We start from the raw sequence: 270,135 nt of genomic DNA on the forward strand, positions 1-270,135 counted from the left end.
CATGCTGGTTGCCCACTTGTTGTTCACTCATGTGTCTTTAGCACTGTCAGCACCAAGGCTAGCGTGGACTGTCCAACTGAGCCTGATCCATTCAGACAACCCCCTATAGTGACTGATCTGTTCTCAGGTGAACTAACTGTCCCCTCGGCTCAGGGCCGCTCCGCTGACTCACACGCCGTGAGACTCGGCCGGCAGATGAGCTGAGAGAGGGAAAGCTGCTGAGCCAGCATGTTGTCTCATTACTGAAGGATCCATCATCCAGCGTGTCATCCTGAGCTTGTCATGTCTCTGATCTCCGTTTAGCAAAACCCCTTCTAGCCACAACCATAGCGAGCTACACACTGAAAATGTCATGTTTTGAGGAAAGTTTGGTTCGTGTAACAAGGCCGGTCTGCTTGGTTCTTTCCATAAACAGTATATAATGGACCAACAGACCCTGTTGCTCTGGACGAGACCAGTGAAGGATATTTGAAGCAGTTTTCCGGTGATGGCCAGCTTTACTGTGCAGCCTCCAACTGAGAGAGACAACGTTAATGCGACGTGAGCAACGTGTCTGAAAGTTGTAAGTCTTCTGGTAGCTGTGCCAAGAGAAATCTCAATCATTCCCAATCTTACAGAGAAGGAGAGTGTAGGTATATGTAAGGAGATAAAATGGGCACAGGCTAATTATTTCTAACTAAAATGCTAGTTAACATTAGTAATTAATCCTAAACAGCTCATGTAAGTCGAAACTGCCTGCAAGCTTATCCTGTACTATACGGTAATTCCTCTACTGTGTGACACAATTGTTAGCCTATTTTTACAAAAACGTCTGCTACGGAGCCATAATGTGAGGTACAAGGTAATGGAGCCTTTTATACATTGTCGTGTTATTCTCTGTCAAGTGGCGCCAAAATGAATGCTAGTCAGTGGAATACTAATGGGAGGTGATGGCCAGGTAGCAACAAAATGGCGCCATAGGAGGCGAATCTTACCTCCCTTGGTTCTTTCGGGGAACGATTGTAAGATTTACAAAGAATATGTTCACGGCATTTAATCTCTAACTGGGACGTTTTGGGACCAATTGCGGACAAAAGTACACATGTACACTTAACCATGTAACAGCTAATTTAAATAGCTCACGTTACTGTACTGTGTCAACAGTTAACTTCATTTAATATTGGATGTGGCCTTTTCTTTTGCAGGGTGCAAATGTTCCACCAGAACAAGTTCCTTCCTGAGGCTATTTAGCAGAGCCACCGTCGCTGTGTCCGGAGCTCAGCGCTGCCCAAGACGATTGTGATTGGTTTAAAGAAATGCAAACAACCAGAGCCAGAATATATCTGTGGTGTAGCCAGACCTTCCTCCACATCGCTAGTCAGTGATTGAGAAGCTGAGTCGACTCTGAACATAAATTCAAAGACCTTTGAAGTTGCGATGGATATAACAACACACAGTAAAAGGTATGTCGTTGCTACAGAGAGATACATGCACAAAGAAGAAGTGAAGTGATGGCACCTGTGGTTTGGGAGATAATTACAGGAGAGTGAATCAAGGTACAGTTTGAAAAGTGTTTGAAAAGGGAGTTGTCGTGGAGGATTAGAGCCTTGTTGAAGCGATAACTCCCATGACCTTTCAGCTCCTGTTGTTGGGTCAGCCTGAATTCCTGCCTGCTGTGCTGCTCTCTCTAAAACACAGAGAGCCGATGATCTCACTCCCACTCCCAGCTCACAGTAACGCCACACGTGGGATAACTTGTCTGTAATCATCCTGGATTTTACTGTCCTCACCGATTACAGTTTAAGGTGCTAAAAACACGAAACAACTGGTGAAGTTCAAAAGTTCAATGTAAGAGTCAAAGATTTATTTCAGTTTGCCATTCAAATAACTTTAGAAACCTTTCATATTTATATGCATACAACAGAAAAGACAATCCAACAGGTGTGTAAAGATGAGCATTTGTGCTCGTCACATGCACACGCCCGCCGCAAGAGTTGAATTATGTTGAACTTTTCCTTAAGCGAGCGATGCACAGCTCAAATCAATGAACAAGAGACTGATACTAGCTGTTTGTAAGTTCCCTAAAATATAAAACTGTTATCTTAACAGTTATCAGGACAATAGTCCCTTTCTGACCGGAGGGGTTTTTGCAGTTCCTAGAACATAACGTTCCTAAAACCCTTTTTTTCTCGTGTTCTGACTGGACCAATTTGGGGATTATTAAGTTCCTCTGACCACAGTTCCTGTAACTCTTTCAGCTCCTACTGCAGGGCAGGGTCTTTTCCCTTTTCCACATAGGAACCCTTCGTGACCTAACAACGTCTGAAACATAAACAGTAAATATTGGTGGTGATGGCGCAGTGGATATGACACATGCCTTTGGTGTGGGAGACCTGGGTTCAATTCCCACTGATACATCAACCAATGTTTCCCTGAGAAAGACACTTATGCCCTAGTTGCTCCAGAGGTGTGTTACCTCTGACATATGTAGCAATTGTAAGTCGCTTTGGATAAAAGCATCAGCTAAATGACATGTAATATAATACATATTCTTCAATGTTGGTTGCTATTTTACGTATGCTAACTCATAAGACAAACATTATGCATTCAACCAGCTAATTGTTAATGCTAGTTCAACTTACCTTTTCGTTTTGTTTGCCTGTTGCGCTCTGCTCTTCTATCTTCTTCTATCATATTAATTAGGATCATATTTCGCTGGAGCCCCAGTCTTCTCCAGACTAGTCTTTAAACGCCGCCGTTCGAACTCCGTTATGAGGATCATGGCATGCTGGTTTGTTGTTGTATGTGGCGCTAAAGTCAAGTCACTTCCTTACCCCTCCTACCAGTCCCTATGGCCACTGGGCCAGTGCGAATGCAAATGGAAAAACCTGTTTTGGGGGAGAGTAGTTAGTAGAACTGTTTAGAAGTGGACTGTTCCTAGAACTACATTCCTGTAACTACTTGGTCAGGAAGAGGCTATAAACAGCGGGGCTTCTGCTTGTCAGAGAATCGGCACAAGTCTGGATTTATCCGGTAACGTCCGTAATTATGACTATGCTAACTTAGCTAACTTTAGCTATCAACAATAACAGTCTGTGGTTAGGAAAAACTAGTATTGCCACTATTTGTTATAAATTTAATTTAATTGAATTGAAAAACTTTATTAATCCCTATAGGGAAACTGGTTTGCCACCAACCATACAGCAATCGAACACAATACACAACTAACAGACAAATAAATAAATACATAATTCTGCATTAGGAGACTAATAGACCCTGATAAAGAGACACAATTTTAAGAAAAATTCAATTTCACAATACATGAATGTAAAAAAAAAAAACACTATAGAAGACAAGAATAATATCCAACAGTTAACAGTGTTGGTTAAAATATCTAACCGCTGCAGGAACAAAAGACCTTCTCATGAGCTCACTAGAGCACCGAGGCATTACCAATCGCTCACTGAAAGAGCTTCTGAGTTGAACAAATTGAAAAATCGACCTGTGATTAGGGATATATGATACCACAGTCAACTAATGTTATTCAGTTGTACCGGCAGCCAGCAGGGATACAGGAGTGCACAGAATCCCCATGGTTACCGCACATTGATCGCCTGGCGTTTCCTCGCTGTCCGCCTCTTGGTACGAGTCCATATATGCGTAGTTTTCACAGATGGGATCGACCCGCTTCCCACGCTAGTGGGCTTGCCACCGGTTTCTCTTCACTGACCACTGACGAGCAAAGAAAACAGGCTCCGCCCTCCTTCAACCGCGATGGCTGCAGCTGATTGGACGAACCCGTCATGTGGGGCTGGCTGCTCCCGGATTTCAAAACCGACCATAATGGCGGCTCGTTCTGAATGAGATCTCGTATTTTATGAAAATAGTTCACCGAAACGTGTTTCTGAAAACATTTTAAGCGAGAAATTGGTCATGCAGTTGCTGAATGTGTCTTCATTTCAGATTGACAAAGGTCAGTTTAGAAGAATTTAATTTGAATTTGAATTAGTTTTTCAAAATTATGACTGTGTCTTGTTACTTTCTGATTATAAATGTTTTTTGTTTTTTTTTATGGAGCCCCAAACTGTTCAATATTAAAATAATTCAACATTTCAAGCAACTATTAAAACTCTAAATATCATCATTATTTTTATCATTCTTTATCATGATAACAAAATTTTAGGCATTTTTATGTAATTATAGACATATTAGTTCTACAATGCTATATAAAAAGTTGGTTTTAATTTTACTTTTCATATTTTCTTTTAATATTGTTGTATTTTGTTTGCATTCGTAAACAGTCACTCCGATCACAAGAGCACACTCTGGCACAAATGGCTCGTTCCTTAAAAAGTGACATGAAATAAATAAAAATGTCATAATGAGATAAAAACAAGAGTTACCACACATGCACTTAAAGACAGGATCCGCCCTGACTGGAAGACAGGAGTGGTGTATGACATCATGATGACATCACATGAAACAGCTGTGGGAAAAAACACATCAGTTAAACAGCAGACAACATCGGCTGTGCTGCGTGAGCAGCAGACCAAAAACGCTCACAGCATCAGCTGTGACAAGGGTCAAAGGTCACTGGGAGTCAGTGGATGACCAGAGGAAGAAGAGAAGAAGGCCCCCCCGACTTTTATATAGACCTTAGTGGTCCCCTAATACTGTATCTGAAGTCTCTTTTATATAGACCTTAGTGGTCCCCTAATACTGTATCTGAAGTCTCTTTTATGTAGACCTTAGTGGTCCCCTAATACTGTATCTGAAGTCTCTTTTATGTAGACCTTAGTGGTCCCCTAATACTGTATCTGAAGTCTCTTTTATATAGACCTTAGTGGTCCCCTAATACTGTATCTGAAGTCTCTTTTATATAGACCTTAGTGGTCCCCTAATACTGTATCTGAAGTTTCTTTTATATATACCTTAGTGGTCCCCTAATACTGTATCTGAAGTCTCTTTTATATAGACCTTAGTGGTCCCCTAATACTGTATCTGAAGTCTCTTTTATATAGACCTTAGTGGTCCCCTAATACTGTATCTGAAGTCTCTTTTATATAGACCTTAGTGGTCCCCTAATACTGTATCTGAAGTCTCTTTTATATAGGCCTTAGTGGTCCCCTAATACTGTATCTGAAGTCTCTTTTATATAGACCTTAGTGGTCCCCTAATACTGTATCTGGTCTCTTTTATATAGACCTTAGTGGTCCCCTAATACTGTATCTGGTCTCTTTTATATAGGCCTTAGTGGTCCCCTAATACTGTATCTGAAGTCTCTTTTATATAGACCTTAGTGGTCCCCTAATACTGTATCTGAAGTCTCTTTTATATAGACCTTAGTGGTCCCCTAATACTGTATCTGGTCTCTTTTATATAGGCCTTAGTGGTCCCCTAATACTGTATCTGAAGTCTCTTTTATATAGACCTTAGTGGTCCCCTAATACTGTATCTGAAGTCTCTTTTATATAGACCTTAGTGGTCCCCTAATACTGTATCTGAAGTCTCTTTTATATAGATCTTAGTGGTCCCCTAATACTGTATCTGAAGTCTCTTTTATATATACCTTAGTGGTCCCCTAATACTGTATCTGAAGTCTCTTTTATATAGGCCTTAGTGGTCCCCTAACACTGTATCTGAAGTCTCTTTTATATAGACCTTAGTGGTCCCTTAATACTGTATCTGGTCTCTTTTATATAGACCTTAGTGGTCCCCTAATACTGTATCTGGTCTCTTTTATATAGGCCTTAGTGGTCCCCTAATACTGTATCTGAAGTCTCTTTTATATAGGCCTTAGTGGTCCCCTAATACTGTATCTGAAGTCTCTTTTATATAGGCCTTAGTGGTCCCCTAATACTGTATCTGAAGTCTCTTTTATATAGGCCTTAGTGGTCCCCTAATACTGTATCTGAAGTCTCTTTTATATAGGCCTTAGTGGTCCTCTAATACTGTATCTGAAGTCTCTTTTATATAGACCTTACAGTATTAGGGGACCACTAAGGCCTATATAAAGCATCCAAAAAGCAGCATGTCATAACACCTTTAAAAAATTTAATCTTTGTTTTGCTTGATTTGCTAAACTCTATGATGGCTAAGGAACTTTTTTGCTGACTTTTTAGGGGCTTTCTGTCGACCAAACTGTAAGTGAGAAGACTATATGAAACATGCAGTCAAAGATATTTGACTTTTTCAATGAAATAAGAGCATGTCAATAGACTATTAATGTCTGGCCCTTGATGATTTTCATTTTTCAGTGTGGCCCTTAGTGAAATTGAGTTTGACACCCCTTGGACTAGTATAGTGTGATCGCTCCGTGCCGTGCTAGTGCCAAAGTATGGCTCAAAGCAACTGTGCCAAAGTTTGAGTGCGCCCTGAAACTCATTCGCAGACCGCGAGATGTGGTTCAAGCTGTGAAAAAGCTCGTGAACGTTACAAGCTGCACACCGACGTTCTTTTATTGTCATGTCAGGTTATCTTTATTTATATATAGCACATTTAAACAACAGAAGTTGACCCAAAGTGCTGTCCATTCGAGGCAGATAGTTTCACATCTGCCTCGATACAGATAAACATTAAGGAAACGTGCATAAAAGGTGCATAACAAGCAGTAATATAAAACTGACATGATGAAATCAAAGTCAAGTAAGGAATAAGTAGTTAGGATAGAAGAAATAAAATAAACAATAGATTAAAAAGCAGTAAAAGATGATTAGATAGAAGTCACGAGGGGACTTGACAAAAGCCTCAGATTAAACTTAAAGCAAGTGAAAAAAGGTACCGGTAGGTCTTAAATTAAAATGTTGTTTACCACTCTTGCACACAACATACTGTACACACTGGTTCCATGTAGTTTCAATGCCATAAAATCACCTTTTAACTACTTTGTAATGGCTTGTTTGTGCCCCAAATAAAACCGTTTAGGAAGTTCTTCAAGTGGTCTATTAAATTCTCTTTGGGAAACATAAAACTAAGCAGCTCATATGAATTGATCCTCTTATCCCTTCTTCAGATTAACCGTGAATTCATCTGACCGTTGGTAAATCCCCACCTCACCGGCAGTGAAAAAAAAGGCCTGGTTATGATGCAGAACAAAGGCTTATCTGTTTCACACGCAGACATCTATTCATAGTCAACAAAACGTTCAAATGTCCGCCTGACATAATTAACCCGTTGGCAGGATTTGGCCCCCCTACGGAGACAAACATTAACCCAGGCTCTGACCCTGCAGCTTGTCAAGAAGATGAACGTCTGCAACTGGAGAGAAAAAAAAAAAAACAGCATTCCACTTCCCGTAAACCAGGACAGGGGGAGGGAGGGAGATTTTGGGAAGTTTGGTGAGTCATCACTTTCTTTTCTACCGGCGCTCCCCCATTTTTGGCACTGCAACTCCAAGCTTGAATACCTTCGTGGCAGATTGCCCCGTCATGCTTTCAAAGGGGCCACCTCTTGAGGCTTGACAAGTGGCTCACATTGAACGTTAGCTGCCGGAGTCGCAGCTGCCTGCACGGCTGTCACCATCATGAGCTCTCTTTGTTGGCCGCACACACACACACACACACACACACACACACACACACACCGCTCCTTCACTTTGAAACCCGAGGAGATAACGAGTCAAGACTTACAACATTAACAAAAAAAAGAAGAAACGTGCAATGGCTTGAACCGCTGCTGGCTCCGGTTTACGGGATGTCACTCAGGTTTGTTCTTGTGAGTGCACAAGTGTTAAAAGAGCTTCTCAGGTCAGATGAGTCAGTGGATATCTGCCACCATGCTGAGAATTTATTACTTGCTAACTTCATCTTGTGTGACAATAACATGCTGACGAATGCTTGTAAAACGATGACAGCGCTGAAATAGAGGAGCTTTATACAGCACTTTTTTTTTTTCCTCCGAAGTACCCCATAATGGAAAGTGATTAAAATCTCGTCAAGAAAACCACAGGTTTTATTGCTCCACTTTCTTCTCCTATTTTTATGTCATCTCTTTTGTGTGACCACTCATTCATCCTAAAGCTCTCTGTTCCACTAACTGATCCTTAACATCATTTTGTGGTTAGGGACTCTCCCCAGAGCCCCCACCCCACACACGCTGCACAATAACACCCTCAAACCTTCTATTAGGGACCATTAGGTTTCAGTGGCCAAGCCCCCACCCGCACACCCATACACCCACACACACCCACACACAAAGGTCTTTAATGACAGACTCCACAAAGCATGATGTCACCAGCCGCAACACAACAACGTGCAACAAAAGGCCGGCCGCCCCACTCTCCCCTCCGTTTGCCCCGCTGTGACCTCACTTGATTGACAGGCCTCAGTCTTACTGGGCTCTTTGTGCCGTCCTGGTATGCGGCACATGAGGCCTCGGTGCTGCTGCTGCTGCTGCTGGCGATGACTAAGAGTGAGTAATCCAAACAGTCGCAAAAAAACCTGGCCCGCTTCACAAAGACGGTTGTTACCATTAAAATGTCATCGAGCACTTGATGTAAAGCAGTGTTTGCTCTTGCGGACAGGCGTCTCTCGGCCTGGTTAGCTGCGGTGGAAGGTCGGCCTGTTTGTGTTTGTGTGACAGTTAGTCAAAAGCTACAGTAGTCTCGCACCGCCAGAAGAAGGTCTGGCTACACCACAGGTTGTTTTGCATTTTCTTTAAATCACAATCGGCTAAGCTCCAGACGCAGCGACGGTGGCTCTGCTAATAGTATAGATAGTCTAGATAGTATAGATAGTCTCAGGAAGGAACTTGTTCTGGTGGAACATTTGCACCTTGCAAAAGAAAACTCCACATACAATATTAAATGAAGTAAACTGTTGACACAATCCAGTTACGTGAGCTATTTAAATTAGGGCTGTACTCGATTGAAGAAATTCTTAGTTGACTAACACTCATTCAATTGTATCGACTAATCGATTAGTTGATTTAATCGACAGATCTGTAAATCTGAGTTTCTCCGCAAAGAGTCATACAAAAGCACGACTTTAATTCTTGTGTTTACCAGAGATGTGCTCGTACGTTTCTTGGAAATAAGTCATTCAGCATGAAAACAGCATCAAACATGACTAATGGACTAAAGAGATCTAAGTTGACTAAGAACAAAACGACCGATTAGTCAACTAAATTAGCAGTCCTAATTTAAATGAGCTGATACATGGTTAAACCTCATTGGCTCTTACCAGTGTATCTCCGTGGGTACTTCGTCCACAGCAATCCCACCAATCAGTCCCAAAACCTCCCAGTTAGAGAGGAAATGACCTCAACATATTCTTTATAAATCTTTACAATCATTCCCTTAAAAGAACCAAGCAGACCTGCCTTGTAGCACCATCCAAATGTTCTTCAAAACCTGACATTTTCATGTCCTGGTTCTCCTTCTCCATAACAACATGAGATCAAGGAGAGGGTTAACTTCTCCTGCTCCAGATCTCCCACCGTGCTCAGAAAGAAAAGAGGAGACTCTTTGGTTCTCTCACTAGGACTCTTTCACTTCTCCCTCGCTCTAACACCCACTCCCCCCACACACACACACACACACACACACACACACACGGCAGCTTGACGCACACACCAGCACACAAGTATAAACATCAGGCCACTTACGTAGGCTACGGCGAAAGCTCTGCGTGGAGCCTCCACAGAACCATAAAACAACTTTATCCCGGAAATGTACTTCTGTTATGTGGCTTGGAATATATTCTGTATGGGTGCTCCATGGAGTCTTGTTAACTTTACATTAAACAGCAGAGCTGCAAAGATTAATCAAACAATCGCTTAGTTGTCAATTGTTACATTATTTTAAAAATCAATAAATTGGTTTGAGTAATTTTTTATGAAAAAAAAGTAAAAATTCTTTCATTGCAGCGTGTTAAATGTGAATATTGTTCTAGTTTCTTCTCTCCTCTGTGACAGGAAATTGAATATGTTTGAGTTGTGGACAAAACAAGACATTTGAGGACATCAACTTGTGCTTTTTGGGAAACACTGATCCACATTTTTCACCATTTTCTGACATTTTAGAGACCGAACAACTTATCGATTAATCGAGAAAATAATCGACCCTGAAAACAACTAATGCAACTCTAATACACTGACACAAAATCCTGAAAGTGAAAAATGAAATTACAGTGAAAAATGCCTAAAATAACTTTCTCTTTCTCTTGCTCTCTCTCTCTTTCACTCAAGATAGTCTCAAAGATAGTCCCCACACACGCGGACACACACACACACACACACACACACACACACACACACACACACACACACACACACACACACACACACACACACACACACACACACTCACACACACACTAATAAGCTAAGTTAAAAGCATGAATCCTGTCCTTTGGCAATTACACATAAGCTTCTTTCAGTTTCCAGGAAAAGGTATAACTTTAACAGCGTTTCTCTGAACGTGCTCCCTTGTGCATAAACACACATATTTAACTAATGCACTCATCAAAGACCTTCCGTTTGAAATAAAAAAAAAAAAAACCACCCCTCAACAAACTACCATGATTTATGAAAAACAAAATCTGTTACTTTTCCAAACCCCTGGTTGTGGTTTTCCTTCAAACGGGTGCTTTGCTAGCTGACTCACTGGCTGAAGTACAGCGGCTTTCCACTTCCACTTTGGCCCGTTCATCTGAAAGGCTAGAGAAAAACAGAAAGACGGAGGAAGGGGAATGAAGGGAGGGAGAGATGTGGCTCTCTGGAAGCCATTAGAAGCTGGCAGCTGCGGCCTGGAGTGGCTGATTCAGAGGAGGCGAGAGACAGGGAGGGCACGGCCCAGCATCGCCATAATGAGTTTAATATCTCTGCATGTGTAGGTCATCAGTGCAGAGCCTTGTGATTTCGCAGCGGGGAAGGTGAAGAACGTGACAAGTAATTTCTAAAAGCAGTTGTTGCTTTTCTTTTTACAACTCCTACTGCTCTGCCCCCCTCGAGAGTCATAAAGTCTTATCTGGCTGTTTATCCATCTTTTCTAATCTCTCATACTTCCTTCCTCTCTCGGTAAGTGTGCACCCCCCCCCCCCCCCCTCCGAAACACACACACACACACACACACACACACACACACACACACACACACACACACACACACACACACACACACACACACACACACAGTCCTTAAGAGAGAGGGCAAAGCAGGACATTCAACATCCAAATATAGGTACAATTGAGTGTTAGCTGAAACCAGCGATTGTCCAATCATAATTAATCAGCTGGAATCAATAAAATGTCAGCCGGTGACAAAGTTTGCAACCAACTCATGGAGTTTTAGCAATATCTTGTGGGAAGAAGCTACTGCTGATCAAATCGTTCCAACAACGCTCGCCACAGTGACATCTTTTGATTAAAATCGGCTATATTCTACACAGACATTGGTCTACGGGGTACAGTAATCTTTCGATGCATCCATCTCTCTCTCTTGCTCTCTCTCTCTCTCTCTCTCTCTCTCTCTCTTTTAGTCTTTCTCTCTCTCTCTCTCTCTCTCTCTCTCTCTCTCTCTCTCTCTCTCTTGCTCTCCCCCAAACCGGATGCGGCTGCCCTCTTCTGTTCAAGGTTTCTGCCTGTTTAAAGGAAGTGTTTTTCTCTGTAGGGTCTGTGTTGTGGTCTAGACCTACTCTATCTGTCCTGAGATAACTTCACACTATAAACAAAGTTGAATTAAATTGAATGTGAGTCAAGTTATAAGTCCAGGCAGAGGAAGCGAAACATGTTTGCCACAAACAGAAAGCAGTCAGATTCCACAGGAGCGACTCCAACTCTCCCATATCCGGTTAAAAAAAAAAAAAAGTCCACGGTAAAGGCCCCTCGTACGAGACGGGGACAGCAGTGCCCGGCTCTGGGTTTTCTCCCCTTGACTCATCCACGCGACTCACAAGGATGCTCATCGCACTACTCATCCAAGACTCAAACACACACTTATGCAAATGTGTGAGCGGTGTTGATGCATGTCATATTACAGGTATGCAAACAGAGGCGATATATAAACACACACACAAATATAGATGAAGTGTAAATATTTCATTTTGAGCGACGACAGCAGCAGTTGGAACTCAGGGAAGTGATTGACAACCACGTGAGGGAGAAAAATATAACTTCCCCTGGCGCTCCATGGGGGATTTCTCCATCTGTACAGACCTGCCTTTAAAAATACACCCACGCCTGACACACAAACACACAAGTTTATTTCAGAAAGCTGTTTTCATCCCTAGCTCGACTCAAGCTACCGTATTATGTCAGCTTGGTTAATCACTTCAACTTTACGATGAACTTAAGGCACTGTATGTGTAGTGACTAATTTGTCATGCTTGTGGTTTTCAGTTCTGTTATTTCCTGTTTAATTTAGTTAATTAATTCCCTGTGTGTTGTTTGCTTGCTGTTTCCCCGTTATTTGTTCACCGTTTCCTGTTTTGCTGTTTTGTTCTTGTTTCTGGTTCATAGCTACATTTTGCCCCGTGTTCTTTTCATTCTGTGTTCTCGTTTTGCTTTTCTTCGAGCCATCCTTGTGTGTGATTGCGTGCTTGACTTCCTGTATTATTTTGCAGAGAACAGTTTCATGTGTCTTGTCTAGCTTTGTTTACTGTTGAGTCAAATTACCCCCTGTTTCCTTGACTTTCTTCCCTTCCTCACGTCTTAGTCCGTCCCACCAAGGAAGCTTGGAAGAGACGCAAGGAAATCATGCGAGAAATGATCAGAAGACCCCACCGGGTACCACTCATCTCCACGAAAAATAGGAAAATGAGGCTACAATTTGCACGAGCAAAATTGGACAGTTGAAGACTGGAAAAATGTTGCCTGGTCTGATGAGTCTCGATTTCTGTTGAGACATTCAGACGGTAGAGTCATGGAGAGCATGGATCGGTTATGCCTTGTTACCACTGTGCAGGCTGGTGGTGGTGGTGTAATGGTGTGGGCAATGTTTTCTTGGCACACTTTAGGCCCCTTAGTACCAATTGGGCATCATTTAAATGCCACAGCCTACCTGAGCATTGTTTCTGACCATGTCCATCCCTTTATGACCACCATGGACCCATCCTCTGATGGCTACATCCAGCAGGATGATGCACCATGTCACAAAGCTCCAATCATTTCAAATTAGTTTCTTGAACATGTCAATGAGTTCACTGTACTAAAATGGCCCCCACAATCACCAGATCTCAACCCAATAGAACATCTTTGGGATGTGGTGGAACGGGAGCTTCGTGCCCTGGAGGTGCATCCCACAAATCTCCATCAACTGCAAGATGCTATCCTCTCAATATGGGCCAACATTTCTAAAGAATGCTTCCAGCACCTTGTTGAATCAATGCCACGAAGAATTAAGGCAGTTCTGCAGGAGAAAGGGGGTCAAACACCGTATTAGTAGGGTGTTCCTAATAATCCTTTAGGTGAGTGTATACGTTTATTTGGTTCATTAAATCATTCTACTATACATCATCTCCTCGTCTCCTTCTCTGCATTTTGGGTCCAAACGTGCACCACACTGACATAATTATTACTCTTTATAGCTCATTATCTGCTGGCAGATGGGGGGATAAAGGAACTGAAATAATCTTGTGGTAACAGGGGACGAGTGTGCAGCATTGTTCAATGATGTACAACATAAAAAAGTTGGGTCTGTCCCTGAGCCTGTATCTAGATTACATTTGCTTTCTGCATGGTTGATTTACAGTTACACTCACCAATCAATCAGCACCACAGAGCTGCTCCTGCCGCACCTCTTTTCTTTCATGTTGTTCTCCTCTCCTTCTCTTCAACATCTCTGGTGGTCTGACATCATCCCTGAGGTGGCCTGACATCCGTGTGGTCCGCCGGGTCAACAGGGAGAACACAGACATTAACCGGGTCAGAGAAGAAACACACACACACACACACACACACACACACACACACAAAGAGAAAGAAAAAGAGAGAGGGGTTTTCACCTGGTAATGAGTTACTTTGATGTCTAAGAGTCCTGCTTGTAAGACCCCTCACAGATCATTTACGGGTACTGGAAGAAGTGATAGTATAGAAACAAATACCACACACACACACACACACACACACACACACACACACACACACACACACACACACACAGTTTCTAGAAACTTGTGGTTTGTTGATTTTAGCTCATGCCAGTACACTTGAAACTTGCTTTAGATGCAAATTCTTGAAATGGAAGCAAGTTCTCTGAAAAGTAGGAAATCCAGATGGGCCATGAAAAATGAAAAATCATTCAAGTTTGAGGCTTGAACAGATGTCAATTTGTCCCCAGATGGAAATGTGTTATCTCTCAATATCCAAAGCACTTCCATATGTGGAAAAGATCCAAAACTGACCAAAATCAACAATGATGCAAACGGAAACAACAAAGTCCAAGCCACTGCTGCTGGTGGCTGCAGTATCTTACTGAAGAAGAACTGGGGAAAAAGTATAATCAAGAATTGGGTGTGAAATATAAACATCTATTCAACTGCAATCCTACCACAGTCCTCCTAACTTCCTAACTGGACGCGATGTGAACGTGTTTCTCAATGAAGATGTTCTAACCTTCTCCCAGCGTTAGCGAACAGGCTAGGCGACACGTCGCTTGTTTGAAAAAACATTCCCCCTTGCTCTATTTTTACGAAGATTCACCCACTTATCCCATCCTGATCGACACTGAAACTGCCACAGATGTTTTCCTAACTGGACGCGATGGGAACAAGCGAATGATCGAATATCAGATTTTTTTGTGTTTCTCGATTAGAGATGTCCTAACCTGCTCCATGTGTCAGCGAACAAGCTAAGGGCTTATTTGAAAAACTGCCCAAACTGGCTCTTTTTTTGCCTTACATTTTGTGCACTTTCTCCACGTCATTGGTCAAAGCCAACACTGAAACTGGCCTCCAACTATATAGAAACAAGACTGACAAAAGGTAACTTACCTTAGCAAATGTTAGCTGCTTGTTAGTAGAACAGTAAAGGGGCCAAGCTAGCGGAGTTTCAGAGGAACACACAGCAGTTATGGCGATGTTGACAGGCTTTCTCGGGGATTGTAGTTGAGTGAAAAAGAGCTTTGTTGGCTAAAAGGCTCTGGATTGTAACAAAAAGAGGAAACATTACGTTATATCTACCTTCACTTAAAAAATAGGAGAATATTGTAGCGCTTGTGGCTCCCCCGCATGGCTTGCAAGCTAGCTGAATGATGAGGACATACTGGCTGAAGTTTAACTGGAGGACTGAGTTTTATTACCCTACAACAGTGTTTCTTAAATGGGGGTAAAAATGCTAATTTAAAAATATGTCACTCATAATTTCTAAAATAAATATACTATAATAATGAATGAATTAAGTGATGGATTCTAAACACGTTTGTTTAAAAAGGTTGTTGTTTAGTGAATCTATCACTGCCAGCGCTGTATTGTATCTCTTTATATAGACTTTTTTTTCTACCAAAAATGTTTTGCGCTGGTCAGGGGGTACTTGGCTTAAAAAAAGCAATTCAAAAGGGGAACAATATTGAAAAAAGTTTGAGAAACACTGCCCTAGAATACAGGGAGCGTGCCTATGTTCCCACAGGCCTATGTTCCAACATTTCTAAGAATTTGTTTTTCACTGAAAATTAGGGTTAGGGTTAGGGGGTGGGAACATAGGGCCTAATTTTCAGTAAAAAAAAATTCTTAGAAATGTGAGAACATAGGGCTGTGGGGCCATTGGGCTGACCCCAGAATATAGGCTAATTACAGGGTTGAAAGCGTGCCCAAAACAACAAAAAGGTTGGTAGCCGTAACTAGCAAGTTAGCTTAACTGTTAGCGATAACGCTGGGGGTGTCTCTCCTCAGGCTAATAGTGCGTTCCATTTACCTCGGAACTTGGAGCTGGAAATGACGTTGCATTAAAAGTCAGATTTTTATATTGTGGGGTTTAGCTTTGGCAAGGTTAGCTATTGTTGGCAATACCAGTGATAAGACACGCTGTTTTTTGTGCATACAAACAGTACAACAACATGTCCACAGATAGAAGCTGGACAGGACTGTGTGTACGACTGATTTAGTGAGACACAAATAAGACAGAAGTGCTAATAACTGTATGGTAGTACAGTTTTCACTACTGTTGATACACGGAGCAGCCACGTTGGATTTTTAGCTCGGTGTACTCGGTGATTGTCCAAGTTCCGAGCTCGGAAATTCAAGAACAGGGGACGTGTTTCTGACTTTGACCTTGGAAAATCCAACTTACAAATGTACAATCTAGTACCCAGGGCCTTCATGTGAGTAGGGTCCAAAAAGATGCTAGAATGAATAGCTGTGGATGCGGGGAGGGGCCCATAGAGAATGTCTTTCTACAGGGCCCAGAATGTGTCTGTGCGACAGGAACATGAAGAAGATTGAATGGCCGTTCACTAAGTCACAATTTCATCATTCAGGCCGAAGGTAAAAGGTTTCTCCACTGTGTGGGTGCCATCTATCTCAAGTCACACAGCTGACCTTATGATATTGACGCTGGGGCTGAAAACAGAAGTATATCACTTCCTTTTGGCATTATTTTTAGCAGATGTGTTCATGGAATTAATCCAAAAATAACACTGTGATGGTCAGATCCACCCATGCTCTTTGTGTGTTGAGGAGGTTTGAGATGCAGTGTTCAAAAGAGGTGTTTTCACTGAGATGATAGATCGGTTTATCATCATTTTATGTCATCACAAGATTGTTTTGAGATAAGCCAAAAGGAATTACTCACACATCCATGTACTGTATCTGCTAGTAAACAAACTGGAGGCATTTATTCATAAAAACGTTGAATGGATACATTCATTCAAGAGGGTTTTTAGACACATTTTCATCAATGTTTTTATCAAGAAAACCTACATTTTTAACACCACCTTCTTCTATGGAAAAACCACTGGTGGCAGCTTCATGACTCATATTGGGAGATTATTGTTATTAGTCTATTTCTTTACGGAAAATGTTGTTACTTTGTCCTAAACGGTGCTATATTGCACAAACTTCACAGCTTGTGAGTTCACGGTTTGCTTCCTCGATTTGTGGTTTGTGTAAAGATTGAGCAACACAGTTCATTGACGTAAACAAACTTAAACTTGATGAGTCGACTTCTGAAAACTCCTGGCGTATGTGTCAAGTCTGCCAGCGTATTGAAGAGGAAAATTATTCCATGTAATGATAGCACTGCTGCAGGCCGTTACATCAGCTGAACACCACAAACCGCAAAGTAAATGAACAAAAGACAATATGAACCCCTTTGCAGAATCAGTATCTGCAGTAACACTGCGTCTGTGAAGGTCGTTGAGACATCTCCAGAAAAGTGTTGTAAGAAAGGAAAGCTTTTATTATACTAGATTATGCAAGACACCGCGGCACAGGCCTCCGTAGTTGGCATGCGAGCTATACGAGCATGCACGGGGAGACGTCTATGCTCAACACATTGTGCATTGTCAGGCGGCGTACAAACAAAATAATCTGTGAATAAGCAAGCGAGCTGACTGCCTGGCAACAGTAGTAAACACATTCATGATGAACACTGACGTACTGGCAAACATTGCATTTTTGTAACTACTTATAAACGTTACGGTCGCCTATCAGTCAAAATTACTGTCTGCCCATCGATTCTTCCCATGAGAAAGCTTTTATTTTTAGTATTGACAAAGCAATCTCATGTTTTCGCGCACCCTGCAGCACAATGCATCTTCTTTCTACACACGATCCGCGGTAAACCCGCTCTGCCCTGGCTGTGCCATAGTCTTCCTATGGGGAGAGCGGTGGAGACTACTCGGAGGAAGCGCAGCTCAATTTATTTCAATTTGATCTCGCTGACCTTTCAAAAAACGCTTTGCTGGAGTCCCTGAAGTCAGCTCTGCGCCCTACCTCGCAGTTTTACCTCTGCCCAAGTGTAGGCTGATTTAGGGTAGGGTTATGCTGAGAAAGAAGTTGTTCACATCCTGAAGGCAGACATGGTGTTGTATATGTTAGTTCACATGAAAAGTGATGCATGAAATGATAAAAGAGAGTTAGAGAAGCTCAAACACAGCTTACTTTCTCACCTCTGAACAGGTGACCAACAACGCGGTGAAGTCGGTGTGAAGACATGGTGAAGGTGTGGAAGGAGGGGGTTTCCAAAGCTGTTTAACTGTCCGTCATATTTTGACACATCATTTAAATCTATTCACACAAAACTGCTCGTGCCCTGTGCAGCTACCTTCGCGGTAGGCACGATGAGAGTGTATTAAACTCGGCATCCTGCCACAAGAGCTGCTGCTTTTCAGGGCCTTTCTCGTAAATGCACTGTGAAAGCATTGGGGGCGCTGACCAGGACAAGCGGAGCGAAAATGAAAGTATGGTCGGCTGCCTTTGGAGGAAAAGATGGAAAGACGCAAAGACAGCAAATAGATATTTGCCAAAACAAGGGAAGAATCCAGGAGCTGTTTGCCCATTTAGTTGAATAAACTGCACTGTGTTCACCTCCCGAGGGCAAGAAAACAAATGCCCCTATCTTTTATGTAATTATAATGTATGCAGTTAAATGGCTGAAGGTAACACATGGCATGGTGAGATAAAGATCAAATGAAAGATTACGTATTGTGTTTGACATTCCATTCTGTGCTATCTGATTGCACACTTCTATCGTTTGTTCTCCTTGAACATGTGTGTGAACATGAAAAAGCTTTAAAGTGGTTAGCTCTTGACAGATTCCTGTTTGTTTTCTGGGCACAAGATCAAAGTCAGGTGGCCTTAAAATAAGTTCGCAGGGTTTTTTTTTTTGCATTGTGTGACACCACTGAGTAAAGAGGCCCAGAGGTTCTTTAATGTTGATCCAAAAACCAGACTATCCACTTCGTAACACCATTTCACAGGCGAGAGGCGTGTGAGCCTCCGTGAAAACGAATCCCGCACGGTGAGCCTTTAGCAATGGCTAATGATTCAGGGCCCCACCTGTTCATTTATATTTTGCTACGTGATCCAAAGAGGAAAAAGCTATTCTCAGAATCGGATTATGTGACAATCCATATGCAATCACTTTATGCCAGGGGAGAAGACAGACGTGCAGCGGAGATGGCAGAGAGGAGAGAGAGGGATTAGAGAAGAGAAGGAGGTGTGGGGGCGATGAGGAGGAAGATGGCGAGGGAGAGAGAAATAGCAATAGCAGCGTTGCCAGGACTCCAAAGCTTGTCTGTCATTCCGTGCGTCAGTCGGACTATTCGCAGGCTCAGACGCAGGTACAGTATCTGCGCAGATGAGAGTATATTAACACATGCACGCAAAAACAAAACACACACATCTTCTTGCTCTGTCAACGCAAGCTGGAAATATCCCCCTTTTATCCCCTCTCGCAGCCTAATTAGATTCCATCACCACAGCAATCCTTTCCCTTGTTTTTTTTTTACCTCGCACACTCCCTGCTGCACTGTAGCACTGCAGACCTTCTGGCTGTTTCCCTGGCAACAGCTGCTTCCTGTTTGTCTGTCTGTGGTGCCACAGAGGAAGGGTAGGTAGTGGCAGCGGTGGTGGCTCACTAATGAAAATAAAGTAGCCTTGAAGTGGACATCATCGCTGCTTCTCATGTCTCTTTTTTTATATATCTCCTCGCTCCTCGGGTTGGCCCTCCTTTGTGGAAGCCGCCTAAAAGTCAGGACACACCGTCAACGGAAAAGCCAGTCGGACTGATCAGTCTCCCCGAGTTGGTCCAAAAAGTTCCTCAGAACACACCGAAGAGACGAGACGTAATACGCCTCCATAGCAGCATGCAGCGCTAATCTGTATTGTTGCCCAAAAAATGAAAACCGGCAGCCGATTAGACGAACGCATCACATGGGTTTGTTTTCTCCAGAAATTCAAAGCCAGACTGTCATGGCGGCTTGTTCAGAATTCAATCTCATATTGTACTAAAATAGTTCACCGATACATGTTTCTGAAAACATTTTAAGAGAGAAATAGGCCATGCAGTTGCTGAATCTGTCTTCATTTCAGCTCAACAAAGATTTTCGTCAGATTTTGAGAGACTCTAGTCTCCTCATCCCGCTCGCCATTTCCGGTGAGTCCCGACTGCCCCCCCTCCGACTGAACATGTCAGGTCGGCCAAAATGAATGCCGACAGCCCCCCAGACTGACGACGGCACGGGACACACCGAACTGACTCGAGTCACCGACCTCGCCAGACTGTCAGACGGACGATTTTCTGCCCAGTGTGTCCCGGGCCTAAAAGCTCTTATTCCTGCCCTGAGGAGCTATGAGCGAGGATGGTGGAGGGATCCCTGAAGAGCTATGAGCGAGGATGGTGGAGGGATCCCTGAGGAGCTATGAGCGAGGATGGTGGAGGGATCCCCGAGGAGCTAGGATCGAGGATACAAGAGAGCAGCCTAACTCCGCCCAAACGGCTGACAAATTTATGCGACAAGAGGAAAGGACGTTTCCTCGATTCCTCATTTCCTCTCTCCTCGTGTGATTTCCTCCTGGAAAAGTTAGTGAAGGCAACGTGGATGCAATTTAAGAAGCTGGGATGTACCCCAAGTGTCTGTGTGTCGCCAGTAGATTGTCCCAGCTGTAGCTAAGCTAATGCTAACGGTAAAACTGCTGGTTGGAAACTTTGTCTTAAGGCCTTGACACACTGGGGGGGAGTAACGAAAAAAACGACATAAAAATGGTGAATATTTCGCATCAAAACTTTTCATACCGGCAGCGATGCGAATTTGTGACAAATATTTGCGTCAGCTGATCTACCACGGCTGGGGAACTTTAAACTACAGCCCCATGCGCACCTTAAACACAGGGAGAAATCCAGAGCTTGACAGGCCTACTGTGTTTAGTTACGGTTGCTAACTGAAGGGGTTTAGGGAACGGTCAATGGCCACATGAATTTAAGTATGACGTACTTCCATATACTCTTTGCACAACCCTGGAGCTCTATTTTTCTAAAGGATGCTGGTTTTTTTATCCCTTGTTATGTTTTTTAATCATAAATTTATCCACAAGATTGGAAATCACAGGACTCCAACTGACCCCGAGATTAAAAAAACACTGTTTTGTAACTGGAGAGTAATTACAGGACGGTGGTTTTTGGATTTCTCCTCTCATTAACAAAAAAAAACGAATCTCAGCAGTGCAGCCAGTTTTCCAGCCGGCCACATGTGCTGTAAATAATATTCCAGGAGTAATGAGTTGTACAGAGTCCTGTTTCATGAAGCCTACGCAGATCACAAGCATTATTAATAATTTGCGGCATGGGCTCTCTAAACATTGATGTGGGCATGCCGACCTGTGAGATGAAGGTCAGCGCATGTCTACCGGAACAAATTAGACCCCAGAGTCGCTGTAAGGGCACAGGCCTTTTCTGTAATTACTAGGCTACTGTGTTTCAGGCCAGAGTGCATGATTAAACGATACAGACTTGCATAATGAAGCATGATGTTTGAAAACAGCACATTGCCTAATCTCCATGAGAATTTGCGTCCACTAAAACGTTATGCTTCGTCGAGAACGAACGAATAAACGCAGATTTCTCAACCTGAGAGTCGGCTCGAGCATTTGACTCAGTCGTAGCAGCATCACATGATGTTTTTAAATTTCTCATTAACCTATCAGAAGCAAAGCATGTGTTGCAATTTTCATCTCTGGAAAAAAAAAGACACGTCAGCATTGGGTGGATTGTTTGTTCTTGCACGTTTGAAGAGGGACTTTTCTTTTCACTCTGCGTTGTCTTCCCCACTTGTGAATGATTTTTTTTTTATGCTGCAGATGAATGCTTTGAAGTAATGTTGTCTTTGTAGAGCAAGACGCCGTCGTGACACCCGGCATATTTGTCTAAGCATACCAGACGTGGCTCACAAATGGTGTTTGATAAATGCCAGGAATGACATCAAAACTTTGCTCCCGAGGCATTTGTTTAAAGAGGAGCTCTTTGTCGAGAGTGACCGCAGTGTAAGAGGTGGTGGTGGGGGGGGGGTGGGGGTATACCCATATCTTACAGGAAACAATAGCCTCTACTAGAGAAACCTCTCATGTTCACAGGTACAACACATGGTAAATAGTGTATGTGGGGCGAGTATCTTGTTCCATGCCGGCCTGTTTGCCTCCCGACTCGCAAACTGTCAGGAGAGAAGAGAAGAAACATAGCAGAAAGAAAGAGAGTGGGAAACACGGAGCGACTTCAAAGCTGGAGAAGAATTTCTTTAAACACGGTTCTCCAAAGACCACATCAAACACAAAGGGGAGGCGAATGGGGGAGGGAGGGAGGGAGCTGGGTTGGGTTGATGTGTACGCCATGTATTTGCGTGTGAGCGCGTGCATCATAACATGGCACACAAGTTGCAGGCTCCAACCCGGAGCGTAGGGAAGAAAAAAAAAAAAAGAGGCTGTCAGCTCGGATAACGAGTCTGGAGTGTGTGTGCGTTTCTTCTCGTTCGGGGAGGCCTCTTCAGCACCCAGAGTGCACTTCAGCACAGCGGCTGCCAAGGAGACGATCAGAGGGTGGCCCCGCAGCCCACACACACGCTCACGCAAACTCACCCTGCCGCATCAGGGCTCCCGTCACGCAAGTGCACAGCCACACACACACAAACACACACACACACACACACACATCAAACCACACACTTTTGCTCTGTTGCTGCGTATAAACCAGAGTGGATATTGATTGTTTTAAACAGAGCGTTTACGACGCAAATCCTATTCCTAGGGCTTTGAGTACGCCCACACACGTTTTTCCCCATGACACACACACACACACACACACACACACACACACACACACACACACACACACACAAGAAACACAAACACACAGATAGAAATGCACAAACAAACGGTCATACATTAAAACATTAAAAAGACATTCTTGACATGTGAAACCCCGTGAAACCCTCTTGTATCGTCTGCAGGCAACACAACACAATCACCTCTGACTCAACGGGCCTTTGTCAGGAAGAAACCTGGCCTTGGCTCCTGTTCTGACCGAGGCCTCTTTCAGTCGCAGTGGCACTGGTGGAAAAAGAAAGGCTGCTTAAATGGAAACCGCGTAAAGTATTCCAGTCTTAGGTTTGTGTACTGTCTGACCCCGTGTCTCCTGTTCTTCCTTTTCTTTTCATGGCGTTCTTCCTAGTTCTCCATTATTCTGGCACTCTGGCAGACGAGACATTGTGGCCCGGCATCCTTCCTGTCGGCATCCTCTCGTTGGGTCTCTGGCCGTCTGCCGCTGTCTGGTTTTCGGTTTCTTCCTGCTCTCTGTCAGTAATTATGGTGGTGTCTCTCTACCTATTTTATCCTATCTGCATTATTACACAGCTCTGGGCTCATTTGCCATTTGTGAATAGGTTAAAAGGTGTATTTAGGTTTTTACCAGGACTAAGGCTACATCTACACTGCTACGTTTTGGTTAAAAAAAATGTCATTTAGTTGACGCTTTTATTATCCAAAGCGACTTACAATTGCTGTATATGTCAGAGGTCACACACCTCTGGAGCAACTAGGGGTTAAGTGTCTTGCTCAGGGACACATTGGTTGATCTATGGCAGTGGGAATCGAACCCAGGTCTCCCACACCAAAGGTATGTGTCATATCCACTGCGTCATCACCACCCAAAAACAAATATCTTTTGCTACGTTTACACCTCACATTCACAATACCTCTGCGTTTCCAAGCCACTAAAACAGAGACATTTGGAAACACTGCTGCCTCCGTTTTGCAAAATTGTCATCACTTTATCATTTTATCCAACAACCTGGAAACATGACGCCTGCGCTCACAGCTATCGCCGGCACAGAGGCATACAAAAAATGCATTCTGGTGGAACTTGGTGGAAACAATCAATATGTGTAATTTGTCCCATTTCTGTAGGTTGCAGCTCGTCTTCATGTTTGCTCCCAATCTTTAGGAAATCTGTGCACACACCAGCGAAGACTGCAGCTGATAAAAAGTCATACAGCTGCCTTCTGAAGCTAATCTGCTTATTTTCTGAGAAAATGAAATGAAGTGTTATGTTAAAACATCCTAATCGTTGGATCAAAAAATGTCAGATATAACATACACCCACAACAACACAACACCTCAGCCGTGTTAAACCGATAGCAGTCGAAAATGCCGACCTGTGGAAAATTAGAAGTTATTAATCTGTCCAGCAGTGCGTCCTTCGATGACAGCGGTGAACGACTATCACAGGCACAATCACTTCTCACATTACAGTTTACGTATGTCCTTTATCATTTGCCTCTTCCACTGAATTAATAAAAACAGACACGGATGCACACAACCACAGGATGCGATCAGAATTCGAACATCCTCTCTGCCCCCTCAACATCCTGTGTGAAAACCCGACAACCGCAGCAGCACAGGAAGTCACGTCTGTATGGAAGGACACAGTTTTAGTTGGGACATGATGGCGACAACCACAGCTGTCTGAGCTGGATTTAACAAATGACGCAAATATCGCAATCAATACTAATAGAGTTTAGGTTCAATGTGACTTCATTCTTACTGCCATACGCGAGCTGGGAGTTGAAAAGTGCATTGACATGTGTTAGAAAACATACATTCATTCCAATAAGAGTTAACATTGGGCTGGGAAAAAGGAGATTTTCTGGGGTATTGGTTGGAATGGCCTACTTGTCCCTAAATAAAACTATATTTTAGCATTATAGCAATTCAAAAATCCCATGATAGATTTGGGCCCCCTAAATGTCTCTATGCATTCTGTGGTAACTAATCTTGGGGTAAAAATAGAAAGTGATTTTAAATTTAATAAACAAATAAATGCAATAGTGAAATCTAGTTTCTATCATCTTCGCCTTTTAGCCAAAGTTAAACCGTTTTTGTCTTTTAGCAGTTTTGAACAAGCTATACATGCTTTTATTTCTTTTTGTTTGGACTATTGTAATGCACTTTATATCGGTATAAATCAAAACGCACTCTCACGCTTACAGTTAGTCCAAAACTCTGCAGCCCGACTTTTAACAGGAACCAAAAAGCGTGCGCATATAACTCCAATTCTTGCCTCATTGCATTGGCTCCCTGTTAGTTTTAGGATTGATTTCGAGATTTTATTGTTTGTTTTTAAAGCTGTGAATGGACTGGCCCCAACATATATTTCGGACCTCATCCAAATTTATACGCCAGCGCGGACACTGAGGTCAGAGGGCCAGCTCCAGCTTGTGGTCCCCAAGTCAAGACTTAAGACTCGGGGGGGACAGGGCCTTTTCTGTGGTTGGACCTAAACTCTGGAATGCCCTGCCCCTCCATGTCCAAACTGCCCCTACAGTTGAGTGTTTTAAGGCACGTCTAAAGACACACTTTTATTCTTTGGCTTTTAATTCTGTGTGAGTTATGTGGTCCACTATGGTGTTTATTCTTTCTTTTATTCTTTTCTATATTTTATATATTTTTTTATGAATTGTTTGTATGTTCTGAGTCTTCTGTGCAGCACTTTGGAAACTTTGTGTTTGTAAAATGTGCTATAGAAATAAAGTGGATTGGATTGGATTGGAAAAATGTACAAAATGTACAAAAATGTGAAATGTACTGTGTGTTTTACGTCTGCCTTTGTGACTTTATCAGTCTCCAACACACCTCTCCATAGACGTAGATTTGGATGCAGATGATATGTCCCTCGAATATTTAGGAGGTAGATTTGTCCTCCTAAAATAAATAAATATATAATATATATAAATATTTATATATATATATATATATATATATATATATATATATATATATATATATATATATATATATATATACAGTACAGGCCAAAAGTTTGGACACACCTTCTCATTCAATGTGTTTCTTTATTTTCATGACTATTTACATTGTTGATTCTCACTGAAGGCATCACAACTATGAATGAACACATATGGAATTATGTACTTAACAAAAAAGGTCTGCTTTGTCAGGGTTAATTAGTGGAATTTTTTTCCCTTATTAATAAAAAAAGTAAAGGGTGGCTACTTTGAAGAATCTAAAATATAAGACATGTTTTCAGTTATTTCACACTTTTTTGTTAAGTACATAATTCCATATGTGTTCATTCATAGTTTTGATGCCTTCAGTGAGAATCTACAATGTAAATAGTCATGAAAATAAAAACGAAACGCATTGAATGAGAAGGTGTGTCCAAACTTTTGGCCCGTACTGTATATATGAAAGACAACCCACTCCCAAAAAGAGGTAAAGATTTCTGTTCAGAGGGTCTCAAAACATGTATACATCTTTCTTAGGGTTGCATATCTCCTAAAGTTTATTCCATCTCAACTTCATTACAGCATTGAAGAAAAAAACTAAATAAAAAACTAATTTGAATCCCATAATTGAAAATCGAACACCTACCCAACTAACGAATATCTCAATAGTTGGATATTCAGATCTAGCCCTACTTCTTACCAGTCAATGTATGTTTTCCAACAATTAGACACAGGAAAATAAGTGTTGGATGCTCAAAAGGGTTTGGGGGAGGACCCCCTGATCCCTCGGTTACATGGTGTGTGTCCTGCTCCCACCCCCCAATGTTGAAACTGAACCTATGCCCTTGCACCTCTCACAAGGAACGAGGCAATGTTAGCAGTTCCCCTCTGTGCCTGTTCACGTTTGCTAGTGCTTTCCATTTGTATTCGGAAGTCAGAATTTACACGCCCCCTGAACTCGGATTGCCGAGTTGGGAAGTCAGACAACCTCGCACTACCCTGAGCTCAAAAGCCAACATGGCTGCCCATTGCATCAACCATAGACTGTATATTATTAGTATGTGTGCTAGCTTCCAGCAGAAGTTGCATCCAGATTGCCAGTGAACGTGTGTAACGTAACGAAGAGTGTAAGCAGCGTTGCCAGCGCTCAGCTAACGTCACAGTCAGATACCGCCCAACAGTCCATGGCTCCTCCCTCTCCTCCCTCTCTCCTCCCTCTCTCCTCCCTCTCTCCTCCCTCTCTCCTCCCTCACTCCTCCCTCTCCTCCCTCTCTCCTCCCTCTCTCCTCCTTCACTCCTCCCTCTCCTCCCTCTCTCCTCACTCCTCCTCCCTCTCTCCTCCCTCTCTCCTCCCTCTCTCCTCCCTCACTCCTCCCTCTCTCCTCCCTCTCTCCTCCCTCACTCCTCCCTCTCTCATCCAACGCAAACTCGACAACGGATAGCTGATCTCCACAAACCAATGGGTGACGTCACACATGCTCTGTCGATTAATATTAACAGTCTATGGCATCAACAGTAGTGAAAGCGGTAAGTAACATACAGCTTATCAGCACTTCTGTCTTATTTGTGTCTCACTAAGTCCTGTCCAACTTCTGTCTGTGGACATGTTGTTATACTGTCTGTATGCACCCAAAAACAGCGTGTCGTTATCAACTGGTATTGCTAACAATGGCTAACCTAGCTAGAGCTAACCCCACAATAAAAAATCAGACTTAAATGGAACGCATTCAACTCGGGTGTGACGGCATTGTGATGTCATTCCCAGCTCCGACCTCCGAGGTACATGGAACACGCTATTAGCATGTTTGCTAAACTGTGTTTTATGCTAACGTCTGCCAAACTTGCGACAAACTTATACTGAACAAGCATAGTGTTTTCCCGACGTGGCTAGAAAATGGGAAGGTCTTGGACCAAGAGGAGAGACATTTGACCCATTTTTCTTCATTTTTGCAGCAGTTTCACAAACGTTTTCAGTTTAGCTAACTCAAAAGTGAGCTTGAAGGTGATGAGTGACGCATGTCAGGCGTTTTTGTTTGGGTTGCCAGGTAGTACCATGACATATCCTACAGTCTGGACATATCACCGGTGGTGTTGGCAGGTAGCGTCACTGTGTCCATGTTCGGACACCCCTCGCTGCCATTTAGCAGAATTGATCTAACAATCTACGTATGAATTTTCATATACAGTATGTACATGGACATTTTCATGTCTAATTAGTATGTGAAAGTGACTTTGATGACGGAAAGAAGTAAGAACGCTCTGGCGAAGATCTTTCCTTCTAAAAAGTTTCTATTTTTACTGTACTGAAAATTTAGGAGCTTTTATTGCATAAATTAAAGTTTTTGAAGCATGTCATTTCATTGTGAAGGACGGAAGTACGATACAGTAGTTTTGACAGCACTGATGGGACTTAATACCCCCGAAAAACCAGCAGCGCCCAGTGTTTACAGCGAGGAGATGTCCGGTTATAGACAAGGGTAGCGCACGGCTAATTCACCGGTGATAGCGTACTTTAGCCGGCTCTTGTAAAGTAAAAGCTAAAGTAAACAGTTAAAAAGATATACTGTTAGAAAGGTAAGAAGTTAAACTTTAGTTTTACACCATTAAATTAACTACATTTATTAATAGATCATTTTTATTTGTATTTGAACAGATATTTTGATAGAGTTAGCCAAAAAGTCCCATTTAAGATTAAGCTTCTCCGCTTTCAGCAGCTTAATGGCAGAAGCCAATGAACAACGCATTAGAGACGCTCAGCCAGCTGATCGAGCGAACCAACCTGTGTGAAAGAGTCCGTACTAATGTGATTAAGTTTGATGCTGCAGATGATTTGCCCCAGGACATTGTTCTCCTCTCTGATCCTTCTTAATTGATTCACGGATGTGGGTGGGTGGATGGCTAAGGCTAGCTAGCATGGGGAAAGGGAGGAAGATGAAGAAGTGGATTCAAAAAGTTAATGCAAAAAAGCAGAGAAGCCACCTGCTGGGTCCACATGGCTTTGAATGGCCCAGTTTAAGTGGCTGCACTCACGCATGCATCAGTCTGAAGCGCTGCCCCTGCTGTGAGCAAATGTGGTTGTGAGCACACGGTGCCTCTGATCAAGGTGGTTTGTGTTATCGGGGGGGGGCAGAACAGAGATGGTGAAGTTTTTATTTTATTTTGAGGGAGTTGAAGCACAGGTGCATGTTGTAAAGAAGAATAGTTAAAGGGTGAAATGAAGGAAGAGAAGAGAGAAACAAACAAGTGCAGTAAATAACAGATAGATGAGATAAATAGATGTCAACATTTTTAAGAATTTTCATTTCATAAAATATCTGCACATGGCAATACGGTATAGTTAGTGAAAGATAGTAGGACATTATGGTATGTTTAAGGTAACTGCTTTTTTGGTCCTTTGTGGCCAGCAAAAGCGAGCTGTAAACACAACACTGGTGCATTATCATTATCATCAACTTGTTTGAAAGAAAAATGTGTACAGTAGTGAACGGGGAGAGTCAAAATAATTGTTTGATCCCGTTTAAATTGAGCCATGAATTACGCATATGATGTTCGTAAATTTAAATGACAATTTTGCAAGTCAAAAAAGCTTCAGTTTGTCGTTAGTGTTTTGTGAAACCGCTCAGGGAACTACATCTCTCGTCTCACACTATATACGTCGCCTCGCTCGCTAGCGAGCTACCGTTATCTTATCTGATGTGTTTTATCCAGCGCCTTTTTATCAGCCGAGAAGCGAAAGAACGAGCAAGATCCATTGCTTGTGTTAGTAACGTTACATCCCGGTACCAAACACACCGACATCGTAGCTCCAGAGAGACGTCACTTAGCCACTTTGGGGTATGTTGTCTTTCTAATTGTGTATTTTTTTTGCGCCTTGTACTTCAACAGTTTCACCACAAACTGAGACTTTGCTGACTTGCAATATGATCTTTTAAATTGATGAACATCATATGTGTATTTCATGGCTCAATTCAAACAGTATAAAAAAATAAAATGTCTCTCCCCATTCACTACCGTACATATTTTTTTCCGAAATTAGGTCCCATGTTGGTCCACCGGAAGGGAAGGGACATTGCCTCTCTATACCTAAAGATTTTTTGAGATTACAGCCGAGAGATTAGTTACATTAGTTAACATTTCTACAGTATATATGTGTATATGTGATGGGGAGAGAGATGTGTGTTTCTGAATGGATCCACCTGCATGCAATCAGCTACACACAACATCCGCGCTGCTCTGTCAGTAATTACAAAGAAACTACTCATCCATTACCACAATTCAACTCCAAAATGACTTCCCCATTTCATTTCTGAACCGCCCTACCCATGTCTATATATTCAGGATCAGATGTCAAGAGCGTTTGTGAGTCACAGATTGTGAATGCTCTGAATGGTCTTGGCAGAGGTTACAGCCAGATAACATCAAATGAGAGTTGGACACATCTTCAGCATGCGAGTAACTGCAGAGGAGGACTTGAGAAGTCAGTTATGGAGTGCCTGTGGTAGAATAAAGACGAAGCCAAACGACAAGATGTGCAAGATGCCGGCCAAGTTTGCACTTAAAGTTTCTTTTACATCTGACACTGAAACTCTTTTTCGTCTTTAAGGTCACGGGGCGTTGCAGTGCATCAAAAAAGATGAACGGAGATACTCTCAAACAGTCACTAGCACCGCATCGTAGTTTCATAACGTCAATGGGATGAGCATGCAACTCGCGTTATTACTCAGCAACAGAGAAAGTTGACGGCTTCCTACAGCTGCTACTGCACAACTGTAAAATGTTAAATACAATGAGAGGAACTTGGATACAAGTGCAATTGGAGTTTTTGATCAGCATCATTTTCTCAAGAAGGAGGTGTTCAGGAGCAGCACAACTCATTTTAAATACGTAAAGGAGATTTAGGAGACTTCGATGAATCACACAGAAGCATTTTAATGAACACTCAATTGAGGAGACAATTAAGCAGGCAGTACAGTTTACACACCATGTGTTAGTGTGCAGTGCCGTCCCAAATCTCTTAAGTTCCGGCCTTCCTGAAGGTGTAATAAAACTCACGCTGGAGGCGTTACATTTAGCTGAACCTTCAAGGTAAACAAAGATATTGCAGGCCCCAAAAACACAGATGCTAAAGCCTAGTTCAGCCTCTCTCTCTCTCTGGGAAGTACCAGATGCTAAAGCCTAGTTCGGCCTATCTCTCTCTGGGAAGTATCCAAAAGTGTGGCAGGCCCACTGACTTCCAAAAGGAGACAGTCCTGAGACAAAACATTCCCTTATCATACAGCTGCCTAGATTCCCTGAATCTGTAGAGACGAACATGATTATACATGAACTGGTTATTAGAGACCAAATATATATATATATAATATGTGTATATGTGATGGGGAGAGAAATATGTGTTTCTGAATGGATCCACCTGCATGCAATCAGCTACACACAACATCCGCGCTGCTCTGTCAGTAATCACAAAGAAACTACTCATCCAATATCACAATTAAACTCCAAAATGACTTCCCCATTTCATTTCTGAACCGCCCTACCCATGTCTATATATTCAGGATCAAGTATTTTTTCATAACTTTGGCTCCTACAAAGGGATCATAGAAGTGAAGTATAAAAGCCGTAGATAAAGCCAGGAATAGAAAAAAAGTTAGACTCTGATTTTTGTGCGTAGGGTATAGCTACAACTTGAGGGACTCGTGAGGGTATGAGTGAGTGTTTTAGCGTGAGGGAGTGAAGTGAAAAACATCTATCAGCAGCACATCCAGCAGCTGTGTGTGCATATGCAGTGTGAGCAGAGTGCTGGGGGGAGACCACCTACACTTCCACCTGCTCTGCCTTTTAGAGGGGGCCTCTTCAATCACAAGGCTGGGGTCATTATGGATGCGAGCCTCTAGCCGCCAGGCACTGTTTAGCTATTTCTGTCCTCGCGCTTTACAGTGAAACATCGAGCAAAAAGCCCCATTAAAACACCGAGCAGCCACGACAGGAAACATCAGGTTCTGTGCATCAGACGCTCTTTTTTCTCATGTGGAGAATACAATCCTGAATAGTGTTTTCTGAGGCAACATCTGAACTTCTTTAAGATTGTTTCTACCAACAAATGTGTTGCATTATTACCTCTGGAATATTTGGTGGACGCCATTAGACAGGTCTATGATGGACGAGTCTGTGGATGCGTTTAAGATGCACCTTAAGGCTACATTTACATCGCTATGTTCTGGTTTATAAGCAGAGTTTTGAGCCAAAAGCGATCTCTGTTCACACAAGTGTTTTTATGCTCCAGAAGAAGAACTAATCTCCATTAAACTACTAGCCCAAACCAAAATATCTCATCAGCATCCTGGTATACTGGGCATAAACAGGAGGCAGCGGGGAGACTCCGCCCTATGCTGGTACTTGTCATGGTAATGTTAGTAGCTTTAAGTCTCAGAGAACGAGATGTTATGACCCAATCAGGCAGCGAAATGTTGGCGTCAGTGTCGGTTTTGCCAAAGGTCTCTGTTGGCGGCCGTTGAGACTGCAACACAACCCCGCAGACCACCAACCAAAACGGGTCAGAAGGGTTTCCAAATGTGTCTGGTTTAGGGGCTCTGAAACGCCAGAGCAGGGGGAATGAGAGGGGGAAATACCAGAGCAGGGGGAATGAGAGGGGGAAACACCAGAGCAGGGGGAATGAGAGGGAGAAACGCCAAAGCAGGGGGAATTAGAGGGGGAAACACCAGAGCAGGGGGAATGAGAGGTGTAAACGATGCAAAAGATATTCATTTTTAAGATTATATTTTTTATTTTTAGGCCTTTATTTGTACAGGACAGCTGAAGACATAAAAGGGGGGAGAGAGAGAGAGAGGGGGGAATGACATGCAGCAAAGGGCCGCAGGTCGGAGCCGAACCACCAGCCGCTGCGTCGAGGAGCACACCTTCGTAGATGGGCGCGCTCCACAAGGTGAGCTACCCAGGCGCCCGTTTTTAAACCAAAATGTAGCAATGTAAATGTAGTTTAAGACCCTCTTTTATTCTCTAGCTTTTCATTGTATTCAACCTGTTGTTCTTTGTTTTCTTATCTGTTTTTCTGATTTCATGTCTTTTTAATTTGTGTTTCAACTCGTTTCTATTTAAATCTTTCTATATTTCCATGTGTTTTATGCTTGTATACATATGTTTTTGTCTTTGCAAAGCACTTTGGTGCAAAGCTTGTTTGCTTGGTGCTATATAAATTAAATAAACTTTTTTTTTAATTTGTGGTCAAAAAACAGAGGGGAACATACATTACGTGCAGCCCTGCGAAAATGCAGCATGACCAACTTTTCTTTAGATGCGATAATAAAGGAGGACATGTCGGACTTTGCCCAGACTGACACGTGATGAGGAATGACAAAGCAGTGAAGTGTTTAACAGGCAATGTGAAGATGACTAAGTCTAAACTTTCAGAGTGAGATTATAAGAAAGGGGGGGTAGCATGTTGTTTGTTCTTGACTTCAGGGAAAACCACTGAAGGCTTCTGATGCCACAGAAAGTTGTTTTGGTTGCTTTGTGAAACTTGAAGTCAACCACGTGATACAGTGGCACTCATAAGTTTATGAAGCCATGCTAAAGTGGACTAACAAGAGGAATAAAAAAAATCATCTTTTGGAAATTGCCTTAATTAAAAAAAATCCAATCTCCCACCGTGGTCAGAAAGAACAGGGGAGACACTTTGGTTCTCTCACTAGGACTCTAGAGTCACTACTTGCTCACCATCAATGGCTGCCAATGGCAGTAACGAAAATGGATTTTAGACATAAAGTTAGGGCCTACTTATGGAATAAAATAGATAATTAGGGGGAAATAAAATCTAGATTGGGGACAGGGAAATTTATTGTTTGGTAGGTCATGGTGTTTTAGCTGGTTTTTTGATGTGTAGTTTTATTTTTTATTGTTTTAATCGTAGGACTGTATGTGTTTGCATGTGTTGTATGTCCTGTTCTCTTACATCAGGGACCATGTTGGAAAAAAGTGTTTCTCGCTTTTACATGTTATCCCTTGGATCCCCTTGTTGTCTTTCTATATCCATAAATAAACCAAACCAATTCACTCTCTCACTTCTCCCTTGCTCTACCACACACGCACGCATGCAGAGATCCAAAAGTCATAACTGCACTTAACGCTACTTGAGTATTAGGGATGAATCGTGCAGTGAATGTCTTGTATGTGGGGTGTGTTTGTGTTTTTGTGTCCTTACTTTCTTTATCTCTTTTCTTTTTTTTTTTTACAATCTTCTCTCTTTACAACACTCTTTCTATAGTGGCTTTTAGGATGTTTTGCACTGATAAGACTGCATCCAATTTCCATTGACAATAAAAGACTATTCTACTCTATGTCTGTACAGTAAATATTGAAGCTACAGCCAGCAGTCGGTTAGCCTAGCTTAGCATTACGATTGCATCACAAAATGCAAGTACCAGCACCAAAAAAAGCTCACAAATTCTATCTTTATTTGTTAATCAGCACAAAAAACAAAGTGTACAGGAAATGATTTGCCAGGTTAGCTCTTTCCAGCTAATCCAAGCTAACCGGCTGCTAGCTGTAGCGTCATATTTACCATACAGACATGAAAGTGGAACCAATCTTTTCTTCTAACTCTTGGCGCGAAAGCAAATAAGGTTATTTGTCCAAAAAGTCAAACTATTCTTTTAAAATCATGCAAATTCTAATTGTTTTCTAAAAGTTGTGACGGCCTCCAGAACTTCTCTAATCTAGAGAGATACCTTGCTGTTTGAAACAGTAGTAAACAACTCTGCCAAGCAAACAATTAAAGAGCGATTCATGACCAAACGAGACTCTTAAATTGCCCAAGGAGAGTCTATATTTGGAGTCGAGCTTCCTAAATGCACTACTTAAGGTAAACTACATTAAATGTGAGGTAATTAGCGTGCCACATACTAGACCACAAGCTGCTAATTGTGCTGGCTGTGGTTGTCTCTGCCTGCCTCCGCCCAAAACACGCTAACATGCTAACCTCGGCATCTATTCTGCACGGGATCATCGCCCGAGCGCACAACACGCAAACAATAATTGTCAGCTGAGGTGAGATACAAAAACATGTCTGATAGAGGGCTGAGCTGAGGCACGGGGCACCACGACGCATGTGTGTGTGTCTGTGTATGTTTGTTCACTTCAAGCTGTGTGTACAAGGTGGTGCACCAGCGAAAGGGCATTTACATATGTGAGTAAGAGTGTGACTGTGAGCGAGAGTGGAGTGTCTGAGTTTTGTGTTTTGTGTGAGGAGGGATAGTTTGTCAGAGTGGATAAAATACGTGGGTGTTTGTGGGGGAGTCAGACGATTTCATTTTTTTTTTCAGGCACTGATTCACCCGAGGGTGTCCGTGTCCAGGCTTGTTTAAGACGTGCCAAGTCCCGGGTGTCGGGAATGGCGCTCAGTTACAAGCTGCCCGAGGCTTAGCAGGAGTTGCCGACGCAGACAAAGTCCGTTTTATGTTGACAGAAAAACTTGCATGTGAATGTTTGCCCCCAGAAACTGCTGGCACTGCACCTTTCCTCATCTCTTCCAACTATGCCTAACCCTGAAAAAAAACTCCCATCGGATTTCTGTCACAAAGCACACACATGTTGTATGACTGATTGTTTTTCCAATAAGGTTTAAGGGTGTGTGTGTGTCTGTGACTTAAAGCTTACTCACGCCGCTGTCATCGACTTGAACTCTGCACCTCTTCATCTTTATCGACCAGTGACGTCATTCCTATCAAGTTCATGGCCTTTCCAGACATTAGTATATCTCGCCTGAAGGGATTCCCTGGTCTGGCACTAAGATGTCCTTGGTGTCAAGCAATGCAAAGTTTTTCGCTTTGTTTTTGGACTCTGACTAGGGGGGAAACCAGGAAGTGGACCAGACGCTGAGGATGAGACTCAACACAGACAAGAAACAGCTGCTGACACGCAAAGAGAGAAGGGGAGTTTTGAACAGAATATAAACACAGATTCCTGATAAAGAAGATAGTATTGGTTATCTAAGAGATGTGGGCTGCAATAAGACAACGCATTCTCTATAAAGGGTTCCAATGAGATTATACGAAAATTTATGCACAACAATTCATATGATATCCTAAGAAATGACATGACAGCTAAGTTTAGCGGTCTTTACAGTCAAATTTAGGGCGAGAAATGGTGACTGTGAGCCGGGTACAGAGCACCGTTGTGGCGACAACAGTTAAGTTAGATTAGAAAAAAAGATTTTTTTCTAGGTTTTTTAAAATAGTCTTTTAAAAAGATTTTTTTTAAAAGATTTTTTTAAAAAGATTTTTTTCTAGGTTTTTCCCTGCATAGAGGAGTTTTTTGCGCCCCCAAAAGAGGTTTTAGCCAGCACCAAAGGAAATTCACCAGCTCCAAAATTGATAAGAACTGAAAGAAAAAAATAGCAATTCAAATCCTCAACAAATATGTACCATTGAACAAGCAGAACATCAACTTAAATAGGAGTGCTAAATTCAGTTTTATCTCCAGAATCAGGCTGTGTCAGACTCTCTGGTGATTTTTTACACTAGTATTTAAATATTATTTTTTTACAGCAGTGTTTTTGATTGGGGTTTCATTTACACAAGCATAATAGACATTTTTGTGTATCAAATTGTCAGAAATAACAGACAAGTGCATAGATTTTTGTCAAATAAGGTAACACAGACTCATTGCCTTTACGGTACGCAAACTGATCATGCTTAGCATACTGTTGTGCGTAGTCACCCCCTTCTAAGGCCCATTCTGAGTCAGGAAAAACCCTGGGTTAGGGTTAAAACACCTGCCCCCTTAAGTAGCACTTCCTGGACACGCTGGGTGAAAGTCTGGTGTTTTCCCCTCAACTTCTTCTGGGGCGAAAGACTCCGCTCCCCGGCTTGAAAGCCCGGGGTCTTTGCGCTCTTAAGGCTGTTTTATGGTTCTGCGGAGGCTCCAGAGTTTCACTGTAGCCTACGGAAGTGGCCTGATGTTTATACTTGTGCGCTGGTGTGTGTGTCGAGTCAACATGTGTGTGAGTGTGTGTGTGTGTGTGTGTGTGTGTGTGTGTGTGTGTGTGTTAGAGCGAGGGATAAGTGAGAGAGTGATGGCGATAGACCTTTTTCACGGCAGACATGTTGACATGTCATAGTAGGAAAAGCACAGGTGTATTCAAACCCATTAGTCATGGCTGCATTCCACTTAGGAGAGACCCTGGTATTAAACCATTACTGATGGCTGCATTCCACTTAGGAGAGACCCTGGTATTAAACCATTACTGATGGCTGTATTCCACTTAGGAGAGGTCCTGGTATTAAACCATTAATGATGGCTGTATTCCACTTAGGAGAGGTCCTGGTATTAAACCATTACTGATGGCTGTATTCCACTTAGGAGAGGTCCTGGTATTGTTCATGCTGACTCACTGAAATATCTTACTGGGACACTTGATGGAACTGAGCCATTGTTAAGGTTATCAATGTCAGCTGTGCTTTTCCTACTACGACAAGTCAAAATGTCTGCTGTGAAAAAGGTCCATTACCTACCAAGCCACGGCCGAGCGACATGCGTTGCCGCAACGTGTAGTTACATTTTTCGAGAGGTGCACGTCAAGCTACAGCGTAGGGTCCAGGTTTCGGTTTGTGTCATCACGTACCTACGTACGTAGCACCGGCGTAGATCGTACGCAGAAGTTTAAATCAGCCTTTATACACTGGCAGTCAATGTGATGCGTACAGTAATAAATACGTGAAATACACATGAATTACAGTGCTTTACTTTTCGTAGCGATGTGTACGAATGGTTCATGAGAACAGCCTGAATGAGAGCAGCAGCTGCTTTTAAATCTGCCTGTGTTGGCAAAGAGGGGAAATAACAGCTCAAGTTGATGATTTATATTATTCCCAAAAACCCTGATCACGAGCCCTGCGGAGGCTGACATGGCAATTCTCTAGAGGCATTTTGTTTTAATAAAAGCCAAAGCCATGTTTTGACCATGTGGCAGATAAAGAAGCAAAAGGAAACACACACATGGCTGTGTGTGACTGAGCCAAACCATAACCGGGAAGACCCACCGAAAGGAAATTTCAAAGCTTGGCAGCCGGCAAACACACTGGGATCAAATGTGTGCAGACTTTGTTGGAGAAGAGGAATTCATGCAGTATTTTATGTGCCACTTCAAGAGTGTGCAGATAAAAATGTCTGCTATCTCAAACCTCTCATTGCATCTCCTCACCTGACACACACACACATACATAGATATATACACACACACACACACACACACACACACACACACACACACACACACACACACACACACACACACACACACACACACACACACACACAGAGGAAAGATCTGGAGCCAATTGTTCTCTCATGCCACAACACCCTCACCCCCGCATTCCCCTCTGTTACGCTAAATATCTTCTTGTGCTACAGGCTCACTCGCTTTTAACTTGTAAGTATGAAATGTGCAAGATCATTAAGAGCACATTCTGCATTCATTACCATGATTGCATGTTTGTGCACTTCAGACAGATGAACAGAGAAAGGAGGAGGACGAGAGACAACGGCGCAAAACAGGGTTGAATGGAGTCACAGAACACAACCAAACATGGCAACCTCTGGCGCTAATGTCTGACCCACACTTTTGACTCACTAACACTCACACTTTCTATCGCTTCTCCACGCTCTCTCTCTCTCTCTCTCTCTCTGTCTCTCTCTCTGCAGAATATGGCCCACTGCCTGGCTGCCAGCTGAAGCTACCTGACTCACAGCTACCAAAGGGCAGTTTCAGGTTCACTGAGCAGGACGGACACGGGAGCTCTCAGAGTCCCTTCAGTTAGCACGGACATGGACAGCGCTGTGCGTGAGACTGTGTTTGGGCTGCCCAAAAGGCTTTTTACCCCTCCTCCTTTTCTCACAAAGAAGTGAGCAAGAGGTTGTGACTCTGATGCACACAGAGGTTGCAAGTCTTCCAGGGAAGTAAGAGACAAGTCGTCTTTTTTAAATCTTAAATGATCAAAAGATAGGACTTTGCTGGCACTGTGAGAACTGTGAGGTTACGGTTGTTTCAGAGGCCGTTTCCGTTAAGTTTAGCCAACAAAAAGTGACTGTAAGGTTGGTAAAGTGGAATTAATGCATAACATTTCGTATGATATCTTACCGTTCTCATGACAAAGTTTAGCCGACCGTCTTCTTCGACCGAAGTCTTCTTCTTTTCTAAGAGACCAGGCTAATGGACCAGAGTTTGGTAGGACCAGGCTAGTGGACCAGAGTCTGGTAGGACCAGGCTAATGGACCAGAGTTTGGTAGGACCAGGCTAGTGGACCAGAGTCTGGTAGGACCAGGCTAATGGACCAGAGTCTGGTAGGACCAGGCTAGTGGACCAGACTCTGGTAGGACCAGGCTAATGGACCAGAGTTTGGTAGGACCAGGCTAGTGGACCAGAGTCTGGTAGGACCAGGCTAATGGACCAGAGTCTGGTAGGACCAGGCTAATGGACCAGAGTTTGGTAGGACCAGGCTAGTGGACCAGAGTCTGGTAGGACCAGGCTAATGGACCAGAGTTTGGTAGGACCAGGCTAGTGGACCAGAGTCTGGTAGGACCAGGCTAATGGACCAGAGTCTGGTAGGACCAGGCTAGTGGACCAGAGTCTGGTAGGACCAGGCTAATGGACCAGAGTCTGGTAGGACCAGGCTGTTGGTGAAAGAAGTAAGCAAGAGGTTGTGACAAGACTGATGCACACAGAGGTTACAAGTCTTCTTCTCTTCTAAGAGGATCTAAAATGATCAAAGGATTTGACTTCGCTGGGAAAACGCTAAAAGTTTGATGTCAGCATGAATTCCATGGCACGTAAAAGATGAGAGCAAAGATTAATGATTTAAAAATATCAGGGACACATATTAGTGTCGACGAATGATAGATGTGCAGATTTTCCACCACAGCTCATTTGGATTTTTCCTCGGTACATTGCCATGGGCGTGGGCGCAGTCTTTTTCCCTTCAACTATCTCTCTTCACAAAATATCTGCAAGATCTTTTTTTAACTTGATTATTGGCAGCGTTTTGAGTTGTTGAGGCTACATGTCCATCACTGTGTCTAGTACACGTCTGCTGTTAAGCCTGACATTGTTTATAATGTCAGTCCAGTGAAATTATCTTAATAAGTCCTATTTAAAAAGTAAAAAACAAAACAAGATTTAAACCTTGCAGACTGAGTCCAATGCATTGTATTATTCTTTAACCATGCAGTTCCTCGTATTCTACGAGATGGGAGTGAGAACCTGTTGGTCTCGCTAGTCCGATACCATTTTTTCCTTCCCAGAACTGATACCTGAACATACATAAGTGTAATATATATTTTATTATGCTTTAACAGCTCTATACTATTATCCCTGTATGGATGTGATATGATTTATATCTTTGTTGTACAGCCTGGCTCAGGTTAAACTCTTTGTAAAACATGAACAAACAATTAATGCCACAGAACTTTCTTTTCCAGTTTGTCATAACGGAAAAACAACATAAATAAACTCGTAAATTTTTAGGCAGTATCGGAGGCTTTTCCGATACTGGTATCGTTACGGGAACATCTCTACTTATTACTGGACCAATTTCAAAGATTGCTTTTCCCATCAGTACGTTCAGACTGCAGGCAAAAGTGGTCCAAATCTCATTTTTTTTGGGGGTCAAGTCACCAGCGCAGACTTCTTCAGTAGTAGTGTGAACACTCAAATCTAGCCCAGATCAGATTTTTTTTAAATCTGATTTAGACCACTTCCATATGTGGTCCTGAATCAGACCCAGGTCTGAATTTTTTCAATGTGGCCACAGTGTCAAAAACCAAGGTGGATTTGATGCGACTTTTACCTCAATAAGACTAGAAGAAGAAGAAAAAGGTAAACAACGGCAGAACTGGCAGCGGCGTTGACGTCAATGCTTCGATCTGATTGGATGATCTACTTGGTGGGATCGAGCCTTTTATTCACCATAAAAGAACTCATCTTAACCCAGTGAGTTTACCAGAGAGACTTGCAGTCACTCTGAGAGTCCTGGCCTCACGTTGTCAGCGAACTCGTTCAGGCCTTCTGTTGCCGCTTTGTTGCGCGCTGCTGAAAAATAAAGAGCCGTGCGCGACCTCTGCTCACGCGCTATAAATCGGGCGCGCAGGCAGGATGTTACATCATTTTGACGTCACGCTCGCCCGCACCGTTGGGAAGGTGGAGCGTGAGCGCGTGCGATAGGACCTGAAAGACGGTGAAATATGTCTGGGCAGGGTGAAGCCAGAGGAAACTCTGTTGGAGGCCCGTAGTGGTCCTGACGAGTGAATTTACAGCCATAACCCCACTAAAGGCCAAAATATCCAATTTGTCTCTCTTTCTCTTCATTCTTCTCCTCCTCAGCACCTGCACATTAATGTTACGGCTGCCATTACACAAACAATTTGAAATAAAAGTGAAAATGACTGACTTCCTCCATACCCTCCCTAACTTGTGCAACAGCGTACTGCGTCTGATGTCATTGTTCTTTTGCACCTGCAGGTCAGTTTGAAACCACAAAGAGTTCACACTGGAATCTGGTTTAGGCCACGTTTTAAAAGGTCATTTGAACCCCCAAACTAAAAATCAGATCTGAGCAAAAAAAAAAAAAAAATCTGAATTAAGCATTAAGACTTGGGGTGTGAACGTAGCCAAAAACATCCAAAAATAGGGTCCAGGTTGAAAACCAAAGTTACCCTTTTAATGAGTGGAGTGGAGAAAAACATCTTGGGCCATCATGTGAGGTTGACGAGGGTGCTGCTGCTGCTGATGATGATGATGATGTAAACGATGATGGATCCCTCTAATAATAGACCTGGCAATACAGTGACCACTGTCACCAAGAAGAACAGCAACGCTATGAATGAGAGGCCCCATTATGTCCAAACGAAGGAGTCAGCCTCTCTGTCAAGAGGCCTGTCTTTCTCTTTCTCCTGCCCTTGCCCACACGCTGACTCTTTTCTGCTGAGTGGGTGTTTGGAGGAGTTGTAAAGGTCAGGGGAAAGACTCTGAAGTGAGGAGCAAGCTCGGGGCTTTGGCCTCTGATTGGCCCCGGCCAGCGGTGGAAGAAGCCTTCACATCCTTTACTCAAGTACTAATAAATAAACAATAAAAGTTCTAATACCACGCTGTTAAAATACTCTGTTACAAGTAAAAGTCATGCATTAAAAATGTTACTTAAGTAAAAGTATGTAAGTATCATCAGGAAAATGTAGTTAAAGTATTAAAAGTAAAAGTACTCAATGCAGAAAAATCACATTTCGAAACTGGAAACGATCCAAACAGTCGATCAACTAAGTGTTTCAGCTGGACTTGTAGGCCGTTATATTGTTGGGTAGTTTCATTAATAATGAAACATTGCATTTCATAAACTATATAAATATATATACACTACCGGTCAAAGTTTGAGGTCACTTAGAAATGTCCATTCCACTTCATTACAGACAGAACACCAGCTGAGATCAGTTGCATTGTTTTTTTTAACCAGGGCAGCAGTTTTCAGATTACATTATGTGCTTACATAATTACAAAAGGGTTCTCCAGTGTTTTCTCAGTTAGCCTTTTTAAATGATATCAGATTAGTAAACAGAACGTGCCTTTGGAACATTGGATGAATGGTTGCTGATAATGGGCAATGTAGATATTGCATTAAAGATCAGCCACTTCTCTCGAGAACCCTTTTACAATTATATAAGCACATAATGTAATTATGAAAACGAGTTGTTTTGGTAGTCACCTATTGGTGGCTAAACATCTGCCGCTGCTAGCCAGTTTGATTCGTGTACACGAACACGTTTATCTAGTTTTTTTATAATACCAACAATTGCATAGCTGTATACAGCGGGACGGGTTGGGTTTAGGAACCGGGAGGTTAGGTTTAGGAAACGTGACAAGCGGGACCTGATCCCCGGTGTCCTGGGTGAAAGTCCTGTGTTGTTTGACCCCCCCAACCAACCTCACTATGCGGATATTCAGGCTTTCATACTACTCGCTACCGTAGTCGCTCTTATTGCTACGTCATCTTCTCATTGACAATCGTGCTGTGATCACGAAAGATGCTTCCCACTGAAATACATTAGATTAATAAAAAATGTGATCCCATCACGAAAAAAAACGAGATAAACGTAGCGGAGTACCTAAAGTAACTAGTAACTAAAGCTGTAACAGATGGATGTAGTGGAGTAACTAAAGTAACTAGTAACTAAAGCTGTAACAGATGAATGTAGCGGAGTAACTAGTAACTAAAGTAACTAGTAACTAAAGCTGTAACAGATGAATGTAGCGGAGTAACTAAAGTAACTAGTAACTAAAGCTGTAACAGATGAATGTAGCGGAGTAACTAAAGTAACTAGTAACTAAAGCTGTAACAGATGAATGTAGCGGAGTACCTAAAGTAACTAGTAACTAAAGCTGTAACAGATGAATGTAGCGGAGTAACTAAAATAACTAGTAACTAAAGCTGTAACAGATGAATGTAGCGGAGTAACTAAAGTAACTAGTAACTAAAGCTGTAACAGATGAATGTAGCGGAGTAACTAAAGTAACTAGTAACTAAAGCTGTAACAGATGAATGTAGCGGAGTAACTAAAGTAACTAGTAACTAAAGCTGGAACAGATGAATGTAGCGGAGTAACTAAAATAACTAGTAACTAAAGCTGGAACAGATGAATGTAGCAGAGTAACTAAAATAACTAGTAACTAAAGCTGTAACAGATGAATGTAGCGGAGTAACTAAAATAACTAGTAACTAAAGCTGTAACAGATGAATGTAGTGGAGTAACTAAAGTAAGTAAAGCTGTAACAGATGAATGTAGTGGAGTAACTAAAGTAACTAGTAACTAAAGCTGGAACAGATGAAGGTAGCGGAGTAACTAAAGTAACTAGTAACTAAAGCTGTAACAGATGAATGTAGTGGAGTAACTAAAGTAACTAGTAACTAAAGCTGGAACAGATGAATGTAGCGGAGTAACTAAAATAACTAGTAACTAAAGCTGGAACAGATGAATGTAGCGGAGTAACTAAAATAACTAGTAACTAAAGCTGTAACAGATGAATGTAGTGGAGTAACTAAAGTAACTAGTAACTAAAGCTGGAACAGATGAATGTAGCGGAGTAACTAAAATAACTAGTAACTAAAGCTGTAACAGATGAATGTAGTGGAGTAACTAAAATAACTAGTAACTAAAGCTGTAACAGATGAATGTAGCGGAGTAACTAAAGCTGTGACAGATGAATGTAGTTGAGTAACTAAACTAACTAGTAACTAAAGCTGTAACAGATGGATGTAGTGGAGTAACTAAAGTAACTAGTAACTAAAGCTGTAACAGATGGATGTAGTGGAGTAACTAAAGTAACTAGTAACTAAAGCTGTGACAGATGAATGTAGTGGAGTAACTAAAATAACTAGTAACTAAAGCTGTAACAGATGGATGTAGTGGAGTAACTAAAGTAACTAGTAACTAAAGCTGTAACAGATGGATGTAGTGGAGTAACTAAAGTAACTAGTAACTAAAGCTGTGACAGATGGATGTAGTGGAGTAACTAAAATAACTAGTAACTAAAGCTGTGACAGATGAATGTAGTGGAGTAACTAAAATAACTAGTAACTAAAGCTGTAACAGATGGATGTAGTGGAGTAACTAAAGTAACTAGTAACTAAAGCTGTAACAGATGGATGTAGTGGAGTAACTAAAGTAACTAGTAACTAAAGCTGTAACAGATGGATGTACTAAAGTAACTAGTAACTAAAGCTGTGACAGATGAATGTAGTGGAGTAACTAAAATAACTAGTAACTAAAGCTGTAACAGATGGATGTAGTGGAGTAACTAAAGTAACTAGTAACTAAAGCTGTAACAGATGGATGTAGTGGAGTAACTAAAGTAACTAGTAACTAAAGCTGTAACAGATGGATGTAGTGGAGTAAAAAGTACAATATTTCTCTCTGAAATGTAGCGGAGTAGAAGTAGAAAGTGGCATGAAAAGACAAGACCCAAGTAAAGTACAAGTACCAGACATTTGCACTTAAGTACAGAGCTTGAGTAAATGTACTTAGTTACATTCCACCGCTGGCCCCGGCCCAGACGACAAAGGCTCGGACAAAAGCCGAGTTGTGCAGAGGTGGCGAGGAGGCACAATGGGACGGTCTGAGAGGAGGAGGTGAGGGGAGTTTAATCCCCAACATAAGCATCTTATTGTGAAAGCCTGCTCTGTTAAAAGACACAATCTATAGGGGCAAGAATTTAAGGGGATTTTCATGTGTTTAGGAATTGGTGATTTTGTAAAACTAAAAAAAGACTGCTTCTTAATCTCTTTCACACTCACAAACTAGTTCATAGTTGTGTCCAGGGCTGCAACTAACAATTATTATCACTGTCTTTAATCTGTTGATTATGTTCTGGATTAATGGATTAGTTATTTGGTCTCTAAAATATCAGAAAATGGTGCAAAATGTGTTTTCAGTGTTTCCCAAAAAGCCCAAGGTGACGTCCTCAAATGTCTTGTTTGTCCACAACTCAAAGATCTTCAGTTGACTGTCCCAGAGGAGAGAAGACACTAGAACAATATTCACATTTAACAAGCTGATATCAGAGAATTTTGACTTTTGTTTTCATAAAAGATGACTCAAAAAGATACATCGACTATCAAAATAGTTGCAGATTAATGTAATAGCTGACAACTAATCGATTAATCTTAGCAGCTCTGTTCTTATTTTGAATCTTGCTGCCAAGTTCATCGGAGTGACATGTTTACCGGTCGTCTAATAGTTGAGTATCTTTGCAGCTCTACTTGTTTTGGAAATAAAAGCCACAAAATGCCAAAAGTTCATTCTACATTATTTATGATGGGTGTCTCTTTAATGACAACAACATATATTGTCCAGCAGACAAAAGGAGGGTGAAGATAAGATAAAAACTAATTCCACAGAATCTTTCTTATCTCCTCCCTTCATGCAAATATTCACACTCATAAATACTCCACCCAAAGACATAGTACGTGCTTGTACACACACACACACACACACACACACACACACACACACACACACACACACACACACAGAGCTTCCTTCCACCCTCAGGCCTTGCCTTACCCAAACTCACCCAGGAACGAGAGCAGGTAACGCTCAGTTGGTTTTGGCACCGGTCCATGTGATCCCGACTGTTAAAACCAGAGTCGGTTGCCAAATAGCTCGTCCTTCCCTGGAACTCTTTGAGAGTTTTGCCCAGAAAATATGCATAAAAAACATCAACACAAAAGCCTGGTGCAGTTTTTGGCTTCTGTAGAAAACAAAAACTAAAAAAGCAGAACTCAGAGGAAGGAATGTATATACTTGAGTACCCAGAAGAACTCTGAATCTAAACAGACTAAACAGAGATGTGACTAATCAAGATGTGACTAAGACACCAGAGAAATATTTTTTTTGGGGGGCAAAAGCAGAAACCTGATAACCAAAGTGTTTAACTAATCACCACGTTGTTTTGTTTTTTTAGAGCTGAATCCGGCCCCCAAAAACACACAGCAAGGCTGTTTAAAATTGATGGTGTGATTAACAGAGATTGTTCAGGACAAAAAACAATATTGCATATTAATCTTTGACACACCGTACATCGGTCTCAACGTTCACACAGCTGCCTCTCCCACTGGTTGGGTAACACGGGTGTTTTTGACTAACATTTGGCAGCGTGGCACGGTGCCACCTCATGAGTGTTCCCGTAAACACGCACCACTCTGGACCATACACTGTTGTTGCTTTGCCAGAAATGTCACTGGCACCGTGGTCAACCTCTCACCGCAACGCTGAATACAAACGTAAAGCGGAGCAGCAGCAGAAACAGGCAGCTGCACAGAGCACAGAATTTATAAGGGAGGTGGCAAAGTGGAGGCATAACACTGCCAGGAACTGTTGTTTGCCTCTGTTTATTCATATTCCCATGGATACTGACAAAAAGGCATAGAATTAAAATAGTCGCTCTGAATACCAGAGAATTACCTGACATGAGGGCATTATATATATTAAAAAAGTGGGGGGTTTTAAAAAGGTTTTTCAGGCCAACTTTTGAGTCATCGCATGACGATCAACAGATGGATTCTCCTTTCTGGGATGCTGTCTGTCAGGGACCAAGTAGTGAGGTAATGAGGAGAACGGGAGTTTTTACTTTTATGTTTCATACTGTAGGCATATTTTGCTCATAATACTGCTCATAACACTCATACTTTTACTTAATGGCGCTGACACACCAACCCGATTATCGGTGACTCAAGCCTGTTCGGTGTGTCCCGTGCCGTCGTCAGTCGGAGGAGCTTCAAAATCTGATGAAAATCTTTCAAACTGACCTTTGTTGATCTGAAATGAAGACAGATTCAGCAGCTGCACGGCCGATTTCTCTCTTCAAATGTTTTCAGAAACACGTTTCAGTGAACTATTTTAGTCCAATATGAGATCGTATTCTGAATGAGCCGCCATGATGGTCGGCTTTGAAATTGGGGAGAATCCAGAATAATGTTCCACGGTATTGCTACTTTTACATGTATTGCTTGCTGACGTAGAAAATGGACTTTATATGATGTGTCATGAAGATGAAAGCATTTTAGAACAGTATTGCCCTACACAGAAATACAGTGTGTATACCAGAATATTACCTTCCAAAATTGACTGTAGACCTATGTCCGCTAATATGTAACAAGAAATTGCAGTAGACTAAGTGCCACAGATATGTTTGAGGTAATGACAGCGTTACTGTCCACCAGAGTTTCAATAGGGTCCTCTCACAGTCGGTGCTCGGGGCCCTAACGAACCAAGAAGTTAATATCTAGGCCTATGAAAATAAGGGTCAACAAAATAAAACTCTACTCAAAATAGCAACAACAAAACAGGATGTGAACTAAACAAACTGACCCAACTGAATGAGACACAAGGGGACATACAGCACACAGGCTTGGTATGGCTCGATTCAACAGTCATCCACCCTTGTCTTCCCCTTTTCTCCAGCAGGAAGGACCTCCCCACCAGCATGGTAACAAAGTACACAACTTGTGTACAGACAATGATTATTTAACCCTAAGTAAAAAATGTGTGGACTCCATTTAAACAAGGTAAGGCTAAAAGCAAATATATACGTAGATTACAAATCAAATAAACAGTGTAATGTGTACTTTTGTGCGTATGAATTGTTTGGGGTGTGGCCGACCGCAACAGAAATGACATTGTGTGCTTAACAGAACGGGGTGAAATTGTGTGCACCGTTCCCACTGCTGGCTGTTGTTACCACGCGTAGCTTTGGCCATCACAGACATCTTAACCATGATGTTGAGAGACTTCTGTCCCAACAGGAGGTTTTCCCCTTTAGGCCTGAACAGAGTGTGCCTGAGCAAATATCTCTGCATGTGCTTTTTACAACAAGTGCATGTTGTTACAGGGTGGTTGTTCACTGCCGAAGGGAAACGCCGTTGAAAGATAGATCCAGCTGTTCTCTGCAGCACAGGTTGGATGGATATGAATGGGGAAGGTTAAATAATCAAAAGGAGGGGCTGCACTTCTGTCATTCCAATATGATGATATTCTTGTTTAATTTGGCAGTGAGCTGGGTTCAATTTGGTTGTTTAGACCAGAGATCTTCAACAGGGGGTCTGGGACCCCTACTGCAGCGGAGTCTTATGACATGAATCCAACATATTATTAGCAATTATAAAGGTTTTTGTGAAAAACAGTTCATCCTAAGGATTCACTGTGCCATATGTAAATTTAACATTAAAACATTATTTATAAAATCATGCCAGCAATTATTATTTCAATAGCTTAGTATTCTCTGCACTAAAAAGGTGTGTATAAAGGCCTTTGTGTCTACGTGACTGATGGGAACGACAATCATTGAAACTGGTCCAGTATTGAGCAAGAAACAAGCTGCAGCTTAACGTTAAAGGGCAATTGCACACTTTCTATTTCCGTGCACTATAAGTTCTCTTTTTGCCGCTGACAGGCTCAGATGATTATTCTACGTGTCTGACAACATTATGGGATGGATCCCTACAGAGATAGACCTTTTTGTTTAACATGAAACAGCCCCAAAATCACCATCACCACACCCACCAGACTTAAGGTTGGGAACAAGTAACTGATCCAGATTCTGCCTATGTTTCTCATATGTAATCTATTCTGGCTTTGCCTCCAGCTCCCATCTGTAAATTCAAATATGTGTTATGCAATTTTTTTTCCCCTGGTTTAAACGACTGTTGAACAGGACCGTTCTTCAGGTGCAGCCGGAGGATTAGAGCGCCTGCCTAAGCAAAGCATCCTACCGGACTCGTTTTGTCTGTGCAGGGAGATGGGATGGAGGCACTGTTGTTTGTGTGGGCGTTGGAAGAGTTACAAACAGGAGACAAAGGTTCCCTTCTCCACAACTGAAACGGGTGCACGGGTTTTGAGGGATCGCATATTTTACTTTTCTGTGAAAAGGGAGGGGATCGCAGTTATTCTCCCTGTAGACCAAAAGACTTATTTTAATGAAGCCGGTTTTTTAGATCAAAAGGCTAAATGAGTGAACATGAATCGTCCTGCTTGAGGTAACTGACTTGGTTCCTTTTCACGATCAAAGCGGGGTTACTTCACGTGCCGCGCCCGTACTGCACCAACCTGCCAGAGTACTGTGGGAGGATGTGTTGGTTCCGTCGCTGATCACTGACACAGTTTTCTGCTTCAGCGAGTGTGTGTCACTAAAGTGTGTTTTTATTTGGAGCATCACAAAACACAGAGGCATCTAGGCATGAATCTGATTTTAATTTTAAAAGGGGCTCTTTGAGTTCCTGCATGGTTTCAGCTCAATTTCATCTTCGTGTCAAATGGTAGTCATCTCTCCTTGATCCGCTAGCTGCCTGGCCCCTGAACACACCGTGAAAAAGCCCGGTCTCGGGAGACAACACAGGGGTCGCAAACGTCAAACGAGCACTAGGGGCACAGGCTGTGCACCAAAATACAACAAACCACGTTCCAGCCAATCACCAACTCACGCTACTCAATCAACTCTGCTCACTGTCTCCCCATGCTGATGAAATCGCACTGAAACCCTGCAGGAACTCATAGTGCACCTTTAATGTCAATGACCCAAATGAATGACAAACTACCAAATGAATTAAGAAGCTGCACCACCTACCACACCCTCACACAAAGTCTTAAGGCCGGCTCGGCTTTTGAAAAGTCGGACTTGTGAAAAAAATGTTATGTAATTACTGACTAACATGCTGCTAATTACATTCATTACATTCCCGTGTCTTAATCGCCCGTTGTTAGATATAGTCAGACCTGCATGGCCTACCTAACTTATACTGCGACTTTTTACATTTTTTGGTCTCATTGCTTATTGCTGCTCTGCATGTTTTGTGTTTTTTTTTGTCTTCTGTCTGTAAATTTTAACCTGTCAAGTCAACTTTATTGTCAATTCTGCCTAACCCTCTGTTCAATATGTGCCAGACATGAAAAGGAATCGATAATACTAATAATTTCTCTCCAACCCACGGTGCAATAAGTACAAATTCTGTCCTAGTGGTCTCAAAACATCTCTCCAAAAGGACTAAAGTTGAAAAAAAATAGCCAGCTGGCTACAACTGGCACATTAACACAGATGTGGATTAATGTGGGCTGTCCTTATAAATAAAATAAATGAAATAAAGTTTTAAAAAAAAAAGGTGACCGCACAGGCTGTTTCCCAACATGGCTTGTTTTCGGTCCTGATGATGAGCATGCACAGATGGCTGTGTTGGAGATGTCTAAGCTCACTTGTCCACCCTGCTGACACAGAAAGTCCCTAAAACTCTCACACATGGATGGGGTTAATAAAGGAGCTGGACTGCTGCTGGAATGAGGCCCGGGTGGGCGTGGCCTCCCGGTTCTCCCGGAGAGGAACAGGTACGTCATCGTGCCCATATAAGGCCGGAGGACTTCCTCCACAGGATGGATCATTATAAACATGCACAGAAGTCTGGCGTTTTTAGCCTATAACGGCTTTAATTCACATCTAATGGGGCCCATATCCGGTTGCAGATGATCTGATCCGTATTTGATGTAAATCTCCATTAGAAAAACATAAGAAATAGCCTAGAAAATAAGGGCATTTCTGGCGATGTAACAACATGACTGACTGAATTAAAAGCTCTAACAGGGTTATCTCACCTCTTCGCTCATCCAACAGACACTTATTTAACTTATAAAAAGGAGCAGAAAGCTGCAAAAATAAAGCGCGCTCGTGTGTTTCTGACGCTGTTCTCCGCTGCGATGCCTCGTCGCTCTCGTGCCTACAGGCTTGTTTACAGTCGCCTCTTCCCGGCATCAGCGTCACATGACGTCGCAGCGTTGGGCGTGGCGGAGCGAGCTGCCTGGCCAATCGCAGCGCTGCAATGCCCTGGCAGCGAGCGCGTGTGCATTGCCGTTATAAAAAGGCACGGTGTTGACCCGTCTGAACACACCTCAACGAGAGCGAGCACCGAGACCGGCGACTTCCAGGGAGTCCAAGAGTTAGAACTTTTCCCCCTTCACACAGGACTGGGAAGACAGCAAGCACACTGGGAGACGACGTGTAGCGGCTGACACTGAGCTGCAGAAGGTTGTTGTTGTTGGACCTTTTGGACTTGCACTCTCTTTTGGGGAGAGATTTGTAATTCGTTTTTTTGATTTTGGGTACGCTTTGATGCATGCTCTCTGCTGACACTGACATTTGTTGATTCTCTGAGAGAGAGACAGAGAAAGAGAGAGAGAGACTGTTTCTGTCAGCAGCTGGGTTTTCCCTACACGACTTTAATGTCTACAAAGATGGAACAGCCTTTTTATCATGACGACTCCTTCCTGTCGGCGTACGGCCACTCCGATGCAGCGATGCACGACTACAAACTGCTGAAGCAGAACATGAATTTGAACTTGACGGAGCCCTATCGCAGCCTGAAATCCCAGCTGAGAGCCGAGATAGAGCCGTACCAGGGGGCCGGGGGCGGGCACCCCCACCACCACCACCATCAGGACGCGCAGGGCTCCCTGAAGCTCGCGTCCCCTGAGCTGGAGAGGCTCATCATCCAGAACAGTAACGGCGTGATCACCACTCCCACCCCGGGCCAGTACTTCTACAACCGGGGCATCACGGACGAGCAGGAAGGCTTCGCGGAGGGGTTCGTGAAAGCCCTGGACGAGCTGCACAAGATGAACCAGATGGCGCCTCCGAACGTGTCCATCGGAGCCGGGGGAGTTACGTGTTCGGCGGCGGCGGCGGCGGCCTCTAGCGTTTTCGGCTCGTCCCTGCAGCCGGAGCCCCCCATCTACACAACACTGAACGCCTACTGCCCGAACACGAGCCTCTCTTCCGCATCCAGCTACCCCACGGCCACCATCAGCTACCTGCCGCCGCACCAGCACCAACAGCAACCCCAGCACCAGCAGAGCTCCTCGCACCCCTTCCAGCACTCTCTCGGCGGCTCCGGGCTCCACCCGCAGCGGCTCGTCGCCCTGAAAGAGGAGCCCCAGATCGTGCCGGACCTGCTGAGCAGTGACGGCTCGCCGCCGATGTCCCCCATCGACCTGGAGACCCAGGAGCGCATCAAGGCGGAGCGCAAGCGGCTGCGCAACCGGCTCGCGGCCACCAAGTGCCGGCGGCGCAAGCTGGAGCGCATCGCCCGGCTGGAGGACAAAGTGAAGGGGCTGAAGAACGACAACGCGGGCCTCTCCAGCACGGCGTCGGTGCTCCGGGACCAGGTCGCGCAGCTCAAACAGAAAGTCCTGACGCACGTAAGCAGCGGCTGTCAGCTCATGCTCACAAGCAAGTTGGAGGCATTTTAAACACAACACAGAGAGACTATACAGACTATACACTAGTAATAACACTGGAGTCATGTTCTGCATGTCTGGGACACCGTCTACACAGGCCCGAGGGCGGTGTGGGGACAACTCTTTAGGCTACATTTTAGGGTGAAAAAAGACTAGATTGAAATGGTACTTTCCGGATGCTGGACGCTCAAAAGGACCTTTCAACTCCCCTTGACACCAGGGCAGCATCCGAACCGAGAGACACTGAGCAAGAACACACTCGCACACACACACACACACACACACACACACACAGTCGGGTTTACTAAATGGTAGAACATGGGAATGATTATTGTATTTCTTTGTACGTTTTTTTTTTTTTTTTTGCATGACACTGTCATGCAAAGCTGCATTTACTATTCGTTATGTAAATTATTTGTTGTTTTGTCCGGTTGATCCGGATAAACTCATGATGTCCAATGTTTACACTTCTGTCTTTTTTATTTTTTATTTGTGATGTGTATTTAAGTAAAGTGTCTTAAAATGAAACGGAAATGGACTCGAGTGTTTGTTTTGTCAATTTAAGATAGAAAAGTCAAATCAACTTTAGTGTCAATTCTCTCAGAATATGTGCCAGACATCCAGGGGAATCGAACATGCGTCTCTCTCCGACCCACGGTGAAATAAGTGTAGACATATACAAAATATAGGCTGTGCAATACAATAATGCATTCTGAATAATGCAAATAATAGGCAATATAAAACTAAACACATTGAATGTATATATATATATATATATATATATATATATATATATATATATATATATATATATATATTATATTTTTTTCTATTTATATACATATATATATATATATATATATATATATATATATATATATATATATATATATATAAAAAACATAAAATGAACGTGACAAGAAGTGTGAAAAGAAAACATATATACCTAAAAAAAACAACATATAGCCTAAAAACATAAAACAGGAGATAGAGAGAAAGAGAGGGGGAGATCAAGGCGGACAAACGCGCTTTCTTTCCTCTCATGTTACCACAAGCGTTGCTATAGCTCCCAGTAAGGAAGCCTTACACAAGCACTTTCTGGTTTCAGAGTTTTTACGCACAGAACGTAGCCCGCCCTTTCCTTTACGCACGGGCCTGTCCATATTCGGGCATGTTGGTGCATGTTTCGTCACATGGGAGGCTTTCTGGGAACCTCCGCCCAGGTAATGCGAACTAGTTTCACCTCAAGCCCTCCTTCTGTTGTATCGATAAAGTCTGTGGAATTTCCTTTTCCTTATTATTGTGCAACTCTTTAGACTTTAGAAGCTGTCGCGCGCACAAATGGAGCAAAGTGCAACGTTGTTATCTGGTAGATGGATGAGAAGTGGCCTGGGTTGCTAGAGGACAACAGGAAGTGGATAGAAAACCCCCTCAGTGATGTAGCGTCTGGGATCATTGAAAATACTTGTTTTCATCGTGAAACACTTCCTGTGATCAGCGTGAGGGGGGGTTGAGCCCTGCAGTCAAAATGTTACTTAAGTGAAAGTACAGAGGTATAAGCTTCAAAATATACTTAAAAAGTCATAGTACTCTTTATGAAAAATGACTCATTTCAGAAAAAAACAAAAACATGATGGAGTTCAAACAGGCTATTAATGCATTAATGAGTAAACATCTCTAATGTTGTAGCTGGTAAAGGTCGAGCTAATTGTAGCTTAATCTATAATAATATGTCATCATTTAGTTGTTGATTTCTAGATCTGTTTTATAAATAATCTGAATTTGCTAAGTAAAGTAATCAGATAACTTTGGAGGAGTAAAAGAACAATATTTACACTATAAAATTAAAATACTCAAGTAAAGTAATCAGATAATTTTAGTCCATAATGTTGTCAGACTCTTAGAATATTAATCGGAGTCTGTCAGCGGCAAAACCAGCTCTTTAGTGAAGGTAAACACAAGATGGACAGTTGTCCTACTAACTTACACTGCAGCGATCTCTCTTAATACTTAATACTATAGACTCTCTATTCATGTTCACTGTGTTATTACTGACCTACTGTATATCACTAACCAGATCACAACCTGCACTAACTGTATATTGACTTATCACTACATTTCAGCATTTACATAGACTGTCTATTCATATATATTGCGTTATAACTGACTCAACACCACTAACTAGATCATAATTTACTCTAACTGTTCTTGTTTAGTTTTGTTTGACTCTTCACTACATCTCAGCAGTGTTATAGACTGTCTGTTCATGTATATTGCATTGTTATTACCATATCACTTTCGCATATCCATCGTCTTACTTACACCTCACTTTGCACCAGCTTTGTAATGCTCACTTAATCTGCACCTTATGTAGCCTTTTGTATTCTGTATTCTTGTATTGTATTGCAAATGAGAACCTGATCTCCACGGCCTTAAATAAAGGTTAAATAAAATAAATTAAAATAAATACTGGACCAATGTCAAAGATTGTTGTTCCCATCAGTCACTTAGACATAAAAACATGAGATAAATAGGGTCCAGGTTGAAAAAAATGGTAGGTACCCTTTAGGCCTACCAAGAAATAAATCCATAAAATAACAGAAAAAGTTCTGGCAGCTCATCACCCGGACTTTGTTATGCAATTAAAAACAGAAATTCTGTGTGTAAAGTAAATATACAGAACATTTTCTGTTATTTGAAATTCTCTCATACAAAGCTGCTCAGTTAGTAAAGCTCTGAAATGAAATCTGGTCTTTAATTAATTTAATGCTTTTTTGATGATTTTGGCACTCGTTTTCAACGCTTTGAACACTTTTCTTTGGCGCTTTTGACTCTCGCTTAAGTTAAAATTTAAGATAATGGTGTTGTGAACAGTTACATTAGCACAGATCAAGCTCCCATAATGCAATTCGAAAAGCAGATCAACAGAAATACAACTGTGGATCACGTTCGATGGACAATTTCTGTTAAAATATACAACCGTTACTACACAGACATTTATAGTGTTTACAGTATTTGAGAAATGTACTTGGTTACATTTCACCACTGCCTGGGAAATAAGTTATAACGTTTCATATAGTCTATATGCACTCTGAATCCCTTCGGATGTCATTGCATCCAATAGTTGTTGAGACATTTAATAACAAAAACCAGAATCAACCAGAAGAAGAGTCAAGGGATTGCCATTTGGCAACCATGAGTGTCTGTAAAAGGCATTCATGGAAATCTATCCAGTAGGCTAGGCTACTGTTGAGATATTTTAGTCTGGATCTAGTCTCTCTCTACGTTCCACTTCCGGGATTGCTCCGTTGCCGCCGGAAATTCCGGCAGATGTCCGTCATTTCGGCTAGATGTCCGTCCCCTTCCTCTGTCTCTGTGTCGGCGTTCTAACCTCTGGTGGATTTGTGAGGACTATGGTTAACTGCTCCTCAGATCTCTGCAGGGTAAATCCAGACAGCTAGCTAGACTATCTGTCCGATCAGAGTTTTCTGTTGCACGACTAAAACTACTTTTGAACGTACACGTTCCACCAAAACAAGTTCCTTCCTGAGACTATTTAGCAGAGGCACCGTGGCTCCGTCCGGAGCTTAGCCCCGCCCACGGCGATTGTGATGCCAATAAACCAGAGCACGTTTTTCACCCATCCAGGAATGCTGTGCGGACTAGCCAGACCCTCTTCTGCAGTGCCGTGGAGGAAAGTCTGGCAATGCAGACTGTTTAATATTATATAAGGTTTTTTTTTAATAGCTAAATGAATGTATGATGCTCAAAGACATTCATTCACACGTGAAACATAAATTAGCCAGTTATCTTGAGAAGCCTGGGAGAAGAGATTAAAAGCTCTTTAACAAGATGACGTGTAGATATTTGTTTGTTTGTCCCGTTTGCTTTTCTCTGTTATTCATTTATTTCTCCACGTGTCTGCGAGACTGGAAGATATGTATTACATAGTGGGGTCTTGTGATCCCATATGGGATGGGCCTAATGTTTGGCACGACGCAGAAATAAGCAGCGGTGGAAGAAGTATTCAGATCTTTTACTGTAGTAAAAAATACTGATACCGCATTGTTAAAAATACTGTTACAAGTAAAAGTCCTGCATTGAAAATGTTACTTAAGTAAAAGTCTGTAAGGATCATCAGGAACATGTACTTAAAGGTCCAGTGTGTAACGTGTTTAGTCGTTCATTATCAAAATCTGTGTTGCCCGTTAACCAACTCGTCCTTTTTCATGAATATTTACCTCCACCATCAATTCCAAGTATTCCTTTTGACTTGAAATTTAATATTTGCGTTTGCATGAACTGGGGTAGACGCTCCATATTCATGCTCCATCTTGAAATACGTTAGCCAGTAAGAGACATACAGGACATACTGCTCCGCCTTTCACGTTTTCACTGTCACATGATAAACTCACAGCTGCTGCTAATGCTGCTAATGGGTATCGTAGCTTCCCGGCCCGGCAAGTTTGAAGAAGGAAACATGGAGGACCACTCAAAATCACAATTTCAGGAACAGGAGTTTTCTTCTTCTTCTCCCAGAATAAGAAAAAGGAGATTGATTGGCGCGAGAGAGTTGATTGTGATATATGATCTCAACGCTAGATGGGAGAAATTCCTACACATTGGACCTTTAAAGTATATAAAGTAAAAAAAATCCAACAATGCAGAAAAATCCTCACATTTTAAAAAAAGCTTCAAAAGCATCAAAAAGAGCATTAATTGTAAAAAATTACCAAAAGAGCCAAAAAAGCGCCAAAAGCATTAAAGAAAAGCGCCAAAAGAAGTAACTACAGCAGTCGGATTAATGTAACAGAGTATAGTAGAAAGTGGAATGAAAGAAAAGACTTGAGTAAAGTATAAGTAGGCTACCTCAACATGTGTAGGCTACTTAAGTACAGTAGTCTAGTTGAGTAAATATCGGAAATCAAACTAAAATCAACCAGCTACGGGACATGATCTTGAACCCGTCGGGAGCCACCAGTCGGTGCCACTCACGCGTCAAAAGCCGTGAAGTAGAAATATTTGAGGTGTCAGTTTAATTGAAAGATTGCACACGAGAGGAAGTGACAGCGGAGTCAGGAATGCCGGGGGCGTCTCGAGATGCCACGGCGCTTGGCAGAGCAGTAGGCCAGAGAGTGGGCGCGCGGAGGAGCGCGGAGGAGCGCGCAGGAGCATCTGTGTAAATCTGGACGGAGACGGAGACCGGCGCGCTGCCAAGGACAACGTTCCGCCGGGACAAATATGTGGCTGCACCAGGGGCTCAGGAGATGGATATACGAGGGGGAAAGTCCGGCGTTAAGTAGCTGTGATGAGTCATTAGGCACTCATGCTATTATCCAGGGGTCTTTAAACCTTTTCACGGGCCCCGGGTGCTCAGAGAAAATGATAATATGAGGCTGGGAGGTGATGGAAGAGAGACTTAATTGCGCACTACTGACTTAGGGGACCATTTGGAGCTTAAACAGGAACATCTGTGACGCTCACAAAAAAAAAGTGTTAAAACCCATCAAAGCTTTTTTTTTTATATTAACAAGAAAAACAAATGTCATCAGGGGTGTAGCGTAATTTCAGAAGTGAGGGGGACAGACTGTTCAAGAGGATGATTCAAATCACGGATTCCAAGTAGCCTACATTTCGTTAACGATTGATGGAAACATGATATTTCCATGAACTGTTCCATAATTGTTTTTACTGCCGCATCTCGCCCAATGGGAGACATATTAACTGGCCACACGGAGATGGAGCCAATGAACCGAATATGTGGGACTAAGGTCATCAATATGCAAAAACGCAAGACATTTTTTTTTTTTTTACATTTGAATCCATTACTCACAGGGACGTTGGAACTATTTTGTGGGACGGCTTGCTGCAAAAAAAACATTTGTGTGGGGTGGTGTGTGTGTGTGTGTGTCTGTGTGTGTGTATCAATGCATGAGAACAATCCTATTAACCAAATCAGATACAGAACCATCAAAGCTTGTGTGACCCTTGGCTGAGAGAGAAGTTGTGCTCAAGCCCATCTGGTCTCAGGGAAACTGGAGGGGGTTTCTATCCTGTTACACCTCTCTGTGACGTACAAGTAAACAAGACAGCAGGCATGGACTGAGAAAAGATATCTCGCTCTCTCTGTCTCTCTCTCTCTCTCTCTCTCTCTCTCTCTCTCTCTCTCTCTCTCTCTCTCTCTCTCTCTCTCAACCACTTCAAAAGGTTGAAGCAGTGAGGGCTGTGGTTGTGAGCTCAACTCCTCACCTCAAGCTGTTTTGGAGAGGAAGGTTTTAACCTCTTCTCATCTGACGTGCATTTAAATAGCCTAATTTCCATCAATAACAACTCCACCTATTTTATTTTTGTATTTTATTTTAGTGCCATGCATGTGGAAACAGAACCGGGCACACCCACACAAGTTCTCCTTTTCTGTGACCTTCTTTTTTTCTTTTTTAAATCAAGAAACCTAGATTTTAGGGGATGTACATTTTTTTGTCTTCTTCTTTTTTTGCCGTATTCAACAGTTTCAAATATTTATGATATGAATCAACAGTATCCAGGGCCCTGAAGTGGCAGAATGTTTCATTTTCTGTAAAATATTCATGAATATGTAACCTAAGAAGTGTCTTAAAAAGCAGGAGCGCAACACCTCTCTCCTCCTGCACTCACAAGCATCACATTTCATTTGCAGCTCCTACTCAAAGGAATACTTTAAAATACCACTCTCAAGTCTCTCCATTTACGCACACAGCAAGCCTACATATTATAATGTGCACACACACACACACATACACACAAAAAACGAACCTATTGAAGCCATACTGGCTCTCCACACGCATCGGCCCACAACCCACACTGAGTGTCTGTGGGAACATCTGTGATGCGATCGGTGACGTATGAAGAGCTCTGGGTGGGTTTGATTTTCCTCTCCACAAGCCCCTTACACACACACACACACACACACACACACACACACACACACACACACAGTTAGGGAACATTTACACACTTCTCTCTAATAAGACACGGATTAAAAGAGATGTTGCATGACTGAAGAGGAGAAAACTAAATTCAACATTTAAGTTGTTTAACTGGAACCGGCGTAAGACTACACGCTTAGAGAATAGTTGGGGAAGCCACACACACACACACACACACACACACACACACACACACACACATTCCTTCGCCTTCTTTCACGTAGCTTGTCTCTCTTCTTGAATCTCTTTCTCCCTCTCTTCATCCATCTTTCCCTCCGTCTCTCTTCCTCCCTTAGTACAGACTGCTAAGATAAACAGCTAAATATTTTAGCTTTGTCAACCACTCTGCAACTGCAGTTTTGCAGAGAGTATCTTTTGTGCTCCTGTGGTGCATGCGTGAGGCCCAGTGTAGTTGGACGAGTACAGGACGGTGTGTTCTACTGAAGCATCCGTTTTAGGGGAGGGACAAAATATCTATACGGCAATATATTGTTGTCCCTCTTAGTGCGATACGAGAATCGATATGATGGCGGCAAATGTCGATATTTTACTGAATGAAATAAGGCGCTCTGAACAGAGTTCCCTGCTCCCAGCGCCGCTGCTACGGCTCCTCGAGGCGGCAATTTTTATTTAAAGTTTTTGTTGCTTTTTTCAAAGTTTGTCGCTTTTTTCCCCCAAAAAAATCTACGTTTTTGTTGCTTTTCCCGACGTTTTTCTTCCTTTTTTTCCCCTGAATTTATTGCCCCTTTCTCAAAGAAACTTGAACATGAGTAAACTATCCGAAGAGGAAGAGGTTTCTCAACAGGATGGCAGACAGCAGTTTGAGGAAAACGACAGATGCCCCAGCCACGTTTACGTCTAAAGTCTGGACCCATATGCTCTATAGTTGTCATTTTAATTTACAGACTGAAAAACTTGTTTTGGAACAGTTTTGGACTTGCAGTGAATAAAGAGAAAAACCCTGCACTTAGCCATTATTCACGGCCATTTTGCCATCGTAGTCAGACTGATATTGTGATGTATTGTGTATATTATCGGATTATTTGAATGTCTTGGCATGCAAAATGTGTCCAGAATCCGCCTGATTTAAAATATATATATATATTTTTTGTCTTCTTGTTTACAATGCATTGCTAGACCCTCTGTCACAGCGCTGTGGAGGAGGGTCTAGCTAGTCCACACAAATCCACCGGGGTTTAGAACGCCAACCCAAAGGAAGCAGAAGGTAACGGACATCCGGGAGAATTTGTGGCGGAAGCCTGTGGATATAGACCAACACAGCCTGGTCTCACAGAACTCCGTGAAATGATCACGAACTGTTAACAGTGAACGGTAAAAACTCCATGTGGCCGCCACGGAAAACAATGCCAATGTAAATTCAATGAGAAGATGACGTAGCATTAGGAGCGACTACGGTAACGAGTAGTATGTAAGGAGGTTGGTTGAAACTGCCACAGATTTTGAGTTAAGGGGCCGTGTTCATTTCACAGAACTCTGTGAGACCAGTTTGACCAACAGCACCCTAACCTGACCATTGGCTCAGGCCCTGTTGATACGTCCACGGTTATTTTGAAAAACGGAGACATTTCCCTTTGTTTATTCCCTTCGTTTACACGCAAACGGAGAATTCTTCTCTGAAACCGAGTCTTTGCAAAAACTCTGGCCAGAGTGGAGATTTTTGAGATCGTCGTTTGCACGTAAACTGAGACAAACAGAGGTTTAGGCAGCTGAGAGAGAGAGAAAGAGGACGTGATTGGTTGCTGTTGTTGCTATTTTGGGGATTCTGATTGGCTAACGTGGGCTTGAGCTTCTCATTACACTGCCACCTACAGGTCTGGCGTGCTCTTGACAGCATTTTACATTACATTACATGTCATTTAGCTGACGCTTTTATCCAAAGCGACTTACAATTGCGATATATGTCAGAGATTGCAAGCCTCTGGAGCAACTAGGGGTTAAGTGCCTTGCGATACATTGGTTGATGTATCGCAGTGGGAATCAAACCCGGATCTCCCACACCAAAGGCATGTGTCATATCCACTGCGCCATCACCACCCCCACAGCATTAACGGCATATATATACACGGGTACGTGTAAATGAACACTTCTGAAAACTGACAGCTGTGCACGATGTTATTTTTTTTAAACGGAGAGGTTGAAATGTGAGTTTATGAAAATAGCCGGCCTTGTGTAAACGTAGCATCAGTGTAGCCAAAATGATCCCCCTGAGCCAAAAAAAGAAAAGACAGTTTGCTCCAGGAGTGCCAGTTTGAGGAACAGATCAGGGAGTCTCTCTCTCTCTCTCTCTCTCTCCGAGGTTCTTACAGAAGTTGGATCACAAGTTGCATCAGACGGCTACAGTAATACAGCGGAGGACTGATTCGGGAGAGGGGGGGCTTTTTTCATGAGACCTAGTTTGAGGAAAGTTTGCTGCAGTCATAAAAAAAAAAACACATTTGAACCATAAAGACGATTCACACTCTCTTGTGTGTCTTAAGGATGTATAATATGCACGTTTGTTCACTTTGATCATGTACAAAATAGTGTGTGGATAGCCTATACCAGTGATTCCAAACCGGGGGGTACGTGTACCCCAGGGGGTACTTCTGCTCTTGCCAGGGGGTACACAAAAAAAGACTGTACAGTAGCTCAACTAATGACTAAATATAAATTATGATTTGATTAAAAGAATAGTTCCACATAACATTAAGTCACCTGGAACATCTGAACAGCGGTGGAAGAAGTATTACGATCCTTTATTTCAGTAAAAAGTACAAATACCACACTATAGAAAATACTGTTACGAGTACAAGTCCTGCATTGAAAATGTTACTTAGGTAAAAGCATGTAGTGTACTAAAGTATTCAAAGTAAAGAACTCTCCTCCCATTGTGTCAAGTGTAAAGGATCCAACCAGTTGTGTGTTTAAAGGTCTCATCATCTCAGCTGGACTTGTAGCCGTTATATTGTCGGCTAGTTTAATTTAGAATCAAACATCAGATTTTATGTACGTTTTATTTACATGTGTGTGTGTGTGTTTTGTGTGCAGTAATCTTAATGTGTAAAGTAACTAGTAACTAAAGCTGTAGCAGATGAATGTAGTGGAGTAACTAAAGTAACTAGTAACTAAAGCTGTAACAGATGAATGTAGTGGAGTAAAAAATACAATATTTCTCTCTGAAATGTAGCGGAGTAGAAGTAGAAAGTGGCATGAAAAGAGAAGACTCAAGTAAAGTACAAGTACCTCAACATTTGGACTGAGTACAGTACTGAACAGTATCTAAACACTACATGTTGCAGTTATGCAAGTGTGTAAACTAGTTAGCAAGCGAGATGCTTAAAGTAATGAATAAATGCTAGATATAAGTGGTTTCAACCTGAATTCAACCCTATGTTCCTATGTTTTTTGTGTCTAAGTGACTGATGGGAACAACAATCTTTGACATTGGTCCAGTATTAAGAGAGATCACTGCAGTCTGCAGCAGTGAAACAAGCTACAATGTAAGTTAATAGGACAATTGTCCAGCTTATATTTACGTTCACAAAAGTGCTTGTTTTGCCGCTGACAGGCTCAGATTAATATTCAAAGTGTCTGACAACATTATGGAAAGGATTTCTAAGGAGGTCGACCGTTTTTTAACATAAAAACATCTTCGAAAGTGTGTTCTCTAAACCCACCAGACTCCATGTAAATAAACGGTAATTTTAGCATCGTAAAATACACTTCATTCAAATTCGACAGAAACAAAAAACTATGTAAAACCATTTTGGGTCGTCTTTCCACTTCTCCAACAATCACAACTCTAGTTTTGGTTTAAATAAACACATATTTTACTGATTTACATGTTAAAATATATTGGCTCTATTCAAGCTAAAAGTATTGTTTTTTTAAATGGAGTCTGGTGGGTTTAGTGCTAGCGACTTCAGAGCTGTTTCTGGTTAAACAGAATGTTTTTAAAGAGGTTTTAAAGGTCTATCTCTGTAGGGATCCTTTCCATAATGTTGTCAGACACTTAGAATAATAATCTGAGCCTATCAGCGGCAAAAATAGAACTTTAAGTGGACTGAAATTGACGGTACACATTTGCCCCATAGGGTTACATTGCAGCCCGGTCTGCGGCTGCTGGTTACAGCGTTCATGCTTAATACTGGACCAGTTTCAAAGATTGTTGTTCCCATCAGTCACTTAGACAAAAAAACATAGGAAACTAGGGTCCTGGTTGAAAAAAACAAAATTACCCTTTAAATGACTAAAGAGTTCAAATGATTAGCTAAAAGTAATGAAGAAACGGTAAAGAAAAGCTACAAGTGGAAATAGTTAGCTTAAAGTAATGGCTTTAATTAACGTTAATGGATAAATGGTTGAGACATTCAGCTTCACTCCGAGCAGTAGTAGCCTAGTAGGCTAGCATTGGTTCGACTGCTAATCAAATTGACCTTTAGATTGATGAAAATTATATAAAAAATTAGCAATATATACTTTTATATTATGTGTATAAGAGGTTTTACAGTTGGAACATACATTGGGAATTGATGAAGAGGTACGTGAGTTCATCTGACAGGGCTGTGGGGGTACCACTGGTCTACAATGGACTTGACAAAGAAGTATGAATCATTAATCATCTGCCCCATGAATTCAACACATTGTCAGAGAGTCATGCACCAACTGTTCTCTTCACAATGCTGCCAGTAACAGAAGTGTATCGTGGTCATCTGCGGTGGAATGTAACTAAGTACATCTACTCCAGAACTGTACTTAACTACAATGTTGATGTACTTGTACTTTACTTGTCTTTTCATGCCACTTTCTACTTTTACTCTGCTACATTTCAGTAGTAACATTTTCAATGCAGGACTTTTATTTGTAAGAGAATATTTTTTTACTGTGTGGTATTAGTTCTTTTACTGAAGAAAAGGATCTAAATATGTCAGATAAAAGCTGTCACATACTGAACACACACTGACAGTAAACTTGCATTTAGACTGCATGTTGTAGTATACAGTATGATGGTGTAATAACACTGCAGCAGAGCAGTGGCTGTGGAGGGGAAAGCAGGTTTAGATTCACACATATTGGAGGAAACACTGGAGATTTGATTCAATTGGTGTCAGTGGTGTCATCGGTTTGGGGAACCTTTAACACGTACAGGACAACATAAAGCAGTCAGAGGAATAGTTGGAAGGGTTAAGGAAGGAACACATCGCCATCTAGTGGAAGAACATCAGAACAGCAGCTAAAAAAACTGGATTTAGCACCAATGATAGCTGACCTACTTTCAAAGAATCTATTTGCTGTGATTATGAAAAGAAATATATATAATAAAATGTCAGAAAATTAGGAAACTTAAGTGTTCCCCAAAGCCCAAGATAAAAGATAAAAGTTAATTCTACATTTTTAGACTAAATATATATTCCAGCACACAAGAAGAGGGAGACGATAGATACAAAAAAATCCTGTGAATATCCTACCTTCATGCAGATGTTCAGACCTATTTTTTACAGTCACTAGTTCACACGCGCAAACACACACGCGCGCGCTGTGCCTCCCTTTTTAAAGTTAAATGTCAAGTGATGTGCGGCACAGCGTGTGTTCACTGCAAAGCAAGATGATTTATGGGTAAAATCCAAGTCTTAGTCACCTTTTTTGTGGCATTTTAGGTAGGCCTTTATTTGATTGGACAGCTTAGACATGAAAGGGAAGAGAGGGGGGGGCCGTAGGTTGGAATTGAACCTGCAGCCGCTGTGGCAAGGACTGAGCCTCTGTACATGGGACACACACTCTTCCTGCTGAGCTAGCCAGGCACCCTGTGTAAATCACTTTTAATGAGATTATTTTAAAGAGTATATATATATTGTTGGTTAATCTAAACAGTATTCGTGGATCCTGAGTTATGGGGAGGGTCTATTTGCTGGATTCAGATGATGTATAGTCTTGCTGTCAGTTCAATTGCTGCAAAGCTGAATCTCTGGAAAGACGTAAATCCTTCCAAACCCAAAAGACATTCATATGAAATGTGGCCCGTTTAATAAAACCAGACTTTGACAGTGTTGAAATAAATTCTCCTGATATTTATTTAAATACAAGGCCATTTGATTTCTCTCCCTTAAAGCAATGGTCAGAAAGGGCGAAACTGAGAGACAGCTGTCTGGATGGGAGGGCTAACCAGCCGTCATGCTGAGAGAGGCGGAGGCCATGTGCAGAGACGCCAACACTGTGGTCAAATGTTTCTCAGCATGACAACATGGAGCGGTAGCTGGGCTTGATTTCATTAGTTTTCACATAAAGGTCATTGTTGTTCCGCTGAAACAAGACTAGTCTTAGTTCATGCCTTATTGGACATTTGGAGTTATAATTGGCAATATTCAAGAGAGGTAGATTTCAGTGCAACCAGCAGTGGTGTATCGAGAGAGAACACAGAAGAAGTAAGGATCTCTATCTCCAGAGCTCCGAGGTTTCTGATGCATGGTGTAGAGAAGTCACAGTTTCGGTATTTGAATTAAGTATTACAGTACAGTGTCGAAACTTGAAATGCAGTAAATTCTTCCTGCCTGCAACGCATTCTCATGAACGGGTTCGTGCAATTTAGTACGAAAATGTACGGTACAGGCACCAATTTGTATGATATCCTACAAAATGAGGCGGCTGACGGCTGGTTATGTGACACCGGCTACAGAGCCATAGGCGCCGATACCGTGTGCCAGACTGCCAGTAGGCTACATTCATTTAAAATTAAACATTGCAGTTGGTGCTGAGTGGAGCGTATGTCATAATGCGATTGGTTATGTCAGTGGCATTGATTCTTAATTTCCCACGAAGCTGATCGCGGTTACGTGTCAGCTAAACTTCTCCAATCCCATCTGTATCTGTGAGAAGTGGCGCTGTCCTGAGTTGAAAGATAGCCTACTTTACAGCTTTATTATCCAGTTAATAGGCGCGTGTGTTCGTGTCGGCCGTTGTCCATTTCCTAGTTGAGTTTAGCCGACAAAAGGTGACTGTGAGCTGGGTACAAGCACCGCCAGATGACGGTCCTTTCAGAAGCCGTGACAGTTTAGTTTATTAAATCACGAGAACAAACACATGTTTCCTGTGTTCCATGACCGAAACATCCTCCCCGACCTCCCTACGCAGTCCAGAGCATTCTCTACAGCAGCGGTCAATATGGCGCATACAGTAATAAATACGTGGAAAACATATGAATTACAGTGCAAGACTTTTTGGGCCCTATTTTAACGATCTAAGCGCACAGCGTGAAGCGCCTGTCTTCATTAATCAGAGGTGTGTTTTGGGTGTAACATACAATCAACCAATCAGAGATCATCTCCCATTCCCTTTAAAAGCCTTTAAAATACTGGACCTTTGATGCATTGCTGTTACGATGGAGGATTTGCACCGTAATATATTTATTTGTAATCTCCTGCATGTGCGTGCTGCTGTGTGTCCCTGTATGCGTAACAAGCATAGTCTACACGCGCTGTGCACGAGCCTAGGAGCATTTTACTAATGCTCTGTTAAAATAACAATGAAATGCTGCGTTATTGACTTTAGACCAGGTTTCTGTTGGTCAATGGCACGATCACTTCCCGCTGCCTCAAGATAGCAATACTCCCAGAATGCACCTGAACACACCTCCCTGTAAGACCAGCACGCCCATGAGCACAAAGATGGGTGCAGGTGCATTTGCTATTTAAACAACGTGGGCGCTGGACGGGAAACTGACAACTGTGTCGGTCTTAAACTAGCAACGACAGTTTGGTCAGGCTTTGGGCTGCGCCGGGTAAAAAATAGGACCCTGGCAGCACGGTGGCCCAGTGGTCAGCACTGCAGCCTCACAGCAAGAAGGTTCTGTGTTCGAATCTAGGTCGTTCCAGGGCCTTTCTGGGTGGAGTTTGCATGTTCACCCCATGTTTGCGTAGGTTTCCTCTGGGTGCTCCGGTTTCCCCCACCATCAAAAACATGTACTAGGTTCTCCAGGCAGTGCCCTTGATCTGGGTGCTGTGATTGGCTGCCCCCTGCTCCCTTGAAGGATGGGTTAAATGCAGACAATGAATTTCACTACATGAATGGTTCATGAGAACACTTAAGCAGTACAAAGACTATATTTTGTTGTCTTATTCTTTTTTTAAGGGACCATGTGCAGTATCAAAAATGTATGTTGTCATTTGTTGAGTTACACCACTCACATGTCTGTAGTCGCCAAAGTTTATACTTTAACATTTTATAGAGTAACAATGAATTGTTAATAATACAGAAAAAGGCTCCTTTGCAAAATCCATATTCTCGTAAAACTTTGTTCAAAACTTTCCTTAATAAAAGCATTTTAATGTTTCTTGCATGGTTTATAGAAACTCTGAAAGAAAGTATTACAGTACCATTTCTGAACAAGGCTACTCTTTTGCAAAATTCACCATCCCTGATAAAGAATACATGCAGAAATCTTCATCTAAATTTTGTGTGAATTTCAAGACTTTCATTGATACTGAAAAACCATAATACCATAATGCAGGGGGGTCAAACTCAGTCTCCCAGAGGGCCTGACTGGAAAATGAGAATCATATCAAGGTTCAGACATGTAGAGATTATTGACATGTGTTTATTTAAGAGAAAAAGTCAAGTTTTTTGACTGTATTATTGCATGTCTCATATACTTCTCACTTACATTTTGGGCCTCATAAAGCCCCAAAAAAGTTTGGCAAAAACGTTCCTCAGCCAGCGATGAATATGTTGAAAAAAACGCCAAAAACTTGGAAAAAGGCCGAAAAAAAGCGTCAACATTGTCTGAAAAAGTGACATAAACATCCAAAATTGACAAAAACATTGCAAAAAGCACCAAAAACTTCCGAAAAAGTGGCAAAACATTGAGTAAAGCGTCCAAAACGTTAAAATAAAGTGCCTAAAGCATTGAAAAAAATGCATAAACCGCCGTAAAAGGCGTGCGTGAAAAACTTTTAAAAAAAAACACCAAAAATGTAAACAAATAAAATAAAAGCACCAAAAACTTTGGAAAAAAACGACAAAAACTAGGTGCGCCTAAATTTATTGTGAACCTAAATTGAAATGCGGAATATTATTATATTATTATTATTAATATACTATATTTCCTCATTTTCAGTTAGACACTTGTGTTTTGGGTTTCTACTAAAACATATTTACGTGCTTAAATGTTTAGAAAACTCATTATTTTTTCTCATACCGTCTGTCTGAATATAGCTGTATTAAATGCTATGTTTTAGCGCCTGTATCTTTAAGACCCACTCCAGGAAAAGTCCAGTCTGCTGTGATTGGTCAACGTGTTTTGGATCTTCCTTATCTGTGCTCTCTGCGTCTCTGCATCATCATTACAGTCGGGGAATGACTGTAACGGCACTGTAGCGGCACTTTCTACCTATATATCACATAGTTGTGACATCAACTATGTTGTTGTGACGGCTCGTTTAAAGGTGCTGTAGGTAGGATTGTGAAGATCCAGGTCTTAGCCAAAAAATTTGAATATCGACAACTTCTCAGTCCCTCCCCCCCTTTCCGCTAAAGGCCAAAACACTCTCCTAAGCCCCTCCCCCCACAAGGGAGAATGAATGCGTGTACATGAGCAGTCATTGACACGCAGTTAGACACTCCCCCTGGCCCTGATTGGTGCATCTGAACAGGGAGCTGTGGATTTTTGCAAATCCCACTAAAGGCTGTAGGTGGTGCCAGAGGAGCTGGATTTATTTATTTATTTTATTTTATGACCTGCTTCATGTAGTTCTACTGGAACATAGGTTGGTCAGTTTCAGCAAATATGACAGAAAGGTAGTTTTATAAGTCTAACCTACTGTACCTTTAAGGCACAGTTTCTGAATACGGGCTGTGTGCATTTCTCTGTGGATTGATCATTTTGATACTTTCACAGTATTTATACAGCACCTCCACCTGCTTTATGATAAAAAAAGACATGGAAATCTGACTTTTTATGAACACTTTTGGAACATGACTGATGGTGTTGATAAATTAATCTGTCAGCGCTGTGAGGGTACATCAGAACCACTGTACTAGACCTGACTAGGCTTTACACATCGTTTTGGGGACTTACAGATAAAAAAAGTTGTTGCAAAGTGCAGCCAGAAGAATTATGACTCATGGCTCAGGTTGGCTTTTAGAAACATTGTCTTTATTGAGAACATAAAGCAAAGAAACACGCCATCTCAGCAAGCTTACCATAAATCAGTTTTTTACAAAACATTTACATCTAACAATGCCTCGCTCTAGAAATACACAACTTAAAATCCACAGTACACTGGAGATATACGTGATCTAACTACAAGAACAACCTTTGCTGCTTTGAATGCTGCATCTGCAGGATTTACTCTGGAGGCAGATTTGTTTCTGAATATTAAACCTTCCCTCGGGTATTAGGCATGCCTCTTTCCATTGTCATTATCATACCAGATCCCTCACACTGCAGGCCAGTAATCCCTGTTTGAAAGCTACATTCATTATCATCATTACTCTGCGTGACCTTTTGTCCTCTCCCCAAAAACGCTCCCATAGGTTGTTTGTTCAAGCAGAAATTACAACTCATGTCTACGTTTCTATTGGCGACTGTAGTAGTTATGACAGGGAAAGCAGGGAGTAGGACGACAGTATCAGTATAAGAGCGCCAACTTTCCACGTAAGCAGGTAGGTTGGTGGGGTGGTGGATGGCTCTAACCAACACAGGACTTAAGATCAGGGTTTATATGGACTGTTCACTGAAAATCCCAGAAAATACCGTAAATTGCTTTTTAACTTTAAGAACATCGTAGCAGTGTCGTAGTACTCGGGTAAAGAGGACTCAGGATTTATTTCAAGACCGGTCAAGACCACAACCGCATGGATTTTGCTAAATTGCCTGTGCATTGTCTGATTTAGGCCTATAGTGCTAAAACTTGCAAATGCAACCAATAACTTGACTCATATCTAATCTATATCTATCTCCGCCACCTTTACACACACTCCCAAGAAAGTGAATGCGGGACACAGGAGAAGAAGCTCTGGCTGTCTAACACAAATCTGGTCTTGGTTTTGACTCGGTCTCGTACCGTCTTGTCTCAGTCTCAACCCCTCAAAGTCTCGGTCTTGTCTCGGTCCAGATACACTGTGGTCTTGGTGATGACTTGGTCTCGGTTTGAGTGGTCTCGATTACAACACTGCGTCATATTGATTTTTAAACTTCAGGAATGTCACTTTGAGCGTCACGTGTGTAACCATGAGGGAAGGAACGTCTGATTTTAACCCAACCTACGGTGTTTTTCTAAACTTAACTCAATAGTTTTTGGTGCCTAAAGCTAACCAAACTATAGGACCGTTTCACAACGTTAACGTTGTGTTTGAAACTGCGACCTTTATGTAAAAAAAAATGGGACTGTTGCGTTCTCTGGTTTAGATATGATGACGGACAACGCTCCTGTGGGTCATATTAGCGCGGAGGAATAAACAACCTATGTTGTCGTATGGTTTGGAGGACCTTCTGCACTTTAAAGACATGTAGGCCACACGACACGGCATCGCAAGAGTAACATCTGTATTCAACAATTGACTAATGCACAGAAGAATTGATTGAAGAAAAAAGCAGGTTAGTTAAGTACATCATGTACACAATACTGGCATGAAAAGTCCACTAGTTCATGATAACATGTTTGATTCATGCACAAGCATTAATACTGAAGGACTTCACATTTCCTAGTGCCAGACTTCACACACGTCATATCATAATGTCAGTGATGTGGCTTACTGAGCCATACAGAGCAAATACAACTATTTTAAAAAGAAAAATCCTCATATTGTTAGCTGGCAAATAAAGCATTTGTGCAGCCATTATGGGATATTATCAATAGATGTATAACTGATGTCAGAGCCCTTGCAGAACTGAGGATTTTGCCTTGATTTAATAGTAATTGCTTCTTTTTATTTATTTATTTTTTTAAATCCTGGCTGTTTACATGTAAGTTCAAATAACTGACCCAGGTGTTTATTCAAAGTGCTTCTCGGTCTATCTAGTATCATTTAAAACCACAGAGATTATATGTAGAGCGTGACGATAATGACAGTTTAGGTCTGTGTGGTAAGGTTAGTAAGAGGAGCGAGGTTACCACTCCGTTTCAAGAGACTACAATAACCTCTAAATATGTATTATCTGTCACTCGTCTCTACAAGCCGCTGCCGCTGCCCTCCATGTCGTCCACGATGACGGAGCGCTTACGCAGCACCGAGTTCCCCTTCCGGCCGCCCCTGGCCTGCAGGGGCAGCTTCGTCTTGCACGGGGCTCGGTACTGAGGCAGGCCCGTCTTGGTGGTGTCCAGCTCCTCCGGGTCATCCTGCTGCGCCCTGAGGGCGGCCATCACGTCTTTGTCCGAGGGACTGAGGGTCAGGCAGCCGCAGGGGCGACCGCCGCTGACGCCTCCTCCTCCCCCCCCAGCTCCAACCTCTCCAGCCTCTCCCACATCCTCCGGCTCATCCTCCACGGTCATGAAGGCGTCGCCCCACAGGCTTTCGCAGAGATCCCTGCCGTTCTGGTACATCTACACACACACACACACACACACACACACACACACACACACACACACACACACACACACACACACATATTTACAGGAAGTGAAGAGATTAGGGGGCAGAACGGGGGCATGCTTCATTTACTTCCATATGAATAATTGATTTTGGCCTTCCGGGGGGCAAAATTACGAATCCCACTTTGGCCACGCCATGACCCGCCCTAGAAAGCAGCTTGATTGGTTGGGGTTAGGCATTTGACCTCGAGTGGTTATGTTTAGGATAGGCGATTGGTCAGGAGATAGGACCTGAACAAATGGGGTTACGTTACCTTGCGTTCTCATGGAAGCCTGGCCAATAAATGCTATTGAAGGGCGGATCTTGGCGTAGCCATAGTCAGATTAATAATATCGCTTCCAGGGCAGCGCCAGCATTGAAAACAAACACCCTCTCTCTGCCAGGTGTGAGAGCGAGCTGCAGGCACCTGGCAGCTGCTTTCGTCTGCCTCTCTCTCTCTCTCTCTCTCTCTCTCTCTCTCTCTCTCTCTCTCTTTCTTTCGCTGACCTCACCTCACCTCTCTCCACCTGAGAGAAAATTATAAGACATGATGACCTTGCAAAGCTCACACTGGTATCTGAAAGACTTCATCTCTGCGCCTTCTTTACGGCAGATTCTGTCAAGCCGTGCAGAGTAGACAGACAGATCTAAACTAATCGGAAAGGTCACTTTCTGTACCTTTTGTGTTGCTATCTGATAGGAAATTCATTACAGCGCTACCCGTTGTTATAAAGTTGTACTTTGAGGAAAAACTCCAATTATTGCTGACATTAGCTTTATGCTTTCTGGAGCATGAACATTTACACTTCTCTCTAATAAGACACGGATTAAAAGAGATGTTGCATGACTGAAGAGGAGAAAACAAAATTCAACATTTAAGCTGTTTAACTGGAAACGGCATAAGACTACACGCTTAGAGAATACTTGGTGAAGCTAGTGAAGTTTCAGTGACACACACACACACACACACACAATTTTGTGGCACTGTCTTTGTGGGGACCTGTCATTGACATAATGTGTTCCCTAGCCCCTTACCCTAACCTTAACCATCACAACTAAATGCCTAACCTTAACCCTTACCCTAACCTTAACCATCACAACTAAATGCCTAACCTTAACCCTTACCCTAACCTTAACCATAATCTAATTCTAACCCTAATCCTAAAACCAAGTCTTAACCCTCAAACAGCCCTTTAAACTTGAGGGGTCCAGCATTTTGGCCCCACAAAGCTGTCGGGACCCCACAAGCAGTGTTCAAACTATACCGTGGCCTTCGGGGGAACCCACTTTTTTTTCCATGGGGGGGAATATGAGAGACCCCCTCAGATTTTTGACTTTGGTGCTTTCATGGGAGCCAGTCCTCACTCTATGGGAGCTCAGCTCCCTCTGGCTCCCACGTAATTCAAACACTGGCCACAAGTATACTGTATTCCCGGTTTTTAGACCCCACAAATATAGTTAAACAAGAACACACACACACACTTTTTTCACTCTTGCCGACTAAAAAGAGGCGAAAATTGTCTGATATTATTATTTTATTATTTTTAAGTTATATACCATAGGTCATGCTGTTCGTACATATCGCTATGAAAAGTAAAGCACGGTAATTTGTATGTATATTACTGTCAGCACTACAATGACTGCTGCTGTATAAGATTGTAAAGCGCTGTGTAGGGAGGAGGTCGGGGTGCATGACTGCAAAAAAATGCACTTTCATGTCTATGGGAAAACACAAGACATTCACCCATGAAGTACGTGTTCGTTTCTCGGGAGTGTTAGCCTGACAAGCCAGACCCACATAGAGATGTTGGATAAACGGTTGTCTTTCAAATTCCCTCTGCACGCAATAGGACAGCGCTACAACCAACCAGAGCAACGCTAGTTGATAGATTCAACTTTTGCCGTATTCGGTCGGCAAAACTCCGAACACATCTTCCTTTTTTAAGAATGACTTCAGTGCCGTTCTTTGTTCTGAACTCCAAGTCTTCCAGAGTCGCGGCCAGAGCCGATTCCAAATACGCCATCTTCTTTGGTTTCAAGTAGCAGGGAAGGAATTAACACAGAACCGTCGCAACTCTGCCGTCATTATGATAAGCCCCGCCCACCGACTCTATACACGATGTGATTGGCCTGAGTAGAGTTTGGTTTTTCCAGCTCGCAAGCCAACGGAGAGTTGCTAGACTGAGCCCGATATATGACACCAGGGTGGTCTAGATTTCTAAGTCGTTTTGGTGTCTAAACTTGTCGTCACTGCAGAACGCTTACTTTTTCCTGGTTAAACTCAACTGCCACGGCTCCTAAAGGAATGTCATCTGGCGGTGCCTGTAGCTGCCTCACAGTCAACTTTTGCCGGCTAAACTCAACTAGCAACGGCCGCTGATTCGACCGACAGCTCCCAGAGCTCTGGAGCTAGCTAGCAGTCACCTTTTGGCGGAGTGGACCGTCATCTGGCACTTCCTGTACCCGTCTCACAGTCACCTATTGGCGGCTAAACACAACTACCAACTGACGCTAATACGACGGAGCTCTGTCGCCTAGTTTTCGTAGGATATCATACGAATTGGTGTGCATGTATTTTACGTACATACTACATCATACAAACCCGTTTATGAGAATGTGTTGCATAAGAAGAGTAGGAATTTGGCTTAAACAGCATTACTGATCTTAAAACTAAGGTGATATTTCCCCAGTAACAGAACTTTTACTCCACCGATTTGCCGGTCCAGTCAGAGAGATACAAAGTTGAAGAAATTTACAACCCTATAAGATCCAGGGCCCTGCCAAGTCACCGTCTCTGTCTCATGCTATAGCTCACTTTGTCCCCTACTTAACTTCCACTGAATCTTATTTTCTTTACCTGCTTATCGCTGCACTCGCTGTTTGTAAATCTCCCTTCTTTTCCCTGTTTCTCTGTAGCACCCCCCCCGTCCACCCCCCACCCCCACCCTGTCGTCTGCTTCCTTTCATCGTCCTGTCTGTTGGGGGATTAAAGACGGAGTCGCACAGGGGGCTCAGAGGAGGAAAAGCTGTAATATATTTACCGTGTTCGGAGGACAAAGAGGTTGTTTCTCGGCTGTTTCTCTCCACTACATTTATACTGTCTGTCTGATGCTCAGGTCTTATTGCAGCGACCTCATAACACACACACACACACACACACACACACACACACACACACACACACACACTTCTGTCCTTCCCCCAGGCGGACATGGTTTGCTGCCAAAGCTAATTCAGTACGAGCACAAGTGGCTTTAGACGGCATGGTGTGATCGAACAAGTGAGATACTGAAATTTCCCGGGGCTCTGTCGTGTCCTTCCTATCTTTATCTTATTCAATTCTGCCCTTCTCTGTCTTAAAACCTACAACATCACACATGGTGTGAAAAGAAAAAGAGGGCAGGACTTTAATCAGTGACCCTGATGAAAAGATTATTTTTTTCTTATAGCAGTCGTCTTTTGAAATGATTATTTCGGCTGGGGTCAAGATCAGAATTTGAATTTCATTTCATTATGTAACTGAATAGAAATTATCCATATTGGAGCTCAAATGACCACAGTTATGCTTATTGAACAGTTATACTTCTTAAAGGCATACATGCAGTTTAGTGTCCCAAATTCCACTACGGCCACGCCAAGCAGCTCGATTGGTTGGGGTTAGGCATTTGACCCCAAGTGGTTAAGGTTAATTTATGGGGAATTTTCTCTTATCTATTAAAGCCAAGACAATATTCAACAGATTTCCTAAAAAAAAGATTGAGTTAAGCTGGGACACTGCAGGCATAATCATTTTTCAATTTTGAGGTTTTGGGCTATTTTGCTCCCAAAACATGTCTTCTTTTAGACTAGTGGGGCAAAAAAAACATCGTAAATACAAATGAAGGTGTTTATTTTACTTACTTTGTGTATTTGTATCTGTAGATTTCTCCTAAATTCACCAAATGAGGCATTAGATAATGCCTCAATTGCATATTCAAACAAGACAATTTCTGAAAACTTGTAATACAAAAAATGATTGTTTTAATGTTAGTAATCAACTTTTTCTTTCATTTACTCCTTTCACCTGTAAGTCTTTAAAGTTAATGGCATTTTATAATCCGTATCATTTTTGCCCTGCTGGGCGTTGCTATTCCGATTCCATAGACCTTTTTCACGGCCGACATGTTGACATGTCATAGTAGGAAAAACACAGGTGTATTCAAAACCATTAATGATGGCTGCATTCCACTTAGGAGAGGTCCTGGTATTGTGCATGCTGACTCACTGAAATATCTTACTGGGACACTTGACGGAACTGAGCCATCGTTAAGGTTATCAATCTCTGCTGTTGCTCCACAGCGGATCAAGTCCAGACCGAACTTCCCGACCTCAAATGTTGTGGGCGGGGCTAAGTTCGGCTGGCATCCAGGCTGAACCTTCGGCTCCTATCCTGCTAAACTTTTTGCTTGCTGTTTTGGCATCCTACTTACCTGTCCTTTTTTGGATCTGTTTTTGCTCTTAGCCCTGCCACGCTTAGACCTGTCGACCACGATCTGCATCCTGACCACCACTCTCCACCCAGGCTGCCTGTCTCTTCACCCACCTTCCATTTTTGGGTCTCCGTTTTGTTTTACAACGAACCGTTTAACCCTCCTGACCCATTTTCAGTCACCCATTTAGTCTGAAAGAAGACATGCTATGGAAGGGAAATAGCCCAAAACCTTAACATTGAAAAATGATGTGTTTGCCTGTAGTATCTCTCCGTAACTTAAAAAGGCTTTACATTACATGTCATTTAGTGGACGCTTTTATCCAAAGCGACTTACAATTGCTACATATATCAGAGGTAACACGCCTCTGGAGCAACTAGGGGATAAGTGTCTTGCTCAGGTCTTGGTTGATGTATCACAGTGGGAATTGAACCCAGATCTCCCACACCACAGGCGTGTGTCATACCCACTGCGTCATCACCACCCACAACGCTTTACAAAATAATTTATTATAGATCCCCCCAAATGCCCATTTTTTACCCCCGTATTCTCTGTATTTCATCCCGGTTAACATTTCATTGGTACCTTGCATGTACACAATATTTACTCAGTAATTTGCAAGCTGTAAGCTTCAGTAACCTCATACGATCGTTTCCCTCTTCCTCAGAACATTAATTCCCTATATCTGATCCACAGATGTCGCTGTAGATGTGTAGTGTGCCAACGCTCGGCACACACACACATGCACACGCACGCACACACACACACACACACACACACAAACACACTCTCTGCAGATGTAACCTCATTCCCACAAAATCCGGCGCAGAAAGAGTGTAATGCTGAGATAAATCAGTCCTTGGTTGGCAAATAATGTTAGCAGTGAGTACAAAGACAGAGGGAGACACAGAGTGCCAGAGGGATTTTTGCATGCAGTGGATGTGTGTGTGTGTGTGTGTGTGTGTGTGTGTGTGTGTGTGTGTGTGTGTGTGTGTGTGTGTGTGTGTGTGGATGTGTGTGTTTGTGTTGCCTCAAAATGCATTGGCTTGTTTCTATGCAAATTGATAGCTACAGCATTCACAAATCCTCCCTGTAGCTGTGCATATTTATTCTACACACCTGCATTTTGTTCCTTGCATGAATTTAAGAAGCTGGGAGAAACACCAACAAGGATAAAAGGAAAAAAGGTTCCAGGAGGATTACAGTTTTTTTTCGATTGCTTAAGCACTACTTTAAAAACAGGGATGGGTTTTTTAAAATACTACACACAATTAGCAGAACACCTCAGACCCTTTGCAAAATGAAACACTCTTGCAAAAACTTTCACGCAAGACAGTTTTGTTGTCATTACTCATGGGGGAGACAGAAACTACGCACTATAGCTTTAAGCTGCTAGCTAAATATCCGCTGCTGTTTGGTTTGTAGAGGTCTGTATGGTTATACTGTAGCAGCCTGGTGTCGTTTTCAGGCGATTTGATGAAAGGTAAAGGTAGTATGGCCGAGGCACCAGCTGGCTGAGCATTCAACTGCACCCTTCAAAGAATTGGAATTGAGAATCGATAAGAACCGGAATCGGAAGGAAGAATCGGAATTGGAATCAGAATCGTTAAAATCCAAACGATGCCCAACCCTAAATAGCCGGGGGTATGGGGGGAAATGACCCATATGGTCGTGTTTGGAGGACTTGTTGCTTGCTTTCCTGTGCAGCACATCTCTAAAGTGCTGTGAGCTCAGACGACAACGAGGCCCGCTGTGAAATCTCACATCTCTGCTGACTGATGGGGAAACAAAATAAAGCTTTACTGCTGCGACCTCCAACTATGTTTGCGAGAGGCAGGCACTTGTTTGCCGTCTCTCTGAAGAGAGGCTGATTTGTTGAATGCACTGAAAGCGGTGACTCATTTCTTTGTATTCAGGAGCGGTTTAAAACACATTTTGAGAGCTACTTCAATTTATTGGAGCTTATTTTGTGCCATTAGTGACATCCTACATGAAAATGGACCAATACAAGGACAACACACACACACACACACACACACACACACACACACACACACACACACACACACACACACACACACACACACATACACACACACATCCTGTCTTTGTATTTTCTCTCTCACTAAATCTTTCCTTTCCAGTCATCATCTAATATCCAGCAGAGAGCCATAATAGTTATAGGTCTGGTGTCTGGGTGTGTGTTCATTTGTTGATGTGTTTCTCTCTCCGTGTGTGTGTGTGTGTGTGTGTGTGTGTGTGTGTGTGTGTGTGTGTGTGTGTGTGAGAGAGAGAGAGAGAGAGAGAGACACACACAAAAAAGAAAGAGAGACAGATAGATAAAGGAGAAGAGAAAGAGAGAAAACAGGGAGGAGGAGAGATAAAATGTATATGTATGTATATATAAATAGATAGACAAATAGATAGATAGATAGATAGATAGATAGATAGATAGCAGCACACCAGCCCCTCTGTAACTTGTGCTCTTTTTAAATTGCCCAGCTGGCCTCTGCCCACCGAAGCAGGACCGAACCTTTTCACGCTTCAGCCCACCGAGCTGCCCCTGTGCTGTTAACCCTTCGCTAACCGCACACTCACTTGACCACCAGCCTGTAGACTGTGACACAGTATCTGACCTTCTACATGCAGCACATGGCTCGAATGACAAGCTCCGTCATTGGGATTCAAACCTATGCTGCCTGGTTTACAAAATCTATGCAGACTGTACTAGGCTCACATAATGCATCAGTGTATGTTCTTAGTAATACTAAAATAGCTCGATACAGTCCTAGGGCCCTATTTTAATGATCTAAGGGATAAAGATAGGGCCCCTAGTCTCACGTTGCCAGCTCTATCTCCACAGTGCTGGGGAGTAACATCTGGCTACACCACGGATACACTGCAGGATAGGAGAAAAAAAATGCTCTGGGTTTTGTACATTTCTTTAAACCAATCACAGCTGTCTTGGGTGGCGCTAAGCTCAGAACCGAGCACCGGTGATTCTGCTAAATAGTCTCAGGAAGGAACTGGTTCTGGTGGAACATTTGCACCCCGCAAAAGAAAACGCCTCATACAATATTAAATGAAGTTAACTGTTGACACAATACAGTAACGTGAGCTATTTAAATTAGCTGATACATGGTTAAACCTCATTGGCTGTTACCAGTGTATCTCTGTGTGTACTTTGTCCATGGGATTGCATATTCTTTGTAAAATCTTTACAACCATTCCCTGAAAGAACCAAGCAGACCTGCCTTGTTGCACCATCCAAAAGTTCTTAAAAACTCGCCATTTCAGCGTGTTTCTTGCTAGCTCAAAGTTTGTTGTTGTTTCCTGAAGCGAAGAGAATTATTAGACGGCAAAACACAGAGATAATTAAGCGCTCTATCCTGGAAATGAACTTTCGTTGATCCAGACTAGCCAAGTCATGGTTTCTATCCCTGCGTTCATACCGCAGTAGGATCAAGGCTTTAGTTGATCTTAGTTGAACATGCTAACTTTGCTAATTAGCATTAGAGTGCAGCTGATAAGAATTACATCAGTTTTGCAGGTGTTTGGGACACATTTCGACCTGATAAGAAGTATACAAAAAGTTGAGGGATCATCAAAGCTGAATGAATATCGGTACCAAATATCAGGGCAATCCATTCAGTAGTTGTTGAGATATTTAAGTCTGGACCGAAGTGATGTACACTCTTAAAAAAAGCCATGCTTCAAGCACCATTTGTCAGATTTCTCCAGATGGCAAAAACCTCAAGATCCCAGGTTATGTAAGCAGCCAATCACAGATCACAGCCTACCTGCTGATACTGAACACAGGTCCCAGTGCAGTTCTGCCCCCGTGGGTCTCTGGCCCAGTTACGAGCACACGTCATGTCCATCCTGCAGGCATCAAACCTGAAAGAAGGACATGTCAATTCTTAAACATAAAATATTTGAATATTTGCTCCCGATGCTGCGCCATTGGTGTGTGAATGTTTATCTGATGAGCAGGTGGAACCTTGTATGTGTGTGTGTGTGTGTGTGTGTGTGTGTGTGTGTGTGCGTGAGAGAATGGTGAATGGTGCTGTGTTAAAGCCCTTTGAGTAGTTGCTAAAGCTAGAAAAGCATTATATAAATGCAGTCCAATGGAGAGCGGCGAGCAATTCCCCCTTCCGGTGGGGGCGGGACTTAAATACCCACTGTCTCTATGTGTGCTAGATGGTCAAAGTTCAAGGCGCAATGTGATGAAGAAGTTATATGTCACAATTGTATGAATACTGCATGCAACAGTACATACTTTGTAAGGGCAGCTGCAGTACATACAGTACTAAAGGTATACAGAAAAAGTAAGAGATGTGGAACTCAGCCACTGTTTGATGCCGTTTATAGGACACAAAACGCTGCTGTCCCACTGGCTGGTAATCTCTCTGAAGGGGGGACGGATAGTGATTTTGATTTAGAGTTGATTGGCAATGTGTTCTGGCAGCCTCACCAATCACGGCAGAAGCTGTGGCAGAGTGGCACGGCCTGGATGTAGGAGCGGCGGTGGGGGTGAGGCCAACGCGCGGCATCAGGGGAGCAGCGGTAAAAACACGACACGCGCTTCAGGAAGCCTTCACACCTGAGGAGAGAGAGGGGGGGACAGTTTGTACCAACATCATGACACATACTGTACATTTAAATCTTTATTTACTCTGTGAGGGCTGACTCAGCAAACTTTAGTCACAAGACAGGTAAAGATGACTAGACGTAGGAGTGGATATTAGTGTAACATGAGGGAATTCCATATGTTGTGGTTGTATCACTCTAAATAAGAAGACGGATAACTTTGTTAAGCAGCACTTTACTGTTCTTCCCACTTCATCCGCTCCACAACAACACTTCCTTGTTTCACTCGATCACATGTAGTTGAAGTAACCAATCAGATGCTACTGTACCAGAACTTAGGGCGCGTTCCAGGCATCCCATAACTCGTGTTTTCACAACCTTCTGCCCGTGAAAGTGCCCTAACTTACTCCCTGTGAACTGGTACCAGATGGTTGTTCTCCCAGTTACAGTTTCTGACGTCACACACAAATAAACAACAATGGCGCCCCTGTTGACGCTAGTGATTAAGGGGGAGAAATAGAAATAAATAGAGATAAATAGGCGACGTAAAGTAATTCCACACATTTTAATCAAAATAATACACATACGATTGTGTACTACTACAGGATATGTTTATTAAATGAAGCCCAAAATATGTTGCCAACTAGAAATCGCTAGTATCAGCTAGCGCTAGCTAACATCAACGGTAGGTAGCCGCTAGCTACCGCCACCGCTAGCTAGAAGGGTTTGTCTTTGCCTGGAATGCTACCAAGTAGTGAGTCGTGACTTTAAGTCGTAACTTACGGGCTAAGAGAAATGTGAGGACATCCACAAAGGTAGATTCTTAACTGCTGATGTAAATAATTAAACATTTAAATATGCAAGTACTGACTGTTTAAGCACAAATATGTAAATAGTACATACAAATAATACATTTTTGTAGATTAACTCAAATATATGAATAATTTGTAAATCTTACGTTAGCCTTGTTATGCTGTTTAAAGGAGCCCTATTATGCTTTTCTGTATCTCCCGACAAATCCACGATGTCAAAATGTCAGGCGTTCATGTTAAACATGACCAAAGCTTCAAATGATGAGGTTAACGTATTCAAAAGAACGGTTTCAACAGTTGTTCCTACGCTCGGCTCCGTATTGTTTACGTTACATGCCCTGCTACATGTAGCTTCATGCTAAGTCAGGGAAAGCTATAATCTTGACTGCAAATCTTGGTAATTTCGGGTCACATTTCTGCTTGAACATGCTTGGTTGTGTAAAATTTGGTTTAGAAGCCTTTATCTGCCTCCTTAAAAGTAGAAAGCGTTGCTATATGCTATAATCCATTACAATCCATTGCTAACTATATGTAAAGTTAGCTACATGCTAACTCCCGGGGAGGGGTCAGCCCTATGTTCCCACAGTTCTATGTTCCCACATTTCTAAGATTTTTCTTAAATCTAGACCCTATGTCATCCCACATTTGTAGGACATTTTCAAAATTAGGTCTTGTGTTCTTACATTTCCCTTCAATTTAAGTCCTTTCCTCCCACAACATTTTTTAGGGTTAGGGTTAGGGGGATAAAATCTGATACAAATTCATGAAAAAGTAAATGTGGGAGCATAGGGCCTAATTTTGAAAAGAATCTTAGAAATGTGGGAAGCTGTAAAATTGGCAGCCGACATTGTTAATTTATCCCCAATTCAGGGTTTAATTCCTGCTGGAATATGTCTAGTTGTGTAGAATTTTGTTCAGAAGTCTTTATTAGTGATTTTTGACGGTACAGTCAAACAGTAAGTCTCGCTATATACTCAGTTGTAGACAATCTCTGGCTACAACGGTACTGCTCTATGGCCAGTGGCCTTTAAACTTTTAGTTTTATATTACTATATTACTTTTATATTAATTATATTACTACTTTTATATTAATTATATTACTACTTAATTAGACCGTGTGACAGTTTTTGAGTTTTCTGTGCTTGTGTGTCCCTGTAGCCCTTATAGTAGTCTTTGTGTTATTAGTCCTTGTCGTCCTGTCACCCCTGTCATGTCAGTTTCCTGTTTTATTTGGTAGTCTCTCTGTCTCTCTGGTGTCGTGTTCTACTTCCTGCCTTGTGTGTTTTCCCACCTTTGTGATTGTCTGCCCTGATGTGTTCCACCTGTTCATCATCAGCCCTCGTGTCACCCATCCCTCGCTACTACCCACGTTACCTTGTGTATTTAGTCTCTGTGCTTTATTTGTCTGTTGTCCGATTGTCGTCGTTACTCCCTATGTCTATCCCTACTTTGCTCCTCGTGTGCTTGAGTCTTGCCCGTTTCCACTTATTCCCCATTCCCTTTTGGATTTTGTTCAAGTTCTCCGCCTGTTTCGGACTTTTGGTTGTAAGTTTATTTTTTATTATTAAATCATTCGACTCTATCTGCTTCACCCGCTTCTGTAGCATGGCAGACAGAGGGTGAATACAGGTATATTTAGACAGTATGAGAAGGGTTTTTTGAACATTAAAAACAAAACACAAAATAGCCTACACATATGAACCAGAAAACGGTATATAATAGGTCTCCTTTAATATATCTAATACCTTGTGTCTGAACATATACTGGGTACTTATACTGGGTAAGACTTACTCTGAACTCAGAGGCCCACACTTGTCCCAGGGATCATTCTTATTGCTCGCAGAGGGAACATGGGAGATGTCCTGGATGTCTTCTTCTGTGCAGCAGCTATCTGTCAGCAGCAATAGACGGGAAAACATTTCAGCCAGCAGTCAGGCCAGAGATTAAGTTTGATATTTTCATCACAGGTTGTCTTTACACCATTAAACATGCAGTGGCTCAAGACAAACACAGTCACTCACTGTCAGCGTACAGCCCACACTCCCTCAGCTGTGGCTCCGGGCCGGGCGTGGCCTTGTGCTTGCCGTCTTGAAGACACACCCCCTCGGAGCGGGTTCCACCAATCAGTGCAGCCGCCAAATACGCGCAAACAAATAACTGAGGGCGAGATGTGACACCCATCTCTACAGCCAAAAAACAGGTCTGGAAAAGAGCAGCGGACAAAACACATTCTCCCCTGAATCACCAGCAATCAAAGAGAAAGCACACACAATCACGTGTACAACAGCACACACCATACACACAAACACATCTCACAGTGACACATAAATGGTTTGGTGAGAGAGTCTGCCAGAAACTAAAGACTCAGAGCAGAGTGTGCATCAGTCAATTTCTACATTTAAGAACTGACCCAGAAGCAGTAACACTAATGTACTTTTTATTTAATACGAATACAGTACACTACAGCAAGTCACAATAAAGTGCAGCTCTAAAGATTCTACAGTATTGAGGGACATTTCATTCAGATATCTTGTGGTGAGAGTCCAAGGGACCCCTTTTAAAAAGGCCATGCCCTCTTTGGAGCGTTATTTAACCCCTTTCCTGACAAGCTAGAATGGCACATAGTTGGTACCAATGGATTCCTCAGTTCTTCTAGTTTCATATGATACAGACAGAGATTGATCTGGATTTTATGAATCGATATATGATCGTTCAAATGAAAATCGATTTGAATCGGAAACTTGATTTTTTTTAAAAACCCAGCACTACTTCTCATCTTATCTTATCTTATTTGAAATATTACATCCACAGAAGAAATACTTATTGTATTGTATTGTACCTGTACAGACTTTAAACTCAAACACGTTGGATGTAAAATCCTTATTCTCACACCTCCTAATTACACTCATGATGGCGTTAAGCGAGTTACAGTGTGAGTGATCCAGAGAGCCGGCTGTTTACCTCCGTGTGTGCTCTGCATGTGGTGACCTAGTAAACAGGGTGAGCCTAATTAGGTGAGACTGCAGGCACCGTGCTGAGACAGACGACATGCGTAGTTGTTAATCTGACAAGCGGCTGGCCGATGTGTGTAGCCCACATTACACAAATTAAACAAATCTGTTGGACTTGGCCGCATGGCGCCGGGCAGCACCGGTGTGGCCCTGACATCACACAACAAAGAGAAAAGATAACTAAACAGCCTCGGGCGTATTCTACTTTAGATTTCACTTTCTTTGACTTCAGACGTCACTACAGCTTCTTAGTTTATTCGTTTGAAGAGATTTCTTTCTATTTGTTTAGTTATTTGATGTGGGATTTGTTATTAATTTGTATTGATATTTTTTTAATTTAAAATAAAACAGAGTTTCCGTGTCACTTTTGAGGAGAGAACGCATCTGTTGTTTTGCACAATTTAAATTTCTAAAAAAAGGGATATTTTGACTCATTTGTCTGCAGCTCATTCTGTTAGTTCACTTTTTGTTGACTAACCTCAACTAGCAACGGCCTTGGAAACGACCGGCAGCTCATGGAGCTCTGTAGCCGGGTCCCGGTAACCTTTCTTCGGCAAAATTTAACTGTAAATGGCGCTCAACCTAACTGTAATGTGACATGTGTGCATAGGTTTTCGTACGATATCAGGGGCGAATTTTTAAGCGGGGCTCAGCCCCTAATGAGAATGTGACACGGTTACAGTGTCTCGCAAAAGTGTTAACCCCCTCTGCTAAATCAGTAATTTCATTAGCCGATAATCTCTGAGCTAGCTGCTGAACAACAACGTCAGCTAACGTTTTTTTGACAAGAATGTACCAATATAAAACGATGGATTAAATGTGAAGCAGCTGGCCTAACCTTGAAAATGAAAAATAGAAGGAATTCGTATCACTCCACACCAGCTCTCTATAAAACATACTCACAGTGAAGCTGAGGCAGCAGGCTATATATCATTCATCATATTATGAGCATACATTAAAAGAAAAGCTGCAATTTAAACATCTAAATCAAACCAAAACATATGACTAAAAGAGTTTGGTATGGAGTCTGGTATGCACTTTATGGCATATTTGTTTTCATCTCCTGTGGCAGAGCATATTTTTCATGTAAAGCTGAATAACATTGTCTGAAAAAAATGTTTAGAAAAATCAAATCCTTAAAGAAAATGTCCAGTTTTTCCAATGGAGTCTGGTAGGTACTTAATGGTATTTTAGTTTCATCTCATGTAGCAGAGCATATTTTTTTTTAATGCACAGCTGAATCATGTTTAAAACCTTTAGGAACTAAATAACTAAAATCAAAATGACCAGTTTTTTCCATGGAGTCTGGGGGTGCTCATTTGAGAGTTTACACTGACCTCGACGTACTTTATGGCATTCATTTTAATTTCTCCTTCAGTAGCAGAGCATATTTCTAATGTAATGTCATCTCATATCAAACTGTAATGTTGCTGTGATAATGACAATAATCCTTCTACATTTACATCGTCGTGTATTCATCTTTACCTTTTCGGTGGGATGAGGTGGATTAGGATACTTTCTTCTGGTTTTCTGCTCGTCTGCTGGAGAGTGTTTCCTCCGTGTCTCTCCGCTGTGTTGCTGTGAATCCAGCGTCTGTGCTCGTTGCTCTGGTCTTCTCCTCTCTCTCTCTGTTTCTCTTTGTCCTCTCTCTCTGTCCTCTCTCTCTTTCTCTCTCTCTGTTTGCTGGCTGTGATCTCTGCTTCCCGGGGGCCAATGCTTGCCACTTTGTCACCGGCTTATATGAAGGACATTTCAGTCCCTTCCAACCAGCCAACTCACCCCCCTCCCTCTGCCCCATGCTGGGAAGCCCTCTCTCTCTCTCTCTGTCTCCCTCCCCTCCCTCCCTGTCACACACACACACACACACACACACACACACACACACACACACACACACACACACACACACACACACACACACACACAGAGAAAAGACTCCCTCCTTGTTAATCTCCCAATCTTCTTGTTGACAGCCCTCCTTCCATCAGACTTAGTCCAAGCAATGTTGTACATGAAAACACCGAAAAACAAACTGACTTTTCAAATTGATTTAAAGGCAACACGGACTCCATAACGGATATGTTGCCCTTGATGTTGACAGGACCATTCACAGGTGGTGCTGCTGAGTCACACCTGCCCTCTCTCTCTCTTTCTCTCTATCTCTCTCTCTCACTGAGGTCAGGGACTTTTCCAGATGACAGGGTTAGAGGAGGGCATAGCTGGGATTTAATACTGCTATGATATGCTGAGGACAGGGAACACAAATCTCTGCAGAACAAGACACCGCAAACTCACAGGGGGAAGCTGCTGCGTGCTGCGAAACCCTTTCTGTCATCAGAAAGACAGAGAGGGATTTTATTTTTTGGCCACTTGTGTCAATGGGCGCTAACTGGAGCTGCATGGTGACCTTGCCAGCAAAGCTAAGAAAGGATGTACTCCCTAAGAGTATGTCGGTAATTATTTCCGTTTCCTGGCAAACAATATTAGGTTTGAATGGGGTTGTATGGAAACATGCATGTGGCCAGGGGGTGTGTTTTTACCACCATGTGTGTTGTTATTGCTCCTGGCTTTTAATCTCACCTCCCCTTGGACCTGGTGTGCCAACATAATCTCTCTCTCTCTCTCTCTCTCTCTCTCTCTCTCTCTCTCTCTCTCTCTCTCTCTCTCTCTCTCTCTGAGTGACCTCCTAAGGCTTTTGGCCACAGACTGGCAGATGGAGGGTGTGTCTTGTGGCCTAGATACGTCCGCCTACAAACCAAGCTTGTGAAATAGGTGACATGCCTTAGACATGATTGGTTTTGGCAACAAAACCATGCAGGGACAGGACGGAAGGGACCCGGACAGATCGGCCATCACATAAACGCACTGATTGAGGGCAGATGCAATGGTCTCGATGGAGACTCGACTCCAATTCATACCGTATAGTTGCAGGAGGAAATGAAGGCTCGCTCGGGCCCTGCTGCCCACCAGACGGTTTCATAACTGCTGAAGTTCGTAACCCCTGGAGCACTTTATTTCCGGGGACGAGAGCAGAAACACAGCTCTCCATCTGGTAATTAGAGGAGGAATAATGGTAGCCTTGTGTGAGATCAAGTTTTCATATTTGTAGCGCCCCCTAATGGCCGGTCTTCGCCACATTTTGGTCCAGAGCCCTTAAGAGTGAATGTTAAGTTTCACGTCGATAGCATTTACTTTGAACGAGATATGCAAAAGTTTTTGTTTTTGTCGCTAGCTAGTTCATAATTTGTGCATTTTTGAACCAAGCTAAATTATTTTGGTAACTTTTTGTCAGGTTCATGTGAAGGTGCGATATGCAAAGTTTCAGGCAGATTGGGTGAAAACCCCAGAATGACTTTGAAAAAGTATATTTTGCACATCATACATATATACATAATGTATAGATAAGAAGAAATGAAGGCTCACTCGGGCCCTGTTGTCCACCAGACTGTTTCATAACTGCGGGGGTTTGTCACCCCCAGAGCATTTTATTTCTGGGGATGAGAGCAGAAACACAGCTCTCCATCTGGTAATTAGAGGAGGAATAACGATAGCCTTTGTGTGAGAGCTATTCAGGGAACAGAGAGAGAGAGGGAGGACAAAGCAGGCCATCGCTGCTCTCTGTGTTCCCTTGTTGTCGTTCTCATTTAACAAGGTTGGGTCACTGCCTGCGCTCGGGCCTCAGGCCGGCCCTCGGCTGGCAAAAAGTGTCACCCATCCTCGTCGGCTCACTAACTGACAGACATTCATTTCCGCCATGTTAGAGTGTCTTTAGTTTGTTGTTACACTGACCTATTTAACAATCTACAATGTACAATGTGGAGAACCTGTTAAAAAGCTACTTCTGTACTTCTGTCTACATGGACAGCTCAACTTGATTCTCAACCTTCTTTTCAGTTCAATTAAAGCTGCTAAATTTCAGTTGAGTTAAAAATCGCTGTGATGCCGATCTTTGTGTGGAAACTATAGTTAGTTTAGTTAGCCTAAAGCAACAGAAACTGTCAAAATAGTTATCTAAAATTAATGGATAAACAGTTGAAATAGTTAGCTAAAAGCAACACATAAACCATAATGTGATTCTGTTTCTTTGGGATGAATAGTTGAAATAGTAATAAACTTGACAAGATCTGTAACTAACAATATTGAATATATTGTTTATATATTCAACTGTGTTAAATAATATCCAGTGTATAATCAATAATAACATCATATTTGGAACATGACCGGTGTCACTGGGGGGATTCTTGAACACATACGTTGGGGACCACTGGTGTATTGCATGTTAAACATATTGAAGAAAGTCAGAGAGACTTTAGGATCTTCTTATATTTTCTGATGATGGGGAAATCCAATTCAGAGGATACCTGAGATTATCCGAAACATGGGAAACCCCTTACTGTGAACTCTTTAAATGCGATCTGGTCATTTGGAAAACTATCCTGCCTTTTATTTCAGCCAGATGTAGTTTATTACTTTGTAACATTTGACATTTGACGGTAAAAAGAACCGCAGACTGTTGAAGCTACTGTCGACTGAAAGGCCAGATTCATTGACTTTTCAGTCGACAGAAATGTCACCGGTCAAATACCAAATTGTTGGTGTTGCTCATTAAGAATTGTGCTAAGAGGAAATGTTTGAAATGTCAGCAGGAGTCTGAGGCTTGAAGGTGGATAAACGGGAACAATGACTCAGATTTAAGTTTTTCTATTGAAAAATCCTTCCGTGAAGTCACAAACTGGACTTCTCGAACTATTTAATGTGCTCATATTATGCTTTTTGGCTTTTTCCCTTTCATTTATTGTGTTATATATCTTTTTTGTGCATGTTATCGGTTTACAAAGTGAAAAAGCCCAAAGTCCCCCCCAAAGGGACTTACCATCTCAAACAGAAAACACTGTTCACCAACTGCTCCAAACAGCTCTATTGTAGTCCAGCCTTTACTTCAGAGACCAACGTGGTCACTTTGGAACACACGTTATAATGATCACCTAGCTGCTAGCATGGCACGCCCTCATACTCTGCTTCTGACTGGCTAGTAGTCCTTACCTAGGTACTGTCAGGGCACGCCCTCATACTCTGCTTCTGACTGGCTAGTAGTCCTTACCTAGGTACTGAGCATGTGCGACTCCCAACAAAGATGGAACAGAAGTGAGATGTCTCACTCTGTAGCTAAAACAGAGAGCTCAACACAAAAATATGGTGTTTTCTGAAAATTAAACCATGTAAACTTATTCTGATACAACCTCTAAATAAAATTATGAACCTGACAATGAGCATAATATGTGGTCTTTAAAACTTTATTTTGTGTCTAAAACCTACAGTAATGTGACCTTTCTGTCCAAATGCTTATACGCATCTGATGCAGGTGTGAGATGACAACAAATCATTTCAAATCAGAAATCTGCACACAGGAATACATTTCACCATTTATTTGAAGTCAGTGTTTCAATTCAACATTGATTTTTTTGGAAAGTAATTTTCTGTACAATCAGCTGACGGACATTCAAGCAATATGACATTATATTTAAATAGACATCTGCAATCCAATATCACACGTTTTTCACCCACATTTTCTTTTAAATAAAAGAACATTTTATGACAGAAAACAATGCATGTAAATATTCAAAACTCTATTTGTAGTTCATATATCACATAACAGTCACAGATCCAATCTGTCCAATGCATTGGGTTGTTCAGTAAAGTCTCTGTCCTGTCTTGTTGAGCTGGTTTGTTGTTGGAAATCCAAAATGAAGTGAGGAAGTCCCAGTTCTCCACCCTGTGGCCTCAGAGCAGCACTGCATACAAAGTATTTATGCCCAATCATTATTAATAATCTATATAGCTAAAAACACATACTCTAAATTATATGTTCTTCTTGGTAAAAATGAGTCTGACTTGACTTGACCCATTTGAGTTGAGGCACAAAAAAAGTTCTGTTCATTCCATCTCTCTTCCTGTCATGTTGTTAGGAGAGAAGAGGTTCAGATCTTTGACGAGGCTTTGTTTGTTGCTAGTTGCCGTTTGGTCTTAATCTTCGTTCCTGGATGTTCCTCCCTAAGCTCATAGCCAGGGTAGCAACAGAATAAGTGGACAAGACTACGATGGCGCTCGCCACAAACTGCGACGCGGCTCCCCGCTTCGCCACACACCTCCATCCTTGCCTCTGTATCTGAGCATCTGCTGCCTCGGCTGTCTGAACGATGGGCTCCATTATCTGCTGCTCGGACACGCACTGCTCCTTTTTAAAATTCCTGCAAGTGTTTGAGGAATTGAAATGTCAGCGCTCCTGTGTGTCTCTCAGGATCTCAGGATGGATGGTGTCCTTCCTGTTGAAGCTCAGAACGCTTGTTTACCTTCTCGCCGCATGCTTCTTTATCTACTCGGCCTTGTTTGCACACGTCAAATCCTCAGGCTCAGCTCAGGTGCCAGAGTACGTCAATAACACCTGTGGAGGATTGGCAGAAGGAACAAGGTCTCCGTCCCTGCCTGCAGTGCAAACTTTCCAGACGGCGCTCAATAATAGAGCGAGCAGAAGTCAGTCAGTCTCAGCTTCCTTTATTTCAGGACCAAGGTCAGCACCAAGCAGGGAACAACAGCCTGGATATAGAGCGTCCAATAAGAAGCTGTCACCGCCTACTGTAATCCTGCCGCCTATCTGCCAAGTAGTACAGCTACAGAATGTACCCTGTTGTGTAACGTTGTGAAATGTTGTTAACCCTCGTGTTGTTCTTGGGTCAAATTTGTCCCTTTTTTAAAGTTTTTCATATCAGAAATATTGGTTTATTGCAACCAGATTGGCAAAAAATAACTTGGATGCATGTATGCACGTTGTATGGGTTCCATACAATGTTCTTCGCAGGTAAAGTCAATGATTACTTCCATTGACATTTTGTGTTTTCTTTTTTTTTTTCAATTTTATAGCATTGTAATTTAAATAAAACATGGTTTTAAAATAGTCTCCTGATTAAGCTTTGATTCTGATTTTAAAAGGTTTTGATTCGCTCAACATCCTCTGATCTTAACTATTAGTCAAAATAATTCATAATTTCTGCTTTTTTTAAACTCATATAAATTAGGTTTATTGACCATGAATTAAAAAAGGGAATCTGACTGAACCAGCTCTAAAATAATAATAATAATAATAATAATAATAATAATAATAATAATAATAATAATAATAATAATAATAATAAGTAAGAGTTATAAATTCCCCAATAATCAAAACTGACCAGTGCAACCCCCTCCCCCCACCAAAAAAAACCTATGTAATTTCCTTTACATACATAAGGACATTTGCATCATAACTTGATGCAGAAAAGGCACAAATTGTTGCAGAAAAATGAAGATGAATGAATGAAGGAAATTAAGTGTTTGTCAGAAGTCAAGATCTCAACCCGGTCCCTCTTTTCAAAATAGTGCTTAAGCAATGGAAAGAAACTGTAAAAGAAGTTCCTGATTCTCTTCGGGCAGGTCACCCATTCACGTCTTCGTTTCATTTAGGCTAATAATCTTATTATATATGACAACAGTCGTTCATGTTTGTTACATTTTAAATGTTTTATTCATTGGGCTTTAGACATTGCTCTTGCCCATGAAAAGAAATGCATTTTGTTCACTTTAATGGAGAAAAAAAACAAATTGGAAGGCCTGCTTTTACTGTAAATCGACATCTCAACACGTTGCATAAGAGATGCAAATGTCCCTTTTAATTAGCATATCAACCGTTTGGTTTAGAAGTATAAGTATCTGGGAGAAAAGCGACTTCACAGTAGCTGCTTCTGTACATTGTTGTCTTCCTCATCATCTCTCGCATATCCAGATTATTGCTTTCTGGGAGGGAGCCTGTTGTTTACCGTTTCTCATTTCCTCTGCTCACATAACAAGGAAATCACTAGCTAGAAAAAAAAGATAGAAATGAAACCCTACCCACTACATATGGAGGAAGAATCTCTGAGTCATGATCAGACTGAATTTTGACATTAAGGCGGGGACAAAGAGACACGCACAAGAGACGAATCTTAATGCCTGAGCATTTGTCGGTGCACCTTTTGGGAAGATCTATTTCTCGACAGGCGCCCAGACACATTCCTGTTTGTATTACAAGCTCCGGCTCTGCGGCCAAAGATGGATGGCAGAAGAATGCGTTTGTCCCATCACTCTAATTCTGAAATAATGTCAAACTCAAGGCCCGCAAACAAATTTTGGCCCTCCTAGTTGTGTGCCAAACCAAAAAGACGGGAAGCTGTTTTCAAACTGTAATGACGCGACACTCAAAACAGTATTTGGCAGATTCACCGACTTTGAGGCTCAGATATTCCCCCAGAAGCGGAGCGTTTCCATATTCAGGCCTGTAAAGGCTCTGACACACCAACCAGACGGCCGACCCCAGTCGGACTGATCAGTCTCCCCGAGGTCCAAAAAGTTCCTCAGAACACACCAAAGAGACGCTGACTTGAGCGTACGTTCTGTGCGTGCGCGAGATGAAATATGTCTCCATAACAGCAGGAGGCGCTAATCTGTATTGTCACCCAAAAAATGAAAACAGGCAGCTGATTGGACGAACGCGCCACATGGGTCTGGAAAACATTCTGAAAACGTTTTAAGAAAACCTTTTAGGGCTTTATGTGGACCAAATTGTATGTGAGAAGGCTAAATGAGACATGCAATAATACAGTTAAGGATATTTGACTTTCGATTAAATACAAGCATGTGAATAAACTATGTGTGTCTAGTGCTCGATGTGATTCTCATTTTCCAGTGTGGCCCTTAGAGAAACTGATTTTGACGCCCCTGAAAACTAAAGCTTATAGGGAGCAGATCAATACATGTCTGCAGCATTTGCTGTATTTTGCTCCACATCTTAAATTATTAATGTTCCCAACTTTCACATTCAGGTCAAACAAGACTGGTTGTTTGGTTTGATTGTTCAGAATCAGAATCAGTTTTATTGGCCAAGTATAGTCCCATACACAAGGGATTTGACTTCGGTAGCTGTTAACTCTCTATACATTCAACAAATAGATATGTAGTAGTAAACATTCAGTAGACAAATAGTAATATAGATACTATACGCACACTATACAGTAGAGACAACAATATACATATAGGCACATATCAACATAATATGCAAAAATACAAATAAGACATATAATATAAAGACAAGTACACATGGAGTGGGATGTAAAGTTCAAAAAGTAATAAATAGAGATAATATAGAGATAAAGACTCAAATGCAACAAACTGCATGAGGATTTTGTCCACATGGAAAAGGTCAGTGATGGTTAATTTAGTCTGGGCATAAAGCCACAGCTGTGTACTTTTTGGCTGTTGTTGTTGTGTGCTCTTGCAGGACTCTTTGCGTCATTGTAATAGGCTTAGCTGTGTGTGTGTGTGTGTGTGTGTGTGTGTGTGTGTGTGTGTGTGTGTGTGTGTCGGGTCTGTTCATCAGCTGTCTGAGGGACTAAAAGCACTGGTTGGGCTTTTTGCCCATGCTGCTTTGAAGCTGCACCCAATTACCATTCACGTCAAACCCCAAAACACACACACAGACGTATGAGAAAAGTACGCGTAGACTTTACAGTAATTTGTCAACTCGCTCTGTGAAAGCACTTCAGCCCGACAACATCAGCCTCTGCTCATCTCTCTATCTCTCTGTTGACTGTTCTGTCTCCCTGTTGCTTTAGCAAAGTGATCATGAATAATACAACAAAGGTCTTGTCATTTTCTTCTTTCTTCTCTCCTCGGTTAATCTTTCGGTTCCTGGTGCAGATCAGCTGACACTGACAGAGGATAACCTCTCAAGCTCTCTCAGCATCAGTGCTGTTGATGTTGCCCTAAACCGAGAAGACCCACTTTAAAAAATGAAGGCTGTGAAACTCTAAGATCCTTGAAGAAATCGTTTCCCATCAGTTACAGTAATAATTATCTATTTGCCCATTAATGGCCTTTATGACATATTCCACTTTGGATTGGGTCACAATCACAGTAGTGACAGCTCGATTTTTCATTCAGGCTGTGTGTGTGTGTGTGTGTGTGTGTGTGTGTGTGTGTGAGAGAGAGCTTGTCTGAGAGCTTGTGAGAGAGCTTGTGTGTGAGATTGTGTGTGTGTGTGTTTGTTTGTGTGTGTTTGTGTGTGTGTGTGTGTATGTGTTTGTGAGCTTGAGTGTGTGTGTGAGCTTGTGTGTGTGTGTGTGTGTGCTTGTGAGCTTGTGTGTGTGTGTGTGTGTGGTGTTTGGGAGTGTGTGTGTGTGTGTGTGTGTGTGTGTGTGTGTGTGTGTGTGTGTGAGCTTGTGTGTGTGTGTGTGTGTGTGTGTGTGTGTGTGTGTGTGTGTGAGCTTGTGTGTGTATGTGTGTGTTTGTGTGTGTGTTGAAGTGTATTTAGTTAATTTGTGTTTGTTTGGCGATTGTGGTGTGTGTGTGTGTGTGTGTGTGTGTGTGTGTGTGTGTGTGTGTGTGTGTGAGAGAGAGCTTGTCTGAGAGCTTGTGAGAGAGCTTGTGTGTGAGATTGTGTGTGTGTGTTTGTTTGTGTGTGTGTGTGTGTGTGTGTGTGTGTGTGTGTGTGTGTGAGAGAGAGCTTGTCTGAGAGCTTGTGAGAGAGCTTGTGTGTGAGATTGTGTGTGTGTGTGTTTGTTTGTGTGTGTGTGTGTGTGTATGTGTTTGTGAGCTTGAGTGTGTGTGTGTGTGTGTGTGTGTGTGTGTGCTTGTGAGCTTGTGTGTGTATGTGGGTGTTTGTGAGTGTGTGTGTGTGAGCTTGTGTGTGTGTGTGTGTGTGTGTGTGTGAGAGCTTGTGTGAGCTTGTGTGTGTATGTGTGTGTGTGTCTGTGTGTGTGTTGAAGTGTATTTAGTTAATTTGTGTTTGTTTGGCGATTTGGGTGTTTGTGTGTGCGTGTGTGTGTGTGTCTGTGTGTGTGTGTTTGTCTGTTTGTTTGCGAGTGTGTGTGTGTGTGTGTTTGAGTGTATTTAGTTAATTTGTGTTTGTTGTGGTCTGAGTGAATGGAGCAATCCTCTTATGGTGTTCATTTTCCAGGAGCTGCAGTGTGTGTGTGTGATGCAGAGCTGGGGAGGGTTTAGGGATGTCCTGCTAGGAGGGGGAGGAGACTCTTGATTCAGAATCAGACACAGTGGCCACCAGAATTACCCACAATGCCCTCTGCCACTGTCTAGCCTTCTATTTGGTGACGTAAGTCCGTGAGTGTGATTAAAGACGGGGCCACAAAGACAGGAAGAAAGGCATGGAAAGATACAGAAGAAATAAAAGAATGAGATGGAAGCACTTTGACCTCTGTTAGAGAAATAAAGGCGGATCATGAAAACAATGTAAATCCATTTTCTGTCCTCTAGACAGGAATGACAACACAACCACTAAACACTCCTGATTTAAGACTTTGATTTGCCACGTCAATACCTTGACTTAATTTGCATTAGTAGTCTGTGTTTAATTCTGAACTTGTCCGATCCTGTGATCGTCTTACACATGACTTCTGAGGCTCCCTCTAATTGATCTCACACAGCAAGCAACGTGTGCTTTAAAGGAGTGAGGAGATTTTCCCTCCGAATCAATCATGAACAAATGAAATCAACCAGGAGGACAAATGTCCCTAAATAGATTTATAATTCCAGATTATTGTCTTGTACATTTCCACAGAAATGTTAGGAGACTGACTTCCTCCTCCTCCTGCCAGGTGGATGATTAAATGGTTAAATTAGTGGATGATATAAATATTACATATTTGAATTAATCTTGCATTTACAGGCACACACAGCAACATGCAATACTGTGCAATGTCTCTGTTGCAATGCCATCTTTCCCCACAAGGAGTCATAGTGGTGATTTTATGATTTATTGGATGTGAATGGAGAACTTTCCTTCAGGAAATCATAGAGCTTTACATTAATGTGTTTTAATATTGTAAAACAGCTGGAAACCAAACAAAAGGGGGTACAAAAAAAAGCTTATACTAAATTGAACTAAAGTAAACACACACACACACACACACACACAATCAGCAGCAGACTGTAGGATGTAACGTGACAAAGGAGACATCATTGGTCATTACTAATAAAATACAATAAATAAAAAGCTCTTACAATCCTAATTCCTTGCAGGACATCAGGTGCCTTGTTTGCTCGCGGTGTCTGTTCTATGGGGTTTCGTTTGTGCCAAAATTAAGTCAAATGTCTATGTCTGTCTATGTGTCATCGTCCACGTCTATGTGTCTGCTTACTGTCTATGTCTGTCTGTCTATGTCGGTTGCTCACATGACTCAACTTTTGTCTGTCTTACTCCTGTCGCCTATTGCCCTGCCTGTAATTTGACTTGGAGCCGTTGAGTTGACACAGACAAAAGTTGAGTCATGTGAGCAATTGACGTACAGTACAGGCCAAAAGTTTGGACACACCTTCTCATTCAATGCGTTTCCTTTTTATTTTCATGACTATTTAAATTGTAGATTCTCACTGAAGGCATCACAACTATGAATGAACACATATGGAATTATGTACTTAAAAAAAAAGTGTGAAATAACTGAAAACCTGTCTTATATTTTAGATTTTTCAAAGTAGTCACCCTTTGCTTTTTTATTAATAAGGGAAAAAATTCCACTAATTAACCCTGACAAGGCACACCTGTGAAGGTAAAACCATTTCAGGTGACTACCTCATGAAGCTCATTGAGAGAACACCAAGGGTTTGCAGAGTTATCAAAAAAAGCAAAGGGTGACTACTTTGAGGAATCTAAAATATAAGACATGTTTTCAGTTATTTCACACTTTTTTGTTAAGTACATAATTCCATATGTGTACATTCATAGTTTTGATGCCTACAGTGATAATCTACAATGTAAATAGTCATGAAAAAAGAGGAAACGCATTGAATGAGAAGGTGTGTCCAAACCTTTGGCCTGTACTGTAGACGGACAGACGTAGCCATAGACAGTAAGCAGACACATAGACATGGAAGACGACACATAGACAGACAATTAGCATGTCGACTTAATTTTGGCACAAACGGAACCCCACAGTTTTCTGGTAATGGTTATCCTCTAGAGGTCTCTCTCTGTGCAGTTACATGGTTGCCAGTGGACACACACACACACACACACACATGTGGAAGCTCACATGAGGACAAGAGGTTGTTTGTGCTGTGTGTTTGGCGTGGAGCGGATGACTCCGTTGGTGTCGGGGACGCTGTAACATAACGGAAACGGAAGCTTTAACGAACCGTCTCACTGTGATTATTGAGCCCCGATGAACTGACCGAGGCTTGAAAAGGCAAATCAATTGATGTTGAATTTGGTGTTGGAGGATCATACCTGGTTATAATAGTGCACATTAATCTTGACATGGTGTTGCTATTCGGTCTATGTTAACTGTAACAGTGCTTTTAAATTGTAATTGTCAATAGCGTGTGGCTTGTAGATAAGACTACTGTATGTTTGGAGGTGGAAAGATGGTATGAATGAATGAATTGCTGAGTTTAAAACATGTACATGTCTCCTCCAGACATGTTCTAACTATACAAATACTCTCTTTTAAAAAATTACAGTAACTGAATATTTCTCAGCGTGTACATGCTATCAGCAGTGGTTGTCAAACTTTTTTCAATAATGTTTCCTATTTGAATTATGTTTTTAAGCCATGTACCCCCTGGCCAGCGATAGATTTACCAAACAACAGCCATGGAACTGAAAAACATTTAAATGCTGATGAAAAAAGGCAACAAAAACTTTAAAAAAAAAACGTAAAAACCTAGTAGAAAGAAGGACGAACAAAAACCTTGAAGTCGTCGCGGGTTCGACTCCAACCTGCGGCCCTTTGCTACATGTCATTCCCATTCTCTATCCCCAAAGTACCCCTTGGGGTACGCATACCCCCATTTGAGAAACACTGGTCTAGAGGTCTCAGGTTTCCTGTATATTGCATACTGGACCCTAATTGGTTTCTGTAGTTGTAATGTCACAAAATCCTGTTCGTCCATACATGTGTTCAACTCTGATTTAAAGGGGAAATATCATAAAAAAATGCCTACTAACCCTCAAACTGTGAAATAAGACAACCCAGTTCGTTTTTTTGTGGGCTGCTTGGATCAGAAGAAACCATTTTTCAACGGTGTCCCCTTCCACAGCTTTACAGTTGTTATTTAGTGATTTGGAAAGCATCGCTGCTTCCATCTGCTCCCTTTCTGTGTGTGTGTAAATGTGTGTGTGTGTGTGTGTGTGTGTGTGTGTGTGTGTGTGTGTGTGTGTGTGTGTGTGTGTGTGTGTGTGTGTGTTTGTGTGTGTATAACATGTACCATGTGTGCCATTTAATTCATCAGGGTCAGCTCAAACTCAAAATGATCATCATTTCTAAATGAAAACCTTGCAGTGTTTTCCCTAGGTCTGTGAAAAGAATTAGATTCACATATTTGGCGGGGGGTTTAGTGGTCCTTTCTTTAAGAAAATGTGACTTTTTTCAATTGAAAAAAATTGTAATTTGACATCTTTTTGGACCACAATTATTACTACATCTGTGTCTACAATGTTAGAAAACCTAGAGCAGATAATACATGAATGACACTCAATAACGTAGTACAGGAACCATTCACACACGTTCATGGACTGTGGCCGAGGCTGCCGTACAAGGTGCCACCTGCTCATCAGATAAACACTCACACACATTTACATTAGGGGGTTCAGTGTCTTGCCCAAAGACACTTTGGTATGGAACTGCAAGGCCAGGGATCAAACCACTGACCTTCCAATTGGTAGGCAACCGCACTTACCACCTGAGCCACAGCTGGAAATGGATGGTAATGTGTCTGAGTACTAATCCTTACACTAAGGAGGCATGTTCTTGTTGAAAATGAGCAGAAGAAAGTACTGTGGACGTCTACCATTCCATATCATACATACATATAACACCTTTTACCCAATTAAAAGAGTAACTAACTAATTAACTCACTACTTTGCACTATTACTTTTTGCACTTTACATCCTACTCCATGTGTTCTTGTCTTGATATTATGTCTTATTTGTATATTTGTATTTTTGTATATTATTATTATTATGTTGCTATGTGCCTATATGTATATTGTGTCTCTATTGTACAGTATGTGTCTATATTAGGCTACTATTTGTCTACCAAAGTCAAATGCCTTGTGTATGTAAGAACACTTGGCCAATAAAACTGATTCTGATTAAACAGCCTGTGAATATCTTGTCTTTGCTGACCCCTAGTGGTTTAACTTCTCACCTTGCTTCAGTGATATGTACTACACTGTAGTAACTACAGGACCTTATGACTTTGCTGTCGGGTGTAGTTACGGATGCAACAGACCAAAGTGGCAATCTGCGGATCTGAAAAGTGATGCCAATGCGGAAGCGTCTTAAACCTGCATTCTAATTTCTAATTTCCAGCAGGGGGCGACTCCACCGGCTCCAAAAAGAAGTCAATTTGTATAGAAGTCTATCAGAAAATTACCCTACTTTTTTTTTTCACTACAAAAGCGTGACCAGAGTCTAACAAGTTAAGACTTTCGCCCAGAGACGGGTGTCCTTATCCTGGATGCCATATTACGAATCCCACTATGGCCACGCTAAGACCCGCCCTAGCATTTACTGGCCAGGCGTCCATGCTTACGCAAGGTAACGTAACCTGATTTGTTCAGGTCCTATCCCCTGACCAATCCGCTATCCTAACCTTAACCACTCGAGGTCAAATGCGTAACCCCAACCAATTGAGCTGCTTCGTAGGGCGGGTCTTGGCGTGGCCATAGTAGGATTTGTAATTTCACGTCCTGGATGTACTACTTAAGAGTACCGGTGTTTTAACCTAAATCACTATCTTTCTTCTTATCGTAACTAGTTGTTTTGGTGCCTAAACTTAACTTTTACGTTGCCATTTGACAGCAAACCTTTTGTGGGTAAACTTAACTGTCAGTAGCCGAAACTTTGTAAGATATCATACAAATTGCTGTACATAACGTCTCATATGATATCATACAAAGCTGTTCATGAGAATGTGGTGAGCAGGTAGTGTACAGGTAGTGTACTGCGGGTCTATCAGAGTTTTTTTCAATGAAAACAGCTGCAGCCGAAAACACTGATGAGAGCTGTAAGACTGAAGCAAATCAATCAAGTTGAGGCCGATGAAACTAAACCAATGAGCTAAAAAATGCTGTAAATCCCCATAGAGGTTAGAGTAACTGCAGATTCAGAAGATAATTCTCTGTAGGCTAGTCACTCTTTCACATACAGATATATGTGATCCATTGCTAATATGAAAATATTGGTTATAGCCGCTTTAAAGATTGATTCAGGCATTTCTTTGTAATATAACAACTGGGGTATTTGGGATGGTTTGTCCTTGAGTTTTGCGGCGATGATCAACTCTGGTTCCAAACAAAACTGAGCAGCTGCTAGTCTCCCAACTCAAAGGGATTACAAAATGATTACGTAAGAGGATATGAAAGCAAAATCACTGCCGTGTTCATCAGCCACTGAGCACCAGCAGTTCATTCTACAGCGACCATAATGACGACATTATCGAACTCGATGAAGTGTGTCTCCCCGGCCCAGACTTCCACCTGCGCTGGGCTTTTTACAGTCAGCTCAGTTTAGCCGGTGCCTGAGCCGAAATCAATAGCCTCTCCTGCCTGCCGTGTGTCCTCCGACTCCGGACTCTGACAGCGGAGAGGAACGGCAAGGCAACAAAGCTCTGCGTGCACGAAAGGGAGTTGACAGTGCTGCGGGAGTTGTGTGTGTGTTTGTCGGGTTTTACACAGACTACAGAGCAAAGTAACTGCCGTCAGCACTGAGACGATCGGGCTCTCTGACTGCCAGCCAGACGGACCTGACAGCTCCATTTAATCTAACAAATAACAGCTTGCTTACTGGGGCCTTTTTCTCACTGGATTGGTGCGTCTCGAATGAACACATTATGCCACAGCAAGGGAAGGGTTTTCTGTTTCACTGTTAAGACATTTGTGAAGTCTAGTCTTGTTTGTTTTGTTAGCCTTTATCCATCTATCCATCTATCTATCTATCTATCTATCTATCTATCTATCTATCTATCTATCTATCTATCTATCTATCTATCTATCTATCTATCTATGAAGATAAAACGGAGTGTATTCAGTGCTTCAGCCACGCAAGATGGTCCAGCTTTGAATCTGGGAGCTCTGGCATCCTACATTAGGTCATCTGTCAAAAACTTGGGGGTTACTTTTGATTGCAGCATGAAATTTGACAAACAGATCAGTAATGTTGTTAGAATGAGCTTTTTCCAGCTTCGTCTCCTGGCTAAAGTTAAGCCTTTCCTGAACAGGCATGATCTAGAAAAGGCGATCCATGCTCTTATCAGTTCAAGATTGGATTACTGTACTTTATATTGGTCTGAATCAAACCTCCATCTCACGTCTTCAACTTGTACAAAATGCTGCTGCTCGCTTTTTAACAAATACACCTAGACGTGCACATATTACTCCCGTTCTCCACACTCTACATTGGCTCCCTGTGCGTTTTAGAATAGATTTTAAGATTTTGTTGTTTGCTTTTAAGGCCTTAAATGGTCTGGCCCCGGAGTATTTGTCTGAAATTTTAACTTTGCGGGAGCACAACCGGTCATTGCGTTCTTCAAATCAGCGAGTTTTAGAAGTGCCGAGGTCAAGGTATAAACGTTGGGGTGATCAGGCTTTTGCAGTTTCTGCCCCGAGACTCTGGAACAAATTACCCCCTGATATTCGCACTATCACAGATGTAGCTCTTTTTAGGTCCAAACTCAAAACGTATCTGTTCTGTCTGGCCTTTAATACATAGCAGTGGTGTGACAATTTCATTCTTTTGTTTCTGTGTAACCTTTTCGGATTTTACTGTTTTCTATGTTCATTCTTTCTATTGTATGACATGTGTTTCTGATGTTAAGCACTTTGGATACCTGCTAGTTTTGTAAAGTGCTATATAAATAAAGTTTGATTGATTGTTGATTGATTGAGTTATGGAAACAAACACTGACTGGACTCCATGGTGCCTTCATGTGCACCTCATTAACCTAATGGTGCATTAAATTGCACATCGTAAACCTCAGAAAACTCAAACTGTTGATGCAAAGTATACTCTGCCATGTCATTTAGCTGACTCTTTTATCCAAAGCGAATTTTAATTGCTATATATATTTGTTTCACCCTGATGTGTGTCTGCTTGTGCCGTGATTCTGCTGCTCTGCTGCTGCTTTGGTGGTGCTAGAAGACAAGCATGATTCATCTTCTGAGGACCATGAATGTCTGTACAAAACTTCATGGCAATCTGTCCAGTAGTTGTTAAGATATTTAAGTCTGGACCAAAGTGGTGGACTGACAGACAGGCCGCTGCTGGCATGGCTAAAATGACATTTGCTTGGATGAAAAGAAAGTCAAAAGGCCTCTTTGTTTCTCAGTCAAGCTATGAATTCTTTGCAGCCAGCTTTTTTTTTTTTACAAACTAAATTGTTTGTCAGCCATTTGAAAGCAGACCAGCTGCATTCCTGCCCGTTTTCTTTGGGATAGGTCAGCATGGGCCGGGTTTGGACATTCTGTTTCAGATCTCTTGCAGCGTCTGGCACTGAGTCATGGCTGCGTGGGCAGCTTGGACCGTATGTTACATTACAACGGTGTGAAAGTCCTAATCCCAAGACAGCAAGGCATTATGCAATGATTTTGCATAAAGGCCAAACTATATTATCACAAATTGATAAACAGCAAGTCCACAGTTTGTAGATGCAGTGATACATTCTTATCTAGGCAGTATAGGTCTACTCTACATTATACTGACAAACTGTAGATACATTTATTCTCCACACAAAATGAGCCTGTGTTCAGGGTCACAAATGACATGTGGATGATAGATTCATTTGGCCTAGTCTCACACTGCCAGATGCATTCTGGGATAGGAGAAAAAAAACGCTGTGGGTTGTTTTGCATTTCTTTAAACCAATCCCAATCGTCTTGGGGCGGTGCTAAGCTCCAGACGCAGCGACGGTGGCTCTGCTAAATAGTCTCGGGAAGGAACTAGTTTTGGTGGAACATTTGCACCCTGCAAAAAAAAAAGTCACATACAATATTAAATGGAGTTAACTGTTGACACAATACAGTAACAAAGAGCTATTTAAATGAGCTGATACATGGTTACACCTCATTGGCTCTTACCAGTGTATCTCTGTGTGTACTTCGTCCACAGCAATCCCACCAATCAGTCCCAAAACCTCCCAGTTAGAGAGGAAATGACCTCAACATATTCTTTATAAAGTACGTGTGAAGGCTCACCTGTCACCTGGGTCTGGTTTTATCACCTGAGGCGAGTCATAATATAGCAAACATGAAGGAATAAGTAGTTTTAAGACACATAAAGGCTAACTGTGGCTAGATTTACCTGTTAGGTTGTCCCTGGTGTAATAATAATAATAATAATAATAATAATAATAATAATAATAATAATAACAACAATAATAATAATAACTATTTAAATAGAATCTTTAAAAACAGAGTTCACAAAGTGCTTTGACAGACAAAATCAAAAACTAAACAAGATATCCAAAGGTCAGTAAAACAACAGAGAGCTAAACAGTGGGGCCAAACATTAGCAAGACAAAATTAGCAAATAATAAATATAATAAATAAAACATCAAGAGAATTAAAAAACAAAAGAGACAATAGAAAGACATGACATCACATGTAAAAGGCAAATCTATAAAAATGGGTTTTGAAAAGGGATTTAAAAGAGTTCACTGATTCTGCAGCCTTATCTCATTGGAATTAGTAAGAATTATTTTTGAACTCTCAACCAGACCAGTTTCTGTTGCTGAAAGGTCGGCAGCCTGAAAACAATTACGTTGTTTTACTGTGACAATAGCTGTTACTGTGTAATAGCCTGGAAATCCAGATCCAAATCCGAAAGATTAAGAGTCTGGCATTGAGTAATGAAAATGGCCCAACTGGAGCGGCGGCACCATTTGTAAATCTCACTGCCACCAATCACAACAATACTTTTTGCTAAGCCTCATACGCTTAGCTACCAGCAGAGCTAACTGGTAGATTAAAGTGCTCATATTCTGCTCATTTTCAGGTTCATAAATGTATTTAGAGGTTGTACCAGAATAGGTTTATGTGGTTTCATTTTCAGAAAACACCATATTTTTGTTGTACTGCACATTGCTGCAGCTCCTCTTTTCACCCTGTGTGTTGAGCTCTCTGTTTTAGCTACAAAGTGAAACGTCTCACTTCTGTTCCATCTTTGTTGGGAGTCGCACATGCTCAGTAGCTAGGTAAGGACTACTAGCCAGTCAGAAGCAGAGTATGAGGGCGTGCCGTGACAGTACCTAGGTAAGGACTACTAGCCAGTCAGAAGCAGAGTATGAGGGCGTGCCCTGACAGTACCTAGGTAAGGACTACTAGCCAGTCAGAAGCAGAGTATGAGGGTGTGTCCTGACAGTACCTAGGTAAGGACTACTAGCCAGTCAGAAGCAGAGTATGAGGGTGTGCCCTGACAGTACCTAGGTAAGGACTACTAACCAGTCAGAAGCAGAGTATGAGGGCGTGACCCACGTTGGTCTCTGAAGTAAAGGCTGGACTACAATAGAGCTGTTTGGAGCAGTTGGTGAACAGTGTTTTCTGTTGGAGATGGTAAGTCCCTTTGGGGGGGACTTTGGGCTTTTTCACTTTGTAAACCTATAACATGCACAAAAAATATATAGAACACAATAAAGGAACGGGAAAAAGCCCAAAAAGCATAATATGAGTGGTCATCTGTTTAGCTGGCCTCTGGCCCGCCTATATCAGATACAGCGATGTGATTGGTGCAGCTCGGCTACAAGGGCATAGTTAATGAGCATCATTACTGAATGCCAGAGTGACTCGCTGAGCAAATTGTGCTCTCGCAAGAACTCTGGATTTCCAGGGTAGTAACGTAAGGCAACGTTTCCCACACTTTTCAGTTTGAACCCTGTGTCGCTGTCTGTGGTGCTGAACGTGGCTCCAACCGGCCTCCTTACACAGTCACACATCGTCTGAAAAGCTTGGACGTGAGTTTGAACGATCTGACGCATGTTTAGAATATGAAGCAGCAATAATCTCTGCATGGTGTGTTTGATTAAAAAGCCTTCGGTAAAACTGAGCCCACGTAGTGCGTGCTGTTTCCTCTGGAGGCTGGACCCGGCTCGGATGCGCCTTCATTCCTTTATTTTTCTCCAATCAATCCTTATTCAGAGATAAGGATTTGCAGCAGGTAAACAACATATTCTGTACATCTATGAGTCTACAATTACAAAACAAGCCGGGGAGGTCAAGGGGTTACCAAAAAATAAATAAATATATAACCAAAACAAAAAAACAAAGGAAAAAAGATTCTAATACATATTTTCTAAAGCTCACAGAGGTTATATGATGAACAGCTTTTTACTTTGTGCATTCAGATAGGGAAATAAAGTATTGTTTAATATTGTTCGGCTCCTTTTTTATGTTTGACTTATGCAAATAACATTTGGTTAAAATAATGACTAAAGTTATCATATAAAAACTCATACATTATACATACATTATATACACTCTAGGGTGTAATTCCAAAATCCAGTTTGTCCCCCCCACACACACACACACTCACATTTGTTTGATATCATTTTATATATAAGTCTCGGTGATCAGCCCCTATTTTAAACAAAAAAAGAAAGTAAGATATATTTTTCTTATACATAGGCCTAGTTTAGTACTATTCTTTATTTCTATTCTAAGAATTTATTATTATGATTTTATGACTTAATTATTATCCTGATTATAGTCCCTAAATTTATGTAGAAAATGCAGGAAATGGGATTCAAATATAATTTTTTTTTCTTTTTTTTTGGCGGAAGACCCCCAGACCCCAAAACCAAAGTTACACCCTTGCGCTCATACATTTCTATCGTTCGGAGTGAATCCAAACAATACATTTTGCTCCTTCATTCATCTGAAGAGAGAGGGGCACGCTGTGTGCGCGCGCGTGCGCGTGCAGGAGGAGGAGGAGGAGGGGCGAGAGGGAATCCCAGGAAGGGGTTACAAATATCGCGTTGCTGCTGCCCGTCGCCCCGTCCAGTCGGTCTCCAGTTTGATAGGAAGCGAAAGCTAAAGAGCAACCAACGGACGGACTGACGGATGGATGAATAAGAGTTTCAACTTTATGTGTTTTTGAAGAGGGACGAGAGGAAGGCACGCGCTATCCTCCCTGCCGGGGATGGTTACGGGACCGGACAGACAGACAGACAGACAGACAGATAGACAGACAGGCTCGAAGCTCCTCCGCGGAGAATCAGCGGCAATGTCACGTCATCAGCCCCAGCGAACGGCTGAAGGATGGGGAGAGTCTCCGAGCAGCGCTGCCTGACTGTACGGCGCAGTAGTGCGTAAAGTCATCGCTTGGTTGGTTGCTTTTTCCCTTCTCTTTTATTGTGAACACATTATCCTTTGTGACCAAATGTGTGAAGGAGCTCACGTTTCTTCGGGAGATTCTTGTGAAACAACAGAAGAACTTGGAGTCCTACATTGTGTTCTTAGTGCTTGTTCAGGCCTGAGTCAGTCAATCGGTTCGGCTGGAAAAGCTTTTATAAAGCGCAGAAACCCCCCTCTGGCACAATGTCAAGGATGCTCCGAGAGGGAGCGCCGACCGCAGGGCCAGCAACATGACTGGCAGCCCTGAGACACGGGAGGACACGGGGCACGAGTGGAGCTGAGAGAAGTCTTTGTCTTTGCTGCTTTAGAGACATTTTTAACCGGACGGAATGCTTGACAATTGGGTATTATCCTCGGCTCCTTCGACGTGACACTGTGTCTGTGCGCCTCTTTGGCTCCGAGTGCGCCAGGACGCTGCTTCTGATCTGCTGCTGTTCGGGTGTGAACTGGAGCACAGGTGGAAGCCGCAGCCTTGCCCGGGTCAAAAACGCCGATTGAAAAGAGTTCAAGAGGTTGTTTTCAGTCCGAGGAAACCCCCACCAGGAGCCCTGCTGCTCTTCATAAGGCCATGGATGACTCGGGGATAATCCGGCGCCGGAGGCTGCAGGTGAGCTGCTGAACATCCCCATCCTGTGATGTTGTCTCTCAGCCTACTTTACTTCTGTTTCCAGCTGTAGGACACACAGCCAGACAGCATCCCATTACACCAATAGTCCACTGGCTTATTTATGCCTTCTTAATGACAAGGTAGCCAAGATTTTCAGGTTGGATTTTATGTGTTTCAACAATCCTTAATGTGCCAAGTGGAACCTATCAAGGTACCTAGATGCCTCAGTTTATATCATGAGAAAATGTCCTGAGACTCTTAAAATGATTTGAGCTCATAGTATGGCTTACATCATGGGATTTAATGCTAAAGAACAATTTTAGACTGTCCTCCCCTGAAAAATGCTCCCATAGGTCCTTTGTTCAAGCAGCAATTACGATTTATAGCCTATTTACCTTTCTAGCAGCATGCCTGTAGTAATTATGATGGGGACAAAGCAGGCAGGTTGGGGTGGTGGATGGGTCAAACATAGCCTACTAACGCCCAGGACTAGTCTATATCCTGGACATTCCTCTACCGGTGATTGCGCTGGATGTCCCTCTTTTCGCCGATGTCCGTCCCCTTCCTCTGTCTCTGTGTTGGCGTTCTAACCTCCGGTGGATTTGTGAGGACTATGGTTACCTGCTCCTCCGATCTCTGCAGGGTAAATCCAGACAGCTAGCTAGACTATCGCTGTGTTCTATTATTCTCAACGAACCGACTCGGGGTCCTCGGCTATGACGTCACTTCCACACTTCAAGCGTTCTGGTATTTTTGCGCGTCGAGTTGGAGAAAAACATGGACGCCACCCAGAAAGCCATTGTTGCGGTAGCGCTGGCCGAGTACCGTCGTACCAGGCGCTCTGTTAGCAACGCTAGCCACGTTTAGCAACACGCGTTTGAAACAAGTCTTCGATATTATATACACAACAAGACCGATTCCCATACCCACAGGCAGTGATAAGGACGCACTAAGGTATTGCAGTAATACGAGGGATTTGAAATTGTCATTTAAATAACCAAACGGTCAAAAAACAATGAAAACAATTCATACTTACAAGTTTCGGAATTCTTGCTTGTTGTCCTTTGAGTCTGACCAAGCGGGAAAGCTCGCCATCCGAGTAAGGGGGCGTGTTGGTTGCACGACTTTTCTGTTGCACGACTTAAACAGCTCTTAGCCCCGCCCCGCCCCGAGACGATTGTGATTGGTTTAAAGAAATGCCAATAAAAACCAGAGCATGTTTTCCCCCCATCCCAGAATGTTGTGTGGACTAGCCAGACCCTCAGGAAGGCCTGGCAATGCGAGACAAACTGGAAACGTGAATATAGGTCACAATCGCTGCTTGAATAAACAGACCTATGGGAGCTTTTTTCGGGTTACAGGACAGTCTCGGTGTGTCTCAGGTCACGTGGTGAGTGTATTGCATCAAAGTGACCCCATTTTTTTAAATACATGATGTCACATTCATTCAGACTGGTTTAGCTTCGCTGTGATGTTCTATCACCACTATAAAGCTCATTTTGGATCATCTTCAGTTTAGTTTAGACCAGGGGTTAAGCCAAGGACCCCTTAACTGAGAGACAGACGGAGCAGGGACCCCCTACTACATATTGTATAAAATGAAGTTGCATATTAAACTGGGCCTACAATAAAGGGCAGCCTAAAGCCTTTACATACCTTTTTAGTGCATAGAATACTAAGCTATTAAATTAATAATTGTCGGCCTGATTCTATAAGTTACACATGCATGTGGCCCAGTGAATCCTTAGTATTAACTGTATCTGTGGATGGCTACCTCAGTGACTACCTTACCTATAGGTCAGTAAGCCTTATTTTTTTTTTTACTTTCAAAGATTAACAATTATTTGGAGGCCCCCCTGTAGTGACTCTGCCCCCCTGTTTAAGATCCCTGGTTTAGTCTAGTCTCTTTACCAAATGCTGGTAATGAATCGTCACTCATGCATACTGATATGACGTGTTCAAATGACTGGGTTCATCCATTATGGAGCAGCCTGCTCAGCCACGGGTCATACACCCCCCCACCCCCTCCATCTTTGGGTGATTCAGTGAAGTGAGCTGAGCGGAGATGAGAGCAGCCTGCAGCCCGGGAGGAGAGCAGTGCAAGTCTGTGCATTTATTTTCTTTAATACGGTGGTTAGCTTAGTGAAAATGAAGAGTCGACAGCAGAGTTGCGGCTCTGAGCTGAGGTAAATTGGCACCTATAATTGCGAACCTAGAGAGAGAGAGAGAGAGAGAGAGAGAGAGAGAGAGAGAGAGAGAGGAAGAGGGTGTGAATGAATCAAGGGAGGATTAGTAGTGAGGTGTGCTGATGGTTTCATGTCTCATCATCCCTCTGCTCTGCTGAGGTGATGTACGACAGGAAGCTGCAAGGGAATTTATCATCTAACAGTCAGACTCACAAAGTCAGTGACAGTTTACAGATATAGGCCAACTGAAGGATGTGTGTGTGTATGTGTGTGTGTGTGTGTTAAATTGTGTGTTGAAATGTGATTGGCTCTGCGTGTCCTATTCAAGTGCCTTGTCCCTCCCCTGGGTCTCATCATCCCAACCGTCACTGTCTCTGACACACACTTGTTCATTTTCTCAGCACCATATGGTGACACACCCCACTCCCCCGCAGTCAAGGGTCAAGGGTCACACCCATGATGCATTGCTTCAACACGACCAACATGAAACGAACATCTTCGTGCCTGCTGACTCTCTGTGACTCTGCATTTGACCTGCTGACACACACATGTAGGCTACTATTGTGCCTACCAGAAAAACAAATCTTTTTATACTTCTTTTCATCATTATATTTACTGTTTTTTCACAAGATAAATGCTGGAACAATGTTACATATCACAGATTGTTAACAGAAATGTCCTATTTTCAGTGGATTTTTCATATATTTTTATTACTTTATTTAACAGGATGATAGAAGGTGCAATATGTAAATGCTGCTATTAAACTTTGAGTTTTCTTTACCAGTCTTTGTTATCACAGGCGTGACCTTCACATATTAGAAATCAGATAAATGGCTGCACAAAAACAAAGCGCACCAGACCATCTAGTATGCATTACACCAATAAGCCTCTTTTGTTTTTTCCATCTGTTAAACCCAAACCAGTTAGTCAGTGTCTGCTGTAGATGATGACTGATCCGGTCTCTGTGTCTTGGCAGGAGGACAGTCATTGATTGGGCCTACTCCCCTCTTTGGGCATACTCCCAACCATTTTTCTTTCTCAGCGTGTCCACAAAATGATTGGACTGGCTGGCTCATCCCGATAGAGCAACAAAATGCTTTATAGGCATGCAGCTCAGCTACTGCCATTTCATTATTACCGGGGCTTTTTTTTTTTTTTTTTTTTTTTTTAAATGCCTTTAGTGCAGGCAAGATGACTTGAAGGACACAACAGCAAAGGAGCTTTTATAGGCTGGTCATACGGCAGGGAAACGAGTAGCAGGAAGCAAAGGCAAGGCAGCTTTATTTGTATAGCACATGTCAGCAACAGGGCAATTCAAAGAGCTTTACATAAAACATTGAAGTGCTCATATTATGCTCCTTTTCAGGTTCATAATTGTATTTAGAGGTTATATCAGAATAGGTTTATATGGTTTAATTTTCAGAAAACACCATATTTTAGTTGTACTGCACATTGCTGCAGCATCTCTTTTCACCCTGTGTGTTGAGCTCTTTGTTTTAGCTACAGAGTGAGACATCTCACTGATGTTCTATCTTTGTTGGGAGTCGCACATGCTCAGTACCTAGGTTAGCACTGCTAGCCAGTCAGAAGCAGAGTATGAGGGCGTGCCCTGACAGTACCTAGGTAAGGACTACTAGCCAGTCAGAAGCAAAGAATGAGGGCATGCCCTGACAGTACCTAGGTAAGGACTACTAGCCAGTCAGAAGCAGAGTATGAGGGCGTGCCATGCTAGCAGCTAGGTGAGCATTATAACGTGTCTTGTCTCTGAAGTAAAGGCTGGAATACAATAGAGCTGTTTGGAGCAGTTTGTGAACAGTGTTTTCTGTTGGAGATGGTAAGTCCCTTTGGGGGGGGACTTTGGGCTTTTTCACTTTGTAAACCTATAACATGCACAAAAAATATATATAACACAATAAATGAAAGGGAAAAAGCCAAAAAGCATAACATGAGCACTTTAAAGAACAGTTAAAAACAATAGACAATATAAAAAACGATAAATATGAGATTTTAGGATGATAGTATGACTTAAAACATCAGGGAATCATGAACACACCAATGCATTCTCATGACTGGTTCGTATGATATCAAAAATTTATGCATAACAATTCGTAGGATATCCTACGACATTACGGTGGCCACTGGACGGTCACATGACCGTTAAGTTTAGCCGACAGAAGGTGACCGTCCTGCGGCGACGACAGTTAAGAAGGGCTGCAACTAACAATTATTTTCATTATTGATTAATCATCAGATTATTTTCTCCATTAATCGATTAGTTGTTTGGTCTATAAAATGTCCAAAAAATGTATATCAGTGTTTCCCAAAAGCCCAAGATGACGTCCTCAAATGTCCACAACTCAAAGATATTCAGTTTACTGTCACAGAGGAGAGAAGAAACTAGAACATATTCACATTTAAGAAGCTAGAAATAGAGAATTTGGACTCAAACCGATTTAATAGATTATCAAAATAGTTGCCAGTGACAACTAATCCATTCATCGTTTAATCTACAGTTAAAGGTGCACTATGAGTTCCTGCATGGTCACTTCTGTTGACGTTCCAAGTAAATAAAAAATAAAAATACAGCGCAAGCTCGCCCCTCCCCCCATGTTTCTGTAACTGTCATGACTAACTCCTGTCCCCTCCCCTCTCCCGACCATCTTGTCTGTGATTGGCTGGAATGTGGTTTGTTGTATTTTGGTGCACAGCCTGTACCCCTAGTGTTTGTTTGACGTTTATAACCCCTGTGTTGTCTCTTGAGCTTTTTCACGGTGTACTCGGGGGGGCAAGCAGCTAGCGGATCAAGGAGAGATGCCTACAATTTGAGACAAAAATGAAATTGCGCTGAAACCATGCAGGAACTCATAGTGCAATTTTAAGTTTAGGCACCAAACAAAACGTCTAGTTAAGATTAGAAAAAAAAGATCGTTTGGATAAAAACACTGGTCCCCTTGAGTAGTACTCCTGGGACACAAACACTTGTTTCCTGGGTGAAAGTCCCGCGTTTAATCAGCCTCGCCATCCTCCCTGCACGGGTCTTTGCAGTCTTATAAAGCGGCAGTCAATGTGGTGCATAGAGCAGTAAATACGTGGAAGACATACGAACATCAGTGCATTATTTTTCGTAGCTATATGCACGGATTGGTTCATGAGAACAGCCTGAACACACACACACACACACACACACACACGCGCACAGGAAATACTTTAGATGAGTGCCACAGTTGAACCATTAACTAGGTTATTTGTTGTCAAAGGGAACAGGCTGTGACAGAAATAGGCCATCAGCAGGTGAGACACTAAAAAGCTCAACATGAATCGGTGTCCAAACACAAAGCAATCCTAGGATGAAATGCTCACACATAAAGCCCAGCCTGCCCTGCAGCATTTGAACAGTTTGCACAGTCTCCCTTTCTTTTACACAAACACATTAACACCTGTACACTCGTGTCGGTGTGATAGCCTGGGACTAGAGCGGATCAGACACTCGTTTAGAAGCTCAAACCTCAGCTCGCTCCCCCAGAGGACGGAGCTAAGCCTGGGTGAAGAACAGCAGCCGTTGCTGTCAGAGAACGGAGCGAATATAGCGTGGAGTTGTGTTGCTTTTTCTAATCTGTGATCGGTAGGGTATGTCATGTTTGTGACAGAGCCTCCCCTCTGTTGTCCGTCACCCTTCGCCAGCGCCAGACTTCATTAACGGGAACTCAGAGAGCTCGAAACTTATGCACGTCAGCCTCAGACGTGCAGCCACGCAATGAGCAAAACGCGTGGCAATCTGACACATTAATTACACCACAGGAGAATTAAGTCACAGAGATTTCAGGCTTCAGAAGATGTGGACTAGGAGCTGAATAGCGAGGATAATTTTTCCTTAACGATATGTTGCGTGCTTATTCTTTGCAGAAACGCTGAGAATGTGAGTCACATCGGCAGACTTTAGAAGCGGACTGGTGTCTCCTGGCACAATGGCCGCTAACAAAGTCTAGATTGGAATTGGGGATTGAGTTGTCTCTTTCTCACTTTTTCACAAATTAAAGTGGAATTGAGGATTATAAGGGTGAATTGAGGCAGATACTATGTGACACTGATTGCTGAGAATTATAATAAAGTGAGACAACGCCTATGAGCTCAGCGGGGTGAGGAGGAATTTCATTGGTTCTTCCAAAGCGGACTGCGAGCCAGTGATTGGTGGGCGTTTTTACAGGATTGCAACAGCTACAGATGGCAGATCTTTTTAGCTCCTTTTTTTCCGAGTCCATAAGTTATTTACTGCTGCCGGGGTGTAAAGACCATTTCAAACAATATATAAAAAAAAGTGTATTTTGGAAAAAATTACCAACCCTCCCTTAAATAATGGATATAATCTACAGCCCTGTTTCACCTCCGTAATAATTCTGCATTTTCTACTGTGCGTCTCTGCACCGTCATTGTAGCCGGGGAATAACTGTAACGGCACTGTAGCGGCATTTTCCAGCTATATACAATATAGTATAGTTGTGACATCACAACCGTATGAAAGTCCTGACGGCTCGTTTAAAGGCACGGTTTCTGAATACGGGCTGTGTGTATTTCCCTGTGGTTTGAGCGTTTTGATAATTAGCAACTTGACCTGCTTTATAATCAAAAAAGACATGGACGTCTCACTTTTTACAACATGGGACCTTTAAAAATGATTACATTGCATCCTAATTGAGGGCATGAATGTTTGTACTAAATGTCACGGCAATTGAAGAGGGATAAAATAAGATGTGGAATCCCCAGGCACTGAGGCCCCAGATTCTGATTCCAGTTGCCTTACACTCTAAACTCTAAACCGTCCCTCTTAAGCGTATTCGTTTTGATGATCACTTAACCAGTGGACTGAAATAAATAACTAGACGATAGAATAAAGTCAACACTTCTTTAGTAACAACATTTTCAAATATATACACATGCAGGCCTACATGTGGGCTACACAACTGGCACCTCCTTGTGTGACCCCAGGAAAGCAGAAAGGTCTTTACTCCAGTAAGAGTGAAACAGGAACTCATGTATCATGTCTTTCTTATCTCCTCCACTGTCTTTCGTGACTTGGCATAAACACATACACATCCCTATGGGTTATTTCCTGATCAGATAATCAATGATGCTCTGTGTAACATGTGTGTAAACTGGATCAGACCATCACCTCCTACTGCCAACACACGATGAGTTGTCATTGACAGGCCACATCAGCATGCGACATCGGAAAAGTACAGAATACCCCAACAGGATGAGAGACCTCAGTTGTGAAACCACTGTCATGAGTGTGGAAGTCATGTGAGAAGTCATGTAAGAGTTACATGACCCATAGGTCATGTAACTCCAAGTCAGAGCAACATCCCAAAAAGTGTGTTAGACCTATGTGTGAGTATTAAAACATGTCATTTTTCATCAACTCAAGCCTAAAAGATATTTTCCTCACTTCACAATCCAAACCAAAGTTGTTGAATTTTCACTCCAAACCACACATGTTAACCTCATGTCATTGCTAACAATAACACCTGGTGTGATTTGCAATCTTTTCAGATTCAATGCATTTAAATTAGACTTTTTTTTTAAGAGGCAAGAATTCCCCATTTATTTATATACAGAGTTTAGATTCTGTCAGTGAAGATCAGGTTTAAAAATATACAATAAACATTCATCATGGTATAATTAATTTACATAAATTAAACTTGAACACAATTAATTAGTAGATGTATTCATAAAATATAAAAAATCCTAATTATACATTTTGTTTTTTTATAGTAGAGACTTTGTTTTTGTTGTCTGCGTTGGGGGACTTTTGGACTGATGAACTCGGCAGACACTGCCCTCATGTACTGTACATTTTATCATGACACACACATGGAAATACGTTGAGGTGGATGTATGTGGTTGGGTTCTCCCTGCTTATTTGTCCAGCCAACCCTCCTGATCAGAGGGAAGCCTGTCTTCATGCCCCTCTCTCTCTGGCTCTCGTAAGTCATCTTCTCCCCGGCTGTGGTGGCTCAGGGTCAATTAGCTTCGATCGATGAAGGACCAAGTGAAGAGGGATCAATAGGGCGAATATTCAGCTGTCCTTGTAAGGAGGGGATTTGTGTCTGTTAACACGCAAACCCTTGGGACATGCAGTGGAGAAGCTGTGTACCTCGTGACTGGCTTTTAAAGAAGGCAAGATTATTATTTTCTGTTCTTATATCCTATTCGTCTTATCGTCTGAATTGTCTTATCTGGTTCGTTATTACGTCTATACTTATACTTATTGTTTGGTATATTGTGGTGAACCCATATTCAGCTTTCTCCTCCGGGGGTTAATGTTCTCCGTGGCTTAGACCTATCCCTATGGATGGTGACTGGCAGCATAAAAACAGGTTTGGAGGTTTGTCCTTGTAGTACACAGCTTTCAGGCAGCCGCCCTATAAAACACATGGCACGCTTCAGTGGAGATCAGTAGCAGCAGGTCCACACACACACACACACACACACACACACACACACACAAAATTTGAACCATTTATTTATGTCCACATGAAGAAAAATGATACAGGGACACAGATATTACAGATGCAGTACAATACATACAGAAACTCATGGAGCAGTGGCACGCAGCAGGTCTTCACAATATCCCTTAATAAGCACAATACTCAGCTCTTCAGGGTATAAGCAGCAACGTCGCCGCCATATGTGGCGGCTGCCAATAATAGCAGATATGGCGCGGTACTTTGCAAGCTGTTTAGCGGTTTCTTTTTGGCCATCCCAAGTTGTTGCAGCCCTCTTACTACCAACCGGTGTGTGTATGTCCTAGGCTACCAAATATGAAAGCGAGTAGTCTGCACCTATAGCCCAGCTCTGAGAGGGTGTTTAGGAGTGGTTGGTATTCAACTACCTTGGTGTAGAAAGCCTCCTCCATGCTGGAATGAAAGGCACAGCCTACCTCCAAAATGCACACCTCACTGGACTCCTCTTTGATTCACACACACACACACACACACACACACACACACACACAAAAATTGGTTAATAATTGCATTGACTGTGGTTAGAAGGCGGTCGATGCGACGCTAACAGCACCTTAACAACGTTACCCTGCGTGTGATGGGGAAAGGTGTGTCGAGGCGAATGCATTAATTGCAGCTGCTGCTTTATACCATGTGACAGCTCACATCTGAGACATTAAAACAGCATTTATTGTTTTTTTCTAATACACAAAGTCACTTTGCTCCAAAGCACTGTGGAGTAAGATATGGCTACACCACAGATGCATTTCTTAAAAGCAATCACAATCGTCTTGGGCGGGAAGAAGCTTTTTCTGGTGGAACATTTGCACCGTACAAAAGAAAACGCCACATCCAATATTAAATGAAGTTAACTGTTCATACGATACAGTAACACGAGCTGTTTTAAATAGAGCTCATTGGCTCTTACCAGTGTATCTCCGTGTGTACTTCGTCCAAAGCAATTTCACCAATCAGTCCCAAAACCTCCCAGTTAGAGAGGAAATGCCCTAAACATATTCTTTGTAAATCATTACAATCATTCCCCGAAAGAACCAAACAGGCCTGCCTTGTTGCACCATCCAAAGTTTCTTCAAAACGGGACATTTTCAGCGTGTAGCTCGCTGGTTTTGAGGTTTCTTGTTGTTTCCCGAAGAGAACTGAGTTTTAGAACTCACCGAGACAACACACTGAGAGTGGATTTATCCTGAAAATGTACTTCCGTTGATGCAGACCACACACACAGACGCACACATGCACACGCACACACACACACACACACACACATGGCCCTGAAGGCCAGAATACTCAGGCTCAAGGGTGAGGCTGTGGGCATGATCTGTCTTTTCCCCACTTCTACTCCAACCTTGTTTACTCCCTTTCCCTCCCTCCCTGCCTCCCTCCCTGTGTATCTCAGCCTGCAGTTTTTTTTGTAAAGAGCCAGGCTGTGCTGGCATAAGATCTGGCTCTGCTCACATTGTTTTCATTCGGTGCAGTGAGTGCTGCCCAATGTAGGAAGAGAAGAGAGAGAGAGAGACAGAGAGAGAGACAGAGAGAGACCCTGGCTCGAAATCTGTCATTCTGTTTTTAGTGCTGCCTTTAGTATTGAATTAAATATTCCATTTGTTCAATAAAAGAATGTTGGAAATTATTTCCTTTAGTTTGTTGAATACTGAAAGCAGCAGAAAGGCAGAACTGAGTACACCAATTTTTATTATTATTATTATGATTTACCGCGAGTAATATCGGTATCGCAATATTCAAAAACGTTATCGCATATTGTAAATTGTCCTTATATCATGTAGCCCTATCATGGACATACAGTTCAGTTGAATTCAAGTGGCATTTATAACCTCGTTAGACTAGATTACCAGGCCCCAACAGCCCTGTGTTCACCCACCCCACTTAGTTCCTGTCTGTCAAGCTCAATAAGGATAATCATGCAATATTTTAGCATAGGGATGCAGTCCATAGTGCACAAAGAGTCTGGGTTAATCTAGGCCCAGCATAATCTATCCATAGATCTTTTGTACATAAGTAAAAATACATTTCATACATAAAATATACCTTTGTTTAATTCTTGGAAACATGTATTTGTAGTCTAGCCTAGAAATCTAGACCAAATGTAATTTGCCGCCAGGGTCACTTTAGCAACTCTCTGTTGGTTTACAAGCTGGAAAAACCAAACTCTGGTCAGGCCAATCACATCGTGTATGGAGTCGGTGGGCGTGGCTTAACATAATGTCGGCTATCAACTAGTGTTGCTCTGGTTGGCTGTAGCGCTATCCTATTGCGTGCAGTAAAAACATCAAATTTCAGACGTTTGAGGCTCACAAAAGGCTTACATTACTAGTCATGTTGTGTTAATGTCACGTTTGTCTTTTTTGCTCATGTGAAGTGTGTATTGGATTTTTTTTTTATGTGCCTGATCTGTCTTTTCTCTCTCTCTCTTTGTTTTTCTTCCAGAAGGATTTGCCACTGCCTCGCAAGAACAGGTGAGTGTTACCCCTTTTCATCCTTCCCTCTGTGTCTCCCCCCTTCCTCTCTGGGGGAGAGACACCAAGCAAACATTTGCACCGAGACAAGCTGCAGAGCGCGGTTTGCACGATGCACGCTGGAAAGCTCTGAGGATGCACCAGTGGTGCTTGTGGTGTGAAGTGTGTAGTCCTTGTGTGAATGAGGAGGAGGAGGAATGGAGGGATGCGGGAGTCTGTCGGAGTCTGATTCAAGCCAGCTGGGAGCTCCGCAGGCTGTCCACGGTGCTGAGAGCCATTCTGCCTTTTCCAGTCGTTCACTTAACCGCTCTTTATCTCTCACTCTTCTCTTTCTGTCGCTTGGTTATTCGTCTGTTTCTATTCCGCTCTCATTTCCACTCAGCTCTACCTAACCCTATTTTCTATATCTGTTGCTCTTCTTTCTCCCTCCCTCTTGGGCCCTATTTTAACGATCTGAGCGCACGGCGTGGAGCGCCTTTCGCACGTGTGTTTAAGGCGTGTCCAAATCCAATTTTGCTAGTTTAACGGGTGCAAGATAGGGCTCTGAGCAGTTTGAGTGCTTGTCAGTTTATCAGTATATTTGCAATCAGTTTTGGCAACAGAATTATAGAAAACTAACTGCAAAATCAGACACGGGCTGTGTCTCAAAGCGCCTACTTGCCCACTGCGCACTGAAAGTACCCATCAAAACTATGAATGAACACATATGGAATTCCTACTTAACAAAAAAGTGTGAAATAACTGAAAACATGTCTTATATTTTAGATTCTTCAAAGTAGCCACCCTTTGCTTTTTTATTAATAAGGGAACAAATTCCACTAATGAACCCTGACAAGGCACACCTGTGAAGGTAAAACCATTTCAGGTGACTACCTCATGAAGCTCATTGAGGCCTAGTCCACACGGACACGGGTATTTTTATAACCAGAGTTTTTTCTCCTCCGTTTTAAAAAAAAACAACCCGTCCACACATGCTCGGTTTAAAATAAATCTCCATCCACATGAAAACGCAAAAACACGCTGTCAAGCGCTGTCAAGAGCATGCCACACCAGCAGGCGGCGATATAACCCAAATCGTAAGTCACCTTGGCCAATCAGAAGCCTAGAAAAAAGTTACATCCTACTCATCCGCCATTGCAAAGAATCGTCAACAAACATCAACAAAGCATTTAGCGGCGCACAATATGACGTCAAACACAGCGGATAACAGCGCACACTCTGACGTTGCAAGGCAAAAAACCCGGTTATACTGTCCACACGTCAACACTGTAACCGGCGGTTCTGAAAATGCTCACCCTGGCCGGAGTTTTTAAAAATGTTCGGTTACAGTGCCCTGAAACTGCGTTTTCGTGTGGACGGAAGGCCGAACCACGTAAAAAAAGTCACGGTTATAAAAATACTCGTGTTCGTGTGGACATGGCCTGAGAGAACACCAAGGGTTTGCAGAGTTATCAAAAAAAGCAAAGAGTGGCTACTTTGAAGAATCTAAAATATAAGACGTGTTTTCAGTTATTTTACACTTTTTTGTTAAGTACATAATTCCATATGTGTTCATTCATAGTTTTAATGCCTTCAGTGAGAATCTACAATGTAAATAGTCATGAAAATAAAAAGGAAACACATTGAATGAGAAGGTGTGTCCAAACTTTTGGCCTGTACTGTAGACTTTCATTGCTTTTTTAATGTAACTGTGGTTGCATTAAAAAAGCAATGAAAGTGGCCGGGTTAGCTCAGTTGGTAGAGCAGGCGCACATATATAGAGGTTTACTCTTCGACGCAGTGGCTGCAGGTTCGACTCTGACCATGTCATTCCCTCTCTCTCTCCTCTTTCATATCTTCAGTAGTCCTGTGAAAATAAAGGCCTAAAAATGCCCCAAAAAGAAGTCAGTCGGCTCCCCGAGGTCCTAAAAGTGGACTATTAGGTTTTGCGTGTGCGCGAGACGTAATACAAAAAATTAAAACCGTAAATGACGACATGTCACGTGGGGCTGGCTTCTCCAGCTGATAGTAATGGCGGCTTGTTCAGAATCTGATCTCATATTGTACTAAAATAGTTCACCGAAACGTGTTTCTGAAAACATTTTAAGAGGGAAATAGGCCATACAGTTGATTGCTGAATCTGTCTTAATTTCAGATTAACAAAGGTCAGTTTAGAAGATTTTCGTCAGATTTTGAGAGACTCTAGTCACGCTCATCCCACTCGTCATTTGTGGGTTAGCTCTCCACCAATCAGATTGGTTATTGAATCCGACTGCCCGCCCTCCGACCCAGCAAGTCAAATCGGCCAAAATGAACGCCGACGGCCCCTCTGACTGACGACGGCACGGGACACACCGAACAGACTCGAGTCACCGACCTCGCCAGACTGTCCAACGGCCGATTATCGGCTCGGTGCGTCAGGGCCTTAAAGGTCCAATATGTAATATTTGTACTGTAATAAATCCTGTAACTGTAGTACAGCCATGAAAGCAGCAAACAAACGAACAGGATCAACGGAGATAGATTTCTACATGACATAAAAAAAAGAAAACAGCATGTTTCTAACAGTTGCGTGACCAGAGACGTAACAACCCCCTGGTAAATATTGGAGATGTATTTGAAAGATGGAGACAGCTTAGAGCCCAAAAGGACGCAGAGTTGGCTTATTTTCTCCTGAACAGGTAAGCATTAGCTTCAGGCTAATTTATCACAGCTACTAGGGATGGGCATTTTTTGTCATTTCAACATTTGTGTACTCACATTGAATTATATAGCTAGAGTACCCGAGTTCGTTACTCGCAAAAACAATTGAGACAGCCAGTAAAGTGATCCCGACTGGTCTTGGCTAACGGCGCCATGCTAACCCTGCTAACTGCTAACGTTACCGGGAGGACAATGCAAGCGGCCCATGGCTGTTTACAGCGTGTAGCCTCTTCAGCAACAACGGTGAGTTATTTTAAGCCACGAGAGGGGGGCTGTAAATCGGAAAGAGAGGACTATGAGTTTGCAGTGTGTTTAGCGATTGTTGCCGTAATTCTAAGCCAATGAAGTGTGTTCCGTCGGCAAGGTAGTGGTATTTTTAGCGTTTCGTATTGTAATTCTAAGCTGAGGAAGTGTGCCTGACTGGCGTGTGGAGAGGACAGTGAGGTTGTTGTGTTTTTAGTGGTTCATACTGTAATATTAAGCATAAAAAGTTTGTCTCTCAGTTGGTTACAGAGCTCCGCGTGAACATGGGCTGTTATGACTGTCAATATAGCCAGCATCTACCGTTAGCTACTCCGCTGTGCTGTGGAGTAATGGCTGGCTATGTGAGACTAGCATTTAACGTTAGCTACTCCGCTGTGCTGTGGAGTAATGTCTGGCTATGTGATACTAGCATCTAACGTTAGCTACTCCGCTGTGCTGTGGAGTAATGTCTGGCTATGTGAGACTAGCATCTAACGTTAGCTACTCCGCTGTGCTGTGGAGTAATGTCTGGCTATGTGAGACTAGCATCGACCGTTAGCTACTCCGCTGTGCTGTGGAGTAATGTCTGGCTATGTGAGACTAGCATCGACCGTTAGCTACTCCGCTGTGCTGTGGAGTAATGTCTGGCTATGTGAGACTAGCATCGACCGTTAGCTACTCCGCTGTGCTGTGGAGTAATGTCTGGCTATGTGAGACTAGCATCGACCGTTAGCTACTCCGCTGTGCTGTGGAGTAATGTCTGGCTATGGGAGAAAAGCGTCTAGCAACATTGTTGTGAATGCTGCGGTCTCAGCCTGGCAACCTCCGTGAACTTTGAGTCTGGGCAGGAGGGGGCGGGGGAAACGACTCTCCAGTATTTTGAATTGGTAGTGCAGTAACTATTTTAACCGCTAGCTGCCAGTATTACACACAATATTAGATATTGCACCTTTAAAACTTTAACATTTGGAAACACGGCTGCACACGTTTTGGTTTGAAAACTCAGAGGTTGCTTTGTAGTCTGGACGGACACAAACGGAGACATTTGGAAACATGAAGCACGTCAGTCAGTAACAGTTCTGTCTGTCTGTCTGTCTGTCTGCCTGCAGGGCTCCAGACTAACTTTTTTCACTAGGAGCACAGTGACCCCCTACTGAAAATTTTAGGGGCGCAACCAGAAGATTTAGGGGCACACACCGTAAATCAACATGCTAACCAAATATTCACATTTCTACTAATTCCCACTGTATTACTAATAAATACTTTGATAATAGATGCAGAAATTACAATGTGCTGTTTCAAATTCAGTGTCACTTTTGAAGATGCAACATAGAAGGCACCATTGCTGTCATGAAAGTAAACTAAATATTTAAAAAATATACCAACTCTAGTCTACAATTACAATGAATTCACCTTAAAATTAAACATGCATTGTTTAGGCTACTACCCTTAGGGTTGGGTACCTTTCGCATCTGAACCAATATTGGTACAGATACCTGAAATTATAATTATTTTTTCGGTACTTTCCCTCTCTAATTACAAAACAATTATTTCAGTTGTAAAAATAATTCCAAACCTATTTATCCTATGTACTTAGAACATTATGTTATTTTATTAGAATATGTTAAAAATAAAAATAAAACCCCTCTCTCTCTCCTCCCAAACCCATCCCTACAACCTATTAAATTGAATAATTATTAATTTCTTACTCACTGTAACTTTTTTAGCCTGTTGTATTTTCATTTCATTTTCAGCTCTTTAATATTTCATGTAAAGCACTTTGAGTTGCCTTGTTGCTGAAAGGTGCTGTAGAAATAAAGTTGCCTTTGTAAAGTTGTCAGTCAGTCCCCAGGGCACAGTTGTACACTGTTGAGCCTGCTGCTTGTCTCAGAAGAAGTGTAACGTCAACAGCACCGTGACTGTTTTTAATATCATATAGCAGCAAACGATGTCTGCGTAAAGTTTTTAAAAACTGTAACCATACTTGAAACCACTTTATCGGCATCGCTCACTGTGACTTCAACCAAACAGCCGACGTAGTTTGCGCCGATCGCAACTCTGCGCGTGTGTGTGTTTGTGTCGGAGCACCGCCCATTTGGTCGCAGTCTGGAGCCCTGGCCTGTCTGTCTGTCTGTCTGTCTGTCTGTCTGACTGTCTGTCAACTTACAGACTTTTGAGTAACAGTTCTGTCTGTCTGTCTGTTTGTCTGTCTGTCTGTCTGTCTGTCTGACTGTCTGTCTGTCTGTCAGTTTACAGACCTTTCAGTAACCCTGCTCTTACTTTTCACCGTTGTTGTTCTGTCTCCAAACTATTTCCTGTATTTTTTAACTTCTACATCCAGGATTATCAACCACAGAGTAACGTCAGACAATCAGCTACCTGTTTGTGTGAGAATGGTCATGTGATATGTGTTGATATGTGTTGATTACGGAGATTAGTTCTGCTACTGCTAAAACTCCTGTGAGACTGTTTTTCTCAAAAAAAAAAAAAAAAACGCTTTTAAATGAGCGCTGATGTAACCTCGGTCTGTTTATGTCTCGCTCCTTTAGTACGTCAGCAGCCCACCTTCCAAGAGTTGTAGATGAGCTCAGTGGAGCTAGGTCCACATTCACATTACTGCATCCATTCATGGGCAAACAGCCATTCAGAGTACGTGTGTGTGTGTGTGTGTGTGTGTGTGTGTGTGTGTGTGTGTGTGTGTGTGTGTGTGTGTGTGTGTGTGTGTGTGTGTGTGTGTGTGTGTGTGTGTGTGTGTGTGTGTGTGTGTGTGTGTGTGTGTGTGTGTGTGGTGCATCGTTATCAGATTGGCTTTTTGACTCAATTCAACATCTGTTTTACAGTTATAACAGTCCACAGGACATTGTCCCTAAGTCATGTCTTCACTGAGACTTGAGACTTTGGGGGGAGGAGCTGATCAGGACTCTCCCACCGCCTCAAAACAGTCTCTGACAACTCTGATCGCCGGTCACATGACTGGCCACTGCAGCGTGACGTCAGGTTGCTCCAAAAGTTCAATCTGTCTCAACTTTAATAATAATAATTTATACTTTATTAATCCCGCAAAGGGAAATTACTATGTTTTCACTCTGTTGTTACTACACTCATTACACACAGGCCTGAATTACACACACTCAGTACTTTACATGCACTAATGGAGAGATGTCAGAGTGGGGGGGGCCCCAAGCAGTTTGGGGTTTGGTGCCTTGCTCAAGAGCACCATGACAGTGCCCAGGAGGTGAACTGGCACATCTCCAGCTACCAGTCAACCACCATACTTCGGTCCGTCTGGGGACTTGAACCAGCAACCCTCCGGTTCCCAGCCCAAATGCCTACTCACTGAGCTGCTGCCACCCAGTATTGAAGGAAAAACTAAAATAATGGAATATTTGGATCCAGCCCTGGATTCTCTGCCTCATTCATTCATGTTGTTCTTTGCCTGCAGTAAAGAAAATGCTTTTAACTCCTGTCAGGTTCTTTCAGTGCACAAACAATGAAAGCACAGAAAAGCTCCACAAATAAGTCACAAAATACACTCTGTACCAACTTAGCCTTAAGAAAACCATCGTCTTTGGTTGTTCCTCTCTAAAAGATAGACCCACCCCTCCTCCATCCCTCCCCCCCTCTCTCTCTCTCTCTCTCTGTAAAGCTTGTGTGAGCTCCAGTATGCGTTGCATTGCGATGACACAGGCTTTCTGACTGCTCTCCGTCACCGCTCAGCTGTTGCTGCTCCCGTTGCTCCGAGCTACGCCTAGATACCCAGCGAGCAGCATGTTCCGACGCACTAAAAGGTACAACACGAGACGGAGTAGTGATGGTTTGGTTTCTTTGATGGGAGGTGCAGTAGTAGCTGGCTTTCTGTTCATATTCATGTATTCCTTCTCTCTATTTCTTTCCCTCAGTCCTCTCTCTGTCTGTGTGAGTCGACAGTTTTTGCAGTATACGTTACAAAGAGGCTCTTATTGACAGTGGGACTAACTTGGTTTCAAAGTCTGACTGCTATGCTGATTGTGCATGTTGAGAGTCTTATTGATTGTTAGTATATTACAGAATGCTGTCACAGTAATACTTAAGGTCTGCCAGCTTATATGTTTAAAGTCCCAGGAAAGGATGCAGTGTGAAAACTTTCTGTTTTTAAGCCTTAGAAAACGGACCTCCCGCAGGCGTCCGGGGGGGAAATCGTTGGTAGGGCTGGGTACCGAACTTTGGTACTTTTTAGGCACCGACCGAAATGCCTGCAAAGTATTGAGTATCAAAAAAATGCCTCGTCATTCAGTACCCAATTTCAATACCTAAGGAGTAAATCCGATCAGAGTCAGGGATCAGATCAATAAGCACGCAGCATGCCTTTACCAAGATCTTATAAAGCTGCTGATTGGTTGTGACTGTCTAATGTTACACATCGAGGAGGTATTATTGTATTTTGAGAGGCTTGAATACAGTTTGCGTCACATAGCCTAGTTGTGAAGGAGCGTAATGTAAAATGTTGTTTTCTTTTTGTAAAAATGTATTTATAAAATCGGTATCGAAAAAAGTATAATTCAGGAACCGGTATGGAATTCCAGGTATCTGCAACAGTATCGATGTCGAACATTTTTTAACGATACACAGCCCTAATCGTTGGTCACATGATCATTTTTAAATCAATGTGAAATAAAAACCGCTTCAGCATTTCTTCTTTTTGCAGCAGATAGCTAAAGCTTGGTTTATGGTTCTGCGTAAGCTCCACGCAAAGCTCTCGCCGTAGCCTACGTAAGTGGCCTGAAGTTTACACTTGTGCATTGGTGTGTGCGTCAATCTCTTTAAGAGAATAACAGGGCCAGCATGTGTGTGTGTGTCTGTGTGTGTGTGTGTGTGTGTGGTAGAGTGAGTGAGAGAGTGATGGTGATTATCTTCAGAGTGAGTAGTGACTCTAGAGTCCTAGTGAGAGAACCAAAGAGTCTCCCCTGGTCTTTCTGACCTCGGTGGGAGGTCTGGAGCAGGAGAAGTTAACCCTCTCCTTGATCTCATGTTGTTGATGGAGAAGGAGAACCAGGACATGAGTCGGGGGGGAAATGCAACGCTACCAAGCCACGGCTGAGCGTCGCCGGGGCGTGTAGTTAAATTTTTCGGGAGGTGCCGGTCAGGCTACGGCGTAGGGTCGGGGTAGGTCCATGTCTCCACATACATAGCCACGGCACAGATTTCTTTCTTTGTTTCTGTCGCCCCCATGAGGAATACTAAGTAATGACAACAACACTGTCCGCGCATCATCGCCGGACGCCACAATCTTCTGAACATAGTCCTACTGAGAGATCCAGAGAGAGTTGTGTGGAGCTGATAGTCTTAATTAGCTTTGTAGCAACTCATTTGGCAACGGCTTGAATGTAATGGACGTTCATTCATATCAAAAAGTTACGCACTAAAGCTTCAACATTTCTGTAAATGCGCCAGTGTTAGCCAGACGGACAATTTTCAACTGTAGTCCTAGTAACCTAGCATACATGTCTTTATGTTGTGAGGAAACTGGAGCACACGGAGAACATGCAAACTCCACTCAGAAAGGCCCTGCACGGACGCAACATTACAAATCCCACTATGGCCACGCCAAGACCCACCCTACGAAGCAGCTCGATTGGTTGGGGTTAGGCATTTCACCTCGAGTGGTTAAGGTTAGGATGGCCGATTGGTCAGGTGATAGGACCTAAACAAATGGGGTTACGTTACCTTACGTTCTCATGGACACCTGGCCAATAAATGCTATTGAAAAGCAGGTCTTGGCGTGGCCACAGTAGGATTTGTAATATCGCTGCACGGACTGGGGATCGAACTCTGCATTGCCAACTTGCTGTGAGGCAGCAGTGCTAACCACTGAGCCACCGTGCGTTTTGTGTGTTTATTTTGTAGAATTTGATGGAAACATGTCTGGCAAACAATATTACTCCTTTCAACCTATTTAAAGGCCTTTAGTCTTGATATATGACAATTTTGTGAAATTTGGAAAAGAAAACATACAAATCCAGATACACAAAGATTCCTCTTTAAATTCAGATGCTGTGTATTAACAGTCAAATTTTCAGAAACTATCAGACATACATTAGATTTGAATACCAAAATGATAAAAAAAAAGAAAAAAAGATCTGTAAGTACTGTATGTCCAGGAAGGAATGGAGCAAGATATGAACGTTTAAAAATGAGGGTTAGTCACAACCTTGAGATTGAGATTTATTTGCCGCTATATATTTGGTGTTTCTGACTTTCTCGTTGTGGTTTTGTTGACCCTGACGTGAATGTAACATGAAATTATTGAAAAGGTGACTCATCGTTGTGACATTTCCAGCAGACCTGCAGGTAGAGTGATTCACCGCCTGAAGAAGTCAATCAATGAATGCATGAGCCACAGACGAGTCCGACTGGACTAGCTTTAGATGGATTTCCTGCAGTCTGGTTCACTGATAGTCAGAGATGTTTTTTGTTTTTTTAGGGATGTCAAACGATTAATTTTTCTAAATCGTGATTAACTGCATGTTTTATCACATGATTACAATTCTATTATTTAGCATTTCAGAACTTTTTGAAGGACATATTAACAATGGAAAGCATTTTTTACCAGTGTATCTTGATTGGGAATCAAATTAATGCATAGAAAGTGACTTTATGAACTTGATTTTAAGATTTGTATTTGTTTATTATTTATTTATTTACTGTAAACAAAAGAAAAATGTGTGAATCTAGTCACACATTTGAATCTAGAGCCAATATCGTGTGCAGTAACTCCTAAATAATTTTTATTACTTACTGACGTCCAGTGATCACCTTGCATCACTTTGCAGCAGTTCCAGTGTCGTACAGGCTGTGTATGCGTGCATGAAACTACTGTCCCCCTCGACGGCAATGTATATATGGGTCAGAACATGCCAACCGTAGTACGTCTTTAAGACCCGAGTCTTCTACAATGCTGACAGGTCTGCAGTTAGTTGCCACCCATTTTGCAAGAGCGGTAGTCATTTTTTGGGATTTGGTTTCATCCACGGGTACCGGCAAGTAGCACTCGCTAAATTAGTGCTTTGCCTGAGCCCGCTAGCATCAACCTGAGTCATGTTAACTGTGCTATGCTTAGCTCGTAGGTGGTAGCTCAAGCTTGACGTGCTTCGGTGATATTTTAATTTGGCTTTACACAATGTGTATATGTCTTTCGACTCGTCCGGGAGTTTTGGAAAATGAAAAGCGGCATTCAGAATTGTGTTGCTGCTGTCGTTCTCCATCATGCCTGCAGCCTGCAGCAGCAGAATGTGTTAGGAGGAAGTATGGCAAAGTGCAGCAAAGGGACAAAATAGTAGCCTGTTCGGCACGACGCGAAGCAGAGTGAAGTGAAAATAAATTCATAAATGGCGGCATTCAATTAATGCGATTTTAATGCGTTTTTTTCTGTAGTTGGATGATCTGGTGGGTTATTAGGAGATGTTTTTAACCCAGCGAACATTCTCTTGTTCAAGATCTCGAATCTTTACCAGCCACAGCTAGGGCTGGGTAACGACTTCAATACTCTTTAGGGCATGACCGAATTCCCTCTAAATCGAGTATCGAAAAATGCCTCGTCATTGAAAACACAATTTCAATACCTAAGGCGCAAATCTCATCAGCGTCTGTGAGCCAATAAGCATGCAGCATGCTTCTGCCTAGATCTAATAACGTCTGTGATTGGCTGTCTAACGTTACACATCGTAAAGAACACACAGGAAAAACTCTGTTACGCAGAGACGAGACAGGGTTCACGTAGTAGGAGCTGAAAAATAAACACGATTTGTGCTGTAATGTATAATGTTGTAATTTTAGTTTAAAAAATTGGTATCAGAAAAAAAGTTTAGGAATCAGTATCGAAGTCATGGTATCGGTATCAGTATCACTTTTTGGATCTCGGGAAGCCGACTGATCAGTTGCTTGGTGTGTCAGGGGCTTAAGACACCAACTCTGCTCCCCTGCTTGAAAGCCCTGTGTTTTAGGACACATCCATCCACCCTGGCCTCCTCCCTATGCGGATCTTTATGGTCTCATACAGCAGTAGTCAATGTGATGCATACAGCAATAAATATGTGGAATACAAAGGAATTACAGTGCGAAACTGTTTCGTAGCTATATGAATGGTTCATAAGAATTAGATTTTACCGCGAAGCACGGACAGAATTTTCCTGCAGGGATCGATAAAATATCACATTATATTATAAATAATTTGACCTCTATTTTCCTTTGTGCTAAGTATAAGTATAATTGATACTTCACACTGATCCCACTGAAAATGTGAGCTGACATTTGAGCGTTGGGGGTTTTCTCTCCGGTGACGGCAGTAGTGGATGTCGTGCTGAGTCTCTCAGAATGACTTCATCCTCTCCTTCTGATCAGGGATTCAACCGGCTTCTGTTACTGCAGAGACTGTCGCTATATGGCACACCTGAGCCCACACACACACACGCAGGCAGACAGATGGAAATAACGTGGAAGTCTCACCCTCTTAAAATGCCAGCCGGACACACTCCTACAGCAGTGTTCAAACGTAAGAGGAATTGTTTTGAAAATGTGTCTCAAATGCAGACTGGGTTCAGATTATGTAGAGAGAGCTAAATGCTTTAAATGACGGAAAACTGAGGTAGTTGTTTTTGGAGCCATAAAGGAAAGATTAAAAAATAAAAGTCAGCGCTCAGGCAATGTTAAAAACAACAAACAACAAGCCAGAAATCTCAGTGTAGTCCTGTCAGAAATTTTGGCATAGTGATGGACTCCGACCTGAATTTCAACAGCCACATTAATTACAAAGTCAGCTTTTATTCTTGTATGTCATAGCTGTCTTACTCTATTTTATCTGTTTAACGGATGTTTTTAACTGCTCTTTAATGCTTTATTCAAAGCACTTTAAATTGTCTTGCTGCTGTTATATGCTATACCAAAAAAGCAGCTTTGCCTTGCCTGTGTATTGTGTAATTTTTAAGACACATTTCCTACTAGAAGCTTAAGAATTAGCAGTCACAGCTGGGAAAGCGAAAAAACGAATGTGCGAATAAGATAATGGAAGCGAAGGAGGTGGAAAAAGAGGGAGCTCGTGCGAGAGGTGAAAGGAGGAGAGGCTGAGATGGAGCGCAGGGCCCTGGGGTGATATTTGTGTCTGTTCTTCCATTAGGGACCAGCTCACTACGGTTACGTGAGCAACAAGACACACACAGACACACACACAGCCTACTAGCTTTGACTGGTTCTCTCTCGATTCTTCTCTATTTCTTTGGTCTCTCTCGTCACCTTCTTTCTGCTTTTCCTTCGCCGTTCTTTCATTCTTTCTTTCTATGTTTTGCCGGGCGTAACCATTCATTCAATCAGGGTGCGATTGGTGAAGAAAGCAGAGGGGGGGATGTTTCTTGATCATTCACAACAGAACAAAACATGCAAGAATTAAATCCCCCTTTCAATACCACCACGGATATAGAACCTGTCTGCCAGGCATGCACTGATTTATGTACTTCAATATTAAATGGAAAATAATCTCAAAATGAAATGGCACAACGTGGTGTCAACATAAAACACAACGCTTTCAAGCCGGAGAGCGGAGTTCACTTCGAGGTGAAAAAAAAATACTTTCACGCAGAAATCGCTCGTTCGTTCGTTCCTCTGGAATGTCTTAATCCAAACCCTGAACTTATCTGTCATCGCCACATGGCGCTCAGTTTTTCGAGCTAAACTCCACCACGGCCCCTGAAGGGAGCGTCATCTGGCGGTGCCTGTAGCTGGATCGCAGTCACCTGTTAGCGGCTAAACAACTGTCGCTGGTAGCCGGCGCCGAATCTCTGACAAAAGAGAGGTCCGATGACGATTAAACAAAAGATTTAATTAAACAGAATGATGAAAATGACATGACAAAACAATATTACACTGCAGCAGCGGACTGGAAAGATGCTTCCCCTTGTGGGGGTCACATTTTACGACCCAAAATCACATCACCTATATTCTTCTACACATGGGGTGCCATCTTTTCCCCACGTGTATTAGACCCATTTTCATTGGTCTGTCGTTGGCATGGCGACGTGTTGGGTGCATCTCATTGGCTTTCTTCATTGCCTCAGGTGAGAAGGACATACCTCTAAAGACGCTGATGCACTAAGCCGACAAACGGCCGTGGGACAGTCTGGCGAGGTCGGTGACTCGAGTCTGTTCGGCCTTCATTTTGGCCGATTTGACTTGTATAATTGGCGGGGTGGGCACTGCAAATGACCCATCTGATTGGTGGAGCGCTAACCAGGAAACGAGGAGCGGGATGAGTCTCCCAAAATCTGACGAAAATCTTTTAAATTGACCTTTGTCGATCTGAAATGAAGACCGATTCAGCAACTACATGGCCTATTTCTCTCTTAAAATGTTTTCAGAAACACGTTTCGGTGAATTATTTTAGTACAAGATGAGATCGTATTCTGAACGAGCCCCCATGACAGTCTGGCTTTGAATTTCCAGACTAACCAGACCCACGTGTCACTTTCGTCCAATCAGCTGCCAGTTTTCATTTTTGAAAAAATGTACAGATTAGCGCCGCCTGCTGCTATGGAGACGTATTACGTCTCGTCTCTTCGGTGTGTTCTGAGCAAGGGGGTAAGCTTCGCTTCAGAACTCGAACCTCCTATGGCGCCATTTTGATGCTAACAAGCCATCACGTCCCGTTAGCATCCCATTGACTCCCATTCATTTTGACGTCACTTTGACAGAGAATAACTTTACATCTGAAGCGTTTAAAGACTCTATTTGTCCGTTGTTTATTTCTAAAGAAACACGACAATGTATAAAAGGCTCCATTACCTTGTAGCTCACGTTATGGCTCCCGTAGCAGACGCTTTTATAAAAATAGGCTAACGATTGGGTCATAACCACGAGACTTACTGTCACACAGTAGAGGAATTACCGTATAGTACAGGAGAAGCTCACAGGCAGTTTGGACTTCCATTATCTGTTTAGGTTTAATTACTAATGTTAACTAGCATGTTAGTGATCAATAATTAGCCTGTGTCTATGTTATCTCCTTACATATACTGTACCTACGCTCTCCGTCTCTGTATGATTGGGAATGATTGAGATTTCTCTCGGCACAGCTACCAGAAGACTTCACACTTTCAGACACGTTGCTCACGTCACATCTACGTCTTCAAGCTCAGTTGGAGGCTGCTCAGTAACACTCAGCCAGCACCGGGAAAGAGACTTCTGATATCCTTCACTGGTCTCCGTCCAGAGACACGGGATCTGCTGGTCCAGTTTATATACAGTCTATGGTTCCGAGGCACTTTTTTGACCAACTCGGGGAGACTGATCAGCCCAACAGCCTTTTCTGCCGACGGTCGGCCGTTTGGTCAGTGTCGGACACAGATAATGACTATCACGTGAGGGTCAATCTCACAGAGACAAACATTTCTATTCTTCTAATCTAGTCCCAACACAGCAGGGGTGTGGAGACAGAAGGTTTCTTCCTGCTGTGTTAGCCAAAGGTTTCTTTCTATTATGTTAAACTGCCAGACATGACCTAATTATTTTTAGAAGCTTGGGAAAGTGTGAGGCAGTCAAATGTTGATTCGGTCTAATCATCAGTGATACAATTCTTTCCGCCCAGCTGCAGGGTACATAGAATCAGTGGTGTAGTCTACGTGACACGCAGCTATACGCAGTATACTCACTAAAGAAAGATCCAGGATTTCCATATACCCACTTAAAAATGCGCAATGACACGTAACAACATACTTTCCATTATATTTTTGACATATTTGGAATTATTATCTGTGTTTTTTCTTTCTTTGCATAGGCTAAATAAAGGTATTTCAGCCGTGAATTGGTGCATAAAAGTATCAAAATGCAGGAAATCAAGTGTTTGACACTTTAAATTTTCCTGGGGGAGCCCCCCCAAACATATACATATACAGTACAGTATACCCACTACAATACATTAGATTACACCACTGCATAGAATACATTTTAAACCTAAAGTACATTGCTATCAAACATCAGCATTGTTTTTAACTTTTTTTAAACTCAACAATGGCTGTGCTGAAGAAATTCTTAGTCAACTAACTGTTACGGTTAGGACAGAACGGACCCAAATGCAGAACTCAGCACAAATCACTTTATTAGGAAAAGTGGGAAAGTGAATGGGGAAGTGGGGAGGTGGATGCCAGAGAGGGGAGCACAGGCACGGGGGCTGGAACCGGGAACAGAGGCACGGGGAGACCGGGTCTGAGAACTCGACAGGGAAGTACTGGAGCGCGGAGAGGCGAGGGCTGAGGCAGGCTGGTGCAGGAAACCGTGAGGGGGAACTGGATGGAGGAGCCAGCTGACTGGAGGCAGAGTGACGAGGAAGGCAATGGCTGAAACAAAAAGACAGAAAACGGATTACAAAGATACAAGCAGAAGAACACTCAGGGGAATTTGCAGAAGCTTGAGACGCGTGTCACCAAGTAGGCAGGAGCAACGATCAAGCGAAGGTGGTGAGTCAATCCGGGGTTTATATACTGGGCTTGATTGGAGTTGATGGCCGGCAGGTGTGTATGGTGGGAAGAGCGGTAGTGAGGAGGCAAGCAGGTGTGCACAATCAGCTGGCTGGCACAGACAGGAAGGGAGGGGGGAACACAGAGAGAAACAGAGGCAACACAAACTGACAGCAAAACATGAGGAAAAGAAAAACAGGAACTCAAAGCCAGCCGGACTCCAACCACCACACTAACAGTCATTCAATTGTACCGACTAATCGATTAGTTGATTTAATCAACAGATCTGTAAATCTGAGTTTCTCCACAAAGAGTCATGCAAAAGCACCACTTTAATTCTTGTGTTTACCAGAGATGTGCTCGTACGTTTCTTGGAAATAAGTCATTCAGCATGAAAGAAGCATAAAACGATTAAAGAAATCTAAGTTGATTAAGACCAAAACGACAGATTTGTCGACTATTCGACTAAGAGGGAGCAGCCCTAAACTCAACACATCCCGGAGCTCTGTAGAGGCTAAATACAACCAGCAACTGTCCCTCGGATTTTATCGTATCTCGCATTATACTGTTCACGTTACAGCGCTTTACTTAGTTTAAAATACTTCTAGACCAGAAAGGGGGAAATCCCATGCATGGGGCGAGAATGAAAAGCTTGGGAAGTATGAATTGGTTGGATGCTAAAGGAAAGTGGGGAAGCACTTATTTATAGATGCAATAATTGCAGAGAAGACATATTTTGTGTGTGTGTGTGTGTGTGTGTGTGTGTGTGTGTGTGTGTGTGTGTGTGTGTGTGTGTGTGTCTCAGGTGCTTGGGCTCAGGTGCAGTGTGCAGTGTGTGTGAGTCACACAGTGTCCACGTCTTCTGCTAATAAACACTCCTCCTCTGTAACTAAATAAGCCATTACACTTCACGTAACCAATAATGTGCAAACCAAAAGGAGGTCAGTGTGAGGCCAAGCCATCTGAGTCAGACTGGAGAATCTTTTCTTCTAAGTGCTGCAGTTTTCCCCCGCAGGAGCGCTGGGTTGCTTATACTGTAGTAGGTGCTACATGCCCATATCATTAGCTTTCAGTTAAGGGCCTTGTCTTCCCGCTCCTCTTAGAGTTATGGGACTCTTATTCCGTTTGATCCTCCACCGTCTACGTCTTACAGGAAAATCACTTTTGAGGACACAGGCTTCTCAGCAGCACTACATTTACAGGTGCTTGACAGAGATTGCTACTGTCAGCTGCTGTGTTCCCCAGACTGAGACAGAAGATTTGAGCCTTTCAAATCCCGACTGAAATGCTGTCCGGGGATGTGCTGAGGAACCTGGGAAGGACTTAGACTGTAAGATAATGAACGTAGCATCAGTGACGTCACACACATAGACATTATCTCTGGACGGAGACCAGTGAAGGATATCAGAAGTCTCTTTCCCGGTGCTGGCTGAGTGTTACTGAGCAGCCTCCAACTGATCTTGAAGACGTAGATGTGACGTGAGCAACCTGTCTGAAAGTGTGAAGTCTTCTGGTAGCTGTGCCGAGAGAAATCTCAATCATTCCCAATCTCACAGAGACGGAGAGCGTAGGTATATGTAAGGAGATAACATAGACACAGGCTAATTACTGATCACTAACATGCTAGTTAACATTAGTAATTAAACTTAAACAGCTAATGGAAGTCCAAACTGCCTGTGAGCTTCTCCTGTACTATACGGTAATTCCTCTACTATGCGACAGTAAGTCTCGTGGTTATGACCCAATCGTTAGCCTATTTTTATAAAAGCGTCTGCTACGGAGCCATAACGTGAGCTACAAGGTAATGGAGCCTTTTATACATTGTCGTGTTTCTTTAGAAATAAACAACGGACAAATAGAGTCTTTAAACGCTTCAGATGTAAAGTTATTCTCTGTCAAAGTGACGTCAAAATGAATGGGATTCAATGGGATGCTAACGGGGGGTGATGGCTTGTTAGCATCAAAATGGCACCATAAGAGCTATGCTTGCCAGACGCTCGCTTACCCCCTTACCCCCCCGCTATGGCGCTGCACTAAGCTGAACGCTGAAGAGGGAAAATTGCTGATTTTCAACCCTTCTGAATAGAGTCATCGAGCGAAGATTTAGCGACAGGTAAACGCAGACTTCCAGGTAGTAGCGCCCTTTTATCTGCATGTACGGCAGAACAGAAAATCTGCAAACTTTCCCTTAAAGTGATGGTTCGGAGTAATTTCACCCTAGGGTCCTTTGTACCATGACCTCGAGCCAAACACCCCCCCAGAAGCTTTTTTCACCTGGGTCGAACATTGGGAGAGTTAGCGTAGAGTAGCGTTGTCAGCTGAATAGCTTAGCACAGGGGCTAATGGATCCGAAGTGTCTCTTAACATTACCCCACTAATAATGCCCGAAATGATACCAAACGTCTACAGTAGTACAAATAGGTTATGCATTCATAAAACAATGGATTGTAAAGTTTGTAGGTACACCAAAAGTTTATGTAAATAACACTTGCCTGCTGGCTTCTGCTCTCTGCTGTTGTTGTTGTTGCTGTAAGACGAGTGCTTAGGGACCGTCTACAAATTACTACACCAAAAAGAGATGCAATAAAAATATTTATTAATTTAACTTATTTTTTAAAGTAAGTGCTGTAGAATAACTAGAATATTTTTGTTGCATCTCTTTTCGGTGTTGTAATTTGTAGACAGCCCTAAGCACTCTTACTGCCCGGTAGTAACAGCAGCAGCAGCAACAGAGAGCACAAGCCAGCAGGCATGTGTTATTTACATACACTTCTGGTGTACGTACAAACTTTCCAATCCATCGTTTTATGAGTACATAACCTATTTGTACTACTGTAGACGTTTGGTATCATTTCGGGCATTATTACTGGGGTAATGTTAAGAGACAATTCGGATCCATTAGCCCCTGTGCTAAGCTATTCAGCTGATAACGCTACTCTACGCTAACTCTCCCAATGTTCGACCCAGGTGAAAAAAGCTTCTGGGGGGGTGTTTGGCTCGAGGTCATGGTGCAAAGGACCCTAGGGTGAAATTACTCTGAACCATCACTTTAAGTTACTAGCTAACACTAGCGGTAGTTAGCTAGCTTGTTTGGCGGAACGCTTAACAGGACATTTTTAGGTGACCAAAATCTTCCTTTGTTAACTTTGCTGATGTAAAAACACACAGTGAGAGAATACAAATTTAAGATGAAAACACGGACAACACCCAAAAACAAGTTGAGGTCTATTGTAATGTCCACAGTGTTAGCATGGTTAGCATCGCTAAGCCTCTGTCCTGATTGACAGGTCCTAAAGCATCCCCTGTTTTATCTTTTGTTTAAAAATAAACTTGAGACCATCAACTCATTATGAAAATGTTTACTGAGGTAATAAATCAAGAGAGAAGTAGGCTCATTTTCTCATAAACTTCTATAGAAACAGACTTATTTTGGTGAAAGGGTTTTAAAAGTGTGTTGGACTTATCTCCCTGCCATTGTGTTTTAGGCCAGGCAATGATTTTGACATTTAACACAATGCTTATTGCAGTCGATTGTAAATGTAATGAAGCAGAGGGCAGTGTTGTGCCTCAGGCCCTAAACCATAACCACTTTGGCTTCTGTCAAGGCCTTTTACTGCTAACAAAACATGCAAGAATTAAATCCCTCCTTGCAATACCACCATGTATATAGAGCCACTTGGCCCGGCACGTAAAACACTTAAATGGCCAATGGAAAACACAGCGCTTTCAAGCCAGAGAGCGGATTTCACTTCACGATGAAAACAAAATACTTTCACCCAGGAAACGCTCATTCGTTCCTCGGGAGTGTTTTAATCCAAACTATGATCTTGTTCCTAAACTTAATTAGTCATTTTAACTGTCCATGGAGCTCACTTTTTCTGACTAAACTCCACTACCATCCACGGTCCCTAAAAGGAACGTCATCTGGCGGTGCCTGTAGCCGGCTCACAGTCACCTGTTGGCGGCTAAACAACTGCTGCTGGTAGCTGGCGTCATGGAGCGCTGCAAATTTACGAATCCTACTATGGCCATGCCAAGACCCGCCCTACAAAGCAGCTCGATTGGTTGGGGTTAGGCACTGACCTCGAGTGGTTAAGGTTAGGATAGCTGATTGGTCAGGGGATAGGACATGTACAAATGGGGTTACGTTACCTTGCCTAAGCATGGACGCCTGGCCAATAAATGCTATCGAAGGGCGGGTATTAGCGTGGCCTTAGTAGGATTTGTAAATTTGCGTCTCGGAGCTGTAGCGGCTATCCACGCTGCATAGCAAGAAGCCGTCACGTGACCATGGCTCCCTCCTCTCCCATCCCCTCCAGGGTCGTAGACACCAAACAAAAATGTCCTCCAGTTTAAAGTGCTCCAGTCTTATCATGCTGCTATAAAACTTGACCACAGAGATACATACGCTAAAAGAAAAAAAAAAGCTGATGCACGCGTCATGAAAATGAAATCAAAAGCGCTGAATGTGTGCTATTAGTTTGATTCCTAATGCCTTTCTCCTCCTTTATTCTTCCCTGAAAAGTCCCTTTCATTTTTTCCTCCAACATCTTCCCTGATGTACTCACCGCTATCATTTCTAACTCCCACTGATTCAATGCTCTCCTCACGCTGCGGAGGTAAACACTTCCCTGACTCCTCACCAGCAGAGCCCTCGTCCCTCTCCACCTCTTCTCTCTGAAGTGCTCTTGCTTCACGCCTCACTTTCTCTTATCTGTCTCTGTGTTTGCAACAATCCCCTCCTCCTCTCTGCCTCAGATCTACTTTTTCTTTGACTTTGTGCATCATGGCTACATCTGTGAGGTTTCATGTGAATGGGCGGTTTTGGTTGGATTAATGTTAACGGTGCCCCTGCTGTTACAGTAAGTAGAGGGAGGAGTGTGAACATGCAGACGATGAAGGCGCCTGTTTGTCTGGCTTTGTTAGAGCCGCACTCCTGATGGGCTTTATAGCTGCAATGTTACCTTAGATACTGTAACCTAGTAACCTTATGACATTTAAAATGACAGCATAAAAATAAGAAAAAAGCACAAATATGTAAACCTTACAACTACCAAATATAGATACAATTATTAAAGCTTAAATTGTGTTTTAATGTAACATTGCTAGAGGCATATGTTACACTCAAAGTGAACAAAAATATTCCCCCGTGTTAATGCCTTCTGTTGTGTGTGTGTGTGTGTGTGTGTGTGTGTGTGTGTGTGTGTGTGTGTGTGTGTGTGTGTGTGTTCCAGTATACTTTTTGGGTCCGGACTAGTCTGACGTGGTCATACTCAGATTAACTTCCCGACCTCGAATGTTGTGGGCGGGGCTAAATTCGGCTGGCATCCAGGCTAGGTCCGGACAGCTTTGTGGGGCCAAATGCTGGACCCGACAACTTTAAAGGACTGTTTGAGGGTTAGGACTTGGATGTAGGATTAGGGATAGAATTAGGTTATGGTTAGGGTGAGGGTAAGGGTTAAGGTTAGGCATTTAGTTGTGATGGTTAAGGTTAGGGTAAGGAAACTGAGCGGCTGCATGTCAATAACTGAGATTGAAACAGACAAAGAACAAGAATGAACATAAGAGAAAATAAAAGAAGAGACTGGGATTTGCCTGAACAATGCACAGTGTCACACAAACGTACTGTACATGCACGGGTCGAAACCTACTGTATGTTGTTGCAGAAGCAACAAGACCCTAAATTTGGCTTACGTGTGTGCGTGTGTCTGTGTAACAATGGAAAGAAACTGGGTCATGTTTACCTTGCGCCTGTATGTGTGATGAGCACCAATGAGAGCGCATTTAACCTGCATCTCTAATCCTTGTTTTTTCCTCTCTCTTTTTTTCCAACTGAATTTGCAGTCACCCCGTTCCCCTAAACATTTACCTTCCCTCATCTCGCTTTCATGTCTCGATTGCACCAGCTAACACCCCTATATCTCTCTGCACATCTCCTCCCTCGTCCTCCAGCATCCCTCGGCAACAGCACGTACAATCCTGAATTACTGAGTGCGGTGGAGTGCATCTCTCCCTCCCCTTTCCTCTCCCCTCCATCCCCTCTCCTTGATCTCGAATGACCATTGAACAAGAAACACCCGCCGGGCATCGCTCTGAAATTTGGACTCTGCATCCGCAGCAGCATACTTGCTGGATGCATAAAGTAAATACACGCCAGTTGAGCCCAGCCTACATGTTCTTACATAGCAGGGAAAGTGACAGCGCTACAGGAGAAATTCAAGGCCAAGCGCTGTGTGTATGTGAGTGTTTACAGCCAGCCTCCATTGATTTCCTGCAGCACTGAGAATCCATTAAACAGCCCTGCTACTCCGTTTCACTTTGTTTTCGCATCTCTCTGTCTCTGTGAAGCAGGGGCAGGCAACCTGCGGCTCCGGAGCCGCTGTGGCTCCCTTGTGGCTTTGACAATAAGTTATATGTAACTGAATAATGGTTAATTTTGTTAACATTTCATGTATTATTTTTGTAGGCCTAGCGCTTTCACAGCTGTAGTTCGGTTCATTTGGTCCGGACCAAGGGCAAAAAAACTATACATTGTAGCATTTTGGTTCCTTTTCAAACCACATTGTTTGCCCTGGTCCCAATCAGTGGAGGAGTCGGTGAAAAGAACCAAAATGCAGCAACGCAAGTCGTGTGAGAACATTCACACGTCATTGGCCAGATGTGTCTGAATGTATTTGCATAGACTAACCCAGAGCGTTTTTTTGATGGATCGACCGATACTGGTTCTTCAAGGCCGATGCCTATACGGATCATTAGTAGTTAATGAAAACGATAACCGATATTTGGAACCGATATGCATTTACAGTGAAAATGAAAATCTTTCAGTCAAAATTAAGATTTTGGAAAGTTACAAACTCTGTTTAAATGTTTTAAGCAATTATTTAATAAATTAGAAACTTTCACCATAATACCCAGTAAGAGATAGTCAGATAGTGTTGTGGGCGGGACATTAAAGGGGAATTCCGGCCGATTTTTACCTGAATCTTGATCGCTAGATGTCACAGAGTACTGTCGATAGGAGAAAAAACGAGCAAAATCGGTGCTAGCAAACTGGAGTTGCTGCAGCTACGTCCAGAGCTCCCAGTTAGCTAACATGCCAGTTGTGGGTGCCTTTGTGCCTCTTAACAGACAAAAAAATGCAATTAAAATTGGACCGATGGAAAAAGAGGTAGGTGACCGTACAAACTTTGAATTTAAACAGTTTCTTCACGATGTCTTGAGTTGAAAACGCATCTTGTTGTCACGTAAGGGCCCTGTTCATTTTGTGTCTGTTAAGAGGCACAAAGGCACTCTTTAGAATGATGTCCCCACAACTGGCATTTTAGCTAACTGGGAGCTCTGGCCATTAGCCGCAGCAACTCCAGTTTGCTAGCACCGATTCTAGCCAATCTAGCAATCAAGATTCCGGTTAAAGTCGGCCAAAGTTCTCCTTTAAGTCAGACTCAGTGGTGAATGAAACCGAAGCAGAGGGACAGACACAGAGCTGGAGCCGAGCCAAAGTAGACCACTTTTTAATTTGTTAACTTTATCGGTTATCAGGCTAAATAAAACGCTGATACAGATAATCTGCAAACTGCCAAAAAATGGCTCAATAATCAGGCAGGGACAATAATCGGTCGATCCCGAGTTTTTTTTCTGCTATCCCAAAATGTATCTGTTGTGTAGCCAGTCTTTACTGCACAGCGGTGTGACGATAGCTTTGAGTTTGAATTCATTCACAATACCACTTCAAACATTACAATAATACAGTTGGGGTACAAGATCAATTGGGTAGAGTGAATGGGTCCCCCAAGGAAGCTAGAAAAGCTTATAGGTGGGGGACCACGATTCATGAAAGGGTAGTGGTAATATGAGTAAATGCACGCAAAGAGCGCACCAGTACATACATAACATTACATGCACATACAATCACACAACCCACACTGGTCCAACAGAGGAGCACCTTCTCTAAGAGGCTCCGACAGCTGCGATGTCGCACGGAACGCTACAGGAAATCATTCCTACCACAGGCAATTCAACTTTTTAACACTTCATCACGGAGTGTGAGATAAGAATCATATACATCACAACTGCACTGAATGCAGCGAATACATCCTATCATTATTAGGGAAACAGTTGTACATTTTTGTTCCCCAACTTGCACATTAAGTTTATCTATATCTATTGAAACAGTTGTACATTTTATTTCCAAATTGTATATATTTTAAATATTGCTCTTGTAGTATTCAATTATTAATTTGTGTATATTGTTTCCTATTATTTAATGTATACTATGTATGTGAGCTGTGTGTCTGATATTTTGCTGCTGCAACACAGTTATTTCCCATTTTTTTGGGATCAATACAAAAATCTATCTATCTATCTATCTATCTATCTATCTATCTATCTATCATACACATACATCCCAGTAGTCCATGAGAGAACAGTTTTATATTAGATATAGGTTAATAGGACATGATTTTTTAGTTGTCTTTTGAAGTTGGAGATAGAGGGCAACATCTTGAGGCAATCATCAATCCTGTTCCAGATCTGCGGCCCCCTACAGACAACACTGGTGCGCACATGTCGGCGACATTTTCCTGATATAAGTGGTTTTATTCTCGTTTGGTATGTATGCTGGGGGCTGGAGATGGGAACAAGACTACTCAGGTCTGGAAATGAAAGACCTATATTATAAGGCTCAAATATGTTTTTGTGGCTCCAGACAGATTGTTTAAAGGTTGCTTACTCCTGAAGTAATGAAAGTCAGTGACGCTCTGTTAGATCTTACACACTGAGACGCACACATGCACTTATTGATGTGACTGGGATGAGCTTGGGGGCAGGGAATGTGTTACACGGAGATCATTGCAGCTTCAGACAAAAAGAAAGCTTTTAGTTTATAGAACAACGTCAGGATTTAATTGATCCAGCTTAGACAGCGTAAAATGGCACAACAGCAGTTATCCGACCTGCATGCTAAACTCAACCTATTGGCTTATGTGATCAATATCCCTAAGGCTAGTTATAGATCTGATCGATCAGACATCTTGTGTGCGGTTAGAATAATGAAAACAGGTAGATGTGACGGTGCTCACTCTGTTTTGTGAACTTATTGTAATATTTTAGGTGGGAATATGAAGTTATGGTTATCCTTTATTGGGTAGCTTATGACAAGCAGAAGATGAAGCCAGATCAACAGCCAATCAGCTGTCAAGTGTTTTTTTTGTTTTTTTCAGTTTTCACCATATTTGTATGCTCAGTGCAGGATACATCTTGGCTGATGTTGCACAGGTGTAAAGACTATCTTTACTTTGTGATCTGGCGCCAGAGGGGAAGTTAGGGACCGTGTTAAAAGTGAGATTGTCTTCCACCGAAAAACGCTTCCATAGGTCATTTGTTCAAGCAGAAAGTACGACTCATATATACCATTATAGTGGCAGCGCCCTCTAGTTGCTTTAATAGTTATGACGAGAGCAAAGCAGGAAGTAAGGTGACAAAGTCGACTGTCTCCCTTTTGAGGTTTTCCAATCTGATAAACAGTCCCTGGTACCTGCCAACAGGTACTTTATTTAACGTGAAAACCTGCAGACTCCTGCATACCCGCCACCACTCCTGTTGTTCCCGGGTTTCTCCCGTTTTTTAGTCATATCTCCCGGGCCCCCCCGGTTTGTTATTTCTCCCGGGAAACTCCCGTTATTTGCAGCACGGCCCAAACTCCTTTATAAATAATCAGACCAATATGTTTGTCTAAAGTTGACCAGTTGCCAAATCTTGTATGAAATGCACCCTATTCACACAATCCACCATATACAATTTTCAACCGTTTGTCACCTCAAACTGGCAACCTACAACCCTCAACCTGGCAACCTAAAACCCTCAACCTGGCAACCTAAAACCCTCAACCTGGCAACCTAAAACCCTCAACCTGGCAACCTATAACCCTCAACCTGGCAACCTACAACCCTCAACCTGGCAACCTATAACCCAGTTGCACAGTTTATCTCTGCGCAAGCTTCGAGGAAAGTTCAGACCCGACATCAAGCTGATAAAAATAGCAGGTGAGGGCGAACTATAGCTGTAAATTTCAACCATGTTGGGCGCAACAATTGACATGCATCTTACGTAGTCATATCAACAACCTCCACGCTTTTTGTAAGGTCGCATTGCTTTCAGTGTAGCGTACGGCAGGGAAAATGACATCACCCAGCACATTAAAACACAGTGGTTGGTGTCCTCTGAGTTCGACCGAGCGGGAAAGTTTGCCGTCCGAGTAAAGGGGGCGACACGGATAAATAACAGAACGCAGCACTAGCTCCACAAGAGAAATAATCCTGGCGCTGTGCTTAGGCCTGTAACAATTGCCTAATTGTCAATTTTTTTTTACATTATCTCTATTTCTTTGTTTAACCGCAATTAATTGCTGACATTAGCTGAGGTCTTAAAGGGCAACTACCGTTTTTCCAACCTATACCCTATTTCCCAACAACAATCTTTGACATTGGTCCAGTATTAAAAATGTCTGGGGAAAACACAAATAAATTAAAAATTTTTTTAAAAAAAGCCCCGCCAAACTTATAAAAAAACAACAATGCCAAACAAAACGGCAAAAATTTCGTTTTTTAAAAGTTTTTTTCTGAAATCTGTCATTTTTTTTTTTATTATAATATTCAATGAGAGCATTGAAGTGATCATTTAATTTACTTGTGAAGAGTGTTGTATGGAACCATGCACGTTACTTTCCTTTTGACAATTTTGTTGAAAGAAACCCAAATTTCTGGCGCTGACACACCGAGCTGATGTCGGTGACGGCAGTCAGACTCAAATGACCCATCTGATTGGTGGAGAGCTAACCAGGAAATGACGAGCGGGATGAGCATGAATAGTGTCTCTCAAAATCTGATGAAAATCTTTTGAACTGACCTTTTTTGATCTGAAATAAAGACAGATTCAGCAACTGCACGGCCTATTTCTCGCTTAACCCTCATGTTGTCCTTGGGTTGAATTTGACCCATTTTCCAAAATCAATTTTCTTTTTAACTACCCAATTTTAATTACCCCAAATAACATGGATGATTCCACACAACGCTCTTTGGCAAGTACAAATCTTTACTTTCATTAATTTTACTTTAAATATTTAAATTTTACTAAAATACTTTAATTTTGGGGTGTTTTATTCAATTTTATAGCATTTCAAAATAGTATTGAGTATAAGTTGACATATTCCAGTCTGTGATTATCCATCAACATACATTTACTTTAATTTTAGTCTAAATAATACCTAATTTCTGCTTTTCTAACTCAAAAATTATGTATCATTTTCTATAAATGAGGTTTATTGACCATAAATTCCAAAAATAAGGCACAAACATTGAAAAAACATGTCAAAAGTGTTGAGAAAAGGGACAAAAACGCCAACAAAAGTGTTGATTTTCAACTATTTTAGTACAATATGAGATCGTATTCTGAACGGCCGCCATGACAGTCAGGCTTTGAATTTCCGGAGAAAACAAACCCATGTGAAGCGTTCGTCCAATCAGCTGCCGGTTTTCATTTCCTGGGCAACAATACAGATTAGCGCCGCCTGCTGTTATAGTGATGTATTACGTCTCGTCTCCTCGTCTTTTTTGGTGTGTTCTGTGGCACTTTTTGGACCAACACGGGGCGACTGATCATTTCGACTGGCTTTTCTGCCGAGGGTCGGCTGTCTGGTTGGTGTGTAGACACCTTAAGACTAAATTAACATGCATAATTGTTGACGAAAAAAGATGTTTTGCATAAAATAAAAACTAAGATAAAATCTCTCTTCATTTTCATCTAAAATCGTCTTTTCCATCATGAGATAGAATATTCAGCAGTTACTAGGGTTGGGTACCGAGACCCGGTGCTAATACGGCACCGACAGGTGCCTTAACGACCGTTATCTACCGGACCGAATAGCAACGCGGATTTCGGTGCCACTTAAATGTCTGCGCTTCTCTCTGATGCTCACGGACGTTAGTCAACCGAAACATTGCTGCAAGGAACGCTAGTTAATACTACAGTTGGTAACGTTAGCATAACTTTAGGTAGCAGCTGGAGTAAACATGGTTAAAATGCTGACAGCTAAACGGTGTAAAAGTTTGTCTCGATTTCACTGTGTAGGATTCCAACACAGAGACGTACGACAGTCTGCAGCTGCTGTTAACAACACATATGTTGCGTTCACTTGAAATACGCCTCGCCAGCTTCGTGCTGCATTCAAAGTTATTGTAAAATATCATTTTCCCATGCAGTGGTTGTTTTTGTCATTTAACAGGAATTTACTGGTGAAATAAGGAAGAGGCTCGATATTTATATAACTTTATATAATTTATTTTTATATAACTATTTGAATTAAATGGTTATCAGAAATAATCTCAGAAATAATTTAAAAATAATATAATTTTAAGATTAAAATGTTTTAGACTTCTCTTATATAGAGAAGATATAGGAGTTCTCTTTTGACTAAAACTAAACTAAAATGACGAGAGTTTTAGTCAACTCAAACTTAACTAACAAAAAAAGATATGTGAATGACTAAATATGACATTTGGCACAAGACTAAGACTAAATTAAAAATAGGTGACAAAATGAACAAAATGACTGCCTTTTCTGCCGTCTGGTTGGTGTGTCTGCAGCTTAACTGAAACAAGCTACAATGTAAGTTAATAGGACAATTGTGCCGCTTGTATTTACCTTCACAAAAGGTTTCTCCCTAAAAGGAAGTTTTCCCTCACCCCTGTTGTACTACATGCTTGCTCTTGGGGGAATTACTGGAATTGTTGGGTGTGACGCCCTTCGGTGTCATTTGAGTGTGTTTGCTGTCTACACTGAGGAGGTGTGTTTTGACTTGTGTCTCCTGTTTGCAGCTCACTAATTAGAGTAACTCAGCTCACCTGGGTCTGGTGTGCTGAGGCCTTTTAAGCTGCAGTATCCTCTCTCTCTCCCCCTCCCTGCTGTCTGCACAGGCACACTAAGGTTTGGCTTGGTTAGGTTATGTTGTCCTAGGTTTGCATTTTGCAGAGTTTACACTTGACAACACCAACACCCGCTCATTCGTGCACACCCTACACCACTGCTTCCACTGACTTCTACATCTTATTCTGTATATTGTTAATTTGGTCTAATTTGCTTCCATTTGGTTTAATAAACCAATCAACGTGGTGTTGTCTCCCTCTATGTTATGACCACCTGTGCCAGGTTATCACAAGTGGGGGCCCGTTAAATGAAGTTATATTAGTAGTGTTAATTGGTTGGTCCAGCTAATGGTTAATTTTTAGCTGTGCTTCGCAGGGTTTGTTTTTCTTTGTTGGGAGATGCACCATGTGTTTTGGAAGCCTATGTTTGTGAGGTGATTGGTTTGTGGTTAATTCAGAGAGTGATTGTTAATATCTGTTGCCCTGTGGACAGAGATTTCTCCGTCAGGTTGTAAGGCGCTTTCCTCCGTGGATGGTGTCAGTGGCTAGAGCAATTGTCTCGGGGGCAAATCCGCTGCTGCTGGAGCGTTGCCAATTTTTGGTTGTTCTGTCGGGCTAATGTCATTGAATGCATATTATTATTATTATTATTATTATTATTATTATTATTATTGCAGTCAATGCCGTGCATAACTACCCACCGCAAGTACCACACGAAGCCTACGGTTGAGCTTTAGCTAGCTTTTTGGCTAGGCAGTTAGGGGGAAGTTCTCTGTCAAAGGGCTGACAATTGCTAATGTGCAACAGTGATTGTTGACTTATAGTTTTCTGTAATGTCCTATTGTGATTGCTTCCATATCAAATTTTTTTGAGGTACCCACAGTAGATTTTGTAAATGGTTGTTAAAAGGATAAGTTGTTGGCGATAGCTGATCATCATTATGTCATTATGTTATGTTATGTTGCAGGGAAATGTCATAAGGATGAGATTAAAAGGGAGGGTTTTGTTGTCTTTATTTGAATGTGGTGTGTCAAATAAAGCTGAGGCTGAGCCTGAGCCCATGTTATCTGTAGCAACCATTGTGCAGGCAGCGAGTTACTTTTGACTGAGTTTATTTCGGAGTTTGAGCAGGAGAATCATCGCAGGCATTTTGAGAGATCGGAAAGGTTGCAGTTTGAGACCCATCCACAGGCGGAAATGCTTGAGTTGGAGAAAATGCGTAGAGGAGGAAGTTGGACTTGGAGCAGTCTCGGTTGGAGTTAATAAGAGGGCAAGCTTGGTCCTGGGGGTCAAGGTGATGTTGCCATTGGCTCCGCACAGGGTGATTTGGAAGTGGTTGCAAACTTGTGTTTGGTGATGAGGTTTAATGAACATGACCCTGATGCTTTTTTTTTCACTTTCTTCGAACATGCTGGCAAAACATTTGCCTGATTCAGAAAGGGTGCTGATGCTTCAGTGCGTCCTTACTGGTCGGGCCCAGAATGTCTATTCGGCTATATGTGGTGAGAATGGCTTAGATTGTAAGACTGTGAAAGCAGCTGTCTTGAAGTCATAAGAGTTGGTTCCTGAAGCTTCTTCTTCTTTTGTGGGTCTTTGTGAGCTTATCATATTGGAGCAGTTTAATACAGTATTGTTTAAACCAGTGGTTCCCAACCTTTTTTCCCTGGCGCCCCCCCTACTTATGTCTAAGTAAAGCTGAGCCCCCCACCTTGAAACCAAAGTTGAGGTAACTCTCGAGATAGAGCCTTACTTTCTTTTTCGATACAGAGCAGTTATCAGGACATTTACGTTTCTCCGTCATGTTTCATTCATGAAATAGTGATGCCGTGGCGGCAGGAAAGACGAGGATGATAGCAGCTAGCAGCTAACAGCTAGCAGATAATAGATAGCAGCTGACCTGATGACAGCAAGGGTCCCAGGTTAAGAGGTCCCGGAGGTTTGGCCTACTACGTAGCCTGCTTACAATTTTAAGCGAATATATAGTTTTTATACAGACTTTTGTATACATTATATATTCTAGTGTATTATCATAATTTGTTTAACTTTTTTTTTACCTCAACCTCAAACCAGATAAAGACTTGCGCACCCCCTGTGATCTTTGCCGCCCCCCTAAGGGGTGCCCGGACCCCAGGTTGGGAACCACTGGTTTAAACCTTCAACATGGTGTTTTCTCTCTTTGTTATGACCACCTGAGCCAGGTCATGACATGGGTCTTTGTAAATTAGAGTGTGGTCTATGCTTACTCTCTGTAAAGTGCAACTCTTGTTATGATTTTGATACTTTAAATGAAATTTAACTGAATGATTAAACTAAGCCGTTGCCCCAGTGTGAGCGTTGTGACAAAATAAAGAACCTGGCACACAAAAAAGCAAAAGGAATACAAAAGGCTTTGCTCAATTTCCTCCATAATGGTGTGTCAGCTGGATACAGTAATATCGTGAGCAGTGTGAAGTGGAGTCCTCAGGCAGATTTGAGGTGACTCAGTGTGATGGTGACTGCTTTTAAGCGGCCAAAACATAATTAGCCGAGGTCATAGAAAGGTAGACTTTTTCCTTTTTTGTACCATTCTCATCTGTCCTGTCTTTTCTCCCCCTGCATGCTGCCACTTTTCTGTCCATCTTTGCCTCATTTTGTTCCACTCTTATGCATTTTTTTTTATCTTGGCTGAGAGGAGGCAGACAGGGATGGATGACGGAGGAAATTGATTTCTCCTTATCGCTGTTGTGCACCCTGAAGTAAGCTGTCTGCTGCACCTTTGCGTGCAGCTACAGTGTGCACATATCCGTGCATAGAGACAGATTTCATTTTTTTTTTTTCATTCAAGCTTTTAATTTATTTATGCTCGAGATGATGGAGGGGCGGCCCTCATTTACTTTATACAAAGTAGATGGATGGATGGATAGATACTTCATTCATCCTGAGGGAAATTTTAGTAAAAAAAGAAGCAATGCCATCAATAGAAAGCCACTACAACTTTCTGAATTGGAAAAATAATTTGATAGATTAATTGGGATGTAAAAGAAAATGCAACCATGTTGAGCAATTACAAGTAGAAGTTTGGATGTTTAAAACTCACATTTCTAAAATGTTTAAAAGGTACAAGTGAGTTGATTTTGTGAACCCACAATTGTGTTCTGTAAACTTAAATGCTGGACTTCAGTAAACTTGCTTAACTGAACTCTTCGTCTCCGATTGATACTTGTGTTCTGGTAAACTTAAGTCCGATGAAAGAAGGCGCGGGAATTAATAAATTAGTCAGATTTGACCGGCCATAGGACCTTATTTAAGAATTTTAATTCCCTAAAAGACTGAGCTTGTGTAACAAAGGCCGAGCAGTCAGCAGAAAGTGTCTGATTAGGTGATAAAGCATTTCTGAAAGGTAATGTGGTAGTTTTCCAACAACTGTTATAAAATGCTGTGCTCACCTCGACACTGTGATTGCAGGATCCTCTCATGTTTACATGCATATATCTCTCTTTTTCTTCACAGTTGCCGTACGAGCAACAGGAAAAGTCTAATCTTGACCACCACTTCTCCCACGCTGCCTCGGCCACACTCCCCCCTCCCCGGACACATCGGTACGTATAGTAACTGACCAACACATTCTCACTCCCATCGCTTAAAATACCGATACTTGGTCAAGGTGCCTTTGGCGTTTGTTATTGACGCTAAAAGTCTCTTTTAGGGTCATCTCTAAACACGCTTTATCTTAAAGCGCTGGGTCGGGACTATTGGGAACAAGGGAGTTGGGTTTAGGTAAAGAACGGGACAGTTGGGTTTAGGTAAAGAAGAACGGGACAGTTGGGTTTAGGTAAAGAAGAACGGGACAGTTGGGTTTAGGTAAAGAAGAACGGGACAGTTGGGTTTAGGTAAAGAAGAACGGGACAGTTGGGTTTAGGTAAAGAAGAACGGGACAGTTGGGTTTAGATAAAGAAGAACAGGACAGTTGGGTTTAGATAAAGAAGAACAGGACAGTTGGGTTTAGATAAAGAACGGGACAGTTGGGTTTAGATAAAGAAGAACAGGACAGTTGGGTTTAGATAAAGAAGAACAGGACAGTTGGGTTTAGATAAAGAAGAACAGGACAGTTGGGTTTAGATAAAGAAGAACAGGACAGTTGGGTTTAGATAAAGAAGAACAGGACAGTTGGGTTTAGATAAAGAAGAACAGGACAGTTGGGTTTAGATAAAGAAGAACAGGACAGTTGGGTTTAGATAAAGAACGGGACAGTTGGGTTTAGGTAAAGAAGAACAGGACAGTTGGGTTTAGGTAAAGAAGAACAGGACAGTTGGGTTTAGATAAAGAACGGGACAGTTGGGTTTAGGTAAAGAACGGGATGGTTGGGTTTAGGAAACGTGAGATGCAGGACATGAACCCCGGTCTCCTGGGTGAAAGTCCTGTGTTGTTTGACCCATCCACCCCCCCAACCAACCCCCCTATGTGGAATTTTGGACTTTCATACTACTCTCTACCGGTGCCTCTCTTAATACTACGTCATCTTCAAGCGCCCGCTGCGTTCTACACATACACACTCAAGGGCGCTTTTTGCGTTGTATCTGGCGCTGACAGCCACTGCCCGAGCATCCGTATTTGACGAATTCAGAGTGAGAACCTTGATTGAGTGAGTGTTTGATTCCAAAATATGTAATAGACATATTTCTTCCAGAATAACAACCAGTTTAAAGAATGTATTTGGGTGTTTGAACAGAAATTGACTAAAGAATCATAATCCCAGTAATGCCCGGTAATGTTTGACATTTTGGGGAATATGCGTGTATGTTATTGGTTTGGGTGTCACTGTCACATACTCCCTAATCCCCAGCACTGATACCTAAAGGGTTGTGCAGCTAAAACATCATGCTCCCTATATAACTATATAATTAGCTGGCTTGATTCATTCATCTATGCAAAAAGTCCCCAATCAAATCTCTGTCCATTAATCAAAACACCAACATTACTCTTCACAGAACAATACAGAATTAATTAAAAGCTTCTGGCTACAAAGCAGTCATCAATCTAAAAATTAACGATTAGGAAAAAAAAATCTAAATTAATTTCACACCCTTTTACCCCTTAAACCCTACCAAATGATTATGAATAGTCCCACTTTTGTATGGAACCATAGATTCAGAAGCAGCATTAGTGTCTCATCCTCTGTGCATGTCTTGTCCCAACAGGAAGCAGCCCTCTGGACAGCCCGCGGAACTTCTCTCCCAGCAACCCTGCACACTTCTCCTTCGTCTCCTCCAGAAGGTCACTGCTTTATAAATATTATTAGCCTGGTCTTACCAGACTCTGGTACACTAGCTTGGTCCTACCAGACTCTGGTACACTAGCCCGGTCCTACCAGACTCTGGTACACTAGCCTGGTCCTGCCAGACTCTGGTACACTAGCCTGGTCCTGCCAGACTCTGGTACACTAGCCTGGTCCTACCAGACTCTGGTACACTAGCCCTGTCCTGCCAGACTCTGGTACACTAGCCTCGTCCTTCCAGACTCTGGTACACTAGCCTGGTCCTGCCTGACTCTGGTACACTAGCCTGGTCCTACCAGGTCCATGTCATTAGTCCAGAGAGTCTGGCCCCTCTCCATTGACAAGTGTTAACTTCCTTGAAGGCGGGTACTCTGTTGAAGTTAAAAACTATTGGATCTGCCCAGAACTAATCGCTAACGTTTTGGTCGTGACGTCAGCTTAGCATCGCTAGCGTTAGCCTTAGCCAACTCCTTCACCATTAACTGAGTGAGCTGGAAAATCAAACAGTTCCCGAACCCTGTGGGGAGGAGGGCCACAACATCATGGCCCCCAACACAACTCAGCAAAGATTGGTCTTGCTCGGGCTTTAACTTCTGGATATTTCGGCAGCGTTGCCACAACGGACCGAATGGCTTCCCTCGCATCTTTCTCCGCCGCCATTACAGAACTACAACTCAAACTAGCGCACGACCTCAACGTCATCATTCTCAACCACTCCCTCTGTTCACTTATTGGACCGCCAAAACTTTGGCCAGAGAAAACCCAAGACTGTACCGCAAACTCAGACGTAGTACTGAAGGAAAATGAAAATTGAGTGGAAGTACGTAGGAGGGCGGAGCCAGGCTAAAATATTACTACCAGGGCTTTAAATTGAATATAACATTGTAAAGTTACTAGCCAATTTGGCTGAGTGAAGCAATCAACACTGCATCTGTTTGAATCGGCTGGCTGCAAAAACGATGCGACAAGTCAGTTGTGCTTGTAGTACTAATTCTACATTTCCCATGAACACTGTCGTGACGTGCCATACAACCGTTTGCTACGCGTCTAGCATGCGTGGTATTGATTACGAGCTACGCTGAAACCGAGACAAACGGAACAGTGCGAAACAAACCAGAGGAGCTGAAATGAAGTAGCCTAGTTAGGAAAAAGAAATGTGGCTAGTGGACTGGTAACTTTAAATAAAAAAAACTACTAGCCATGTTGGCTAGTGCCAGCAATGTGCAGAAAGTAAGACAGACAGAAGTCAAGTCAGCGTGAGACAAAGGGAGGGGAGCGGGGAGAACAAGTGGGCATCAGAACAGAAGACGTGTGGATCTGCTGTTGTGCGAGGTCTCACACACCCTAGTAACGAGTAACAGGGTTAGGGTTACTCGTAACTAAAATGCGGCAGAATTTCCATCGGCAACGTCGTGGATATAGACTAACTCATGCATGACAGGGCCGAGTCATTATGTCAGTGCCGCTGTGTTTATTCAAGCTGCTCTGGTGACACTGACTACACTTTGTTGAATATCCACGAATATCTCTTGTTTGCGCTTCGCATCAGGCTGTAGTTTGGATATATAAACAAGGACCAGCCTTCCCTCATGTGTTCTATAGGCAGAGATGTATGTGAAGAGGGCTGTTATGTTCCTGTCTCTCCTCAGACAGTCAGACACCCGGTGTTGGGAGTGTAAATCCTCTCTTATCGTTTATCAAATCCATCTGCCTGCCTGTCGCTGTGCAATCGAGGCACAGAGAAGCAAAATGATTAAGTCTTCTGTGCTCTCTTCCCTGGGATGAACCAGATGTGTTATAAGTCATCGGTCTGCTGAATGACAGGTCTTTCATGCAGCTGAAATTGAAACGTGTCCATATAGTATGTGGAAAAATAGGTTGTCAGGGTTGTTTTACAGGTTTTGGAATATAGACAGGCAAGCTAGTATGATCTGGGGGGAATCAGGTTTTTAAAGGTGCTGTAGGTAGGATTGGGAAGATCCAGGACTTGGCTAAACAATTTGAGCATTGACAACTTCTCAGTCCCTCCCCCCTTTCTGTTAAAGACCAAATGGTCTCCTAAGCCCCTCCCCCCCACAAGGGAGAATTAATGCATGTGCATGAGCAGTGATTGACACGCAGTTAGACACCTCCCCTTGGCCCTGATTGGTGCATCTGAACAGGGAGCGGTGGATTTCGCACTACATTTATTACTATTTATTTTAAATGACCTGCTTCATGTAGTTCTACTGGAATGTAGGGTCAGTTTCAGCAGATATAACAGAAAGGTAGTTTTATAAGGGTTACCTACTGCACCTTTTTTAAGTGATGTTAACATTTGTGTTCTCTGCAGAGCGGACGGACGACGGTGGTCTTTGGCGTCTTTGCCCTCTTCTGGATACGGCACCAACACTCCCAGCTCGACGGTAAATACCTGCTCATCACATAAATAAGAGCTTCCCAACCAGGGAAATACCACAACAGACAAAAAAACTCAATAGAGAAATAGAAATTATGATTTGATTAAAAAAGTAAATACCCACATTATATGTGAAGGAGGAGAATACACAGATACATACTGTAGTTATCTAAAAATGATGAAAACGTAACAGATACAACTGAAACTTCTAGCTTCGTAGTACAAATACAAACTTGACCTTGAACTTAAAGTGCTCACATTATGCTCATTTTCAGGTTCATAATTGTATATTGTATAAGTTATATCAGAATAGATTTATATGGTTTAATTTTCAAGAAACACCATATTTATTGTACTGCATATTGCTGCAGCTCTTGTTTTCACCCTGTGTGTTGAGCTCTCTGTTTTAGCTACAGAGTGAGACATCTCACTTCTGTTCCATCTTTGTTGCGAGTCGCACATGCTCAGTAGAGGACTACTAGCCAGTCAGAAGCAGAGTATGAGGGCGTGCCCTGACAGTACCTAGGTAAGGACTACTAGCCAGTCAGAAGCAGAGTATGAGGGCGTGACCCACGTTGGTCTCTGAAGTAAAGGCTGGACTACAATAGAGCTGTTTGGAGCAGTTGGTGAACAGTGTTTTCTGTTTTCTGAGATAAGTCCCTTTGGGGGAGAAGACTTTGGACTTTTTCACTTTGTAAACCTATAACCTGCACAAAATACATATAGAACACAATAAAGGAAAGGTGAAAAAGCCCAAAAGCATAGTATGAGCACTTTAGACATTTGAAAATTCAGTTTTTGGAGAAATATCCACTTTTACAAAGCTAATTGGTCCTTTTAAAGTTGGGGGGGAGGCAGTTTATCTTTGGCGTCGTTGGGCAAACATTTATCATAATCTTTCAGCATATTGTAGTTTGTGGTCTATCAATAAACAGTATATAGAGGAACACTTGTCCAGGGAACATTTCCTGTGAAAACAGTCAGGAGAGCAGGTCTGCTAGGGTTAGCCTTTAGCCTAGCACGAATACCGGCTCGCCTACCGCGTTTACGTTTCCTCTCCTCTGTCGCCAACGCAGTTGCTAGTAGCCAAGGAGGATTAAAAACACATGATGGACTCTTCAGAACAGGTCATTATCTTCACTCAAGTTTCTGGGCGCGAAAAGTCGAATTAAAATTTGTTCAAAGATTATAGGACTATCTGTAGCACACTCCTTTCAGGAAGCTCACAATAATAGATAGATAGATAGATAGATAGATAGATAGATCTATCTATATATATATCTCAAATGACTCCTTGCATGTTTTGCACAGAGAATATAGATTCTGCCTTCAAACAGACGCTTTAGAGTTCATTCTTTCCATCGCATCAGACTTAAAAACTCTTTCATACATCAGTCTATCCTATTGTTAAACAAGCTACATTAAATCCAGTGCAATATTTATTCAGGGTTACAAGTCTCCAAGACCTTGTGTTTGTGTTCTTGTCATTTTCTGTTGTGTATGCTTTGTCTCCTTATTTGGGTGTTTGTCATTTGTGGTAATGTTTCATGTATGTCTTTTTGTGTTGTTCATCTTATGTCTATGTCCTTTTTTTTTTTTTTTTTTTTTTTTTTTTTTTTTTTTTTTACGAGCTACCCAGGGGTGCAAAAAGAATTTCAGCCCTGGCTGACAGTGAAGTTGTATCGTCTGTCTGGTGGGGTTGACTCTGGGGGAACGTCACGGCATAAAAGGCTGGGAACCACTGACATCATTACTGTAATTGGCACCAATGGAATCTCTAGCCTCTTTTTGCAACCTTTGTCAGATTCTCCCCAAAACTGCCAAGACTTAGTTTCACTCCACTGGCATTATCTCATGGTTGTTAAAAGCAAGCTTCTTCATCAGCCTTTAAATCTTTCACTTGAAAACACTCGCACAAAACATTTAAAATTTATCAATCTCCAGCATGTTATCACTTGCGTCACAGCAGCGTCAGAGGCCTGGATCTTGCTCTCCATCTCTATCTGGAGGGATGGATGGATGGAGGCTTAGATGGATGGATGGAGGGTTGGATGGATGGAGGCTTAGATGGATGGATGGAGGCTTAGATTTATTAATGTGACTATTATCGCCACTGTTCATCACACCCCCAACTGGCCCGTCAGACACAGCCTACCAAGAGCCTGGGTCTGTCCGAGGTTTCGTCCCAAGAGGGAGTTTTTCCTCGCCACTGTCGCACTGCTTGCTCTTGAGGGAATTACTGTAATTGTTGGGGCTTTGTAAATTATAGAGTGTGGTCTAGACCTACTCTATCTGTAAAGTATCTCGAGATAACTCTTGTTATGATTTGATGAGAGAGAGAGAGAGAGAGAGAGAGAGAGAGAGAGAGAGAGAGAGAGAGAGAGAGAGAGAGAGAGAGAGAGAGAGAGAGAGAGAGAGAGAGAGAGAGAGAGAGAGAGAGAGAGAGAGAGAGAGAGAGAGAGAGAGAGAGAGAGAGAGAGAGAGAGAGAGAGAGAGAGAGAGAGAGAGAGAGAGAGAGAGAGACCAGATTCTATCATTAGAAACATAAGACATGAAGATCAACAGTCGTTGAAATGAATTTCCTGACTTTGATCAATGAGACTGTGGTGCTTCCTCCGGCTCTGCTCCTCAGTTCCGTCCTCCTTTAACCCTTAGGTTGTCTTCCCGTCGACTATGCACCATTGGCCAAAATTTACAATGAAAACTTATTTTTTTTTTCCAACATTTGGGTCGTCTTTTTGTTGACACTTGTCACTTTTTTCCCGATGTTTTTGTCCATTTGATTTCTGCACTTTTTTGACTTTTTTTTTTTTTTTTTTTCAAATCCTATAAAATTGAATAAAACACCCAAATTCAATGAAAGTAGTTAACTGATCATTTATTTTACTTGTGAAGAGCGTTACATGGAACCATCCACCTTATTTTTGTTGACCATTCGGTTGAAAGAAACTCACATTTCTGATACAGAAACTTGTCAAATGGGTCAAATTTTGTTCTGATGACAACCGGAGGGTTAACGTAATAATCCCAAACATTTTCACACAGATCATTATATCACTTAGCAAGACAGTGGCTAGAGAAATGGATAGGTAGAGCAAACGCAATACAATCTCTGTTTCAAGCAAGTCTCAGCTCTCGTTCCATCCAAGCCTTTTAAGTCTGACTGTTGTCAATTCGTCTGCCACCTGTGATTAATCACTGATCGATCTTTCGGGTTAACAAAGTAAGTGGAGGAGGGCCAGGTGTCGTTGCTCTGCTGAAGAATGAGGAGACGAGGGCGAGGTTTGTCTGGGAGACCGATTGATGGGTCTGGCCCGAGGCTCACTGGACTCTTTCATTAACATTTAAATTCTCTGTTTGCTATCGGTGGTTTCCAGGGGCGTTGCTAGACATAGAGCCCTACTGAGGCACAGGCCCCCCCCCCAAAAAAAAATCTGAATACCTGCTTTGTGTATGAAATGTGCTATACATACTGCCCTTGCTTTGCTCACTATTACTACCCTTTATATTCTGCTGCTGAAATTGAAACTGGGCTTACTCTGCAATAATAATGAACCCAAAATGCAAAAACTAATGTATACGAAATGCACTTTATGATAGATAAATAGCACTTTATTGTCCGTATACACGGAAATTTGTCTTTCAATACAAGCTCCAACAATCCCCACACAACAACCTAAAAACAAAAGCTATAAACATAGAGACATCAATAAAACATAGATACTTAATTAATATGAGGGGTGGGCTGCCCTGCAAGAGTGGTCATAAATAACCATACATATATAGACAAGGTAAAAAGAGTGCGATTAAAAATTGGGGGGGAAGAAACTATCACTTCTTTGCTTTCCTGTGTTGATTCAACAGATATTGACAGAGGAACAAATGAGTGTTTATATGATGCAAGGAAACTATCTCAAAGAGGGAAAGCCATTTCAGACATCTTTAAAGACACCGACTGACAGAGGACCTAGTTATTGTGCACAACCTTTTGAACTACAAACAAGAAGTACATGACAAAATACACAATATATACAGACCCTTTCCAAAAAATTCGAATGTCATGGAAAAGTTTATTTATTTCCTTAATTCCATTCAAAACGTTAAACTTCCATAGATTCAGAGCCCACAACTTAAACGATTTCAAGTATTTAGTTGTTTATTTGTACATAATTTGGGCTTCCAGCTCACAAAACCCACGAAAACAGGAGTTCAAAAAATTAGAATACTGTGAAGAAATCAGCCCAAATTTGACAGGGCATGAGTGTCACACACTACTCATCTACTAAACTCAAAGCACCTGCACAGGTTTTCCCAGGTGTCATTCAATTGCTTCACTTTGGTTCTATTGTCTCAGTTAGGATCAATATGGGGAAGACTGCAGACTTGACAAGTGGCCAGAAGACCATCATTGATACCCTCCATAGGATGGGTAAGCCACAAAAGTTCATAGCTAAGGAGGCTGGCTGTTCAGAGTGCTGTGTACAAGCATATCAATGGAAAGTCTAGTGGAAGGGCAAAATGTGGCATCAAACGGAAGAGTTATGAATCTGGCAGAGATCCATAAAGAGTGGAATGAGGCGGGAGTCACAGCTTCAAAAACCACCACATTCAGACGCATCCGGGAGATGGGCTACAACTGTCGGGTTCCTCAGGTCAAACCGCTTCTGAGCCTGAGCCAACGTAGGAAGCGTCTCACCTGGGCCAAGGAGAAGGACTGGACTGTTGGCCAGTGGTCCAAGGTCCTCTTTTCCGATGAAAGTAAAGTGTGCCTTTCATTCGGGAATCAAGGTCCAAGGGTTTGGAGGAAGACTGGTGAGGAACAGAACCCAAGCTGCTTGAGGTCCAGTGTGAAATCTCCAGTCAGTCATGATTTGGGGTGCAATGTCCAGTGCAGGTGTTGGTAAACTCTGCTTTCTTAAATCCAAGGTCACTGCATCAGTCTACCAGAAAGTTTTAGAGGACTTCATGATTCCTTCAGCTAAGGGGCACCAGACCCAAAAACAAAGAAGAGCTGACAGCAAGCATCAATCTGGGCTTCCATAACTCCCAGGCAAAGTATTGAAGATTGACGTATCGTTTTTTGAAAGTACCATATTTTGATTTGATGTGATTCTAATTTCTAAAACTGAGCAGTAAATTGTGATTTCTTCACAGTATTCAAATTTTTTGAAATCCTTTTTTTGTGGGTTTTATGAGCTGGAAGCCCAAATTATGTACAAATAAACAACTAAATACTTGGAATCGTTTAAGTTGTGGGCCCTGAATCTATAATCTATGGAAGTTTAACGTTTTGGATGGAATTATGGAAATAAACGTTTCCATGATATTCTAATTTTTTGGAAAGGGTCTGTATATCAAACAAATTTATATTTTAATACATTTTCACAAATTGACAATGAATGCAGCTTTTGTAATGGTCATAATTCAATCTATTTCAGGAAACACATCGTATCTCCTTGAATAACTGTATTTATTACATTTTCTTGCCCCAAAACTTCATTTTACAAAATTACATTTGAACATGTTATTTAACTTCGCCCAATAGTAATTTTTACGGAATAGACCATGAACTCCTCTCCATTTTACCTCTGCTAACGTTAGCTGTTCGTGCCATTAATTAGCTAGCTAGGCAAGAACCACTGTGCTGCCTCGCATCAGATAATTTACTAGCTCACCTCTGGTTTTTGGTTGAAATAAGTCCTTAATTCACAGCGTTGGATGTGAAAAATATGCCGGCTTTACACAATGGTTTTACACAGAAGATTTTACTGGGGCACAGCAGATCAACACTGGGGCACATGCCCCAGTAAAAGGGGTCTAGCAACACCTGTGGTGGTGTCCACAAGGTCTGCTGTCATTGATCGACGGGTTCTCCGCGTGGGGCTTGGCTTCTGGGGCTCCATCCCTGAATGTTTTTTCTGCACTAAATCATTTCAACCAAGATTACTGTCTTTAAGACGCTGAAGCGGGTTCTGTTTTAAAGTAATATATTGGTGTCAGGAATCTATGCTAAATATTTGGGAAAGGGAGCTAAATAACGCTCCAAACCTATGTTTGATTTTGGCGAGGAAAAAACTAGCATAGTCAAAGGGGTCTCTTGACCTCTGACCTCAAGATATCTGAATTAAAACGGGTTCTATGGTTACCCACGAGTCTCCCCTTAACAGACAAGTCCACTTTATGATAATCCCATGAAGTTTTAAATGTGTTATTTTGCCTATTCCAAAATGGTGTATTTTAGCCTAACATTTCTACATACTGGGGCTCAAAGTCTTGTAATTTCATTAATAAGAAAGAGCCTGCCCCAAACCCCTTAAAGGTCACATGGCCTCACTTTATGAGGTTTATTTTAACATTAATCGGAGTTCCCCCAGCCTACCTATGGTCCCCCAGTGGCTAGAAATGGTGATAGGTGTAAACCGAGCCCTGGGTATCCTGCTCTGCCTTTGAGAAAATGAAAGCTCAGATGGACCAATCAGAAATCTTCTCCTTATGAGGTCATAAGGGGAAAGGTTACCTCCCCTTTCTCTGCTTTGCCCGCCCAGAGAATTTGGCCCACCCATGAGAGAGAGAGAGAGAGACATCATGGCTTTCAAACAAGCAGAGTGGCAGTTGGTCAAGGCCACACCCCTACCCTCCACCTTGCCCCCCCTCTCTCTCCTCCTCAATAGCTACAGACACAGAAATGGCACATCCTAAGGAAAGCTCTTTGTGGGACTGGCTCTAGTGGCTGTAATTCTGCACCAAGGCTGAATTTCAGGAAAGAGACTTCGGATACAGTATTAGGGGACCACTAAGGTCTATATAAAAGAGACTTCAGATACAGTATTAGGGGACCACTAAGGTCTATATAAAAGAGACTTCAGATACAGTATTAGGGGACCACTAAGGTCTATATAAAAGTATCCAAAGAGCACCATGTCATGGGAACTTAAAGTTTGGGCTAAGCACTGAATGTTTACATTCTGGCTCAGCCCATTATTGATCTATTAGTCGTTTCGGTTAGAGACCGATAAATAAAGTTGACTGTTGCTGTGTCTGGAGTTTTGTTTGTTAGGCTTGTTTTTGTGAATTTTCTGCCACTTTTTTTTCCCGATCCGTCCAACTCCTCCCGCTCTAATGTTCTTGTTTCCCTTCCTCCTCTGCCAACTTCTCCTTCTGCTTCCCCTCACCCTCCTAACCCTCCCTCCGCCCTTCCTCTTCCTCCTCCACCCTTTGCCCCTGCCCCCCCTCTTCTGTCTCTTCCTCTTCCCTCGCTCCAGTCCTCCAGCTCCTCTCAGGAACGGCTGCACCAGCTGCCCTTCCAGCCCACCATGGACGAGCTCCACTTCTTATCCAAGCACTTTGGCAGCACCGAGAGCATCCCGGATGACGACGGGGGCCGCTGCTCCCCCCACATGCGCCCACGCTCCCGCAGTCTCAGGTCAGCAGCACCACCCGTGAGATTAAACCGCAGCAGCAAAAATGCACATATCCTCTTTAAAAAACACTTTCTCAAAGCAGATTGACAGCGGTTACCCCGGCTTGATCTTGTTATTGCTTTTATACAACCTGCTGAATTTTCCTTTTCATTTGATCAGGAACTAAAGTTAAGCAATACATTGAATGTTAGCACTTTTATATCAAGACATGGTCATCAATAAAGTCAGACTATGTCAGTTACTTAGTTTGGTATGAACAGTAACTTATGGTGGCTAACATTAGCTAATGTTAGCGAACTTAAGCTGGATGTTGCTTTGTAACTGACAAATCAAGACGAGCCTAACATTACAGTGATTTTATTTTTTTTACTTTTTAAAGAAGAAATAACACATTCCTCTTACAAATAAAAAGTTGCATTTATCATTAAAACCAGTAGCTAATGTTAGCAAACTTTGTAGATTTTTTTTTTTGCCAAAGATTCTCACTTCCTGTCTCCTAAATGAGCACGGCTTTTATTGAAAGTGTGGTGGATGTCGTTTAAATGGATTAAGGGTTATTTTTGAGTGATTTATTTATATTATATGTAGATATTTACACACCTAAACGCCATATTTAGCACCACAGAGATTATCTGTGGCACTTTCGAGCGTTAGCTTAGCTGTGTCCCAACAACCCCCTGAGAGTTTGTTGCGGAGACGGAAACAGGTCTGGAACAAAGTTCATTTTCTCCTGATGTGTCCGTCTGAAAAATGTCAATTACGACAAATACGTGGCTTGGCTCAAGTGTGTCCAATATTTACTTTGGTGACTACAGAGCGAAAGAATCGCTCGTAAATATGTGTGTTCACTTCTCCAGTCTAGTTACTTAGTAGTCGTGATAAAATAAACTTTTACTGCTGATTACTTTTTTATTGGATCGTTTTAAGTGTGACTCGAATCTTAAACATTGTTCAGACATTTTCTTTATTACACAGAACACAAACTGACACAAACTTTAAAAAAGCCAAATGTTTTTGACTGTGATCCATGTTTTTCTGTTATCCCACGCAGCCCAGGACGTTCTTCGTCCTGCTACGACAACGAGATAGTCATGATGAACCATGTGTACAAAGAGCGCTTTCCAAAGGTGAGACACACACACACACACACACACACACACACAAACACACACACACACACGCTCACTCAACAAAATCTGTTAATGATTACATTGACTTTGAATGCGGTCAATGCGATACTTACAGTAACTCAACATTACCACACACATACATACATACATACATACAGACATACATACATGCATACAAAGCTGTTTTATGATAAACATCATATTAACAAAAAATCCACATAACAGCTACCAGGTTTTTGTTGCTCAATGGTGCGATCACTTCCCGCTGCCTCAAGATAACAATATGCCCAGAATGCACCTGAACACACCTCCCTGTAAGACCAGCACACCCAGAATGCACCTGAACACACCTCCCTGTAAGACCAGCACGCCCAGAATGCACCTGAACACACCTCCCTGTAAGACCAGCATGCCCAGAATGCACCTGAACACACCTCCCTGTAAGACCAGCACGCCCAGAATGCACCTGAACACACCTCCCTGTAAGACCAGCACGCCCAGAATGCATCTGAACACACCTCCCTGTAAGACCAGCACGCCCAGAATGCACCTGAACACACCTCCCTGTAAGACCAGCACGCCCAGAATGCACCTGAACACACCTCCCTGTAAGACCAGCACGCCCAGAATTCACCTGAACACACCTCCCTGTAAGACCAGCAGCCCAGAATACACCTGAACACACCTCCCTGTAAGACCAGCACGCCCAGAATGCACCTGAACACACCTCCCTGTAAGACCAGCACGCCCAGAATGCACCTGAACACACCTCCCTGTAAGACCAGCAGCCCAGAATACACCTGAACACACCTCCCTGTAAGACCAGCAGCCCAGAATACACCTGAACACACCTCCCTGTAAGACCAGCACGCCCAGAATGCACCTGAACACACCTCCCTGTAAGACCAGCACGCCCAGAATGCACCTGAACACACCGCCCTGTAAGACCAGCAGCCCAGAATACACCTGAACACACCTCCCTGTAAGACCAGCACACCCAGAATGCACCTGAACACACCTCCATGTAAGACCAGCACACCCATGGGCGCACAGATGGGTGCAGGTGCATTTGCTGTTTAAACGACGTGGGCGCTGGACAGGAAACTGACAACTGGGTCGGTCTTAAACAAGCAAAGACACTTGGGTCGGGCTTTTTTGCTGTGCTGGGTGCAAGATAGGGCCCTAGAGTAGGGCTGGGCAATATATCTATATTATATCCATATAGAGATATGAGAATAGATATCGTCTTAGATTTTGGATATCGTGATATGACATAAGTTTTGTCTTTTCCTGGTTTTAAAGGCTACATTGCAGTAAAGTGATGTACTCTTCTCAACTTACCAGCCTGTTCTAGCTGTTCTATTATTTGCCTTTTCCCACTTAGACATTACGTCCACATTACTGATGATTATTTATCTAAAATCTAAGTGAGAAGATATTTTGTGAAAGCACCAATTGTCAACCCTAGAATATCGCCTCGATATCGAGGTATTTGGTCAAGAATATCGTCATATCTGATTTTCTCCCTATCGCCCAGCCCTAAGTTTGTCTAGTTGTCAGTTTATCAGTATATTTGCAATCAGCTTTAGCCAACAGAAGTATAGAGAATGAACTACAAAATCAGACACATTGTGATTGTAACACACACACACACACACACACACACACACACACACACACACAGCTGCTTTATGATAAACATCCTATTCCATAAAAATCCACATAACAGTGAGCGAATCCTGAAGCCTCCAGAGCATTAAACCAATCTTCCAAGCTACGGTAACGTTTTAATCCTATTTAGAGCTCATATTTTAGATAAATAAAAAGGGGATATAATTTATGATTGAGCATGTTCAGAGATTTGTGCATAACCAATACACAGTAAACACTTTAATAACCAAAACACAAACACATTAAAACAGGAACGGAGCCTTACGGGCTGCTAAACCATAGCAAACAAGATTATGTGCCACTGCCAAGTCGGAATACGTTCACCCTGTCAGAGAAAATATGAAGTTTAGTCACTGCACTTAGAAATACTGCCACAGCTATGGAGTTGCATGAAAGAGACTTTCTCTTTTGCCTCATTTTTCTCCCTTCCTCTCTTTGCTGGCTGAGTTTGGTGTCAAAAGGAAATGGGCTGACAGCTTCCACAGAGATAAAGATTGAGCCTTAGGAAATTGGGCATTATAGTTTGGAGTTCATTCGAGGTAAAAGCTCTTTGGGCTTGTTTCACACAAGTTAAAGGCATTGCATTGAAGTCCGTGTAAAGCAGCAGAGCCACAAATGAATGGCTTTCTGTCACGTACGTCTGGGTCGCCTCAAGAAATTCAACCTTTTTCTACACTTAATTTCCGTCGCGTGTACTTCCACTCCCCATTCTCGTCATCTCTTCCTCTCTGCCCCTTTTATTTAACTTTTATTTTATTCCCATTGAGATTCAGAATCTCTTTTTAAAAAGGCAGTTGTTAGAAAAAGTTAGAAACGGTTTAGCTTCAGTTTCTTTGTTAAACCATTTGCATCCAAACTGCGGTTTTATTATGTGTTAATCATGAAAGCTGAGTGACCTTGCAAAGAGCACAGGATGTATCCTGAGGGCAGAGTGCATAATGTGGAGGAGATGAGATAAGAAGAAAAGCTGATTGCATGAACCGAATAACTGAGGCTATGTTTAGACTGAAATGATCTGAAGAGAAAACGCAAAAGTGCGCTTAAACTGGTCACATTTGATTAGCATGAAAACATATCCCAGAGAACGGTCAACTCTGTAATCATGTGTTATTAACGCCTAGGTTAATCTTTCGCCAGATTTGTCCTTTAAGGTGACTACTGTATGTAGCTCACACCAAGATTCATAATGCATGCATGATACAAAGGCTGAAGTGCACGAGTCTAAAGGGCCCTCCATACCAAAAATGATAACTATAACCATAGTTTATATCCTTGACATTCCACTTCTGGGATTGCTCCGGTGCTGCAGGAAATTCCGCCGGATGCATGTGCAGCATTTTCAGTAGTAGTTTCCTTCCGCTTTCTTTGTGTTGGAATTTTAAATTCGGTGGATTTGTGAGGACTATGGTTAACTGGTCCTCAGATCTCTGCAGACAGCAGATCCAGACAGCTAGCTAGACCATCTGTTTTCTCTCACACAACCATTTTGCTGCGGCTCTGTGCGGAGCTTCGCACCGTACATAACGATTGTGATTGGTTTAAAGAAATGCTATTAAACCGGAGCAGGTTTTCCTCCCACACTCTCCTTCAGCGCGCTTTGGAGGAGGGTCTGGCAAAGCGAGACTACTAAAACCGTAACTATAATTTAGACAGGAACCCTGTCATAGATTTAACCATTTACGGCAAATACAGTTATACTTGGCGATGAAGGCTCTGTTCTGATGATGCTCCCTGGATCAGCCGAGCTGCATGCTAAGATGACACAGGATGCACGCTGCCGAGACCCCCCTGTACACAAGAGTAGGCCCAATCCAAGACATCAAAACAATTTCAGACATGGTTATATTAGACACCCATTAGTTAGACACCTAAAACCGGGAAGGTGGAGGCAAGCTGTGCCGGCAGCAGCGGTGTGAGGCAGCATTGGAGTAGCAGGAAGCAGAGAGGAATAGGGAGACGTTTAAATGGACCGCCTGATGTGAACATGGCTGTGATTGGTTGTGACTGGCTGGAATGATAATTCAATTAGTGGGCCTATGACTTCCGTGTCCTGCATGAACTAACTGCAATGCTTAATCTATAATGATGTGAGCATCCACACTGGTGAACGATAACATTCTGCAAACGGCGACATCAAGCACGCACTGCACGCTCCAGCTGATAATAATACATAGAACAGATGTTGCAATGTACGATTACAGGATCGTCTGCAGTAATATCCAACATATTTGTGAATTTGGGTACATTATGAACCAATTATTGTACCTTCTGACATTGTGTCTTACTGATATGATGATGAAGCGTGAATAAACAGAAGATGTACATATTTCTCCTGTCCTCTCATGCTCCCCCCCCCCCTCTCTCTCGTCCTCCGTCAGGCCACAGCGCAGATGGAGGGCAGGCTCGCCGAGTTCATCCAGTGTTTCTCTCCTGAAAACGTTCTCCCGCTGGCCGACGGGGTCCTCAGCTTCATTCACCATCAGATAGCTGAGCTGTCCAGAGACTGCCTGACCAAATCCCAGGAGGGCCTCATCACCTCAGTCTACTTCTTTGAGCTGCAGGAGAACCTGGAGAAGCTTCTTCAGGACGTGAGTTAAGGCTCCATTTAAATCGCTATGTTTTGGTTTGTAAGTGTAGTTTTGAGCCAAAAGCGATCTCCGTGCTCACAAGTGTTTTTAGCTCCAGTAGAAGAACTAATCTCCGTTTAAACTAAAGCCCAGTTCAGACCAAAGATTTGCGATGAGACCAAACAGTTTTAGAACGTCGCAGAGAAAAGTTGCAGCAGCAGTGCCCTGCTACACCATGAACTACTACAACTATGATTTCTAGTCACTGTTCCATTATCTTTATGTGACTATTATTTCCCACTGTTCATCACACCCCCAACCGGCCCCGTCAGACACCGCCTACCAAGAGTCTGGTTCTGTCCCAGGTTTCTCCCTAAAAAGAGTTTTTCCTCACCACTAAATGCTTGCTCTTGGGGGGATTACTGGAATTGTTGGGTCTTTGTAAATTATAGTGGTCTAGACCTACTCTATCTGTAAAGTGTCTTGCGATAACTCTTTATTTTGATTGTATACTATAAATAAAATTGAAATACGTTAGTAAAGTCATTTCAAGCACTGAAACAATTCATACAACAATAAGTTAAGATTTGTTTTCAAAAGAGATTTGAGGGATTTCAAAAAAGTGAATATCGTTTCAGTTTTAGCGCCCAATTATATCTTCACACATTGCTCTGGGACAGATTTAGGTGTCACGACACAGAAAACTGAGTTTGTTCTGAACATTTTGATATGAAACACATGGAAACTGTTATATGCAAATACCTTAAAAAGGTCAATTTAAGAAGATGTGTGAAAATACCTCAGAGGGTTAAAGCAAAATGAATCACCATTTCTGTAAATGCGCCAGCGTCAGCTAATTTTCAACTGTAGTCCTAGTTGCATGCATGTCTTTATGGTGGGAAGAAACCGGAGCACCCGGAGGAAACCCACGCAAGCACGAGGAGAACATGCAAACTCCACACAGAAAGGCCTGGGAGGACCTGGGTTCGTACCCAGAACCTTCTTGCAGTGTAACCACTGAGCCACCGTGCTGCCTGTGTTTCAGACACAGAAACAAATACACATTTATCCTCTGCTGATTGGGATGCTGCGGAAGGTTAGTGGGCAGATTCAGCGTCGGTCTTTTCATTTCATTCAAACTTGCGGTTCCTTTGGTGAGAGACGCGATTGAAATGGCTGCGGTAATTGGAGGCTAATTAAGCTCAGAGGAGATAACAGGTATCAAGCAATTTCATCACCAACCTCATTTTGACTGCTTGATTAGATCGCTGTGATTACGCTTTGTTGCAGGCTTCGGTTTGATTGTATCGTCTGCGTTTTTCAGGATCATATATATATATATATATATATATATATATATATGATATTCACAAATGTCGCAGCTTTTTGAAGCCTTTGTCCCTTTCTCTTTTAACTGCCTGCAGTGCCGTGTCTGTATATTAGTGTTGTGTTAGGGATTTTACTGTGTCAGATGTAATCCTCTCTCTGTCTGTCTGTCTCTCTCTGTCAGGCCTTTGAGCGTTCGGAGAGCTCCGAGGTAGCCTTCGTCACAGAGTTGGCGAAGAAGCTTCTCATCATCATCTCCCGGACTGCCAGGCTTCTGGAGTGTCTGGTAAGATAACACCCTATCCTACTGCGATGTTCACAGTCTCCATCCAGCCCCCCCCCACCCCCAGCCTTCATCGCAGAACATTTCACCGATCACGACCCTCTCGTGACTTAAGACAAATTGATTTTCTTTAAATAAACATGGACACAGATTCTCATTCATTAGCCCCTGTAAAGCATTTAAGCACCCTGATATGTTACACAGCCGGGGGCAGAAAATCAAAACCAGCAAAACACTGAAGTAAAAGAGCCCCGGTGCAGTCTGGATGGCGAATACATTTGCATTTAGATTAAAATTTGCCCTGCCACAGTACGACTAATACCAGTCGGCGGCCCCCTGCTGCTTGGCCGCCTTCGTGTCTGACTCAGACAGACCGCGACCATGGTGTCATTTAAAGTTGGAGGATGTCTTTGTGTGTGTTTGTCTGTCTTAGCTGGTTGTTTTTCTGGGTAAATGTGTGTGTGACTCTGTTTTATAACCGTCTTGTGTCCCACTCGATGAGTCACGCCACAGTTTTTCCACTTTTTTTTTAACGTGGTCATATTATGCTCATTTTCAAATTCATAATTGTATTTAGAGGTAAGAGAGGACTACTAGCCAGTCAGAAGCAGAGTATGAGGGCGTGCCCTGACAGTAACTAGGTAAGGACTACTAGCCAGTCAGAAGCAGAGTATGAGGGCGTGCCCTGACAGTACCTAGGTAAGGACTACTAGCCAGTCAGAAGCAGAGTATGAGGGCGTGCCCTGACAGTACCTAGGTAAGGACTACTAGCCAGTCAGAAGCAGAGTATGAGGGCGTGCCCTGACAGTACCTAGGTAAGGACTACTAGCCAGTCAGAAGCAGAGTATGAGGGCGTGCCCTGACAGTACCTAGGTAAGGACTACTAGCCAGTCAGAAGCAGAGTATGAGGGCGTGCCCTGACAGTACCTAGGTAAGGACTACTAGCCAGTCAGAAGCAGAGTATGAGGGCGTGCCCTGACAGTACCTAGGTAAGGACTACTAGCCAGTCAGAAGCAGAGTATGAGGACGTGCCCTGACAGTACCTAGGTAAGGACTACTAGCCAGTCAGAAGCAGAGTATGAGGACGTGCCCTGACAGTACCTAGGTAAGGACTACTAGCCAGTCAGAAGCAGAGTATGAGGACGTGCCCTGACAGTACCTAGGTAAGGACTACTAGCCAGTCAGAAGCAGAGTATGAGGGCGTGCCCTGACAGTACCTAGGTAAGGACTACTAGCCAGTCAGAAGCAGAGTATGAGGACGTGCCCTGACAGTACCTAGGTAAGGACTACTAGCCAGTCAGAAGCAGAGTATGAGGACGTGCCCTGACAGTACCTAGGTAAGGACTACTAGCCAGTCAGAAGCAGAGTATGAGGGCGTGCCCTGACAGTACCTAGGTAAGGACTACTAGCCAGTCAGAAGCAGAGTATGAGGACGTGCCCTGACAGTACCTAGGTAAGGACTACTAGCCAGTCAGAAGCAGAGTATGAGGGCGTGCCCTGACAGTACCTAGGTAAGGACTACTAGCCAGTCAGAAGCAGAGTATGAGGACGTGCCCTGACAGTACCTAGGTAAGGACTACTAGCCAGTCAGAAGCAGAGTATGAGGACGTGCCCTGACAGTACCTAGGTAAGGACTACTAGCCAGTCAGAAGCAGAGTATGAGGGCGTGCCCTGACAGTACCTAGGTAAGGACTACTAGCCAGTCAGAAGCAGAGTATGAGGGCGTGCCATGCTAGCAGCTAGGTGAGCATTATAATGTGTGTTACAAATTGACCACGTTGGTCTCTGAAGTAAAGGCTGGACTACAATAGAGCTGTTTGGAGCAGTTTGTGAACAGTGTTTTCTGTTGGAGATGGTAAGTCCCTTTGGGGGGGGACTTTGGGATTTTTCACTTTGTAAACCTATAACATGCACAAAAAAAGATGTATAACACAAAGGAAAGCGGAAAAGCCAAAAAGCATAATATGAGCACTTGACGTATAAAGACGTGAAGAATTGATTGGCTGATGTAATTCCACCCTCGTTTTCTGCATATCGCTGCAGTTGGATTTGTGTGTGTGTGTGTGTGTGTGTGTGTGTGTGTGTGTGTGTGTGTGTGTGTGTGTGTGTGTGTGTGTGTGTGTGTGTGTGTGTGTGTGTGTGTGTGTGTGTGTGTGTGTGTGTGTGTGTGTGTGTGTGTGTGTGTGTGTGTGTCGCACTGAAGTTTTGTTGACATTGTAAGTAACCAGGTTTGGATCAGCAGCCAGGAGTTAAAGTAGTGGCACAGTCAATGAAACTCTCCTCTGCAAAACGTGTCCAGTTCAGTGTTTGGCCGGCTTGTCGTGAAGAATGCGGGCTCAGAGATTGACACGTTGAGGTTCAGACTCTCCCCGTTGTGTTATGTTTGTGCCCCATTCCTCAGAAGGCGATAGAACTTGTTCAGAACATACAGTGGAAGAAAACCGAAGAAACCAGACTTGACGACGATTGAACGAGAGGGTGGAGGTGGGGAGGGGGACGCAAACGTCTAAGCCAGTGTTGTGTATGGTTTTAAGGGCGCTACGCTTAACGCTAACGAGGGAAAGTTGCCGATTTTCAACCGTACCAAAGCGATTCATCCAGTGTAGATTAACCGGCAGGTAAACGTGGCCACTGTTCATCTGCGAGTACGCCAGAACACAAAGTTGGTTGAAAACCCGCAGACTTTCCCTAAAGTCATTACTTTTCAGACCCTGGCGCTCCGTCCATTATTCGGCGATGTTTCTGGTTAAACAAAAAGGATCTTACTCTTTAACAAAAAGGTCCATCTCTGTAGGGATCCTTTCCATGAAGTTGGGCTTCTACACTTAGGCCTCCTGCACACTGGCTGCGTGGCGTGAGCGTGTCAGCTGCGTGGCATGTCCGTTTTTATTTCGGCTCCCATGTTAACGGGTTAGAGCTTGCACACTGCCTGCATGCTAGAAATAGGACCAACGAGGATTTTCACGCAACGTATTGCTGTCATCAAATCAGTATATATTTATGTTTAACGTGAAGTATATTGCTGCTTGAGTGCAGTAAATTTCCACGTTTAAAAAAAAAAAGGCCAAAGTTACCCTTTAATGCTCTTCAGGAGTTTAATCCAGAGGAGTTCTACCATCTGCTGGAGGCAGCGGAGGACCACGCCAAGGAGGGTCACCTGATGAAAACAGACATTCCTCGTTACATCATCAGCCAGCTGGGGCTGACCAGAGACCCTATTGAAGGTGAGAGAAACTGTATGCAACACACAGATTTAACTTACCAGAAACTAAATGAACCGACAGCTGATTTAAACTTGTTTCTGTCCTCAGAGATGGTGAACCTCGATAGTTACGACAGCGAGGGGCCGCTGACACCCGAAACGGATGACTCAACAGAGGTGGGATCCCCAGATGAACCCTCAATGTTTGTCCATCCCCACATTCATCCACCCTATTTTATTTTTGTTAGAGTGGGGGAAGGCTGGGTCCTTGTGTGAGGTTTATCACATTTGTATCGAACGCATTGGATGAGATAATGTATGCTTATGTTTCATGCATGTTTTACTGTATGTTTATTGTGTGTTTATGTGCGATGTGTCAGCATTTTTTGTTCTCTCGACTGCCCGAGACACATTTCTCCTATTGGACCCAATAAAGGCTTATCTTATCAAGCCAAGGTCCTTATTAGAGCTGTAATTGGGCCTTAAAAGTTAGAGCATGAGCCCGACAGAATTCAATTCATTCAATTGTACATTTTGATTGACCGCTTTCTAAAAGCCCGAACCCGTTTACAGCCCGACATTATTCAAATGTGCGCACACACAGCTCTTTTGCCTTTAGTCAAGAATGAGTCATTTATACATTTTTTAACATCGTTTATTCATGACTAACGTAGGCTATCGGCCACTTGAAAGTTGGAACAAAGAAATAAAATAAGTCCTCCAGAGGCCTGCCTCCGTTTCACCTCCTCAGCATCCATTTTCGCGCTAATGGAAACGCATCACCTGACCGCTCATATACCACACAACCCGGAGCGCAAGCCCGAGCCTGACCTGAGCCTGACCTGAGCCTGACCCGAGCCCGTGTAAAATGATAGAAATTAAGACCAAACCCGTCAGGTTTGGGCAAAGATCTTCAGCTCTAGTCCTTATTGCTCTCACTGAAAACGTCTGCTTCATCTGCCAATAACTTGGCATACATGAATCTAATTTAGCTGATTTACAGGATACCCCCCTTGTCTTGAATCTCTGGGCCATCCCTCTAACAATAGGCACGCCTCTAAGTGTCAAAATTAAAGCCTGCGTTGGTTATGTTGAAAAACAAGCAACATTTTGACGAGGAGGCACCTTCATGACGTACAAATGCAAACTACAGATGACGGATCTTTTTTTCGCTCCTTTTTCAGAGCCCATAAGTTATTTATTGCTGTCAGGTGGATATTGGAAAGGGTTACCAATCCTGCATTCAAGCTAAGTCAGCATATCTGATGATTTGAATGTGCATCACCAAAGTTACACAAATGAAGAAGAATGGAAACACTTTCTTTACATTTGTAAAGAGAGAAAAATATAGTTGCGATATTAATATTTATGTCATGATGGTTGGTTGGTTTGATTTTATATTAGATTATATTTAATTGCGCCATTGTGATCTTTGATCCACAGGGTAAGATTAGAGCAATGAAACCCCCAGAGGAAGCAGACTTCCAGACCATCAAGCTGATCAGTAATGGAGCGTACGGGTGAGTAGAGCATTACGATGTCAGCCAGGGCCGATTCTTGGATCAGACCTTCAGGGGGGCTCAGCCCCTAATGAGAATGTGACACGGATACAGTGCATGCACTTTATAAGCCACAGTAATAACAACCAATCTGACATAATGTTCTAACATTCAGCAATTTTAGTTGCTTACGTTTCAATTTGGGTTCTAATCTGCGCCATGAAATAACCGACTTCTTCTCTGGGGACTACCAATGCTAAACTTCCCAACCGTCTCCTGCTCTCCCTCTGACGGATCAGATAGAGATAGGAGTCTGGCACAACCTCCTCTGATTGGCCAACACTACGTTACAGTTGACCCTTTCTTTGACGGGGTTACAGGTGCATAGCATCGGAGACCGACACACAGGATATTAAACCTGTTTCAAGCCCTTTGAACCTGGAATTGGTTGTCCTCTGTCACTAACAGACAAGTTTGCAACTCTAACTTGAAGCACTAAATTTGATTTAAAAAAAAAAAAAAAAAAAAAAAGGGTCTAAACTCACCCATGACATCAGCACATTACATCTGGAAGTCAGGCATGGACACAAGTTAACCCTTGTGTTGTCCTTGTGTTTTTGTATCAGAAATATGGGTTTCTTTCAACCATAATGCCCAAAAATAACATGAATGTATGTTGTATGGAACCCATACAATGTTCTTCGTAGGTAAAATAATTGATTACTTTCATTTACGTAATCTTTGGTGTTTTATTAAATTTTATAGCATCTGAACAAAAATGTTGAAATGGTTTTTAAACATTATATCCTGACTAAACTTTGACATAAACCCATAGTCTGTGATCCACTCAACATCCTCAGATCTTAACTATTAGTCAAAATAATTCATAATTTCTCCTTTTTTTTTTGTATAATGTCATATCAACTAAGCTTATTGACCATGAATATAATAAAAAGCATTGAAAAAAGTGACGACAAATGTTTTAAAAAAGTGACAAGTGTCTAAAATACCTTCTTTTTCAATTTTGACCCAGAAGGACAAGTTCATGGCCGACAGGAAGACAACAGACTGGTTAAACAAAGTACAACTAACGTGTGTGTGTGTGTGTGTGTGTGTGTACTAGCGCCGTGTACCTGGTGCGTCATCTGGAGACACGGCAGCGGTTTGCCATGAAGAAGATCAATAAGCAGAACCTGATCCTGAGGAACCAGATCCAGCAGGCCTTTGTGGAAAGAGACATCCTTACCTTCGCAGAGAATCCCTTCGTCGTCTCCATGTTCTGTTCCTTCGAAACCCGTCGGCACCTCTGCATGGTCATGGAGTACGTAGAAGGTGAGGGGGTGTGTGTGTGTGTGTGTTGACTCGTGGGAAGAATGTTACCCACGTCTACTAGTTATTCTATTATTCTCCACTGGATCCCTGTTTCCCAACGCATCCAGTTTAAAGTCCTCCTCCTCACCCACAAAGCCCTCCATAACCAGGCTCCTTCCTACCTCACAGACCTGCTCCACCGCCACAATCTGGACCATAGACTGTTAATATTAATGGACAACGCATCCAGTTTGGCAAAGTGCTGCAAATGCAAGTGCCTTAAACCTGCATTCAATCTGAAGTCCAGCAGGGGGCGACACGTGCGGTTGCAACAGGAGGTCGGTTTCTGCAGAAGTCTATGAGAAAGTGATCCACTTCTCACTTGATTTATTACCTCAGTAAACCTTTTCATAATGAGTTTATCGTCTCAATCACTAGTTTTAAGTCTTCTGCAACACAGAATGATAATTTTTTGAATAGTCTCGTTGATTGGCAATAAAGCACGGGGTGTTTTAGGGCGTGGCTATGAGGTGATTGCCAGTGAAAGTGTGTAACGTAACGTAGAGTGTAAGGGCTCCTCCCTCACTCCTCCCTCTCGTCTAAAATCCTCCCATCCGCAACCAGGATGGCTGCGCCCGTAACGGCAAACTCGACGACTCATAGCAGATCTCCACAGACCAATGGGTGACGCCACACATGCTCTGTCCATTAATATTATACAGTCTGACCTGGACACTAATCAAAACACACCTCTTCAGATTACCCCTCTTCAGATTTCCACATACAATAGTCTCAAATTTCTCACCTGATAGTTACTGGTTTTGTTTTTAATATGCTTGATTTATGTGTTGGTTTTATTGCTTATCTGTTTTTAATGCGCTACATGTGCTGGTTTTACTGTAAAGTGTCTTTGAGTACCATGTAATGCGCTATATAAATCAAGTGTAGTATTATTATTATTATTATTATTATTATTATTATTATTATTATTATGTAAAATTATGTTCCATGTCATCAGGAACGATTCCAGGAAGTGGGGTCGCACATGGGGGACCAATACCATTAATCAGTCAGCGGGGGCCTGGGGATTTTATCAGAAGCCTAAAAAGTCTGCTTAGAAATATAGCAATCATTGGATAGGATAAAACAAACACAATAAAATTTTTCTAAACAAAACGCATTCATTAGTAATCACACTTGTTTTTATTTGTTTTAAATAATCCATGTGTGTACCTAAATACTACAAACATTTTTAAGGCAAAAAATTGCATAGTCATCATGGAAACAGTAATTGGTCATGTGACAAGGGCTGGGGAAAAACATTGTTTTTCACAGAACCGTATAAAAGTAAAAGTGCAATACACTTAAAATAATGCCTCAAACTTCAACAAAGAGAACCTTGTAGTACACAGTTTTCAGATAAAAAAGAAACGGAACAGAAATAAAGTGCATAGACAATTTATTTCCTACAGCGAGTGCTCTACAGCGAGCTCAATATGTTTCTACTTCTAAACTGGCCTCAACATTAAAACAAAGTACACAGTTGTCATACAATGTGTGTTATAAATCAATTTACCAAATGGAAAGGCAGCGATTGGCAGAACAGGCAGCAAAGTGACAGGACTCTGATCCAATGGAAATCACGTTTGTCAGATTGACAGCGCTCTAGCCCAATGTATTGGCGGGGGGGCACCAGTTTATTTCTATTTTATTGGGTTATGGATTGGTGAGTGGCCCGATTAAGCCCCTCTGAGGTTTTTTTCATCTCTCCATCACATCTTTTATTGATTGTGTATATTAAATAAAATGTGTAAACTACTTAACTAAACTAAAATGATTTCGGACAGGAGGTACCAGGAGACCTACTGTACATAATAATTGCTCAGCAGCAAGACTAATCAAAAACTGACTTTTGCTGGCAGGTGGAGACTGTGCCACTCTGCTGAAGAACATCGGGGCTCTGCCTGTGGAAATGGCTCGCATGTACTTTGCAGAGACTGTCCTTGCACTGGAGTACTTACACAACTATGGCATTGTACATCGAGACCTCAAACCTGACAAGTGAGAATTAGTTTTCGTCAAACTCTTGCAAAGAGATGATGCAAACTTCACTATACTTCACTAGACCTTTGCTATTTCATTGCTGTTTCAAAAGAGTATTAATAAAGCTTGAATGACTTTGAACTTACCTCTGCTGTTTCTATTCTTAGCCTTCTGATTACCTCGATGGGCCACATCAAGCTCACAGACTTTGGCCTCTCAAAGATGGGTCTGATGAGTCTGACCACCAACTTGTATGAAGGACACATAGAGAAGGATACTCGGGAGTTCTTGGATAAACAGGTATGACAAAGGCAACACACAAATGTAGCTGTATACTCAAATGTGTGGTGGTAGTAGCTCAGTCCATAGGGAGCTGGGTTGGGAGGAGGCTCGCTGGTTCAAGTCCCCTTTCAGACAAAAGTACGAAGTGTGGACTAGTAGCTGGAGAGGTGCCAGTTCACCTCCTGGGCACTGCCAGGGTGCTCTTGAGCAAGACACCAAACCCCCAGCTGTTGGGTGCCTCTCCAGCAGTCACAGCCCCCTCACTCTGACATTTCTCCATTTGTGCATGTAAAGGACCAGAGCATGTGTGTGTATTTCAGGCCTGTGTGTAGTGTGTTCTAAATATATTTACCCAAATTAGGGTCAATAAAAAGTATAAATTAAATTAAATCCCAATCCATTTGTCCTAATAACTCCTAAACAAGTCATCCAAACCACACAGCAAAAGGATTACCAGAGATCGCGCTTTTAAACTCCTTGTGAAACGGTCGCAGTTTGGTTATGTTTAGGCACCAAAACTACTTATTCCTACCATACACTAGAAGACTTAAAAAAGACTTAAGTCTGACACCACGTAACATCTGAAGACAGTCGTCTCACACCTAACTTTAAAGACTGGGGATCTTGCAGGGTCACACATCGCACAACTACAACTAGATTCGTTGTGATTGCTTTTGTGATTGCATTAGCTGGTAACTGAAGGGGAAGTGTGCAGATTTTCTGTTCTGCCGTACATGCAGATGAATGTCTCCAGTACCCGGAGGTCCGCGTTTATGCGCTGGGAAATCTCTGTTGGATGACTCGCTACAGAAGGGTTGAAAATATGTAACTTTCCCTCTTTAGCGTTTAGCTTAGCGTGGCGCGATAGCAACCATAAACACCACCGGCTCTAGCCACTTGCAGCTTCCTGTTTGGTGCTGGAGGGAGCGCACCCATTGGTTGCTGACAATGTTCACATGATTTAAAGGTGCTGTAGGTAGGATTGTGAAGATTCAGGACTTAGCAAAAGAATTTGACCATCGACAACTTCTCAAAAGCCTCCTAAGCTCCTCCCCCCACAAGGGAGAATGAATGTGTGTGCATGAGCAGTGATTGACACAAAGTTAGACACCTGTCCTAGCCTGGATGCCAGCCGAACTTAGCCCCGCCCACAAAATTCGAGGTCGGGAAGTTCGGTCTGGAGTCGCTCCGTTGAGAAGCAATTATTGTCCGAACAGGATCTGTTCGGACCAATCAGATTGTCGGACAGATGATCAACAGTAACAGAATCAATCACGTCACCAAAGAACGCTTGGGTTGAATTTGTTGAGATGTGTAGATTCCACCATCGCGTCTGTTACAGAAGATATCGACAGCGCATTCATTTTAAAATCCTCAGCAGAGGAGCCTCAACAACTGCCGAGAGAGAGACACTGGAGAGAGAGAGAGAGAGAGCTTTATATGGTGGAGAGACATAGAGACTGAAGAGAGGGAGCTCCGGCGCTAGAACAAAGCTGTGAATCAGAGAAATAAAACGTGTTTTCGCCGATCCATCTCTAGAAATGCAACTGTAGCGAGCATGTCACTATCACTAACGTTATCCACATTTATATTTACAAGAAACAAATGATATATCCAGCTTCAAAAAAGTCTAAAAGTTGGAAGTTAGAACGAATGCATTGTGCAAAGAGTGGTTGCAATGGAGACGATACAGTGTTGAGTTCCGTTGCTCTGATTGGTTGGAGGTCTATCCAATGAATGCAGAGGCATTTTTTTTCCTGGTTCGGTTGGAACACGCCCCATAATCACAGCCCAATGGTTTCAGACTCACATTCTGACTAGAATCGGAGTAGGACCACGTCAGGCTACACCTGTCCATCATTGCATCTGAACAGGGAGCGGTGGAACAGGCTTTATTACCTACTTCATGTAGTTCTACTGGAACATAGGGTCAGTTTCAGCAAGTTGGTTTTATAAGTCTTACCTACTGCACCTTTTAACTTCGCTACCAAGACTTAAAACTTACAATAATATCAAAGACGTTTGATTTTGTCTGAACGTCCAGACGGGAGAAAGACTGACTTAAGAAAGCTGGGACTGAGTTTGATGACCAGCTCACACCCAACGATTGAGACAACGGGAGCGCCCCCCATCTCTAGCAAGACTCTCATGATTTCATTCAGATATTGGAAACCTGTCTGCGACGGTGGAATCGCTTGAAAAGCCATTTGGTGTAAGGTCGGCATTAGTTAAGTTTAAAGAAAGATTGTTGTTTGGGACACAAAACCCCAGTCCTGTGTTTGTTTGACTGATCCACCCTAATTAAATTCAATTGATTGAAATACTCACATATGCAGTGTAACTGCAAATTGTGTCTTTTTATGTGTATTGCAGTGCAGACTCTTTAACAACAGAATGATCCAAGTAAAGTGCGATATGAAACCTCCTTTGATGTCTTCATCTCTATGCTAAGATATTCTGCGTCATTGTGTGCCAGGCATATCTGAAGAATGAAAGAACAGTTGGCAGAACAATAGGCCAGTATTTCCTCAGTTGTTATAATCATTTCTCTCTTAGGTGGGGTTTCAGTTTCAACCCTTTCCTTCGGGGCTCATGCTTTTGAATCTAAGCTTCATTATTTCTTTTGTATGCTTTATGGCGGCCAGAAATCTGTTAGCATTCAGTGCATATTCATTTGCACATGAAAACCCCTCAGTGGGGCTTTTATCTTGTCTTGGCATATCTAAAGGGCTTTACTTAGCCAGGGAGAAATATGTCCCGTGCACATGTGCATTTACATGCTCGCAGTAGTTTAAAATTTAAACAAGTATTTAAGGCCACTGAAGTATTTTGCATGTTTGTTGAAAGATGTATAGAAACTAGAGAAAAGGGCAGTTGAGAAGGCATTTGTGTATTTTATACTTGTTATTATGTTATTATATTATGTCAAAAATCCGGCCTGTGGTCCTTTGCTGCGTGTCAACTCTTCTCTCTCTCTCTCCCCCTGTCCTGTCTATCTGCGATCACTATCTAATAAATAAAAAGCCAGAAAGTTGGCAGACCTTCTCTTAAAGGATTAGGATTTAGATTTTTAAGATTTTTGGCCTTTTAATGGATAGAACAGTTTCAGACAGGAAAGTAGGGAGAGATTGGGGGGGGGAAGACATGCAGCAAAGAGCCACGGGTCGGATTCGAACTCTGGGCCTCTGCAGTAAGGACTGAGCCTGTGTGTGTGTGTGTGTGTGTGTGTGTGTGTGTGTGTGTGTGTGTGTGTGTGTGTGTGTGTGTGTGTGTGTGATCATGGATAAACCTCCAACACAGTGGTGGATCATCTGTATTTATATATTTGTATTTAAGCACTGTGTCTCATTTAACTACTAGTTGTCTGGAAAAATGGATTCTGGGTTTTTTAATTCCCTGAACCACAAAAGCGAGAAGGCGTGTGTTGTGCGTGTTGCTTTTTACTCATCCCACACACATGTGCAACTATACAGGTAGACAATAAACTGATGTGACTCTCTGGTTTAGAATAATCAGAACTTCGGAGAAGGTTGCATGTTATTCAAAGGACTTAGAGAAATCAAGCGTTGCTGTTTTTCCTTCAGGTGTGTGGAACTCCAGAGTACATCGCCCCGGAGGTTATTCTTCGCCAGGGTTATGGGAAGCCGGTGGACTGGTGGGCTATGGGCATCATCCTGTATGAGTTCCTGGTGGGCTGTGTGCCTTTCTTTGGAGACACGACAGAGGAGCTGTTCGGCCAGGTCATTACAGGTGAGCGATCAAAAATGAAAGATCCGAGTTGGACGAGTTTTATTGGACCCATCTTCCTCATCTCTTTACCAAAAATAGGTCTCCTCATGCCGTTCTCTCTCTCTCTCTCTCTCTCTCTCTCTCTCTCTCTCTCTCTCTCTCTCTCTCTCTCTCTCTCTCTCTCTCTCTCTCTCTCTCTCTCTCTCTCTGGTAGATGACATAGTGTGGCCAGAAGGGGACGAGGCTCTCCCTCTCGACTCCCAGCACCTGATCTCCTCCCTTCTGCAGACCAATCCACTGGTTCGACTGGGCACAGGTCAGTCAACTTCATCACTGGTTCCCAACCTTAAGGGGAAAATCCAACACCTTTACTATAGTTTTCCAATTAGTATTGATGGTATATGTAATCCATTGAAGAAATAAATTCCCCAGGGTGTGCTATATATTGACTCAGGAAGCAAGTTCTTTGGTTCGCGGAGCCGTGGCAGCTGTGCTTACATGTACCAGGATGTATTGCACGTGAGCGGCGACTTCCCTAAGCACCCCTATCTTTATAGTGAGCAAAATATACGTACAAAATGTCAAAGGAAATATTCTTACAACTAAATGGAAAATACAACCGTACACTTTCTGAATTAACTCATCATAAAAACACTTAATTCAAACGGGACAGAAAACAACTTTTTTTTTTTTTTTTTTTTTTGTCAAAATACATTTGTAATTCATAGATTAAGATATGAAAAAATGGCGGCTACACACACACAGCTCCTCGTTGAGCAGAGTTTTATTTTTAACTAACTAAGTTAAGCATTTATCTTTGAATTTTTTAGCTATGTTAACCATTTATCTTTATATTTTAGCTAACTATGTTAACCATTTATATTTGAATTTTAGCTATGTTAACTACTTATTTTTGAATTTTAGCTAACTATGTTAACCATTTATCCATTACTTTTAGCTAACTGTTTAGACCTCTCTGCTCACTTGCGAACTAGTTTTAGCTCACTCTACATGAACCTCTGCTTGGGAATCACTGACCTAGAACACAAACTGTCTTCCTGCCTGTAGGCTCACAGATTTACCCAAATACATCAAGTTCTGTCTGGGTCAAAGCACCTCTGCTCGCTTCAGGGCTGCAGTTGCTTTAGTCTGATCTTTGCCTCCCCGTCTCTCCCCCTCTCGTCCCATCCTTCATCTTCTGCCCTCCAGGTGGGGCTTTTGAAGTGAGGCAGCACTCATTCTTCACAGAGGTGAACTGGAACAGCCTGCTGAGACAGAAGGCAGAGTTCATTCCTCACCTGGAGTCCGAGGAAGACACCAGTTATTTTGACAGTAAGTCTACTGCACGGACCGCAGATCCCTTTGAGCTTCGGGAAATATCTTATTCATTAAACCAACCGCAGGGTTTTCTGAATCACCGTCTTTGCCACAACACCCTCAACACAGGGTAACTTCGGGTTGTTTTTTTTTTTTTTTAGCCTGAACTCTATTTTGCCATGTGTTTGTGTCTAACTGATTGATGGTAACAAAAATCAGCAAGACCATGAAAAATAAGCTGCAATGTAACGTGAATGGGTAGTTGCGCACAGTGTTTTAAGCCCCCAAAGTTATCTTCCAGACAGCGCTGCATGGAAGGCACTAGGGTTAGGCAAGGGTTAGGATTAGGGTTAGGTGCCTTGAAGTCGTGCGTTGTGCGCCTTCAATTTCTGTCCACTAAAAGTGCTGTTTTTGCCAATGACAGGCCTAGCTTGTTGCCATTATTAGTATCTGACATCATTATAAAAATGGATCCCTACAGAGATGGACCTTTTCGTTAAAGAGTAGGCTAAGATAGATTTTTGTTTAACCAGAAACAGCCCCGAAAACACCATCACCAAACTCACCATCGTCTTGGTTCGTATTTATACTGTTCCACCAATCCCCACTCTGGTGTGGTTTTAATAAACCTTTAATTCACCCATTTACATGTGGAAATAGTTAGTTTGGCAATGGTGATTTCTGAGTTGTTTCTGGTTAACATTCGTGTTGTCTTCCTTCCTGCAACTTTTAGTTTTTCTGGGTCAAAATTTCAAATAAAATACACTTTTTCTGACATTTTTGTCACCTTTCCCGATTTTCTTTTTTTTTTTTTTTGTCAATATAGTCGACATTCTTTCCCCTTTTTTCAAAGTTCTTTTATAAAAACAATTCAAATGCTATAAAATTTAATAAAAATAATATTCAATGAAAGTACTGAACTGATCATTTATTTTACTTGTGAAGAGTAATGGTTGTAGGGAACCATCCACATAATTTTTTTTGGGGGGGGAGGGGGTTTTGACAATTTGTTCGAAAGAAACCCAAATTTCTGATATAGAAACCATTTTTGAAATGGGTCAAACAGCCCCGAAAACATCAAATCAGAAGTCTTCTTGGTTCGTATTTCTACTGTTCCAGCAATCCCCACTCTGGTGTGGTTGAAATAAACCCTTAATTCACCCATTTACATGTGGAAATAGTTAGTTTGGCAATGGTGATTTCTGAGCTGTTTCTGGTTAAACAGAAATTGACAGTGAACAGATGTCCTGTAGGGTTACATTGCAGCTCGGTTCACGACTGACAGTTACAGCGTTCTCGCTCGTTACTCGACCAATTTCACTTTAAAACCAATACATGGGAAACTACGTTCCAGGTTGAAAAAACACGAAATGACCCTCATTAAGTCTTCCATGTTACCACGATAACTACTGATAAATATAGAAGATTTCACAGCTGTTCATATTGGTAAACCTCTCAGTAGACAGTGGTTGCTTTTGTCTCCTATGAGCCAGTGTCAAAAGCCAAAGATTTGTTTAACTACGATAAGTGAGATCAGTAGACAGCAGCACAGATTTGACTGAGTATTTGCCCATTGTAAAGCTATGATAATGTGTTACCTTTCCTCAACAGCCCGATCGGAGCGCTACCATCACGTGCAGTCGTACGATGAGGAGGACACCAACGACGACGAGCCCGTGGAGATCCATCGCTTCTCATCCTGCTCCCCTCGCTTCAGCAAGGTCAGACCAGACGCTCGCATTCAAACTCTCCTCCTGCTTCTCTTTTGGTCTACGTAGAGAAAGTTTGAAGCGTTTAAAATGGCAATCAGTCAACATAACATAACAATACTGAAGCTGTGTTCCCTCATTCACTTACTTACTATTCCCTTTATATTATTTATTAAATAATGAACTATAACAGGGAACAACCAAACGAGATTGAAAGTATCGTTTCGTCAGTAGATGCTCCGGTTAGTTGTGTGACGGAGGCGGGCGTGCCCAGCATCATGTACACAAACGGAAACAAAAATACTTCTGACACATCCCTGAAACAAACCGAGCACTCAAGAGGATGTTAAAGTTTGTATATTATATTCGTTGCATGTTATTTCATTTCCACTATTTAGTAGAGCTGGGCAATATATCAATATTATATCGATATCGTGATATGAGACTAGATATCGTCTTAGATTTTGGATATTGTAATATCGTGATATGGCATAAGTGTCTTTTCCTGGTTTTAAAGGCTGCATTACAGTAAAGTGATGTCATTTTCTGAACTTACCAGACTGTTGTAGCTGTTCTATTATTTGCCTTTACCTACTTAGTCATTATATTCACATTACTGATGATTATTTATCAAAAATCTCATTGTGTAAATATTTTGTTAAAGCACCAATAGTCAACACTACAATATTGCTGCGGTATCGATATTGAGGTATTTGGTTAAAAATATCGTGATATTTGATTTTGTCCATATTGCCCAACCCTACTATTTAGAAACGAAAGCCCGCTCCAATTTGTGATACGCACTATATAGTGCATTATTTCCACGATAAGGAACGGTTTCCAACACAGCCGATGTTGACTGTTTGTTGTGTGGCCCTGCAGGTGTACAGCAGTATGGAGCATCTGTCCCAGCTGGAGCATAAAACCCCTGGCGTGACTCTACGGGAGCATAAGGGCCCCAGGGAGGATCGAGTGGCCAAGAGAGAAAGCCTGGGTAGCGTCACCCTCAGGGACAAGAGCTGGAGGACTGGATCGCCCGAGATGTGAGGGCAGCCCACAAACTACAGCAAAGAATTAACTGTCATATAAAGTTGCAATAGGTCTGGTTTGTTTAAGAGATAGCTAAAGGTTAACTTCGGTATTTTTTGTTATTCTGGACCCTATTTTCCCATGTTTTTGTGTCTAAGTGACTAATGGGAACAACATTGTATTGAGCAAGACCACTGCAGCTGACAGCAGTGATACAGGCTGTAAGCACTCAGGGCATTTGTGCATCATGGGTTTAGTGATGGCGATTTTGGGGCTGTTTCATGTTAAACAAAAAGGATCTTACTCTTTAACTAAAAGGTCTATTACTGTAGGGATCCTTTCAATAATGTTGTCAGACACTTAGAATAATAATGAGTCTGTCAGCGGCAAAAACAGACATTTTAGTGGACAAAATGGAAGGTGCACAATTGCCCATTAACGTTACATTGCGTCTTGTTTCGTCTCTGCCAACTGCAGCGGTCTTTTTTTAATACTGGACCAATTTCAAAGATCGTTGATCCCTTCAGTCACTTGGACAATAGGGAAGATAGGGTCCAGGTTGAAAAATGCCGAAGTTACCCTTAAACCCAACCCAACACATGCTTTTTTTCCCCTTGTCCAAATAGATCTCTTGTCTATCTAGTTAGATTGTTTTTGTGCGTTTAATATGAGATACAGAGATTCATCGAGAATAACTTTATACCAAAGTACAACTGCTTTTCTTTTCTTAGGAAGCGCTTTTCCTGCTCTGAGTCCTCCTTCACCGAGAGCGACTACAGCCCACCGTCTGGGGCTCGAAGACGCTTCTCCGCCCTCATGGATACACACCGTCTGGCCTCCCCGCTGGAAGTGGACTCTGAGCTGCCGGTCCCCAGCAGGCAGCCTCCAGTGAAGGCCAGAGGGACTTCCCTGGAAGGAGCCATGGGGGCCATCGCCTCTCAAGGCGACCTGAGAGCTCTCCTTAAAGATAGCAACGGGCACGCAGCTGGAGGTGAGAAGGGACGAGTCAGCATGTCAATCAATCAGACAACCTGACTTTATTAGGAATTACCCTAAAGACCTTTTTCACGGCAGACATGTTGACATGTCATAGTAGGAAAAGCACAGGTGTACTCAAAACCATTACTGATGGCTGCATTCCACTTAGGAGAGGTCCTGGTATTAAACCATTAATGATGGCTGTATTCCACTTAGGAGAGGTCCTGGTATTAAACCATTAATGATGGCTGTATTCCACTTAGGAGAGGTCCTGGTATTGTGCATGCTGACTCACTGAAATATCTTACTTGGACACTTGATGGAACTGAGCCATCGTTAAGGTTATCAATCTCAGCTGTGCTTTTCCTACTATGACAAGTCAACATGTCTACTGTGGAAAAGGACCATAAATCACTTTGAGGGGGGGATACATTTTGTCCTGGATAAAAAATAGTTGAGCAGAGGCAGGGATATATACACCAGAAGGGTGTATATATACCACACATCCCCCCCCCCCCCCCCCACCACCACCCTGTCAAATCGCACCCTGCATAGATACATAGTCTGATACATAAATAAAAAATAAAGCCAGTAGGTTTTTATTGTCCTTTTAAAGAGTATCAACATTTTGTGACCCTAAACCTGTATTTTGATCACAATACATAACGAGAGCATTCATGTCCCGGTTGGGTTTCATGTCACAGACAAGTTTCTGAGACCTGCTGATGGGCCGCTGCCTCTACCAGGCAGTGCTGCTGGTCCACAGGGGCCCCGCGGGGCCACCACTGACCTGGTGCTGCGCAGGGTTCGCCACCAGCAGCTCTCGGCTGAAGGAGAGAAACGTAACTCACGACCGGGAACCAAAGTTATCAAATCTGCATCTGCTACAGCTTTGTCTGTCATCATTCCTGCAGGTAAATGCACTGGTTATATGACATAAGCAAACAAACTGTCTTAAACCTATTTAAGCTACATTTACTCTACTACGTTTTCATTTTGAAGCAGCATTTTGAGACAAAAAAACGATCTCCGTCTACACAAGAGTTTTAGCTCCAGTAGCAGAACTAATCTCTGTCTGTATTAACCATACACCGTTAAATAAGGGGACCACCAGATCCCGTTGCTCTAAACAGAGACCAGTGAAGGATATCAGAAGTCTCTTTTCCGGTGCTGGCTGAGCGTTACTGAGCAGCCTCCAACTGATCTTGAAGACGTAGATGTGACGTGAGCAGTGTTGGGAGTAACGCGTTACAAAAGTAACGCAATTATTCCTTTTTGCTGTAACGCAGTAATATAAAGCATTACTAATTAAATTTCGGTAATATTATTACCCGTTACAATCTCAGTAACGCGAGTTACAAGGCATTTTAACGCAACATTTTTTAAGAATTTCCCAACACCGCGAAGCATTTGTTCACAGGAAAAAAAAGCCGTGAGTATTATTTCATAACATCTGTGTCCCAACAGGTGACGATACGTCAGCGCGGACAGCAGTGTGTCCGAGCCGCTGACAGATTTAAACATGTCGGGAATTAATGTTTAGGCTTGCTTACTAATCATTGCAGTTTATCAGCCGTGGAGAGTAACTCTGCCTGTAGTGGAATGGCTTGACGAACAAAAACGCTTGTCTTTTACTGTGACCATTTACTGTTCAATATGTTTCTGTCATGAACGGTAATAATTATTACAGTTGCAGTTTTACAAACAAGAAAGTGAGCAACTTAGCTTGACGGACATGATGCATACATAGACAGGATTTGTTGCATCAACAACATGCATAACAGTTACATCTCAGTAAGCTAGCAAGAGTACACAAGGTACACAACAGACCACTTCCGTGTAGGCTACTTCAAAATAAAAGCCCTTCCTGTGACGGTTCGCAGTAAAACTAAATTACTGTTGAACAAATAAGGTTGTGTACCTTTTCACTTATCAGCTGTATATCAAGTACTGTAAATAATGTAACTAGTGAGTTTTAATCACACTATAATTGACAATTTCCTTTAGACTGTTTTAAACTAAACAACATGAATTTCTTATTCAAGTGCTTTAAACAAACATTTTACAACAATGCCGTACTTCAATACAACTGTATGGTACTTTTAATTGAGTATTTTCATTTTCTCCTACTTACCTATTGTACGTTTTACTTATCTATTTTTTATAGCTTTAGTTACTTTGCATATTCATATTAATTATACAAAATATTATGAATAATCTGTGATGTATTAAAGTGGATGAAGAGGAGACTTTATTGATCCAGTGGTGAAATTCACAAGCTCGCTGCCAAGTCAAACTTCCGCTTTTATTTTGGTGAAAGTAACTCAAAAGTAATGCAAAAGTAGTGTAATGCATTACAATTCAGAGACGGTAATATTGTAATATAACTAATTACTCTCAAATGACCGTAACTAGTAATCTATAATGTATTACATTTTGGAAGTAACTTGCCCAACACTGGACGTGAGCAACCTGTCTGAAAGTGTGAAGTCTTCTGGTAGCTGTGCCGAAGGAAATCTCAATCATTCCCAATCTTACAGAGACAGAGAGTGTAGGTATATGTAAGGAGATAACATAGGCACAGGCTAATTACTGATCAATAACATGATAGTTAACATTAGTAATTAAACAGCTATTGTGAGTCCAAACTGCTTGTGAGCTTCTCCTGTACTATACGGTAATTCCTCTACTGTGTGACAGTAAGTCTCGTGGTTATGACCCAATCGTTAGCCTATTTTTATAAAAGCGTCTGCTACGGAGCCATAACGTGAGCTACAAGGTAATGGAACCTTTTATACATTGTTGTGTTTTTTTAGAAATAAACAACGGACAAATAGTTTTTAAACGCTTCAGATGTAAATAATAATTCTCATACTCCAAAATGAATCTATTACATGACAACATATCATTATGAAATCCTTATTTATTTTATTAAAGTTAAGAATTCAGAACCTCCGTAGGAAATGAATGACTTCCGGTCGTTTCGCAGCCGTATCTACTCTGCCAATGTGAAGGCTGCCTTATTAATAAATCCTGTAATGTAACCTGAACTCCATCCCTCTCTCCTTTTAGTGGAGCAACATGTTGCTTCCCCACTAGCCAGCCCCATGTCTCCTCGCTCCGTCTCGTCCAACCCTTCCTCCCGGGACTCTTCTCCCAGCAGAGACTACTCGCCCATGGTCAATGTCCTGCATTCTCCAATCACCATCCACCGCTCGGGGAAGAAGTACGGCTTCACTCTCCGAGCCATCAGAGTCTACATGGGAGACAGTGATGTTTACAGCGTACATCACATTATCTGGGTGAGAGAGCGGAGCGAATAATACATTTTCTTTCCATAGCAAATTATACATACAATCCAAAGTCAAAGTGCTTTACATCAAATTGTATAACAAAAATACATTTGAAACATGTAGAGTAACAAGCCTTATGAAATGCTGCTTTTTGGATGCTTTTATATAGACCTTAGTGGTCCCCTAATACTGTATCTGAAGTCTCTTTTATGTAGACCTTAGTGGTCCCCTAATACTGTATCTGAAGTCTCTTTTATGTAGACCTTAGTGGTCCCCTAATACTGTATCTGAAGTCTCTTTTATGTAGACCTTAGTGGTCCCCTAATACTGTATCTGAAGTCTCTTTTATGTAGACCTTAGTGGTCCCCTAATACTGTATATGAAGTCTCTTTTATGTAGACCTTAGTGGTCCCCTAATACTGTATCTGAAGTCTCTTTTATATAGACCTTAGTGGCCCCCTAATACTGTATCTGAAGTCTCTTTTATATAGACCTTAGTGGTCCTCTAATACTGTATCTGGTCTCTTTTATATAGACCTTAGTGGTCCCCTAATACTGTATCTGAAGTCTCTTTTATATAGGCCTTAGTGGTCCCCTAATACTGTATCTGAAGTCTATTTTATGTAGACCTTAGTGGTCCTCTAATACTGTATCTGAAGTCTCTTTTATGTAGACCTTAGTGGTCCCCTAATACTGTATCTGAAGTCTCTTTTATATAGACCTTAGTGGTCCCCTAATACTGTATCTGAAGTCTCTTTTATGTAGACCTTAGTGGTCCCCTAATACTGTATCTGAAGTCTCTTTTATATAGACCTTAGTGGTCCCCTAATACTGTATCTGAAGTCTCTTTTATATAGACCTTAGTGGTCCCCTAATACTGTATCTGAAGTCTCTTTTATATAGGCCTTAGTGGTCCCCTAATACTGTATCTGAAGTCTATTTTATGTAGACCTTAGTGGTCCTCTAATACTGTATCTGAAGTCTCTTTTATATAGACCTTAGTGGTCCCCTAATACTGTATCTGAAGTCTCTTTTATATAGACCTTAGTGGTCCCCTAATACTGTATCTGAAGTCTCTTTTATATAGACCTTAGTGGTCCCCTAATACTGTATCTGAAGTCTCTTTTATATAGACCTTAGTGGTCCCCTAATACTGTATCTGAAGTCTCTTTTATGTAGACCTTAGTGGTCCTCTAATACTGTATCTGAAGTCTCTTTTATATAGACCTTAGTGGTCCCCTAATACTGTATCTGAAGTCTCTTTTATATAGACCTTAGTGGTCCCCTAATACTGTATCTGAAGTCTCTTTTATATAGACCTTAGTGGTCCCCTAATACTGTATCTGAAGTCTCTTTTATATAGACCTTAGTGGTCCCCTAATACTGTATCTGAAGTCTCTTTTATATAGACCTTAGTGGTCCCCTAATACTGTATCTGAAGTCTCTTTTATATAGACCTTAGTGGTCCCCTAATACCGCCTTGACCAACTGCCATGCTTCACTTGTTTGAAAGCCATGATGTCTCTCTCTTTCTCATGGGTGGGTCAAATTCTCTGGGTGGACAAAGCAGAGAAAGGGGAGGTAACCTTTCCTCTTATGACCTCATAAAGGGAAGATTCCTGATTGGTCCATCTGAGCTTTCATTTTCTCAAAGACAGAGCAGGACACCCAGGACTCGGTTTACACCTATCACCATTTCTAGCCACTGGGGGACCATAGGCAGTCTGGGGGAACTCATATTAATGTTGAAAAACCTCAAAGTGAAATTTTCATGCCATGAGGCCTTTAAATTCCAACAAAAACAGGGTAGAATAGTAAGTAATATACTAAAAGCATGTCTACATACAAGGTCCAGTTTAGGTACAAATAAATGTCTTTTGTTGTTATTGCAGCATGTGGAGGATGGAGGCCCCGCCCAGGAGGCTGGACTTAGTGCTGGTGACCTCATCACTCATGTAAACGGGGAGTCAGTCCATGGTCTGGTCCACACAGAGGTGGTGGAACTGATCCTAAAGGTGACCACTACCTTCCTACAAAACTTACTGTATATACATTTTTAAATATTACTTTTGTATTTTTCAACCTGGACCCTATTTTCCCATGTTTGTTGTGTCTGATGGGAATTTTTTGTAACAACAGAACTTTTAGTGGCACTAACAGTGAACATTTGTCCTGTAGGGTTACACTGCAGCTCGGTTCACAGCAGACAGTTACAGCGTTCTTGCTCAGGACTAGAGCAATTTCAAAGATTTTTGTTCCCATTAGTCACTTAGACACCAATGCATGGGAAAATAGGGTTGAAAAATACCATAATTACTCATAAATATTTTTATGATTTGAGATGGTTCAGATTAATTTTGCATCTTAAAGGTATAGTGGAGGATTTTCTTTTTCCGGGTGGATCATCAAGACTATTGGTCCTCCTAGTTGTCAATCATTCTGGTGATATGTTTACGTAAGGCCGTCGTACGTGCACGTCCCGAGCTTTCAGGTGTGTATGTGTGGTGAGCTTGAGCTACGGTTTCAGACATTCATTGAAGCATTGAAGCTTTTGGGAGAATATTTCACACGCTGGCGTGCGTTAAAAGCACAGGTTGGGCTTCCCACTGATGCCTCAGCCGTGAAGTTTCTACTCCACAGGTAAAGTTTGGCTATTTGGAGAAATCCATTTAAAATCACTGCTAGTAAAAGTTGATGTAAGCTATGATTAGCGATGCTAGCTCTGGCACAAGTCACGCACCGCGCACACACGGTAAACATCTCAAATTGTGAAAAAGTGCAAATCTTCTTTTGGAGAGTAGGCTTGTATGAGCCATGCCGATAGCAACTTGTAAACAGTGCTCTCTCGTGCACACGTTTAATAGGCGTTCCCTCTCGGGAGCAGGCAGAGTGTTGCGCATTTGCATTTTTTCAAAAAGTACAGAGGGCGGTTCTTTTCTAAAATTCGGGAAAATCCTCCACTATACCTTTAAATGTGATTAGATGTGTATATATTGTGTGTGTATATATATATGTGTGTATACTCTACAGAGTGGAAACAAGGTGACAGTTACAACTACTCCATTCGAGAACACGTCTATAAAAGTGGGTCCTGCCCGCAAGTCCAGCTATAAATCCAAGATGGCGCGACGCAGCAAGAGGACAGGAGCCAAGGAGGGACAAGAGTGCGTTACTGCAAAATAGATTAATCTTTTATTTATTTTTTGTGCCTTTTTATTCTCCTCGCCATATCATTATGTGTTTGTCTTTTCAGGAAGAAGCGCAGCTCCCTGTTCAGGAAAATCACCAAGCAGTCCAACCTGCTCCACACCAGCCGCAGCCTCTCCTCGTTAAATCGCTCTCTTTCATCTGGAGACAGTCTGCCGGGCTCGCCCACCCACAGCCTGTCCGCCCGCTCGCCCACCCAGACCTACCGCTCCACTCTCGCTGAATCACCTTACCTGGGTTAGTGTGGAACGCCGAGGATACAAGCGTCTGTTCGTATCTGATTTGACTTTCCGACAGGCCTGAAAACAATCACTTAGTACAGATGATCTATTTTAAAAAATTCAATTCAATTTTATTTATAGTAGGCCTATCAAATCATAAGGCAAGGCAATTTTATTTGTATAGCACAATTCAGCAGCAATGCGATTCAAAGTGCTTTACACAAGACATAAAGACAGTTAAAAATTTCATATAAATTGGTAACAGATTAAAATTGAAATACAAAAATGAAATAAGAAAAGGCAGTGTTAAAAAGAAAGGTCTTCAGCCTTGATTTAAAAGAGCTGAGATTAGGTGCCGACCTGAAGTTTAGCTGTAGTTTGTTCCAGATGTAGGGACCATAGAAGCTGAACGCAGCTTCCCACTTTTTTGTTCCGACTCTGGGGATGGCGAGCAGACCTGTCCCTGATGATCTCAAAGATCTCTGCTGCTCATAGTGTAGTAGCAGATTCGAAAGGTATGTTGGTCCTAAACTGTTATAGTGACTTATGTATGTGTATGTAATGTATTCTTTGATTCACAGGAAGCCAGTGTAAGGACTTCAGAACTGGGGTGATGTGATCTTTTTTTTTTTTTTGTGTGTGTTGGTAAGGACTCGTGCAGCAGTGTTCTGGATCAGCTGCAGCTGTTTAATAGACTTTTTAGGAATACCCGTAAAGACACCGTTGCAGTAGTCAAGTCTACTGAAGATAAAAGCATGGATAAGTTTTTCCAAATCCTGTTGGCACATAAGTCCTTTTACTTTTGCTATATTTTTAAGATGATAGGCAGATTTAGTTACTGACCTAATGTGGCTGTTAAAATTCAGGTCAGAGCCCATAATTATGCCAAAATTTCTTGTTTTGTCTGTTGTTTTGTCTCGAGATATCTCGAGACACTTTACAAAGGTGTGTGTTAAAGGAGAAATCCGGCACAAAATGATCCTAGGGGTTAATAACATATGATTACCGAGTCGAAACATGACAAACTGCTCACTGCACCTTGCACTTTGTGCCCTTGATCTGCTTTAGTGAGCACTTTAGTACAAGGTTTTATTATATTTATGGGTAGGGGTATCTGGGTGGTATATTTTTATTTTTAGTTTATTATTAATTTATGTTTTTAACTTGACTTTATTCTATAAACTTAATTATGTAAGCTATGAGATGGCACATTTGGAGTGGAGTCAGGAATTCATTTCACTGCTTTTTGTTGTAATTGTATGGCTATGCATGTGACAAATAAACTTGAAACTTGAGTCAACCGTTCTCTGGGACATGTTCTCATGCTAATTGAATGGGACCAGTTTTAGCCCAAACCGCTAATTAGCTTATAACGCTAGTTGTCGGGGCAGAGGGTAAAGTAAAAATAAATCTCTATAAATAAATCTCTATTTCTCTACCACTAACAAGACTTAAAATAGCACCACACTTCCACGGCGTTTGTCGTTCGACTGATCGTGACTCCGGACAAAGTTCTCAACGCTTGGGTTTACATGTAGGGACCCTCATTATGCTACCGTGGCAGTGTGGTGCTATTTTGAGCCTTGTTAGTGGTGTAGACATAGAGATTTGTTTTTACTTTCCTCGTAAAGAGAACGGTCGACTCAGTAATCATGTGTTATTAACCCCTAGGTTCTTTTTGCACCTGATTTCTCCTTTTAAAGGCGCTGATATCTTCTGCGTATATTTGTGACCACTAGTAGCAGTGTGTGGACAAAACATTTTTACGACTGGGCCCACATTTAGTTTTTTTGAGCAAGTGGGCGGTGCACTTCACATCCTGCTGTTGGTTTTAAGATATTTTGCTGATCAACAGTTGGTGGCGGCGATGCATTTCCACGGGGGAGTGTGTGTGTGTGTGTGTGTGTGTGTGTGTGTGTGTGTGTGTGTGTGTGTGTGTGTGTGTGTGTGTGTGTGTGTGTGTGTGTGTGTGTGTGTGTGTGTGTGTGTGTGTGTGTGTGTGTGTGTGTGTGTGTGTGTGTGTGGGCGGCGGGCGGCGGGCGGCGGGCGGCGGCGGCTACATGCAACAGTGGAAATACAACTTCTGTGTCCGTCACGTGATGCCCTCTGGCCCCAAAAAAAACTTTCTCCTACAGACTTAGATGGCAAAAGAGACGTCTGTAAATCAGTGGATACACTTTTTAGAACATAACAACCCCCGCAAAATGACTTGTTTCACCAATCGGTCTGATAACATTTGGACTCGTTACCGTAGTCGTGCTGTGATCACGACATATGCTTACCAATGAAATACAATACATTACAGATTAAATAACGTGACCATTTCACAAACTGCCGTGAGACTGAGTTGGAAATTCAATGTTTACTAACCCCACAGTCACATTAGCTGCAAGAGACAGAGACAAAGCGACAGGCTGCCATTCATTTTCAATGGGAGTGGCCGTTTGCCAGCGACAAGCGACGAGCTCGCCACCGCCACGAGCAAGGCGGGGTCGAAATAGACAAAAAGTCTATTTTATGCAAATGCTGAGTGATGCGACAACGCGACAGCCAATTGGAGTGAAGGCAGCGTGACGTAGGTCAGTGTCTCGAGTCAAAGAAAATAATTCAAGATGGCGGAAAACGCTTCAGGACATCGTATTTCTGTACATATCTGATATATTTGGCATTTTATCTCATATTTTGTTACTTTTATCGAGAAATAAATACTTTTAAATCCAAAAACGTCGTTCTTGTGACTTAACAATACCTCTGAACTAACTTTTAAGACGTGCTTGAAGGTAGCACCGGAGAATTTCGGATTACTGTTGCCAAGCAACCAGGAGTAGGCTATAGGCACGCCCAGGAGCGCTAGCGTTACTGAGCAGCCTCCAACTGAGAGAGACAACGTAAATGTGACGTGAACGTGTCTGGAAGTTGGTAGCTGTGCCGAGAGAAATCTCAATCATTCCCAATCTTACAGAGACGGAGAGTGTAGGTATATGTAAGGAGATAACATAGACACAGGCTAATTACTGATCACTAACATGCTAGTTAACATTAGTAATTAAACCTAAACAGTTAATGGAAGTCCAAACTGCCTGTGAGCTTCTCCTGTACTATACGGTAATTCCTCTACTGTGTGACAGTAAGTCTCGTGGTTATGACCCAATCGTTAGCCTATTTTTATAAAAGCGTCTGCTACGGAGCCATAACGTGAGCTACAAGGTAATGGAGCCTTTTATACATTGTCGTGTTTCTTTAGAAATAAACAACGGAGAAATAGAGTCTTTAAACGCTTCAGATGTAAAGTTATTCTCTGTTAAAGTGACGTCAAAATGAATGGGAGTCAATGGGACGCTAACGGGAGGTGATGGCTTGTTAGCATCAAAATGGCGCCATAGGAGGTTTGAGTTCTGAAGCGAAGCTTACCCCCCTCGGGCACGCCCAGCAGCGCCCACAAGCGAGTGCATGTCGCTCTCTTTTGTAGCTAATGTGACTGTGGGGTTATAGTGATCTCCGTTATCTCCTCTTCTCTCCTCAGGCGCCTCCTCCCAGACTAGCTCCCCAGCATCCAGCACCCCGAACTCGCCGGCAGCCTCTCACCACATGAGGCCCAGCTCCCTGCACGGCCTCTCTCCCAAACTCCACCGCCAGTACCGCTCTGCGCGCTGCAAGTCTGCCGGCAACATCCCTCTATCCCCCCTGGCCCACACCCCGTCTCCGACCACCTCCTCCCCCCCGCCTCTCAGCGGCCACACGGTGGGGAGCTCCAACACCACGCAGACGTTCCCCGCCAAGCTGCACTCCTCGCCTCCCGTCGCGCGCCCGCGCCCCAAAAGTGCCGAGCCGCCCCGGTCCCCCCTGCTGCAGCGGGTGCAGTCGGCGGAGAAGCTCGGCACGCCGGTTCTGCCTTCCTCCTCTTCGTCTTCGTCGTCGCCCTCACCTCTGACGGGCGGGGTGTCGCTGCGGAAGCACAGCCTGGAGGTGGCGCACGGCGACTACCGGAGAGACTCCTTCCACTGCGAGCACAGTCTGCAGAGTCTGCTAGAGATGGAAGGAGAGAACGGACCCGCTCCTCCATCTCCTTCATCCTCTTCCTCCCCCTCTCCTCCCATGGGAGGGGAGATCGGGAGCCTGAAGCCCGCCAGGAGGATGGGAAGGCAGGAGTCGCCGCTCAGCCGGGACACTCTGCTCCCGCCAAGAGAGAGGGACGCCCAGACGGCAGCGCCCGAGCTCACCGCAGCGCAAACTGCCAGCACGGCTGCTAAAGCGGAGTCCAAGAGCAACGCTGTTGACGTGAGCAAAACTAAACCTACCGCTGAAGTGAAGTCGAGTCCGGCGCTGGCTTCATCCGCTATAGGGGCCGAGCCCAGCCCAGGGGACAAACCTCAAAAAGGAAGTGATTCAAGTTCGGAGGCAACAACCGTCTCTAAGAATGGTGAGAAAACCTCTACATTAAAGGGCCCGCGACAACAAGACAGTAAGCAGCAGAGTGTACAGACAGAGAGTGGACCTGCAACTAAAGCTCAGGAGAAGACTGAGGAGAAAGCGAGAGGCGCTACGGAGAAAGGAAACGTGCAGAGAGCATCCCCTGCAGAGCAGCCCAAGCCCCGTAAAGGCACCGAGACCGGAGAGAAAGGATGCAGCGATAAAGCGACCGAGACTCCCAAAGTCAAAGGACCTGCTCCACCGATTCCCACCGAGGTTCAACCCTACACTCACGGACCTGCTGCTGCCGCCAGATCCAAAATGGAGAAGGCATCAAGCAGTTACCGCGGGGCCAAGGAGGAGAGAGCACACCTAGAAGTCCTGGAAGAGAATCCCACGTCGCCCTTGTCTAACGCAGCCTCGCCGTGCGCCAGCAAGTCTCGCCCAATGTCTCCCGGCGATAAAGCCAGCTTTGTCACCCAGCTCACGAGCGTTGCCAAAACAGTGCTCGGGCCCATGAAAGGGGGGCTACAAGAGGGGGCCAAGGCAAAAGACACGTCCAAGTCGAGTGAGGAGAAGCGAGGAAACGAAGCAGGAAAGCCCGAGGCTTTCCGCCGGGGGGCTCTGACAGCACCGTCACCCTCAGCAACCAGCGCGGCCGCAGTCCTGTCCGATAAAGGAAACATTCGGAGCTCCAAGCATCACTCGTGATAAGAGTGCTTCAGGAAAGAGTCTGACTCTCCCATGTAATGCCTTTTACTGTAGCATCACCCTGACATATCGCCAATCAACAGGACTTTGAATGGAGAGGAGACATAAACGCCTGACCACATGACACCAAATAGATGACGTGTGACATGTAGCAACAGTGACTACGTTTACATGCACATAATATTCCAGTTTTTGCCCTTATTGCGAAAAAGACAATATTCAGACTAAGCTGTTTACATGATCTAATGAAAGTGAATATTCCACTAATACTCCTGTTTAAATACCCTGGAAATCCAGAGTTCTCGCGAGAGCACAATTGTAATTTGCTCAGCGAGTCCCTCTGGCATTCAGTAATGATGCTCATTAACTATGCCCTTGTAGCCGAGCTGCACCAATCACATCGCTGTATCTGATATAGGCGGGCCAGAGGCGAGCTAAACACATGACGACAGCGCTGCGACGTCGGAAGTCCGTAATCAGTCAGTAAACATTGGTCGTAGTAATTATGTGCAGTGATATTTTCAAATGCATGCTTGGTGCCGCCCCTGGAGTTGGACCATTTTCATTACTCATAGCCAGACCCTTAGTCTTTCGGATTTGGGTCTGGATTGCCAGGCTACCATTTAAATGCAGCCATGAAAAAAAATATTTTTCAAAGTTTTTGAACACAGCGTCCCGCTTTTATTCCTTCAACCACTTCGCGTAGCAATGTTTGTGCATATCCAAGTCTTTCATAATGGTTAACCCTCTGAGGACAAAAGGAAAAAAAAAGTCCAAGCGATGGTTGACAACAGTCGTATTCAAAAAAGCGATATTAAAACATTTCATTTTAGACAATTATTTACTATTTTATTCATACATTACGCTACTTTTGTGAACCGAATACTTTTGTAAATTCATTTCAAGCACCAAAACAACTGCGTGTAGGTTTTAGGATTGTTTTCACAACAGATTTGAGAAATTCATATATCTATATATACCTTTTTAAAAAATGCCCTTAGAGGCTTAACCCTTGTGTCCTCTTCCCATCGGCCATGAACTGGTCCATCCAGGCCAAAAGGGAATTTGAATTTTTGGTGATTTTTCCAGCATGCTTTTTTTATGCTTTTACCACTTTTTAAAATGTTTTTGTCACTTTTTTCAACATTTTGTTTGAAATGCATGTTCAATAAACCTAATTTATGTTATACCTAATTTTGTAGTTTAAAAAAAGCATAAATTATGAATTATTTTGACTAATAGTTGAGATCAGAGGCTGTTGAGTTAATGACAGACTGGTTTATGTCAAAGTCAATAGTCAGGATACGGTTTTAAAACCATTTAAACATGTTTATTAATTAATTAAGTTTAATAAAACACCCAAAATGTAATAAAAGTAATCATTAATTTGACGTGCAAAGATCAGCCATGCATCCAAGTTATTTTTGGGCATTTTGGTTAAAAGAAACTCATGTTTCTGATGTAAAAAACTTTGAATACGGGTCAAATTTAACCCGAAGACAACACAAGGGTGATTAAAAGTAGCTGTGTTTCTCCTTCCAACCAGTAACTTGATCTTCTCTTTGGGCGTGCATCTCTACCTACAGCCCTGCAAACTGTTGGCTGGTTGGTTTGTGTACAGTAACCATAGCAACACAGAACTGACTGTAAGCCGTAAACTGGCAAGATTTACCGTATTCTCGTTTTTCGGTCAAATGGCCTTCTGAATGTGAGTGATAGGGGGCACTTTCATGCTAGCCTCAAAATAGCTATTTTTAAACCACTAAGACGACTCGACACAACATGAGACTTTGCTCCAAGTATCACCAGGGGCTCTACACATGAACGAAAGCGTTGACAACGTTGTGTTCACAGAGTTTATGCTGGAGTTCATGTGTAGAGTCCCCGGTGATGTCAACAGATGAGGTCATCAGCGCACACGGGGCTGCAGGCGCATGTTAACACAGGCGCACACCTACATAATAAGCTGTTTTTAAATTTAAATATTCAATGCCTTATCGCGCTGATGTGACCGAGCCCGACCCGAACCCCAACATCATTTCTAAATATCTGTCAGAACCGGGCCAGGTATCCATTCTCTAGTTGAAAGACTCGAAAGCACAAACAAGGTGATAACAATGTTTGAAAGAGCGTCAAAAACGTGAAAAATCGTGAAAACTGCACAAAAGAATTTGTCCGATTAATCAGAAAACGCTAAATTTGGAAAAAAAGGCCTTACTCTGAATATCCAAATGGAATATGCTGTTTGCATGACCTCAAATTGTCATTCAGAATAATAGTGGAATATTAGTGTGCATGTAAACGTACTCATTAAGAAACAAAGATGCATCAGCCATGTTGGAAAATGTGCACACATGGTATTATAATGTAGGCCCTTGTATGTTCAGTGTGTTGAATATATGAAAAAAAATGCATGTCTGACACTGTACATGGAAAATGAAAGAAAAAACAAACAAAGCAGACCTTAAGGTGGTGAACACTGTGAACAACTTTTCAACAGGCAAACTGTAATGTATGTTTAAACCAGCAGGTAGGGATGTAACGATCCACCTCACTCATGATTTGATTCACGGTTTGTAAGATTTTCTCAGGATTTCTCGTACCGAATGAGCTGCAGACAAACGAGTGAAAAATATTCCTTTATTTCTATAAACTGTGCAAAACAACAGATGTGTCCTCTTATCAAAAGTGACACTGGAATTGTATTTAAATTATTTTGTTATTAGATTTTCTCTTCAATAAATAAAGTAAGAACACGTAGTGACTTCTGAAGTCAAACAAGTAAAATCTAAAGTAGATTAGGCCCTAGGAGGACATTTTAAAAATCACATCAGGATCAGATCATTTTGTTTTTATCTCTACCGGTTGTAATATTCACACATTTATATAAATTTTTTACGGATTCCAACCTGATCTCACAGAATTCGTGAAATTAACATGAAAATCTGTGGCAGTTGTCACTGCCCGATGTCCGTCGAGTGCAGATGTGAGTCGCGCATGCTCAGATTTAAACGGTTTACTGCATGACATGTCATACTGAAATTTGTGAAATCCATAAAATAAACATTTCTCTTTACATACAATAACAGAAGATGGAAATCATTTCAAAAACATTTTAACTATCTACGATTGTTTGATTGCTAATGTTAGCTCAAAACACCATTCAAGTGACAGCCTTTGTTGTGTTTGATTGCTAACTTGTAGCCAGCAGCAGCAGTCATTTCAAAACCGTTTTAGCTATCTATGATTGTTTGATTGCTAACGTTAGCTCATAGACTGTGCGTTAGCTCAAAAAGCTATTAGCATCTTGGAGGCTACTTGTCGCAAAGTGACGCATGCGCACCTCACATCGGGCAGTGACAACGGTTTCACGGAATCGCAAAACATCCCGTGATGGGCCCACGGAAGAATTCCGTTTAATAAACACGGCCCCTTAAGTTAAGGAAAAGGTCGTGGGTGGGCTTACGCTTCCATGACACGCGGTAAGAACGGGACGCTTGGGTTCTGGAAATAAAGAAAGCAACTTTAGGAAACGTGACACGCGGGACACGATCCCCGGTCTCCTGGGTGGAAGTCCTGTGTTGTTTGACCCATCCACCTCCCCAACAAACCTCCTTAAGCGGAATTTCGGCCTTACATAATACTCTCTACCATAGTCGCCTTTAATGCTACGTCCTCTTCTCATTGACTTTACATTGGCAACGTTTTCCATGGTGGCCACACGGAAGTTTTCCCACATTTCGTGCCGCCACCACCACGTAATACGCTGTTAACAGTTCGTAATCATTTCACGGAATTCCATGAGACCAGGCTGACGGATTCACGATGCATCGTTACATCCCTACAAGCAGGATTCTGTTATGAATGGGCATTACTCACATTATCAGCTCCAGTGCCATCATTTAGTTCAGTGGAAATTGTAAAAGAGTTCCAGCTTGTGTTGTGTAGTGGAGAATACATCAAACTCATACTGGAAACTGGACCAAGATACCAACATGTTTGGTGAATCAGCCGGTGTGCTTGGGATCTGTTTAAGGGCTGAATTTGAGTGGAATTAAGAGTTAGATTTAAGATGAACTTGCACAGGGACACTATGCAATGTGCTAATATTAATGCCACATTTTTATTTTTGGTGTCCCCAATTACTAAGTTTACACTGTGCTCCAGACAAGAAGAGAAGACAAAGGAAAAAGGGTTGCAATAAGCCAAACGTTGTCTCCATTGATCGTAGTGAAATGTGCAATTATATATTTTAGGCTGTAAAGTGAATACACTAGTGTGTTTGGTCAGGAGACAAAGTGCGTAAAGAACCATACTGAAATTGGAGGGTGTCGGCTAGAAATGCTCTTTCACTCAGGCTACATCTACACTGCTACGTTTTGATTTAAAAACTAATATTCTTTGCTATGTTTACGCCTCGCGTCTATCCTGACAAGCCAGACCCATATCCAGATGTTGGGTCTGGGAACTCACCATTGGCAGTGCTCAATCCGAGGGGTGGGATAAACTGTTGTCTTTCAAATTCCCTCTGCACGCAATAGGATAGCGCTCCAACCAATCAGAGTATCCGGTCGGCAAAACTCCGAACACATCTTCCTTTTTTAAGAATGACTTCAGTGCCGTTCTTTTCAAAGAAAAGCTGAACTCCAAGTCTTCCAGAGTCGCGGCCAAAGCCGATTCCAAAGACAGCTGTTCTCCAGCAGCAGCAGCCATAAGCCCCGCCCACCCACTCTATACACGATGTGATTGGCCCTGCCAGAGTTTGGGTTTTCCAGCTCGCAACGGAGAGTTGCTAGACGACCCTGGCTGCAAATTAAATTTGCCAGATGTCATTGTCTAGATTTCTAGGCTAGTAAAGTGATGTAATTTCGCTACGTTTAGGCCTCGCGTCCGCACTACTGCGGCGTTTCAGAGTCATTTGGAAACACTGCTGCCTCAGTTTTGGTTTGAAAACTCCGGGGTTGCTTTGTAGTCTGGACGGACCCAAACGGAGACATTTGGAAACGACGAAGCAGTCAGTCTTATCTGTTAGGTAGCTTACAGACCTCGTCGTCGCTCCAAGATAATGAATCCCCGCTCTTACTTTGCACCGTTGTTGTTCTATCTCCAAAGTATTTTCTGCGTTTTCAACTTCTACATCCATGATTTTCAACCGCAGAGTAACGTCAGACAATTGTCCCCCAATTTGGTAGCCAATTACACCCAACATATTATCCAGTAGCAATGGACTACAGATGGAATGTAACCCTAACATAGGGCCTTATTTTAAGAAAAACCTTAGAAATGTGGGAACATAGGGCTGTGGGACCATTGGGCTGACCCCGGATCAGTACTACAAGCAGCGTTGTCAGATAAAGATTATGTTTCCAAGCCAAACGCACACAAAAACGCCCCAAATGTTTTGGCGGAAAACAGACCAATCTGGCGACATTTCTGCAGCCGGCCGAGTCAAACAGAACCGGCCAAATCGGCTAGTGACTTTACAACGTTACCCGACAAAGTTAATTTTGACCTGCATTTGGCGGGTTGGCAGGTTTCAATTTAAAGCCCTGGTCATGTGATATGTGATGTCAGATGTGTTAATATGGACTGAGATTAGTTCTGCTACTGGAGCTGAAACTCTTGTGTGGACGGAGATAGTTTTTTGTCTCAAAAACGCTGCTTAAAAATGAAAACGTAGCAGCGTAGATGTAGCCTTAACTCTTTTCTATTTATGCAGATGTACAGTATATTGTGTAATGTTACGTGTGAAGGAAAAGTGCCAGTCTTTATTTAAGAATGATGTGATTTTTTTTTTTTTGTCTTTACACTTAAATGTATAATATGCAATCCAATAGTGCCCAGTTTTATAAAACGGGGGACTCTTAGTGTCAGTGATACAGTAGTAGAGTATGTTGAGAGAATATTTTAGTGTGTGAGGTCGTGTTTGTTTCTTGTGTAGTATAGAAAAAAAAAAAGATCTGGATAGTTTTTGGACACCATGCAGGATCAGACCTAGTACCCTATGTAGGGCACTAATCAGACCTGTCTTAGGCTGCCACCTTGTGGACGACATGTCTCATTACACCAACTGTACTGAGGAGCAAAGAAAGGACGGTGTACATTTTGCCTGGGGATCTTTCCATTTCATACATTATTATTCGGATGCATAATCCTTTTGTTGACTAACACATTCAGATCAATTTCACACGAGTTGTCCAGTCTGAACTCTTTGGACTTCATCCCGATGTTGGATCTGTGTTTTTTTTTATTTATTTTTTATCTGTGATGTGAGAAAATTGCACTTTATTTTGTGTCAAATACTATTTTTTATTTTTTTATTTTACTTATTGCTCATGTATATTTATTTGATTGCTATTCTATTTATTAAACTTTTTTTATTTATTAAATTGTTTTTTACATGTCATCAGACTTTATGTTTTACTACTGAAATTAGGTATTTATGAATTTTACATTTTAGACTGAGAAATTGACCAAAATCGGCGTAGCTGCCCTGTTGTGTGCCGTTTTGACGCTCATTCCTAACGTCTGAAGTTGTGATGTTGCTGTCATGTCCATCTTTGTCCAAGTGTTTGATTTCTTATTTTACAGAAGCAACTTTCTCTGACTGTTGTTGTCCTTTACATACACTGCTACATATTTACTAGCCACTGTTGTAAAAGAAAAACCATGCAAAAAAAAGCCCATTGTGCAGAAATGTAATAAAATGCAGAGAAACTGATTGTGTGTGTGTGTGTGTGTGTGTGTGTGTGTGTGTGTGTGTGTGTGTGTGTGTGTGTGTGTGTGTGTGTGTGTGTGTGTGTGTGTGTGTGTGTGCGTGCGTGCGTGCGTGACCACTCAAAGCGCTTTCACCCCGTTCACACACAAACATACCAGTGTTGGGAGTAACGCGTTACAAAAGTAACACAATTACAGTAATGTATTCCTTTTTGCTGTAAAGCAGCAATATAACGTATTACTAGGGTTGGGTACTGAAACCCGGTTCCGCAACCGGTAGCAATCAAATGCAAATTTTGGTTCCTCATTTCGGTTCCACTTAATGTCGACATAAAAATATCCCCCCTTTCTCTGTAGTCTACCGTTAGCTAGCTACCGTAAATGTAGGCTACTTTTAAAATGCCATGTTTTCCCTATGGGCTCCCCAAAACTGACATAAAAGCATATTACAGCTACCACATCTGTAGAAAAGCCTTTCTTTGATGTCATTTTTCAGTTTTTCAAGAATCCGTTTAGGAATCTGAATCGTTTTAAGGTTCGGAATCGTAAAAATCACATGTGTTCCAAAGTGACCACGTCTGTCTCTGAAGTAAAGGCTGGACTACAATAGAGCTGTTTGGAGCAGTTGGTGAACAGTGTTTTCTGTTGGAGATGGTAAGTCCCTTTGGGGGGGACTTTGGGCTTTTTCACTTTGTAAACCTATAACATGCACAAACAAAGATATAAAGCAAAGGGAAAAAGACAAAAAGCATAATATGAGCACTTTAAATCAATGATAGGATTTGTTTAGCCTACATGTTTTTTGTGAAATTGGACTGAAATTACGGAGTCATATTTCCAGGAGGCCTAATTCTCAATTAAAGCGCACTTTTTGATTCTTTATAAAGCATAAGCTATGTCATCCAATGCATGCCAGCTTTGTGCTGTGAACTTGAATTAAAAGAAAATGAAAAGAATAAGAGATTGTGCATCTTATCATTAAACTATAGGTTACATAATAGTGGGCGCTAGCTCTATTGTGATTGATATGCATAGTCCTAGGCTTTAAATAACAGTAAATCTATCAGAATCTACCAGATTTCGATTCTTTGCCTGCTTTTGTAATTCTGACACTGATTGTTACTTTTTGTATTGTGCCCTGAGCCTTCACTGTGTCTATTATATTAAGTTGTTAGTAGCTTTAGGGGCCTACACCGTCATTATGCTGTACCATAGTGTCCTCGACTGGATATATAATTATTATTATATGCAGTAAACTCAATTTTATTTTGGTAAAAAGAAAAAACGCATTACAATACAGAGACAGTAATGTTGTAAAATAACTAATTACTCTCAGATGACAGTAACTAGTACTCCATATAATGGATTATATTTTTGAAGTAACTTGCCCAACACTTAAACACACACATTCCAGGGACAGACTCTCATATTATGAAGCCAAGCCCCTATTGGTGAGGGGCGCTTTATCATTGGTCCGCTGTTAACCAATCACAGCACTACCAACGAGTGCTTAAACAGGAAGTGAGTGCAGCTAACTTCGTTCATATTCTTGTTCTCGAAGAGCGAGCGGAGGCTGTTCTGATCCAAACAAAAGGAAAACCGAAGAGTTCAATTCATGAAATGGCTTGCTCTCCTTAAAGGAACTACTTTGAGGATGCCCGAATGAAGGTAAAATACGAATGTCATTCGCTAATAATGTCATAAGAGTAACCTATGAAGTTGGATACCTGATAATGCTGCATTCATGTGCTCCTCGGATGGTCACGTCTCTTTTCCCGAGTTGGAAAAGTCTTTCTTGGTGTTCATGAGCTTCAAGTCGTAATGTAGGAAAACAAACAAACATGGATGCTTCGAACAAGACGTGTTGTATTTGATTGCACAGTTTAAACAACATGTTTCCTGTATTTAGCTCCAATTTGAAGCTTTATTAGTATGTTTTAAACCCCCGTGCTTGTTGCTGCACCAGTTAGCTACATTCCCTAAAACTACTTAAAATATTGCTTTAACGTTACCCGACTTGTTATCAGGTTGCTGCTAAAAACTGCCAAACACTTGTCTAATTAATCTAGTTTACTGTAGGTTAACAGCAAGTAACTTTTACAACCTGTAAACTCACGTTACAAATGACGTGAGCAAATGTTTTTTTACAATAAATACGTGAATTAATAGTCTTACAAAGTGTTACCATTAAGCTATACTTTACTTTCGTCCTCAATGTTAATGTTATGCTGGGCAAGTCGTGTGTAGAAAACGACTTTCGTTTCGAGTTGTTGGGCATTCACTTGAATTTTCCCAGTCTGGAAGTCGTTTGTCCATTCTTTTTTTTCCCACACTACGTGAATGCAGCATAACCTGCAGTTGGAGGACAGTTTGGTCCAAAGCGTGAGTTTGTTTTTGTGAATATAAAATTCGTTATATCCCATATTTTTGTTTTGTAAAAGTTAGCCTACATTTTATATTTTTTTTTATTTCGTACACTAACTGAAATATTTTTGGGTTCAGAAAAAGGGAGGGAGGGGGGGGAAGAGAAGGAGCGAGTTGGAAGGAAAGCCTCAGGAGCTCTTAATACATCCTTGCTCAGGAGAGATAAGGTTAACGTTTCCCCCAGCGTTACCCCTAGTTACAAGCAAGGGGGTTACCGCCAGCCTCTGTAAGTTTTGATTTGATTTATTTAATTGTATCTAGAATGAACATGAAAAGACATCTAATACAATCAAGGATAAAAAACACAATAAAGTCCAGGACTTATTTCCATTGTGGTCCTCAACGCATCAGGACAAGACACGTACAGAGTGTGTGATGAAAATCGACATGACATAAAAACATTTTCCATAAATAAATAAATAAAAATATAAACGGTGATTTGCCTTTTGTTCTATTCGACAACCCTATCTAGTAACCAGGCCTTGACTGTCTTTTTTTTGAAAGAGTTCAGTGTGGAAATTACTTTAATTTGCCGATCTAACTTGTTCCACTGAACTGCCCTTATATAGGCAAAGGTTCCTTTCCCTTACACTGTCTTAAATCTATAAGGACACAAGTCAGATATGCTGCCACGCGAGTAAATATTGTGTGTGTCCTTTACCTTAGTTATAAGTGTATTTGGTAACAATATTTTATAGATCGTGGTCAGTCTTGACATGGTAGCACAAAACTCAACAGGGAGCCAATTGAGCTCAACAAATTGTGACCTACCTATATGAGACCTATGGCCCAAGTTCAGGATTACTCGTATACATTTATTCTGTGTTTGCAGCCTCCCTTTAAGTCGGTTTGTTAGGCCTTCAAACCAGGAATTACCTCCGATGGAGACGTTTTGATGCTAACAAGCCATCACCTCCCGTTAGCATCCCATTGACTCCCATTCATTTTGACGTCACTTTGACAGCGAATAACTTTGTTCGTTGTTTATTATATATGCCGACATCACCTTTTTTACGTGAGCCGATCCCCGCCCTGGCGATGCGACTCGCGGTTGGGTAACGCGGAGGACAGTCCGCCCCGGTTAACAGCCGCACTGGAAGCAGGGGGGCCCGCCCCTCCCCGCGGGGAGAGGGGGCACAGCGAGGGTTTTTGAGGTAAAAGTCACATCAAATCCGCCTTGGCTGTTCACACTGCGGCCGCATTGAAAAAAAAGATCTGGGTCGGATTCAGGACCACATGTGGAAGTGGCCTGAATCTGATCTGAAAAAATCTGATCTGGGCTAGATTTGAGTGTTCACACTACTTCTGAAGAATCCTGACCTGGTCACTTGACCCCAAAAACATTTTGGGATTTTGGATTTGGGCCACTTTGGCCTGAAGTCTGAACGTAGCCTTAGAGCCTGAACAATATTATCAGCCAGCCGATATTGGGCATTTTTCAAACTATCGGTATCGGCATTTATAATGGCCGATAAATGAATATTTAAAAAATAAAATAAAAACCAACGAAACACCCTTCAACCATGTTCTGAGTGTTGGCGTTGCATAGTTTGTCCACCAGAGGGCGCTCTACCACACACATACACATACACATACACATACACACACACACACACACACACACACACACACACACACACACACACACACACACACACACACACACACACACAGAGCTCTACAACGTTCCTGTTGGCAACACTCCTTTAAGTTTCATATCTTAAGTTTGTATTTTTAAACATTTTATTTATCAGAACTTTAATATATTTTGATGTTCTGTTGAGACAATAAAACAGACAAGTTTATTTTTAAACTGCATTATCATATTATTTTAGTGAGGACAAATAACTAATGTCAGGGAAATCGGTTTATGTTTTGTTATGCGTTTCTGGATTTTTTTTTATTTATTTTTTTTTTAAATCTACAGTACTGTGCAAAAGTTTTAGGCAGGCATGAAAAAATGCTGTAAACTAAGAATGCTTTCAAAAATGGAAGTGTTAATAGTTTATTTTCATCAATTAACCAAATGCAGTGAAGGAACAGAAGAGAAATCTAAATCAAATCAATATTTGGTGTATTTTTGGTGTGACCAGTAGATGGGTGTACCTGGGTCCCACTGGTTTCTGCCAGTTCAGAGCTGATGGCACTGCTGGACATCGTCCGATTTCGAAGGGAAATATGCTTGATGTTTCCTTGGCCGACCACCCAACGTTCCCCAACTTGTTGCAAGTGTACCTATAACAACTGATGCTGGTTTGAAGGCAAAGGGTAGTAAAACCGAATATTAATGTGATTTTTAGATGGCTTTTTTTGGTCGCTCACTTTGCATTTTGTAAATTGATAAAAAATAAACAATCATTATTTATATTTTTGAAAGCATTCTTAGTTAACAGCATTTTTTCCACACCTGCCTAAGACTTTTGCACAGTACTGTATATCGCCCGATTTTCTCGGAATATCGGATTTTTGATTCACCAAATATTTGTATCGATATCTGCCTTAAATTCTTTATCAGTCGTGTTCTACTGTGAATGTGTGACTGCTGGATCTACCATTGTGACATTTTAGAGCGGCCAAACGTGGATGATAAAAGGCTCCCAGCTCCCCCACTTTTTGTTGCAACTAAGTTGACATTTCTGAAATTCCTTTAGTCACAGGATGCAGTCACATGGTTTCCCTTTCTACTTGCCGTCATGGAGAATTCTTGACTTTACTGTGGTTTAACAATAAAGCATCAGTTCCAGGAGAAATGTTATTTAATGTTCCTCGTGTGTCTCCGTAGGTGGATAGGGAGATAAGGAGCAGCTCCTCTGGTCTCGGTCATCTTCGGTAGTTATGAATCCCGACGCGTCCTCAGCTCGCAGCGAGGGCCAGTCCCCGACAGATGACCTGGTGGACGACTGGCTCTTCCTCTCGTCCGATTCGGCCGAGCCTCAGGGCCCGGGAGTGAGCAGGCAGGACCTGGAGACGGAGGAGAGAGGCCAGCTCAAATCCAAGTTCATCTCGGCATGGAACAGTGTCAAATATGGTCGGTTTCACAGTTCAGTTCGATTTTATTGAGTGTCCAATCACAACAGGCGTTATCTCAGGACACTTTACGGAGTAGGTCAAGACCATGCTCTATAATTTACAAAGACCCAACAATTTTTGATCAATTGAACAACTTACAGATTGCCCATATCTGTACATGTTGTTCATCTTACATAGCCATATTTGTTCTGCTCTTATAAGGTAGCTGCTAATACACCACACATTTATGTTTAATTTGTATTCCTCTAATCCACCATCTGTAAACCAACTGTATACTACTGTCTACACTGCACTAGATTTCTTGTCCTGTCTATGCACTACCGGTCTAACCCGCTTTGCATTTTCTGCTCTTTTTGCACTTCTGGTTGTACGCAAACTGCATTTTGTTGTCTTTGTACTCCGCACAATGACAATAAAGCTGAATCTAATCTAATATCCCACGAGCATGCATTTGGTGCGACAGTGGTGAGAAAAAACGGGCAGAAACCTCTCACAGACCCTGGCTCTTGGTGGGCGGCCATCTGCTGCTGCCGGTTGGGACACAGCGACACCGATGGGTTTATTTCTGACATAGTTTTTATATTGTAATTTCTCACTAGTCTCGCATTGTCAGATTTGTCTCCTCAGCGCTGTTGAGGAAGGTCTGGCTACACTCCAGATGCATTCTGGGATAGGAGATTAAAAAAAAGCTCTGGGTTGTTTGCATTTCTTTAAACCAATCACATTCGCTTTGGACGGGGCTAAGCTCCAGACACAGCTACGGCAACTCTGCTAAATAGTCTCAGGAAGGAACTTGTTTTGGTGGAATATTTGCACCCCGCAAAAGAAAACGCCACATCCAATATTAAATGAAGTTAACTGTTGACACAATACAGCTGATACATGGTTAAACCTCATTGGCTCTTACCAGTGTATCTTTGTGTGTACTTCGTCCACAGCAATCCCACCAATCAGTCCCAAAACCTCCCAGTTAGAGAGGAAATGACCTAAACATATTCTATATAAAACCTCCCAGTTAGAGAGGAATGACCTAAACATATTCTTTGTAAATCTTGACAGTGTGTTCTTGCTTTATCATGGAAGTGATCCAGACTATACTGTTGCTGTGTAATGAGAACAGATCAGTTTTTTCTATTTTGGTGTGTGAGATGAAACTGTTTCTCTTTCCCCTTTATTGTTTCAGGCTGGTCCTTAAAGCAGAAATCAAAGTTCAGCAAGAGCTCTCCTGTGATCATGTTTGGACAATCCTACGAGCTCAAGGATCATGGTGAGGCCTTAAAAGGGTACTTTTTCAACCTGCACCCTATTTTCCCATGCACTGGTGTCTAAGTGACCAATGTTTCTGCTGCTCATAGACTCAGATTATTATTCTAAGTGTCTGACAACATTATGAAAGGATCCCTACAGAGATAGACCTTTTAGTTAAAGAGTAAGATCCTTTTAGTTTAACATGAAACAGCCCCAAAATAACAATCCCCAAACTCCACCAGACTCCATGTAAATAATCAGGACTTTTAGCGTGTATAGAGCCAGCATATCTCCACCAGACTCCATGTAAATAATCAGGACTTTTAGCGTGTATAGAGCCAACATATCTCCACATGTAAATGAGTGAATTAAGGGTTTATTTCAACCAAACCAGAGTGGTGATTGTTGGAACAGTGGAACGATGAGCCAAGACAGGTTTTTGGTAGTTTAGTTTCTGTCCACTTTAACTTACGATGATAAAAGTCCTGATTATTTACATGGAGTCTCGTGGAGTTTGGTGATGGTGATTTCGGGGCTGTTTCATGTTAAACAAGAAGGATCTTCCTCTTTAACTAAAAGGTCTTTCTCTGTAGGGATCCTTTCGTTACCCTTCAAGCAGTGGGCCCTTGTACCTCCTGACATTGTCTCTTTCATGTGATTCTAAAAGCAAGGGTGGGATTTTAATTCCGTTGTTTCAGAGGAGAGAGAGCATTTCCGGCGCTCCTTTGCGTCTCTGCTGTGGTTGACGTACAGACGGGGTTTCCCTCAGCTGGCCGGCTGCTCTCTGACCACTGACAGCGGCTGGGGTTGTGTTCTACGCACGGGACAGACGCTGCTAGCCCGAGGCCTGCTCCTGCACCTGATGCCACCAGGTGACAACACAACACCGGCACACTGCTGCCTGATCACCAAAGGCTTGTATCACGTGGACGTGCCAACAGTGTTGTCGTCATTACTTAGAAGTCCTCGAGGGGGCGACAGAAACTACGCACTGTAGCGTTAATTCTTGCCAGATTGCACATTTCCCATTAAGTCATGTTGTGGTGCACAATTGCACAATACCATAACAAAATAAAAATAGTGCACCAGTGCCCTGCCAGATATTGCACATCCTACAACCATAATGGTGACTACCACAAATCTTACCTATGCTTAAACTTAGCACATTCAAGCAGCCCCACACACACACACACACACACACACACACACACACACACACACACACACACACACACACACACACACACACACACACACATATATACACCTACCTTATCTCTTATTATTCAGTAGTTTGATTGAAAGCAGCAAAAATGAGAATGTATCAGTATTGTACAATACTCCTATTGCTTTATCTTTACATCGTTTTTAGGTTGGACTTGGTCCGCGAGCCACCATGACCACCACGCGTTCAAAGACGACATGGACCTGCCGCGGACTCGCCCCTCAGACAGCGCAGAGCATAGAGCGGATGTAAAGGAAGGGCCCAAAAAAAGGGGTCGAAAACTGAGCCTGGGTTCCCTCATGGACAGACCCATGGAGGCTACACACAGGAGGGTGGTGTCATGGTTTGCAGACCACCCCACAGCCCCTTTTGGGATACACCAGCTGGTGGAGTGGGGCAAAAGCTCGGGGAAGAAAGCCGGGGACTGGTACGGGCCTTCCATGGCGGCACACATCCTCCGGTGAGTCCCACAGTCGTGACGTGCCGGTGCAGTCATCCCAACCAACGTTCATCAAGATGTTACATCCTTCGCTCCATTTATATTTTGTTTCAGGAAAGCTGTGGCAGCATCGGCGGACCTTCCCGATCTAGTCGTGTATGTTGCACAGGATTGCACCAGTGAGTCATTTTCGTTGGTCAGTTTTCTATCCTCTGAAGTGCGAAGCAAAAGCAGCTGGGCTCAGAAACGCACCGCTTTCCCCACAGCTGTTCAAACAACATGCGAGAGCTTTATGCTTATTTAGACATTCTTCAGTGTTCCTGAGGAAAGCTGACGTTTTACAGCACCTGTTATATCGTCTTTTATTTAGAGTTTGAAAGTAGAGAGCGGTTTGTGAACCAAGGTCAGTAGGTGCACGCTATTTCCACTAAAAACACACAGACACACTATATTACTATACTATAAAATATAATATTATTTTATATCTAAGTCTCTGTGATCAGCCCCTATTTTAACCCTTGTGTTGTCTTTTTTTTTTTTTGTTGCTTTTTCTAACGTTTTAAATTGTGAAAATTTTCTTCTTCACTTATTTCTACATCCCATATTTTGTGATTATAAAACAAAAATTGAAAACTGGTCAATTTGACCCAAAGTCAACACAATTAAACAATAAAGCAAGTAACACATATTTTTCTTATACGTAGTTTATTACTATTCTTTCTGGAAGAATATATCATTATGATCAACTTAATTATTTTCTGGATTTTTTTTTATCATGTAGTCCCTAAACTTATGTTGAAAATGCAGGACATGGGATTCAAATATCTTTTGGCAGAGGACTCCCGCACCCCCGGTTTTGTGTTTCTACGGTCCATCTGAGTAACCTACTCAGTTGTTGGTGTTCTTTTGAACTTACATTTAAATGAACTTTAATTAAACAATGAACTGTGATGGGACACCGAAGTATTTCAGAAAAATGTCAAAGAATATTTGACCCACGGGTACATGTATTTGTGTGTCTCTTCTCTTCCTTCCTATGTGTCCAGTCTACTTGGAAGATGTGAAGGGGCTGTGTGAGCAGCCCCCCCCTCAGTCCTGGAAGTCTGTCATCATCCTGGTTCCCGTGCGACTCGGAGGACGAGAGCTCAATCCCTCCTACGTCACTTGTGTCAAAGTAAACCATATGTAATGCAGTCACTCCAGTGTGTACGTGTTGCAAGAACAGAGCGCGACAACCCATTCCTCCTTCTCTCCCATAGAAACTCTTGACATTACAATGCTGCATTGGAATCATTGGGGGCAAACCGAAGCACTCGTTGTTCTTCGTCGGCTTCCAGGGTACGTGCAGGACCGTGTAGGTCATAATCATTGTGCGCAGCTGTTTGATGCCGGCCCTTTCACTTTGTCCTTTTTTTTTTTTTTTTTTTTTCATCTGGCCCTGCTGTGCTCTAAAAGATGACCATCTGCTGTACTTGGACCCTCACTACTGTCGGCCAGCTGTGGATACAACAAAGGAGAACTTTCCCTTGGAGGTATGAGGATGGACTTTTTCTCTTCTGCTTTCTGGTTTGTTTCGTCCTGGGACAGCTGTGCTCAGTCACGTAAACCACTGGTGTCTAGAGCTTTACATGACTGATTTCACTCAAAGAACTAGAGCTGTAAAGATGAATCGATTAGTTGTCCACTATTAAGTAATTGTCAACTATTTTGATAATCGGTTTGAGCAATTCCTTAAGGTAGAAGTGTCAAAATATTCTGATTACAGATTCTTAACCCCCCCCTGTTGTCCTCTGGTCAAATTTGAACCGGTTTACAAAAACTTTGTATATCAGAACTATGACAAAACAACGTTGAAAAAAGTGACAAATGTTGGAAAAAGCTACAAAAACGCTGGAAAAAGTGACCAAAAAAAACATTAACAACATTGCCAAAGGTGACAAAAACATTGAATAAAGCGACACAACAATTGACAAAAACATATTTAAAAAATGGCCAAGAAATTGGAATACAGTCGACGCTAATGTTGAGAAAAGAAAAAGGACGACATGTTGAAATTTCGACCCAGAAAAACACAAAGTTGCACGGTGGACAGGAAGACAGCACAAGGGTTAAAAATGAATGTCTTTGAGTTGTGGACAACACGAGACATTTGAGGACGTCATCTTGGGAAAGAAAATCCAAACGTTACTCTGATCTTTTTATTTGTATTAATTGAGCTACTATACAATCTTTCCATGTTTTCCCCGCCAACTGCAGAAGTACCTTCTTAGGAATCCCTGATATATAAATCCAGGGAAGGGTTTAATTGAAGGACTACTGGACTCTGGAGACTTCTTCAGTTCAGATCTGTTCAGTCAGAACTGAAGACGTCTCAGATCTTAACCCTCCTGTTGTCCTTGGGTAAAATTTGACCCATTTTCAAAAGGTTTCTATATTACATCTTTTGGCTATATAACCACATGTTGGGCGACCTCTAGCTCACCCAGTAAGAGCGTGCGCCCCATGTTGGCTGAGTCCTACAGCGACGCAGGGTTCAATTCCGACCTGTGTCATCCCACATCTCTCTCCCCCTTTCATGTCTATCCACTTTCAAAAATAAAGGGAAAAGCCCCAAAAAAATAATAAAATAAAAGAAGTTTCTATATCACAAATTTGGGTTTCTTTCAACCTAATTGTCCAAAACATAACATGAATGGTTCACTACAACACTCTTCAGTAAAGTAAAATAAATGATCAGTTCACTAATGACATTTAATTTGGGTGTTTTTATTCAATTTTATAGCATTTGAAGAAAACGATTGATAAAAGAACGTTGGAAAAAAATGCTGCATTGTTGGGAATAAGCTTCAAAAATGTGGCGTTTAAAAAAAAAAAAAAAAAAAAAAACAAAAAATTTGGACAAAAAAAAGTGACCAGTGTGGGGGGGGGAAGGAAGTTTTGATTTCATATCTTGACCCAGAAAAACTAAAAGTTGCTCGGTAGACAGGAAGACAACACGAGGGTTAACCTTTTAACCAAGTCTAGTTGTCTTTGGGTTTGGCTCTTCCCTGGATAACTATGACCTGGCTGGTGACTAAAAACCTCACAGACACTGATATAAACTCCAGTATAAATGTTGAATCCATAACATCCACATCAGAAAAGTATTCATTTTTTTTCTTCTGCTTGCAGTCGTTTCACTGTAAATATCCCAGGAAAATGGCTTTCTCTCGCATGGACCCCAGCTGTACTATAGGATTCTATGCTAAAGGCCAGAAGGACTTTGAGTCACTGTGCACGGTTGTTAAGGAGGTATGTGATTGGGTTATTTTGGGTCTCCGTTCATGGAACATTTGCCTTGTTAAACATGCTGCTGTGTAGCTTTGATTTGTTTCAAAAGCTCTGTGTCTGAATTTATCTTGTACTTGCACAGTGCCCGTTCAAAACGTGCCCGATTCCTCGGCCTCCTGTATTGCTGCTTGTAGCTTTCTCCAGAACCATTGTACCCCAAAATGAGTTACAGAAGGCCCTCAAAGAACTTAATATTCAACCCTACTTTATAGCCGACTACTGACTTAATGTGTACTTCTAAAGCATGATTTATGCTTCGGAGTAAAGTCCACGCCGTGGCTACGTACGTAGGTACGTGGAGATACCGACATTACGTCGTAGCCTGACGTGCACCTCTCGAAAAAGGTAACCTCACATTTTGACCACGCACGTCACTCGGCCGTGGCTTGGTAGCGTTGCTTTTACCCCCGTATCATTTCCTGATTCTCCTTCTCCAGTAAAACTGTTTAGTCCCCATTGATTTAAAAAAAAAAAAAAAAAAAAAGTTACTCTCATATGTGAAATAAACATGTGACCAGTTTCATCTCTACCCCTGAACGAATCGGAATCGAGAATCGATTCGCAATCAAAAGGAAGAATCTGAATGTCTCTATCAAAATGATGCCCAACCCTAGCCTAGAAATCTAGACCACCTTAGCGGCAGGCCAGGATCAGTCTAGCAACTCTCCGTTGACGTGGAAAAACCAAACTCTAGTCAGGCCAATCACATGGTGTATAGAGTTGGTGGGCGGGGCTTAAGATAATGACTGTTCTGCATGAATTCCCTGCCACTTGAAAACAAAGAAGATGGCTGCTGCTGCTGGAGAACAGCTGTCTTTGGAATCGGCTTTGGCCGCGACTCTGGAAGACTTGGAGTTCAGCTTTTCTTTGAGAAAAGAACAAAGAACGGCACTGAAGTCTTTCTTAAAAAAGGAAGATGTGTTCGGAGTTTAAAGTGTAATCTATCAACTAGCTCTGCTACCTTCTTTGTTGCTCTGGTTGGTTGTAGCACTATCCTATTGCGTGCAGAGGGAATTTGAAAGACAACCGTTGATCCCGCCCCTCTGATTGAGCCCTGCCAATGGTGAGCTCCCAGACCCAACATCTGGATGTGGGGCTGGCTTGTCAGGCTAGCCCAACCCTATATATATTAGAGAGAGGGTTCAAAGCTGATGTCCATTTACCAAATTATGACTCGAATGTTATCTGTAGAACTGGTTGAGTGATTGTTCTGTCTCTTTCTCTGACAGGCTCTGTCCACATCGGCGGAGATGTACCCCATGTTTATATTCGCCGAAGGAAAAAGTTCGGAGGAGGTGGAGCAAACCAACGCAGCCGCCAACAACATGGCCTACATCCAGAGGAAGACGCAGCGGAGAAGAGTCGACACTTGCAGCAGCATGGACGAGTTTGTTCTGTTATGAACAGAAGACCATCTGATCTGCAGTCTGCAGGGATTCATCTTAAAGGACAATTCTGGTGCAAAATGAACCTAGGGGAGAATAACAGATGTGTACCCAGTCGACAGTTCTCTGGGACATGTTTTCATGCTAATTGAATGTGTTTGTAGCTTAAAACAAGCTAGCGCGGACCGCTGATTAGGTTACAACGCTAGTATTCAGGGCACTGTCACTTTCTACACCACTAACAAGGCTCAAAATATCACCACACTTCCACGGTAGCATCATGAGGGTCCCTACAGGCACACCGAAGTAGGGCTGCTCCCTCTTAGTCGATTAGTCCGCTAATCGGTCATTTTGGTCTTCGTCAACTTAGATTTCTTTAGTCGATTGGTCACGTTTTATGCTTCTTTTTTGTTTTGTTTTTTTCTTTTCATGCTGAATGACTTATTTACAAGGAAACGCACGAGCACATCTCTGGTAAACACAACAATTAAAGTGGTGCTTTTGCATGAAACAATTGAGCACAGCCCGACACCGAAACATTGATTACTTTGTAAGTGTACAGACAGTTTATTAAAAACATAGTTTTTAAAGACCGTAGCGTTCACTTATACAGGCAGACTTTTTACTTTCCCTGTGCCCTGAATACTAGCGTTGTAAGCTAATCAGCGGTCTGCGCTAGCTTGTTTTAAGCTACAAAGCTTCCAATTAGCATGAAAACATGTCCCAGAGAACGGTCGACTGGGTACACACTGGGTGTTACTAACCCCTCGGTTCATTTAGCGCCTGAATTGTCCTTTAAAGAAACACTAGAGAACTTTTCCTCTTCGGCCCCCCCCCCTACAGGTTGGAAGTGGAATTGTCCATTGTAGTTTCTTATGTCTCATTGGAACTACAGATCTACTACCTGACCTGGCAAATTTGCATAGTGCTGATATAGCCGATAGGGAGCCACGAAGCGAATGCAGCAGTGCCGTTAACCCGGTTAGGAGTTGATGAGCCGCTGAAACGATTTTGGAAATGTTATTTTAAGTTGCACAATAATCTTTGGTGTTGCTTTTACTACTGAGCGCAAAAACAAAAAGCGTCTACGAGGGGAAAAAAAAACCTCAAGGGGAAACTGAAGCGGCCAGTTATTGTTTACGACACTACGATATTTTTAATTGCTATTTTGTTCTCATCTGTTTTTGTATTTATTGTTTTTAGACAAGAACGTTTAAATTAATATCTGTCAGTTGAAGGACTTAGAAGGAATTTTTTTCTATTTTGCCATCTCAGCCCAAACATACGAGGTCATGCTCATTTTATTTTTTTTACTTTATCTATTCAAGATAATCTAAAAAGAATACTAACAAGAAATGTTACTATGAGATCAATCTCCCGCTGTTTGATGTCATGTGACAGGATGTGCTGCCTTTTTAAATGTGCTGGAAAATTGGATTCCTGCGAACATGTGACTCACACATGAGAAACATGTGAATGAGAATACGGCTTTACTCGAGAGGTCTAATGTTGTCATTGTACACTCCTTTCAGGAAAAAGGGAGCCTGATTTACTGAAAATATTCTCATGAGCTGGATTATTGTTGCTGTTTTTTTTATCGGAATAAACACTTTATGAAGAAGAGACAAAGTAGTTTGTTTTTCTGTACACCGTGGTGAAAATACAATATGTGAAGTGTACAATATGCTGAAAGACTACAGCAGGGATCTTCAACAGGGGGTCCGGGACCCCTACGGGGTCCTCAGAGTCACTGCAGGGGGGCCTCAAAATTATTAATTTTTGAAGTTTTTTTTTTCCAAATTTAAACCCCTTAACATGATTCGAACATATTATTAGCAAATATAAATCCCCACTGAATGTAGTCACTAATTAAAACATGATTTATAAAATGATGGCAACAATTTTAAGGCTATTTGAATAGTTTAGTATTCTTTGCAAATAAAGGTATCTATAAATGCTTTAGGCTGCCCTAAAAGTTATTGTAGGACCAGATTAATATGCAACTTCATTTTATACAATATATGTAGTAGGGGGTCCCTGATCAGTCTCTATTTCAGTTAAGGGGTCCTTGGCTTAAAAAACGTTGAAAACCCCTGGACTACAGTATTATGGGATTCTTGGCTCAATGATGCCAAAAATAAAGTGCCTACTACAGCTTCAAGGTGAATAAATACTTTTTGTAGGTAAATGTAGGCAGGAGCGGAGCAGGTGGGCGTCTTCTGGGGCTCCAGTGCCCCAAGTGTTTTTGGTCTTTAAAATAACTTAAACTTTGTGTCGTTTCCCCCTCAGTCTCTCTGACTGGACCGGCGAATGGAGCAAAAGATGTGTTACTGGGGAAATCTCTCCGTTTATCTTGTGAACCCTACTAATAATAGATTTCAGATAAGACAGACTTTATTAATCCCACGCTGGGGAAATTCCTGTCCTACTGCAGCTCGAAAGAGAGAGAATTTACACACATCAGAATAACACAAATACAGTAGACATAGGAGAAAAATATACATTAAGTATAAGAAATAGAAAAAAAGAATTAGTTATAATAGTAATAAAACAAACCTATTTACACAATAAACACCCTTATATAAACAGACAGTATATGAACAGATGAGTAAGGTGCGGATAAATAGAGATGACATATTGCACAGTTAGAGGTGACAGCGTAATAATAAATAAATAAATAAATATGCATAGTGCAATTTAAGAGTAGTAATGCTGTTAACGCCAAATCCCTACCCTAGCAAATTATGTAACTGAAAAAGTAGAAACTCAGACAATTCTCTTTTTCAGTCTCTTTTTAGGTGGCAGGAGTGAAACCTAAAAAGAGACAAAGGTTGCGATTTGCTCTCTGCTCACGGCTAGGTAGGGCGCAGAGCAGAGCGCAGCGCAGGTATTCGTCATCAAGGGTGGCGAGGGAGCTATTTCCGTTGCTAGGTAACAACAGCTGTTATCTCATTGGTTGCACTTTCAAAAGGTCAGTGACTGGGTTGAAGTTGAAATTATTTGAACTTTGAGCGCAGCGCTAAGCGGTAAATCCGAGCGGTGTGCGACGCCAGGGGTAGCGCAGCGCATACCGTATTTTCCGGACTATAAGTCGCACTTTTTTTCCTACTTTGGCTGGTCCTGCGACTTATAGTCAGGTGCGACTTATATATCAAAATATATATAATTTAACATGTTTTTACATGTTAATTCATACTGAAAACATTACTGTCTACAGCCGAGAGAGGGCGCTCTAGGCTTGTGACAACTAGAACGCTCCTCTAAAGACAACTGAGAAAGAAAAGAGATAACAAACTGCAGGTAGTAAAATATGCAGCCCCGAAAACAGTAATTCAGCAGCAGAAAGAGAGTTTGAAATGAGGGAGAAACTTATGAGGGAGACTGGCGAAAAGGTGACTCTTACTGCAATGAAGAAAACAAAGAAAGCTAATCGGCTAATCGTGGGCTGAAAGCTAGATGTCCAGAGCTGGAGGAACGAGTCGGGAGGGGCTCGTTCACGGTGCAGTTACGTCTCCACACCTTTTAATACCTCCATGCTCCACGCCCTGGTAGCTAGTTGTTCTGTGTGTTATTGTATAGTTCAATAACTGTTAATGTGTTACGTTAACATACCGGACACCCACCGTATTGAGCGTATTGTTCTGTGTGCTATTGTGTAGTTGAATAACTCTTTTTATTTCGCATTTATTTATTCTAAATAAATTCCACTCTCGGGATACTTCCGGTTTCTGAACTGGTTGCAGTTCCACTCTGTTTCCACATGAGGGCGCTCACGGGCGAGTGCGGAATGAATGGAGGTCTATGGAGCTATACCCCTCAAAATCCACTTTTCTCAGAATATAATTTTTTGTCTAGTAATTTGAACGTTGCATTCGAAAGGGGAGGCTAAAAAAAGTACACACTGCTGGGTGTTAGATTTTTTTAAAGTCGCTTTTTTGTTCTAAAAAGCTTTTTAAAATGTCAGTGACGTCATACACATATACGAGAGATACTGCTTTACGGCGAGCTCTGAGTTGCAACACGGCTGACAGGTTAGGCTCTCCCTGTCAATACACATGCTAGAAAGAGGTTTGCTAATGTTTTAAAGACCACGCCGAAATATTCACTCTGACATTCATGTCAAGCGTGATCTCCGATCGTAATCAGTCCTTCACTGACCAATCAGCATTCATTAGCAGAATGCTAGCGTGCTATGGGCAACAACGACGAAGAAATCAAAAGGACATAAGTACTCGAACTTGCAAAAACTACAATCAAATCTGAGGTTTCTCAACGACAATCAGGCGAAAGAGACACATTTAGCCATCCAGCTCCAAAGACTCCCATTCATTTTGTTCTCGCCGGCGATCGCCCCCCCAGTGGAACTCTGGTGGAACTGCAAACACATTCGGTACAATGGGGCTGAAAAGGGAGGGAACAGGCTCTCCGTAGACAGGATCTGGATCTGGTAATCCTTAATATAATTTTGACAGTTGGAGAACAGTTATAAATATAAAAACAAGGATGTGGGCTCTACAGGATGATTCTTTTCCTTGACAACTATCGTGTTTCTCCCAAATGTAGGCTGCATGATTTTTAGGCATTCTTTTATCAAATGGCTTTAAAAATAGTGGACATAGCTGCCGTACATGGAGAATGGAGCTGAGCCCCCCGCCCCCATTTGTTTGGGCTGAGGCCCTAATGTTAGTATAGCACTCAACGTTCCATAAAAACCAAATGGACGTGGCCTCTTTGTTGGGGATAATCTATTGAATATTGTTTAAACAATAAGTTAATCATTTAATGAACTGATTGACAGAAAGTGAATTGACTACAATTTTGATAATAAATTAGCTTAATCATTCAAATAATGTTTACAGTTTTTTTACAATTACCTTTGGCACTAATTTCAGAACCTTGACGTAATTTCTCATAACTCTAAGACACAAAACTCACAACCAATGATCAAAATACACATTTTTCAAAACTCAATTCTTTCAATTGCTTTGATACAATACACATAAACCTAAGATCATCTGTTCTTTTAACAAAAATCACCTGTTCAATATGACACAACTTAACATCAAAGTTCTACTCTTTCAAAAAGCACACACATTACATTTCAGATGATTGTCTATTAATTTCATTACAATCATCTAACTATCAATGGATACAACTGCTCAAAATGATTTAACTAATAACTAATAATAGTTGCTAATAAGTAACTGTTGCATTACTCTTAATGCATAGTTGTATGGAAACAGACAAACAATATTCCATGTTTTATTTTATTTCATGAAAGTTTTAAGATAACGAGATTCAATGTCACCAGTTAGCGTGGAGCATGAACCAATTAGAATACAGTACATGATCTATGGATGTAATATTCATCAACCTTCTTTACTGTAATGTACTACTGTTTATCAGACACTGTTTCTATGGTCCCATGTACTACCTTTGAGACTATTTACAGGCCCTTGGAATTGCTTGTCCAGTTCTACCAACTCGCTACTGATGATTGAGTTCACATTGTGCTACGAGTATATAAAGAATTGATTGGGATCCACTTGCAACAACATAGCGATGAGTAACATGGAGTCTGCAGGTGATCCAGGTCACCACCCTGTATTTACCCCCATACTCTCCTTTCCTCAACCCGATTCGGGAATTTTTCTCCACATGGAGATTTAAAGTTTATGATAGGCGCCCTCATGAACAAGTCACCCTTCTCCAGGCCATGGATGACGCATGCAATGACATCACAGCAGACCAGTGTCACCATGGATTCACCAAGGTTTTGTCCAAGATGTTTGGCTAATGAAAACATCCATTGTGACGTTGTTGAGAACCTGTGGCCAAATCCACAAGACGTAGATGATGATGAAGATGTAGAAGTGCAGTAATCACTCCTTTGTTTAGCTTTTTACAGTACAAGCAAGATGAGGAACACTGCATTTGATGTTTTACAGTCAGGGGCGTCGGACTGGGGGTGGAAAGGGGACTGAGTACCCAGGGCCATCATGTGAGGAGGGCCTAAAAACATGCTAGAATGAATAGCTGTGGATGTGGGGAGGGGCCCATAGAAAATGCCTTTCTACAGGGCCCCGACTTTTGTCATACGCCCCTGTTTACAGTACTGTCTTTTCTTTTCTATTTCGTAGCTAATTATTTTAGCTTTGATTCAAATCAACCTATGTTATGATCGTACTGTATTGTTTTTCATCAATACATTTCAGATGTTGTTCAATGATTCTACTGTATCTGTAGTATTCTCTCTACTACTGCAGTACTTTTACAGGGATGTATTTACATCTAGTACCATAATCAAACATGTATCACCTATGTTGTACTGCAATATTTAATGATTGTACGAACAATGACCCACTATGGGTAGCTTGTGTGTGAGCGATCTAAAGTAACGTTTCAATGGGATTTCACCATAAATTAGTTTTTTGAACCAATGATTGTGCAAATGCAAGATTTCTTTAAAGATATGAACGCACAATGCCGTGTTTTGAACGTTGGACAGTCTGTGTTACAAGTGATGACCGTTTGGAGTTTTGTGTCTAGAGTTTTGAAAAATGACATCAAGGTTGTGAAATGAGTAGCAAAGTGATTGTAAAAAACTGTAAAGGAATTGTAAACTGAATGGAACTGTTATGGACAAAAGCATTTTGAAGAAGTCAGCTTGGCTTTAGGGAACATGAAGGGCATTTTACAATAAATGTAAGCCATATTTTAGATCAAACTAGTGTTCATCAGATGAATCTACTGTTTACAATCCTCACAGAGCTGTGTGTTTACGTATGTGTGTGTGTGTGTGTGTGTGTGTGTGTGTACGAATGTATGCATATATGTATATATGCACTATTTTATGTACAAAGTTATGCTGTATCTGTACATAGTAACAACTGGTTTATGGTTGCCTTGTTCAGCTTTGTTTTTTTAGCTTGTTTTGAGCCGTATGTTTATTTCTTTGTGTGTACTTGAAGAGCAACAGAAAGTGGTGCCCTTTATGCCTACATATCAAAAACTTTAGATGTTGTTGACAAGATGTAGAAGATGTGTCTGGTGTTTTACAGCGTGGCATAACGCATGGCATTGTTATTGTTTTTACAATATATGAATTATTATAGACCACGAACCATTTTGAACCATGTTTGATGTTGTGGGTTGTGATTTAATTAAATATGCTAAACAAACTCATTCTCAGAAACAAGTATTTAGCTTTCAAATGCAGCCTCATACAGTGCTTAGCATAAGTGAACACACCCAAAGTTGACTAAAAAGAGGAATAAAAAAATCATCTTTTGGAAGTTGATCTTAATGCCTTAATTAAAAAAAATGAGGAAGAATCCAACCTTTAAGGACACCAATTGTCTTTGTGAATGAATAATGTATCGTAAATAAATAAATGTTCTTCCTTTAAATACAGGCGGCATAAGTAAGTACAATAGCTGGTATGATTTGCATTGAGAGATGATCTTATGGAAAGTACCCCATGCCAATCTGTAGGTATGGTGAAGGGTATGTGATGATGATGGGGGGGGGCTATATTAATTCCAAAGGCCAAGGGAACTTAATCAGGATGCATAGTATCCTGGATCTATGAAATAACTGGCCTTTAAAACTAAAAATCTGCCTCCTCTATGGGAATCTAACATAGGAGTGTACTGACTTATGCCCCCTGTATTTTAAGAAAGAACATTTATTTATTTATGATACATTATTCATTCACAAATAAAATTGGTTTCCTTAGAGGTTGGATTTTTCCTCATTTTTTTTAATCGAGGCATTAAGATCAAATTCCAAAAGATATGTTGTATTCCTCTTTTTAGTCCACTTCAGCATGGGTGTATTCACTTAAGCTGAGCACTGTACATGCAGTATGGACTTGCAGTTCCTCTGGTATAAGCTTTTATATTTGGGTATGGCAAATATGAGAAAATAGCAGTAGAAAGGGGCAAATTATGAGGTTAAGCACACTCACACAACTACAGGCTGACAATAATGACATAGGCTACCAAAAACCTTATTTTCTCTCTTTCGCTCAATTAATACGTCACAGCCTAATTAAGTTAGATTCCTTTGCACGTAGGGCTGTGTTCACATGAAATGAAAGCCCCGCTAAATGACAATTCCTGCTTTCTTTCCCACAATACCCATCCCCCACGTCGGCTTCTCGCTCTTTCATTCCTGCCTGTTAACGCAGCCCTCACTGGGCATGCGGGGAGTGAGTGAGACGGTGGATGGGGGCGCTGCAGAGTCGCACAGGCCGGTCCCTGTGATACAATCTACCGAGAGAGGGGGGTGAAGGAAAAAAACCAACTAGGTCGGTCGCTCTTTGTTTCTGGCTAGGAGGAAAACCGAGAGACGTTGCAACCGGCGAGGATTTCAACATCAGCGTTCACCATCCGTGTAAGTCAGCTATTAATTGGGTTATTAGTTGAAGAGTTTTGTCTGTGTTTTACGCTGCTATTAAGAGGATGCGTGTGCTTGTATACGGTGTGGGTTTTTTTCTGTTGTTGAGAAAAAAGACCCGACATTACAGTAGCGCTGCTGTGGCGCGACTGTGCAATGAATGGAAATTGTTTTTGGAAATGTGCTTAGAGCGGAGCACTGAGCCAAGGGTACGGGAGGCGCGTTGGATCAATCAGCCACAGCGATGAGGGATGCTTTAACCTTTCACATGTCGCCGCATCTGCACAAACATCTCGAAAAACAACACTGTTTTGTGCCTAATTGGCCTGGGAGAGCATGGCCGGCTAGGCTAACACAACTAGCATGCTAAGTACCGTCAGCAGCCAGCTTATGTTGTGGTATCCGTACGGGCTTTTACCTACCTAGCTAGCTAGCAAGCTAGCCTGAGTCGGGCTGGTGCTCTTTGTCGTTTTACCGACAAGTTTTAGTGTCGTTTTACGGTTGAACCAGGTGTCCAGCGAATGCCAGGAAACTCGTGTTACATTATGTATAACTGGAGCTTATACATAATGTAGCTGGAACTGGGGTGATGGGTTTAATGTTTTCTATGGGACATAATGAAACTATTAAATTCGTCTAGGCCTGGCTAACGTTGGTGAAGCTACCAATGCTAATAATAGCTAGCCTAACTGTTATTTGTTTGTAACATAAATGTAAACATTGTAACAGCTGGACCGACACAAAGGCTTTACTTTGAAAAACGGTTCTATCAATATGCTTTTAGTTTTCTTCTGTGTTTGCATCAGCAGGGGTTGGAGCTAGTTCAATAGAGACTCGTCTACATATTTTTTCAGCATAGTTTTGACCCATAAAGTGACAGTTTAGATTCAGTTGTCCCCCCAAGGGGGGTCCTTTGAGGGGGTCTCCAGCAAAAAGTCGAACTATTTAATTTCACTCTAACTCCATCCATAAGTAACACAATGGCAACATGTATGGCTAGTTTGGATATGAGATTCATACACTTTCTTTAATACAAAAAATAAATAATCTAAAAAGCAAAAATCCTGTCAGATGTACTAAATAATCGTATCAAATGGGGGTCCTTGGTCTAATTTGTGTCAGTTTTAAGGGAACCTTGATGGGAAAATGTTTGTGAACCATATGTTTAGATGACCTCTTGGAGTGTGTGTGTGTGTGTGTGTGTGTGTGTGTGTGTGTGTGTGTGTGTGTGTGTGTGTGTGTGTGTGTGTGTGTGTGTGTGTGTGAAGCTCACACATCCTTAAGTGGCTGGCTTGTTGCTTACAAGTCAGATATGTGGTATCAGTGATGTGAATAAGATGTTTTTTTTTTCCATTGAGAAATCTGTCACAGTTTGAATTAACAAAGGTTAAGGATTGGGCATATTTGGAATGACAGTGCACCACAAAGACACAACATTTTATTTTTTTGGGTCACACAACAAAAGCAGGTGTGTGTATGTGTTTGCACTCTGCAAAGCACCAAACGGTACATTTGAAAAACACTGTAGCATCACACCTTTTGACTTAACATTTACAAATGGAGGTTATGGAGAGCTACTTTTTGAGTTCACCGACAAGTAGGGATGCACAAATAATCAAATTTTTTTTGTCGAAATCGCAATATGGACTAGTGCAATATCCAAAAATTGCAGGCAGGAGCGCAATATTTGTTAATGGCAAAATTTGCGTCAAACCATGCAAGTACTGTGGTGCTGAGACGTCCAAGCCTACAAATCGTATCATACACTACAGAAAACATCTTTGTTTGGTACAGATTCTTGCAAAAATCACACTATAATCATTTACATTTTTTTTTTTTTTTTTAACATTTTTCAATGAAAATGAGAATAATCATGCAAAAATTATATTAAAAATATATTTCCTCCTATATCGTGAATCATATGGCAATCACAATAGCAGTCAAAATAATCACAATTAGAATTTTTCCTCATATCGTGCAGCCCTACCGACTACAAGGGCAGCTCGATTTATGGGGGGGAAATCATCACAATTATTTTGGTATATTTGGTGAAGTTGGGATTATTTAACACAATTACTCCTTGACTTTTGGAAAGGTGATGCATTTATTGAACTTAAAAAAAACAGTTAAACAAATCAACAGTGAAAACACCTTGATCTGGGACATAGAACGTTTTTTTTCTCATACAGAACACGAGACGAATTAAGAGTTCACTTGCAAAATTATTTTCTCGATTACATTGTTTTTGTGATCGTTAGGAACTGAAATGGTGATCAGAATTCGATAAATTGCACCGCCCTCCTATCTTATTAACTGTTGACTACGTAATGTAGGTATGATTGTTATTTATAGTTTAACGGAACAAAGTATTGTGAACTGTAATTTGAAAGAGACATAATGGTTACGTTTTCCATATTTAAACATTATCCAACCTTGTCTGGTGAATTTGTGCTTCGGCATAAATAGAAATGGACAAATTGTTCTTTTTTTTTTTTTTTAGAGGGTCATTCCATGTTAAATTCATGGGGCCTTGCACAATCCTATAGCTTTACTCAAAATACTTTTTTCCCCTTCTTTTTAAGTTTGGCCCTCTTGTTAGGGATACACATTAGGCCTGCACGATTCGGACAAAAATATGAATTACAATTTTTTAGCTTTGATTGATATCACGATTCTCTGCCACAATTTTTTTCTCACAAAGTGTAATATTTATTGCACACATGACAAAACAAACCAAATTGACAGTAGCAAACATAGATTATTTTTTTTTTGGCACCTAGAGCACATGGTGCATCACCACAAGCCTGTAAACACAGAGGCTTCAATGAATACAGGAAATAAAGTACATACTGGCCATTTAAGTACAGTAGGCTACCAAAGATAGTGACATATAACACACAGAACTAAATCTGGCCCTGATACAGGCTCTATCTGAATCTCTTTCAACATGTCTTTACATCATTAAAACATAAATTTCAAATGCTTTCAATTAATGAATTGAAGGGGGGGAAAAAGTCATTTAAAAATTAAATCACGAACAAGTGTGAATTGAGATCATGATTTTATAACGATTTATCGTGCAGGCCTAATACACATAAAGAGCAACAAGACACACAGACAAATAAAAGAAATCTGAACAAATAGTCTACACAGATTCTGTTTGTTGTCTGACTCTTCTAAACCAGACTCCCATACACACTGTGGTAGTTTTACAGCTGTGTGTATTTAAAACACACTGCTTTTAAATACACACAACAGGGCTAAATGTAATCATTTTTGCCATTCTTTGTGTGTACCAGTTACTTATTTTTCACAGGATTGGGTTGAAATTTGTACTGAACATCCAAGAAACTCTTACGATAATTTTCAACGTGTAAATAATTGTTGCTGAATGTTTTTTATAGTAATCAAATTAGTGATTTTTTTTTTTTTTTTTTTTTTTTACCCAACCAAAGAATCTTTCAAAATATATCTCCGCTAGTTTTCACTTTCTTGCAACCACGTTTTGATTCTATGTAGTATTACAAGTTCAATCACATCTAGAAGTTATTTGGTCCTTCATAATAAAAAATATTTGTTAAATATAGCTTCCGAGCTAAAAAAACAACAACAAATAAGCACGCAACATGTATGTACCAAGATCTAATAATGCTGCTGATTGGCTGTCTACTGTTACACATCGTAGAGACACGCAGGAAAAACTCTACGTTACACAGAGACAGGGCTCATGTGGTAGGAGCTGGAAAATAAATACAAAGATGTGTGCTGGAATGTGCAATGTTGTCATTTCATTTAGTTAAAATGTATTTTATAAAATAGGTTTCGAAAAAAGTATCATCCAGGAACTGGTATTGAAGTCACTGTGTTCAGTGTTTCCTCTAGGATTTTTTTTTTAGCAGTGGGGGCAGGTCCAAACACCAAGTTTGGTTTCAGACTATGTAACAAATTTGCGTATGCAGCACAAGCTACTCTATCATTTGGAATTGAAGCACTACTGCGGTGTAAATAAACAAACACACATGCTTGTCTGGTCCCAGATGGATTCTGGACATTGCCTTAATTCAGGGTTTCTGCCGGGTCTTAAAGTCTTACATTAGCTGAATTGTTGTGTCTTAAAGCTACGGTGCGTAGTTTCTGTCGTCCCCAGGAGGAATTCTAAGTAATGACAACACTGTAGGCACATCCACACGATACAGGCCTTCCTTGACCACGCACCGTGTTAAATGTAGTGATTATAGGTCTTAAATGTCATTCATAATGCTCTTAAAAAGGTCTTAAAAGTCTTAAATTTGACTCTGTTGTCCACTCTCTTCACAGGGGTACTTTCTGCTGCCACACACTCCCAGTTTCCCCTGAGAGATGTCCACTCCTGACCCCCCGATGGGAGGGACACCTCGGCCTGGACCCTCCCCAGGCCCGGGGCCATCTCCGGGAGGCATGATGGGCCCGAGCCCTGGTCCCTCTCCAGGCTCAGCCCACAGCATGATGGGGCCGAGCCCGGGCCCTCCTGGATCTGGACACCCCCACCCTCCACAGGGACCCTCAGGATATCCTCAGGACAACATGCACCAAATGCACAAAGTACAAAACTGATTTTTATTCATTTTTGTCCCTTTTCTGAGTATCGACACATTTTGATGCCAATACCGTGAATATAATACCGGTTCCTGACCGATGCATATTTCGATACAATCCATTTTAACAAAAAGAAATTACATTATACAATACTGTAGAAATCTTTTTTTTTTTTTTTTTTCCTTCTTTCAGCTCCTTCACACCGGTGTGACGCACACTGTAGTCAAAAATCAAACAACACACACGCGAGCCCGTCTCCGTGCGTTACGTAGAGTTTTTTCTGTGTGTCTCTACGATGTGTAACGTTAGACAGCCAATCAGCAGCATTATTAGATCATGCTGCGTGCTTATTGGCTCACTGACGCTGATGAGATTTACTCCCTAATAGGGCTGAACGAATATCTTGTCAGATATTGCGATTACGATTCAATTTGCGATATTTTGTATTAACTAGATATTGCACCTTCTGTGATCATGTTAAATAAAGTAATGAAAAGTCCTTTGAAAATAGCACATTTCTGTCAACGATCTGTGATATGTAAAATTGTTCCGGCATTTATCTTATGAAAAGAAGCAGTAAATATAATAATGAAAAGAGGAATAGAAACTATTATAACAAATGTTTCACCAAACAGTCATCTAAATATTCACGTTTGATTAATCGCGATTTCGATTTGAAAACGATTCATCGTTCAGCCCTACTCCCTAAGCACTGTCATTTAAAATTTGGTTTTGAATGACGAGGCATGTTTCTAAACTCGATACTACCGAGGCAATTCGGTCGGTGCCTAAAAAGTATCAAAGTTCGGTAGCCAGCCCTCGTCCCTCTTAGGTTGAAAATGCACTAAATTATTCAGTTATGGTTTATGTTCATCTTGTGATTGTGCTGTAACAATGTACCTTTTTTAGAGTTTACGTCTTTTACAATATAGCGTACAAACTAAGACTGAATACAATTTATATAAATGTAAAAGGAATGACTTCCAACTTGGCATCAGAATTAGTTTCACGTTTGATTATTCTGTCTTTTAATCAGCCCATGGAAGCCATGCATGAGAAGGGAATGCCCGATGACCCCCGCTACGCCCAGATGAAGGGCATGAGCATGAGACCAGGGGGACACAGTGGGATGGGACCCCCTCCGAGCCCCATGGACCAACATTCCCAAGGTAACGCCCCACAATACTGTGTGTTTAATGTATCCTGCGTAGCAAGTTCTAGAGAGATGAAACTGTGAAAGATGATTTTTTTTTTCAGGCCTTTATCTGTATAGGACAGTTTAGACTTGAAAGGGGAGAGAGAGGGGGGGATGACATGCACTAAAGCGCCCAAGAGATGAAACTTGAGGAGATACATGCTCGTGTTCTTAATATCTCAACAATATCTACCAGACCGAATGACGACGCAGATTTCGTGGCCTCGTTTTGGCTCCACTTAAATGCCCGCGCTGCTCTCTGGTGCTCCAAAACGGACGGTACAGGCAACAGAAATGTCACTGCAGTGCACGTGTTGCTAGTTCACGTACATTCTGAGGACAGAAGACGCACCGGCGAGTCCAAGCGATATTTTTACAACACTCAAAAAAAGCCATATTACAAAATTTCATTTTTAGACATTTATTTACTATTTTATTTACATATTACGTTACTTTTTGTTAACCCAAGACTTTTTTAAACTCATTTCAAGCACCAAAACAATTGAGTGTAGGATCGTTTTTACAAGAGACTTGTGAAATATTTCTGCTTCAGGGCAGAATTATCATTGGGTGTCACTATACAGAAAACTGAGTTTGTTCTGAACATTTTGATGTTAAATGCAAATACCGTAAAAAGGATAATTTAAAGAAGAAAAAGGCCCTTAGACCTCAAAGGGTTAACATTACACTTGGCAGCAGGTAACATTAGCCTTCTGTGTTCATCTTCTTTTTTGCAAGTATCAATTCAGGCACCGTTTAAGCACAGGCACTGCTATAAAAGTATTGTTTTAGCACCGGTATCGGAAAAAAAACAACAACAATACCCAACCCTAGTCAAGACGCAGCGGTTGAATTTAAAATTAAGGATCTTTTATGTCACTGAAAAGAACAGGAAGAACAGGAGTAATGTGTGTGTGTGTTTGAACCCACCCAGCCGGTTCCTCTTCTTGTGTTGCCGCTCATTTGGCAGCCGGAGCAGACGGCAGTAGGCAGGACAACGGCAGGGGCGGGGTTGAGGTTGAGGGGCTTCCCCCTTTCAGACAACAACAAAGGCAGCTGCATATACACAACCACCCAGTCAGTGAGCAGAAGAGGATAGGAAGACTCGCTAATCTAGTAAACATTGCAAAATCCACATATTTGGAACGCACTCCTTAATACTCACTTTAGGTCCTACAGTACTTGGTGTGAATGGTACAGTACAGGCCAAAAGTTTGGACACACCTTCTCATTCAATGTGTTTCTTTATTTTCATGACTATTTACATTGTAGATTCTCACTGAAGGCATCAAAACTATGAATGAACACATATGGAATTATGTACTTAACAAAAAAGTGTGAAATAACTGAAAACATGTCTTATATATTTAAGATTCCTCAAAGTAGCCACCCTTTGCTTTTTTTGATAACTCTGCAAACCCTTGGTGTTCTCTCAATGAGCTTCATGAGGTAGTCACCTGAAATGGTTTTACCTTCACAGGTGTGCTTTGTCAGGGTTAATTAGTGGAATTATTTCCCTTATTAATAAAAAAGCAAAGGGTGGCTACTTTGAAGAATCTAAAATATAAGACATGTTTTCAGTTATTTCACACTTTTTTGTTAAGTAGGAATTCCATATGTGTTCCATAGTTTTGATGCCTTCAGTGAGAATCTACAATGTAAATAGTCATGAAAATAAAAAGGAAACGCATTGAATGAGAAGGTGTGTCCAAACTTTTGGACTGTACTATTAGTATGTGGTTTTGAACAGAGGCAGGGTCAATATATTCTCTTACTCATATGAAAAAACTCTTTAAGCACAATGCTTGAACAATGTTTTTGGCACACCCAGCTGACCCTGATTTTTATACAACTTTAATTTACATTGTTTGAAGGAGCCCGAGACCCAAAATATTCAGTGATATCGACTGCTTTTGTAATTGTTGTGCACCTATAAATAAATAACTGGAAACTAGATCCTGAAATTAGCACGCCAATGTAGGCACCAACCAAATTGCCTCCTTAGTGTACAGTATTGAAAAATGCCTTGTCATTCAATACCAGATTTTAATACCTAAGGGAGCAAATCTCATCAGCATCGGTGGGCCAATAAGCACGCAACATGCTTCTACCAAGATCTGATAATGTCTGTGATTGGTTGTCTAACGTTACACGTTGCAGAGACACGCAGGAAAAGCTACGTTGAAAAATAAATAAAAAGATTTGTGCCGTAATGTTGTAATTTTTTTGTTAAAATGGATTTTATAAAATTGTTATCAACAAAAGCGCTGATGGTTGATTGCATGTTACGTCCAACACACACCTCTGATTAATGAAGACACTAAGAACAACCCTTTAGGACCAGGCCCGTAATCATATACAAAACATTTTAAGCACAATACTTGAACAGCGTTTTTGACGTACCCATCATGCATCTGTTGTGTGTTCCCCAGGTTACCCCTCTCCGTTGGGAGGCTCAGAGCACGCACCCAGCCCTGTCCCAGCCAACGGCCCTCCCTCTGGCCCCATGATCCCCGGAGGTCCCTCTGGCCCCGGTGCTGGCCCTATGGAGGGCAGCGGGGACCCTAACCAGGGGATGGGTCAACCTAACCGCGGGGGTCCCCAGGGTCCGGGCGGACCCGGCGGCGCGGGCGGTGGACCCGGCGGTGCAGGCGGACCCGCTCCGTTCAACCAGAACCAGTTGCACCAACTCAGGGCTCAGATTATGGCCTACAAGATGCTGGCCCGCAGCCAGCCCTTACCCGAGCACCTGCAGATGGCCGTGCAGGGGAAGAGGCCCATGCCCGGGATGCAGCAGCAGCCGATGCCCAACATGCCGCCTTCTACGGGGCCCGGAGGTGGGCCTGTGGGTGGGCCTGTGGGTGGGCCGGGACCAGCTCAGGCCAACTACAACAGACCACACGGTGAGCTGAGGGAACCCTCAGGAAGGATGTGCCTCTTAACAGAATTATATCCAAACAAATGTGGAACATAAATGTTAAACTAGGGCTGTGGAATTCACTTCAATAAAATTTTTGATTACGATTTCGGCTCCTAACGATCACAAAAACGATGTCATTGAGAAAAACTACATTTTGGACATTATTTTTTTCAAGTAAACTTATTTTTCTCTTGTGTTCTGAATTAAAAAAAAAAAAAAAAAAAACTTGAAACGGATAAAGTATTAAGAAATTTCAACAGTTTTTGTTTTCACTGTTGATTTGTTTAACCGTATCATTGTTTTTTGTTTCCAAAAGTCAATGCGTAATTGTGTTAAATAATCGTGATTTCAATATTGACCAAAATAATTGCGATTTATGTTTTTTTTTTTTTTTTTTTTTTTTTTCTCCATAATGGAGCAGCCCTACTTTAAACAAAGAAAGCAGATATTGAATGACTCAGCAGAGACACCTGGTGACTGAAAATGAATTTATTATTTAAAAGCTCTCCCAATATGTACTAATGACGTGAAAAATCAAACTGTTCTTCTTGTATTAGGCATGGTAGGTCCTAATATGGCACCTCCTGGACCTGCAGGAGTTCCCCCAGGTATGCAAGGCCCGCCTACCAACGGACCCCCTAAATCATGGCCTGAAGGTAAACCTGGTGCTCGCCTCAGTCAGCTCTGTGAATGTTGAATCCGTTCAGTGGTGAAAGAAGCATTCACATCCTTTACTTAAGTAAAAGCACTGTAAAAATACTCTGTTACAAGTAAAAGTCCTGCATTGAAAATGTTAATCAAGTAAACGTGTGTAAGTATCATCAGGAAAATGTACTTAAAGTATTACAAGAAAAAGTACTTGATGGTGAAAAATCCTCCCATTTTAGAAAGAGTAAAGGATCCAACCAGTTGTGTATTTATAGATTTTATAAACTACATGTGTTTTGTGTGCAAAAATCTTAACTTGTAAAGTAACTAAAGCTGTGACAGATGAATGTAGCGGAGTAACTAGTAACTAAAGTAACTAGTAACTAAAGCTGAAACAGATGAATGTAGAGGAGTAACTAAAGTAACTAGTAACTAAAGCTGTGACAGATGAATGTAGTGGAGTAACTAAAGTAACTAGTAACTAAAGCTGGAACAGATGAATGTAGTAACTAAAGTAACTAGTAATTAAAGCTGGAACAGATGAATGTAGTGGAGTAACTAAAGTAACTAAAGCTGGAACAGATGAATGTAGTGGAGTAACTAAAGTAACTAGTAACTAAAGCTGTGACAGATGAATGTAGTGGAGTAACTAAAGTAACTAGTAACTAAAGCTGTAACAGATGAATGTAGTGGAGTAAAAAGTACAATATTTCTCTCTGAAATGTAGCGTAAGAGCGTAACATTTGTACTTAAGTACAGTACTGGAGTAAATTTACTCTACTGTAGAGTACATTTACTCTGTAGTTACATTCCACCACTGATTACATTACATGTTGTTTATCTGACGCTTTTATCCAAAACCACTTTAAATGAAGTGCTTTCAACCCTGAAGGTCAGCAAGAAATAAGTGCAAGCACATGAGCTTCAAATGAGCCGAACTACAGAGAGCCACGCGTGTTGATGCGCACACGCAGCGTAACGCCACCTCCTCTGATTGCTCTCCTCCAGGGCCGATGGTGAATGCTGCGGCCCCGTCAAACCCTCCCCAGAAGCTGATCCCACCTCAGCCCACGGGCAGACCTTCGCCCGCTCCTCCCTCAGTTCCCCCCGCCGCCTCCCCAGTAATGCCGCCTCAGACGCAGTCCCCGGGACAGCCTGCCCAGCCCCCTCCCATGATGCTTCACCAGAAGCAGAACCGCGTGACCCCCATCCAAAAGCCCCGCGGGCTGGACCCAGTGGAGATCCTCCAGGAGAGGGAGTACAGGTGAGAAACTAGGGCTGCTCAATTATGGAAAAAAAACATAATCGCGATTAGGGTTGGGTACCGAAACTCGGTGCCAATAGGGCACCGGTTCCGACGTAAACGGTAGTAACGAGACCGAATAAGAACGAAAATTTCGGTGCCTGACTTTACACTACACTCGACAGCAGGTAACGTTAGCCTAGCTTTAGCTAGCAGCTGGATTAATCCCGGTTAAAGTGCTGACAGCTAACGTTAAACAGCCTTTTGCCTTTTTCACTTTCCTTTATTGTGATATATATATTTTTGTGCATGTTATACCTGTAGGTTTACAAAGTGAATAAGTCCAAAGGTACTTACCATCTCCAACAGAAAACACTGTTCACCAACTGCTCCAAACAGCTCTATTGTAGTCCAGCCTTTACTTCAGAGACCAACGTGGTCACTTTGTAACACACGTTATATTGCTCACCTAGCTGCTAGCATGGCACGCCCTCATACTCTGCTTCTGACTGGCTAGTAGTCCTACATGAACATAATATGAGCACTTTAAGCTATGTCTGTGCCTTACATGCGACACACAGTGGCACACTACCCTCCAGTGCTGACAGGCTATTACTCGTAACGTGTTACCAATCAGGCGGGACATGTGGTGAAACTACAAAGGTGGGGACTTCAGACGGGCTGCATCAGGGCCAAAGCAGCACAATTTAAGAGGAATTTGATTGATTCCGATAATGATAAAAAAGCTGAATATCGCAGCTGATAATCGCCCAGGCTGGCAAAAACTGTGACACAAAGATCTTGGTAACAAAGTGTGAACCAGTGTGGAGTTTTATCAGAGAAGTTCCATTACAATTATTTTTGCCTTGTAATTGTGGATGATTGCAAGGCATTGAGGAGAAAAACAGTGGTTTTGAATATAATGTTTTTGACGTGTATTCTTCAGGCTACAGGCGCGTATTGCTCACCGTATCCAGGAGCTGGAGAACCTGCCGGGCTCTCTGGCCGGTGACCTGCGCACCAAGGCCACCATCGAGCTCAAGGCCCTGAGGCTGCTTAACTTCCAGAGACAGGTAACCATGAAGTTTAGTAAAGTATAGATATCTGTCGCACATTTGGGACCTCTGCTTATAAAATGCCCCTCCAGCGTCACGGTTCTGTCATTGTTTTCCCCTGTGGCGTAGACGCAGTATTCAACATGTCCCCTTTTTTTTTTCTTGTGCTTACAGCTGCGTCAGGAGGTGGTTGTGTGCATGCGACGTGACACTGCTTTGGAAACGGCCCTCAACGCCAAGGCCTACAAGCGCAGCAAACGGCAGTCTCTACGCGAAGCCCGCATCACCGAGAAGCTGGAGAAACAGCAGAAGATTGAACAGGAACGTAAACGTCGTCAGAAACACCAGGTGGGGACCGATTCCTGTGGCCGGTTTATAGCAGGGTGAAGACATTCTGTTGGCTGGTCTGTAGCAGTCCTTGATCGTATCTAACAAAACGTCCTACTTTTAGACATTTGCGGCTTCCTGTTTGGTGCTGGAGGGAGCGCACCCATTGGTAGTTGACAGTGTTCACGTCGTTAAACTTTACTACCAGGTCTGAAAACGCACGATAATCACAAACACGTTTGATTTTGTTGGAACGTCCAGACAGGAAAAAGACTGACTCGGACTGAGTTTTATGACCACCTTACACTGAACGGTTGAGACGACAGGAGCCCACTCCAATTACAGCAAGACTCCCGGGATCTCATCCTGATATTGGAAATTAGTCTGAGCCAATGGAATCGCTTGAAAAGTGGTTTGGTGTAAGTCGTCACTGAAGAAGGCAGAACTAAAACAGTAATATTTCTTAATAGGGCTAGGCAATATATCGATAATATATCACTATCGATATACAGTATGAGGTGCGATATCGTCTTAGATTTTGGATATTGTTACAGTATATCGTGATATGACCCAAGTGTTGTCTTTTCCTGGTTTTAAAGACTGCATTACAGTAAAGTGATTTACATTTTCTGAGCACACCAGACTGTTGCCTTTACCCACATAGTTATTATATCAACATAACTGGTGATTATTTATCAAAAATCTCATTGTGTGCATATTTTGTGAAAGCACCAACCCTACAATATCGATATCGAGCTATTTAATCAAAAATATCGGCATATTTGATTTTCTCCATGTCGCCCAGCTCCATTTCTTAAAAGAACAAAGAGTAAAAACAGAATGTTTTAAAAAGAGAAACAACGGCTTCATTTCTGTTCCCAGTATTTCTAGAATCTAATAACGGTGTTTGGCTTTTTGTGGGTCTTTTCTGTTGATAGGAATACCTCAACAGCATCCTGCAGCACGCCAAGGATTTCAAGGAGTACCACCGCTCCATCACGGCGAAGCTCCAGAAGGCCACCAAGGCGGTCGCCACCTATCACGCCAACACCGAGCGCGAGCAGAAGAAAGAGAACGAGCGCATTGAGAAGGAGAGAATGCGGAGGCTGATGGTGAATCTCGAATCTACAAGCCAGACGCCTAAATGCAAAAATAAGTGTGTGTTTGCTATTCAGCGTCGAACATGTGAATCTGTGAATCTCTCCCCAGGCTGAAGATGAAGAAGGCTACCGTAAACTCATCGACCAAAAGAAAGACAAGCGCCTGGCCTACCTGCTGCAGCAGACGGACGAGTACGTGGCCAACCTCACTGAGCTGGTGCGCGCGCACAAAGCCGTGCAAGCTCTCAAAGAGAAGAAAAAGAAGAAGAAAAAGAAGGTAAATCTTTATCGTTGGCATAGGTGATGCATCTCTTCGTAGGTTTAAATTCCCTTTTTGTTTTTTTGTGTACTTAAAATTTTCCTTCATGTTTTCAGAAGCCAGAGACTATGGAGGGTGGTGCTCCCACCCTGGGACCTGATGGAGAGGTGATGAACTACTTAAATAAGATGTCATATCTTTAAAGGGCAACTACGGTATTTTTCAACCTGAAGCCTTTTTGAAAATGTTTTTGTGTGACTGATGGGGAACAATCAATCTTTGAAATTGGTCCGGTATTAAGAAAGAAAGAAGCTGCAATGCAATTGTGCACCTTCAGTTTCTGACCACTAAAAGTTCTGTTGTTGACAGACTCAGATTATTTTTCTAAGTGTCTGACAACATTATGGAAAGGATCCCTACAGAGATGGACCTTTTTGTTAAAGGTTAAAAAGTAATGCCTTTTTGTTTAACCAGAAATGGCTCGGCCACTGCCATTGCCAAACTCACCAGACTCCATTTGAATAAACAGTAATTTTGTCAACGTAAAACACACTTCGTTCAAAGTCGACAGAAACAAAATAAAACTATCAAAAGCCGTCTTGGTTCATCTTTCCACTGTTCCAACAATCACCACTCTGGTTTGGTTGAAATAAACACTTAATTCACCCATTTACATGTGAAAATATGCTGGCTCTACACACTCTAAAAGTCCTGATTATTTACATGGAGTCTGGAGTTTGGCAATCACGATTTCAGGGCTAATTCACAACCCTACTCTTTAACTAAAAGGTCTATATCTGTAGGGATCCTTTCCATAATGTTGTCAGACACTTAGAATAATAATCTGAATCTGTCAGTGGCAGAAACAGAACTTTTAGTGGAAGGAAACTGACGCTGAACATTTGTCCTGTAGGGTTACGTTGCATTAATTTAAAAATAGGGTCCAGGTTGAAAAATATACAAGTGACCCTTTAATGTGCAGTTTGTTGATATATCTTGATATGCAACACGCTTTTAAATTTTTTTTTTTTTTTTTTTTTTTTTTTTTGTCCTCCTCTCTTCTCTCCTCCCAGCCTTTGGATGAGACCAGTCAAATGAGCGACCTACCGGTGAAGGTGATCCACGTGGACAGTGGAAAGATCCTGACTGGGATGGAAGCACCTAAGGCTGGCCAGCTGGAGACCTGGCTCGAAATGAACCCAGGGTCAGTGTCAAGTCTGCACAATATCAGTTAGTTTGTTGGATTCAGTGGTTTAAGTTTTAATGATAATGCTGGAAGCAAAGTTGCAACTCGTATCACAGAGCATTACACAAATCAACACCAAAGCCTTGTTCACGCAGATAACAAGATGTCCTTCAGGAGAACAGAAGAGACAAACCCCTTTTTATCTTTTGAAATAGTTTTAAATCTTGTCAAAAACCTTTTGTCCCTCTGTAGATACGAAGTAGCGCCGCGTTCAGACAGTGAGGAAAGCGGTTCAGAAGAAGAGGAGGAGGAGGAGGTACATGACACAGTGACCTTTACATCAAAGCAAAAATGGTCTCTCGTAATTCCCTGCAAACAGTTTTCTAAAATCTCCCTAATTTTTGGACAGGAAGAGGAAGAGGAGCAACCTCATTCCTCTGCAACTCAAGCGGAGGAGAAGAAGAAGATCCCTGACCCCGACAGTGAAGAAGTATCTGAAGTCGACGTCCTGCACATCATCGAGTAAGATGGAACATCTGAGACTTTGCCGTTTAAGATCCTGATCTTTGATGCTACATCTACACTACTAAGTTTTCATTTTGAAGCTACGATTTTGAGACAAAAACGATCTCCGTCCACATGAGTTTTAGTTCCACTAATCTCCGTTAATATTAGCACGTCTGGCAACACACATCACATGACCATTCACACACACTGGGCATGTGCGTGCCGGTGTTAACCGGAAGCAGATTGTCTGTCTGACGTTACTCTGTTGAAAATCCTGGATGTAGAACTTGAAAACACAGAAAATACTTTGAAGAAAGAACAACAGTGAAAAGTAAGAGCAGGGATTTATTATCTTGGAGCGATGCAGAGGTGGAACTGTTACTGAAAGGTCTGTAAGCTACCTAACTGATAAGACTGATGGATGCGAGTCATGATTCCAAATGTCTCGGTTTGTGTCCGTCCAGACTACACAGCAACCCCGGAGTTTTCAAACCAAAACGGGGGCAGCAGTGTTTCCAAATGACTCCGTTTTAGAGGCTCTGAAGCGCCACAGTAGTGTGGTCGAGAGGCGTCAACGTAGCAAAAGATATTAATTTTATAAACCAAAACCTAGTAGTGTAGGTGTAGCCTTCTTTACACACTTTCTCCTGACCAAACACACTAGTGTATTCACTTTACAGCCTAAAATATACAATTGCAGATTTCACTACGATCATTGGAGACAACGTTTAAAACAAAATGTGTTTTGCTTGGCTTATTGCAACCCTTACAAAGCAACGCTGGAGTTTTCAAACCAAAATGGGGCAGCCATGTTTTCAAATGTCTCAATTTTAGGGGCTCTGAAGTGCCGGAGTAGTGCTGATGGCGTTGTGTAAACGTAGCAAAAGTGATTTAAAAAAAAAACAAAAAACGTAGTGGTGTGGGTGTAGCCAGAGTCTCCAATAACTCTAAAATTACATTTGGCAATGATTGTTACACAAAGATACCTTTTACATGTTAACTTATGTTTATTTTGTATATATGGTTGTTTTTATTTGTTTTGTTATGATTTGAAAACCCAAATCTCACTGTATTTTCTTACAACCCTCTGCTTCCACCAGACACGCCAAGCAGGATGTAGATGATGAGTACGGTAATGCAAGTTTCAACCGAGGCCTGCAGTCCTACTACGCCGTGGCTCACGCTGTCACTGAGAAAGTGGACAAGCAGTCCACGCTGCTGATCAACGGGCAGCTCAAGCAATACCAGGTACACCACCAAAAACTCTCGTTATTCACGAGGGAGTCACACTTTAATTTGTAGTGACATTAAACTAGATGGTCTAATGCAGGGGTGTCACAATCAACTTCACTAAGGGCCACAATGGAAAATGAGACTCGCCCCAAGGGCCAGACGTGTAGTTAATTGACTGTACTATTGCATGCCTCATATAGCCTTCTAACTTACAGTTTGGTCCACATAAAGCCCTGAAAAAATCAGCAAAGAAAAGTTCTTCAGCCGTCAGAGAATTTAGCAAATTAAGAAAAACAATGATTACATTTTGGGGCTTCCACACAGCCGACTCAATAACAACCTGTTTCACATCCTGAATATGAAAACTCTCTGGTTGTGTGGGAGTCTGAAAACTTGCCAAATTCAGATTTTGAGTGTCGTGTAAGTGCAGTTTGAAAACCAGTTTCCCGTCTTTTCGGTTTGGTACACAACTAGGCAGGCCAAAACTGATTGTATTGTATATGAGAATCAGAAGATTTATTTGTCATTGTACAAAATAAACAACGACATTTTTAGCAGTAGTTCACCCAGTAACATAAATCTAAATTTTAAAGACAAGAAATAAATAGTATAACAACAAATTAGAATGAAATATACTCATAAAATTATGTAAACACACAAAGATAGAAACATACACACTAAAAGTACTAGTTACTGCAAATGGTCCGTACGTGAAGGTGTGAATGTGTGGGCGGGTGCTAGTGTGTGTCGGTGTGGTGACTGCTTGTGGAGAGAAGCTGTTCCTGAGTCTATCTGTGCCGGTCCTGGTTGACCTGTAGCGCCTGCCAGAGGGCAGCAGGTCAGACGGGGCCGGATCCAAATTTGCGATGGGCTGGATTTGGCCCGCGGGCCATGAGTTTGACACATGGTTTAATGAGTAAAGTAAACTAACTTTGACGTGTTTCTGGTCAGATCAAAGGTTTGGAGTGGCTGGTGTCGCTTTACAACAACAACTTGAATGGCATCCTGGCTGATGAGATGGGTCTGGGGAAAACCATCCAGACCATCGCCCTCATCACTTACCTCATGGAGTACAAGCGCCTCAACGGGCCCTTCCTCATCATCGTACCTCTCTCGTAAGCACTCCTTCCTCAGCTCCTTGGCGGGTTTATCTGTAAACACAAACTTAAAGGTCCCATGGCATGAAAATTTCACTTTGAGGTTTTTTTAACATTGATGAGTTCCCCCAGCCTGCCTATGGTCCCCCAGTGGCTAAAAATGGTGATAGGTGTGAACCGAGCCCTGGGTATCCTAAAAAGAGACTTCAGATACAGTATTAGGGGACCACTAAGGTCTATATAAAAGAGACTTCAGATACAGTATTAGGGGACCACTAAGGTCTATATAAAAGAGACTTCAGATACAGTATTAGGGGACCACTAAGGTCTATATAAAAGCATCCAAAAAGCAGCATGTCATAGGACCTTTAAGAGACAAGAAAGTGCTTTTACACAAAGTTGTACGTGTTGTCCTTTCATGTTGATATGTGTGTAGAGTACAAACCAAACGTGTCTCTTGTTTTCAGAACTCTATCAAACTGGGTCTATGAGTTTGATAAGTGGGCCCCATCTGTCGTGAAAGTCTCCTACAAGGTTAGTTGCACCTACTTAGATATTCTAGTCACTACAGATGTTCCTATTCCTATATTTGAAATTGCGTATTGGCCGATACCTAATACCGATCTGATACCAGTAAGTTAAAATATGTATATGTTTTTAACATGTATGGTATATATATTAACTTAAGCCTTATACTACTAACCCTGTATGGATGTAGATAGAGATAATTTATTTATCCCGAAGGAAATTAAGGTGTCCAATAGCTTATACACAACATACATACACACAGCCACACAGACATATGACATCCACACACACATACTACAAAAATACAAAGTACAAGACACAGAGAAACAAACAATAAATAAATAAAAGTAAAGGGAATAAATGGTAAAGTTGTATGGCCTGGCTCAGGTTAAACCCTTTGTAAAACGTGAACAAATTCATTCATTCAACCTTTATTTGTATTCAAGAGATCATTGAGGGGCGGCCCTCATGTAAAATTACATTGAGTCAGTTACAAAGACGACAACAGAACATCAACAGATGACACCACTATAAGAAAAATTGAAAAAAACTTTCTAGAAACAAACACAGAGAATGATTGCTATAGAAGGTTCTTTTATCATTAAGTTACACCAGAGACGTTTGCTTTGCAGGCTACTGTTATAGAGCGGTGAAGAATTTATTTCCAATTTGGTCTGCTGCTAATGTTAGTCAGAGCTAACCTTAGCGAACGCCTGTTTTATCCAAGTGAAACTGTTCCTTTTTAAAGTAGATTTTTTGAGGGGCAAAATTACGTGGTATTGGAACAGCATGAAAACCGAGGAACTCTTTACTCGAGCCTTTATTGATGGCCGGGTTGGCATCAATACGAGTGGGTAGCGCATATACTGAGAGGTGTATGCCTCGACGAAGAGGTGCTATGCATCAGCCGCATCAATAAAGGCTTTTTAATATTTTCTTCAGTTTAATGGTTTTCATACTGTTCTGATACTTGGATTACTGCTGCACCAAAGAGAACCTTGTTAGACTTTTTTATTTTTTTCTACCAACACCAAAAAGAAGCACTCCTTTTTCTGTCTTCGCTTACGTGGTATTGGATCGGTGCATACTCGCCGATACCAGCATTTTAGGCAGTATTGGAGGCATTTGGGAACAACTCTACTCATTGGTCACTTTTTTTTATGATAGTAAGAGTGTAAAGGTCACTTACGCTTTTAATGATTTATGCCGTTGAAAATACACGCTAAGCAAGTTGTGTTCCATTTCCAGGGGTCTCCAGCTGCTCGCCGTGCATTCATTCCCATCTTGCGCAGCGGCAAGTTCAACGTGCTGCTCACCACATACGAGTACATTATCAAAGATAAGCAGGTGCTAGCAAAGGTAAGAAAGCATCTTTAGGTTTAGGTCACATGCCTCAGTTTTTTCCCGCCTCTTGCCTCTCTTTCTAACTTCCACATCTCCCCCCCCCCTCCCCCCCCCAAGCTTCGTTGGAAGTACATGATTGTGGACGAAGGCCACCGTATGAAGAACCACCACTGTAAACTGACCCAGGTCTTGAACACTCACTACTTGGCCCCGCGCCGCCTGCTGCTCACAGGCACTCCACTGCAGAACAAGCTGCCCGAGCTCTGGGCCCTGCTTAACTTCCTCCTGCCCACCATCTTCAAGAGCTGCACCACGTTCGAACAGTGGTTCAACGCACCCTTCGCCATGACTGGAGAGAAGGTGAGTCCAGGTCTGGGAGGCTGGTTTCAAAACCAGCCAAATGGGTAGTGAATGTTCAAATGATACAAGCCACTCAATAGATTATCTTTTATTTTTTTGGCTGGTGAGTGAAGCAAATCTACCAGCCAAATCAATATTTTTGGGGTGGGAGGGTTGTGCTGGCTGAATTCATGCTAAAGTCAATAACAGAAGGCTAACTGTAGCTTTGCTCTCCTCCCAGTGAAATCTCCTTGGATAGTTAGAAGGAAGGAGCAGGGTGCGCTAGCTCGCTAGCTTGCTAACTAAGCATAAGATAAGTCCACTGCCCATACAGCTACTGTAGCTAACGTTATTCAATTGTTAGCTAACCCAGCGCTGTTATCCACAAACGATCGTACTAAAAATAAATTAATAGGCGCGTTGAACGTTCTTGTAACCTTAAAACGTTACCGTACACATTAGCTTGGGGGCTGGCACGAGGCACGTGTCATAGTATCACACGGTAGTAAGATATTAACAGAAAAGAAGTGAGTATTAGATACGTTGAACGAATACGGACGCCAAAATCGTGTAATCAAGTACTCCTCCCCATCCCTACCAGGTAGCATTTACAACTAAATCTCCGCATTATAATGATATTTGTCTGTCTTTTGCTATGTTTTGTATTGTGCTATGGACTGTTTTTTTGTGTCCTGAATAAAGTAAAGTAATGAACTGCAGTATTGCAGTGTGTATATATATATATATATATATATATATATATATATATATATATATATATATATATATATATATATATATATTAATTAAGTGGTTGTACATTTTTAGCCTATTTTTTGTCTCTTGTATATACATTTTTACATTCTTTCCTTTTGTATTTTTTATCTTGGTTTTTCGAACAGTTATTCTTGTATTTTATCCTATTTATTATTTCTTGTGTATTCTGTATGCATGCTGTGTATATTTTGCTGCTGTAGCACTGACATTTCCCAATTCAGGATCAATACAGTCTATGTAATCTAATCCTCGCGTCCCTCTTTCTTTCCCTCAAGGTTGACCTGAATGAAGAAGAGACCATCCTGATCATCCGACGTTTACACAAAGTGCTCAGGCCTTTCCTGCTGCGCCGACTCAAGAAGGAAGTGGAGGCCCAGCTGCCCGAGAAGGTCGGCCAGTTCAAATGAGATTTCATCTGTCACGATTTCATTCCTGCATGAGTGGTTCCCAATCTTTCTGTGGATATTTATTGAAGGTCCCATGGCATGAAAATTTCATGCCATTTCAAAATTAATGTGTACCCCCAGTGGCTCGAAATGGTGATGGGTGTAAACCGAGCCCTAGGTGTCCTGCTCTGCCTTTGAGAAAATGAAAGCTCAGATGGGCCGATCTGGAATCTTCTCCTTATGAGGTCATAAGAGGAAAGGTTACCTCCCCTTTCTCTGCTTTGCCCGCCCAGAGAATTTGGCCCACCCATGAGAGAGAGACATCGTGGGCGTTTCTCAATACCAAGAATGCAAACTACGGACTTGTGTTCTTGGGGAGAACGTTCTTGCTGGTTGTTCTTGGAAGAATAAACTCGCAAGTTCACAAGCACAGAAAACGCTGTTAACAGTTTGAGACGATGCGTTCTTCCTGTTATTGCTCAACACCCCCAGCACAGAGGCTACCTGCAGGGCTCCAAAATACCAGCTAGAAATAAAAACCACAACAATATAACCACTTTGTATTAAAACAATCTCCGGAAAAGAAAACCTCATAATGCTACAACAATTGCAATAATATTGAAAAATAAAACTAATTGAGCTTTAATTTCATTGTATTGGTTTAGCTCAAACACCCCTTACTTATTCAAAAGAGTGGAACGCGATTAGCATATAAGTTTAAGTCAGTTTAAATTAAACAAATAAATAGGCATATGCACTGGTGTGTCCTATGTGTTCCTATTAGTGTTATGTGGAATTATCATTTCTATATTATTGTAGTGCACTGTATATGCCCAGGGAGATGGAAATTAGAAATTCAAATTATAAAGGTTGGTGTCTCCCCTTTAGTCTACATAACATGTCATAGCGTGTTACCACTTTATGTACAACTGTTCATTTATCATAAAGTCTGAAACTCAACTTCTAATAAATCAGAAGATAAATACACCAAAATATATGAACTAACTACAAAATATAATGTAGGCTATAGCCTATGGCATAATTTAAACAAGTCTCCCGAAAAGAAACTGGTGTATCTCATAGACTAATAAGTGTGTGTGTGTGTGTGTGTGTGTGTGTGTGTGTGTGTGTGTGTGTGTGTGTGTGTGTGTGTGTGTGTGTGTGTGTGTGTGTGTGTGTGTGTGTGTGTGTGTGTGTGTGTGTGTGTCCGAAAAGACAGTTAACCACACGTGTTGTGATATTTACGGGACCTCCGTCTTTCAGCGGGGTCTCAGAGTGTGACTGTCCGAGCGCCAAGCTAGTAGCCCCGGAAGACGCAAGCTGGCGGCAGCGTCATTTTATGGAGCTCCGAAAACTTTTGCGCAAATTGTCAATTCGGCAAAGATTTTCGCAAGACCTAAAATGTTCTCAGAAGTGAATTTAGTGATGAATAAGATGGCGAAAATTGTTAAAATTGTCCCGTTTTTGGGCTGTCTATGTACTAGAAATCCAACCATCACTGAATGCCGAAATGAATGTTGGGATACAGGTGCTGCGAAGTTCATACAAGTTACCAACCGATGTATCCTCGGTAAATGGGCGTGTCAAGAATACATCCGGGAATTTTAACTGTTCTTGGCGAAATGCGAACTTGTGTATTGGGACAGTACTTTGGCAACACGAGATGACGTTTCACAGGGACACAAGAACACAAGTCAATAGAAGAACACTTATTGGGAAACGCCCCATGGCTTTCAAACAAGCAAAGTGGTAGTTGGTCAAGGCCACACCCCCACCTTGCACCATGTCATGGGACCTTTAAATCAAGTAATCAATATAATTCTGCGTCTTTGCTGAATTTTTTCTTCTTCTCTCCGTTTGTTGGTTTGTAGGTGGAGTATGTGATAAAGTGCGACATGTCGGCCCTACAGAGGGTTTTGTACCGACACATGCAGGCCAAGGGAGTCTTGCTCACAGATGGATCAGAAAAAGACAAGAAGGTAAGAACCAGAAGAAAGTCTTTCAATTTCATCCGTGAAATCTTATTTTGTAGACATTTAAGATATAAAATAATACAATAATTAGAAACTAAAAGGTGGTTTTCCCTCCTAATTTTTTTTCCCCCAGGGTAAAGGTGGCACGAAGACCCTGATGAACACTATCATGCAACTGAGAAAGATTTGCAACCACCCTTACATGTTCCAACATATTGAGGTACCAGACAGAAGCTCCACCTTCCTCTAAAGTAGTAATAAGAGTAGACGCAGTTTCAGATAAAATTCATGGCAACATCCATGTTTGTTTTGTTTTCCAGGAGTCTTTCTCTGAGCATCTTGGCTATTCTGGTGGAATCGTGAGTGGGTACGTGAAGCTTGAATTATGTGTGTTTTTTCCTACACCTGTGTGTCTTGTTGATGCATATGGAGGACCTCCAGGGGCATGGAGATTGAAATAGAGCATGTATTTATTTATTTAATATCTAATTGTACATTAAAAACTGAAATTTAATAAATTGGTTTTCAAATCCATTAATTACTTCATTAATGAATAGAGAATTTTTTTTTCGTAAATAAATGCATAATTTAAAAAAATACTTAAATAATTTCCTAATACAAATTTTTTAAATCTATTTGAAAATGCAGTTTCCAATAAACAGAAATAATCAAAGTCAAAAAAACGAAATGAAGAATACAGCTTTTAATAAGGCATCTGAAAGGACAATTCCTGTCCTTGTCTTTGAATCAATTTCCTAGCTGCTTTTTCTTAGAAATTGACTTGTAGCCTGGTCCTACCAGACTCTGGTACACTAGCCTGGTCTTACCAGACTCTGGTACACTACCCTGGTCCTACCAGACTCTGGTACACTAGCCTGGTCTTACCAGACTCTGGTACACTACCCTGGTCCTACCAGACTCTGGTACACTAGCCTGGTCTTACCAGACTCTGGTACACTACCCTGGTCCTACCAGACTCTGGTACACTAGCCTGGTCTTACCAGGCTCTGGTACACTACCCTGGTCCTACCAGACTCTGGTACACTAGCCTGGTCTTACCAGACTCTGGTACACTACCCTGGTCCTACCAGGCTCTGGTACACTACCCTGGTCCTACCAGACTCTGGTACACTAGCCTGGTCTTACCAGACTCTAGTACATCAGCCTGGTCCTACCAGACTCTGGTACACTAGCCTGGTCCTACCAGATTATGGTACACTAGCCTGGTCCCACCAGACTCTGGTCTATTAGCCTGGTCTTACCAGACTCTAGTACACTAGCCTGGTCCTACCAGACTCTGGTACACTAGCCTGGTCCTACCAGACTCTGGTACACTAGCCTGGTCCTACCAGACTCTGGTACACTAGCCTGGTCCTACCAGACTCTAGTACATTAGCCTGGTCCTACCAGACTCTGGTACATTAGCCTGGTCCTACCAGACTCTGGTCCATTTCATTAGTCCAGAGAGTCTGGCCACTCTCCATTGACAAGTGTTAACTTCCTTGAAGGCAGGTACTCTGTTGAAGTTTAAAACTATTGGATCTGCCCAGAGCCACTCTGGATCTGCCAGAACCAATCGCTAACGTTTGGTCGTGACGTCAGCTTAGCATCGCTAGCGTTAGCCTTAGCTAACTCCTTCACCACTAACGGAGCGAGCTGGAAAATCAAACTGTTCCCGAACCCCGTGGGGAGGAGGGCCACGACATCATGGCCCCCAACACAACTCAGCAAAGATTGTTCCTTCTCGGGCTTTAACTTCTGGATATTCGGCAGCGTTGCCACAACGGACCGAATGGCTTCCCTCGCATCTTTCTCCGCCACCATTACAGAACTACAACTCAAACTAGCGCACAACCTCAACGTCATCGTTGAGGTCAAGCTCTCTGATTGGTCTCAATCTAGACTCCATCTAGACAGGTTTGCTTTTGTTCCCAGAGACCGCAGTAGCCTTAGTGTTTATGAAAACCATAAACACTTATATTAACACTTACATATATTAACACTTACATATCCTAAAATCAGAAGTGTAAGAAAAACAAATAATGTAATTGTTATGCCTATGCCCACTCTAATTTTGAATACAAATAATTTTGGTGCCTCAACAAATGCAGACAACTGCACATCCCTAACATGTTGCGTACTGGCTCATTGTTCCCCCTTCTGCCCGTCCAGCCCGGACCTGTACCGCTCATCTGGGAAGTTTGAGCTGCTGGATCGCATCCTGCCCAAGCTGAGGGCTACTGACCACAAAGTGCTGCTCTTCTGTCAAATGACCTCACTCATGACCATCATGGAGGACTACTTTGCCTACCGTAACTTCAAGTACCTGCGTCTGGACGGTGAGACCTCTCCCCGAGTATTTGTGGGCCTGCCGCTGTCACCTCATCGTACGGAAACGATGAGGGATTCACTTCCCTTTTTAACGATCTGATCTTTCCCCGCCCCCACAGGAACCACCAAGGCAGAGGACCGCGGCATGCTGCTAAAGACATTCAACGACCCGGCCTCGCAGTACTTTGTGTTCCTGCTCAGCACCAGGGCTGGAGGCCTGGGCCTCAACCTGCAGTCGGCCGACACCGTCATCATCTTCGACAGCGACTGGAACCCACACCAGGTACTCAAACGCAAATATATGCTGTATGGGTGTCACGGTTTCTATTTTAAAATTAAAATTGAGCGAAATAAGCTTTAAATTTCGAGAAGCAGGATCGGCAATGCCCCCAGTATTTTTTATTTTTTTCTCTTTCTACCCCCATGCCTACTTGTGCATGTCCGAAGAAAAACGACAACAGACACAGCGTAGCTAGTGTTTTCTCTAGGTTTGTGGAAGACTTGGGTGCACGTATTTGTCCGCGGGGTTTAGAGGTCCGCCGTCAAGAAAACTTTACTTTTTTATTTATTTAAAAAAAACATCAGTTTGGACCATTATTATGACCATATCTGTGTCTAAAACTTTGGAAAAGCTAGAGCAGATACAACATAAATAACAATTTAAAAGCTTAAAGACAACTACAATCATCCGATCTGAGAGAAGTCATTTAGTAACATTCATTGGGCTTAGGTGGTGCCCAAAACGGCTTAAGAAACTTTTGTTACAACTGTTGTAAAGCACCCTTCTGCTACAGTATAGTGTATATTTACTGTATAGTGGCTCTTATTGTGGCATTGAAAATATTATTTTCTTTTTTTTTAAGATTTTATTTTTGACAGGACAGCTGAAGACATGAAAGGGGAGAGAGAGGGGGAACGGGTCTTAATTTTCCTAAGTCTATGTAAATCTGCCTCTAATGCTCATTGAAATGTTCCCGCAGCGCTTTAGAAGTTTTTTTTTTTTTTTTTTTATTCTGTGGTGTTGTAGTTCTTTCTGTCGCTAGTGCAAATATAATTTTGTTAATTATGACTACAAATGAGACCAACATGCAACTTATATTGCAGCCAATCTAGACACCAGTCCTAAAATGCCAATGAGGAAATCGGGGAATTGTTTTAGACAATGTTTCTGGACTCTGACATCTTTGTTTTTGATGTCGTGATATACAGAAGGTCCTAAATTTCATTCATAATGGTCTTAAAAAGGTGTTAAATTTTAATTGGTAAAACCTGCAGATAACCGCTTTTAATTTAGTGTGTAAAAGTAACAAAGATATTCAGTACTGATTGTGTTTTTCCTGCCACACAAGTATCCTAGCCTCGTGAGACCGTCCTGATCTCATGAGATCCAGTTTTCTACTCCCAGATCAGTCTGGCATCTTGAGATTGAGAAAATTTGGAGCCGTTCGCCAAACAACCGACCAATCGGCGTCTGTTTTGAGGCGGGTTTAGGTGTGACGCAACGAGAAGCGCCTGTTCAGTCTAAACAACGTGGCGGCTTCCAAGGATGAGATGAGCGTAGCTATCGCAGCAAGTTTTATCCTAATTAGAAAGTATTCCTTCGTTGAAAGAAAAAAACTGCACTGCATGCTTTTTTTCGGAGGAAAAGATGTTTTTGCTCTTCTCCCGACTAGTTTCGGCAAGAGTTTGATCTGATTGGTTGATTTGGCCCGTCTATCACCAACATAGGTGGTGATAGACAGATGGTTTATCCAATCAGCTAACCAGGATTTTCACCCCTTCCCAAAAGTTCTCCAACGGAAAGTTCCCAGATGGATATACCGAGGCGAAGCGATCCATCTGTCGGAGTCAGGTTACCTTTAAAGTATATAAAGTAAAATAAAATAAAACAATGCAGAAAAATCCAAACAACAAAACAAAATGACAAAAAAAGTGCCGAAAGCGTCAAAAAGAGCACCAAAAGAAGTAACTAAAGCTGTCAGATTAATGTAACAGAGTAGAAGTAGAAAGTGGAATGAAAGAAAAGACTTGAGTAAAGTACAAGTGTGTAGGCTACTTAAGTACAGTAGTCTAGTTGAGTAAATATCGGCTACTTAGTTCAATTCCACCGCTGGAAATCAAACTAAAATCAAAAGTATGAAATCCATCTGGTGGAGTCACCACCACCACCACCACAACAGTGTTGTTCTGTGTGTTATGTGTATGATATGTATAGTTGTGGAGTATGTTACCATTTATTTCTGTAGCCTCTTGGCCAGGTGATGTTTGTAAATGAGAAGTTGTTCTCAAACAGTTTACCTGGATAAATAAAGGTTTTAAAAAAACAAACAAAAAAAAACCCGCTCCCTCCACCTGACCTAACCCGCGTGTTTGTGCTCCTCCAGGACCTGCAGGCCCAGGACCGAGCCCACCGCATCGGGCAGCAGAACGAGGTGCGCGTGCTGCGCCTCTGCACCGTCAACAGCGTGGAGGAGAAGATCCTGGCGGCAGCCAAGTACAAACTGAACGTGGACCAGAAGGTCATCCAGGCGGGCATGTTCGACCAGAAGTCGTCCGGCTGCGAACGTCGGGCCTTCTTGCAGGCCATCCTGGAGCACGAGGAACAGGACGAGGTCGGGGCTCGAGGAGGCTGTCGTACTAGGGGGGCGTGGGTGGGTGTGATCCGAACCTGTCGCCATATTGCCCACCCACCCACATCTGCCTGTGTGCTGCCTCACTTCTCCATTCTTTTCTCTTTCTCTTCATTTCTCTCTCCTTCCCCAGGATTTGTGAGCTTTCATCAATCCAGACTCCTCCTTTCTGTATTTCTGCTTCAAACCCATGATGGTTACAAAGATACTATGAGATGCTGATAGAAAAACATTCCCCTTTTTTTTCTCTCTCTGCTGTTTTTTTTTCTCTGCAACTATACTTTGTTTCATAGGGATGCATCACTTTATTGGCCAATATTCGTGTTGATACCGAACGGCAAATAAGAAGCCGTTTACCGATGGTAGTGGCCGATATTTATTTATTTTGTCGCATCAATTTTGCGGCAGCTGCATGTTGTGTTGATTATTAGCGGTCAGGCTCTAACATAGCTAGCATATGTTGCTACTGCAACTGCTGATTTTTGGGAAGAAGCCACTGGCTAAACACGACTCAGGCATGACGTAAGAAGGCAATGGATGTTGTGCACATGTGTGGTTTGTTCATAAATTAAAAGTGATAGAGAATATTTCACTGTCCGAGAAAGATCAGCTACTAGAACGTTGTATTGTGTACGAAAAACACAAAGTCAAAGATAGGCATATATACGTATGTTTCTATAAATCTACATTTAATTTGTTTCACAAAGCTGTGAAAGTACTGAAATGTTTCCTCACTGAGCAGGTAGTTGTATAGCAGCTAAAAAGAATCTTTTTATTTGAAGACTGTTAAGTTAAAGGTTGTTTCATGAATTTGTATGGTTGAATTTGTGCTCATTCAGAGATTAAAAATTTTAGTTTATGTAGTTATTTTCTTGAAGATTTCTCTTTCCCTCGCACAAAAGAGGGAATAAATAACAAAAACCTCTATCGGCCAAATTGTAATTTTAAACTTCAATATCGGCCCAGAAGTTAATCGGTGCATCGCTACTTTTTATCCCTCTTATTTTCTCTCTGCTTTTCTATCCTGCAATAATGCTTTTTTTTGCCTCCTAATTGTAACAGGACAATGTAATTCTACTGATAACTCAAACATTCACAAATACTAAACTATTTACATTGTATTGAATACATTTCCCCCCCTTCTGTGTAGGTGAGTTACTAGTTCAGAGACGTGGCTCTGAGGTGCCACATTAAGTCTACACCTTCTTCCACTTACTCGTCTTTGTTTGTCTGCAGGAGGAAGACGAAGTGCCCGATGACGAGACGGTCAATCAGATGATAGCCAGAAGTGAAGAGGAGTTTGAACAGTTCATGGTTAGTCCCTCTTTTCCATATCGATTATTAGATACTTTGTCGTTTTATAATCTGATTCCACTAATCCCAAAGTAGCCCACAAAGCAAGCAAGGAATCAGCTTTCAGCTTCTACGCTTCTAAGGCTATGTTCGCATTTGGCTATTTTTTTCTTTTTTTTTTTTTTTCTTTACAAGAAAAAGTTGTCTAGCGTGCTTTTGTAGTAAAAAGCTGGCAGCATTTCTATACCAAAAAGCAGCTGAGAGCGTCTTTTGTTGCTATAACAACAGCTACTGCTACACCATCCGTGCTAATGTTGCATAAAACAAAGTGAGAGAGAGAGATTCTAACGTTCGATAAAAGCGAGACGTGCTAACGTTAGATAAAATGAAGCAGTGGAGTAAGTTAGAGAAAGAACAGAGAGAGCGAGCAAGAGATGCTAACGTTAGATAAAATGAAGCAGTGGAGTAAGTTAGAGAAAGAACAGAGAGAGCTAGAAAGAGATGCTAACGTAAGATAAAACAAAGTGGTGGAGCGAGGTACAGATAGAACAGAGAGAGAGATGCTAACATTACATAAAACAAAGTGAGTTCCCCATACAGGGAGCACCTGGTCATATTCTATAACTCGCTGTGCTCCGACTCCATTTTTTCTTGTTATGGAAACGACAGGTCTGGCTATTCTGCTTGTCATTGGTCGGCTGTCATAAAAGCGTTTAACGTGGGGCTTTTATTTAGTAAAGTTTAACCTTTTTCAACTTCAAAAAGCAGCAGAAAAAGAAGTCGGCGGTGGCGTTTAAAAAAAAATGCTCAGGACTTTTTTGAAAATACGGTTTACTCCGTACAGGATTATAATGTAAAACAGACGCTGGCAGCTTAAAAAAAGACTCCAAGTGTGAACATAGCCCAACACTGGAACATCCTGCCCAGTTATATCAGAAACACGAGCTCGGTTGACTCTCTTTCAAAACTCAAATGAGTTTCAAAATTAAAATTCAGGCTTTTTTCTACTTTTAGCTCTGTCCATTTTTTTATATATATTTTTTTTTATTCTCTTCTTATGAACGTCTCTTATGTATGTTGTCATGTTGTTTTTTCTGTAATTGTTATGTTACCACACTTTAAAGCACTTTGAGCTGCATTTAAATGTATGAAAGGTGCTATACAAATAAAGTTAATATTATTATTATTATTATTATTAAAGTTACTAATCTCATGCTGCATTTTTTTGTGTCTTAATTCCAGCGCATGGATCTGGACAGGCGCCGCGAGGACGCCCGCAACCCTAAGAGGAAACCGCGTCTGATGGAGGAGGACGACATGCCCAGCTGGATTCTGAAAGACGACGCCGAGGTCGAGAGGCTAACTTGCGAAGAGGAGGAGGAGAAGATGTTTGGCCGCGGATCGCGCCAACGCAAGGAAGTGGACTACAGCGACTCGCTGACTGAGAAACAGTGGCTCAAGGTGGGACGTTATGTTCAGTTGTTCAGGCTGTTCTCGTGAACCATTCGTTTTCTTTAACGAAAAGTAATCCGTATGTATTCCACATATTTAATACTGAACGCACCACATTGACTGCAGCGGTAAAAGCCCGCAAAGATGGGTTTACATGTAGGGACCCTCATTATGCTACAGGGGAAGTGTGGTGATATTTTGTTAGTGGTGTAGAAATGGAGATTTATTTTTACTTTACCTTTACTTACCCTCTGCCCCGAAAACTAACGGTTTGGGCTAAAACTGGTCACATTCGATTAGCATGAAAATTAGGGGTGGTACGGTTCACAAAACCTTCGGTTCGTATCACGGTTTTAGGGTCCCGGTTTTCGGTTCTTGTTATTTTTTCTTTTAATCTTTAACACTCCAGAATATACTTCAGCATATAGCTAAAATTAGCATATTGAATGCATGTTGCACAAAACATGCACACAGTGGCAGTTCTATATTGTTTTATTTCATCATAGGTAACATGAAATCCAAAATGTTCCCACACACCAGACTATAAACGACGCTGGCGCATTCCTCCAGCTCTGGGCAGCCTCTCTCCCACCTGACATCTCTACAGGTGACGTGACTCCACTTGATGTCGGCTCGGTGTCTCTCAAAATCGGACAAAAATCTTTTAAACTGACCTTTGTCGATCTGAAATGAAGACAGATTCAGCAACTGCATGGCCTATTTCTCTCTTAAAATGTTTTCAGAAACACGTTTCGGTGAACTATTTTAGTACAATATGAGATCGTATTCTGAACGAGCCGCCATGACAGTCTGTTTTGAAATTAGGGACCAGCAAGACCCATGTGACGTGATCGTCCAATCAGCTGCCATGGGTTGCGTTTGTCACGCCCATCCCGCTAGTCATTTCCAGTATGTTTTTTAACATAGGTGTCGAAAATGGGCACTACGGCAGTAAGAGGTTAGTGCACATTAACAGTGGACTGACGAACCGTGCGGTACACACATGCTCCGAACCGAGACTAGCGAACCGAGACTAGCGAACCGAGACTAGCGAACCGAGACTAGCAAACCGAGCGGTGTTTTTTCATGAACCGTACCACCCCTAATGAAAATATATCCCAGAGAACGGTCGACTCTGTACCCACATGTTATTAACCCCTAGGTTAATTTTGCGGCGGATTTGTCCTTTTAAGGGAACCGGTGTTTTCACCCCAAACCACAATCTTTTTTTTTCTATTCTTAACTAGTCATTTTGGTGCCTAAACTTAACTTTCGTCACCGCAGGACAGTCACCTTTTTGTCAGCTAAACTCAACTGCCACGCCTCTGAAACAACTAGGGCTGTCCTCGACTAAAGAAATTCTTAGTCGACTAACACTTATAGGATTTTGTCGACTAATCGATTAGTTGATTTAATTGACAGAGCTGTGCGCTTTGAGAGGTGGTTAAGACTAGAAAAGCACAATATAAATGTAGTTAATTAACCATCTGTAAAACTGAGTTTCTCCACAATTAATCCTGCAAAAGCACCACTTTAAATCTTGTGTTTACCATAAATGTGCTCATGAGTTTCTTGGAAATGAGTAATTAAGCATGAATAAGCATAAAAAAATGACTAATCGACTAAAGAAATCTTAGTCGACTAAGACCAAAACGAGAAAGAGGTGGCAGCCCTAGAAACATCCGTAACATCACAATGCTTTGTACCCGACTCAGTCACCTTTTATCGTTTATATTTACATGCGACCGGCTGGTAGTCGCCGCATTTTCGTAGGCTACCGTACGAATTGTTGTGCTTAAGTTTTTCGTGCATTAAAAGAAGCCGTTCTTGAGAAGGCTTTGAGTGACTTTACATCTTTAGGAGATGGAAGAGAATCAATGTAAAGAAGTTTTTTTTATGCTCACTAATAATTTCTCCTCACCACAGGCCATAGAGGAGGGAAATCTAGAGGACATCGAGGAGGAAGTGCGCCACAAAAAGACGACCAGAAAGCGCAAGAGAGACCGCGACCACGACGGCGGGCCGGCCACGCCCAGCTCCAGCAGCGGCCGTGGGCGGGACAAGGACGAGGAGGTGAAGAAGGCGAAGAAACGCGGCCGCCCGCCCGCCGAGAAGCTCTCTCCCAACCCTCTGTCCCTCACTAAGAAGATGAAGAAGATCGTCGACGCCGTCATCAAATATAAGGACGGGTGAGAACAGTACCGCATATCTGTCAGCACACTAGGTAACGTTGGAGAGATAACCTCCGTATGACTGTCACTATCATCTGAAGAAATTATATTAACGAACGTCACGATCACAGAAGGCTTGTCATGTGGACACGCTGATAGTTTTGCTGTCGTTACTTAGAATTCCTCATGGGGAGGACAGACACAACGCACTATATCTTTAAAGGTCCCGTGGCATGAAAAATTCATTTTTATGAGGTTTTTTTTAACATTAATATGCGTTCCCCCAGCCTGCCTATGGTCCCCCAGTGGCTAGAAATGGTGATAGTTGTAAACCGAGCCCTGGGGGAGGGAGGGAGGGGGAGGGAGGGAGGGAGGGAGAGAGAGAGAGGGAGGGAGAGAGAGAGAGAGAGAGAGAGAGACTATCTTCCCCCCTTCCTCATCAATAGCTCATAATAACAGAAATGGCACATCCTAAGTTGTGGCTGTAATTCTGCACCAAGGCTGAATTTCAGGAAAGAGACTTCAGATACAGTATTAGGGGACCACTAAGGTCTATATAAAAGAGACTTCAGATACAGTATTAGGGGACCACTAAGGTCTATATAAAAGAGACTTCAGATACAGTATTAGGGGACCACTAAGGTCTATATAAAAGAGACTTCAGATACAGTATTAGAGGACCACTAAGGTCTATATAAAAGAGACTTCAGATACAGTATTAGGGGAACACTAAGGTCTATATAAAAGAGACTTCAGATACAGTATTAGAGGACCACTAAGGCCTATATAAAAGAGACTTCAGATACAGTATTAGAGGACCACTAAGGTCTATATAAAAGAGACTTCAGATACAGTATTAGGGGACCACTAAGGTCTATATAAAAGAGACTTCAGATACAATATTAGGGGACCACTAAGGTCTATATAAAAGCATCCAAAAAGCAGCATGTCATAGGACCTTTAAGATTCTCTGACTCCAGCTTGTTAAATGTGAATGTTCTAGTTTCTTCTCTCCTCTGGGACAGTAAACTGAATATCTTTTGAGTTGTGGACAAAACAAGATATTTGAGGACGTTTATCTTTGGCTTTGGGAAACACTGATTCACATTTTATTTTTTTTACCATTTTCTGACATTTTACAGACCAAACAACTACTCCATTAATATAAACAATAATCAAGCATGAAAATAATTGTTAGTAAGTTGCAGCCCTAGTCATTTTTAGATTCAGCATCGACTGACAGAGATGCATACTAAGAAACCATCGCCCCTTGTATCAGTAGTAACGGGCGACAGCTGAGCGAGGTCTTCATCCAGCTGCCCTCTCGCAAGGAGCTGCCCGAGTACTACGAGCTCATCCGCAAACCAGTGGACTTCAGAAAGATCAAGGTAGGGATAAAAAGTCACGCCCATGTGTTCTGCATCTTAACATTTTCATCATTTCTTCCTTTGTGCTTTCTCATCTACTGATCATCGTGCCACTTGGTTGGTACTATGCATGTAGCTTGTACATTTTATTCTACACTTGCATATGTACATTATTTTGTATTCCTCTTAGTATATCTTTTTCAGTATTAGTACTGGCATTGAGAGCTTTTATCTTATTTTATTATCTTATTTTGTGCGTGTAACTTGCTGCTGTAACAGAGTAATTTCCCAGTTTGGGATTAATAAAGTCCATCTATCAGAGTATGTACCGTTTGTCTGACTGCTGCCCTCCGTTGTTCCCTCCTTCATCAGGAGAGGATCCGCAGCCATAAGTACCGCAGCCTGAACGACCTGGAGAAGGACGTGATGCTGCTGTGTCAAAACGCCCAGACCTTCAACCTGGAGGGCTCTCTGGTGAGTTAAATGTAACTCGGGTATTTTTCAACCTGGACCCTATTCTCCCATGTTTTTGTGTCTTATGTGACGTGACGTGATTGTGTAAGCAAGACTGCGGCAAACATTAATGGGCAATTGTGCACCTTCAGTTTAGATTAATCTTGTAAGTGTCTGACAACATTATGGAACGGATCCTTACAGAGATAGACCTTTTAGTTAAAGAGTAAGATCCTTTTAGTTTAACATGAAACAGCCATGAATTGCCATCTCCCAACCCACCAGACTTCATTTGAATAAACCGTAATTTTATCACACTTTACTCAAAGTCGACCGAAACAAAATGAAACTATCAAAAGCCATCTTGGTTCATCTTTCCACTGTTCCAACAATCACCACTCTGGTTTAGTTGAAATAAACCCTTAATTCACCCATTTACATGTGGAGATATGCTGGCTCTATACACGCTAAAAGTCCTGATTATTTACATGGAGTCTGGTGGGTTTGGCGATAGCGATTCTGGGGCTGTTTCATGTTAAACTAAAAGGATCTTACTCTTTAACTAAAAGGTCTATCTCTGTAGGGATCCATCCCATAATGTTGTCAGACACTTAAAATAATAATCTGAGTCTGTCAGCGGCAACAACAGAACTTTTAGTGGACGGAAATTGAAGGTGAACATTTGTCTGGTAGGGTTACATTGCAGCCTGGTTTGCAACTGCCGATTGCGTTCTCACTCAATACTGGACCAATTTCACAGATTTTTATTCACGTCATTCACTAGACACCACTGCATGGGAAAATAGGGTCCAGATTGAAAATACTGCAATCACCCTTTAAGCCATAAGCTCACCAATATTGGATATATTTGGGTGATTTAAATTCTTTGTCAAGTCAGTACAAAGCTTAAAATCACCGGATTTAGAAAAAGGAAAATGCTTCTCGGAGCAAAGGAGACATTATTATTATTATTATTATTGTTGTTGTTGTTGTTGTTGTTATTATTGTTATTGTTGTTGTTATTATTATTATTATTGTTATTATTATTATTATTATTATTATTATTATTATTATTATTATTATTATAAATCTCTTTCTGCAAACCCGTTCAGATCTACGAGGACTCCATTGTGCTGCAGTCTGTCTTCACCAGCGTGAGGCAGAAGATCGAGAAGGACGATGAGAGTGAAGGGGAGGAAAGCGAGGAAGAGGACGACGACCTGGACGAAGGCTCGGAGTCTGAATGTGCGTATCGGAAACCCCGCGTTTTTTCGTTCGTTTTTTTACGCCAAAGCCGTTACCGCATTAGATTAGATAATACTTTATTCATCCCACAATGGGGAAATTCACTTGTTACAGCAGCAGTTTTTCCACAATAAAAACAAACCAACAGACAATGTGCAAAAAGTACTGAATGAATGTAAAGTGGCATATGGGGTGTATGTTAAGTATTTTAAAGTGGCCATAGTGCAAAAGATATTGTAATGAAAGTAATTGATGTGAAATTAGATTGAATATGTAATTAAATAACATAGCAAAAGTAATTAACCATAATATAAAAGATATTGAAGTGTGACCATAATATAAATAATATTGAGAAAGTAAGTACTCATGTATTAAACCTGATCTTTTTGATTTCTGTCAAAGCTCGCTCGGTGAAGGTGAAGATCAAGCTGAGCCGGAAAGAAAAGGGGGAGCGAGGAGGGAAAGGACAGCGGCGGAGGGGCCGCGGCGCCCGGGCCAAACCGGTGGTGAGCGACGACGACAGCGAGGAGGAACAGGAAGAGGTGAGACGAGACGTTCGCACACGGGGTCGTCGTCCTCGCCGAGGGAGAAACTGAAACTAAACTACTAGACCTTTTTCACGGCAGACATGTTGACATGTCATAGTAGGAAATTACTGATGGCTGTATTCCACTTAGGAGAGACCCTGGTATTAAACCATTACTGATGGCTGCATTCCACTTAGGAGAGACCCTGGTATTGACTGTTCGCAAAAGCCACGCCCCCTAGTTATTGTTTCTACGCCCGTCAAACAATTGAGAACCAGACACATAGCCATGGCTGGGTTGAGCTCCATACCTGTTGGTATGAGTGATTGGTTTTGGAGTAATGCAGCAGACATATCCTCCAGGTCACGACAGAAAGAGCTGCAATATGCAGTGGAGGGATATGTTCAATGACCTCAACCTCTCGCTAAATTATCTGTCGATAGCAACATGTGCTTGACAGGCTAACAGCTATCAGGCTGCCTAAATTTCCTACGGAATAATAAAGTATCTAATGTTCTAACTTTACTACTTTCGATAATAATGCTATATAGAACCACAACTGTTAACTTAAGTCCCGTTTTACAGATTGTAACTGTTATGTACTTAGCTACTTAAACTACTTATTGATAATAGTAACCCGGTCTCACGGCAGTTCGTGTAAATGTCCACGTTATTCTTAATCTATTGATACGTGTTCACGGAGACGTTTTTTACGTGTAAATGTCACGTTATTTTCTCGGGGAAAGGACGCCAGGAGGCGCCCGCGGATTTTCGGCTTTTTATATTACTCCCTACCATTTTTGTGCTGTGGCCACAAATTATGCTTCCCATTGAAATACATTACTTCACATTTTCTGCCATGAGTTAGCTTGCTAGCTTTACTTAGCTTGGAGCAGACATATGTAGCTATGCTTATTAATCTTCGAGGCATTTAGCTGTGAGTGGGGTCTCCCACACCGCTTAATCCATTGTCGGCATCTTTCCGCTTGGGTCTTGGGCTTTGGAAAGGCGAAAAAAACATCCCCTCCCTCTAAACTTTTGGGGCGGGGTTTTGCGAACGGTAAATTGTACATGCTGACTCACTGAAATATCTTACTGGGACACTTGATGGATCTGAGCCATCATTGAGGTTATCAATCTCAGCTGTGCTTCTCCTACTGAGAAGTCAACATGTCTGCTGTGGAAAAAGGTCCATAGTGTGTTCCATTTACAAGTCTGATTTTCATTGTTTTCATTAGCTCTAGCCAGTAGGGTGGGGTACCTTTCACATCTGAACCAATGTCTGTACCGGTACCTGAAATTCGGTTCTGGTACCCAACAGTACCTTTTTTCGGTACTTTCCCTCTGTAATTACAAAAAAAATATTTTTGGTTGTTAAAATAATTCCAAACCTATTTATCCTATTTACTTAGAACATTGTTATTCATTTAGAATATTTTACACTGACAGACATTAAACAAAAATAAAAATAAAACTCCTCCCTCTCTCCTCCCAAACCTGTCCCTCCAACCTATTAAATTTAATAATTATTCATTTCTTACTCACTGTAACTTTTATTCTTGTATTTTTATATTATTTATTATTTTATTTTATTTTCATCATGACAGTTTTCAATTGCTCTTTAATGTTTCATGTAAAGCACTTTGAGTTGCCTTGTTGCTGAAAGGTGCTGTAGAAGTAAAGTTGCCTTGCCTTACAACCTCAGCCTGTCAGTCAGTGCCCAGGGCACAGAAACCACCGTTGTGCCTGCTCGTCTCAGAGGAAGTGTAACGCCAACAGCACCGCGACCGCTTTCGCCTCGCCATTAATATCCTATCGCAGCACAAAAACTGTAACTGCACTTGAAACCACTTTACCGGTATTTCCGTGACTCGCTGCGACTTCAACAGAACTGCAGAGCCGACGTAGTTTACTCCGCCCGCGCAAACTATTATTCTAACCTCGGTGTGGATCGTCTCTGCGCTCGATAATAATCCAGTTGATCTTTGTTTCCAGGAGCGTTCGGCCAGTGGCAGCGAGGAGGACTGAAGGAAACCACTCCTGATTGGACCAACGGCCCACTGAGCCCCTTGACTGGACTTTATATATTTTACTTAGATACAGCAGGGAGACAGTTGGTGGAAAAGGCCTAGTTTTACCTAGACGAGCTGGTTTTTAGTGAGACAGTTGTATTCTCATTAAAGTACACCATTCATTGAAAACCAATTTGGGGGGCGGAAAAAAAACTAAAATATGAAAGCTATGAACCATTCACTTCCATATTTAAACCATTTTTCCAAGTATGAATAGTAGTGTCTCTTTGCCTTTTTTTGTTTTCTCCTGTTAAGTGGAAAATTGACAGAGCCTGACTTATAGACTGATCGTGGGCCATAAAGAAAGCTAACTGTTTTTTTTAAGTGGTATTCATTTTGTCGTCTTTTTACTTTAAGACAAAGCGTACATGTGAACCAGGAGTCACTGCGTTCCCTGAAGTTTTTTTTTGAATGCATGTCGTGCGTGTCTGTGGAAATGCACCTGGATGTGTCTTCGCTATTATCTCTGTTTAATTTAAGACTACAAGCGGGATCACGGTACATCCCACCCCTGCAGCCCCTCCCTCTCAGGTTGTGTATGTAAAGGGGGAGGGAGGGATAGGACCATTTTCTCGTGTCGGTGTCACTGGATTCCAAAAAGTACAATAAAGGCATCTCATAATTAATCTGATCAGACTTTTGTTTGTCCAAAAACGCACCCGTTGATTAACTGCACTCATCACATGTGTACACTAGATGGCCTACTGACGACATGGAGCTGCATTCTCGAGCCTCATTTATGTCCTGCTACTATCATTTTCTCACCAGTCATGTTTCAGGTACAACAGTTTTCAGTCATTTTTTCTTTGTTGTTTATTTTGGCTAAAATCAGGGGTCTTCAATGCTTTTTAAGCCAAGGACCAAAGCCAAAGTGAGAGATGGAGCAGGGACCCCCTACTACATATATTGTATAAAATGAAGTTGCATCATGTAGGGCAGCCTAAAGCCTTTATACATACCTTTTTATTGCATAGAATACTAAGCTTTTAAAATAGCCTCATAATTATTGCCATGATTTTATTAGTCTATTCCTCCCCTCTTTCCCTCCCCTGCTACTGTCGAGCCTTCTTGGCAGCCGTTCTGCTGTCCTCTCCTCCCCTCCTTTTCTTCCTGCCTCCCTCTTTTTCTCGGTTTATCTCACCCTCGCTTCCTCTTTCCCTCTTTCTTTCTCCATCCCTCTCTCCTCTCTAAATCAGCTCTTAAAGACTGCAGCATCACAAGTTTCAGGCATGCTGCCACAAAGACGGGGATGTGTGCAGAGGTATTAGCGCAGTAATTACGCACACACACACACACACACACACACACACACACACACACACACAGACCTTCAGGATTAACTATATGTGGATGGCTACCTTAGTGACTACTTTACCTATAGGCCAATAGGCCTATCCTCAGTGGGCATTTATATTTCCTGATAATATGTTTGATATGTTTTATGTTTGGAGGCCCCCTTGCATTGATTCTGAGGACTCCTTAGGGGTCCCTGTGCCCTAGTTGAAGACCCCTGGCTTAGATTAGAATGGTTTCTAACCTTTTTCTTTAGACGTATCCCCACAGCCAGGGTTCAAAATTAGAAGCGCCGTAGGTAGGATTGTGAAGATTCAGGTCTTAGCCAAAAAATTTGAACATCAACAACTTCTCAGTCCCTCCCCCCCCCTTTCCACTAAAGCCCAAAACGGTCTCCTAAACCCCTCCCCCCACAAGGGAGAATGAATGCGTGTGCATGAGCAGTGATTGACACGCAGTTAGACATAGGGTCAGTTTCAGCAGATATGACAGAAAGGTAGTTTTATAAGTCTTACCTACTGCACCTTTAACACAATTGCAAGTGGCTGGTAGATTAGCTTCAATAACAAACTGGATGTTATTTAACTTTACAAAATGAACTGTATAAAAGTGAATATTTATCTTTTCAAGCAGTTGAGCTGTTTTCGTTTGGTCAAGCTAGTCGCTTCAGTCAGTTATCCATGTAGGCTATCTATTACCTTTAGCTAACTATTTCAACCATTTACCTATTAACATAAGCTAAGTTGACAGGTTCAACCATGTACTTTAAGCTAACGTTCTCCATTTCATTAGCTTCTTTTAGCTTACGTTCTCTATTTCATTAGCTTCTTTTAGCTAACGTTCTCTAATTCATTACCTTCTTTTAGCTAACTATTTAAGCTATTTAATTTACCTATTTTCACCATTTATCATTTAGGCTACTTTCTGCTATTTCACAAAGAAGCTAATATTTTTAGCCCTTTTTTCCCAAAGTGTTCATCCATTTTAACTATTTAAACTGTTTATGCATTACTTTTGGATAACGTTATCAACGTCACAGTTTATTTATCCATTAGCTTTGTTTAGCTAACTATTTTAACTGTTTATCAATTAGCCTACTTGCAGCTATTTCACAATATATCTATACTTTCATTCCTCTTTTTCAAAAGTGTCCATTATTCAAACCTATTTAAACTATATGAATGGATTACTTTAAACTAACTCAACTATCCACTACTCTACTCTTGGCTAAATGTTAGCTAAATATCTCTGCTGGCTTGCAAACTACAAACTACATTTACATGCATTTTAAATCACACCATACTGTATGTACACCTATACTAGTGTATGGATACTAGGCCTATTTGTATTACTCGGCTAAAAGATTACACAGGAGCCTCGTGTGTTACAGAATAATTTAGCTAAATCTGGAATAAGCCTGTCCTCAAAAATACATGAGAGTAACAGGCACAGGAGGCTTTTCAACTACTTTCCCTTCACAACCTTTCATTGTGTCTTCCCCTTTCAACACTGTCAGTCGTCTCTTCTTTTCCAAGGCCGAGGTGATGAAATCAAATGTATCTTCTTCCAAAATAAAAGGTTATTCACTGAGCAGCACTCCCACAATCCCAGCAGAGTGATCCAGGAATGTGTCCCCATGTGCTGAAAGGTGGCAATTTCAGCGCATGATGGATCGCTGAACACTGAAATATTTCATTTCAGACAGAAATCCTGTTTGTTTTTTTGTCCTCTTTTTTTTCTACTGTAGAAACTAGGGCTGCACAATAAATCGTTTTTTTATCGTCATCGTGATATCAACTGGCACAATAAACACATTTCGAAAGATTGCGACATATCACGAAAGACTCAGATTTTTTTGTGTTAGTTGAAAGAAAATATCAGTAGAAAATTGCGCTTTTATAGTGCTGTCTTTTATGTTTAATTTGTTGAATAAAAGAAAGTTAAAAATGATTTTCTTTCGTGTGTTTTTAAATTCAACAAGCCGTTTGTTATATTTTACTGAAAGCAGCAGAACTAAGTGTACTTTAATATCCATTTGTTTATTGCAAGAAATATCGTTACTGAGATATTCAACAACGGTATCGTGGATTTTCCTCCTATCGTGCAGCCCTAGTAGAAACACTCTCTTCGACAGAACGCGTTTCCCCCCCTCCCTCGCTATTCTGGAGAAGAAGCCCAAAAACATGCTCAACTGCATCTGGAAGAACCTGATTACACCTTCCACAGAGATTAAAATCACAACTGACACACTGTTTGCTTTGTCGGGAGAAGTGGTTAATTGTGAAAGGAGCTGTGTAGCCTACTGGAAGAACCAGAAAGAGGTGTCTGTGTGTGTGTGTGTGTGTGTGTGTGTGTGTGTGTGTGTGTGTGTGTGTATATATGTGTATATGTGTGTGTGTGTGTGTCTGTCTCTGTGTGTGTCTATGTGTATGTGTGTGTGTCTATGTTTCTGTGTGTGTGTCTGTGAGTGTGTGTGTGTGTGTGTGTGTGTGTGTGTGTGTGTGTGTGTGTGTGTGTGTGTGTGTGTGTGTGTTTGTGTTTGTGTATCTCTCTGTCTCTGTCCGTGTGTGTGTGTGTGTGTGTATTTCTGTGTGTGTCTATGTGTATGTGTCTCAGTGTGTGTGTTTGTTTGTGTTTGTGTATCTCTCTGTCTCTGTCCGTGTGTGTGTGTGTGTCTATGTGTCTGTGTGTGTGTGTGTGTGTGTGTGTGTGTGTGTGTGTGTGTGTGTTTTGGGACCCAGCAATCAGCCAACATCTAATCGGGAAGTTAAGAGGTTAACTCCCCGGCACAGTTTAGAAAACTTTTCATTCATGTTTCACAGTCGGCTCCAGTCCCAAAGGACCCAGTTTTAGCAGAGGCCTAAAAATTCCTTGTCACTTCTTATTAAATGCACCACCATGTGCAGTACAGTGGGTCCCGAGGTGGGTGGGTTCTCTCTCTCGGAACGGCCAGCATTGGACAGAAAATGTGTCTGGACCAGTACATGGCTCTGGGCTTGATTCATTAATGTAACAGTAATGTAATTGTGTTGATGAGTCTTTTGTGGGTGTTCAAAGTGCTGGAAATACTGTTATTAAATGCAAGTTAGAAGTACTCGACTTTACTTAAATATCTCTATTCTCTCATACTTTATACCTTACTACATTTCAGAGGGAAATATCAGCAATGGAAGACGTGTCCACATCATTTTCTTCAGTAAAAGTAGCAATACCACAATATGAAAATAAAAGAGCAACACAAGGTAGTATAGAAAGTGTCCCTGTCAGTGTAATATTATTGGAGCCTTATTGATAATGCATGTAAGCAGAACCTGAATGTAATTGGTCGCAATGGAGCGAACTTTTAACTGATCTATCTACTTTTTTTATTGGTTGAATGTGTAACAGAGCATCTTACTTTATGGTAAAATGTAACTAAGTACATGTACTTATGACATACATGTACAGTGGACATACATGTACAATGGACATGCACCTGAATGGTGCGTGTCCATTGCCTCAGTTCAACTATGACGAAGACATGCGTCTTTGAAATATCATTTTTTTTTCTGTGCACATTGGGGTAAACACATTATGAAACGGACTAGGTCAATTCAGATTACTGAGGGTGGTTCCGTGTTATCTGAATGTATAACGCTTCACCAGATAGTAAAATGTATTTACATATCACTGTGAAAAACGTCATATTTGCCCCTAAAGTGCTTTGACTTCGACGTCCCAGTGTCTCTTCCATGAAGGACATTCAGAAGAAGCCTCCGGATTATTACAGGGTTTTTCGATTGCTAAACAACAGTGGGCACAACTGGAGTCACATGTGCAAAACTCTAACTCCAGTCTGCACTACCTACAGTTACCTGAGCTAAACAGTTCACATCAGCTGCAAAACTCATTCACAGCAACACAACTCTTAACACACATCTCAAACACTATGCACAGGCTTCACTGAGATAACACACACCGTCACTCAGAACACACTGAGGGTAAAAACACTAGCGTCAAACACCAATACAGAA

General features: G+C 42.1%; 5 protein-coding genes and 1 long non-coding RNA gene across 9 annotated transcripts; 4 read left to right on the plus strand and 2 right to left on the minus strand.

Annotated features, from left to right (window-relative positions):
* The first annotated feature begins 51,128 nt into the window (after nt 1–51,128).
* junbb (JunB proto-oncogene, AP-1 transcription factor subunit b) lies at nt 51,129–53,003 on the plus strand. Its single transcript, XM_028599536.1, has one exon. It carries the CDS (start codon nt 51,452–51,454, stop codon nt 52,475–52,477), a length of 1,026 nt encoding a protein of 341 aa, XP_028455337.1. The 5' UTR covers nt 51,129–51,451; the 3' UTR covers nt 52,478–53,003.
* Nucleotides 53,004–69,555: 16,552 nt separating this feature from the next.
* Nucleotides 69,556–86,631, minus strand: rtbdn (retbindin). The gene is made up of 6 exons (XM_028599752.1): nt 86,365–86,631; nt 83,890–84,070; nt 83,660–83,759; nt 80,941–81,069; nt 80,267–80,363; nt 69,556–71,966 (listed from the first exon to the last, which is right to left on the minus strand). Exons 2-6 carry the CDS (start codon nt 84,047–84,049, stop codon nt 71,595–71,597), a joined length of 858 nt encoding a protein of 285 aa, XP_028455553.1. The 5' UTR covers nt 84,050–84,070; nt 86,365–86,631; the 3' UTR covers nt 69,556–71,594.
* Nucleotides 86,632–107,872: 21,241 nt separating this feature from the next.
* On the plus strand, nt 107,873–198,621 carry LOC114569269 (microtubule-associated serine/threonine-protein kinase 1). The gene is made up of 27 exons (XM_028599088.1): nt 107,873–107,911; nt 119,061–119,089; nt 150,897–150,985; nt 152,585–152,660; nt 154,994–155,066; nt 162,322–162,482; nt 163,532–163,607; nt 167,660–167,869; nt 169,359–169,460; nt 172,549–172,681; nt 172,769–172,836; nt 174,103–174,179; nt 175,282–175,490; nt 177,392–177,530; nt 177,680–177,812; nt 181,379–181,544; nt 181,738–181,839; nt 182,733–182,855; nt 184,452–184,561; nt 185,432–185,592; nt 186,310–186,569; nt 187,261–187,470; nt 189,629–189,858; nt 191,742–191,864; nt 192,880–193,013; nt 193,103–193,293; nt 196,801–198,621. The coding sequence occupies exons 1-27, from the start codon at nt 107,873–107,875 to the stop codon at nt 198,396–198,398; spliced, it is 5,022 nt and encodes a 1,673-aa protein (XP_028454889.1). The 3' UTR covers nt 198,399–198,621.
* LOC114570041 (uncharacterized) lies at nt 134,116–134,570 on the minus strand. The gene is made up of 2 exons (XR_003694454.1): nt 134,458–134,570; nt 134,116–134,370 (listed from the first exon to the last, which is right to left on the minus strand). It is a non-coding gene; the product is annotated as an uncharacterized LOC114570041 (long non-coding RNA).
* Nucleotides 198,622–206,610: 7,989 nt separating the features above from the next.
* Nucleotides 206,611–218,323, plus strand: LOC114569727 (cysteine protease ATG4D). Its single transcript, XM_028599772.1, has 11 exons — nt 206,611–206,783; nt 210,322–210,567; nt 211,753–211,836; nt 212,516–212,689; nt 213,190–213,502; nt 213,596–213,660; nt 214,528–214,655; nt 214,741–214,819; nt 214,937–215,013; nt 216,653–216,772; nt 218,041–218,323. The coding sequence occupies exons 2-11, from the start codon at nt 210,375–210,377 to the stop codon at nt 218,212–218,214; spliced, it is 1,407 nt and encodes a 468-aa protein (XP_028455573.1). The 5' UTR covers nt 206,611–206,783; nt 210,322–210,374; the 3' UTR covers nt 218,215–218,323.
* A 7,940-nt stretch (nt 218,324–226,263) lies between these two features.
* smarca4a (SWI/SNF related BAF chromatin remodeling complex subunit ATPase 4a) lies at nt 226,264–265,455 on the plus strand. 4 transcript variants are annotated; one of them, XM_028598663.1, is made up of 34 exons: nt 226,264–226,593; nt 230,914–231,177; nt 232,208–232,340; nt 234,799–235,269; nt 235,844–235,942; nt 236,943–237,198; nt 238,124–238,250; nt 238,407–238,580; nt 239,498–239,671; nt 239,769–239,936; nt 240,035–240,085; nt 240,992–241,122; nt 241,357–241,420; nt 241,514–241,626; nt 242,712–242,859; nt 243,796–243,959; nt 244,409–244,475; nt 245,718–245,828; nt 245,931–246,173; nt 247,205–247,318; nt 249,187–249,294; nt 249,422–249,508; nt 249,609–249,655; nt 251,461–251,627; nt 251,739–251,902; nt 254,004–254,231; nt 255,486–255,563; nt 256,785–257,003; nt 258,921–259,183; nt 260,445–260,553; nt 260,905–261,006; nt 262,098–262,230; nt 262,633–262,772; nt 264,753–265,455. In XM_028598663.1, exons 2-34 carry the CDS (start codon nt 230,956–230,958, stop codon nt 264,783–264,785), a joined length of 4,908 nt encoding a protein of 1,635 aa, XP_028454464.1. In that variant the 5' UTR covers nt 226,264–226,593; nt 230,914–230,955; the 3' UTR covers nt 264,786–265,455. The 4 variants fall into 4 exon arrangements, with proteins under 4 accessions (XP_028454464.1, XP_028454465.1, XP_028454462.1 ...); XM_028598664.1 differs by having other exon boundaries at nt 260,448–260,553; XM_028598661.1 differs by having other exon boundaries at nt 226,265–226,593; nt 254,004–254,270.
* The last annotated feature ends 4,680 nt before the right edge of the window (nt 265,456–270,135 follow it).

The sequence above is a fragment of the Perca flavescens genome, chromosome 15 (assembly GCF_004354835.1).
Source record: "Perca flavescens isolate YP-PL-M2 chromosome 15, PFLA_1.0, whole genome shotgun sequence".
NCBI classification, from domain to species: Eukaryota; Metazoa; Chordata; class Actinopteri; order Perciformes; family Percidae; genus Perca; species Perca flavescens.

Bases quoted from the DNA above. Each gene is read 5' to 3' on its own strand.
- junbb (XM_028599536.1), top strand. From the start codon at position 51,452: ATGTCTACAAAGATGGAACAGCCTTTTTATCATGACGACTCCTTCCTG.
- rtbdn (XM_028599752.1), bottom strand. From the start codon at position 84,049: ATGGGTGTCACATCTCGCCCTCAGTTATTTGTTTGCGCGTATTTGGCG. The intron at 81,070-83,659 runs GTAAGTCTTACC...CTCTCTCCTCAG, and splicing joins TGTGGGCCTCTGAGTTCAGA to GTGTGAAGGCTTCCTGAAGC. The intron at 71,967-80,266 runs GTAGGCTGTGAT...GTGTGTGTGTAG, and splicing joins CCTGTGTTCAGTATCAGCAG to ATGTACCAGAACGGCAGGGA.
- LOC114569269 (XM_028599088.1), top strand. From the start codon at position 107,873: ATGGATGACTCGGGGATAATCCGGCGCCGGAGGCTGCAG. The intron at 172,837-174,102 runs GTGGGATCCCCA...TTTGATCCACAG, and splicing joins AAACGGATGACTCAACAGAG to GGTAAGATTAGAGCAATGAA. The intron at 174,180-175,281 runs GTGAGTAGAGCA...TGTGTGTACTAG, and splicing joins ATCAGTAATGGAGCGTACGG to CGCCGTGTACCTGGTGCGTC.
- LOC114569727 (XM_028599772.1), top strand. From the start codon at position 210,375: ATGAATCCCGACGCGTCCTCAGCTCGCAGCGAGGGCCAGTCCCCGACA. The intron at 210,568-211,752 runs GTCGGTTTCACA...TTATTGTTTCAG, and splicing joins ATGGAACAGTGTCAAATATG to GCTGGTCCTTAAAGCAGAAA. The intron at 214,820-214,936 runs GTACGTGCAGGA...GTGCTCTAAAAG, and splicing joins GTTCTTCGTCGGCTTCCAGG to ATGACCATCTGCTGTACTTG.
- smarca4a (XM_028598661.1), top strand. From the start codon at position 230,956: ATGTCCACTCCTGACCCCCCGATGGGAGGGACACCTCGGCCTGGACCC. The intron at 241,627-242,711 runs GTAAGATGGAAC...TGCTTCCACCAG, and splicing joins GACGTCCTGCACATCATCGA to ACACGCCAAGCAGGATGTAG. The intron at 242,860-243,795 runs GTACACCACCAA...GTTTCTGGTCAG, and splicing joins GGCAGCTCAAGCAATACCAG to ATCAAAGGTTTGGAGTGGCT.